Below are 288,358 nucleotides of genomic sequence, written 5' to 3' on the forward strand. Positions count from 1 at the left end.
GTTCCGGAGCCTCCTGCTCCCCCTATTCAACGTGTTAAAGACTCGCCGCCACTCGCGGCGAGTCTTAACCCCTGCAGCGGACGAGCGTCCGCGGCAGGGAGCTGTCAGGGAGCCGGGGGACGTAGCAGCCAAGAGAGATTAAAGTCTCTCTTGGCTGCTGCAGGGGATATGGGGAGGGGAGCAGGGCTCCCCTGGACCCAGGCAGCACAGGCTGCCCCCCCTATAGCCAGCGGGGGACCCAGTATTCACTGTACCCGAACGTGCATCGGGTGCAGTGAATATATGAATATCTAATGAGCGGCTCGAGCGCTCCGGCCCCCTGCTGGCTGCACTGTGTAAAAAAAAAAAAAAAAAAAAAAAATGTAAAAAAATATATTTTTTTAAATTAAATATATATTCATGTGCTATAGGCACATGAATAAAAATAACATGGCCCTTCACAGAAAAAAAACCCTGATTTTTTTACACCAAAATTAAAAAAAACACCCTTTTAGTTTAAAAGTTCACATTCCTGCTCTCCATCAAAAGATGGAGAATTTCTACACGGAGAGAGACGGCGAGAATCACTTAGAAAGACGGAGAATATTTCACATTGAATAGGGTGGCTCGCCTTTGGAGAAAAAAAACCGGTACTTGTGAGTTATCCGGGCGTCCGATTTTGAAATCGGGTCGGATCGGGACATCGCATCGCATCGCATGCGACCATCGGATGCGATGCGATGCGATGACCCGATTTTTCCATAGGAATCAATGTTAAAATGGACTGAGTCCATTTTAACATGGAATTCAATGGGAAAAAGGGTCCTTTTCATACCCCTACTATCCAAGTGGGCATGGAGTTGGATATAAACCTGTGGCGAGCGTAGCGAGCCACCGAGCCCGAAGCGTGGCGAGCGTAGCGAGCCCCGCGAGGGGACACGGAATACCGTCCCCTCGCGGGGCTCGCTTCGCTCGCCACGCTTCGGGCTCGGTGGCTCGCTACGCTCGCCACAGGTTTATATCCAACTCCATGCCCACTTGGATAATAGGGGTATGAAAAGGACCCCTTTTTCCATAGGAATCATTTTAACATTGATTCCTATGGAAAAATCGGGTCATCGCATCCGATGGTCGCATGCGATGCGATGCGATGCAATATCGCATCGCATCGCATCTGATTGTATGCCTTAACTTAAGGCATACAATCAAAAAATCGGACGCCCGGATAACTCACAAGTACCAAAAAACCTCTCTCCACCGCGTGAAAAGCACAAACTCTCCAGAAATCACAGCGAATTTTTCTCATTGAATACTGCCCATAGAGATAGATACAGAGATAGATACATAACGATAGATACATATTGATACATAGCGATAGATAGATAGATACAGAGATAGATACATAGAGATAGATAGATATATAGATAGAGATAAATAGATACATAGATAGATAGATACATAGAGACAGATAGATACATATAGATAGATAGAGATAAATAAATACAAAGATAGATACATTGATAAATACATAGATGACAGATACATAGACAGATACATACATAGACAGATACATTGAGATAGATACATTGAGATAGATACATTGAGATAGATACATAGATAGATACATACAGATAGGTACGGTAGATAAATACATACTGTAGATAGACAGATACATAGACAGATACATAGAGATAGATACATAGATAGACAGATACATGGAGCTAGATACATAGAGATAGATAGATACATAGATAGACAGATACATGGAAATAGATACATAGATAGTATCAGACAGCGCCGGAATGTGCGGAGAAAGCAGCAGCGGGCAGCAGGTTGAGTCTCCATAGTAGCCCCGCCTCCAGCCGCCGGTGATTGGACAGGTAGTGAAGGGCAGCGCTGTAATTGGCCGCGCGTACGGCGAGCGGCGCTGTGATTGGCTCCCACAGGGTCCCCGCTCTCTCCCGGGGCCGCTGCCGGTCACTGCGATGAGAAGCGGCGGAGAGTCCGGTAAGTTCTCCGTGCGGTCCATCCCGTGCCAGTGAGCGCCCCCCGGTCCCCGGGCTGCCCCCCGGACCCCGCTATATGGAGGGAGCTGAGGATGGTCTGCACCAGGAAAACCAAACCGCTGGTGTCCACCTGCGTGATCCTGAGCGGGATGAGTAACATCCTCTGCCTGCTCTACGTGGGCTGGGTCACCAACTACATGGCCGGGCGCTCCGTGCGGGCACCGGGGCCCCCCGACACCGATACCGGCGGCAGCAGCAGGAGGCTGGAGGCTGAGGACAGGGGGGACACCCTGCGGATCATCCAGAGGCTGGAGCGGCTAGAGAGCGTCATCAACCGGCACATCCAAGGTAACCTACTATATCCCCTATATGATCTTATTATTATACTGCGTGTACTGCACCACCCCCCATAACATTCTGTGTGTGTGTGTGTGTGTATATATATGTATGTGTGTGTGTGTGTGTGTATATATATATATATATATATATATATATATACTGTACTGCACCTATATACTACTGTCCCCTATATCTTACTGTAGTATACTGTACTGTGCCTATATACTACTATCCTCCATATATCATACTGTGTATATACCCTGTACTGCGCCTATATACTACTATCCCCCCTATATCATACTATATATATACCCTGTACTGCACCTATATACTACTACCCCATATATCATACTGTATATACCCTGTACTGCACTTATATACTACTATCCCCCCTATATCATACTGTATAAACCCTGTACTTTGCCTGTATACTACTATCCCCATATATCATACTGTGTATACCCTATACTGTGTCTATATACTACTATCCCCCATATATCATACAGTGTATACCCTGTACTGCACCTATTTACTACTATCCCCCCTCTATCAAACTGTATATACCCTGCACTGCACCTATATACTACTACCCCCTCATATAGCATACTGTGTGTGTGTCTATATCCTGTACTGCGCCTATATACTACTATCCCCCCTATATCATACTGTATATACCCTGTACTTTGCCTATATACTACTATCCGCCATATATTCTACTGTGTATACCCTACACTGTGTCTACTGCTCCCACCTCCCCTATATCATGCTGTGTATACCCTATCCTGTGTGTACTGCACTTATATTCAGCACCCATACTGTGTGTACTGCACCTATATACTATACCCACCTACCCCTATATCATTCTGTATATACCCTATACTGTGTATACTGCACCTGGTATATAATACATATGTGTGTGTGTGTATGTATGTGTGTATATATCTCCTCCACTGTATATACTGCACTCTCTTCCCCTTTATTATATTATGTATACTATATACTTCCTCTGTATTACTTATACACTGCACCATTATACTATATTTACTGCACCTATATATGCACTAAACCCTCCTCCCCTATATTAGGCTATATATATATATATATATACTACACCCATATATACACTATCCCCTCCCCCTATATACTGCACCTATACATTATATCCTCTTCCCCTATATTATCATATATATACTGCACCTCTATATACTATACCCTCCTCCTCTATATTATCCTATATATACTGCACCTATATACACAACAACCTCCTCCCCTATATAATTCTATATATACACTGCACCTATGTACACTATACCCTCCTCCCCTATATTATCCTATATATACTGCACATATACACTATTACACTATGCCCTCCTCTCCTATATTATCCTATATATAATGCATCTATACAGTATACCCTCCTCCCCTATATTATCCTATATATACTGCACTTATATACACTATACCCTCCTCCCCTATATTATCCTATATATACTGCACCTATATACAGTATACTATAAACTCCTCCCCTATATTATCCTATATATACTGCACCTATACACTATACTCTCCCCCCTATATTATCATATATATTGCACCTATGTACACTATACCCTCCTCACTATATTATCCTATATACTACACCTATATACTATACCCTCTTCCCCTGTAAAATACACACACACACACACACACACACACACACACACACACACACACACACACACACACTATACCCTTCTCCCCTATATTATTCTATAAATACTGCACCTATACACTATACCCTCCTCCCCTATATTTCCCTATATATACTGCACCTATATACTACACATTCCTCCTCTGTAATATATATATATACACTTGTGCCCGGCACATCCTCCTTAAATAGTCGTCTGTGGGTGCCCGCACCAGGATAATAGTATAGCGTGGACAACGTTTCAATATCTGGTCGATATTTTCATCAGGTACGAGATAGATATATATATATATATATATATATATATATATATATACTGCACCTATATATACTATACCCTCCTCTCCTGTATTATACTATATACTGCACCTATATACTATACCATCCTACCCTGTATTATACTACATATACTGCACCTATATACTATACCATTCTCCCCTGTATTATACTGTGTATACACTGCACCTATGTACACTATACCCTCCTTCCCTTTATTATTCTATATATACTGCACCTGTACACTATACCCTCCTCCCCTATATCATCCTCTATATACTGCACCTATATACACTATACCCTCCACCCCTATATTATTCTATATATACTGCACCTATTTACTATACCATCCTTCCCTATATTTACCTACAGTATATATACTTCACCTATACACTATACCCTCCTTCACTATATTATCCTATATATATACACACACACACACACACACACACACACACACACACACACACTGCATGTATACACTATACCCTTCTCCCCTATATTATCCTATGTATACTGCACATATACACTATACCCTCCTCCCCTATATCATCCTAGATATACTGCACCTATCTACACTATACCCTCCTCCCCTATATTCTATATACACTGCACCTATACACTATACCCTCCTCCCATATATTATCCTATATATACTGTACCTATATACACTATACACTCCTCTCCTTTATATACTACACCTATATACAATACCCTCTTCCCCTGTATTATACTATATACATACTGCACCTATACACTGTACCCTCCTCCCCTATATTATCCTTATATACACTACCTATATTCTATACCAGCCTCCCCTATATTATACTATATATACTGCACCTATATACTATACTCTCCTCCCCTATATTATCCTTTATATACTGAACCTATATACTATACCCTCCTCCCCTGTATAATATATATATATATATATATATATATACTGCTGTTGTATTGTACTACAATTGTATATACACTGCACCCTCCTCCCCTATATTATCCTATATATACTGCACCTATATATTTACTATACCCTCCTCCCATATTTACTATACCCTTGAACCAGTGCAAAATTTATTGGGGTCAACGGCATTTCGGGCCGGGGCCCGTCATAAGGACACACCATGACACACTCCTGATGACGGGCCCCGGCCCGAAATGCCGTTGACCCCAATACTGCACCTATATTCTATACCCTCCTCCCCTATATTATCATATACACTGCACCTATATACTATACCCTCCTCCCCTATATTATCATATACACTGCACCTATATACTATACCTTCCTCCCCTGTATTGTACTATTCTGTCTCTCTTATCTATATATACTGCCTCTTTATTACATTTACACTGCACCCTCCTCCCCTATATTATACTATATATGCACTGCATCTGTATTACATATACATTGCACCCTCCTCCCCTATAGCTTGCTGTATATACTGCACCTTTACCAGTTCCACGCTATGTGCCGCCTCCCCTTTCCCGTACGCACCAATCGGATGTTGCATAGATACACACCCACAACTCTCCCAGCAGTCTCATTGTTGCGTCTGCCACGAAATGCCCCATATCACAGAGAGACCGATGCGGCCAACTAGGAATAGGACGGATATACCTGTGCTGTATGTAATAACTCCCTATACCCATAACGTAGATGGTGAGTACTTACCAATGTGTATAAATCACGCAGCAATCCAGGAATGTACGTTATGTGAATTAGCGCCATAGGGGAATGCCCTCCGCCTCAGTACCTACCATTCTGACTTGTTACTTTCTGTATCTCTGTACAGTTTCATGTCTCCAACCCCTTGGTCCACATTTGTGAAACGGTGGTGCGTCCTGGCGGGTTGGATCTGAATGCCAGGCTTCACACCACCTGTAAGTGACGCCACATGGTTTATATTCGCCCGCTGCATTAGTCTATCGTTTAATTGTCCTGTATGGAGCAGACAGTCTACGTCTACATTCATACATATGGCATTTTCAGTGTGTCTTGTGAGCATTTATATTACAAACTCAGCTCAGCCCATTGACAAAACCAGTATTATCATTCAGAAGCAATTGAATCCCCCCCATGATGTCATTATGACCCCCCCCCTTCCCCCTGCCCCAGCCTTCAGTTACAGTCTACATCCAGCACTACCCCTGTTCACATCAATGTGTTATCAGGCAGAGGAAGACAGAATAATTACAGTAATGCAAGATATGATTAATGCACCCGGACTGGGAGCCATTATAAAACATAGTTGTCATTCGCGGCGTACGGACACCGGATTCTTTGCAGTCATTGATGGTGTATCGGAGGAGGCCACATTGGTCAATAATTACAGCCGTTACCTGCTTACAGTACATGTAGCGGATCGCCCCACCGGTGCCTGCTGACAGCTGGGTCTGTCACTTGCGGTGCCAGATGTATTCCCGGAGATGGCGTTTCGAACCCTGTGCCCCTTTGCTTCCTGAAGTTCTGCCACCTTGACCCAGAGAGAAAGCATTTAATCCGAGTAATTTAGTATCAATCAATGAAAGCTTTCCAAGCCTTGTGTTCCCAGGATGATTCATCAGCAGCGCTCGTACGTCTCCTGTCACTGAGTGGCCCTTTGTGTGACTGCTTCGGGGAAGCTGACAATTACATCAGCACAGTCTAATTATTTTGTTGGGTAAAGTGTTTGTGCTTGGTGCTCATAATTACTGGAAATTAGGCAGCGAGTGAGAGCGCTTGTATACGAATGGATTATAGAAATTGCCATATCGGTCAGGATGCTTTGTTCACCACAGATGAGTTTCACGGTCATCAATGGCCTAATTCAGACCTGTAAGCTAGGCTGCAATGGACAAAAATCACGCTGCACAGCAGGTGGGGCAGATGTAACAGGTGCAGAGAGAGTTAGATTTTCGTGAGCTATGTTTAAACTGAAATTGCAGCGTAAGAATAAAGCAGCCAGTATTTAGCCTGCACAGAAACAAAATAACCTCCCCCAAATGTAACTCACTCTGCACCTGTTACATCTGCCCCACCTGCAGTGCAGCATGCTTATGCCCATCTGCAAAAATTCAGCCTTAGTACCAGGTGTGAATCAGGCCTATTGTGCCTGAGTTGAATCTCTGTTTTGGGCAAATTTAGACCCTGTCTCATAAATTGTCAGTAAAATGAAAGACCCTCAATGTTCAACGTGGATAACAAGGCATTTTGCTCCCCTACATGAAAACCCTAAATGGAAACATCGTCCCTTTCAGCACCCAAAATCCAGAACATTGATCGGTATGCATTACTATTGGAATGTCGGCCGTACAAATGGCCAATCCGATCTACGCGTGTGTCGGGCTGCGTCCTGCCTGGCGCCGCCGGGCCAAACAAGTCGTCTTCCTGCCTTTTCTCCAGCACAGGGGAGAGTACGATCTGAAGGGTTTATCAGAACCTAATGATATTTTCACAGCTGCCATTTATGGTCCTGAGCAGCGGACAAGTTAGAAATTATTTGTCGCTGGGATGTTTGAAGCTGTGATATTTGCTTTCCTGGCACTGAGTAAATGGTAATTAACTTGAGTGTTGTTACCACAGAAACGGACCCTTTCATGTTGCGTGTACTGCGCTGACCTCATAACACAGGCATATTTTTGGTTGTCACGTGTACATGTTTGCTAGCATGCCTGCTAATTAGTCTGCTGTACCCCTAAGGAATATGTGGCACAGTTATGCTGGGATTGGACATTTGGGCGAGGCTGGGTAATGTCCGGCGGAGGAGATAGGGGAGGGCAGGAGAGGTAGCTGTCTAGGGCATTACAGCCTAGGGGGACTGCATGTCAGATGGTCTTAGCAGCCTGCAGATACCTGACTGCGGAGGACTGCGTGTGGGAATACATAGGTCATGCGTGTGATCTGCAGATGACAAGTGTTTTATCTATAGCTGAAATGCATTGATGTGTTTGGTAATGCGTCCGCAACATAGGACATTCCCCATACGTTTCTGCAGATCATATATTTCATTGTGTCCCCAGCATGTGCTATTGAAAAGAATGGGCCACTGAAATGAATTCCTCGCCTAGTCTGGGCTTGTTCCCGCTAATGCAGGAGAACATTCTGTAGAACATTAAAACGTTACCCAAAATAAGCCATGCTCTGCTGGAAACATGCAGAAGAATGACAAACGCAACTCCCCACAGCCAATGGCAAGGCATTTCCCATTATAGCTGCGGTGTCCGGGGTTAATTACTCTAATTACACATCAATAATAGTTGTTCTCTATTGCAACAGAGGAAATGAAACAAATGGACACTGCTTCTGAGCCTCATTCAGTTCAGTTGTGCTGTTTCATATACCTCACAGCCTCAGTGAAATGAATGGCCCATTAGAATGAATGGACCATTCAGCACAGTGGGGTCAATTTACTAAAGCTTCTTAAAATGAAAAGAGGTGAATTTGCCCATAGCAACCAATCCGATACTGCCTTTTTCGCTATTGCATCCTAAAAAAAATGATAGAATCTGAACCCTTTTATTTTATATTTAGAAGCTTTAGTAAATTTGTGTATTACTCCTAGTAGGTATGTGCACCATGAATTCCCCTGATGTGACTCTGCGTGTAGCATGACCAGCTTCCAGTGTGCCTCGGACAGTAATCTGGAATATTACAGGTTTTATTGCATTATGTGCCAGCAGCATATGTACATAGTGATGTGTGTCCATAGCATGGGGATAAACAGATGGTCAGAGGCAATCGATGGGATTGGACTAGAAGCTGCTGGCCTAATCTCCTAGGGACTCGAATGTGGAATTTATTCACGTAATACATACATGAAAAGATCAGAGGTTATTGTAGACGGCTAGGATAATGAATGTCCAGATCTGTTTTATTCGTATTTGCTGCATTTTGTGTACTTCTTGTGCTCATCCGCCTCCCCCCTAGGGGTATAGCCAGCAACGCCATATGGCTGGTGGGTGCTGTGCGTTCTGAGGTGTGCAGCGGCATGAGGCACAGAAGGGAGTTTGTGGGCTGATTATCTGTAACTAGTGACAAACCTGTCAAAATGACGCTTCTGCAATGTACTTTCACTTTGAAAGTTTTTACTTTTGCTTTGAGCTGTGACAGTTTTTAGTCCACAAACTCTCCACCCCACCCCAAGTCCCTATCTGCTCCTACCTCCAATGCCTGTCTTTACAGCTCCCAATCTGCATATCCAGCAAGTTTCAAACAGAACAGTGTCCCTGCAAAAAAAAAAATAGCCTTCACTTTTTGTTATGACCTCTTTTAGCACACAAAGGAGTAGTTTGGTCCATCAAGCGGCCTCCAGTAGTCAGAGGCAGTACTTCACCTCATAAAGGTATAAAGGTGTGTATATGTATGTGTGTGTGTATGTATGTATGTATGTATATATATATATATATATATATATATATATATATATATATATATATATATATATATTGGATGGTTTAACCCTGAAGTCAAACAAATGAAATCCGCACACCAGCTGAATAAACTTTAGAAGAGTGTATTGAGCATCATAGTAGAAAAAAATCACATGGCATCATATTGGCAGACAAAATATGCAAAAAAAGGTCCAGGTATAACTTATCTAGCGTAGCTCCACCAAGGAGACCTGCGACCGGCCATACAGCCCAGATACCCTTATATATATATATATAATATGTGTGTGTGGCAATCGCTATGTTGGTGTTGTGAATGAATAGAAGCCTTTCCTTTTGTTTCATACATTATTATAAATATAAAACCCGCAAAGACTTTCCCAGTACCGCCATCTGTCACGTCCCATAGTCCGAAGCTCATATCAAACCTCTACAGGTGTGCTTCATATTAATATTTCACGCCTAGACAAGGAGCCAGAATATCTCCCCAGGTGATATTCCCATTGCTGGAGGATTGCCATTCTCTATCTGTATTGTAGAGACAAAAATGCTCGTTTCTCCAGGGTGTTATTCAGCGTTTAATTAAAATGTATTATTTTTGGTCTTTTTGATGTCTGTGTGCCAGCTGTTTGGTATTTTATATGGCTGATTCTGGTGTCTGCTTAACGGGCAAATAAAAGGGAATTACATGTGAGAAAATATTAAATGCTCATTATTCCAACTTTGGGGAAACATCTGATACAAATATTGTAGACTATAAGTGGAGCAGTGGGTAGATGGCGCATTGCTATCGCTGGGAGTAGTGTCCTCGTTGAGACGTGAGGCACTTTGTGTCTCATTCCTCAGCGATGGTAGGTTATGGTGAACTAATAGGCTAAATATTGGTTATGTATAGGCCATAATGTAGGAACCTTTGAAACCGACAATGGTTACTGGGCTGTCTCCTTTTTGCATGCTTTTGCAGACAAGAGTTCTAGACCAGGGGTCCTCAGACTCGGTCCTCAGGACCCACACAGTTCATTTTTTCCAGGTCACCCGGCAGGTGCATTCATTACTCATTGAAACATTTTAAAAGATCCACAGGTGGAGCTAATTATTTCATGTGTGATTATGTGAGGAGACCTGCAAAACATGCAAAACGAATTGTACCCCTTACCCGTCAGTGGACAACATTCACTGCACTTTATATACAGGTTTATATATTTTCTAAATCACACTAGCAAAGCGTCCCACTAGAATCTGATTAATTGCATTGGGTTAAAGTACGACGCCCACTCTGGGATTCCGTCCCCTAGCACGACAAGACTTTCATCTAGTCTACAAACCTTCAAGAGTATACTAAAATCGCTCCTCTTCAGGCAGCTTCTTCTATCCTAGAACCTCCATAAGCTGTTACCTTCCCTCTACACAGTTCACACAAAACTCTCATGTGTTCTGTAATACCCCTTTCAGACATACGCGAAAATCCCGGGTTTTTTCACATGAATGCGCCCAAACCCGGGACTAGTGTATGTCTGAAAGGGTATACCCGGGATTTCACTCCCGGATACTGAGCACCTGCAATTGACCAGGGTTTTTCCCGGTATTTAACTCCCGGGTATAATACCCGGCTTATGTCTGAATTGGTTTACCTTGGTTTTTCAGTTTTAAACATGTGATGTTGCTTTTTTTTGCTGCTGGGGCGTGTCCCATTTTAATGATGAAACACTGAAATGCTTGAAAAGCCTGGCTTATGTGTGAAAGGGGTATACCCGGGTATTTCCCGGATTTGAGGTGTAGTGTGAAAGGGGGTCTGTTACTAAAATCCTGGGAGTGACCTGGGTTGAAAATCCCGGGTAAACCTGGCCAAAATCCCGGGTAGTATGTCTAAAAGGGGTATAAGTAAACTTTCACACCCCACTGCCCCCAGGTCAGTATTGCTGTGTGATTGCAGAGGATATCAGTGGGCTGTATTATCCAATCTGGTTGGTCCAATTTGCATTTTCTAGCACTTTAACCTCCTGCATTACTTCCTGATTTCCCTCTAGTTTGCAAGCAAGGCATTTTTTTTGATGCGCTGCGTCATATGCTGGCGATATATAAATATGGTTTGTTTGTAATCACTCAGCCGGGACACAACCTATTTATTGAGGTCATTTATGCTTTTGGGAGCAGAACGTGACTACGTACCTCATTTTCTACAGTCCCAACCAATGCTGTATACAGATTTGATCATTTATGAAATGAAAGCGATGCCAAGCTTTTAAATAGGTTGCTTTTAATAGCCTCCTTTAATAATAATAATAATTAGTTCAGAGCAATCCTCCGGGTTTGATTGTTGTTTTTTTCCTCTCTCTTATCTGCGTATGCCCTGGGCGTAAGCTGTGTGCGCCGGTCCATTCAGTCACTCGCTGGATTGTGTCGCCAGGGAGGGTGACTTTATAGATCTGTCCTCATCCTCTTCAACTTGCACAGTCTATTCATAGGCAATTCAAGGACTTAATTTCTGCCCCTTTGACTCTGCAGCTGTGTACACTGGTGTGATGCATCTGACAGGCTGCACGTTGTGACCATTAGGAGGACGGGGGCCCCTTCGCCGAGACGGAAATCAGAGGTGTTGACATGACTGTGTTACGCTCAGCAGGACAGTATGATCTCTCCGCTCCTTTAGACCTTCTCTGCTGCCGTACTACCCGGCAGGCCGTCATGGGACTTGTGGTTCCGCAATACAGAAGTGCCAGAGGTTTATCAAAGTTATTGACACTCTGCACTGGGCATGGCCAAACTGTAGCCCTCCAGCTGTTGTGAAACTACACATCCCAGCATGCCTTGCCATGGTTTTAGCATTCCCTAATAGCAAAACTGTGGCAAGGCATGATGGGACTTGTAGTTTCGCAACAGCTGGAGGGCCACAGTTTAGACATGTCTGCTCTAGATGGTCCCCATGAATCCGGCAGCTCGGCCAAGCGACGTCACCCTCATAAATATACCTGGGAATAGATGCACACACACGATGGATGCGCTCCGTAACATTTGGATTTTGTAGGCTTTCTGTTACTGTTAACCTGCAATTAAATAGTCAATATTCTTAAATGAGATTTTTCTATTGACGCCCTGCATAAGTCATGAGCAGAAAGTAGCCGCTAGTCCCTGTGCCATAGAGCTGGTTGGGGGTGGTAGGGAAGGAGGGGGGGGGGGGGGGGGAAGCATGCAGACATTTTCACATTCTTTTGCAGCATTAACCTGTCCCGCGAGCCCCAACATGCTCCGACAACGCAGAGGGAGCTCAGGAGAGTGTAAGGTTTGTATGGAAGCATTCACTGTTGTATCCGCCTCGCTTCAGATTGTGTCACCTCTGTGTCCTTAATACATGAGGCATTGTGGGGATGTTTGCACAGTGTGTGGCATACTGTCAGGATTGTAAGGTTCAGGGGGCGATGAGAGCAGCAATTACTAACATATCGGGGTACGTATATAGGCGAGCTTGAAGGGTTGTGGACACTTTGGAAATTCCTGTCATAAATGTGGCCTTAAGTATCATCAAATATTCATCTAAGTTGTTTAAAGGTCTCACCAAGCATGGCCTCCAGTGAGTGATGATGCGTCTCTGTGCACAAACACTTTCAGCAATGCGCCCATAGGAAGCAGCGTCACCGTGCGTCAGAATAGCCAGCCCCATCACTACTCAGGATTGCCCCATGCATTTCTCATACATTTGGGACTCTATGCTCCAACAGCCGGGACACATGCGCAGTATAACAGCATCATTCCACTGGTCCCACCTGTGACGTTCTCAAGGGTCCTAAACCTTTTCTGCATGTCTGTGTTGCGGACTCCTCTGAAGTTGCTCACTGCACGGTGCCATGCCTCACACATGTCAGTCCCACTAGCAGCAACGCATGCCACGTGGACTCTTTGAGCTCCTTTCATTTATCCACTTTTATGGGCAGGAAAGAGAAGACGTTTAGAATATTATCATCTGTTCACTTTGTTGCCTGTGAGGATGATATCACGACTGTGCCTTGGTCAGGGAAACCTGAGATTATATTACCGAGGTACAGTTGTACAAAGCGTCACAGATCTGATTATTGATATGTTGTTGTGTCATTTTGACGGGCTGGTAACTGGTGTGTCACCGTGTGTGTGTGTGTGTATGTATATATAATCCAAAGGAGGTGGCACTCGGGTATAACGTTGCAGAAGATAACTGTAATGGCACCAAGCGCTTTCAGGGTTTCCCCCATTCTTAGGGCAATACAGTACAAGTATAACATTGTGGTGAAACCCTGTTTCACCAGAGAGTGATTTTTTTCCTCTGGTCACAACTGCCCTGTTTAGGGTTAAATAGGAGCCGTCCAGCCTGAGAGGAGAGTGCTTTACAGCCAGGCAACAGAACCTGGATCACTGCAAGGCCTGGCATGGGTCTCTGAGGTGTGGCTGGGGGAGAGACGGATGGGCTCTCAGGCACACGGCTTTGGTCCAGGTTTTCAGACCTGCACAGCCACAGGCAATGGGCTAATTGCACTAGAAGGGTTAAAAACCTTACTATGTTTACTGTTCATTGTGCTAATGCCCGATAGGCGTCAGGTACCAGCCACGAGTATATATAATATATATCTCATCGACACAGGAGCCTAGGGTATGTGTGGGTATGAGGAACATTAAGACAAATGATATATATAATTAAACCCAACTAATTGCTCGTAGTGCAGCTGTGTATTCTGTAATATTGCAGGGTTCTACAATAATTATAACTATATCTTGATCGCTCTATACCCACTGACAGTTTTATTTTAAGATCTTCCTCGCTTTTACCACGTACTTATTTTTATCTATGGCTGTAACAGAGTGTAGCCTCTGAAGGACTAGAAGGGAGATATTCCAGTTTAATCATTTACACTGATACAATGGCCAATTACTTGTTTTACCAACAGAATAATATTTACTTGGTGCTGAAGAATCCTCTCGACAATTAAAGACAAACACAATGCGCAGAAGAGTCTCTCGGCGGTGCGGCCATCTGAGGGCGGCCATTACCGATTCTGTAACAGTCCTCTTATTACTGCACGGCCCTGGTAGCGTAATAACTGTCTGACTAATACATATTCCTGCAGTGGAATTTACTTGTAGGTCTCCCCGCAAATACGGCTCATAAATGATCCACTAGTGTATAAAGACAAACGTCGCAAATAAGGCAAATAAGGCAATCGCAAATAAGTCAGTTGTGGACTGTCTTTTTGATTTGTAAATGGCTGAAAATGGGGCGGGCGCTGAAGTCCCCGTTCTCACCCCCCGAATGAACCTGAATCAGCCCCAGAGCGTATACATTCATTGTAGGTGAATTTTGCCTGTTTAACAGGATGCCAAATTATATGTGTTTTTACTGTTGCCGATCTGGTAGTTTTCCATTGTATGGAAGGAGCGTCCGGCCGCGGTGACGGTGAACATAGATGTAATGTCACATATGTAATAGGGTCCCAGGTACATGATGTCGTGCAGTTTTGGACGTTTTTTTAAGCGGCAATTATTTCCAAGGCAGAACCATGTGACCGCTGCCGGTTGAGTTGTCTGCTGTCCGTTTCTTAGCCGTGTATCTCAGAGATTACAGCCTGATGACATTTTTGAAATCTGCTTCAAAGTTACCCCAAAATCGCCCTTACAGTATTTGATTGGCAATACAATGAGTGTTGATCAGTGTTATGCCTGGTGCATAAGTAGATAATGGGGCACAAGTCCAGTGGATTGCTGTTTGGGGGTCTCGTCTCCAGTGAGACCCATTTCACACCGCACCTCTGGCCTGGGTTATTGGTGACGTGTTGACCTAGGTCAAGGTGCGGAGTGAAAGCACCAAAGCTTATAACCAGGGTTGAACAACCCATCAATTCGGTTTTAGCCTTTTGTGGATTGTCCCGCTAGTGGGATGCAAGTGTATGGGAGGGACACCGACCGTCCATACTGGTAACTCTCTGTGCCTCCAATCTGTGCTCTATACCCTGGTGCCACCCATCCATACTGGTAACACTCTGTGCCTCCAATCTATGCACTATACCCTGGTGCCACCCATCCATACTGGTAACTCTCTGTGCCTCCAATCTGTGCTCTATACCCTGGTGCCACCCATCCATACTGGTAACACTCTGCGCCTCCAATCTGTGCTCTATACCCTGGTGCCACCCATCCGTCCTGGTAACACTGTGTGCCTCCAATCTATGCACTATACCCTGGTGCCACTCATCCATACTGGGAACACTCTGTGCCTCCAATCTATGCACTATACCCTGGTGCCACCCATCCGTCCTGGTAACACTCTGTGCCTCCAATCTATGCACTATACCCTGGTGCCACTCATCCATACTGGTAACACTCTGTGCCTCCAATCTATGCACTATACCCTGGTGCCACCCATCCGTCCTGGTAACACTCTGTGCCTCCAATCTATGCACTATACCCTGGTGCCACCCATCCGTCCTGGTAACACTCTGTGCCTCCAATCTATGCACTATACCCTGGTGCCACCCATCCGTCCTGGTAACACTCTGTGCCTCCAATCTATGCACTATACCCTGGTGCCACCCATCCGTCCTGGTAACACTCTGTGCCTCCAATCTATGCACTATACCCTGGTGCCACCCATCCATACTGGTAACACTCTGTGCCTCCAATCTATGCACTATACCCTGGTGCCACCCATCCGTCCTGGTAACACTCTGTGCCTTCAATCTATGCACTATACCCTGGTGCCACCCATCCATACTGGTAACTCTCTGTGCCTCCAATCTATGCTCTATACCCTGGTGCCACTCATCCATACTGGGAACACTCTGTGCCTCCAATCTGTGCACTATACCCTGGTGCCACCCATCCATACTGGTAACACTCTGTGCCTCCAATCTATGCACTATACCCTGGTGCCACACATCCATACTGGTAACACTCTGTGCCTCCAATCTATGCACTATACCCTGGTGCCACCCATCCATACTGGTAACACTCTGTGCCTCCAATCTATGCACTATACCCTGGTGCCACCCATCCATACTGGTAACACTCTGTGCCTCCAATCTATTCACTATACCCTGGTTCCACCCATCCATACTGGTAACACTCTGTGCCTCCAATCTAAGCTCTATACCCTTGGGCGGCTGGGTGATACTATGCCACCCATCCATACTGGTAACTCTCTGTGCCTCCAATCTGTGCTCTATACCCTGGTGCCACCCATCCATACTGGTAACACTCTGTGCCTCCAATCTATGCACTATACCCTGGTGCAGCCAGGTGATACTATGCCACACATCCGTACTGGTAACACTCTGTGCCTCCAATCCATGCCATATACCCTGGTGCAGCCAGGTGATACTATGCCACACATCCGTACTGGTAACACTCTGTGCCTCCAATCCATGCCATATACCCTGGTGCAGCCAGGTGATACTATGCCACACATCCGTACTGGTAACACTCTGTACCTCCAAACTATGCACTATACCCTGGTGCAGCCAGGTGATACTATGCCACACATCCGTACTGGTAACACTCTGTACCTCCAATCTATGCACTATACCCTGGTGCCACCCATCCATACTGGTAACACTCTGTGCCTCCAATCTGTGCACTATACCCTGGTGTCACTCATCCATACTGGTAACACTCTGTGCCTCCAATCTATGCACTATACCCTGGTGCCACCCATCCATACTGGTAACACTCTGTGCCTCCAATCTGTGCACTATACCCTGGTGCCACCCATCCATCCTGGTAACACTCTGTGCCTCCAATCTATGCACTATACCCTGGTGTCACTCATCCATACTGGGAACACTCTGTGCCTCCAATCTATTCACTATACCCTGGTGCCACCCATCCATATTGGTAACACTCTGTGCCTCCAATCTATTCACTATACCCTGGTGCCACCCATCCATACTGGTAACACTCTGTGCCTCCAATCCATGCACTATATACTGGTAACACTCTGTACCTCCAATCTATGCACTATACCCTGGTGCAGCCGGGTGATACTATGCCACCCATCCAAACTGGGAGCCCTCTGTGTGTGTGTGTGTGTGTGTGTATGTGTGTGTATATATATATATACTAGGTGATTCATCGCGCCCTCCGGGCGCTCTTCACACCGTTGTGAGGGGCTTCGCCCCATCAGAATTAGAAATATATGTGAGTGTGAGATATAGTGTGAGGGGAGGTGACGTTGGGGGATGCGGGTGGGGCACTGTGCGCACCCCCCTTGGTGGTGGGCAGGCGCTAGGCTTTTTTTTTTGCAGGGGGGGTCTGGCGGACTATACTACTGTCCTCCCCCCTCCTTACAGCAACAGCCTGTAGCGTTCCCCGGCTCCGTCACCCACATGAACCCGCCCCCCTTCTGACAGAAAGGTGACGTTGGGGGATGCGGATGGGGCGCTGTGCGCATCCCCCTTGGTGGTGGGCAGGCGCTAGGCTGTTTTTTTTCCAGGGGGGGTCTGGCGGACTATACTACTGTCCTCCCCCCTCCTTACAGCAACAGGCTGTAGCGTGCCCCGGCTCCGTCACCAACATGAACCCGCCCCCCTTCTCACAGAAACCCGACACGCAGATCTGTGTTTGGTGACGGGCGGTAGCCGGCTCAGGGTGCAGTGGTAATATAATAACAGACCCTCGGAAAATGGCTGCCCCCATAATGCTGTATGGGGGCAGCCATTTTCCGACTGTGTGTTATTATTGGAGCCGGGTACCGTCCGTCGCCCGGCACTGATCAGCGGGTCTGGGGGGCGGTGTTTTTTTATCTGCCTTTGCCGGGGAGCGCTGTGGCAGAAGGGAGCCATGTTGACAAAGATAATGTGCCGCAGCGCCCCAGATCAGCGTGTCGGGGGGCGGAGTTAGGCGGGGACCGGAGTTGCTGCATGTGTGAGGCAGCAGGGGGGCGGGCGACAGTGGTGTAGCTAGGTGCCACGGCGCCCGGAGCAAAGGCATGTTTCGCGCCCCTCAAATTTGTAGTAGGTGAGGCTCCTGCACAGTGAAAAGTGGGCAGGGACCAACATTATACCACACACCGTAATGCCCATTGGACATTTTTGTGAACTCTGTAATTCCAATTACACATAAGCCCACACATGATGCCCATGACATACTATATAACACTCCGCAATGCCCATGACATACTATATAACACCGTAATCCCCATGACATACTATATAACACACCGTAATGCCCATTACATACTATATAACACACCGTAATGCCCATTACATACTATATACTATATAACACACCGTAATGCCCATGACATACTATATAACACACCGTAATGCCCATGACATACTAAATAACACTCCGCAATGCCCATGACATACTATATAACACATCGTAATGCCCATTACATACTATATAACACTCAGCAATGCCCATTACATACTATAAAACACTCCGCAATGCCCATTACATACAACACACCATAATGCCGATTACACATTTGACACATAAGTGCCACTTACCTCAATGCCAGGGGCTTCATGCTCAATGCCAAGGGGCTTCATGCTCGTTGCCAAGGGGGCAGTAGGGTGCAGCAGGGTGGGCGGGTGCAGTAGGATGCAGCAGGGTGGGTGGGTGAGTGCAGTAGGATGCAGCAGGGTGGGTGGGTGGCTGCAGTAGGGTGGGTTTGTGGGTGCAGCAGGGTGGGTGGGTGGCTGCAGTAGGATGTAGCAGGGTGGGTGGGTGTCTGCAGTAGGATGCAGCAGGGTGGGTGGGTGGCTGCAGTAGGGTGGGTTTGTGGGTGCAGCAGGGTGGGTGGCTGCAGTAGGATGTAGCAGGGTGGGTGGGTGGCTGCAGTAGGATGCAGCAGGGTGGGTGGGTGGCTGCAGTAGGGTGGGTTTGTGGGTGCAGCAGGGTGGGTGGGTGGCTGCAGTAGGATGTAGCAGGGTGGGTGGGTGGCTGCAGTAGGATGCAGCAGGGTGGGTGGGTGGCTGCAGTAGGGTGGGTTTGTGGGTGCAGCAGAGTGGGTGGGTGGCTGCAGTAGGATGTAGCAGGGTGGGTGGGTGGCTGCAGTAGGATGCAGCAGGGTGGGTTTGTGGGTGCAGCAGGGTGGGTGGGTTATGTGGTTAGGAGGGTGAGTGCAGCAGGGTGGGAGTACACCATAGTTACAGCCAGGCGCCCCCCCCCCTGCCTGTGCTGACAGAGACAGTGTGTGTGTGTGTGCACACCTCCCCTCTCCCCTGTCAGTGTGCGCAATGCCGCCCGCTCTGCGCTGTGTCCGGGAGAGATATGCGGCTACGTAAAATTCATATCTCCCGCTGGACCGCTAGCCAATAGGCGCTCGCGGTCCAGCAGCCATCAGTTGATTGGCTGCTGGACCGCAAGCGCCCATTGGCTAGCGGTCCAGCGGGACCGTGAATTTTAAATAGCAGCAGCGAGCAATGCATGTCTCATGCACCGGACGGAGTGGGGAAGCGGGCGGGGAAGCTAGCTAGCTGGCGGGCGGGCGGGGAAGCTAGCCGGCTTGCGGGCGGGCGGGGGAGCTGGCTGGCTGGCGAGCGAGCTGGCGGTGCCACAGCACAGCTCCGGCGCCATGAAATCATCCTGCGGCCGGAGTGTGTGCTGGCGGGCGATATGTCCTGCGGGGCGGTGGGATAATGATGTGTGCCGCAGGCGTGGTCCAGCCGTCGCCCGACCCAGATCAGCGTGTCGGGGGGCGGGGTTAGCCGGGGACTGCTGTGGCAGAGGGGGGGGGGGCGTGTTAATGTTGAAGGGGGGCGGGTGAAATGCCCGGTGCGACGGCGCGCGTATATGAGGGGGGGGCTGGGCGCGCGGTGTGTAGATGCCTTATGGGCAGGCAGGGGATGAGTGTGTTAGGGGAGGGGTTGTGGGTGGTGAGCAGGCGTGGATGGAGTTAGTGGGCAGGCATGGGGAGTGTTGGTCGAGGAGGGGTGTGTGCTTGTGGAGAGCATGTACGACGGATGCCTTGCTTCTGCAGTGTGGCTGACGGTGGATGGGCCTGTCAATCACCCCTGAAACCCCGCCCACCGTTTGCCACACTGCCTTGACTGACAGATCTGGCCAAATATATAAGAGATATATATAATATATATTTTTGTAATTAAAGATATTTAAAGATGATTAAACAACAACAACAAAAAATAAACTTTATTGAAATGATAATATCTTTTCTTTATGAATATGTAAATGTATTGCCATCTGCCATGTAACCGGTCGCCAGCAATAACCTCACCGCACCTCTGTATCTCTGGAGTATCCAGTGCTGTCCAAATTTACATTTTTCCAGTTGGTCAACTGTCATTAAAATAAATTAGCCACTTAGCAGCTCTTCCAGCACACCCACGGGGTGACTGCACAGGATGGATTTGGGGTATCATCCCAGTAGCCCCAGGTCCCCAGCTTTCCTTTCTGTTCAGTCTTATAACGACTTTTCCATGGTGCAATGAGTTTAATGCTATTTCCTTCTGTTGTCAGCGTTACGATTCCAGAGCTTTCCGGTACACAATAGCTTTGTCTACCCACCTCCCATTTCTGTCCTGTATTTAGTTCATTGAGGTTTGGTCAGTTATTACAGCTCATTAAAGTTTTTTTCACTGCTACATAAACAGGTTGTTATCAGGACACCTCCCCCACCTGCTGTAACCGACAAATGTTCCTGGTGGCCACTAGTGGGTAATAAGCTACGGCCAGGAAAGATGTTCTCATAGAGGTGTGAGTTACATGCAGAGTGTACTCTCTCTTGATAATTGGGGGCATTACTCGTGTCTGTTTTTTTACCTGTAGTGCACAATAGATTGTCGCTACGATGTAGGTGCGATGTTTCACACTTAATGCAGGAATATGCTTTTAATGCCAGGGAGCGTCTGCTCTTATTTCCAGAATGTAAATGAATATTTACTGGTGAGTAATTCCCCAATTGTACACGCGGAACTTTTATTTATAATAATGTATCCGTTCCCTACACGTCAGCATCTTTCTTATTGCACCGCACGGACTAGATCATTTCATACGTTTACGACCAAATGCAGTCTGAGAAGTTATTGCAGTATATACAGTATATAACGGTGTCTTTCCGTGGGCAGAGTATTGACAGGGTTCTGTAAGGCGGCTCTAGATATCAGTAGGGGGAATCCCACAATCTCTCTTGCTAGGGCCATCAGTGTGTCTCAACTTTGGGAATCCATACCCCATAGTATCCCTGCATAGTAGGTGGCTGCACATAACTGTCACAGTTTCCAGACGACTCGGCAAGTCACATGATTCAGGTCAACCAGCAGGTGCACAGGCAGAGTTGACAAACGGTCAGTTTCCAGAGCACAATGGTGAGGAATGGTGATTATAACTCCGGAAAGTAGCAACTGGTTACATCAGCATTTTTATTCTACACATCTATGTACCAAGATCTTGGTACTCTTTACTTAGAAGGGCGCCCACGATTTTGATCGTGGGCATCGTTAGTAAAAAATCTCGGGCATTGAATGCACTAAAAAATCGGGTGCGATCAACCGACGAGATGCCCGAGATTTCCCATAGGGAACAATGTTAAATGTCTCAATTGACCCAATTTTCCTGTTCAATGCCTCAATTGACCCGATTTTTCCATAGGAAACAATGTTAAATGGGCCACAGAGGCCAAATAGGCACCCTGAAGTGTATAATGGCCACCCGAATTGTTAACGCCACCCCACGATCAACGTCAACCCGATGCGTGGCGAGCGGCGGCGGTACGCGTCCTACGACCTTTTCATACCCCCACTATCCATGTCGGCGTGGAGTTGAGAATAGAAAGTGTGGCGAGCGCAGCGAGCCACCGAGCCCGAAGCGTGGCGAGCGCACGCGGACAGCTGTGAAGCCCGTGAGGGGACGCGGATACCTGTGAAGGTATCCGCGTCCCCTCACGGGGCTCGCTGCGCTCGCCACACTTTCTATTCTCAACTCCACGCCGACGTGGATAGTGGGGGTATGAAAAGGTCGTAGGACTCGTACCGCCGCCCCTCGCGGGCTCGCTGCGCTCGCCACGCTTCGCTTTGACGTTGATCGTGGGGTGGCGTTAACAATTCGGGTGGCCATTATTCACTTCAGGGTGCCTATTTGGCCTCTGTGGCCCATTTAACATTGTTTCCTATGGAAAAATTGGGTCAATTGAGGCATTGAACAGGAAAATCGGGTCAATTGAGACATTTAACATTGTTCCCTATGGGAAATCTCGGGCATCTCGTCTGTCGCATCGCACCTGATTTTTTAGTGCATTCAATGCCCGAGATGGCCGAGATGGGCGCCCTTCTAAGTAAAGAGTACCAAAACCTTTAATGGTGCGCCCTGCTCAGGCAATGGTGTCATAGAAATAAGCCACTCATAAAAATCGCCCATGCGCTATTAATATATACATATTCAGCTTGTTTCATTATGGTATGTATAATATTATACGTGGATGTATTTGCTTTTCCCCAGTGTATCAGCTGTAGCTGCGGCTGTAAGTCTGATGTCATTCATTGACAGTTAAACCGTCCGGTAAACAGCCTGACCGCAATTATGCAATTAATCCCGCTAAATTATTTACTTTGTCGCAGCAGTCTCCTCACTCCATAAGTGTCCAGAACACAGAGCACTAGGAGCCCCCTTTTAATGCATCCGGCTAAATACCACGATCGGAACATTTGAAATGCAGCCAAGGCTCCTGAATTGCATTATTCCAGCGTGAAATGTCAAGTTCTAATAAGACACCGCTATCTGGAATTAAAGGGTTTACGATGCAGCTTTGGTTATCCAAACCCTTTGCTCACAAACCACGCAGTGTTTGACCACCGAGGATCTGTTTAGCCGTCGGCAGATGCGGAAAATCGGGCGCAGAAGGACTGAAACATTTCTAACATATTTACTCGTCCACTTTAGTATTGTAGTAGTATATTTTTACCATAAGACAATACAAACAATGATATGAACAAAATGGCGGCATCTTGCCCACAGGTCAGCCCTATCCAGAGTATATGAAAGTGGTCTTTGTGACAGCATCAGTGGCATTCTTATCGTGTGGCTGCAGTTATGGTGCCCAAAGTCTGGCTGTGTGTGTGTGTGGGTGGGTGGGGTCAGGCAATCTGCATCTCAAAGGTCCCTCTAGCAGATTTGGCCCTTGAGATCCGCCCCCATTGTTTTCTGTGGTCTCACGCACAAGCCTTCCTGCACGCCTTTTATTGATGCTCTTTCATGGGGATGATTAATGGATTGACAATCGTATGGTCCACACCAAATGCTTGACCGGCACAATTGGTTGACTGTTTAAAGTCAACCGGGTGAATATTGACAATGGTCGCCATGTTTTTTTGGCCAACTCGCATGCTATGGGACCACCATCCGTATGAACGTCTATCCTTGCAGACTTGCTCCTCCCACCACGCTACGGGCAAGGTGGCGTACTTTCCTTGTCACAGGTTAATCTTTCCAGTCGATCAATGTCTTCATGGATATTAAATCAAGAACATGTTGAGTAAATGTGAATAATCCCCAAATGTGTGATCTCTTGTAACTGTGGACCTTATTGTATGTCAACCTTTTGTACATAGAATCATACATAGAATGTGACGGCAGATAAGAACCACTTGGCCCATCTAGTCTTCCCCTTTTTTAAACATGTAACCTCAAACCATATTTGATCCTTATTTTTATGTAAGGATATCAATATGCCTATCCCAAGCATGGTTAAATTGTACTACTGTATTTGCCTCTACCACCTCTGATGGGAGGCTATTCCACTTATCTACTACTCTTTCTGTGAAGTAATTCTTCCTCACATTTCCCCTGAATCTTCCTCCCTCTAGTGTCAGTGCATGTCCTCGTGTTCTGTTGCTCCTCTTCCTGTGAAGAATGTCTCCCACCTGTACCTTCCTCCCTCTAGTGTCAGTGCATGTCCTCGTGTTCTGTTGCTCCTCTTCCTGTGAAGAATGTCTCCCACCTGTACCTTCCTCCCTCTAGTGTCAGTGCATGTCCTCGTGTTCTGCTGCTCCTCTTCCTGTGAAGAATGTCTCCCACCTGTACTTTGTTAAAACCCTTGATATATTTGAAAGTTTCTATCATGTCCCCCTATGTCTACCTTTCATGCATGTCGACCCATGTGGTGTAAAATTATTGACTGTCCCCTGGTATACTGTCAATCAGTGCTTAAAGTGGTCCAAGGGAGGTGGTGGAACTCACCCCTCTAGACCCACCCTTGTGGGCCACACCCCTAGCACCTCCCACCTGGCAGAAGCCACGCCCATATCCACGCCCCTTTAAGTATATTCATTGTTTACCCATTTGCTATTGGACTTGAAATTATATCCACGCAGTAGGAGGATCAGCTGTTCTTTTATTTTTACAAATAACATAAGTTTTTAACCATATAAGATACAATAGAGAAAATTGTACTTGAAATACCCTGAAACTTTGCTTTACATAACACTCCAATTAGTGCTATTAATAGGTTTCTCATTGGTGAATACAAATTAATCATATTGTATGTGCTAAACAGTATCTTACAAGGTCATATATTGTGTTAGTTTGTATATTTTCAATGCACTCATACCAGATTTAAGACTAACCACAATGAGTCTCTGATTTCCAGGTGACATAGTCCATTTGTGGTGGTAGTAGCCAATCCCTGGTGACATGGTGGTCTTTGGAGATTTCAGCCGCCAGAGGAAGGAGATGAGTGGTCAAGTTGTTTAGTAAGATGTTGAAGAAACTGAAAATAAAGGGGACCGTGTATGTTAGTTAACAGTGGCGTGAGTTTGTCTGAGTTACCCGGAGGCAAGATCTATATTGGTGCCCCCCTTCCTACAAACATATATAAAATATATATTTATATAAATATATAGAGAACACATACATACTGTATTTTAGAACTCTGCCACAAAAGCGATACTGATGGCTTTCAATTAATGGATTTATACTTGCAGGGGAGGATAAGTGCCCCCTTGGGAGCAGGAGCCCGGTGGCAGATGCCTCCATTGCCTCCCAGAGTTCTGCCTCTGTTAGTTAACCTGTATGGCTTTAGAGGAATTTACATGGACAACACAAATACAGATACTTACCCATAATGATTCTTTGAGTCCCAGATGATAGAGTCTTTTGATGGTGCTTGGTCATTTGCAAAGTGAGGAGGTCGTAATACAGTTGGCCTTAATGTGTGAAGGTCTTTTGATGGTGGTTGCCATTCCCTGGTGACCGAGTCCCTAACAAAACTCGGACTTCATTACAGCTTACCATTTGTCTGGGTGTGCATAGGTATTACACACCCAATATAGCTTTTAAAACACTAGCAGTTACCCACAAATAAATAAAATACACATCACCCATTTAAAAACACACTAAGGGCCTAAGGTTCACTCAGAATGAGGTAAATTTGGTGCGTTTCCGATGTTTGCTGCGAGGAGGGAGGGCCAAACAGGGCAGCGCCAACAGGGCTCACCTATGGGAATGCCCTGCGTTTTATGGGCATCCCCATGAAAACGCTAGGCATTCCCATGTGTACGCAGGCCCTGACTTCTATATACAAAGGCAGGTAAAATCATTTAATCGTCAATGATCATTAAATAATTTCCCCTGCTAGTGGATGCATGTGAGGGTATGTGTTCAGGGCAGTTTATAAGGCGCTCAGTAAGCTGTGGTGTTTGCAGCTCACAGAGACAACAGAGAGAGAGAGATCGGGGTAGCCATCGACTATCGATGTTCCCAAGACGTGTGCGCATCCCATGCAGCCAGGTCGCCCGCAGCGGACCGTCCCATTGCTCTGCGCATGCGTGGGGAAGCATCCCTTGAATGATTTGGCACACTTAACAGCACCCTTGCAGTAAGAAAAAAAATATATATATTTTTCTTTCAATTAAAAAATAAAAGAAAAACCAGCTCCCCTGGACTGATACGGCATACATGGCGGTGCCCCTGGACTGATATGGCATACATGGAGCATCCCTGGAATTATATAGCACATCTAGCAGCACCCCTGAAATTATATAGCACACATTGCAGCACCCATGAAATTGTACAACACACATGGCAGCACCCCTTAAATGATATGTAGTGTTTATTCTAGCACCCACCATATTTGAAAACCCATGCAGTTCCTCTTACCTGCCTGGGGTGTCGCTGTCTGCTGTGGTGTTTCTAGCACAGGACAGGTTTGCATATCAGTGCTGATATACAGACCACACTGTGCTAGAAGCACTACAGCAAACAGCAACACCCCAGGCAGGTAAGAGGAACTGCATGGGTTTTCAAATATGGCGGGTGCTAGATTGAACACTAGATATGGCACACTTAACAGCAAACTTGCAGTAAGAAAAAAATAAAATGATTTTAATAAAAAAAAAAAAAAGCCAGCTGCCCTGGACTGATAAGGCACACATGGCGGCACCCCTGGATTGATAAGGCACACATGGCGGCACCCCTGGATTGATAAGGCACACATGGCGGCACCCCTGGATTTATAAGGCACACATGGCGGCACCCCTGGATTGATAAGGCACACATGGCGGCACCCCTGGACAGATATGGCACCCATGGCGGCGCCAGTGGAATTATACAGCACACATGGCAGAACTAGTCAGACACAAAGAGAAATATGTTCAGGGATGCCTAAGAGCCATCATCCATACATTTATACTTACACCACCACCCTCATACATTCAGTACATACAGCATCACTCTCACCGATCTATCCATACAGTGAGAGGATCTGGCGGGCGCCTGTGATAAACGAGTCCGGCTCACTCTGTATCATATATACTAAACACCCCCTCCCAGTGAGACGCAGTACCCCCCCCCCTCCCTGTGAGATACAGCATGACCCACCTTACCCCTCCTCAGCCCTAGTGACATACACTACCCCACCATCCCCCTCAGCAACCTACAGTAACCAACCTGAGCTACCCCCCCCCCCCAGTCTCAGTGATAGACACTACTTCCAGCCCCATCTATGTAATCTCACTCCCAGCCAGCGTCAGTAACATGCCAAAAAATTGGACAAAAAATGACTTTTTTAGACTAGTCCCCCAGCCCAGCCCCTGGCACCAATGACACAACATTTTATACAACATACTGCTGCTCCCCCAGGCCCCACATCATTGAGATAACAGCTGCAGTGCAGTCAGTAGTACACTAACTCACCAACAAAATGGTAATGGTCACAGAGCCTGAGGCTGGAGCAGGAGGTGGAGGAGAAGCAGACTGAGTGCGCAGTAAAATGGAAAATGGCGCCAGAGAAAAGGCCCGCCAACGCCAACCCCCCCCTCCTCCCTCCCTAACTCAATCCCTCCGCGTCCCCCACCCACCTCCCCACAGAAGCACAGACTTACTTGGGGTAATAGTTGTCTGGCTCCTGGCGGGGGCTACTGCAATTAGCGTCCAGCGGAGGCAGCGTGTGGTAAGCTGGAGGCTGCACAGCGTCCGCTCTAGCTTGCTGCCGGTCTGTGTCTTTCTGAGTGACAGCCTGCGCATAAGCGCAGGTCCCTCCTCTGTCCCCTTGGTGGCCAATCCCAACAGCAGGAGGGGGAGGCAGTCAGGTCAGTCCCCGCCCGGCGCTGTGTACCGCTCGGCGCTCATAGTCACAGCTGCCTGTCACTCAATAGAGTCTCTATTGTGACAGGCGGCTGTGACTGTGAGCGCCAAGCGGGGCACATAGACACTTAGTCTCACGGCAGCTGCAGCACCCACATCGGCGTGTCCCCGCATTGAGATCCATATGGATTCTCGGCAGGGCGGCAGCAGCAACAGGCTGGCTGAAGGAGGCGGAACTGAGTTCCGGCTTCAATTGGAACTGCCGGAACTCAGTTCCGGTGCGTTCCGGCCCACTTTAACCCCTGCTGTCAATCTATCAGTCCGGACACTGCACCCCTCTAGGCGCTGTCGTTGCTCCCTCCCCGGCCAGTGTAGTCGATCTATTCGGTGCCTTGGTGTGTGATCGATTACTTTTCCTGGTCACATTTGTCTTCCAGTGCCAGTGTAGCATAGGGGGTTTTAACCTGTATTTCCCAATTATGTCCGCCAGTTCAGCTTTTGGGGGGGTATGAAGATGTTTCGTAGACCCCAATAGCAGAAGACGCCAATTTATTGTAAGCTCCTCCGAGCAGGGCTCTTTTCCCTCCTGCTATCAATGCCCACTTCTCTTTACATGTCACTCACAGCTCTCCTATACTCAAACACTCAGTAACCATCATCTTCGTCTGCATACTCCTCTCCATCATTGGCCTCAAGCCTCTAGTTGTATGTTGATTGAGTCCTCACTACTTATATTTAAGCTGTAATGTGTATTGTACTGTGGCGCTCTTTATTTGTACTCCTATTTTTGTTATTTATTCAATGTTATGCCAAGTTTTGTTTCCCTGTATTGTTCCTTTGTACGGCGCTGCGAAACACTTGTGGCGCCTTTATAAATAAAATTATAATAATAAGTTATAAAAACCTAACATTACAGAGTTATTGGTATAGTCGATGTAATCTGCTATCTCCAGCCACACTCAGTGACCGTTCCCCACAGTGTACTACTTCTCCAACTTCTTCTTCTCTCCTGGGGTCCTGGGAAGCTTCATTACCCCAGTCGGACACCCGAGGTCCAGGATAATTCTTGGCGAGGGTTGGGGCCATTAGTACATTGCAGTTCTGCCTGTGTTTCCCCTGTTACTGCGACTGTAGGGGGCTCATTTATTCAGCCTGGGTAAAATGTTGAAAACAGTGTCCTATAAATCTTCATTCTCTGTTCCTCGCTGTCCCGTCTCACGCTGAGCACAGAGTCGCTGAGCATTCCCAGCAGAGAGACTGGAGAATTGACATCCTGAATGTTCACGGGGGGTTGGAGATATCAGAACAATATCCGTCACACAGGAAGACATCAAATTGCGTTTTTAGCGCCGCCAATCTGCTGCGTCTCCCAGGGACCGAGCGTAGCAGAAACTGATGTACAACACACAGATTTCATCTTCTGCCTGGGCTCAAGGCTTTAGCTGTAGAGAAGTAATGTCGGCGCTGTAGTGATTTACGTTTTATAGCACAATATATTACAGCCATCCCGAAGTTATGTAACATCTGCTGCCAGCACAACCGTTGCCAGCAGAGACTGTGACATCACTCTCAGTGGTGACCCATCCCCCACCATTGCCAGCCAGCAGAGACTGTGACATCACTCTTATGCCCCTTTCAGACCGCACTTTTTACCCGTTATTTTGCTGTTTTAAAACGGTAATTTGTGCAGTCTGTAAGGTGGAGAGTGAATTTACCGGTTCTATTGAACTGGTATTTCTAAACGGTAATAAAGAAGGGTCCGACCCGTTTCAGACCCGTTTTTTTAATCTGCTGTTTTCTATGGGTTAAAATGGGTTCAGTGTTGTGAAAGAACAAAATCAGCACTGAAATACCGTTTAAGGACAAAAACAGCACTGAAACACCGTTTAAAGACATTCGGTGTTAAGGGGTTTTAGCTGGCAGACCCGTTTTTAGAAACGTTTTAAAATACCTGGTCAAAGCCAGTTTTGCGGTCTGAAAGCAGCTTTAGCCGTGCCCCCCCCCCCCGCCAAAAACAAGTGTTGCAGTTATATTATTTTGTAAATTCTAGATCCAGAATGTTTCATCTCTGCTACAATATATGAAGCTTTGAATGTATGAATGGATAATAAGCCCTGCGAGTGCGCTGTGCCCGGGAATCTGGCTCCGCTGTTATATTGGGCGCTGAATAATATATGTCGCTCTCTGTTCTTATCCCCGGGATGCGCAGACTGCTGCGGATATTTCCTAAAAATATAAATAATGCCGTAACAGTGATCATGGTGGCATCTGTGGCAGACATGCCCGGTGCAGGGGGGTACAGCGCGCACGTCAGTCAGTGAGAATGCTGCGGGCGAGGGGGCTGTGCAGTGAACAGAGAGTTGCCCATGGCAACCAATTGGCTTTGAAGTAACATTCATCAAATGCATTCTATGAAATTATTCATAGCAGTTGACTCTATTCATGAAGCATTGGGAAGACCCCTTTGCATTAAACACGGTACCGCTTGGCAGTGATGTAATGCAGGCGCCCGTATGCGTAAAGCATTTATGCTGTCTGATTGAAATATTACGGACTCGTTTGTCACAAGTGATATGTGAATGATAAAATGATTGGTTATAGCCAATCAGCCCCCAACTGTCTTATGTTTGAAAAGTGGCAGAAGCTAAGTGGCTGGAGATACAGGATAGTAATATAACACTGGCACCTGTACATATCGATATGATGCCGTCTGACGGTACTATAATGCAGGTGCCTGTATGCTAAACACACTGTTTGTGGGAATCAAACTCATGACCCCAAAGCACATTTTGATTTGCCAATGGACAAAATCATGCTGCACTGCAGGTGGGGCAGATGTAACCTGTACAGAGAGAGTTAGATTTGGGTGGGGTTTGTACTGCAAACTGATATCTACAGTATATTGCAGTGTAAAAATAAAGCTTTCAGTATTTTACCCTGCACAGAAACAATAAATCCCCCAATTCTAACTCTCTGCACATGTTACATCTGCCCCACCTGCAGTGCACATGGTTTTGTCCATTAGCAAACCAAATGTGCTTTGGTGGTCATGAGTTTGATTCCCACCATGGCCCCTAACTGTATGGAGTTTGTATCTTTCCAGTAAAAAAAAAAATATTGCGCCCTATAGGTTTGATGGATGTTGCTGCTTTCCTCGGCTAAACCTTATCTGCCATTGCCGGTACAACAATATCGCCAATCTTAAATGACGTCTAATCAGCTTTGATGGAGAATGTGAAATGTGTTCTGTCTGCTGCTATCGTACGATTTCCAGCACATGGTCCCGCAGCGCACTACAAATTGTTCCTAAAACTAAGAGATTCCGACTCAGGTGATGACCTATTAACGTTCCTATCACTGCAGGGCCCTCATGAATTCCCCCACATATGTTCCTGGACTTTCATGCCTGCCCGGACATATGGCGTCCGAGAAACCAGGCCTGGCAGTCTGCTCAGTGTCTTACGCTGACAAATCTGAGCAAGGGCTTCATTAGTTTGTGGTGTTTAATTAATGATGATCTTTTCTAGTGAAGGATGTTTGCTCAGTGTAAGATGATTATTGAGGCCGTATAACTGATATGCAGACGGTGCTTATTCTTATTGTGCGCTGCAAGCCGGCAGGCTGTGCATGGACTGAGCCCAATAATGAAGGTAGTGTGGTATTAGTAACTCCTACCTAAGGACCTCAGTGAGTCATGAGACACTATGCCTCATACCTCCGTACCATGTGACTTAATATGCTGCATACTCGTGAATATTAATCAGACCTGAAATCCGTGACTGCCTTTGATATATGTAGGGGCTAGGAGCGCTGTAAAGAAGAAGCTAGATTTTGTTCATTTAAAAATCACTATTAAAGGGTCTGCAGTGCTAATCATAAAAACATTGTAAAATCACACAGTAGCAGAGAAGTAACCATGTATTAAGTACATAGCATCTACTCAGAACGCTACACTATTACCCCTTTCACACCGCACTTGTTAAACCGTATATTGCCGTATTTTTCCCATTTCAAAATGTTTAAGGCTGCAGTGGGAAAGCGCCAGAGTTGATGTACCGGTTAAAGATAACCGGTATTTCAAAACGTTTAGCAGAGTCCTACACGATTCAGAGCCGGGTTTTATGCAGTGAGAATGGCTCTGAAACGGTATTTAGTAAAAATCTGAAACGGTATTTAGTAAAAACAACAGATTACAGACCTGTGATAGGCTGGCCCCTGCATTCTGCCTTGAAACCAGTTCAGGGGATTAAACGGGTTGACTGATGTGAATGGTACTTAAACGGTATTTAAAACGGTAATCTACTGCAATGTGAAGGCTCAGACCCGTTTTAAATACCGTTTAAAAATGCGGTATATGTTTCGCTATCAGGTTCTTCCAAATACAGTATGGTACCGATATTGTGATCATCGGCTCCAAATAACTTGAACTCCCTATGTATATTAAAGCAGAATTCAGACCAAATTCGTCCCTCTAGCCTGCACAAATCCTGCCTACTTTCCACCCAGGCTCTGCTCACTTCAGTGCACGCCCCCGAGGTTCCAAAATAGGAACTCTACTGCTGAAATCAGGACATGTAGGCGGGGGCGGGGGGTGCAGTTTTGGTGATAGTCCCTTTACATATGTTTTCAGCTTAGTGTTACATGGAGGAATAGGAATTCAGGAGGAGCTCAGGTGCGGGTGGATCAGCCAACTCCTGTGCAACCCCCAGGAATGCGTTTTGTGGAAGCTGTTCTTCTAAAGAACTCATCCTGTTTGCAGAGTATGTTTCCCTTTAACTTGCCAACAGTCTCTGCCTGTGCCTGCATCGCGCTCCCCAGGCTGACTGATGTGGAAGTGTGTGAATGGGGTTTGAATGAACCTGCATAGAATAATACATCAGCGTAGGAGCCAATCACAGACTTCAGCCCTTGCAGAATTACTTGCTTAGGGCACAGTATTTAACCTGCTAATTATCTCTTTGATTGACTATCTACTTACTGAATAATTGTAAGGGTTTGACAGATATTTCTTTGTACGAGCCAGCAGCAGGCCGAGTGGGGGTGAGAAAGTCTCATTGAAATGCACACAATAATATGAATGCTAATGCGAGGAGGAAATGTGTACCGCAGATTAGTGAAATGTAATATATTATAAACAAATTAGGTCCCGTTCGATTTTCTACATTTCCTTAATGCACTGCGGAGAAGCGAAAGAACCGTGATGTTTGGATCCTCCGTTACGGTGCCTACCACTCACTGACAACACTTTGTCTTCTCTCCGGTGTCTTTCGCTGACCCGGTGGTGGTTGGTTTGGAGCAGAGCTGTCTTATCCTGTCCGGATCACACTGGAAATGTTTTCCAGAGTTGGAAATGTTCAGTAATCTGTAGACATTTTTATAGTAGTATTATACAATGTTCCAAGTATCAGAAAGGCAACCTCCACTGGTAACTCATCTGGCCTGACTGTCCTCCAGTCAGCTTAGACGCGATATCTCCATAACCTTTTGCCCACTGCCACAGGTTGGCCCCGCCGCCACAGGTGTGGAATTCAATGCCACCATAGCCACCGCCACAGTTGTGGGATTCACTTATCAATTAAAATAGCTCTTACACACCTCTTAATATTCCAATATGGATCAGTTCTCATTCAGACGTGCCACGCAATTGGCATTTTATTGCGGGTTGTTATTGGTGATATTGGCAGATGCTACAAGAAAATGGTAGCCCCTATGAGCCTGTAAATGTGTCAACGTCAGTAATGTGTGTTGCCAATATGGGCTCTGAACATGACTGTGCTATAGGTCAGTATAGACTGAGAGGAGATCCGTATTGCATAAGTAACCTAAAGCCGATGGTGATATATTTCCTTACTGTCCATATTTGGCAATGGGGGGTGGGGGGGTCATGATTCCTGTGGATCAGTTGGGAGATGTGTGAAAGTGCCACATTGGAACAGTTGGGAGATGTGTGTAAGTGCCACAGTGGAACAGTTAGGAGATGTGTGTAAGTGCCACAGTGGAACAGTTGGGAGATGTGTGTAAGTGCCACAGTGGAACAGTTGGGAGATGTGTGTAAGTGCCACAGTGGAACAGTTGGGAGATGTGTGCAAGTGCCACATCAGCTGAGGGGGCCCAGCATCTCAAAAGTACTAGATGCAATGTGCCACATTCTAATTTATGTAAGTTTGTCGTTTTGATTGACATACGTCGCCCCCTATCGCTATAAAGCAGGATCAGGCCTTGCAGTCAGTGCTAGGTGATTGCCAGTGTAACTTTATAGCACACACCACAATCCTGAATATATTCAGTGCCAGTGTAGGGATTGTGCCTGCAGATTACTGTGTTCCATAACTGGTACTGTCTGACCTTTCTTCTTCTTGACCCTGATTACACCAGACCTAGAGTTTCCTAGCTTGTCTGTCATCTCTGTCATTATCCTGCCTGTACTGTACCAAATGCTGGACTCTCTATGAGCCGGTCAGGATTCAATGTGAGATCTGGGGAGGGGGTGGTAAATGTGTTTTTTTCCTGCAGATTTTGTTGCACTAATGACCAGAGGTTTCCCCCAGCAGAAGGTTTGTTCGTGATGCATTGTCAGGTTGTAATCTCACAAGGTGTCGGCGGTAATTAGAGTCGGTGCTAGTGAGCCCCAGTAGTAACAATTGAACACCAGTATCATCTTCACTTGCTGTGTCAGCGTATTAATCCCATCTAACAGGGATAGCGGTGCCCCAGAACTGTCATTCTGCCATTATTTTATCTGACAGATTAATGGGCCATACATTTTCCCGGAGCAGGGCCACACTTCTGATCCTAATGCTGATTGGCTCAATTACAGTGGCAGCGTGTAGTCCGTATTGTGATGACTTATTGTGGTCAGCAGCTTCCCGGGTTATTATGTCGCTCAGTGGATTACAAGGGAAATCATCATTCCCAATTTGGACGATTACATTTATTTTATTGCATGTAGAAACTAGCGGGCGTCCTTTGTGCATGCAGAAAACGTCTGGTGTTTCCTTTTGTGTTTGTGGCCTACCAGTATATTTTTGGATTGTGGGAGGAAACCGGAGTACCCGGAGGAAACCCACGCAAGTACGGGGAGAATATACAAACTCCGCACAGTTAGGGCCATGGTGGGAATAGAACCATACCTCCCAACAGTACCGATTTTATCGGGACAGTCCCGATTGTCAGGGCCTGTCCCGCTGTCCCACCCGCAAGCGGCAGTGTCCCGCGGTGTGGGGGGGCTGTTGGGAGTCCCCCCTGTCAGCTGCTAAGCAGCGAGAATAAACGCTGTGCGCATGCGCAGAGCGTCTATTCCCGCAGCCAGGGGGCTGGGGGCATGGCTAGAGGCTCACAGAGCCTCTGGGTCATGCCCCCATAGCGGCAAAATGGGGGCGTGGCCTGGCGGGGGGAGCCGCGAGTATATGCCACGCCCCAAAAAATTTGGCACGCCTTCGGCGCGCAGCAGCGGTGTCCCGCCTGCTGAGCTTCGGAAGTTGGGAGGTATGATAGAACCCATGACCTCAGTGCCGTGAGGCAGTAATGCTAACCATTACACCGTCCGTAGCATATATAGTGCTAACCGTTACACAATCTGCATTTCTATGAGGTAAAGTACCTCCAGTGACTACTAGAGGCCACTGGACGGACCAAACTACTCCTTTGTGTGCCAAACTAACAGAAAGTGAAAGCATTTTTTGCAGGGACACTGGTCTGTTTCAAACTTTCTGGATATCAAGAGAGGTATTTGGGAAGACCGAGATTGGAGGTAGGAGCAGATAGGGACTGGGGGTGGGGTGGAGCTCAAAGTGAAAGTAAAAACGGTCACAGCTCAAAGTGAAATGGAGCAGTGCGGGCAGGGGGGTGTGGGGCAGCGGCAATGGGTCACATCCATGGGATCGCTCAGTATTTTCATGGGTGTCCCCATGAAAATGCTGGTCATTCCCATTGTAAGTCGAGAGTTACCAGAGAGTGACTTACAGTAGATTTGCGAAGGCTTTAGAAATCATTGGATGGTTGCCGTTGAGTAAAATTGAAGTTTTTAGCAGTTTGGACCAACCTACAATGGCCAGGTGACCTCATCAGGTAGGTCCCTAACATTTCCAAGGTTGGTCCCATGTTCTGGATTGTACCTTAGGAATGTTAGATTTTCTAATGTATTAAAAACAACCTCAAAGTGACGTTAGGTCGGCCATTTTATGTGCTCAGCCAGTGTCACTTCAATGAATTATTAGGAACTCCCTGAGGCTCACTCCCCAAATGGCTGCTCTTGCTCTGTGTGTGTGTGTGTATATGACTCCGAGACATAAACCAGACTGGCTCATATTAGTTGATGTGCCCGCAGGCCGCTGGCGGTGAGGGCTATATTAATCCCTGGCAGCCGGTTTGTGTTAATTGGCGATATGTGTGGACTTTGCAGCAACGGTTCTATATAAAACCAGGGTTGGAGGTCACATGAGGCCGAAAAGTCCATTTTAACTAAGGTTTGGGAGCCCGGCCCAGTCCAGTAATACTCTTCCCAAGCTTCAGCTGTTGTATCACAGCTATAGATTCATTGTGCATAGTATCGCATCCCCACACTGTGTCACACTGCTGTATGGAAAGAGCCACACACACACACTCACTCACTCACTCACTTACACTCTGCTGTATGGAGGGAGCCGCACACACACTCACTCACACTCTGCTGTATGGAGGGAGCTGTACACACACTCACTCACTCTCTGCTGTATGGAAAGAGCCGTACACACACTCCCACTCACTCTCTGCTGTATTGAGAGAGCCGCACACACACACTCACACTACTGATAGATGTAGCTAATATCACAGAATAATATATGCGTGTGTTCTTATTTGCAGTGTGACTGGTATGCGCTATGTCCTCAGGGTTGAGTGAGTGAAGTCTTGAGTGTAAATGTCATTCCTGGAATTCCTGCCCTCCATTTTTATTTATTACCAGTTATTTATATAGCGCACACATATTCCACAGCGCTGTACAGAGAATATTTGAGCATTCACTTCAGCCCCTGCACCAGTGGAGCTTACAATCAGTGGCGTAGCTATGTTTTGGGCGCCCCCCCGCCGTTAGGGGGGGGCCCTCCCCCATCACCGCCCCGCCAAGCACCCCTGCCCCGCCGCCCATGCAAACCCCCCCTCAATCCCCCGCAGACTTACCTATCGCGCTGGTCCCGGCGGCTCCGTTCTTCTGCTGAGGACCACCACAAAATGGCCGCCCCCATACAGCAGACAGTTTCAGAGAACTGTGTGCTATATGGGGGCGGCCATTTTGTGGTGGTCCTCAGCAGAAGAACGGAGCCGCCGGGACCAGCGCGATAGGTAAGTCTGCGGGGGATTGAGGGGGGGTTTAACTATAGCACCGCAGCCCCCGGCGCCCCCACATGCACAGCGCCCCCCCCCCCCCCGCGGTGGCGGGGGCTGCGGTGCTATAGTTACGCTGCTGCTTACAATCTATATTTCCTAATAATACTTAAGATATGATGTACCCATGCATAGGGAATCTATTTACCTTTTATTAAGGGACTCTCATTGAACCCAGTCACTGCTAGATCCCCTGCGCTGGTTTTCACTAACAGGGGTGACACGGGAGACTGGAGATCAACAGCAGATCCCTACTTTTCTTCCTTCTATTTGCTCTCATTATTTTGGTCTCAATCTATATCACCCCCTCATTCGGCTCATTCACTGTCCTAGAGACACACGGCCGGAAAGTAGGAATGATTTGAGACCAAAGAGAACAACTTGTTTCGCTCCTTGACCTCACCCTACATGTGTACCCAGGCTGTGAATCCACCATGCTTCGCACGTATCTGTACAAATATAGGTAATTAATACCAGCTAAGCCAATTGACCAATAAATACTGCTTTCACATTACAGGAATGGTTAATGACACGGTATTCTTAAATGGGACTTTAAAATGGGTCTGAGCCTTGAGACCTTTCACATTGCAGGTGAAAACCGTTTTAAAAATCATTTAATACCATTCAAACATTCAACCCGTTTAACCCCCAAGGGTCACGTTTCAAGCCATTGAAATAGAGCCATTCACACTGCCTAAAAAATGGCTTTAAAACGTGTAGGACTCTGCTTTTTAACCGTGTTGAAATACCGGTTAACTTTAACCGGTAAATCAACTCTGGCACTTTCACATTGCAGCCTTAAACGTTTTAAAATGGGAAAAAAACGTCAATATACCGTTTTAAAAGTGCGATGTAAGTCTCACACATTTTTTTTGTCACAACAAATCAAAAAATTAAAAATCAGCCAGGCTATCACAATGCCTCATGGGATGATATCCCTATATTGAGATCATGTCTGACCGAGGCTGATACACATACTCACTTATTTAATTTAATTTAATTGAACTCTATTTAACTTAACCTAATTGATACATCATCACATTATTTTGTTCTGCTCTGCCACACACACATATACCTCTTCGTTCTTCTTTCTTCCTTTTTCTTAAGGCATTACCACAAGATATAATTGTGTTGGAGGTTCCGTAGAGTCCTAAAAACTTTTAACGTATATCATTAAAAATTAAAATATTTTAACAAGTTGTGCCCCAACAAAGAGAGTTATCTTTTTCTGTTTGTATATAAATCTATATTCCCTACCACATGTACACGCGCACACAGACAGATTAGGGTTAATTTTGTCGGGAGCCCATTAACCTACCAGTATATTTTGGATTGTGGGATGAAACCGGAGTGCCCAGAGGAAACCCAAGCAAGCTCGGGGAGAATATACAAACTCCACACAGTTAGGGCATGGGGAGAATGGAACTCATGACCTCAGCGCTGCGCGGCAGCATGTTAACCATTAAACCATCCGTGCTGCCCCAACCACTCTTCCCAGGGATGGACGCTTGTGGTCTCTGTAGGCCACTTATGTGTTCACCCAGTGGTATGTACCCTGTAGGTAGAAAGGTGTGCTGAGACTTGTTGTTCTCTGACAGCTAGAGAACTGGCAGGATTTTCAGTACAATAATAACATGTGAGCAGGGATTTACATTTGTGCTGGGACTTGTAGTTCTTCAACAGCTGGATGAGCAACCGCTCCAAATTGTCTATGGATCTCTCCCCTGCACCTCCCAACTTGTAGCGTCATTTTTTATTAATAAAGACCAGTACAAGTGCCTGGCGCCGGTATTTCTAGTACCTGATCATATAACTGGTGCATGCCTAAGATCGCATAGAAAGTGTATTGGTTCTGTATCCGGTGTACACTCTCCCCACCTGCACAGCAGCCGTCGCGCTGCCAGCAGCCTGTGTGAGCATGTCCTCTCCCAGTGAGCTGACACTCTCCCCACCTGCCCCGCAGTCGTCGCCCTGCCAGCAGCCTGTGGAAGCATGTCCGCTCCCAGGGAGCATCTGGAAACTGTGACTGTGCACAGCCGGCTGAATGGGCCTTTCAGGAGCTGCATGTTGGTTTAATAGAGTGACAACTGTGTTCATCCCTCTAGCAGCAAATCTCCTGCAGGCCAGGCCTTGGCTTATGTAACCGTCCTCTGTGCTTTGTGTGTGTGCTTCACTCGTCCTTCTGTCCTCCGCAGACTACGGCCTGCTGAGGAAGGCTGGCTGTCAGAGCGTGCTGAGACTTGCAGTTCCACAGCATAATCCCTGTATACATAAAGTATTGCCTCCATTTTCCATATTGTACATGTGTGCTAAACATTCGCCTCTGGTCATAGCGACCTTCCCCGGCGAGCGCTTCCAAAGGAACGCCTTCGCCCGCAGGCGATAAATGGGCTACTGAATTGTATGTTTGGCCGCAGTGAATATGTGCAGGTAGCGAATGCTCTGCAGTATGACCCCGCAGAATGTTACACGTGTATTAAGAAGTGTTGTGTGCCTGTCTCCTGGAAGCATAGAATTAGTGTACAGGGATAACACAGGGCGGCCTGTTAGCCAGGGTTGGGAGAGGCTGCCAGTTATGTGAGGTATGTGCCCAGAATTCTCTGTACTTGTTGCTGGAAACATTGGATGTAGGATTTATGTGTCACCCTCTGTATGCAATACACCTACTGCTCAGTGGGGATAGAAAAATAAGTAGCAACAACTTATCCTCTCCACCAATAGATGTACACAAGAAGGGGTTTCTCTGTATGTATCATTTTACTGTATTAATATTCACTTTGTCCTATGCTTTCCAGCCATGTTGCTTTTCTGTTTTGTTGCCCCGGGATACAAGGCATCTCTGAGAACTATATTGTTTTCCCGAGATGGCTTGTCTTGTCTGCAAATATAAAGGCCCTTATTCTGCTTCACTCGCAAAGGCAAATTCCTTCTCAAATAGACAAATCCATGCTGGACTGCAGGTGGGGTAGATGTTACTTGTGCAGAGAGAATTAGATTTGGGTGGGGGTTTACTTAAAAGTGAGAGCTATATTGCAGTGTAAAAATAAAGCAGCCAGTATTTACCCTGCACAGAAACAAAATAACCCACCCAAATGTAACTCTCTCTGCACATGTTACATCTGCCCCACCTGCAGCGCACATAGTTCTGTCCGTTTGAGAAGGAATTTACCTTTGCGAGTGAACCACAATAAGGGCCAAAGTCACAGAATGACAGGGCTCTAATTATCTCAGTATATACCATGAAACCACATTATTGTTACTGATTTGTTTACTGGTTCATAATCATTAGTATCTGTATGTGATGGTGCTGCCATTACTGATGGTGAAGAACTCGAGGGTTTATATTTGGAAACCCGCCGCTCCCACTACATGGGAACATATTTTCAGACGCTAAATAAAACTTTGCTTCTGGACAGAGATCAGAGCTGCACGGAGCCAGATTGCTGCAGTAATGTCTTATGGTGGCCATACACAGGCAGATTTATCTTCAGATCTGGCTGGTTGGAACAAAAACATGGTTATGGATGAGAGCAAATGACAGTTGACCATTTGCTTGGAAATGCTGGAAAGCTGACAAACTGTCACTCATGCATAACCATGTTTTTGTTCCAACCAGCCAGATCTGAAGATAAATCTTACTAGTGTATGGGCACCTTTAGAGGTGTGCTGGGGGGTAGGGTGTCATGTTTACTGGAACCACACTCCACACCCCCCCCCATATTGTCCTTCTGAATGCTGGTGTATAGGGCACAGACTTATGTCAGATTACAGGTGGCCGTGGGAGGAACTGGTAGAGTGCAGGTACAGGAAAGGATGTCGTAGGGGGGCAAACTTTTGAGCAGAGTGGGCGCTCTTTCACACATTGTAATTGGCTTATACAGTACAGGTTGAGTATCCCATATCCAAAATGCTCGGGACCAGGAGAATTTTGGATAGCGGATTATTCCGTATTTCGGAATATTTTAATATTTAAATGATGTATTTTGAAGTATCTTGCATTTATGCTGTATAAACACATAAAATACACACATATATAGTTTATTACCACATAAAATACACACAAATATATTTTATATGTTCAAAAAGCATTTGTGTACTATCTCAGATATTGAATTTGAAGGCCAAGCAATCATTTTCTTGTACATATATAGTGCCAGTTACATATCATGTCCTCAGTAGTGCTGTTACAGATGTCCCCAGTGAGTTTTTAGCAAAAAAAACAGTTTTTTTTTCACTTTCTGGAATGTATGGTTTTCGAAATAATTCGGATAACGGATATTTGGATACGGGATACTCAACCTGTATCTGAATTGTCGTTCGTGGTTTTGTGTCATTATGATGTTAATACCTAATAGCAATGCCAGCCCAGCGGAGGGTGATGGTATCCCTTGTCTGCCCCATCACCCCTACCCTCACTGCCCAGGGTGAGACCCATGTCCGCGGTCCTCCCAGGGAATAATTGTAAGTAGTGCACGAGTTCTGCCGGCTCCAGGGACACGTTCTGGCCATCAGAATATATAAATAGTCTCATCCATTTCCCAGGAGAGTACATACACGCTGATCCCATCTGCCATGTAAATGCCAGGCGCAGTCCATCACGCCCGCCGCTAATGGCAAGCGATATCCGTCCCTTACACACGCTCTGTTAGATGACGGAACAGCATTTATACTGCTTGTAGGACACTTCAATGTACTTGGACTGAATCTAGAATATTAATTTTCCTGAACGGAAATGTAAAAGAACATTTTGCTTTTGTCCTGCATGCCTTGTGCGTCCAGTGTATCCATGATATAGGCCTGTGGTCTCCTAGGTCAGGACTGTTACGGGTCGCTGTGTAAGGGCCGTTGCTGTTGGACTCAGTGACCGTACCAGTTAATGCATTTATGAATGCCGGCATTCATTTTTAGAGGCGTGTCTTGTTAGAATGGGGGCGTGGCAAGTATTTTTGCAAGGTTCTGTCTGGATTATAGACGGCTGCACGGAAATACAGGCATGGATCACAGGACCAGCAGGGTCACAGTCGCGGCACGTGACGAGTTTGCAGATAGAGGTAACAGCTGCTGGTCTCTGGCAGACGCCTGTATTCATCTCGCTGGAATGAAATATTAATGTGCAATATCACAGAAAGGTTAGTGCCTCGCTAAACTCCAGCATTATACTTCATTAACTACAGTGTCATATTGATTTTTAATCTAAATGACACATGGGGGCATATCGCCTTTGAGGAATGCATACATTCCCCACAGTCACCATTGTTCTGCGCCCAAATCATTGTCATGCCGTAACCTCGTTCTCAATGCAGAAGAGGCACAAGGCACGCGTGGCGTCTCTCTGCCTGCTGCAGTAGCGGGCATAAAAATAGCATTAGATGTGGCCTAGGACAACCCTGAAATATTTGCTGTATCTTAATGGGATGTTTAATACAAGGACAACAACATAACAAAGACAGCTTATATACTAAGCAGATACATGTCAAGTGCGGAATTCTCAGTTATTTCCACTCTACATTCCACGTAAAAAACAAATGAAGGAACTGCTGAAACCTCCTAAATACAGGTATGCAACGGGAGGGAGGGGGTCTGGTGTGGGCACTCCTGAGGTGAGGGACAGCTTGGGGCTATTCGGTAAGTCCCCAGAGTGGCAAAGTAGTACAGACATGTACAGATCATTCACTGACCCAGAGTAGTATATGGTGACCGGGCCCAGGTTCAGGGTACAGTCTCCTCTTGGTCATGCCCTTACTGTGTCACCTCCCCCACCACCACCAATGACTGTGATGCATGTAGCTTGCTCTCCACCCTTACAAGGAGACTGTGGGACAATGTATCAAACCTTTAAGAGAGAGAGAGAGAACGCAAGTGATCCAGAGACAGATCCATACTCAATTCCCGGAATGTCGGAGAGTCTTTGCAATCAGAGCATATGTGAGTAGGCCTGAGGCTTCCACTAATCTGTGACTGAGATAGACTGGGAGTGGTCAGCACTGACTTCAGGGACCCTCCCCCAAAACACCTGGTCACGCCTGTTTTTTCCCAACCACACCCAGAAAATAGCTTTCTGTCAGTTAAACTGCGGCTACATTGCGTATACGATCCATATGCATTTACAGTTGCTACGTCCCGTCGCACTTGCGCAATGTGTACAGTACACATGCGCAGCTGTCCCATATTTGCGAGTCCCCCCCCCCCCCATACCGTCAGAGCCTGACCCGGCTGCTGAGAATCCTGATATTCTATGAATGCGCTGCAGCTACTGATGGAGGTATAGAGAGATGTAACATTATATAATCCAGTCTGTGTTATATGTTACTGTGTTCCCTAATAAATCCCCAGGGACGCCTGCAGGGGATGTCGTGTGTAACTAGGATTATTCTTTGAATATTGATAAGGTGTTGGGAGGTGACTCATGGCAGCCGGTGATTATTGTGCGCATATCTCCTGTATGAGGACCAATAATCCTATGGAAAACATTACACCTTCTATAAATCTAGATTCAAATATTACAGGGTATAATATTCCGGTATTTTACTATAGATTTTACGGTACTTGTTTCCTATCTGGGCGCCCAGGTTTTCTACGTACGGCACCGTACTGAAATCGGATCGCATCGCATCGTACACATACACGATATTGAACGATGCGATGCGATGCGATGCGATGCGATCCGATTTCCCATAGGAAACAATGTTAAATGGCTCAATTTAGCCAAATTATCATAGGAACAATAGTAAATGGGCCAAAAACACCCCTGAACATTGAAATGTCCCCCCAAAAGTAGTTGACGCCACCCCGCCATCAACGTGAACCCGAAGCGTGGCGAGCGCAGCGAGCCCGCGAGGGGCGGCGGTACGCGTCCTCCGACCTTTTCATGCCCTACTATCCACTAGGGCGTGGAGTGAGAATAGAATAGTGTGGCGAGCGCAGCGAGCCACCGAGCCCGAAGCGTGGCGAGCGCAGCGAGCCCCGCGAGGGGACGCGGATACCTTCACAGTTATACGCGTCCCCTCGCGGGCTTCCCAGGTGTCCATGGCGACGCGGACACCTGGGAAGCCCGCAAAGGGACGCGTTTACCTGTGAAGGTATCCGCGTCCCCTCGCGGGGCTCGCTGCGCTCGCCACGCTTCGGGCTCGGTGGCTCGCTGCGCTCGCCACACTATTCTATTCTCACTCCACGCCCTAGTGGATAGTAGGGCATGAAAAGGTCGGAGGACGCGTACCGCCGCCCCTCGCGGGCTCGCTGCGCTCGCCACGCTTCGGGTTCACGTTGATGGCGGGGTGGCGTCAACTACTTTTGGGGGGACATTTCAATGTTCAGGGGTGTTTTTGGCCCATTTACTATTGTTCCTATGATAATTTGGCTAAATTGAGCCATTTAACATTGTTTCCTATGGGAAATCGAATCGGATCGCATCGCATCGCATCGCATCGTTCAATATCGTGTATGTGTACGATGCGATGCGATCAGATTTCACTACGGAGAATAGCATGGTGCTCAATTAACTTAGTGGGCGCCCAGATAGGAAACAAGTACCGATTTTACTATACAGGCTTCAGATATTCCGAGAAGTATGTATTCTGGAAATTTGTGAATGCAGGAGGTTCTTGTCCAGATTTCATTTTAACGGAGACCCTTCTCGGGTGCTTCTTAAAGGAGACCCCCCCCCCCCCCCCGGGTGCCTCTAAAGGAGACCCCTCACTCGGTTGCCTCTAAAGGAGATCCTCCCCTTAGAGCTGATGCAGATCCCAGTCACGGACGCTTCGCTCTCCCATGGATGGATTATGTACAAGAGCTCACATTAAATAAACACTTGTGGCCTACACTTCTGCTTAAAATACCTAGCACTCAGGAACTGCAGATCATAGTTAAGGAGCCCATACACGCTCCGTTTTGCCGCTCCGTTTTATACTTTTAAAGTACACATCGTATCGGATCGCATTCCTTGTGCATGCATTGTGCATGTACTGCGATCTGATCCGATGTGTAGCTAGTACAAAAAGTATGTGCAGCACATACTTTTTGTACCGTACTATGTGATGCGCGGGTGCGCGTATCGCATAGTGTGGAGCCGGACCACAGCGGAGCGTGTATGGGCTCCTTTAGTGACTTGATAAATTCACCATGCAATATATGGCTGTCTCTTCCCCACATGCAATATATGGCTGTCTCTTCCCTACATGCACTATATGGCTGTCTCTTCCCTACATGCACTATATGGCTGTCTCTTCCCTACATGCAATATATGGCTGTCTCTTCTCTACATGCAATAAATGGCTGTCTCTTCCCCACATGCATTATATGGCTGTCTCTTCCCTACATGCAATATATGGCTGTCTCTTCTCTACATGCAATATATGGCTGTCTCTTCCCTACATGCACTATATGGCTGTCTCTTCCCTACATGCAATATATGGCTGTCTCTTCTCTACATGCAATATATGGCTGTCTCTTCCCCGCATGCATTATATGGCTGTCTCTTCCCTACATGCAATATATGGCTGTCTCTTCTCTACATGCAATATATGGCTGTCTCTTCCCTACATGCACTATATGGCTGTCTCTTCCCTACATGCACTATATGGCTGTCTCTTCCCTACATGCACTATATGGCTGTCTCTTCCCTACATGCAATATATGGCTGTCTCTTCTCTACATGCAATATATGGCTGTCTCTTCCCTACATGCAATATATGGCTGTCTCTTCCATTCTGCAATATATGGCTGTCTCTTCCCTGCATGCACTATATGGCTGTCTCTTCCCCGCATGCAATATATGGCTGTCTCTTCCCTACATGCAATATATGGCTGTCTCTTCCATTCTGCAATATATGGCTGTCTCTTCCCTACATGCACTATATGGCTGTCTCTTCCCCACATGCAATATATGGCTGTCTCCTCTCTACATGCAATATATGACTGTCTCTTCCCTACATGCAATATATGGCTGTCTCTTCCCCACATGCAATATATGACTGTCTCTTCCCTACATGCACTATATGGCTGTCTCTTCCATTCTGCAATAAATGTCTGTCTCTTCCCTACATGCAATATATGGCTGTCTCTTCCCTACATGCACTATATGGCTGTCTCCTCTCTACATGCAATATATGGCTGTCTCTTCCCTACATGCACTATATGGCTGTCTCTTCCCTACATGCAATATATGGCTGTCTCTTCTCTACATGCAATATATGGCTGTCTCTTCCCCGCATGCATTATATGGCTGTCTCTTCCCTACATGCAATATATGGCTGTCTCTTCTCTACATGCAATATATGGCTGTCTCTTCCCTACATGCACTATATGGCTGTCTCTTCCCTACATGCACTATATGGCTGTCTCTTCCATTCTGCAATGTATGGCTGTCTCGACTCTCTTCCATTAGGCAATATACTGTATGGCTGTCTCTTTCATTCTGCAATAAATGTCTGTCTCTTCCATTCTGCAATATATGGCTGTCTCTTCAATACGTGTAATATATGGCTGTCTCTTCAGTACATACGTGTAATATATGGCTGTCTCTTCCCTACATGCAATATATGGCTGTCTCTTCTCTACATGCAATATATGGCTGTCTCTTCAGTACATACGTGTAATATATGGCTGTCTCTTCCCTACATGCAATATATGGCTGTCTCTTCTCTACATGCAATATAAGGCTGTCTCTTCAATACGTGTAATATATGGCTGTCTCTTCAGTACATACGTGTAATATATGGCTGTCCCTTCAGTACATACGTGTAATATATGGCTGTCTCTTCAGTACATATGTGTAATAAATTGCCGTCTCCTCCCCTATGCGCAGTGAACAGCCATCTCTTCCCTACCTCGCTTCCTTGGGCGCACACTACAATTGCTTTTGCGCACTTTGCATCCCAGCACGGGTTATCTGGCAGAGAATTAATACCCGCCTCGCTCCAAAATGAGAGCCATAGTTGGGAGAAAGCAGCTTTGTATGGCCCCAGGTTCCCCCCATCTGTGTCCTAGTCTAAGCATGAGCCTTACACGGGATCTGGGAGATCATGGCAGGGCCTCTGTAGATCCAATAATAAATATATATAACAATGATTTTATACTGGTTCTAGGATCCTCGGTGGCTCCTGCTATGTAATACTGCACAGCAGGATGCTTTATGCCTTTTATAATAGTGCGCTGATGACATCACAACTCTTAGGGGGAAATTTACTAACATGGGAGTTCTATTTGACATGGGATGTTGCCATCGGCAACCAATCAGATATGCGTTATTATCTTCTAGAAGAGGGATGGGAAACCTTCGGCCCTCCAGCTGTTGTTGAACTACACATCCCAGCATGCCCTGCTACAGTTTTGTTAATTGGCCATACTAAAACTGTTGCAGGGCATGCTGGGATGTGTGGTTTAACAACAGCTGCTGGGTGAAAGGGTTCGCCATCCCTGTTCTAGAAGATCTTAAATAAGATGTAGGTTCTGATTGGTTGCCCCTAGCAACATCCCATGTGAAAAAGAACTCTCATCTGAGTAAATACCCCCCCCCCCCCCCCCTTCATTACAGTTCAGTTATAATACCACACGCGAGCTAGCCACCACAACCGTGAAACATCTGGAATCCCCACGGCAGGTGATACCTGGACTTGCGCTAGCCCAGCTGTCACTAAATGCTGCTTCTACAGTATACTGTGCACAATAGTGTAGCACTGAGTCTGTCATATGAAAGAGCAGACTCTATTGAGCAGTCAGGCTTGTTCCATGGCCGCTGTGGGAAGGAACCCAATGACTTCACTGGCAGTTATAATGTCACATTCCCTGGCTGGCTCCTAGGACTGGCCTGGGCCCATCTCAGTATAACATTACATAAAGGATAACGTGTAATGAATCCCTCTATTGGTCGCGTTCCCTGGCAGCCCAGCCGCTCCTCCTGTGCCTGGTAGGGACTCTGCTGGGAATGAATCTAGTCCCCGCAGCCCTACAGGTGTCTCCTGGACTGTGGATGGGAAAGGGTTACTCGGCCGGCAGCTGTTTGGCCGGGTGGTGACGGGCTGACGTCCCCTCTGCTGCCAAGTCCACAGGAAATATTAATAGGGTGGGACTGGGGAGAAGTAACCTCTTATTTTTAGGATGTTGTTGCAGGATGGGACTGTGAGAAACTCCTAATAACGTGTCAACACATGGAAGGAAAGGGCCATGCGTGTCTTTCTGCATGTTCCATGTTCTCGTGTGACCTGGCTCCGTGCTCCCAGTACGGAACACAAGGAGCCTGTGCATCGTGCGCCGTCAGTCTGCGGTGCTGGACTCCATGTGATATACGGTCCAGTGACTGGCATAGGCCAGCGTATCTATACAAGCCTATGCCCTGTTCTCTGAGATCATACGGTGACCCTTTGTCGGCAGTGCCAAGCGGTGACCCTCTGTTGGCAGTGCCAAGCGGTGACCGTCTGTCGGCAGTGCCTTCTCATCCGTAAGCCCGTCTCTGTCGTGGAAATATCTTTACTCTCAAATATATTACAACCCGCTTTTGATCTACTTGTTATAAACTAGGGATCTGATTACTGACCCAGGCCCTTATTAATTAAGCCTGCTTGTTTTGTCATGTAGTAAAATGATGTGCAGTTTGTTTAGTGTCATGCAGTAACTATAGCAACAACAGTCACATAATATATAATAACGGCAAAACAACCGCTCCCCGCTGCCATCATGTGACCACAAGGAGCTTCATGACTGACTGGCTCCCATCAGCTTTGCCATGGGGACAAAGAGTTACAGGGGTGGGAAAAGTGCAGTTAGAGAAACAAAGTAAAAACCTGGGGTCACGTTCTGCAGTTATCCTGATTTTTGTGTTCGATTTAGAGGGATATTTTTTGTATTTATTTCAGTCCCTGTATAAAGAATACACCAGGTAACGCTTGTTCTGTCTGATCGGCTGAGCTCGGCTTTCTGCTGCCTTTTTGGGATAAATAACAGAAGTGAAGGGCAGCCAAAGGCCGCCGTGTTCCCTGCTACACCTGACCTGCACTCTTTCCGCCGTGTAGAATTATAGCATTCTCCCTCTGTGCCTTGCTGTAGCACTAATTACCGTGCCCTCCTGTACCTCTGTTCCCTGACTCGTGGGCTTGTCTGGGTTGCTAATTCCTTCATTATGTCAGCTAGGATTCCAGCCGCATTGCTTTGATGAGTTTCCCGGTTCTTCATCATTCTGGCTGTAATCAGGCCCAGCAGCAGGTAGTGCGTCAGAATTAGGTGCGAGCTGTGTGTTCGTGATGAGCTGCAGATGGGGGTATTAGAGGGCGGGTAAGGGGACCTCGGGGTGTGACGTGTGGCTGGTTAATAATCATTACCCTTATTATGGTATACACCGGTATTTCAGTCTACATAGTTATAAATATAATTTCACCCCTGTTGGTTTCAGTGTCCCCCGTACTTGTTAGATTTATATCAGAAAGCGTGTGCTATACATGCTTGGTATTTACAGATGTGTCCACATACACCAATCCTACATGCGATATAAATCACATCATACAGGTCTCCTGTCTCCATGTGACTGTAGTGCCGGCCGTTTCTGCCTTATTTTTTCACCAAATAGCATCCGATTTGCCAAACAGAGAATAGGACGCACAAGCAGCTTCTGCTGATTAAAATATGTGGCATGTCCATATTCAGTTTGTTTCTGCTGCTGTATCTGCAACTGAAATGCTGCATACATGAAAAACAATTTAACATTCCATTTCTTACGCAGATACAGCCGCAGTCACACGCTGAGTAAACACATGTCATATATTATTTTAATCTGCAGAAGAGGCTTGTGCATCCAGTGCAATCTGTTTGGCAAATAAGAGGATATTCAAGGGAAAAAGTTGCAAAAACGGTCACTCAGGGCTCACGCGAACTGTATAACGTTATTTGTATCGCACTAAGGATAGACATATGTGTGGACACATCTGTAGTTACCAACCCATCAAACAACAATATCAGTGTCAATATAAGTTATGTCAGTTTCCGTGGCTGTGCTCAAGTGAACAGAGTAATGCTTGACTTGCTTCGCTGGGCGTCATCTAGTAACCGCCAAGGCCAAGCACTTGAATCCCCCCCCATAGAGGTGAGGAGTATCTTTATCCTTTTATTATGTAGCTAAATCAGCATTAATGGGGATATATCCCTGTAACTGAAAACCTCAGGCCACGTATTACCCAGGTTTTATGTGCCACAATTTATTTTATTCGTTATTTATATAGGGCAAGCAAATTCCATAGTAATTTACAAAGCAATGTGGGAAGCCCAGATATGGCTAATCAGGAACCGGCACACATAAAACGCACACGAAGACACTTACAGCTTCCACTACTTATTTTCTGCAAATATTAAATGTATATAAAAGAGAAAAACCCTCCTGACCTTTCCTCTGACAGAAGATTTGCAGACTCCTCGGCGGCGGTAATAGAGGTGAATAAAGACAAAACAATAAAAATAATGGATTCTCTGTATAGTACAGTCAGCTAGTTCTGTGTTCTTCCTAGCGACCTTTTATATGGTCTACTAAGTGTAAGCTCTGTGGCCGGCTCCAGTCTGCCGTCTCTCTGCCACCATTGGTGTATTTGCAGAACATGTCCACATGGAGAAGAGACCTGCGCTGCGTCATTATATACAGCAGGCCCTGTACAGGCTGCGTGAGAGCGGTGTCAGGGAGGACTCTGGCCTCAGGTGCCGGGGAAGAGACCCGCGCTGCGTCACTATATACAGCAGGTCGAGCGGGCCCTGTACAGGCTGCGTGAGAGCGGTGTCAGGGAGTACTCTGGCCTCAGGTGCTGGGGAAGAGACCCGCGCTGCGTCACTATATACAGCAGGTCGAGCGGGCCCTGTACAGGCTGCGTGAGAGCGGTGTCAGGGAGTACTCCGGCCTCAGGTGCTGGGGAAGAGACCTGCGCTGCGTCATTATATACAGCAGGCCGAGCGGGCCCTGTACAGGCTGTGTGAGAGCGGTGTCAGGGAGTACTCCGGCCTCAGGTGCTGGAGAAGAGACCTGCGCTGCGTCATTATATACAGCAGGCCGAGCGGGCCCTGTACAGGCTGTGTGAGAGCGGTGTCAGGGAGTACTCCGGCCTCAGATGCTGGGGAAGAGACCCGCGCTGCATCATTATATACAGCAGGCCGAGCGGGACCTGTACAGGCTGCGTGAGAGCGGTGTCAGGGAGTACTCCGGCCTCAGGTGCTGGGGAAGAGACCTGCGCTGCATCATTATATACAGCAGGCTGAGCGGGCCCTGTACAGGCTGTGTGAGAGCGGTGTCAGGGAGTACTCCGGCCTCAGGTGCTGGGGAAGAGACCCGCGCTGCATCATTATATACAGCAGGCCGAGCGGGCCCTGTACAGGCTGCGTGAGAGCGGTGTCAGGGAGTACTCTGGCCTCAGGTGCTGGGGAAGAGACCCGCGCTGCGTCACTATATACAGCAGGTCGAGCGGGCCCTGTACAGGCTGCGTGAGCGGTGTCAGGGAGTACTCCGGCCTCAGGTGCTGGGGAAGAGACCCGCGCTGCATCATTATATACAGCAGGCCGAGCGGGCCCTGTACAGGCTGCGTGAGAGTGGTGTCAGGGAGTACTCCGGCCTCAGGTGCTGGGGAAGAGACCCGCGCTGCATCATTATATACAGCAGGCCCTGTACAGGCTGCGTGAGAGCGGTGTCAGGGAGGACTCTGGCCTCAGATGCTGGGGAAGAGACCCGCGCTGCATCATTATATACAGCAGGCCGAGCGGGCCCTGTACAGGCTGCGTGAGAGCAGTGTCAGGGAGTACTCCGGCCTCAGGTGCTGGGGAAAAGACCTGCGCTGTGTCACTATATACAGCAGGCCGAGCAGGCCCTCTACAGGCTGCGTGAGAGCGGTGTCAGGGAGGACTCTGGCCTCAGATGCTGGTGAAGAGACCCGCGCTGCATCATTATATACAGCAGGCCGAGCGGGCCCTGTACAGGCTGCGTGAGAGCAGTGTCAGGGAGTACTCCGGCCTCAGGTGCTGGGGAAGGGACCTGCGCTGTGTCACTATATACAGCAGGCTGAGCGGGCCCTGTACAGGCTGTGTGAGAGCGGTGTCAGGGATTACTCTGGCCTTAGGTGCTGGGGAAGGGACCTGCGCTGTGTCACTATATACAGCAGGCCGAGAGGGCCCTGTACAGACTGCGTGAGAGCGGTGTGTTTGGCTGGATGGGGGAGACTAGCCATATTTGATGAGAGGACAGAGCAGGTCTGTTAGACTTGTCAGCAGACGTCAGCAGGTAACATGCCAAAGCTACTCACATCCCAGCCTGTCTTCTAGTGACTTATAGAGAATTACGCTCCCGATAAGGGTTTGGAACACTCTATTCTGCCCGTCATTTCCCTCCTTTCATGTTTAGAAAGAGCTTTGTCTCGCTCCCAGCCCAGAACATCTTCGTTCACAGTCTCCTGGTATCATATCTTCCAAATACTATTATTATTATTATAATTTTATTTATAAGGCGCCACGAGTGTTTCGCAGCGCCGTACAAAGGAACAATACAGGGAGACAAAACTTGGCATAACATTGAATAAATAACAAAAATACAGTACAAATAAAGAGCACCACAGTTCAATACACATTACAGCTTAAATGTAAGTAGTGAGGACCCAATCAACATACAACTAGAGGCTTGAGGCCAATGATGGAGATGAGTATGCAGACGAAGATGGTCACTGAGTGTTGGAGTAAAGGAGAGCTGTGAGTGAAATGTGAAGAGAAGTGGGCTTTGACAACAGGAGGGAAGAGGGCCCTACTCGGAGGAGCTTACAATCTAGTAGGAAGGGGAGACAGACAGATTACAAGAGGTGCAAGCGAGGGGGTGGTGGTTAGATAGCAGGATGTAAACAGGCAAGGGGTCGGAGAACCAGCTGGTTTATGCAGTGGAAGGGTACGCTTTGATGAATAGGTGAGTTTTCAGTGCCCGTTTGAAGCTTTGAAACGGGAGACTAAAAGGGTTCTCCCTACTAAAAGGGAGAACCCTCATAACTCATCCACATTCATACATTTTGTGGGCTTAGCTAGTATTTATGATCAGGTCTGGATTAACGGAAGGGTGATATGGGAAGTCGTCTCGGTCCAATCAGCTACTGACTGAAAAATGACAGGAGCTGATTGGCCGGAGCAGCAGTTATCATGCTTAAAGAGTGATAACAAGAACATCTCATTGTTAATCTGCCCCATAGTGTGTTTCTAGCTGGACCATTCCTCAGGACAGGTGAGGGTATAATTATATGGGTGCGACCGTCACGTGATGTGTATACTTAAATATAATAATGCAGAAACTGTAAGTCCAGACCTCTCTTGTCTCCATCATGCTGGGTTCCCGCGTTCTGCCTCTGTATAAAAATAGCTCTTGTCAGTAATTAGTGCAGCAACGTCAGGTGAGTGTTCCTGTACACACCAACATGCCAGGTACTACGTAACGTGCCGTCACTGTGTCAGTTTTTAGGCTCCTGGCCGCCCACTCGTGTGGATAGATCAGCGGATCTGAGCTATATACATTGCTGCTCGTTACTGCGTCTAATGAAGGCTCTTTGCTATGGTAGCCTGGTCTTTTTGTGCGGGTTGTTGTAGTTTTATACATATAGGGGGATATTCTGCTTGCTACGGTAGGACTGTAAACGGGCGCATCAGGTTTTTTTTTGTTCTGCGCATGCGTAGCTTTCGCTATTCGCATGCGCGCCGACTTTACACCGCTCACGGACGGGTCTTTCCGTGCGAAAAAACCTGTCCGCAAGAGTACGGTCGTTGTGGGCGGCATAGGGGCGTGTTGAGGGGAGCGACCGAAATAATGAGGAAAACTGGGCGTACATGGGGGTGTGCACCAAAAATGTACGGTGCCACAACCGCTCGATCGGCGAACGCACTGTGCATTTCGGACAGAAAACAGGCGGCCGCCACCTCCAGACCACCCCTAGAGATACCGCATGAGAGCGGACGCCTGGGTCTGCTAATTATTGCTGATTACTAGTCAAACACATACACCTGAATGTAATAAGCAATGCTGCAGTCTATTAAGTCACAACCATTATTTCACTACCTGCAAGCCACACAGCCCTCAAACACATTGGAAGCATATCTTTCTACACTTCTCTACATGTAAAGGTTGGTTTAATTGTAGGTAAGATTAATTCTAAGACCTGCTTACATATGTCAAGGTAGTTAGTTTATAACCATCTACACACATCCAGTAAGTGTTTTTATATACTTTAAACAGCAGAACACTCAATTTACAGAAGTCGACATGTGTCAACTTTTTCACAGTAACACCAACATAACTTTATTTAAAAGTAAAACCAAAGTGGGGACACATAGATAGTGATTAAAATGCTACATTAGAACATAATAAATATACATGTAATGAGGGTTAAAATGTTGTTTTATTAAGGTATTCATTAAGGTAGACAATTGAGGTAATAGAAAACTATAATTGAATATCAATTAGAATAATTAATTGTCTTAATTATAGTTGAAAGGCAAGATTAGCAGGTCCATATATGTGAAGGGTATGCCACCGTGCACAGACGTACGCTCACTCTCACGAGCGGTGACACACGCTGAGTTTTCCATTGAAAAAAAGCGAGACCCGTCCGTGCACGGTGGCGTACGCTCCGATATATGTCGGTGTGAAAACGGATGAGAGACTTCCGTAAACGGTGGCGTACGCTCTGTTGTACGCCAGTTATCGGTGCCTAAGAGGAGATCCGTCCGTGCACGGTGGCGTACGCTCAAGTGTATGCCACTCCCCTTTGTCGGTGTTTGTGACCGTACATATGCGGATGTTTTGTGGTCGGACATTCGCTCACCGTCCGCGTACGGGAAACGAACCGTACGTACGTTTCACCGACCGAACCAGAATAAGGCCCATAATCTTCTAAGGACCCCACGCAATGCATGTTTTGCAGGTCTCCTCACAGAATCACAAGTGAAATAATTAGCTCCACCTGCGGATCCTTTCAAATGTGTCGTGAGTAACGAATGCACCTGTGCACCTGCTGGGTGAACTGTGTGGGGTCATGAGGACAGAGTTTGAGAACCACATAATCTTATCTATGATCACTACAACTAGATAGATTTCCAGCATACCAAAAATGCAAAATCTGTTTTTGTTTGACCGGGATGCAGTCAATTTACTGACGGACGTTTCATCAATGGTCATTAGACTGACACTAGGGGGTTGCGGTACACTTAAATGGTGTCTGTCGACATACTCACCCTAAAAAAAACCATGGAAACACATGTCGGCCATGTCGGGCAATTGAACATGTTGGTATAACGTCTGTCCATATATTGATCGTGTCAGTATTTTGGCTGTCGATGAATTATACTGACCCTGTTTGACCTATAGGTGCACCGATACCCTTGACAGAAGTGCAGCGATCACCGAAACTGTTGCCGCCGGCTGTTCTGGGTTCCATACCAATGTGGCACGGGCTGGTTCTGATGACTCATGCTATATACTCTGATGTAAGATAAAGGACCTTTCTCTGCATTTGGGATGCCCTGGTTTCAAGCTGCAGAGCTCTAGTTTTGATGAAGATTAAACTTATTTGAAACACAGAGATGTCAGCGTGTCCGTTCGTCCTTACTGTATATACCGGTCTCCTTGCTCAGGGACAGTTGGTTGGAAAGCACCTGCAATCCTCTATCTCCATGTATTATAAGACAAGGATCTAGAACCGGTTTCTTGGAGCCAGGACAGCAGGTAGAGGTGTTCTAGTCCAGGTAGAAGATGACACTCGGGAGCTAAACAAGGGTTTATCCAGTGCAGAAGGAATGTTTTGGAGACTGGTGCATCTAGAGAATGGAGCAGGCTTGTCTCCGAGACGCGACTTGTGCATGTAATATATTACCACGATCTGGAGCGTTGCCCAACGCGACAGATTGAGCGGCCTCGCTGAGAGAACTGGCTCTATTCACATGACAGGACATCAATTTGCTTCTGCTCTCCTGGGTCCATCTCTGTAGACTTTAATAAATTACCAGTTACTGTATATCATGTCTAAAACATTCTTCCCGGTGATATGATATGTGGGATAAATGTCCGTGGGGTCACGTAAAGGGCCACTAGCTGTTATCTTGACAATTGTGTCTTTCATATAAACGTAGAGGGCACATCTTTGGGTTCCAGAGAAATGCCTGCCCACCAGGATGCCTGGATCCTTCCCATGTGCGACAGAAGATGGGTGCTGCACCGTGACATTATGAAAATGGGTGGCTGGACCTTTTTGGCACACCTGGGGGGGGTGCCCACCCTCCTGCTGCTGGTCTTTGGTACTGTCACACCTGTCCCAATGTACTAGCCGTTGTCATGGGTTCTGCTCTTTGTCAGGGAATCCCCCCCCTCCCCTTTTGCCTTACCCAAAATGTTTGTCTCCTCCTCCTTAATAACGGTGTCTTCTGAGGTGGCGGTCATTTTGGGAGGGACATTTTCAGAGGGGGCGGGTAAGACCGCGGACAAGTATCTGCAGAACCAATCAATGGCATAGTAATAACCATCGCAGGTTCCCAGCGCCCACAAGCAACCCAGCACCTCTAAGCCACCATGAGTTCTATGAATGCTATTGCCACAACACTGCCAGGCGGGCATTAGCCCCCCCCCCCCCTCTGCAAGGACTCCATAGTTTTTGAACGGCCTTGGAAAACCCTTGTCTGAATGTACATTTACTGTACAATTCAGCAAGAGGAACTCTTGTTACAAAGGGGTTTCATCTGAAAGTCTCAGAACCTTCAGCCATCAAATAAAAAAAGTTGGGAGCATCTCAGGGGGAAAAAAATGGAGCAGGTTAAGTTCCTGCGGAATCCTCTCCAGGGATCTATCTAATCCTGCTCTCCATTTTCCTGGGTAAGCATTTGCCGCCACAGGTGTCACACAGACCTGTACAGGGTTGGACAAACACAGCGCTCACCTGGATGCAGAGGAGTTTATTGCAGAATACAGGGGTGTGATCAGTTAAGGAACATTTTAATGGGTGTGCTGACACTCAGGAAGGTAAGATGAAACACTTTAGTCATCGCAACACGAGAGGGAGAAATGAAACGCGGCGGATTGGAGACATGAATACCATATCGGTTGCTGAAGGAGAATAGGACGTGTATGATATTACATCATTTAGATAAGTTAGAAATTATATTCTTTCCCGATTGAAAAAAATGTGTCAGATATTATATGGGGCATATTATGCATCTTCTACTGCTAGTATATATACAAAGACAATCAATCTTGCATCCTTGGATGATTAATAGGTGAAGGCGGACCTAATGAAGCATCCAGCGATGTGAAACGCGTCAGTTGCATTCTTACCTGTGATGTAATGTAGTTTGTAAGCAGCACATTGCGATGTTGGGATACGGTCACTAGGTCTACAAGCATGACTGAAGGTGGACAGGGTCATTAGGTCGACATGGGTTTTTTATCTCTTTTTTTTGAGCCGACATGTACCAACAGGTGGTGTTTCATGCCCTACCATCCACTAGGGCGTAGTGGGAGAATAAAATAGTGCCCAAAGCATGGCAAGGGCAGCGGTGTTACATTTCAGTGTCCATGTCGACTGTGTCAACATTCGGGGCAAAAAAAGTGAAACCGCCATGTTGACTTTTTGACGGTCGACCTTCCCCGTGTCTTCCTAATGCATGTCGACATAATGACCCTGTCGACCTGGAGTCACAGGGTTTCAAACTGTGCTATTGTTGGTTTGTTCCTTTGTCTGTAGGATTGTCATCATATTCGTTGGCGTGATGTCCAGGTCTATCGCTACATGCAAAGCACCAGTGATACGCGCCACACTCAGGGGCAGATTTATTAAGCTTGGAGAAGAGATAAACTGGAGATAAAGCGGAGAAAAGGTAAAAGGATAGAAAGCACCAGCCAATCATCTGTGTTTGAAAAAGACAGTTGGGAGCTGATTGGCTTGCGCTTTATCTCCTTTTACCTTTTCTCCGCTTTATCTCCAGTTTATCTCTTCTCCAAACTTAATAAATCTGCCCCACAGTACTTTTGCTGTATGTATTTTTACAGATTGAAGCGTCGTTAGGATGCCAGCCCATTGATTGTATTGTAGCGTTTATTTTGTGCTTCTCTATTTTTGTAGTAGCGGTAATTTCTTCATGCCTGCGCTGCAGTGTGACCGACGAGACAATACACATGCTATTAGTGTAATAGTCCTTTGTTTGACTGAATGACAGACCCAAACGCCTGTGGTATAGCTCACAGACCATTTCTAGGTCAACAGTCATTAGGTCGAAAGCTAAAAATCGACATTCACAACATTGGCAAAAGTTTGACAGTTTCTCACAATTTATTGTGTCAATGGCGACAAGTGAACATGTAAAGCCCCAATCAGCGTACTGAGAACCTCTCTCCATCGGCAGTTCATAAACTATGCTTCTGTGTCTCTGCCTGCCCTGTCATGTCCTGCTTGCATTCTGGCCACCTGAGTCTGCTGCTGCACAAGAGGGACAGCTGGCGATATTAGTGGGCTCTGGCTGGGGGACCCCCTGACAAAAGGGGGCTCGGGGTACAGTATGCTTTGTGTCCTTCCCTTAGTCTGGCTATGGATTTGGGTGTTGTCATTTTTACTGGTATATAATCCCATCAGGAAATGTGAGGAGCTTCAGTTGTCTGATGGTGCAGGTGGGGTAATGCCTCACCTTATTCCTGGTAATCTGCCAGGGTAGCACTGAACGGCGTATTTCACCTCCGCAGTGCATAGATGACAATCTCAGGGTTAGGTTTGTGCCCCAGACACATTCCTATGAATACATGCTTTGTGATGGCGCGGCTGCAGACCCAGCGCTCTGTTCTCTTCTACTAGGTAATAATTATTTAATCATTTTCACCCCGCGCCAGACCCAGGTTTTATCCACACAGGGAAGATCTCCATAGCAACCCACAGCAATTCTTATTGTGAAGGTCTCTGTTCCTACCACCGTCTGATAACCGTAATGACTCGCCCATTGCCTGAGTCTTGCGCCTCGATGGGAAATCTCTATTAGGTGCCCTGGAGAACCGGGGATGATAATCTATCTCACAGCGGCGTGACCCTTTTCTGCACCTGCTGGACGGGTGATTTCAGATCACATCTGACTTTATTTGTCGTCGTTCTGAGGCAGATAAAGCGTAAGACTCCGGAATTTTATGCCGACTATTACGGCACGTGCGACGCACTTTGTCTTTGTGGTCACCACGCCTGGAACTCTTTTATTGTGAGACTAGGTGATTCATCGCGCCCTACGGGCGCTCTTCACACCGTCGTAAGGGGCTGCGCCCCCTTAATTTGTGAACATTTGTATATGAGAAAGATGGTTAGAATTGTATGAAAGATGCCTGTATTGCAACTTGAGTTATAGGTGAAATGTGTTAAATAGAGAGCATATGATTTGGAAGGGGGTGTGTATTATTTTGTTTAATTAAAAAGCGGTTACAGAGTAAGATGTACATTGATAGTGTGGATGGTACAGTGACATTTGTGGGTGTGGGGGGGCTGTGTGTGCATGTTGTTTAGGTGTGTGTGCAATAATATAGTAGGGTGTTTTTGAGTCAGCGGCTCCCCACTGGCGGAGGTCACGACACAGGAAAACAGGAGGCTGGGTAGTGATAGGGGTGTGTGGACATAAGGGGGACTAAAGAGGAGGGTGGGAGATACTGTGCAGCTTCTGCCAGTGGGTGAGGGTCCAGTGTGGCAGTACAGGAGTACAGGATGGTGGCCCTGAGTCAGTGTCTCCTCCTACTGGATGGGAGTTAGGGTACATGAGAGCAGGAGGCTGGGCTATGAGGCATGATAGGGGCATGTGGGCAAAACAGCGTCAGCGACTCCCCAGTGGTGGAAGTTACGGTTCAGGAGAGCAGGAAGCTGGGTAGTGATAGGGGTGTGTGAGTATACGGGGGACTAAAGAGGGGCTTAGGGGTGCCGTGAATCAAGGGAGGGAGGGGGCGCAGGTGTCCGTGGATCGCGGGAGAGGGCGGGGGTCCGCAAAGCGTGGGAGGGGGCGTGAATTGCGGGAGGGGGGGGTTGCGAATTGCGGGAGGGGGGTGTGTGCGGGGGGTGACGAGAATCGTGGGAGGGGGCGTGAATCGTGGGGGGGGGGGGTGCGCGGGGGGTCCGTGAATTGCGGGAGGGGGGGGCACGGGGCGCGATAAATCACCTAGTTGATTATATATTCTTGTAGAAGGATGGTAGGATGTTGCTGTCATTCAGAATGCATTTACATAAACAGTAATAGTAGCAGTAAAAAATCTGACTTAAAACACCTACAGTAAAACAGAACAGGTGTTATATATTATACAAAGAATTGGTTGATGATGTGTAGGTTGACGTGCACATAGTTGTCACTGTAAAAAAATTGCTACAAGAAAAAATCAACACAGAAAGGTCAACACATGTAAATGTTGACATAAGTGTGGCACTTCATTGGTGTCCATGTCGACACATGAGAATGAATATGAAAACATTAAAAAAAGAAAAATAAATCTTCAAAAACTCATGTCAACCTTTTTCATTGTCGACCATAGCCGTGTCAGTGTTTTGCATGTGCCATTTAATCCTGGGGTTGCCGTGAATTGCGGGGGTGGGGGGGGAGGGAGGAGGTGAGGTGTGTCCGCGAATCACGGGAGGAGGGGTCGTGGGTGGATGCCGTGAATTGCGGGGGGGGGGGGGGTGTGGGTGCCGCGAATCGTGGGAGGGGGGGACGCGGGGGGTTGCATTGAATCGTGGGAGGGTGGGTCGCAGGGGGTGGGGGGTACCGTGAGGAAGGGGGGGCCTGGGGGGTTGGCACAAATCGTGGGAGGGTGGGGTCCCGGGGTGCCACGAATCGCAGGGGGTGTGTCACGGGAGTCGCCGCAAATTGGGGGGGGGGGGGTGTGCTGTGAATCGTGGGAGGGGGGTCGCCGGGGGGTGCCGCGAATCGCCACATTCTCATTGTGAAGGTCTCTGTTCCTACCACCGTCTGATAACCGTAATGACTCGCCCATTGCCTGAGTCTTGCGCCTCGATGGGAAATCTCTATTAGGTGCCCTGGAGAACCGGGGATGATAATCTATCTCACAGCGGCGTGACCCTTTTCTGCACCTGCTGGACGGGTGATTTCAGATCACATCTGACTTTATTTGTCGTCGTTCTGAGGCAGATAAAGCGTAAGACTCCGGAATTTTATGCCGACTATTACGGCACGTGCGACGCACTTTGTCTTTGTGGTCACCACGCCTGGAACTCTTTTATTGTGAGACTAGGTGATTCATCGCGCCCTACGGGCGCTCTTCACACCGTCGTAAGGGGCTGCGCCCCCTTAATTTGTGAACATTTGTATATGAGAAAGATGGTTAGAATTGTATGAAAGATGCCTGTATTGCAACTTGAGTTATAGGTGAAATGTGTTAAATAGAGAGCATATGATTTGGAAGGGGGTGTGTATTATTTTGTTTAATTAAAAAGCGGTTACAGAGTAAGATGTACATTGATAGTGTGGATGGTACAGTGACATTTGTGGGTGTGGGGGGGGCTGTGTGTGCATGTTGTTTAGGTGTGTGTGCAATAATATAGTAGGGTGTTTTTGAGTCAGCGGCTCCCCACTGGCGGAGGTCACGACACAGGAAAACAGGAGGCTGGGTAGTGATAGGGGTGTGTGGACATAAGGGGGACTAAAGAGGAGGGTGGGAGATACTGTGCAGCTTCTGCCAGTGGGTGAGGGTCCAGTGTGGCAGTACAGGATGGTGGCCCTGAGTCAGTGTCTCCTCCTACTGGATGGGAGTTAGGGTACATGAGAGCAGAAAAAATCAACACAGAAAGGTCAGCACATGTAAATGTTGACATAAGTGTGGCACTTCATTGGTGTCCATGTCGACACATGAGAATGAATATGAAAACATTGAAAAAGTAAAAAATAAATCTTCAAAAACTCATGTCAACCTTTTTCATTGTCGACCATAGCCATGTCAGTGTTTTACATGTGCCATTTAATCATGAGGTTGCCGTGAATATGGGGGGGGGGGGGGGGGGGAACACATTGTTCTGGTTCTGGACTTTCTTCTTAATTGATGGATTACCATCACCTGTGCTTAAACACCTTTCTTATCAATTACCCTGTTTAAAACAGGTGATGACAATCATAAATTAAGATGGAAGTCCACAAACAGAGCATTCTGTCCCTCCTGGAGAGGGTCATGTTGGGAGGTATGGAGGTGTGGGGCGCTCACCTGGTGTGTCTGGTGAGTAGCTGTGTCTTTGCTGTGAGGCAGAGGGTGTCTGGCACTGTCTGTGGGCTCACTCATGGGCTGGTTCTCTGTCGTGTGAGTCAGTCATGTGAGTCAGAGGCTCCACCCAGCATTACAGCTTCAGACACACTTTGAGTGACAGATGTAGCCAAATATATAAGAGATGTCGCCTTTTATTAATGCTGAATATCCCACGTGCTATACTCGCTTCCCGATAAATGATCTGTGTCAGAGGGTGTGATGTGTCCATATTCGTACATCTGCTGGAGAACCACAAGTCTCAGCACAGCCATCGGAAGCCTGTTTACTGGCTGCTCAGATAGAAGTGTCTGGGAGACCGCTTGTTCTGTTTATAAAGGGTTATGCTAGTTCCTGCCAGACAGGCTTTAGCATGCTGGGATTTGTAGTTCCTGTATGATAGTGTATAACCAGGTACGGCAATGATTGACTGAATGTAAGTAGATCTGGTCACTGCAGCCTTGCTTACGGTATATGTTGTACTGGACTGTTGTGAAAAGGTGTCAGTCTGTTTGATCATTCCACATGTCGCCTATGCGTGTCACTAGTTCCCGATGCAGTGATTGACAGCATGTCGACAGAGCTGACAGGTTCCCTCAGAGGGTCTCCGATCTCATATCCCAAACACGGGCAGTCACAGCGGGTGGTTGCACCGGATACTTGAGCATACTGACACGTGTGACAAGAAGCCAGGACACGCTCCCTAGCTCAGGTTTACCACGGCTGCGGAATGCAAAATGAAGTGTGAGACCCAGTATGGGAGGGGGGGGCGATATTATGGGATGCAGCTTTATATGTATTGGAATGACGATATTCACCTCAGCTACTCTATGCATCTACGTGTGTGTGTGTGTGTGTGTGTAGATATCTATCATACATACAATAGTTAGCACCCATCAAAATGATGGAGCAATATAACGGTATCTGTCCTCAATGCTGCAGCCAGGCTTATCTTCCTCTCCCGCCACTCTAATTCTGCCACTCCCCTTCAACAAAATCTGCACTGGCTTCCATTCCCCTACAGAATCCTCTTCAAACACCTCACACTCACATGCAGGGCCATCTCTAATTCCATTGCTCCATATATCTCTAACCTCATCTCCCATTCATACACCCTCCCGCCCTCTACTGTCGGCTGACGACTGTCGTCTCTCCTCCACCCTGATCACTGCTTCCCATGCTAGAGTACAGGACTTTGCCCGTGCTGCACCCCTTCAGTGGAACGCACTCCCTCGCTCCATTAGACTCTCCCTGACCTTGCAAAGCTTCAAACGGGCACTGAAAACTCACCTATTCATCAAAGCGTACCCTTCCACTGCATAAACCAGCTGGTTCTCCGACCCCTTGCCTGTTTACATCCTGCTATCTAACCACCACCCACACGCTTGCACCTCTTGTAATCTGTCTGTCTCCCCTTCCTACTAGATTGTAAGCTCCTCCGAGCAGGGCCCTCTTCCCTCCTGTTGTCAAAGCCCTCTTCTCTTCACATCTCACTCACAGCTCTCCTATACTCAAACACTCAGTGACCATCTTTGTCCGTATACTCGTCTCCATCATTGGCCTCATGCCTCTAGTTGTATGTTGATTGAGTCCTCACTACTTACATTTAAGCTGTAATGTGTATTGAACTGTGGCGCTCTTTATTTGTACTCTATTTTTGTTATTTATTCAATGTTATGCCAAGTTTTGTCTGCCTGTCCTGTTCCTTTGTACGGCGCTGCGAAACACTTGTGGCGCCTTATAAATAAAATAATAATAATAATAATGTCAGCATAGGCAACACTTGATTCGGGCACCATCTAGTGGCTGCCAGCAAACAAAATGCTTGAATCCCCCGTAGAGGTGAGGAGCAGCGTTGGCATGATATCATTTAGGACAGGCATGTCCAAACGAAGGCCCTCCTGCTGTTGTAAAACTACAAGTCCCATCCTGTCTTGCCATAGTTTTGCTATTAGGGAATGCTAAAACTATGGCAAGGCATGCTGGGATGTGTAGTTTCACAACAGCTGGAGGTCCATAGTTTGGACATGCCTGATTTAGGAGATATAACCCCCCCCCCCCCCCTCCCCTGACAGAGGAGAGAGAAGGGGAACAATATCATGAAGCCCCACCCCCTCGCAGCAAATTGCCACTATTCGTGGATCATTGTAGAGGGTATGGAGCCAATATGACACGATTCCCTTAAAATTGTATCATTTTGGACCCGCTCTCTCCCGACCGACCTCAAATCAAGGCATTTTTAGTGAGGGGCGGAGCTTATTCACGCTAACACTATGACTACACCCACTAGCCCAACTGGCCCACCTACTCTCTGGTAGACTGCTGTAACTTGGACTTTTGGGAGGCCCTTGTCAGAAGGTGGCACCTCCTCTTTTGTCTGCTGTATAATCTAGTGCTCGCCCTACAGTGAACTGAAGACCGGGTGCTCAAAAGGGGGTGTGGACAGTGTGGGAGGGGGTGTGGCCCCATGTTCATTACCCTTTTGGGAGCGTCCCTAGCATTTACAGAGATGCTGGGCTGCCCCCAAGCCTTCCCCTACTGTGTATAGAGGCTGTGTACATATACAGATTTTAGGTCAACCAGAAGGAAACACGGCATTGAATCGTTGAGTCCATCTTGCCTACTGTTGCAGCAGTAATTTACGACGACCTCCACCCCTTAAAGTCATGGGCACCTGATCTATTATTTTATAATGTAGAGTGGACAACCCATGTCTGAATTCACAAAAATGGTGTGGAACTGGTTGTTCTGATTGACCAATCTTGCCCTCCAAAGCCTGTCTGATGGGGGACCTATGGACAGCCACGCAGGCCGGCTGGCTGGCCATCGGGGAGCTGGCAGTCTAGTCACGGTGATTCGGGTGCTTTTTAGGTAACCTCAGTTTGTTATTTCTGTTAACCTAACAAAGGGGAGGCTGCAGCGCAGTTCAGAATTCAAATGGGTGGGGCACACCCACTACCACCAACTGCCATTCTTAACTGACTCACTGTGAGTCTGCCCTGTATATAATTTCATATTTGCGGTGTTAAGTGGTATCTGGGTCACTGGATATGCACATTGCTTTCCCAGAACATATAAATAGTGTACATTAATGCACAGTGTGATCTCTGGGGACCGCTCCAAACCTGGGACATAACACGATGGTTACTAATATAAATAAGATGCTAAACACATATGTTGGTGCTTTTATATATACAGTACATGATGGTAAATGGTGAGAAAGAGGCAGATCTGCGCTTTGTTGTGCCAGGCTGGACACATAGATGCCTTTGTAACTTCATAAATCCCGCTCAACGTTTCACAGAGTCCAGACCCACCAAACCATGCCCATGTGTGCTCCCTTTGCCTGTTTTGGGGTACACGGATCGGGACTGTTGTATGGTGTTTGTGGCCCAGGGGTCTGTCATTGTGTACGTGAGTCTCTGATATGGGAGGATCTCTTTATTACGGATATGGAAGGTCTTTTATGATCATCTCCGGAAGCTGGTAGCCCATTGCGCGTAAGGAGAGACGTCCCGGAACTCCTTCCCACTATCTCGTAGCGCAGCGTTCCATGTATTAGTTTGTTTTGCTAGTTCCATTTACCCGAATCATAAATCGCACATGGGGCTTAACGCTGCCATCAGAACAAACACCGCCCCCTCATCACCTTCACAGGCAGCCATCTACAGGGATTTTCTGTCAAGTGTTATATTTGAAATACAGTATTACAGTGAGGAGCTTGTTGGTTGGTACTTTATCTCTCTCTCCAAGGCTTATTAAATAGACCTCCTTGTCTGCTTACTCAGAGCATCGCTGTTTCTGCTGGGTCCCTGGTAATGGACCTAGCCATATATATGATGTTGCGTCCTCTGAGAGCATGGAACCTGCCAACATGGAGGAAGCCAAAAAGTATAATAATAATAACAGGTCGTTAGTAATAATTAAGGTATCTTGGACTTTCATGGACAGTTAGCATTAGACTTGTTATAGGTCCCAGTTTCAATGGGTTCTCTGTATTGTAGCCATAAGGTTTCTTCTGACCAACATAACTGGGGAAACGGTCATCTGTCAGACCACACTTAGGTCGACAGTCATTAGGTCGACCCCGGAAGGTCAACTGGCCCCAAGGTCGACAGGGTTAAAGGTCGACATGGGTCAAGGTCGACATGACTTAAGGTCGACATGGGCCAAGGTTGACATGGGTTTAGGTCGACATGAGTTTTTCACTGTTTTTTTGAGCCGACATGTGCCGACAGGCGGTATTTCATGCCCTACCATCCACTAGGGCGTGGTGGGAGAACAAAATAGTGTGCCCGAAGCATAGTGAGCAGCTGCTGTTCAACTCCAACTGTGTCCATGTCGACTGTGTCGACATTTGGGTAAAAAACCAGTGAAAAACGCATGTCGACCTCGACTGTTGACCTAAACCCATGTCGACCTTGACCCATGTCAACCTTTAACCCTGTCGACCTTGGGGCCAGTCGACCTTCCGGGGTCGACCTAATGACTGTGGACCTAAGTCTGGTCTGACAGATGTACCGATTCCCATAACTGCTATAGTGGGGTATTCAATGCCGCTATTTCACTGAAACACGGCGCAATAATGGCCGGATCCATAGAGAATAAATGCAATTCACAGATCATCTATTACAGGTTGTGTATCCCTTATCCAAATAACCGTTACCCAAATTATTCTGAAAACCATGCATTCCAGAAAGTAGACATCAGTAACAGCACTACTGGGGACAGCATATGTAACAGCACTACTGGGGACATCTGTAACAGCACTACTGAGGACATAATATGTAACAGCACTACTGGGGACAGCATATGTAACAGCACTACTGGGGACATCTGTAACAGCACTACTGAGGACATGATATGTAACAGCACTACTGAGGACATGATATGTAACAGCACTACTGAGGACATGATATGTAACCGTACTACTGAGGACATCTGTAATAGCACTACTGAGGACATGATATGTAACAGTACTACTGGGGACAGCTGTAATAGCACTACTTGGGGACATGATATGTAACAGCACTACTGAGGACATGATATGTAACAGCACTACTGAGGACATGATATGTAACAGTACTACTGGGGACAGCTGTAATAGCACTACTTGGGGACATGATATGTAACTGGCACTACTCGGGACATGATATGTAACTGGCACTACTAGGGGCATCTGTAATTGCACTACTGGGGACATGATATGTAACTGGCACTACTGGGGACATGATATGTAACTCGCACTACTGGGTACATCTGTAATTTCACTACTGGGGACATGATATGTAACTCGCACTACTGGGGACATCTGTAATTTCACTACTGGGGACATGATATGTAACTGGCACTACTGGGGACATTTGTAATAGCACTACTGGGGACATGATATGTAACTGGCACTACTGGGGACATGATATGTAACTGGCACTACTGGGGACATCTGTAATAGCACTACTGGGGACATGATATGTAACTGGCACTACTGGGGACATCTGTAATAGCACTACTGGGGACATGATATGTAACTGGCACTACTGGGGACATGATATGTAACTGGCACTACTGGGGACATGATATGTAACTGGCACTACTGGGGACATGATATGTAACTGGCACTACTGGGGACATGATATGTAACTGGCACTATATATGTACAAGAAAATGTTTGCTTATTATTTAAATTCAGTACCTGATATAGTACGCAAACATTGTTTCATGTTTTGAAACCTTGTTTTAAAATATAAACTATATTTGTGTGTAGTTTGTGTTTGATGTGTTTGTACAACATAAATGCAAAATACCTCAAGATACATTACTGAAATATAAAAATATTCTGAAATACGGAACAATCAGTTTTCCAAAATACTTCCGGTCCCCAGCATTTTGGATAAGGGATACTCAACCTGTATTATTGTCTAAATATTTTTCTTGGATCCACGAATCCACTTCTCTTCTGTCAAAACGGCTGCTAGTTTGAAAAGTTAGTAGTCGTTTTTGCAAATGCAGATTCAGCTTTTCAATGAGCCCCAGCCTGCAGTCACAGATCACAGATTGACTAGTGAATGCCCCCAATGTTCGATTTTGATGCATCGGGTTGAGAAATCGGGTGAAAAGTGTAAAATCATGTGTTTCTGATACAATGAGCAGTCCCGTGGCAAGATTGATCTGATCCCTCAGCCATGACTGAAATCGCATACCACAGTGGCCAACTCCAATCCTCGAGAGCAACCAACAGTTAACGTTTTTCCAGGTCTCCTCACAGAATCACAAGTGAAGTAATTAGCTCCACCTGTGGATCTATTAAAATGGGGCAGTCCGTAATGAGTGCACCTGTGTACCTGTGATGTGAGCAGGAAAACATGAACTGTTGGTAGCTCTCGAGGACTGGAGTTGGCGATCCCTGGCATACAATGTATCGTGTGCAAATGGACCCCATAGGGTGTATCGTATGTGATCCTGCTGCCAGGGAGTTCAAGGGAAATGGCATGCGACTTAAGGCTCTGATGAGCCGCACAAGTGTATGGGGGCCTTAAGAAATGGATCCTGGATTTTGCATGTCTCTGTGGGCATATGGGAACGTGCTATGTTATTTTATCCATATGGGATACACAGAAGTCCATTTTCATTGCATCGTGTGTTTGGCGATGCTCATTTTCCTCGGAGAAGTCAGCACTTGTATGTCCAGTGACTGAGAAATGAAAGCTTCTCTGTGAAGTCTTTCTGTCCCGAGGATTTGGCGGGCTGCAGGGAACAATGGGGCGCGGAGACAAAAGCTTTTGTAAGTGCTGAGCTATTCCTAGTAATGGAGGGGAAGACAGCTAATGAGCCCATAATTATTAATGTACAGACAGGGAGTATTGCACATCGGCAGCAGACACGGCTAATATCTATCCTGGCAGGAAATAGGCTTTTTGGATTCTGTTCCAGGAGCTGAGTGAAAAGGTGATGTCATACCGAGCTATATGTACTAAAGGGTAGTATGTTACTATGGGTAGGGAGCTGGGATCTGGTGATGGAGGCTGTGGGACCAGGGCTGGGTAGGGAGGTGGCATCTAGTGATTGAGGCTGTGCTGCGACCAGGGTTGGGTAGGGAGGTGGCATCTGGTGATGGAGACTGGGCGGTCAAGGCTGGGTAGGGAGGTGGCATCTGGTGATGGAGACTGGGAGGTCAGGGCTGGGTAGGAAGGTGGCATCTGGTGGTAGACACTGGGAGGTCAGGGCTGGGTAGGGAGGTAGCATCTGGTGATGGAGACTGGGAGGTCAGGGCTGGGTTGGGAGGTGGCATCTGGTGGTAGACACTGGGAGGTAAGGGCTGGGTTGGGAGGTGGCATCTGGTGGTAGACACTGGAAGCCAAGGGCTGGGTAGGGAGGTGGCATTTGATGGTAGAAACTGGAAGCTAAGGGCTGGGTAGGGAGCAGTGTTCCCTCTAAGCTGTGCGCGTGCACACAACTCGACGAGCGTGCGCACAGACATTACAACAGAGCGCACATAGCAGCAGTGGTCCCTTTTTGCAGTTGTGGACTCAATTAATGTGTGTTTCACCCATTAACTACATTGTGTGCTGTGTTTTGAATGTTTAATATAATTTTGAAGTAAAGTTAACACAAATGCTGAACGTCATTTTCCAATTATATATAAGTGACGCACAAAAATTTAAATTTCCTTCCAAAGTTGCACAGCCAAAATCTTTTGCCGCACATAGTCTTCGTAAAATTAGAGGGAACATTGGTAGGGAGGTGGCATTTGGTGGTAGACATTGGGAGTTCAAGGCTGTGTAGGGAGGTGGCATCTGTGATGGAGTCTGTGGAGGTAAGGGTTGGGTTGGGAGGTGGCATCTGGCAGTAGACACTGGAAAGTAAGGACTGGTTAGGGAGGTGGTATCTGATGGTGACACTGGAAGCTAAATGGCTGCGTAGGGAGGGTATCTGGTGGTAGACACTGGGAGGTAAAGGCTGGGTTGGGAGGTGGCATCTGGTTATAGATGCTAGGAGGTAATGGCTGGGTAGGGAGGTGGCATCTGGTTATAGACACTGGGAGGTAAGGGCTGGGTAGGGAGGTGGCATCTGGTGATGGAGTCTGTGGAGGTCAGGACTGGGTAGGGAGGTGGCATCTGGTTATTGACACTGGGAGGTAAAGGCTGGGTTGGGAGGTGGCATCTGGTTATTTACACTGGGAGGTAAGGGCTGGGTAGGGAGGTGGCATCTGGTGATGGAGTCTGTGGAGGGCTGGGTAGGGAGGTGACATCTGCTTATAGACACTGGGAGGTAAAGGCTGGGTTGGGAGGTGGCATCTTGTTATAGACACTAGGAGGTAAGGGCTGGGTAGGGAGGTGGCATCTGGTTATAGACACTGGGAGCTAAGGGCTGGGTAGGGAGGTGGCATCTGGTGGTAGACACTGTGGGTAACAGTAAGTTTCCTGTAATTATATGAATGCAGAGGAACCGGGTATGTGGGCATAGGATCTTATAACTGCTCACCTTGTATGACCACTATGAAGCCGTATAGAATTGGCTCGGGGCCCTGCACACGCTATAGCACAGATGCACCTGTGTGACTTGGCGTGATTAGAGCAGGTATTAGGTACAGCACTGTGCTTTGTTGTGTTCTGCAGAACCCTGGGCTCGCACATTGTCTGTCTCTCTCCGCCTTTGGCTGTCCTGGAATGAATCCACCTGCAGAGAGCTGGCAGGGAAAGGACACTAGAATCTAATGTTTAACACACAGATGGTAACTGGAGAGTCCTCCGCTGCGGTCTGTGTGGGGTGTCTGTGAGTCACCCTCGCAGCACATAAATGGTATATCTGTGGCGTAGTGACAGGGACACAATACAACCATCTCCGAGCACCTGGGGGGGGTGGGGGGGATACTATTGTTCTGCGCAGCAAGCACATATTACGGGTGGATAGTTGTGGTGTTTGTGCAGTGTAGTGTTATTGTGGCAGAATTCCTCCTATTGTACGCTGACTGAACCTTTATAAACTCTTATAATATAACGGTGACTTTCCAGGCGGCTTACCAATGCATTACTAATAGCACAGAATCATACTGGCCAGTCCTCCGATCTGTGCCAGAACGTGTTCTGTCCTAATTTCACCTGTCTCCCTACTGGGAACTATAGGGCCGAAGCTTCCAAACGCAACCTCAAGGCTCCCTAACTGTCCAGATTATAGAAGAGTAACCATGTCTGGGCACAGATGGTTTAATCAAATTGACTTATGTACTAATTAAGCCACCTGTGGCCAAGCAGGGATATTCTTCTCGATGCTGGTGTGCCGTGAGGGGGGCATTTGGGAACAACGTCTGCGCCTATGTAAGTGTTATCCATCTCATGATGGTGTACTAGGAGCCAATTCCTCTTGTTAAACTGTGGCAGTCTACTCGGTGCTGTACGCTCGCCCAGTATTGTGCTGCCAACAAATCCTGTTACATATTTAATAAGTTTCACGGAACCCTCATTAGTTGTATGGTCTTTTCTCTTTTTTTGTTTGAGCTAGTGGTGCCCCTGCCGGGTGACCTGGAAAACATGACCTGCTGTGTGGACCAAGGCCCATGTTTGGGAACCACTGCTTTAAGCAGTCGGTTACTTTCCTACTTCTACCAATGGTGAGTGTAGTTACACCATTTAATCACTTGTGGAACTACAATTCTCAGCAATGTCTGAAGAACCGGGTATAGTGGTTCTTGTAGTTCGACAATAGTGGCAGAGCCACCGATTTGCCTACATCCGATTGGATCTATAATGTACTCTCCCCCCCCCCCCCAATTCCCTTATTATTGCCGTGTATCCGTTCTCCGGTTCTGCCGGTGCTGGTGATATCGGGATAACATTTGCTGCCGCTTTATCTTTCTGGTACACTGAGTCAATCTGTCATCGCTCGGATGCTCGAACTACTGAATTAGACAGAGGACAGATGGCTCCAGTTGTGTTCCCCCCGGGCAGCCCAGACGTGCCGCGCTGACAGCTAAACCGCCCCATAAATATCAGACGAACCATCGCTCTGTAAGTGAGGACGTCTCAGATATGTTTATGCCTGGAAGGTGGATTCCCAAACTTCCCGTCTCCATAGGGAGGGGACGTAACACAAGTTTCCCCGATGCAGGTACATCCTTTGCCCCCAGCGACATAACAATCTCTTGTTCGTCACCTGAACACCACAGCTGCCCTGTATCAGAGTGTTCTGCCTCACTGAGAGCAAATACTGAGAACTGCTGCTGTAGTGGCATGACGGTTATACACCTCTCTCATGGGGTCTGCTTCAATATCTTTAGAAAGCTTCAATTAAACAATGCAGCCCTTTTCATTGGTTGCCCTCAGTTACCGCCACCATGAAACATGGCGGTTACATCAAAGCAGGAAGCCTGCACTGTCAATATCCCAAGAAAGGGTTCCGTATTGATTGCTGCGTACTAGGCTGTTGTTAGACGCTACACAGGGTCACATGAATAAGAACAGACGCCGTGAGGTGGGAGCGTAATAATCACTGTACTAGGAAGGGGGCATTCCGGCAGGACCTCCATAGTGCAGCACTGAATACAGGGAGATCCATACCTACAGGAGGTGGTCTCCCCTCCTCCCTCATCAGCCACGTTGTCATTAGAGGAAAACTGGCGGCATTCCGGCCCTCGCCATCGCGGCGGCGGGGAGGGGCGCCTGACACTCAACAACACTTCTGGCTCCTGGAAACAATTGTCATTTTTCAAGAGAATAACTGCAGCCTTGAGTGACACTAAGTATCTTTTCTGCAACTTTCCTAATGGTTGTGAAGGTCGCGGTGGTGACTCTGATCAGAAAGAGTGGGTGTCAGGTGGGGGCCGTGCTGCGGGCTTTCAGGTTGTTCTAGAATGGATTGCAGGATATGCTGCCAGCGGTTCAATCTCTTTTCCATAAATGGTCTAAACATAAGATTGGAGGATTTACTTGTACAGAGGATGCACCTTGGCCGCGGGCCCGGTCACCACTCCTGTCCCAGGCCTGTCCGTCTGCAAGCTCACGTGAGCAGGGCCCTGTAATGAGAGGCAGGTGGCATTGGGACTCTCCTGTATCTTCTCTCGCTTGCAACCTGCAACTGGAAGGTTGATTGAAGCTGTTTGGGGAGGCGGGGACACCAGGGCTGCAGGGATGAGGAGGCGCAGCTTCTCCTCCCCGTAATCTTGTTTAAATAATCTCATCCTGGAAACAAAATCTTGTGATACAAAAGGGACCACACACACAGAAAGACCCCCCCCCCCCTGGATTTTTTTAATCTGTCTTGTTCTTCTTTCACGATTCAAATGGACAATGGGGGAAATTTACTAAGCATCTGATTGGTTGCCGTTCGCAACCTCCCATCTGAAATAGATCTCCCGTGTTAGTCAATTTCCCCCTAATAGTTCCCAAAGCATGGTGAGAGCAGCGGTACATTGGGCCTTATTCTAGTTTACTCTTGGAGGCAAATTCCTTCTTAGCTGGACAAAACCATGTGCACTGCAGGTGGGGCAGATGTAACATGTGCAGAGAGAATTAGATTTGGGTGGGGTTTTTCTTCAAAGTAGGATCTATATTGCAGTGTAAAAATAAATCAGTCAGTATTTTCCCTGCACAGAAACAAAATAACTCACCAAATCGAATTCTATCTGCACCTGTTACATCTGCCCCCCTGCAGTGCACATGGTTTTGTCCAGCTAAGATGGAATATGCCCATAAGAGTAACTAGAATAAGGCACATAGTCCCCAAAAACGTGTGAAAAACTCGTGTTGACCATTTATGACCTTTTTGCTTGTGTCGAACTTTGTCAACGTCGACCCTTTTCATGTGTCGACTGATTGACTGTCCCTCTAATACGCCGACCCCGGTAGTCGGATGTTAGTGCAACACGTCTCCAGTTCTGTAGAGTGTAAATGACCCTCCGGCATCTGAACGTGTGGGAGAAGCTGCACCCCTGTATAGCAGAGCTGCTGCTGAAGGCCAGGGTTACACTGAACAGCATATCGCTGCAGTGCAGCAGTAATCTCCGTACTGCTATATAATAATATAATATAATCGACAGGGTCGGAAGGTCAACACAAGCATTAGGTTGACAATGGGAAGGTTGACAAGCAAAAGGTGGACATGAGGTTTTTAAATTTTGTCTCAAATGTCGACATGGATTTTGTCTAAAGGTGCCCATACACTAGTAAGATTTATCTTCAGATCTGGCTGGTTTTAACAAAAACATGGTTATGGATGAGTGACAGTTTGTCAAATTTCCAGCATTTCCAAGCAAATGGTCAACTGTCATTTGCTCTCATCCATAACCATGTTTTTGTTCCAACCAAACAGATCTGAAGATAAATCTGCGTGTGTATGGCCACCTTTAGTGTGCTGCGTCTCCTCATGCTTTGGGGCACTATAATATTCTCCCATCATGCTGTAGCGGATGGTAGGCTATGAAATACCGCCTGTTGGCACAAGTCGGCTAAAAAAAAACGTGAAAAACTCATTTGACTGTCGACCTTCTCAGTTACCTAACGTATGTCGACCTTCATAGAATGGGTGGTGGGGGTTAGAGAGGGGTATATGGGTTACACAAGTGCGTGTTTCAGGGCGTGTTTCCTGAGAATTTCTTAGAGCAGCGCCAGCTGTAATCACCGCTATAATGCCTCCTATAGATGTCTTTGAACTGAGCAATAGTCGCTGCGTTCCAGATTAGACCGGGACATATTGCACATTACATGCATGTCACTCGGGTAAGGTGTGGAATTGGCCTCGAGCATTTCCAGTCGTACCCCATCCCCACCGCACGTCGACAACCTTAACACCCCCCTGTTCACTTTTCATGGAAAGCAAATTTTGCTGAATGGTCATTTAGACATTCATCACAGCTGGAATTCCTCAGGATGGTAACACATGAGCGGAACCCGTACATTGCGCCGCTGGTGCGCTGTTCTCAGGAAGTGCGGCTGTCCAGCTTTATGTGGCAAAGACCAGGAAGAACACTGCTGTCTCCGAGCTCACAGACTGCGCACAGAAGCTATTGATTTGGCCTCACCTTCTCTTAGTATAAGTCAGTGAGTCAGCAAGAGCTTTCTGTGACCGTATTGTGCGAGGTGAATAAACCTCTGGTGTCACTGCAGTTTCTGTTAGGTGCCTCGCTTTATGGCGATGGCCGCACAGTGGAAGGCTACTTCCCCTGGCTGTTACCAGCTGCTTTTATCTAGATTCCTATCCAGCTGTGCTAGATGTCCTGACCCAGCCTGTATGCCTCATACCTCAGTGAATGCAGCCTGTATACCTTACACCTCAGAGCAGTCACCACTGTGTAGGCCTCAGCGTAGGAGTTTCGGTACAGGCTTTCATGACCATGTAAATTACAATAAGGGAAAAACTGTCATGGCGGACATTTTGCTGGTGTTCTGCAGAAATTTGTTCTGAAAATAGCCGCCACACCATTTTCCTGGAGACCGGTGCACTGCCTACTGCTCAGCTTCACTGCCACTACTGTTGCCTGCTTGACTGCTCATTTGTCCCCGTTCCAAAGTTGGGGGGTCTGCGCAAGTGTGTGTTTGCTCATGGTCAGACCCCAGCAACGAACTGCTTTGTCGAGTTACACACTCGCCTGGGCCATTCAATGCGGGGATAAGGGGCCGGGGACGGCAATGGGGCTCACCCAGCTTTTTATGGGCATCCCCATGAAAACGCTTCGTGTTCCCATGGCAACGCAGGTGGGCAGATGCCTGCCAAGGGCGAACGGCTGGCATCACAGGACAACCCCTCGGAGGCATGGGATTTGGCGCGTATGTGTGGGGGCGTTCGGCGGGACGGTATTTCAGCGCTCGGTAAGCAGCGATTTTTGAATCAAGGCCTAAATGCACCCTTGGTTGTATGTATGTATGTATGAATTATATAGGGCCAATCTTGGCTCTATACAAAATTTTGGCAATGGGAGACTCGGCCTGTATCCTCGGCTTCTAGATGGTTCTTGGATATCACGCAGAGACCACCACCATGGTCCCCTCTTTGTATCTGGTCTCTGAGGCGCATCTCCCTTTGGCTTTGTTAATACCTTCTCCTGTCCTATTATGTGCCTATCCTGAATCCATGGCATAGGATCCTGTCGCTATATGTGAGGAGGGGGGATCACAGAGCAGCCGCAGGGCCGGGTCAGAGCGGGGTTACATTATACACGAAGCCCACACTTGGGATACAGCAGAACAGTAATTGCTTTTAGCAGCCGTTGATGAGCATTTTCCTGGGTGATAAGTGGCATTTGCTGCCTTTGCTGGTTGAGCAGATACATCAGATTGCAGCTCTGTGTTTGCAGAGTATAATTTGGGCCGGATAACGGAGCACTTATGAGCCCCACACAACACGCTCGCTGTTATAAATGAATCCAGAGCAGCCGCACACACCCTACAGAGATCCCGGCTCCTCTGCTGGAACTTCATCTTACACTTCACTATGATTAGCGGTTCTCTTATTGGAACTATTCTTAGGTACAATAAATTCTACCCCAGCGGAGGAGGCAGGTTCCCCGACCACGAGCAGAGTTGTACAATTTATCCAGCGTTCATCCAGCATTCACCCCACGCCTCAGTCACACTGCTTCCCGCTGCCCTCGTGTTTATTGCAAGCGATGAGGAAGGGAGTTTACTTTAGCTCCGGGGAACGTGGGTCATTAGATCGAGAGTGGCTAGGCCAATCCCAAAAGGTGGACATGGAAATAATGTTGGCACTATTTTGAGTAACAGTATTGATATGTACTATCTCACAATGTGTACCCTTTGAAAGACCCTATGACGAATTGCGTGATGTACATTGATATGTGTGCTGTATGCTTTAATAAAAATTGAATATTTAAAAAAATATATATATATAAGGTCGGCACAAGCAAAAATGTTGACGTGTGGAAAGGTCAACATGAGTTTTTTTCAGGTTTTTGGTTTGTTACTTTTTAGCTTGTAGCACATGGACCCTAATTAGTGTACTACGCCCCTGTCCCAAGTGATAAAGTATGAAGAGCAGCCTTTGTTTTAGCAAATCATTCAGACATTGCTCACTGATCCTGCTACATTTCTGTGGAAATCCTTTATGCCTCTAATTTTTAATCCAAGTCCGTGACTTTGACGTGCCGTGTAAGTAGCGGTTTGTGATGCTTCTCCGATGAGCATGGAAGCGGGAGTTATTACAGAGGTTTGTGTGACGTTTTATTGTGTGTCAGCAGTTGTGTCCGGGTCACAGAGGTTTATAGAAGCGGTTTCTTTGCAAGTCTTTTTGCTAGTCCCCTTTTTACTGTGTATATGTGATAGAGCTGTGTACAGATGGAGAGTTATGCATGTGGGAGAGCTGTGCATGAGGTAGAACTGAGTACAGCTGGAGAGCTGTGCATATGAGAGGGCTGAGTACAGATGGAGAGCTGTGCATGAGGTAGAACTGAGTACAGCTGGAGAGCTGTGCATATGAGAGGGCTGAGTACAGATGGAGAGCTGTGCATATGAGAGGGCTGAGTACAGATGGAGAGCTGTGCATGAGGTAGAATTGAGTACAGATGAGAGCTGTGCATATGAGTGGGCTGAGTACAGATGGAGAGCTGTGCATAAGGTAGAACGGAGTACAGACGGAGAACTGTGCATGTGGGAGATCTGAGTACAGATGGAGAGCTGTGCATGTGGGAGATCTGAGTACAGATGGAGAGCTGTGCATGTGGGAGAGCTGAGTACAGATGGAGAGTTGTACATGTGGGAGAGCTGTTTACAGATGGAGAGCTGATCATGTGGGAGAGGAGTACAGACGGAGAGCTGTGTATGAGGTAGAACTGAGTACAGATGGAGAGCTGTGCACGTGGGAGAACTGTGTACATATAAAGAGCTGTGCATGTGGGAGAATTGAGTACAGATGGAGAGCTGAGCATGCAATAGAACGTAGTACAGATGGAGAGCTGTGCATGTGGGAGAGTTGAGTACAGATGGAGAGCTGTGCATGCGGTAGAAAGTAGTACAGATGGAGGGCTGTGCATGTGGGAGAGCTGAGTACATATAGATGCCACTTTCCAGGCCAGGCAGGACTCCCCATGCACAGTATATAAGCGTATTTGTACAATAGGGATCGGGAGTGGCACTGGAAAATGGAAATAGGTTAGTAATGGTAACGTACATAAATTGACTTAACCAACATAATTACCACTAAAACTTGATAGGTAAGTGGTGTCTGGTTGGTGGTGCTCCCAAAAATTGTTCAGCAATACAGCTGAAAAAGGAGAGGGTCACAATGTGACCAAGAAAAGGAAGAACAAAAAGGCTTTTTGGGGCACACTTTGAAAATGAGAATGAAGAAATTTAAAACATAACTTTTATTATCTATAACATGCTAAAAATAGGTACGTATAAATGAATTTGTTGAATCGATAGTAAATATCAAAATTGGTCAACAACAATTGTTATAATGAGACGGTCACAATGTTAACAGCGAAATAAGCAACATGGTAGAAAAAAACTCCACTACCTAATTGAGATGGTGGTCAAAATATGGTGAAGTATGTGCAACTACACAGGTTTAAATAACCATTATCATAATGTAAATTTATTAGAGTGGAGCCTAAGAATAAAGGACGCTTGACACTTGACCCCTGCTGGTGGAATAGGGTGTCGTTCCCGGTAATTATGATAATGGTTATTTAAACCTGTGTAGTTGCACATACTTCACCATATTTTGACCACCATCTCAATTAGGTAGTGGAGTTTTTTTCTACCATGTTGCTTATTTCGCTGTTAACATTGTGACCGTCTTATTATAACAATTGTTGTTGACCAATTTTGATATTTACTATCGATTCAACAAATTCATTCATACGTACCTATTTTTAGCATGTTATAGATAATAAAAGTTATGTTTTAAATTTCTTCATTCTCATTTTCAAAGTGTGCCCCAAAAAGCCTTTTTGTTCTTCCTTTTCTTGGTCACATTGGGGGTTATTCTAGTCCATTCTTTCTGACAAAATCCTTCTTAGATGGACAAAACCATGTGCACTGCAGGTGGGGCAGATGTTACTTGTGCAGAGAGAATTAGATTTGGGTGGGGTTTTACTTCAAAGTGAGATCTATATTGCAGTGTAAAATCATGCAGTCAGTATTTACCCTGCACAGAAACAAAATAACTCACCCAAATCTAATTCTCTCTGCACAAGTTACATCTGCCCCACCCGCAGTGCACATGGTTTTGTCCATCTAAGAAGGATTTTGTCAGAAAGAATGAACTGGAATAACCCCCATTGTGACCCTCTCCTTTTACAGTATATAAGCGGCAGGATTGCCTAAGGACAGGTTTGCTATGGATTACATTGATTAGATTTTAATGTGCATATTTATCAATGACTGATAGAGTGCACGGTTCGTTCCACCTGTTCCTTGCAATGTACACTTCTTTTGTGATGAGTGAAAATTAATAAAAATCTGCCCCATATCGGGTGTGGATCGTTTTATCGACCACACTAAGGTCGACAGTCATTAGGTCGACACCGTTGGGTCGACATAAAAAGAATATAATCGGGCGCGATCTCTTTTAATAAATCCACTACTCAGTGTATATATGTGTACATATACATGCACACACATATACACAAATACATACACACACACAAAAAAAAGGGGGGGAACAAATCTGGTAAGTTTAGATAATGGCCGCTCCCAGAGACAATTCTGGAAATTGTCAATAAAAATAGTAGAATAAATTATCTAAATTAGTAAATATAACAATGATTTAAATTAATAGAAGATGTTTAGAGAGCGCCACACAATTTTTGAAAAATTGATTACAGTTTATTATAAAAAATACATATAAATATAAAAATACACAATTAGAAATAACTCGATTAGAAGGTCGGGAAGGTGGGAAGGTCGACAGGTATCTAGGTCGACATAGGTGAAGGTCGATATGTGTTTAGGTCGACATGGGTTAGGTCAGAAGGTCGACAGAGTCAACATGGACACAGTTGGAGGTCAACCGCAGCCCCTCGCATCGCTCGCTTAGCACCCTATGCTTCGGGCACGGTGCCTCGCTGCGCTCAGCACACTATTTTATTCTCCCACCACGCCCTAGTGCAGTGGTCCTCAAACTATTTTGCTCTGGGACCCCATCAGACAATAAAAATAATTACGGGACCCCAGCAAGTTACTGCAGAAGGTCATCACATCACACGTGTAGTCAGCACACAGCACATACATGGCAGCATTGTGGACACACACAATGATGTGAGGAGTCTGAAGTAACAGATACTCCAACAGACTTTTCAGACTCCTTGAATCACTGGCTGAGATTAGAAAAGTCATCAGCCTGATGGTCAGCAACATGGAGTCGCGACCCCATGCTGAGATGGTGGGGACCCACTTTGGGGTCAGGACCCACAGTTTGAGAACCGCTGCCCTAGTGGATGTAGGGCATGAAATACTGCCTGTTGGCACATCGGCTCAAAAAACAGTAACAAAAACATGTCGACCTTCCAACCTGTCGACATAACACATGTCGACCTAACGCTATGTCGAACGAAATCCCATATCTGCATTTTAGTAGCCACTCAGAGACACAACATTTATAGGCTCCTTCAGCCATTGTGTAGACTAGAGTGTAACCGCACTCGGCATTGTGTGGAGTGTAACCGTACTCTGCATTGTGTGGAGTGTTAGCGCACTCTGCATTGTGTGGAGTGTTACCGCACTCGGCATTGTGTGGAGTGTTACCGCACTCTGCATTGTGTGGAGTGTAAATGAATTGGCAACGGTGTATAATGGAACTAGTTTGCTCTCGGCACTGTTCACTGTATAACTGTTTTGTTTAGCACCGTGTATAGTGTCAAAACGCTGTCAGATATGTCAAATTTGTACACATATGCGAACAGCTTTCTCCCCAATATGCAGGAAATGTACTGTATATTGTACACAGTCATTCCAACAATTTTTAGAATAAATTGGCTCCGTAAAGCCAAAATTCTAAGGCTTATTAGTATGCATGCACTTTCCCAGCCTATACTAATTAAATCTGATTAATGGTATCTGCTACTCTGACGGTGCGTTGTTAGATATTTTTGGAATTGTTATTAAGATTTTTTTTTTTATTGCATGACAACGTTTTTGTTACCTTTTTTTTCAGCTAGTGCTGCACTCGGCACTGTGTATGGTATAGCTGCACTCGGCACTGTGTAGTATAGCTGCACTCGGCACTGTGTGTAGTATAGCTGCACTCTGCACTGTGTGTAGTGTAGCTGCACTCGGCACTGTGTATGGTATAGCTGCACTGTGTGTGGTGTAGCTGCACTCGGCGCTGTGTGTGGTGTAGCCGCACTCGGCGCTGTGTGTGGTGTAGCCGCACTCGGCGCTGTGTGTGGTGTAGCCGCACTCGGCGCTGTGTGTGGTGTAGCCGCACTCGGCGCTGGGTGTGGTGTAGCCCCACTCGGCGCTGTGTGTGGTGTAGCCGCACTCGGCGCTGTGTGTGGTGAAGCCGCACTCGGCGCTGTGTGTGGTGTAGCCGCACTCGGCGCTGTGTGTGGTGTAGCCGCACTCGGCGCTGTGTGTGGTGTAGCCGCACTCGGCGCTGTGTGTGGTGTAGCCGCACTCTGCGATGTGTGTGGTGTAGCCGCACTCTGCGCTGTGTGTGGTATAGCCGCACTCTGTGCTGTGTGTGGTATAGCCGCACTCGGCGCTGTGTGTGGTGTAGCCGCACTCGGCGCTGTGTGTGGTGAAGCCGCACTCGGTGCTGTGTGTGGTGTAGCCGCACTCGGCGCTGTGTGTGGTATAGCCGCACTCGGCGCTGTGTGTGGTATAGCCGCACTCTGCGCTGTGTGTGGTATAGCCGCACTCTGCGCTGTGTGTGGTATAGCCGCACTCGGCGCTGTGTGTGGTATAGCCGCACTCGGCGCTGTGTGTGGTATAGCCGCACTCTGCGCTGTGTGTGGTATAGCCGCACTCTGCGCTGTATATGGTATAGCCGCACTCTGCGCTGTGTGTTGTATAGCTGCACTCTGTATAGTATAGCTGCACTCGGCACTGTGTAGTATAGCTGCACTCGGCACTGTGTGTGGTATAGCTGCACTCTGCACTGTGTGTAGTGTAACGAGCTCATGCTGTGCGTGGACACAGAGGAACATTTACAGCTGGGAGAACCCTGGAGTGCTGTTACCTCCTGAGTGTTTTCCCTTCCCATGAAAGAGCCGTTCTCTGCGCACCGCTCTGTAAACACCACAATATGGCTTCAGGCGAACGCTCCGGAGTCAGACAGGGCATCATTTCAGCAGGTTTGTTATACGTGTATAATATGACGCCTGCACCCTCCTGCCGGCCCGCCGGCCCCATATCCTGAGAACTGAGTTATATACACATTCATTCTCCCTACATTACCACAGCTGCCCCAGTGTAATATCAGAGGCAGCCCATGCTCAGTAGCAGCGTATAGTCCAGGTTCTCCTCAGATAAACATGGCGTTGTTCTGCTGTGCATATAGATGTGTAATCCGGCCACCCATTCTATAGTCTTGTCACTCGACCCAAGAGCTGAGCATCCGGGTTGCTGCATGGTCCCTCAGCTCACGTCGGCGAACAACGTAGATGAGGAACCAGGGGCCGAGCATTATATTTCATTCATAAAACCAGTCTTTCCTGAATGATGCTTAGCAGAGGCGGGTGATAGGAAGTGATGAGCGCTTCCATCTTATTGGTTGGTGCGGGAACAACATGTTTCCCACACTGGGTACAGTCATGACTGGCTGCGCAATAGGATTCCTCTCACCCCATGTGCATTATGTAAAGGCTAACTACTCCTCACCTCTATGAGTAAAGGCTAACTACTCCTCACCTCTACTACTGCCACTAGAGGCCGCTCAACAGTCCAAATTACTCCTTTGTGTGCAAAAAGATGTTCTAACAGAAAGTGAAAATGGTCACAGCTCAAAGTGAAAAAAAAATATATAACTATATCACAAAAGTCCAAATATAGTGCGCAAGTCCTTTGTTACTTTTATCTGGACCCAAACTGTCCCGTCTGTTTCCTTTTCAACTTTCAAGCATACCCTTGCGGGCACCTGGATTCACAGGTAGACGTTTTCTAAGAAAGGAGAGAGGAGCGCTCCAATAGTGCTTATATCATTTATTTAAACAGGAATAAAAACGTATCCAGCAGGTATATTAGGACTGGTATCACGTACCGCAAGTGACGACGGTTAGGCACAACCGCTTACACGTGTTACAGCGTGTGTCTCTACTGCTCCAGGCAGCATATACGATCAGATGTGCTCTCACCACTCTTCACGTAATCACAAGTATGACCGACGCCAGGCCACGCCCCTACGCGTTTCGTCACAAAGACTTCGTCAGAGGGCTGGTCCTGGCGTCGGTCAGCTGTCTCTTTGCAGCCTGGTTTCAATCCTGCGTCACTCATAATGACTCTGGGGGAGATTCTCTAAGAATCTCCGCCCCCCTTCACCGCCCATCGCATTTATAATTATCGCATATGTTCTAACATATGCGATAATTATAGCAAAGGACAGCTCTTGCGTTAAGAGCTGTCCTTTGCGGTGAGAGTAGCCGGGTCCCAGCAGGTCCCGGCGGCTCCCCCCTCCCTCCCACACACGGCGCTGCTGCTGCTGCGCCGGGCTCCTCCTCCCTGCACCCGGAAGAGGATCAGTGCAGGGAGGAGGTCACAGGTCCGGGAAGCACTGCGCTGTGCTGCCCGGACACAGGTGAGGGGGCGATGCGGGGCGGCAGTGGGATGCGGTAGAAGTCCATTGGCTTTTATGGGGCATCGCCAGAACCCAAAATGCGGTAAAAACCCCGATAACGGGGTTTTTACCGCATTTCTTGCTTAGAGAATCTCCCCCACAGTGATTGCCGCGGCTGAATTCAATTTTAATTTAAAAGCTGCACTTTCCTTTTCGCACCGCGCAAACCTACAATACTCTTTAGTATATAAAATTACATTTCACTTATCACAATATGAAATGATTACATATAAACAACATCATATAAAAAAAACAAGGAATAAAATACATTATCATAGGCAATCTATAACCAGAGAATTTGTAGTGATAGTAGTCTTTCAAAAGAGGATAATTAAACCAAATAAGATGACACACTCTCATGGTACATATTAGCCGCGCATATTATCAGAAGTCGGAAAAACCGATACCATTCATATTGGACATGTACCTCGTCAGAGCCGCAGCGCTATTTCACATACATTCAAAAAGGTGGTATTCTAAATTCCAAGGTATAACTAGCCCATAGATTAGTGTCGGCAAAATGTACTTGACAAGTCTATTGCATGTCATTTAAGATGGACACAGGTTTTTCAGAAAAATTAAATAAAAATAAAATTAAATTAAATAATATATATAAGCAGCACAAACCCAACCTAGTCACAAGAAAGGAACAGACCAGCACTCTTTTTGGCATGGAAAAAACGATTTGTATTGAAGATTTACAACATGGTAAAGTAAGAAGACATTAGGCTGAAACTGACCCGACAGCTGTTTCTACTGGATATCTTCCAGTCTTCATCAGGGGTGATCTTTTTTTCTAATTGCTGCCTGGATTCTTCGTTGCGGCGCTGTTGTGAGCGTGTGGCGTGGAGTCTCTCTAGTGCTGTCTGCCACTGCTCCATCCCGTCCTCTCCGTGCTGGCTGCCGCTGGTCCCACCTTCCTCGGATGTGGCAATGGGTCGGCCCCTGGTGGTGGCTTCAGTCTTCCTGCACCATCTTCCGAGTACGGAATGGCCATCGACCATTGATGTTTAGACATCATCGATGGTTTCTGGTCTATGTCATATAGTTTTGCCATCGATGTCAACCTTAAATAAATAGTTTCCTTTGGCTTTTTTCCCCAAAGGCCGGGACACAGAGCATAGCTCCACCTCTGACACCCGTGAAGCCTCGCCCCCCCTATTTTGATTGTCCCGCAGGCCAATCAATTAAAGAAAATGGATGACCATCAATATGTAAAAACATCGATGGTTATCCATTGCATAGTAGTGCACTGTCGATGGTCAGTTGCACTTTTGACATCAATGGCAAAGGCAACGATGGTCATCCCTACTTCCGAGTCTGACCCCCCTGCGCTGAGTGACAGTCTGCTCTTCCCCCTCCTCCCTCTGACGTACGTGCGCAAGGAGGAGGAACCCGGCTTGGTTGATGCCAGATCCCTCCCCCTGTGGTTACGGCCCTACACAAACACAGAGGCAATCACAAGATAGCAGACTAGCTGTGAAACTACACATTCCAGCATGCCTTGCCATAGTTTTAGCAATACCTAATAACAAAACTGTGGCCAGGCCTAATGGGACTAGTTTAACAACAGCTGGAGGGCCATAGTATGGACATGCCTGTTCTAGAAGGTTCTATCTAAAGAAATAAGTAGAAACTGGTTGCTGTGGGCAACATCCCATCTTAGTAAATTTACCCCGTGTGTCTGGAACAAACCATGTTGCCATGTATGTGGAGCAATTGCATTTATAATGTTTCTGTGTAGGGTAAGTACTGGCTGCTTTTGCATGTAGCCCACACGTTAGTGAGATTTATTTTTGCACTGCAATTAGGATATCCGTTTGAACGGAATCGGTACATCTGTCAGAATGAACTTAGGTCTACAGTCATTAGGTCGACCCCACTAGGTCGACTGGCAGGAAGGTCGACCTGACTTAAGGTCGACATGGGCCAAGGTCGACATGACTTAAGGTCGAATTTGCATGAAGGTCGACATGAGGAAGGTCGACTGGTCATAAGGTCGACATGTGTTTTTCACTGTTTTTTTATCCGAATGTCGACACAGTCGACATGGACACAGTTGGCAATGAGAATCGGACCCTCGCAACGCTCGCTTCGCTCGCTATGCTTCGGGCACGGTGCCTCGCTGCGCTCGGCACACTATTTTATTCTCCCACCACGCCCTAGTGGATGGTAGGGCATGAAATACCGCCTGTCGGCTCAAAAAACAGTGAAAAACCCATGTCGACCTTATGACCAGTCGACCTTCCTCATGTCGACCTTTATGCAAATTCGACCTTAAGTCATGTCGACCTTCCTGCCAGTCGACCTAGTGGGGTCGACCTAATGACTGTAGACCTAAGTTCATTCTAATAGATGACCGCATCCCGTTTGAACACCCCCCACCCAAACCCTCATCTCTCTGCATGGTACATCTGCCCCACCTGCAGCACAGCATGGATTTGTATGCTTTCCGGCCCTCCATCCCCTGCTGCCATCTTTTTTCTGTGGTGTTTTGAAGATGATGTGTGACCATCCCCCGGGATTTCCGGCTGCTTCCCGTCACTCAGTCCCGTCTTTCTCCGAGTTTTCACTTTGCATATCAGAATCTTCAGATTGGATTTTCTGCTTGAGCTGCTGTAATTGCTGCGGCACTGAGCGCAGGGTACATGGTGAATGCATTAAACCTGTGAACTTCACATTTGTTGATGTTATTCTCACCAGAGACTCATCACTGACTTTAGCTTTATCTGTTGCCTCTTCCCGTCTGCTTGAAGTCCTCATACGACCGTGCGCCCCTCATTGGCGCGACAGCGTGCGCACGGAGGAGACGCGGTTCCTTCACTGCTCATTTGCATATGAAAGCTGAAGACTCTCTATAAAGTGGTTGGAGGACAGATGCAGCAGTAATTACTGAGCACGTCAGTCTCTGGGAAACGGATACTTTCCTCTCGCTCTTGGTAATGTTCCCCTAACAAAGTTTATGGCTGTGGGTCGTTAGGACGACGGTGTCTAGGTTGACATCAAAAGATCGACACTCGAAAAAAAGGTAGACACAAGCAAAAGCTCGTCACGGAAAAAGTTGTCACGTGGAAAAGTAAAAAAATAAAAACTCACGTCTACTTTTCCTTGGTCAACCTTGCGTCGTGTCACAGGGAATCGGCATGCGTTCCGCGGGGCGGCTTTTACCTGTTTGCTTGCTAGGCAGCAAATCTATGCAGCCTAGCAAGCGGGGCTGAATTACCCCCAGAATTTAAATCAACAGGAGGGGTTATGTAGGAGAGGAGAGAACAACGGGGAAGCAGCAGAAATAATGGCACTCTACTGAACTGTAACTTTACTAGCAGAAATACAAGCAAACAAATCAATATATAATTCTAAGACATTGCCTTTATTATACATTGATCTCTCAATAATTTATCTGCTACATAAAAAAAAAGGCACCGAAAAGTTATATAAAGTTCATTTTTAATCGTTTTTAAAGCAGGTAACATCGTTTTAAGTGAAGCAGAAAGTCATTTACCAGCGAGCGGATGTTTGTGCCAGCGAACGTGACCTTTACAAAGTGGAAACTCCGTCCCTGCCCAGCACATTAATACATCGCTGTCACTTGCCCCAGAGATGAAATTCCAGGGACACAATTCCTGACTCGGAACATCTTCCAATTAAAACATTGTGTTTTCTGACTCATTAGTTCCGAGGCGCGCTGGGGTGCGTGGGGCACATTCTCCGGCTCAGCAGCCTGTAATACGCAGTTACTGATAAACACACGGATCATTTCACTGTACGCAACGCAGCCTCTGCTCAGGAATCCTTCTACCTAATTACCGGCTGTTATTGGCTGATGGGAACAAGGCGGAAGGGGGAATACTCTCCGCTCTCCATTCCCAGCGACATAAAATCCAGGTTTACTGAGAAACGTGGTACGTTATGTGTAACAACACAATTACAATGGCTTTGGCTCATGCGCTCTGAGTGCCATCTTGCTGTGAGCGATCCTCGAAATATCCGCTAAAAACTTCAGCATTGCTCACAGCGACTGTTATGTTAGTATAATTACAAATACAGCCATCCGTTATTGGTTAAATATTGCACCCAAAAAATGAACAGTCGCTGTGAGGGGCAACGTTGGCACGCAAAGGGTTTAATTTAAAGGTTTGCTTGGCAATTTTCACACCTATTTTGTCAAATTCCCTTGGCACTTAAAGGACTATGGTCATTGGGAAGCTGCAGGTTGTTTTGGGTCAGAGTTGGCGGTCTTCACCTCCTATATTTTTAATGGAACCCAAATTTGTGCCTTCCAGTTGCAGATCTGCAGAGACCCATTGTTAGGTGCACCCACTGGCGGACTGGCCATGGCTGCCCCATCACTCTCATGAATAACTTAAGCCAGGCATGTCCAAACTATGGCCCTCGCAGCTATTGTGAGAGTCCCATCATGTCCCATCATGCCTTGTCACAGTTTTGCTAATAGGGAATACTAAAACTATGGCAAGGCATGCTGGAACGTGTAGTTTCGCAACAGCTGGAGGGCCATAGTTTAGACATGCCTAACTTAAGCCATATGTGAGGCTAATCAGAGTGTAACCTTCATGAAAGGGGCGGTACTACACATAAGAAGTTTGGTATTGGAGGAGTGTATTGTTGCTCCGTCCAATGGGGGAGAGCCTGGGCAGGGCTGTCATCAGATGTGGGGCCTGGGACTGACCAAATAGATAGCCCCCCCCCCCCCCCCCCAAAATATATATATATTTCGGTACTTGTGTATTAGGCGGGCGACCAATTAGCATACGTACGCAGGCGTTGGCTAGCTACGCTGTCAGCGTAGTCCAACGGTTGCCTAGTGTAGTTAGCATAGTGACTCCACGGAAGCCCAATGGCTGCCTAGCGTAGTTAGCGTACTCACACCACGGCAGCCCAGCTTTGTCCCTGGCGTCCATGCCAAGTCTAGTGACCGCCTCTCACACAGCGCCGGTAACCGCCAGATCCCCTGCGCTGGCGGACGCCGGCGGAGAGGGGATCATACGGGCTCCGGCGGAGAGGCGCTCCAGCTTCTCAGTAATTATTAGCTCTGTCCCCAGCATCCATGGCTCTGTCTCCAGCGTCCATTGCTCTGTCCCTGGCATCCATGCCAAATCTAGTGAGCGCCTCTCACAGCGCCAGTAACCACCAGATCCCCATGCGATGGCGGATGCCGGCAGAGAGGGGATCATGCGGGTGCCGGCGGAGAGGCACCCGCTCCAGCTTCTCAGTAATTATGAGCACATGCGCCTCATGCATAAAGGGGGTATGCGGGCGAAGTATGTCCTATGCACAATAAAGGAGGCATTTTCAAACCCCCACTATCCACGCCAGCCCGAAGCATGGTGAGCGGACGCATTACGCGTCCTCCCGACCTGTTCATACCCCCATTATCCACGTCTGATGCTGCAGACAGTGCTGGGGATCTGAGCATAGCAGTGCACTTATTGCTTATTATAGAGCGCTATGGCACTAACATCGGCCAGTGCTTTTCTCCTGACCCCATCACGGAATAATCCTAATTACCATGAACTAGAACCAATTAGGGGAAATACCCCTGCAGCAGCAGATATCACCTGGGTCTGTGCTGCATATATGACCCCTAGAAGAAGCAATGCACTCCGGAAGGGTTTTTCCTGTATCCGCCTATACGCTGCGGAGCTCATGCGCTCTGTGGGGTAACCTTCCACTCGCTGGTGTTATTACAGAGATGTCAGCTAATCCCTGCCCCTTACTGGGAGCTCTGTAATCCCCAACTATGACATAAAAGCCATTAACAATCCTGGCCTAGTACGACCATGACCTGCGTGTTGTTCCTATAACCCCCTTGGACTGTTTTTCCATATTTCCATATGTATGATGGGGGGATACAGAGCAGTATATAGCTAGGTGGGGGGGGTGGGGGGTGTACAGAGCAGTATATAGCTAGATGGGGAGGATACAGAGCAGTATATAGCTAGATGGGGGGATACAGAGCAGTATATAGGTAGATGGGGGCGATACGGAGCAGTATATAGCTAGATGGGGGGATACGGAGCAGTATATAGCTAGATGGGGGGGGGGCACAGAGCAGTATATAATGGGGGGGGTACAGATCAGTATATAGCTAGATGGGGGGACACAGAGCAGTATATAGCTAGATGGGGGGGGTACAGAGCAGTATATAGCTAGATGGGGAGGATACAGAGCAGTATATAGCTAGATGGGAGGTACAGAGCAGTATATAGCTAGATGGGGGGATACAAAGCAGTATACAGCTAGATGGGGGGGGTACAGAGCAGTATATAGCTAGATGGGGGGATACAGAGCAGTATATAGCTAGGTGGGGGCGATACGGAGCAGTATATAGCTAGATGGGGGGATACGGAGCAGTATATAGCTAGATGGGGGGATACGGAGCAGTATATAGCTAGATGGGGGGTACAGAGCAGTATATAGCTAGATGGGGGGGTACAGAGCAGTATATAGCTAGATGGGGGGGGTACAGAGCAGTATATTGCTAGATAGGGGGGATACGGAGCAGTATATAGCTGAGGTTGCTGAGTAAAGTTTGCATTGGGAATGAATGGAGCAGTTATGTTGGAACAAGTGTTATATTGTGACTTATAGCTGGATGTAAAATGCGATGAAGAAGGATGACAGCGCCCTCTTGAACCTCAGCGTTTCTGGCTGGTGCCTTAGGCCTCGTTCCGCTGCAGAGGTCACAGAATTGTCCCTACATTATTAGAGGCGGGATGGATGCGGGATCGTCTCGCATGGCTGTCTGCAGGGCAGATCTCTTGTTCAGTCACGTCAAGCGCTGGCAGAACTACTGTGACTTACCCTGGTGATGCGGCATTCCAGGGGTCACCCCTGCCCCCTCTTACCCTCTCTGGTGCCGGCAGCGGTGGCAGGACTCCATACCAGGGATCATGCTTTATAATTACAGCCTTTCACAAAACATTAACATTGGTCTTTGCCTCCACAAAACGTTCCCGAAAGGCAAAGTATGTATAGAAGCAGCACATCTAGTGTACATAGCCATATACTGTGTGTGTGTGTGTGTGTGTGTGTGTGTGTATATATATATATATATATATATATATATATATATAATCTAGCAAAGAAGTATAGGCGGCACTCCACAGGCTTGTAGATTTAAAAATCCTTTATTGACGGTCCTACGCCATTACGGAGTCAGCACTCCGTCATCAGGGACACTACATTGTAACTGTATTGTAACATACAATACAGTGACATTATAATACCTGCGCTAACAGGTCTAACACACCCACAAGCCCGCAGCCGATTGGCTGTGTACTCACCACCTCACACTCCAGATCGCGCCACACACACCTGACGCCAAGCAGCGTGTATAGGAGACCAAACCACAGCCGGAACAAAGAGGTCACTCTCACTGACCTCTGAATCCGTCCCACTTGATCGCAGCTCCCCCCGCTGCCATTGGTTGGAAAGATGCGGGTCATCAATCTTGGACCGGAGGTGTCATGCTCAGGCAGCCGGTTACTATGGAAACAAAGAAAACATTCTTTTAAAATATACAAACACAGTGTAGGAATAAAAAAACAATGATATGATGGACTTTACAAAATAATTAAACATAATGGGGCAGATGTATTAAGCCTGGCGAAGAGATAAAATAGAGATGAAGTTGAGATAAAGTGGAAGGAGATAACGCACCAGCCAATCAGCTGTGTTTGAAACATAACAGCTGGGAGTTGATTGGCTGGTGCGATATCTCCTTTCCTGTTATCTCTACTTTATCTCCAGTTTATCTCTTCTCCAGGCTTAATACATCTGCCCCAGTATAACTTATTTAAATGATATCTCTCTCTTCGGTCGCTAAATAAACAAATGAAAATAAAAACAGTTTAAACCTGTTTTTATTTTAATCTCTATGTTTGCAATGTAGAAGGTTATTCGTTATTGTTACTATATAACCGTCTTTGTATCAGTTGTTATATATGAATCTCTTTAACCAATCCCTAAGCTCGTACCGCACACACCAACAGTCCATGAACTGAAAGCGTGCAAAATACGACCTTATTCAGCCTTATTCATTTGTCATTACCGATTTTTTGCAGGATAAAAAATATCCTGTTATAATGGGAAATTATCAGCGATATTTATACAGTGATGCCATATATTTGCTCTGTGAAAAGGAAAATGACACCAAAAAGTAAATTTTCTTGAGGTTGGACTGAGATATGGCAGCATGCGGTGGCCAACTTGATAACAATGCTGTGGGGTAAAGACGATTGTTCTAAGATTTATGCTGCTTTCAGACCACATAACTGGCTTTGACCCTGTATTTGAAAACGTTTCCAAAAACGGGTCTGCCAGGTAAAGCCCCTTTCACACCGCATCTCTTAAACGGTATATTACCGCCGTTTAAGTTTTTTTTTTTTACACTGGCAGACCCGTTTTTGGAAGCTTTCCAAAAATACAGGGTCAAAGCCAGTGCGGTCTTCAGCACCCCCCCCCCCCCCCCCCCCCAGCGGGTTAACACACAATCCCCCCCCCCCCATGCCGGTTAACACACACAACCTCCCCACCAATGTGTGTTCAGGAAACCCCCCTTATAAGAAAAGTGACTTTCGGAAAATGGCTGCCCCCATACGAAAGACAGTTTTTCTTAAACAGGTTTTCCTATGGGGCAGCCATTTTCCGAAAGACACTTTTTTTTTTTTACAAGTGCAAAGCATCCGTCCATACTGCCGGGATCCTCAACGCGTCGCAGGAGGTACCGGCTGCATGGGGGTGTGGGGCTTCGGGGGGGGGGGGGGGGGTGGTGTTGTTAGCACTGGGGGGGGATCATAGGTGTGCGCACATTGAGTGTTAAGGGTGCACAGGCACCCCCTAATGCTGTTCCCCCACCCACACACTTATTGCTGCTAGTAATACTAGCAATACCTTTTACCAAAGACTTTTGCTTTTTAGACCTGTATTCCATTAAAATAAGCGCCCATCAATCAATTAAGTGTGTTTTGCATTATTAATTGTATTACACCATTGTCATATCACTACATAGCGGTGTTATCCAGATATGATTTTGACTTTATTTGCATGTACTGTTAAAGTAATTAGAAGATTAAAACTGAAATAGGCAGGATATAATGGTGTTTTATATTGTAGTGAGTAGTGCACGCCTGATTGGCAGTGTTAGACATGCCCAATAGGTTGTGCTAGGCACACCGCTTTGACAGTGCACCCCCTAATAAAATGTGCTACGCATGCCTATGGGGGGGATGTTAACCGGCGGGCGGGGGGCTCCAGGGGGTGAAGCGCAGTGAATATTTAATGGGCACTTATTAAATATTGACTGCACTGGGTGCGCTCATTGGCTGGGTCACAAATACCGTTTTAGACCCGATTTAGATACCGGGTCTGAAACGGGTAGTACCCTCCATTTTAACTGTTTTTAAAAAACGGCTTTTTTAAAACAGTAAAGTGGTCGTGCACCTTTCAGACCGCACAGATTACCGTTTTAAAACGGTTAAAAATCGGCAAAATACCGTTTTTTAAGTGCGGTCTGATGTCTATTTCTCACATTCCATGACTGATATCTTTCTGGTAATGTTCCACTTTGTAAGGCAACAGGAATATAACAATTCTAAACCATTTAATCACAAATGAGCTTTCTCGAACTTGGAACAGTGTTCGTCATGTTTAATTAAGTAATGGTCAACAGTCCCAGGTGCCTGACCCTATTCTTTACCAGGGTCAGGGCAGAGACCCAGGAATTAGCCGGATTGCACGTGTGTAAGGGGTATTAGTACATTTCCCCTTTTAGTGCTGCCTCTTACTGTATATTACAGAACATTTATATTACTGGGTCTCCTAATTGCATGTGATGTTACTGCCTCTCCGTCCCCTATGTTATTGGGTCCTGTGTGAGCCCCCCCAGGTGCACCGTGACAGTGACGCAGTTTCCGAGTTAACGTTTCATTAAACAGAGGAGAAAAGTGTGAGATTATTAGAGTGTTGGTGAACGTCACAGAGTGCGGATTCAGGTAGTTCCTTTTTATACGAGCTATGGAATCCCTTGAACTATCTCAGCTCTCTGTAAATGTGCTTTGATCTCCCGTCTCCTTTGTGGATAGAAACACTCTATACTTTCTTCTCAATCTTTTTTCTTTGAAGAAATAAATATAAGAATGAATTTAATGCGAGTGGGGAAGCAAAACGTCAATTGCAGAGATGTCTAGGTCGGCGCGTTGATCAAAGGGCCCTTCTATTAAACTGTCTGTCTAAGCAGCAGCATGCCGCCGTGTCTAAACGCTTCCAATCAGCCCTTTAAATATACAGAGCTGATGATTTACTAAGCAGAAAGCATCATTTATCCCCTAGTAACCCTCAGTACACCTGTCGCTGAGTGGCTGTATCACCCAATACACATAGTAACCCTCAGTACGCCTGTCACACAGACTCGCTGAGTGGCTGTATCACCCAATACACATAGTAACCCTCAGTACGCCTGTCACACAGACTCGCTGAGTGGCTGTATCACCCAGTACACATAGTAACCCTCAGTACACCTGTCACACAGACTCGCTGAGTGGCTGTATCACCCAATACACATAGTAACCATCAGTACACCTGTCACACAGACTCGCTGAGTGGCTGTATCACCCAATGCACATACTAACCCTCAGTACACCTGTCACACAGACTCGCTGAGTGGCTGTATCACCCAGTACACATAGTAACCCTCAGTACACCGGTCACACAGACTAGCTGAGTGGCTGTATCACCCAATGCACATACTAACCCTCAGTACACCTGTCACACAGACTCGCTGAGTGGCTGTATCACCATATGCACATAGTAACCCTCAGTACACCTGTCACACAGACTCGCTGAGTGGCTGTATCACCCAATACACATAGTAACCCTCAGTACACCTGTCACACAGACTCGCTGAGTGGCTGTATCACCCAATACACATAGTAACCCTCAGTACACCTGTCTTACAGACTCGCTGAGTGGCTGTATCACCCAATACACATAGTAACCCTCAGTACACCTGTCACACAGACTAGCTGAGTGGCTGTATCACCCAATGCACATACTAACCCTCAGTACACCTGTCACACAGACTCGCTGAGTGGCTGTATCACCCAGTACACATAGTAACCCTCAGTACACCTGTCACACAGACTCGCTGAGTGGCTGTATCACCCAATGCACATACTAACCCTCAGTACACCTGTCACACAGACTCGCTGAGTGGCTGTATCACCATATGCACATAGTAACCCTCAGTACACCTGTCACACAGACTCGCTGAGTGGCTGTATCACCCAATACACATAGTAACCCTCAGTACACCTGTCACACAGACTCGCTGAGTGACTGTATCACCCAATGCACATAGTAACCATCAGTACACCTGTCACACAGACTCGCTGAGTGGCTGTATCACCCAATACACATAGTAACCCTCAGTACACCGGTCACACAGACTCGCTGAGTGGCTGTATCACCCAGTACACATAGTAACCCTCAGTACACCTGTCACACAGACTCGCTGAGTGGCTGTATAACCCAATACACATAGTAACCATCAGTACACCTGTCACACAGACTCGCTGAGTGGCTGTATCACCCAATACACATAGTAACCATCAGTACTCCTGTCACACAGACTCGCTGAGTGGCTGTATCACCCAATACACATAGTAACCCTCAGTACACCGGTCACACAGACTCGCTGAGTGGCTGTATCACCCAGTACACATAGTAACCCTCAGTACACCTGTCACACAGACTCGCTGAGTGGCTGTATAACCCAATACACATAGTAACCATCAGTACACCTGTCACACAGACTCGCTGAGTGGCTGTATCACCCAGTACACATAGTAACCATCAGTACACCTGTCACATAAACTCGCTGAGTGGCTGTATCACTAAATACACATAGTAACCCTCAGTACACCTGTCACACAGACTTGCTGAGTGGCTGTATCACCCAATACACATAGTTACCCTCAGTACACCTGTCACATAAACTCACTGAGTGGCTGTATCACCCAATACACATAGTAACCATCAGTACACCTGTCACACAGACTCACTGAGTGGCTGTATCACCCAATACACATAGTAACCCTCAGTACACCTGTCACATAAACTCACTGAGTGGCTGTATCACCCAATACACATAGTAACCCTCAGTACACCTGTCACACAGACTCGCTGAGTGGCTGTATCACCCAATACACATAGTAACCCTCAGTAAACCTGTCACATAGACTCACTGAGTGGCTGTACCACCCAATACACATATTAACCCTTAGTCTGCCTGTCACATAGTCGCTGAGTGGCTGTATCACCCAGTACACATACTAACCCTCAGTACACCTGTCACACAGACTCGCTGAGTGGCTGTATCACCCAATACACATAGTAACCCTCAGTACACCTGTCACACAGACTCGCTGAGTGGCTGTACCGCCTGTCACATAGTCGCTGAGTGGCTGTATCACCCAGTACACATATGGAAACCATCAGTACACCTGTCACACAGACTCGCTGAGTGGCTGTATCACCCAGTACACAGAGTAACCCTCAGTACACCTGTCACACAGACTCGCTGAGTGGCTGTATCACCCAGTACACAGAGTAACCCTCAGTACACCTGTCACACAGACTCGCTGAGTGGCTGTATAACCCAATACACATAGTTACCCTCAGTACACCTGTCACATAAACTCACTGAGTGGCTGTATCACCCAATACACATAGTAACCATCAGTACACCTGTCACATAGACTCACTGAGTGGCTGTATCACCCAATACACATAGTAACCCTCAGTACACCTGTCACATAAACTCACTGAGTGGCTGTATCACCCAATACACATAGTAACCCTCAGTACACCTGTCACACAGACTCGCTGAGTGGCTGTATCACTAAATACACATAGTAACCCTCAGTACACCTGTCACACAGACTTGCTGAGTGGCTGTATCACCCAATACACATAGTTACCCTCAGTACACCTGTCACATAAACTCACTGAGTGGCTGTATCACCCAATACACATAGTAACCATCAGTACACCTGTCACATAGACTCACTGAGTGGCTGTATCACCCAATACACATAGTAACCCTCAGTACACCTGTCACATAAACTCACTGAGTGGCTGTATCACCCAATACACATAGTAACCCTCAGTACACCTGTCACACAGACTCGCTGAGTGGCTGTATCACCCAATACACATAGTAACCCTCAGTACACCTGTCACACAGACTCGCTGAGTGTCTGTATCACCCAGTACACATAGTAACCATCAGTACACCTGTCACATAAACTCGCTGAGTGGCTGTATCACTAAATACACATAGTAACCCTCAGTACACCTGTCACACAGACTTGCTGAGTGGCTGTATCACCCAATACACATAGTTACCCTCAGTACACCTGTCACATAAACTCACTGAGTGGCTGTATCACCCAATACACATAGTAACCATCAGTACACCTGTCACATAGACTCACTGAGTGGCTGTATCACCCAATACACATAGTAACCCTCAGTACACCTGTCACATAAACTCACTGAGTGGCTGTATCACCCAATACACATAGTAACCCTCAGTACACCTGTCACACAGACTCGCTGAGTGGCTGTATCACCCAATACACATAGTAACCCTCAGTAAACCTGTCACATAGACTCACTGAGTGGCTGTACCACCCAATACACATATTAACCCTTAGTCTGCCTGTCACATAGTCGCTGAGTGGCTGTATCACCCAGTACACATACTAACCCTCAGTACACCTGTCACACAGACTCGCTGAGTGGCTGTATCACCCAATACACATAGTAACCCTCAGTACACCTGTCACACAGACTCGCTGAGTGGCTGTACCGCCTGTCACATAGTCGCTGAGTGGCTGTATCACCCAGTACACATATGGAAACCATCAGTACACCTGTCACACAGACTCGCTGAGTGGCTGTATCACCCAGTACACAGAGTAACCCTCAGTACACCTGTCACACAGACTAGCTGAGTGGCTGTATCACCCAATACACATAGTAACCCTCAGTACACCTGTCACACAGACTCGCTGAGTGGCTGTATCACCCAATACACATAGTAACCCTCAGTACACCTGTCACACAGACTCGCTGAGTGGCTGTATCACCCAGTACACAGAGTAACCCTCAGTACACCTGTCACACAGACTCGCTGAGTGGCTGTATAACCCAATACACATAGTAACCATCAGTACTCCTGTCACACAGACTCGCTGAGTGGCTGTATCACCCAATACACATAGTAACCCTCAGTACACCTGTCACACAGACTCGCTGAGTGGCTGTACCGCCTGTCACATAGTCGCTGAGTGGCTGTATCACCCAGTACACATATGGAAACCATCAGTACACCTGTCACACAGACTCGCTGAGTGGCTGTATCACCCAGTACACAGAGTAACCCTCAGTACACCTGTCACACAGACTAGCTGAGTGGCTGTATCACCCAATACACATAGTAACCCTCAGTACACCTGTCACACAGACTCGCTGAGTGGCTGTATCACCCAGTACACAGAGTAACCCTCAGTACACCTGTCACACAGACTCGCTGAGTGGCTGTATAACCCAATACACATAGTAACCATCAGTACACCTGTCACACAGACTCGCTGAGTGGCTGTACCACCTGTCACATAGTCGCTGAGTGGCTGTATCACCCAGTACACATACTAACCCTCAGTACACCTGTCACACAGACTCGCTGAGCGGCTGTATCATCCAATACGCATAGCACCCCTCAGTACACCTGTCACACAGACTCGCTGAGTGGCTGTATCACCCAGTACACAGAGTAACCCTCAGTACACCTGTCACACAGACTCGCTGAGTGGCTGTACCACCCAATACACATATTAACCCTCAGTACACCTGTCACACAGACTCGCTGAGCGGCTGTATCCCCCAATGCACATACTAACCCTCAGTACACCTGTCACACAGACTCGCTGAGTGGCTGTATCACCCAATACGCATAGTACCCCTCAGTACACCTGGCTAGGAAATAAAAATCAGCACGGTTCATATTGGTTGCTGCTGACAGATGCAGAACATCAATCGCGATTGACAGGTAATGCGCTCATTGTCCGACCAGTTGATCGCGATCAATTATTTGGCCACCTCTACTATACTATAAAGATAGTTTCCAGATCCCCTAAATATTACTGCTGTGCCCATGTCTCTGGTAGACGGATAACGCAGGAGCCGTCTGCGCCGTTAGGCTATGATGCTGAATAGAGGTGATTGATACAGAACAGAGGAATACAAATCTCCGGCATTTCCTTCAGGGACGTACGGCACAGAACTCTTCATTTTCCATCCCGCTGACCTTTCGCAGTCGCCACTCCTCGCCGGTTATTACTTGTTTCAGTTCTGGTTACAGCCGAGAGATTTAAGCTTTCATGTCCAGTTATCACCGCTATAATTCACCAAACTGCGCTCATGAATAATAATAATATCCATCGGACAGCACGGATCGTTAGTTACGCAGTTTACCAATGCAGTTAAAATTAATTAATCTTTGAGTAATCGCTGCTGTATAACATCGAAATATCAAATATGCCGTTTGCTCACTTACTGAACATTGAGACAGAAATAGCCTGTAAACATATTGCTGTGAGTCAGATGGGCTGGAATTAGTTCTAGCAGGAATGTCGCTGCTGTTGCGGCCTCACAGAAACAATTCTGCACATAGACGCCTCTTCTGAGTTGATGTATATTAATGAGTTTAGCTGCTGTTAATCGGCACATGTTCAATTTAAATTGTAACTTTTGTCAAAAATAATTTTCCAGTATTCAAATCATTGTACAGTTCCGAACACATTTTGAGGCTTGAATTAACATTTTTTGCCTGAAATAGCCTGTTGAAAACTCAGATGGTACTGTAGGTATAACTGGCACCCAGTGTGTGTGCGTGTGCGTGTTTGTTTTAGTGACCGCCCATTTAGACTGCAAGATCCAAATGTCAGCAGTGATTTTCTTAGTTCCCTGTAGTGGTTTTCAGGCATTGTCAAGTGTATCACAATTCATCCTCTATAACACGGGTGTCAAACACAAGGCCCGCGGGCCAAATCCGGCCCGCCAGACCTCGTCATGTGGCCCGCGCAGCCGCCGCCACCCACCCCCCGCCTGGCGCCGAGAACATTACTGCGGGAAGCCATCACAGTGTGAGTGTCACATCACATTCAGTGACACTCACATGACGACTCGAGACTGAGAGACATACCTAACAATGTGAGGAAGCCGGGTGACACAGTCACTCCGCCGCGGCACTCGCTGGGAGGAGGAGGGAGGCAGGACAGTGGACACAGACTTGTTAGTGTCGCTGTGTGACGTGCCCGACTCCTCCCCGGCTCCTCCTGCGGGCAGCGGCTACGGCGCTGCCATGTGTGACACACGCCCGCCTGACAGCAGTGCCAGTGACACCGTGACGTGCATGCTGCTGCGGCTGCCTGTCGGACTTGGACGCCGGCCCGGCGGTGAGCTGCCTCCTGCCTGTGGTGCCGCGCTGTGCAGCAGTGGCATCAGTTCGGCAGTGGGGTGGGCACAGTTGTGTTGTCTCTTGTTGTCCAGACCAGTCTGTCCAGTCCAGAGTCCGTGGCCGGGCAGGCAGAGAGCCAGGCCAGCAGCACAAATCTGCAGTGCGGCTGCCTGTGTCCAGGGTCATTATCATTATCTGTCCCACTGTCACCACCAGTCCAGAACTCTAGCGAGAGTCCTGCGAACCCAGAGGCCCAGGTCACCTGCTTGAATATCTACTTGTCATTATTCTGACTATATTTCTGCTTTCAGAGCTAGTTATTACTTACATTATTACAAAAAACAGTAATAATTGAATGCAGTGACAATAATTTATGATAATAAAGAGTGGACACATAGTCCTACAGATACAACCGGCCCTTTGAGGGTGACCAAACTGCTGATGCGGCCCCCGATGAATTTGAGTTTGACACCCCTGCTCTATAAAGAATATTTGGGGGCTTTTCAGTATTCTGCGATAAATTTATAATTCTTCATACTGAAGGTTGATTGCAAATGTCTTTTCTCCACCTCCTGAGCAGGTGCACAGTTGAAAACAAATTCCTATTTTAGGGTAAAAAATGATTTCAATTATTTTTAAGTGAGGTAGTAGGTATGGGGCAGGTATATTTGGGTGCTTCATTAGTGGGACAATATATTTTTAGGCTTGCAGGTGAGTTGCCTTTTTTTTTTTTTTTTTTTAAAGGGGCTTAAAATGTCCCAGATATTTCTATGTACCCCCAATTTAATTTGATCACTTATTTTGTTGCTTTTTATAATTTTTAACACTTTTCTTTTGAGAAAGAGAACAGCCATTTGACACAATATAAGGGTGTCCGGATTGGTCATAGACTGACTCATGATAGACAGTCATATGGTCGACCACTAATGGTCGACAGGGTCAAAAGGTCGACAGGGTTTAAAGGTCGACACACAATAGGTCAATGAAGTCTAAAGGTCGACAGGGATTAAAGGTCGACGTGCAATATGTCGACATGGTCAAAAAGTCGACATTGTAAAAATGCCGACATGGTCAAAATGTCGCCATGAAAAAGGTTGACATGCATTTTTTAACTAACTTTTTAGCCGACATGTGCCGACAGGTGGTATTTCATGCCCTAACATCCACTAGGGCAGGGATTTCCTATCTTTTTCTAATCACGGCACCCTAGAGTATCAGAATTTTTCCACGGCACCCCTAAACCCCAAAAATATATATCACATTAAGTAGATTGTGTTTATATGTGCTGCTTAGGGTCAGTTATGTGGTAAAGGGCAGGTTTGGTTCTGATTGTACACATTTTATGATTGGCAGCCACCAGCACTGGTTTAGTCCAGACATCATTTATCATAAATAAATTGAATTGGTCCTGTACGACCAACCCGAGGCACCCCTGCAAGTGTCCCGAGGCACCCCAGAGAGCCTAGGCACACAGTTTGGGAACCACTGCACTAGGGTGTGGACATACCTCCCAACAGTCCCGATTTTAGCGGGACAGTCCCGATTATCAGGGCCTGTCCCGCTGTCCCACCCGCGGCCGGCAGTGTCCCGCGGTGTGGGGGGGGCTGTTGGGAGTCCCCCTGTCATCTGCTGAGCAGCAGGGAATAAACGCTGTGCACACGCGCACAGCGTCTATTCCTGCAGCCAGGGGGCTGGGGGCATGGCTAGAGGCTCACAGAGCCTCTGGGTCATGCCCCCATAGCAGCAAAATGGGGGCGTGGCCTCGTGGGAGAGCCGCAAGTATAGACCACGCCCCCAAATTAGGTCACGCCCCCAAAAATTTAGGCGCGCAGCAGCTACGTCCCGCCTGCTGAACTGGCAAAGTTGGGAGGTATGTGTGGAGGTGGAATAAAATAGTGATGCGGAGGCCATGGTGACCTATGTCAACATAAACACCTTAAAAACATTAAAATGCATGTCGACCTTTTGACCATGTCGACCTTTTAACTGTCAACCTTTTTACCATGTCAACCTTTTTGCCATGTCAACCTTTTTACCATGTTGTCCATTAGTGGTTGACCATATGGCTGTCTATGATTTATACCATAACTGATATAAGTCCCCAAATCTTTATATTGTGACCACTAATTGTCCTCTGTGCTGTTTTCCTTCCTCTTTTTCGGGGGTACCCCAAACAATTGAACGATTCCCGTTTTGGTGGATCTGCGATGGACTATGTCATATCGCAGACGCACACATATCGGTTAAAAGCAGTTTATCTCAGCCCTTTTGTGCAATAGCGGCTAACTGTGCCCCATGCCTCACATCTGTGCCTCATGCCTCAACAATGTCCTTATTTCCATAATAGAATTTTGGTGCTTCCACTGTGTAGAACTAGAGGGTGCACCTGTCTGTATATTTTATATTCTGCTGCTGTCATTCTTACATCCGGTTCTATTTGCACCCCAAGAAAAGGCTGCGCTTGGCATTTGCGTTCTGCTAAAGGTTCTCCATACCCGTCAGTGTGTTTTACCATCAAACCTGTTTACGGCCAAACACAAACCCATTATTATTCCAAGCGCTTATGAATGTATGTAATGGGAATATGGCCACTGTAGGAATCTCTAATTAGCCCAAGAGTCGTCTGCTCCATTATAATTGCATTTTTTGTAGATCTGATTCCTGCTTCAGGTAAGTGTATTGATGGCTTCAGCGTTTCCCTTTATATCTCAGAAACCAACGCTCTACCTGCCAGCTATATTCAATTATTTATGCCGTCTAACATCAGAGGCCGGGCTGATATTTCAGATTCATTAGCGAGACATTCTCTAGAACACTTTTCTGTGGAATATTAATTATCTTTGGTGTGTGTGTGTGTGCGCGATATTGCTGTATTGATTGTCCGTACAGCCGGCTGCTCTCCCACCAGGGAGATCTGTCCTCCATATTACTCTCACTCTCGTTATTACGCCGTATGTGCTGATAAGACGCTTTGTGATCATTACCATCGTTACCATTTGTATTGGAACAAATAATATAGAAGTGTCACTTTCTAGAATAAATAATGAAAGATATTCTATAGCAGCGCGTTTATCTCCTGGGAGTTGGATGATTTCAACCTTGTCGCTGAAAGACGCTTCTCCGAGTGACATTAAACGTCAAAGGAAAGGCGATAATTTCAGATAGGTCACAGGATTCTGATCCCAAATAGTATATACTGTAAATATGGTACAGGATTGAGTCTGAACCATTTCCTCTCTGCGATTGTTCCTCAGATTGATGTATGTCGTATGTCTGGGTGGCCCACGTCCCAGTATGACAGCTTCCTGCGCAACCACCCTGTGTACATGTCCAGTACTGCTGCCAGCCACATCTGTCTCTGCACCACGTTCCAGCATGCCCCACGTTAGTGTGCACCACGTTCCAGCATGCCCCACTTTAGTGTGCACCACGTTCCAGCATGCCCCACGTTAGTGTGCCATCTTCCTGTATAATGTGTCATCGCCAGTACTTGGTCTTAGTTGTGCATTCAGGCTCTGGCACAGAGTGGGGCTGCGGGCAATTCTGTATCCGGCAATAAATCTGTGCACATAGCTATGAGGCCCTCATCTAATACCCCTACATGGCAGCTCTGCCAGAGGGAACTGTGTGATACAAGATGTCAGATATGTGCTGGGTATTGATTACTGCCTCACAGCGCTGAGGTCATGGGTTCCATTCCCACCATGGCCCTAACTGTGCAGAGTTTGTATGTTCTCCCCGTGCTTGCGTGGGTTTCCTCCGGGTACTCCGGTTTCCTCCCACAATCCAAAAATACTGGTAGGCTAATTGGCTCCCAACAATATTAACCCTAGAATGTCTGTGTGTGCGGGTACATGTGGTAGGGAATATAGATTGTAAGCTCCACTGGGGCAGGGACTGATGTGAATGTTCAACTATACTCTGTAATAATGCTAATTATATTATTACAGTATATGGGGTGAGGGAAGGAACTTTTTCTGTGACTTAGAGCACAATTATACCTAGTTTTCTCTGTCTGAGGCTTCTGCTCGGCTATCATGCGCTGCACTGCTGACCAACCTTGCCCCGCTCTGTTCACCGCCACAGGACACGCGACCGCTGATCTACTTGTCTGCGGTCCAGGCTCTCCTACTGTCAGGTTTGTTAATGAAAAGGGACCTCCCAAAATGGCCGCCCCCTATCAGCAGACCGTTTTTGAGGAGGCCGCCGCCTCCTCTAGCATCCTCAAAAAGTGTCTGCTGTTAGGGGGCGGCCATTTTGGGAGGTCCATTTTTATTAATAAGTTTGACAGGAAGAGAGCCGGGACCGAAGACAAGAGACAAGTATATCTGCGGTCCCGGCAGCGGAGAGCAGAGGGGTAAGTGCAGTGTTGACACGGGCTTTACTTTAAATGGGGGTGGCCTTTATTTTAGGGGGTGTAGCGCCCGAAATTGGGGGGGGGGAATAAATAGTTACGCCACTGTGTGTGTCACGTCATCGTGATGCGCCCGTTCCTAAGCAACGCGGTGGACGCGGCGCAAACTATCTGTATGGGTTTCCCCGCCCTTACCGCTGATACCGGCAATCGGGTACCTCGCGCCGCACTGAACAAATCGGGAACCCCAATATAAGGTAAAACTATACTATATAAAGATGATCCATTCTAGGTCCAAGTTCCGGGTCATGTGACCAAACAAACATGTATGATCAGCATATTGAAATGTTTTTTCTGTGTTTAAAATGTCTTTCTACCAGTCCTGTCTTCCTCCTGGACTGATAGAAAATAATACTAATACTCAACGGTTATTTTATTTTGTATATTTTTAAATCTCATATGCATACTAAACTGTAGAAAAACGTCAGTGAATCACAACAGGTGTTAATCAACACAGGTGTAGCAATTAAACATCAATTGAGAAACAAATCCACTGCTATTTAAACTGGGCTGGGAATACCAGTCCACACTTGCTCCTGAAGAAGCCGGCCACTGATACAGCCGGGGAAACGCGTTGAGCCTGCTTATTTCTTGTGTCTGGACCCCCCATCCACCCTACAAGTGACCAGTCCTCACTACTGACGACGATAAGAGCCTCATTCCAAAACTGGACCTTCTTCTGGGATACACGCCATATTCCTAATCCAGCAAACAACAGGAGGACATTCGCCAAATAGGGAGCCTTTTCAATCAAGGCAAGGACAATCTGGAGTCACCTTTCCTGGATCAGTCCCATATCCAGGTGACACAAACAAGGATGGTAATATCACATCTTATTATGGAGTCCTAGACTTTTTATTGTGCAATATTGCCCTTAAACAAACTTCTACAGCATTGCAATTCTACAGCACCAAGTGAATCTTTATCATCTTTAAATTCTATTGATGTATGCATACACAGTTGTTTTATATTAAAAAGTATTGTTAGAATATTATGTTAAAATAAAATTTATACTTTTTTAAAACGTTGAGTATATTTTATTGAAGCAGCCAGCGCAGGCACACCCCTTTTCCTTCAGTTACGCCACTGTGTCCAAACTATGGCCCTCCAGCTGTTGTGAAACTACAAATTCTATCATGCCTTGCTACAGTTTTGCTACTACGGAATGCTAAAACTATGGCAAGGCATGCTGGGATGTGTAGTTTCACAACAGCTGGAGGGCCATAGTTTGGACATGCCTGAACTACAGTGTTGGGTACTTGTTTCCTAGCACGGCCACACCGATTTACATCGGGGTGGTCGTGTCGGAAAAATCGGGTCGATCGCATCGCATGCGATTTGGTCGCATGCAATGCGACCGACCGATTTTCGACCCGATTTTTTTTTTGAATGAAATGTAAATCGGGTCCCTGGGACCCGATTTTACATTGGATTCAATGTAAAATATTCCCAACCCCCCCAAATTTTACGGCGTACACCCCACCCGACGATAGACGCCAACCCGAAGCGTGGCGAGCGGCGGCGGTGCGCGTCCTCCGACCTTTTCATTCCCCTACTATCCACGTCGGCGTGGAGTTGAGAATAGAATAGTGTGGCGAGCGCAGCGAGCCACCGAGCCCGAAGCGTGGCGAGCGGACGCTGATACCTTCACAGATCCCTGCGTCCCCTCGCGGGCTTCACAGATATCAGCGTCCCCTCGCGGGGCTCGCTGCGCTCGCCACGCTTCAGGCTCGGTGGCTCGCTGCGCTCGCCACACTATTCTATTCTCAACTCCACGCCGACGTGGATAGTAGGGGAATGAAAAGGTCGGAGGACGCGCACCGCCGCCCCTCGCGGGCTCGCTGCGCTCGCCACGCTTCGGGTTCACGTCTATCGTGGGGTGACGACGGGGACATCTATAATGTGAAATGGGTCATATTGGCCCATTTCACATTTTTCACATTTTCTCACTATTTCAATGTTAAAAAATATTTTAACATTGAAGCCTATGTAAAAATCGGGGGCATCGCGTCGGGACCATTGTTAATGGTCCCGACCGACGCGATGCCCCCGATATTTTACCTTTCCCGACACGATTTCAATGTTAAAATATTTTTTAACATTGAAGCCTATGGGGAAATCGGGGGCATCGCGTCGGTCGCGTCGGGACCATTGTTAATGGTCCCGACCGTCGCGATGCCCCCGATATTTTATCCTAGCCGGCCAAATGGACCTGATTTCAAAGGAAATCGGGTCCATCGTATGGATCGTGTACCTTAACTTAAAGGTACACGATCCATACGATTGTGGCCGTGCTAGGAAACAAGTACCCAGTGTTGTTCATGGCCCCGCAGGGTATCGATGTGCGACGCAGCAAGTTGGCGGATGGGTTACAGCAGAGCGATTAGACTTTCTCTGCAGTCCTGTTGTTATTGGTCTCATCTGAGCGCAGCCAGGATCTGAACGTCCCACATTAATGATAGATTCTATCAGCAATAACCTGACACTAAACCTCTTCCTCAGCGAAGGCAGCCATGGCCAAGGGAAGAGAGCGGGGGCCACAGATTGTGGCTGTACATGTGGCATGACCACTGGTTGCTGTCACATCTCTACCGTGGGTTCTGTGCCCAGGACAGAGCAAGCCACTTCACAGACTCACTGAAGGAGAGCGTCTTATCACTGGTACTTCTTGGGTGCGGATTAGCTCACAGACAGTGGGAGGAAATGTACTAAGATGTGTATTCTGCTTCACATGTGATGTTGCTATGGGCAACCAATCAGAATCTTTTTATTTAGCACCCTCTAGAACAGTGATTTTCAACCTTTTTACCTTGCGGCACACTAAATAGGACTTTAAAATTGCCAAGGCACACCCTAAGATCCCCACAGGCCAAAACACATTGGCCACCACAGGAAAAAAACAAACCTATTGGCCCCCACATTAACCCCTTCCTGACAGAGCTAGTTTTTGCGTTCCTGACAGAGCCATTTTTTTCAAATCTGACATGTCTCACTTAAGTGGGGATAACTTTTTTTTGCTTTTACTTATCCCAGTGATTTTGAGATTGTTTTTTCGTGACACATTGTACTTCAAATTAGTGGTAAATTTGGGTCGATACAGTCTGTGTTTTTTTGTGAAAAATACCAAAATGTCGTGAAAAAATGGAAAATTTAGCGATTTGCAAAATGTTAAATTTTCTGCTTGTGAGACAAATAATCATACCACTCAAAATAGTTAATAACTAACATAGACCATATGTCTACTTTATGTTTCCATCATTATTTCAACTTCCTTTTAATTTTTTTGGACACTAGGAGGCTTACAATATGAATAGCAAATTCTCAAATTTTCAAGAAAATTTCAAACACTGATTTTTTTAGGGACCAGTTCAGTTCTGATATGACTTTGAGGGACTTGTATGTGAGACACCCCCATAAATGATGCCATTTCAAAAACTGCACCCCTCACAGTATTCAAAACAGCATTTTGGAAGTTTGTTAACCCTTTAGGTGTTTCACAGGAATTAAAACAAAGTGTAGGTGAAATTTCAAAATTTCATTTGTTTTGCAATTTTAATACATTTTTCTAAGGAACACAGTACATTTTACTAGAGAAATGTGACTAAAAATTGATTCCCCCAATTCTTTTGTTTTCAAAAATATCCTATATGTGGCCCTAGTGTGCACGTTGACCAAACCACAGGCTTCATAATAGAAGGAGCACCTACTTGATTTTGGAGCCTCCTTTTTATGAGATTATTTTTTAGGCACCATGTAGGTTTCTAGGCACCATAAGATGCTAAAATTTAGGAACCCCCCCACAAGTTACCCCATTTTGCAAACTACACCCCTCAGGGAATTCATCTAGGGGTATAGTGTACATTTCAAACCCCCAGGGGTTTCACCAATTGTGGTACAACTGGGCAGTGAAAATGAAAAATTAAATTTTTTACACAAAAATGCAGTTCTGGCTCAAAATTTTTCATTTTCACAAGGAATGAAGGAGACAAAGCACCCCAAAATCTGTGCCCCAATTTCTCCCGAGTACCGCAATGCCTCACATGTGACCAAAAAATACCAGTTGGGTGCATGGCAGGACTCAGAAGGGAAGGAGTGATTTTTGGATTTTGCAGCTCAGATTCTGGTGGAATTTTGGTGGGTGCTATGTCGCATTAGCAAGACCCCCCAAGCACCAATACAGTGGAACCCCCCCACAAGTGACCCCATTTTGCAAACTACACCCCTCAGGGAATTCATCTAGGGGTATAGTGTACATTTCAAACCCCCAGGGGTTTCACCAATTTTGATACAAGTGGGCAGTGAAAATGAAAAATTACATTTTTTTACACAAAAATGCAGTTCTGGCTCAAAATTTTTCATTTTCAGAAGGTATGAAGGAGAAAAAGCACCCCAAAATCTGTGCCCCAATTTCTCCCAAGTACGGCAATGCCTCACATGTGAACAAAAAATACCAGTTGGGTGCATGGCAGGACTCAGAAGGGAAGGAGTGATTTTTGGATTTTGCAGCTCAGATTCTGGTGGAATTTTGGTGGGTGCTATGTCGCATTAGCAAGACCCCCCAAGCACCAATACAGTGGAACCCCCCCACAAGTGACCCCATTTTGCAAACTACACCCCTCAGGGAATTCATCTAGGGGTATAGTGTACATTTCAAACCCCCAGGGGTTTCACCAATTTTGATACAAGTGGGCAGTGAAAATGAAAAATTACATTTTTTTACACAAAAATTCAGTTCTGGCTCAAAATTTTTCATTTTCAGAAGGTATGAAGGAGAAAAAGCACCCCAAAATCTGTGCCCCAATTTCTCCCGAGTACGGCAATGCCTCACATGTGAACAAAAAATACCAGTTGGGTGCATGGCAGGACTCAGAAGGGAAGGAGTGATTTTTGGATTTTGCAGCACAGATTTTGGTGGAATGAATGGTGGGTGCTATGTTGCACCAATACAGTGGAACCCCCCCACAAGTCACCCCATTTTGCAAAGTACACCCCTCAGGGAATTCATCTAGGGGTATAGTGTACATTTCAAACCCCCAGGGGTTTCACCAATTTTGATACAAGTGGGCAGTGAAAATGAAAAATTACATTTTTTTACACAAAAATGCAGTTCTGGCTCAAAATTTTTCATTTTCAGAAGGAATGAAGGAGACAAAGCACCCCAAAATCTGTGCCCCAATTTCTCCCGAGTACGGCAATGCCTCATGTGTGACCAAAAAGTGGCAGGACTCAGAAGGGAAGGAGTGATATTTGGAGTTTGCAGCACAAATTCTGGTGGAATGATGGTGGGTGCTATGTCGCATTAGCAAGACCCCCAAAGCACCAATACAGTGGAACCCCCCCACAAGTGACCCCATTTTGCAAACTACACCCCTCAGGGAATTCATCTAGGGGTATAGTGTACATTTCAAACCCCCAGGGGTTTCACCAATTTTGATAAAACTGGGCAGTGAACATGAAAAATTACATTTTTTTACACAAAAATGCAGTTCTGGCTCAAAATTTTTCATTTTCACAAGGAATGAAGGAGAAAAAGCACCCCAAAATCTGTGCCCCAATATCTCCCAAGTACGGCAATGCCTCACATGTGACCAAAAAATACCAGTTGGGTGCATGGCAGGACTCAGAAGGGAAGGAGTGATTTTTGGATTTTGCGGCTCAGATTCTGGTGGAATGAATGGTGGGTGCTATGTGGCATTAGCAAGACCCCCGAAGCACGGTGAAATTATGAACCTAATATTCCATGAATGTGTGGTATATTTTAAAACACTCCTTTATACATAGGCCGGGTTTGTCGGGGCAAGTGTCACACTGGAAAATAGTTTGCTTTCTTATTCCCTTTTTATAGCAAACTTTGCACCTTTTTTGTGTCCTGCCCTTTTTTCCAGTGGAGGGGATTTCATCAGGAAAATGCTGCCCTGGTACAATACGGGGGCCAGTACTAGAAGTACTGGGGCCCTCTGCCTGCTGGTTCCCAAATATTAGGCCCTTTATGACTTCCTCTTGAAAGTGCATAAATGTCCCCCTCTGGCCGGTAGAACGGAATAGCACGTAAGCGTTATACAGTGCCATCTGGATGATATACACGGCCACCTTCTTGTACCAGATTTTTGTTTTCCGCAGGGCACTGTACGGCTTCAGTACCTGATCTGAAAGATCCACTCCGCCCATGTACCTATTGTAATCCAGGATACAATTAGGTTTGGAGGTGTGGGTACTGGTACCTCGTACAGGGACGGAGGTGGTACTGTCTCCGTGAATTGTTGTCAGTATAAGGACATCCCTCTTGTCCTTATATTTGACCAACAACATATTTTCGTTGCATATTCCCCTGCTTTCACCCCTTCTCATTACTTGGGCAATGTGCGTTTTTGGGAGGCCTCTTTGGTTCTTGCGCACAGTACCGCAAGCTGCTGTACCTCTTGAACCAAGGGCCTTAAACAGGGGGATGCTAGTGTAAAAGTTATCCACATAGAGGTGATAACCTTTATCCAGGAAGGGGTGCACTAAATCCCAGACAATTTTCCCACTAACACCTACGAGGGAGGGGGGGCATTCTGGCGGTTCAATTCTTGAATCCTTCCCTTCATAAACCCTAAACCTGTGGGTGTACCCTGAGGTGCTTTCACACAGTTTATACATTTTTATGCCATACCTTGCCCTCTTACTGGGAAGGTACTGGCGGAATTTAACCCTTCCTTTAAAATGTATAAGGGACTCGTCGATACAAATAAATTTTTTAGGGATGTACACCTCTTCAAATTTGGCACTGAAATGATCAATGACCGGCCTGACTTTGAATAGCCGGTCAAAGGTGGGATCATCTCTGGGTGGGCACTGTGCATTATCGGTGTAATGTATAAATTTAAGAATTGTCTCAAATCGAGTCCGGGTCATGGCCATACGGTAAAATGGAGTACTGTACAGAACATCTGTACTCCAATATTGCCTAATTTCTGGCTTTTTTACTATGCCCATATGAAACACCAGACCCCAAAACGTCATCATCTCTACTGCATCTACAGGGGTCCACCTAGCAAATGATGACGTGGGGTTTTGAGCAATAAACTGCTGGGCATATAAATTAGTTTGGTCCACCATTAAATTTATAAAATCATCAGAGAAAAATAATTTGAAAAAGTCAATTTCTCTGAGACCTGTGGAATCAAATTGGATTCCTGGCATGGCCAAAAACTCAGGAACCTGGGGCTCAAAATTGTCTGGTGGTGGGGTCCATACGAGATCAATTGTTGGGGGGGGGGGGTCTCAGCTGCTCTACGGGGGCGTCTTTGAGGGGGTCCCTCATTACCAGAGGAGGAAGAGGAGCTTAAGACGAATCCTTCAAATTCCCCGCTTGCATCACTGGCTGTGTCTGAGTCAGAGGCAAGCATGGCATATGCCTCCTCCACTGAATACATTCTCCTGGATGACTGGGAGGACATTTGGGAGGACATTTGGGAGGACATTTGGGATGCCATTTTTATTTTTGTGTTACTGGTAGTGAAATGTTTCAACACGTGTATAGTGTAGGGGGGGGTACAAACTTTATTTCAACCCGGGGGGTATGTAGTGTGTAGTGTGTATGTAGTGCAGAAAAAAAAAATACTTTATACCAATAAAAAAAAAAAAAAATGAAGGGGTTAAAAATAAAAAATTGAAGGGGTTAAAAAAAAAAAAAAAAAAGGTCCTGCGCCAAAAATTGAGCACAGATGTTGGTCAGTAACGTCTGTCACTGAACAGCGCTCAAAGGCAACAGGAATTTGATAAAAAAAAAAAAAAAATAGATCAACCCTGTGCCGAAAAAGATGATCAGTGATGTACGTCACTGATCAGCGCACAGCGGCCACAGGACACCCACAAAATCACAGTGTGTGTAAAAAAAAATTAAAAAAAGACCCCACAGCACACACACAAAAAAAAAAGGTGATCAGTGATGCGACACTGATTACCAGTGAGGTGCAGCAGGTGCACAACCTTTGGTGCAACTGACAGGTATATATAAAAAAAAAAAAAAACCTCTGTACCCCCAAAAAAGTTGCTGATCACCTCAGATATAGTGATCAGCACAAAAGGCGGGGGCAGCAGATACAAAATTTAGCACTCTCTATCACTCTCTGTCACTATCTCTCTCTATCTCTCTATCTATCACTCTATGACACTGCAGCAGCAGCACTGACAGGTATATCTATATATAAAAAAAAACCTGCGCCCCCAAAAAGTTGCTGATCAGTTAATTTATACTGATCAGCACAAAAGGAGGGGGCAGCAGTCAGTTATATAAAAAATATATAGCACAATCTGTCACTATCTCTCTCTATCTCTCTCTCTCTATCTCTCTATAACTATCACACTGCAGCAGCACAAAATATAGCACTCTGTCACTAGGCCTCTCTATCTATCTCTCTCTCTCTATCTCTCTATCTCTCTTTCTCTATCTATAACTATATCACACTGCAGCAGCACAAAATATAGCACTCTCTGACACTATATCTCTCTCTATCTCTCTCTATCTCTCTCTATCTCTCTCTATCTCTCTCTATCTCTCTCTATCTCTCTCTATCTATCTCTCTATCTAGCTATTACACTGCAGCAGCACAATTTCACAGCACAGGAAGGCACAAGTAGCAACAGGATCCAGGAAGCATCCAGCACAGATCAAGCAGTGATCAAGCAGCGATGAAGCAGTGATCAGGTAAGTATGGAGCAAGGTTCTGGTCAGTATATGGCGGCAGGTGGGCACGGTGACCGCACTGCACGCTATTCCAGACCGGAATGGCGTCTGCAGTGCAGTCACCGTTAGTTTAAATCCCCCTCCTTGGCTGTGATTGGTCCGTCGGTCCGACGGACCAATCACGGCCTTTGGGGGCGGGCGGGGTGAGGTGGGGTGACACCAGTGTCACCCTTACACCCCGCGGTGATTGGTGCTGTACTTTACAGCACCAATCACCTCTGATCCCGTGTCACCGGCGAACGTTATTCGCCGGTGACACAGGAAAACGCTGTGAATGGCTGTTCACACTGAACAGCCAATCACAGCGATCGCCGACGGGGGGGCGGCATCGCAGCCCCCCCTGGGCATGCACGGACATGTCTGCTGTCAGGGACAGCAGACATGTTGAAACTGTCACCGCGTCTATAGACGCGGTGACAGTTTAAATCCATGACGTACATTTACGCCATGTGTCGGGAAGTGCTTCCCGACCATGACGTAAATGTACGTCAAATGTCGGGAAGGGGTTAAAAACAATCACACTGATCCCCACCGGTAACAAAAATAAAATACATTGGCCCTTTAGATGAAAAGAAGAGACCATTAAATAACATTTGAACTGGTGGTGGCTGTAAATGGGTTTGGGCATCTCTAGATCTGGGGGCACACTTGAGAACAGCTCAAGGCACACTAGTGTGCCACGGCACACTGGTTGAAAAACACTGCTCTAGAAGATAGTAGACAGGATCTGATTGGTTGCCCATAGCAACATCACATGTGAAGTAAAATACACATATTAATAAATTTCCCCCAGACTGTCTAGATAGACAGTCACTAGGTCAATACCAAAAGGTCCACTAGGTGTCGACATGGACACCAAATAAAACCTGAAAACCTCCAATATGATTTTTTCAGGGTTTTTCTGTGTCCATGCCGACACCTGACCGGGTTTAGGAGGGTTACACCTAGTGCTGCGCCTGGCAACCTTTGCCGTTCCCAATCAAAGTCCCCGTTGGTGGTAAAAGAATGAAAAAGTCCCAAAAATGGAAATTATCATGAAAAATTCATGTCGACCTTGTTCTTACTTCATGATCCCAGTAGGCATAGAGGAATAATATAATAGTGTGCCGAGCACAGCGAGCTATGTGAGGGGACGCGGATCATTAATATGGCGTCCGTGTCTACATAGACAGCAAAAACCTCATGTTGATCTTTTCTTGTGTTGACCATTCCATGTCCATCTCTTGCTTGTGTCGACCTTTTGTCAATGTTGACAAATGTCGACATAGACACTGTCAACATAATAGTCCACGCCCCTATTCCTTCATAAAAAAAGTTTAAAAAAATGCGTGTCAACCATATGTGTCGACCATTTGAACCTTTCAGATTTTTGAACCTGTTGACTTTAAGCACTGTCTACTTTTTTAAATGTCAATTTTTTGTGTCTATTGTCCACCTTCGGGTAGTGTTGGCTCATTGTGCGAATGCCCTCGTATTATAGTCCTGGCAGCTGTGTGTCCATTCAGATGACGGAGAGTAGTTTGAGCCTCAGCAGTTTTCAGTATTCAGACATCACAGGAGCAAGTGAAGCAGAGAATATTGGAGTGCAAGCTCACATGTACGAGAGATTCTGTGCCTGTCTGATGCAGAATGTCCTGGTGTGTACGGATAAGGTGACATCACCGCTCCCCCTGCTCTGTCTTCTAGTATCCAGCGTTTCCTTATGAAGCCCATTTGGGGGAAGCGATGATAAGGTAATAATATTATATGTCGCCATCTCCGATCAGTCACTTCCTGCCCAGGTGAGTTCATTACAATGTGTTGTGAGCACTGAGAGTCTCCAGAGCTTAATTGGAAATGTCAGCCGCTCTCTGCCCAGAATAGAAAACATTTCATTTGTTATCTGTCGCCCGGCATTGTAGTCCGATGTATTCAGTTGACTCCTGTTATCAGAACAGCGACTGCACCTGTCCTTTATGTGCCTCACAGCGGGCATGTGGCAGACGGCCTGTGCCTCGTGGGCTACGTGGGGGCGATTTTTCTTTTTCCTTTTTGTTAATTATGTTGATAACATGTGATATATATTTGAATTGCCATTTATTGCTAGAAAGTTATTGTAGCAGTTTATTTGTAGTTTATTCAAATGGCCAACAGACCACAGGCATAACTTCATACTCTGAGGCCGGAGGCAAGATGGTGGTTGGTGTCTGACCGCGGCCTCCTGTTGCTGTGCATCTGTGAACTTGCAGTGACACACCCTTGGCCTTTGCAGTCTCCACCCCTGCCGATGCCTCTCTAGCTGGCAACACAGTAATGAGCGCCATTATAATCTGATACTGGTGTGGCCATTTTTCCAGCAATTTTTCTTACAGCACGTGCGCGAAACACAAGGAAAATTCCACAGCGCCATTTTCCTTGTGATTTGTGTGGCACTGGTGACATGCCACTCCAGAGTGGTACTGTAAATATTGAAAAAATGAATGCATAATATGAGGTGTTGCCCCCCCCAGACCAGGCACAAATTATGGATACGCCACTGTAGTGTTCATTCTAGCACCCGCCATCTTTGAAAACCCATGCAGTTCCTTTTCCCTGCCTGGGGTGTCGCTGTCTGCTATAGTGCTTCTAACACAGTGTGGTCTGTATATCAGCACTGATATGCAAACCAGACCTGTGCTAGAAACACCACAGCAGACCGCGACACCCCAGGCAGTGAGCAGGAACTGCATGGGTTTGCAAAGATGGTGGGTGCTAGAATGAACACTTCAACTAGAACCACCCAATCTCAACTGGTCACATGTCACTAGGAAATGGCAGCCAATGTATCCAGTCCCACCACTGACCTACGGTAAATTTATTAAGATAGACGTTCTATTGAAGCAGGGATGTTGCCCATAGCAACCAATCAGATTCTATCGACTATCTAGAAGGTGCTAAGTAAAGAAGTAGAGGAATCTGGTTGGTTGCTATGGGAAACATCCCAACTTTTTGACAGGAGTCCTTTTGACACGAGTCCCAGTCACTAATAACCTAATAACATTAATTTGCTCTGGGAAGTATCTAAACATGGTACAAAAACTGCGACCATCCGGGTCCAACCCGCTCGCTGTCATATGTGTCGCTGTACACGCGTGTTGTCTTTCTCTGTGTGTGTGACTTGTTCACCGTCGCACGTGTAATCTGTAGAGTGAATGTATAAGCCGGAGTCTTTCTCTCTGTAAATAGACATGAGGGATAATCCAGCTTCGGACATGACAGGAATATTCCCCTGAGGCCGGCCGTGGGGCTTATTACAGACATTATCCACTAGAAAAGGGCAACAAATGTTTATTCGTGGGTTTCTTTGTAATCCATAGAAACGTTTCTATGTTGTGTCGGCGGAGACTGATGTGTTTTCTGTCAGAAACACCCCTGGGCTGTATACTTTTTATAAGAGCGTGTAATGCGCCAGTGCGTAGTGTTACAGCATCTATTATAATGTACATGGAATGACTTGCCCGTTCCTTTGGTGGGCCCGGGGCACGGTCTGCAGTGAATGCAGGAGCGGTCACTGTACTGTGTGACTAATTCTTGTGGGCGCATACATTGCAGCCAGCGTATATTATATAACATGGTGGCATATGGCATTACAGAGCAGCGTATACGATATAACATGGTGGGATATGATATTACAGAGCAGCGTATATGATATAACATGGTAGCATATGGTATTACAGAGCAGCATATATCACACAACGGCATATGCTATCACAGAACAGTCTATATCACAGAGTGGCATATGGCATTACAGAGCAGCGTATATGAAATAACATGGGGGGATATGATATTACAGAGCAGCGTATATGATATAACATGGTAGCATATGGCAGTGGTTCCCAAACTGTGTGCCTAGGCTCCCTGGGGTGCCTCCGGACATTTGCAGGGGAGCCTCAGGTTGGTCGTCCAGGACCAATTCAAATTATTTATGATCAATTATTTCTGGACAAAATCAGTGCTGGTGGCTGCCAATCATAAAATGTGTACAATCAGAACCAAATCCTACCCTCTACCAAATAACTGAACCTAAGAAGCACATATAAACACAATCTACTTAGTTTGAGATATATTTTTTGGGGCCTAGGGGTGCCGTGGAAAAATTATGATACTCTAGGGTGCCGTGATTAGAAAAAGATTGGGAACCCCTGGCATATGGTATTACAGAGCAGCATATATCACACAACGGCCTATGCTATCACAGAACAGTCTATATCACAGAGTGGCATATGGCATTACAGAGCAGCGTATATGATATAACATGGTGGAATATGATATTAACGAGCAGCGTATATCATATAATGGGCCCCATACATCAGCAATCACAATTTATGGATTTCCAGATACAGGGATTTTTTGGCCAGATAAATGGATTCTACAATCTATCTGACTTTGCCCACACATTACAGATTTATTTTAGTGATCGGCAGATTAAAGATTGCATCTTCATATCTGGAAATTGCCCAATCGATTGTCATTTCAGCTGTTCATAATGTAAATAGATGAAGAAGACGAATTGGGAATGCCCACACATATAAAAAAGATCCGCAGATAATACCAGATTATTAATAAACATGTTTAATAATCGATTGGCGATTTTGATTGGGATTGCCAAAAGGGGGAGCCCACACATCTAAAATTAATTGTGGCAATCATCTCCATATCTGATAATTGTCACAATTAATTGCTGATGTATGGGGCCCTTAACATGGTAGCATATGATATTACAGAGCAGCGTATATCACACAGCGGCATATGGTATCACAGAACAGTCTATATCACAGAGTGGCATATGGTATTACAGAGCAGCATATATCACACAGCGGCATATGGTGTCACAGTGCAGCGCATATTACATAATGACGTATATTATAGCACCCCAGGTTTGTGTAACCAGATGAGTTATTGGTCTGTGTAGTGCTGGGGAAGCTGTAATATTACAGAACACGGTCTTTATTACCCAAACGTCAGGACACGGAAACTCTCCTATTATCTCATTCCAGCGAAGCCCCTGCGAGCCAGTGATTAGATTAATGGGGCGTTAATGTATAATACATCAGGGTGGGGGGCGCTTGTTTATACACGGTGTCTCCGATGGGGAGACGTGCACAATTAGATTTACTTTCCAGGCCTTAGAAGTGGCAGAGGATGCGGATCTCAGCAAATGTGCGCTTTGATATATAATCCCCGTCTTACGCTCTCTGCCTACATTAATATTGATTCTAAGAGAGCAGCGTTTTCAGCGGAAATCTTCTGCCGTAGATGATGAAACGTCGGTGAGGATTGAGAGGATACGAGGCGGTTACTCTGGGGTATCGGCTGCAAATCTTGTATAGCAGAGAACATTCCCATCTACCCCTTCTGTTACCTGCTAGTACAGCGGAGCATTTTACAGCTATCGCTGTGGGAGTGGTTCTATCTTTACATATACCAGCCACAATCTGGCGCTGACTAACTGACTAGGATTTCAGCTTTTTGACTTCACCAAATTTTTGTACTGTCTTGTACATGTTACCATTGTGCATTCTGTGTGGAGTTTGTATATTCTCCCCATGCTTGCACGAGTTTCCTCCAGGTACTGTGGTTAGTGGCAGTGGCATCCCTTATGCCGGGGGTAGATATAATAATGATAGCACGTAAGTAATGCGTCCTCTCCAGTAGTTGGGCAGATAAATCTCCTTGTCTCATTGTTTCAGGAAAAATTCTTTGAGATGAACAATTATTCATTTATTTTGATAAATGTGAAGGACAGCGTGTAATTAATCAAGGCGGTAACGGTTGCCACCCCTCCCCGGGAGATGTGTGTGCGGTAGGCGCCGCACTTAGCACATGCAAATCTGTCTCCTGAAAGGCGGCTCTTCCCTTTTATATGTATTTCAAAGTGTTTGAGCAGGGACGGGAATGTGCCTGTGAGCGGGGTGTTGGTATGCTGGGTGTGCAGCTTTTCTGAGCTCTAGGGGTGCTCTAGTCCTGGGGTATGTAGTTCCTGGGTGTTCTGCTCCTGGGGTATGTAGCTCCTGGGTGTTCTGCTCCTGGGGTATGTAGCTCCTGGGTGTTCTGCTCCTGGGGTATGTAGCTCCTGGGTGTTCTGCTCCTGGGGTATGTAGCTCCTGGGTGTTCTGCTCCTGGTGTATTGAGCTCTTGGTGCCCTGCTTCTGGGGTATGGAGATCAAGGGGTACTCTGCTCCTTGTGACCTGAGCTCTAGCGGTACTCTGTTCCTTGGGTACTGAGCTCTAGCGGTACTCTGTTCCTTGGGTACTGAGCTCTTGGTTGTTTTGCTTCTGGTGTACCGAGCTCTAGGGGTGCACTGTCCCTGGATTACTGAGCTCTTGGTTGTTCTACTCCTGGTGTACCAAGCTCTAGGGGTACTCTGTTCCTGGTGTACCGAGCTCTAGTGGTGCTCTGATCCTGGGGTACTGAGCTCTAGGGGTGCTCTGTTCCTGGGGTACTGAGCTCTAGGGGTACTCAGTTCCTGTGGTACTGAGCTCTAGGGGTGCTCTGATCCTGGTGTACCGATCTCTAGGGGTGCACTGTCCCTGGATTACTGAGCTCTTGGTTGTTCTACTCCTGGTGTACCGAGCTCTAGGGGTGCTCTGATCCTGGGGTACTGAGCTCTAGGGGTGCTCTGTTCCTGGTGTACTGAGCTCTAGGGGTACTCTGCTCCTGGTGTACCGAGCTCTAGTGGTGCTCTGATCCTGGGGTACTGAGCTCTAGGGGTGCTCTGTTCCTGGGGTACTGAGCTCTAGGGGTGCTCTGTTCCTGTGGTACTGAGCTCTAGGGGTGCTCTGATCCTGGTGTACCGATCTCTAGGGGTGCACTGTCCCTGGATTACTGAGCTCTTGGTTGTTCTACTCCTGGTGTACCGAGCTCTAGGGGTACTCTGTTCCTGTGGTACTGAGCTCTAGGGGTGCTCTGATCCTGGGGTACTGAGCTCTAGTGGTGCTCTGCTCCTTGTGTACTGAGCTCTAGGGGTACTCTGTTCCTGGGGTACTGAGCTCTTGGTTGCTCTGCTTCTGGTGTACTGAGCTCTAGGGGTGCTCTGCGCCTGGTGTACTGAGCTCTAGGGGTGCTCTGCTCCTGGTGTACTGAGCTCTAGGGGTGCTCTTCTCCTGGTGTACTGAGCTCTAGGGGTGCTCTGTTCCTTGGGTACTGAGCTTTTGGTTTCTCTGCTCCTGGTGTACTGAGCTCTAGGGGTGCTCTGTTCCTGGTGTACTGAGCTCTAGGGGTGCACTGTTCCTGGTGTACTGAGCTCTAGGGGTGCACTGTTCCTGGTGTACTGAGCTCTAGGGGTACTCTGCTCCTGGTGTACTGAGCTCTAGTGGTGCTCTGCTCCTTGTGTACTGAGCTCTAGTGGTGCTCTGCTCCTTGTGTACTGAGCTGTAGTGGTACTCTTCTCCTGGTGTACTGAGCTCTAGTGGTGCTCTGTTTCTTGGGTACTGAGCTCTTGGTTGCTCTGCTTCTGGTGTACTGAGCTCTAGGGGTGCTCTGTTCCTGTGGTACTGAGCTCTAGGGGTGCTCTGCTCCTGGTGTACTGAGCTCTAGTGGTGCTCTGTTCCTTGGGTACTGAGCTCTTGGTTGCTCTGCTCCTGGTGTACTGAGCTCTAGTGGTACTCTGTTCCTGGGGTACTGAGCTCTTGGTTTCTCTGCTTCTGGTGTACCGAGCTCTAGGGGTACTCTGCTCCTGGTGTACCGAGCTCTAGGGGTACTCTGCTCCTGGTGTACTGAGCTCTTAGTTTCTTTGCTCCTGGTGTACCGAGCTCTAGTGGTACTCTGTTCCTGGGGTACTGAGCTCTTTGTTGCTCTGCTCCTGGTGTACTGAGCTCTAGGGGTGCTCTGCGCCTGGTGTACTGAGCTCTAGGGGTGCTCTGCTCCTGGTGTACTGAGCTCTAGGGGTGCTCTTCTCCTGGTGTACTGAGCTCTAGGGGTGCTCTGTTCCTTGGGTACTGAGCTTTTGGTTTCTCTGCTCCTGGTGTACTGAGCTCTAGGGGTGCTCTGTTCCTGGTGTACTGAGCTCTAGGGGTGCACTGTTCCTGGTGTACTGAGCTCTAAGGGTACTCTGCTCCTGGTGTACTGAGCTCTAGGGGTACTCTGCTCCTGGTGTACTGAGCTCTAGTGGTGCTCTGCTCCTTGTGTACTGAGCTCTAGTGGTGCTCTGCTCCTTGTGTACTGAGCTCTAGTGGTACTCTTCTCCTGGTGTACTGAGCTCTAGTGGTGCTCTGTTCCTTGGGTACTGAGCTCTTGGTTGCTCTGCTTCTGGTGTACTGAGCTCTAGGGGTGCTCTGTTCCTGTGGTACTGAGCTCTAGGGGTGCTCTGCTCCTGGTGTACTGAGCTCTAGGGGTGCTCTGTTCCTTGGGTACTGAGCTCTTGGTTGCTCTGCTTCTGGTGTACTGAGCTCTAGGGGTGCTCTGTTCCTGTGGTACTGAGCTCTAGGGGTGCTCTGCTCCTGGTGTACTGAGCTCTAGTGGTGCTCTGTTCCTTGGGTACTGAGCTCTTGGTTGCTCTGCTCCTGGTGTACTGAGCTCTAGTGGTACTCTGTTCCTGGGGTACTGAGCTCTTGGTTTCTCTGCTTCTGGTGTACCGAGCTCTAGGGGTACTCTGCTCCTGGTGTACCGAGCTCTAGGGGTACTCTGCTCCTGGTGTACTGAGCTCTTAGTTTCTTTGCTCCTGGTGTACCGAGCTCTAGTGGTACTCTGTTCCTGGGGTACTGAGCTCTTTGTTGCTCTGCTCCTGGTGTACTGAGCTCTAGGGGTGCTCTGCGCCTGGTGTACTGAGCTCTAGGGGTGCTCTGCTCCTGGTGTACTGAGCTCTAGGGGTGCTCTTCTCCTGGTGTACTGAGCTCTAGGGGTGCTCTGTTCCTTGGGTACTGAGCTTTTGGTTTCTCTGCTCCTGGTGTACTGAGCTCTAGGGGTGCTCTGTTCCTGGTGTACTGAGCTCTAGGGGTGCACTGTTCCTGGTGTACTGAGCTCTAAGGGTACTCTGCTCCTGGTGTACTGAGCTCTAGGGGTACTCTGCTCCTGGTGTACTGAGCTCTAGTGGTGCTCTGCTCCTTGTGTACTGAGCTCTAGTGGTGCTCTGCTCCTTGTGTACTGAGCTCTAGTGGTACTCTTCTCCTGGTGTACTGAGCTCTAGTGGTGCTCTGTTCCTTGGGTACTGAGCTCTTGGTTGCTCTGCTTCTGGTGTACTGAGCTCTAGGGGTGCTCTGTTCCTGTGGTACTGAGCTCTAGGGGTGCTCTGCTCCTGGTGTACTGAGCTCTAGGGGTGCTCTGTTCCTTGGGTACTGAGCTCTTGGTTGCTCTGCTTCTGGTGTACTGAGCTCTAGGGGTGCTCTGTTCCTGTGGTACTGAGCTCTAGGGGTGCTCTGCTCCTGGTGTACTGAGCTCTAGTGGTGCTCTGTTCCTTGGGTACTGAGCTCTTGGTTGCTCTGCTCCTGGTGTACTGAGCTCTAGTGGTACTCTGTTCCTGGGGTACTGAGCTCTTGGTTTCTCTGCTTCTGGTGTACCGAGCTCTAGGGGTACTCTGCTCCTGGTGTACCGAGCTCTAGGGGTACTCTGCTCCTGGTGTACTGAGCTCTTAGTTTCTTTGCTCCTGGTGTACCGAGCTCTAGTGGTACTCTGCTCCTGGTGTACTGGGCTATAGGGGTTCTCTGTTCCTTGGGTACTGAGCTCTTGGGTGCTCTGCTTCTGGGGTACTGAGCTGTGTATAAACAGCAACCCTGCTTCAATGCAATCCCGCCTTGTGAATCAATGTGCTCGCTGTGTTAATGGCTGTGTATGGGCGCAAATATGTTGGAAATCCGTCGTAACAGGTTTGTTGCTGTGATGAAAAACAGGCACGCTAAAGCTGACATCACACACCCCCGCCTAAGCCGGCTTGGCATGCCGTCATTTTCCCTGACACTCCCAGCGTATTTTATGGGACATCCAGCGTTTTTCTTGATACTTTCCCCAACCCTCAAAAACTTCCCCCACTCCATGTCAATCACCTTGCGACCGGTCAACGAACAGATCTAGCTGCAGGAGTTTGTATCAGGACAGCCTCGCGCATGCGTACTGTGAATCGTATGCATGCGCAGTGTATTGGTCAGGTCTGAATCATGCCCTCTGTATGTCGCAGCCTTGCTGTCAATGTATTATGGGTGTTTATGTACATTGCTTTTTATATACGTTTGGTGCATTGTTGCATCTCTTTGCTAAATCTGACCTTTTGCTTTAATTTCGTCAATAAGAAGAGGCGGTTCTGTGATGTAAGGGAGACTCTTTTGTAGCATGGGGTGACTCTTCTGTGACAATGGGTAAAGCCTTATTGCCAAGGTCCCTTGTCTCTTGTATGACGTCACCCATCAAACTTGCGCAGTTTTTTCACCAAAGTCACTGAAACATTCTAGCGGCTTCTAGATCTCCTACCTCTGAGGTGGAGGCACAGTGGGTGCCCTGAGCTCATGTTGGTCACCACTGGATGAGTGAACCATGGCTGCATCGCCCGGGCGGCTGAATAATAATCCTGACATGGACTGTGTTTTTTTCCTCTCCATTCTCCTGTGAAATTGATGCGTGTTGGCTTCTGACGTAGACACGGCTGAAATACGCGTTGGCGTTCCGTTACGGCTCACCTGCCCCCATTTTATTATTGCCGTATAATTGAAATTGATCCAGTCCGTATTGCGGGTGACCAGACGATTACTTCTCCAGTAACAGACAAGGTGGGAGCGACACCTTTATGGTCTCTGGCTGTGGAATAAGACTAGCATGGCGGATGCTATGTTGGGGGCGCTCAGTAATTTTAATCTGGAATAAGGCTGTTGCTCTTGTGACAGATTACTTTGTCTGTACATGTTATGTAGAGAGATTGTCAGCTCTGTTGGTTACCTTGATTGAAAGATGAAGAGCCGTATGGTCTGTGTCCCTGATTCCCAAACTGTGCATTGGCGCTACGTACGTTCTGTATTAAATGACCCCTAGACTATAACAGATGGTCCCTGCACACGACCAGCGGCTCCTGAAGTACCTGAAATGACATTACATATTTGTTTTAAATTATGGGTTCTACTTAAAATACATTTGAAGACAAATTACTGTTTGTATTAGGGGAAAAGCTTCTGGCAGGCCTGGCCGCTGCTAATGACTAAGTGACTGTCTGGCTGCCAGGGCAAAGCTGTTTATTTACAAGTAAATGACGTTCTCTGGAGCTGATTGTGAAGTTGATTTTCCTCCATATAAATACAAGATGAGGGCTCTCGAGACAGGACTGAAGCCCCTGCAGCTGCGCTGGGAGAAAGCTGGCAGCCGGCGTCGGCCCGTGACCCAAGAGGGCTGCAGGCGGATTATCCAAAGTCAGAAGAACCTACCCACCTCATCTTGCCTGCAGTTAGGTAGATGCCAGCTCCTTTCCTTGTGTGGGATAGTTACCCCCCCACTCCTGTATCACATAACAAGGGGCCCATTTATAAATGAATACTTTTGAAGGGTACCTGCAAATATTAAGTAACTCTGGAATGTATGTACACAACGGGTGTGGTATAGTTCACAGACAATGGGGGTTATTCAGGTTGATTCGCAAGGCTGCGAATTCGCAGCCTTGCGAGTCCACCAAACCCCGCTCGGCGAACGACCGCCCCCGCCGCCCCCTCAAAGTGCGGCTTCGCCCGAACAGCTGCGAATGGATGTTTTGCATAAACATCCATTCGCATGGCTCGGGTAACCGCCCACATCTTTCGATGGTCACCGACCATCGAATGATGTTTAGCGTGCACGCATATATAAGTGACTTTTCAGTAGCGTACATTTGCGTGCACGCTGGGGTGGATATGGGCGGGCAGCTGACCTCTGGTGATGTCAGCTACCCGCCCCCCACACCCGCGTCACTGCCTCATTACCATGACAACGCCCAGCGTTCTCATGGGAACGCCCATGGAACGCTGGGCGTTCCCATATGGTAGTGGGGCAGCCCGGCACGCCCCACCTCCGCCCCCCCCCCCCCCCCCGCCACCATGGGCGCGTGCACCCGGCGAACCGAAAGGTCGCCGTGGGTGCACGCACCATACGCCTGCACATGCGGAGATACCCGCCTGCGCATGCGCAGACGTGCAACATCGGTACTGCATGCAAATGCACGCAGTACCGCTGAGATCTGAATAAGGCCCAATGTCCAGTTCAACATTTTCAATACATTTTTTTTCTGGTGTCAAGCTTGCCACCAGATGGCGTTAGCTGCTGTAGCTTTTGGGCGGAATTCAGCAACTAGGTAAGAGGAGAGGAATCTCTGAGATCCCTCTGCAGCATTATGCACTTGCGCCTGTCCCCGCACATGCATTTTGGTACATTTGGGTGTACCTTAAATTTTGACACTTGGGTGGAATTCAAATGCCACCAATGAATACGCCAAGGCAAATTTACACGACACTCGCCATACTTGATGGTGGTGTTATCTCGCTCAAAAGTATTTGTTAACCTATGGTAGCATGTTTGAGTGAAGACAGTTGCGAATTGGTCTGACAAAGAGGGCAAGTACTGCCATTGTCGGCATATAGCGCCACGCTTACCGCCATTTGTCCCCTACTCACACAATTCACTTTCACCCCCTTGGCATCTTTTGTCACTATATAAAATTGTTTCATTTTGATATTTTTAGCCTCTTAAAAATTAAATAAAAATAAAGAAATCTGTATATATATCCTATATAATAAAAGACCAACACTGCTCCTCACCTCTAGGGGGGAATTCAAGCGTTCTGCTCTCCAGCATGTTGCTCCACTCGAGTGTGCACAGCTGCTGACCAGGGGCCTAACTATACCTTTCTGGGCCCCATAGCAAAATCTAAACCCCCCCTGCTATTGTCACTACAATGCAAAAGAGAGGGAGGGGTATGAGCGGGAGTTAGTGTCAGAGAGGGAGGGAGAAAGAAAGAGGGGCACAAGAGAGTGTTAGGGCTCACACTCCGGCCGTGCCGCACACAGCCCAGCAGCCGTCCCTTCCAGTGGTGGGATCCAACTGCAACTGGTCGGCCAGGCTGTGTCCATTGACAACTACTTTGCACGGCACGGCTTTTGGCCGTGCAGGATTTCACCGTCCGGCAGGAGCCAGAGTGTGTGAAATAGCCCTCAGGGAGAGAAAGAGGAACAGACAGATTGAAAGTGAGGGTGTCAAGGGGATATGGTGTGTACCAGGGAGATAGAGGTAGACAGTCAGTGTCAGGGGGAGATCGAGAACATTTCAGTGAGAGGGTGGGAGCAGGAGAGGCGCTACCTGGCTACATTACATGGTGGGGTGGCAACCCCTGCGCTTTTCACTGCTTATGGCCACCATTCACCCGCTACTGAATTCTTCGTACTGTGGGTTTTTTTTCACCCACTACTGACTGCAGCTCTTTCTCTTGAATTGGGGTGCAGTGCCAGGACAGACACACACTGTCTATGAGTGTGCGAAGTGTGGAGGCCCCTGTACAGCCGCACAGTTCCTGGATGTTACACGCTCTTGTCTTTGAGTGTGCGATGTGTGGAAGTCCCTGGATATTATATGCTCTTGTCTATGAGTGTGCGACGTGTGGAGGCCCCCTTACAGCCGCACAGTACCTGGTTATTACACGCTCTTGTCTATGATTGTGCGACGTGTGGAGGCCCCCTTACAGCCGCACAGTCCCTGGATATTACACGCTCTTGTCTGAGTGTGTGATGTGTGTAGGACCCCGTACAGCCGCACTGTCCCTGGATATTACACGCTCTTGTCTGAGTGTGTGATGTGTGGAGGACCCCGTACAGCCGCACTGTCCCTGGATATTACGTGCTCTTGTCTATGAGTGTGCGATGTGTGGAGGACCCCGTACAGCCGCACTGTCCCTGGATATAACATGCTCTTGTCTATGAGTGTGCGATGTGTGGAGGACCCCGTACAGCCGCACTGTCCCTGGATATTACATGCTTTTGTCTATGAGTGTGCCATGTGTGAAGGACCCTGTACAGTCCCTGGATATTACATGCTCTTGTCTTTGAGTGTGCGAAGTGTGGAGGACCCTGTACAGTCCCTGGATATTACATGCTCTTGTCTTTGAGTGTGCGATGTGTGGAGGACCCCGTACAGTCCCTGGATATTACATGCTCTTGTCTTTGAGTGTGCAATGTGTGGAGGACCCTGTACAGTCCCTGGATATTACATGCTCTTGTCTATGAGTGTGCGATGTGTGGAGGACCCTGTACAGCCGCACTGTCCCTGGATATTACATGCTCTTGTCTTTGAGTGTGCGATGTGTGGAGGACCCCATACAGCCGCACTGTCCCTGGATATTACATGCTCTTGTCTTTGAGTGTGCGATGTGTGGAGGACCCTGTACAGTCCCTGGATATTACATGCTCTTGTCTTTGAGTGTGCGATGTGTGGAGGACCCTGTACAGTCCCTGGATATTACATGCTCTTGTCTATGAGTGTGCGATGTGTGGAGGACCCTGTACAGCCGCACTGTCCCTGGATATTACATGCTCTTGTCTTTGAGTGTGCGATGTGTGGAGGACCCCGTACAGCCGCACTGTCCCTGGATATTACATGCTCTTGTCTTTGAGTGTGCGATGTGTGGAGGACCCCGTACAGTCCCTGGATATTACATGCTCTTGTCTTTGAGTGTGCGATGTGTGGAGGACCCTGTACAGTCCCTGGATATTACATGCTCTTGTCTATGAGTGTGCGATGTGTGGAGGACCCTGTACAGTCCCTGGATATTACATGCTCTTGTCTATGAGTGTGCGATGTGTGGAGGACCCTGTACAGTCACTGGATATTACATGCTCTTGTCTATGAGTGTGCGATGTGTGGAGGACCCTGTACAGTCCTTGGATATTACATGCTCTTGTCTATGAGTGTGCGATGTGTGGAGGACCTTGTACAGTCCTTGGATATTACATGCTCTTGTCTATGAGTGTGCGATGTGTGGAGGACCCTGTACAGTCCCTGGATATTACATGCTCTTGTCTATGAGTGTGCGATGTGTGGAGGACCCTGTACAGTCCCTGGATATTACATGCTCTTGTCTATGAGTGTGCGATGTGTGAAGGACCCTGTACAGTCCCTGGATATTACATGTGAATAATGCAGCTCCATGCTTCTACCTAAGCAGCGACTCTGGGGATTGTCCAAGACGTGACCCAATTGCTTGAGCTTAGACTACAGTGCAGTGAAGCGACTATAATCTTAAATTACTATTTAAAAAGGTGACTTGATATGGCAAATACAATTTCTCAAGTGTAAAATGTTTACAAGTAATTGATCCATTAATTAATTTAAACCCCTCCACTTATGGCTGTATGTGTCCTTGCTAGCGGGCTCATAGACAGATCCCACCAGATACCATTTATATTAATCACAGAATGGGAAGAAGTGATTATTGTAGAGGAGAGATGCGGAGGCGTACTCTGTCTGCACTTGTACTACCACAATGACTGGAGTGTGGGAGGATGGGAGTAGTAGGCCATGAATAGCTGAATAGCTTCCTATGGGCAGTGCGCTATTCGCCATAATTATTCATATTTTTGTGATTATATATAAACAGGCAAACCACTGTGTGCGCAGAACACGGTGTACCCGCTGTGTGCGCAGAGCCAGGTGTGCCCGCTGTGTGCGCAGAGCCAGGTGTGCCCGCTGTGTGCGCAGAGCCAGGTGTGCCCGCTGTGTGCGCAGAGCCAGGTGTGCCCGCTGTGTGCGCAGAGCCAGGTGTGCCCGCTGTGTGCGCAGAGCCAGGTGTGCCCGCTGTGTGCGCAGAGCCAGGTGTGCCCGCTGTGTGCGCAGAGCCAGGTGTGCCCGCTGTGTGCGCAGAGCCAGGTGTGTGCGCAGAGCCAGGTGTGTGCGCAGAGCCAGGTGTGTGCGCAGAGCCAGGTGTGTGCGCAGAGCCAGGTGTGTGCGCAGAGCCAGGTGTGCCCGCTGTGTGCGCAGAGCCAGGTGTGCCCGCTGTGTGCGCAGAGCCAGGTGTGCCCGCTGTGTGCGCAGAGCCAGGTGTGCCCGCTGTGTGCGCAGAGCCAGGTGTGCCCGCTGTGTGCGCAGAGCCAGGTGTGCCCGCTGTGTGCGCAGAGCCAGGTGTGCCCGCTGTGTGCGCAGAGCCAGGTGTGCCGGCTGTGTGCGCAGAGCCAGGTGTGCCGGCTGTGTGCGCAGAGCCAGGTGTGCCGGCTGTCTGCGCAGAGCCAGGTGTGCCGGCTGTGTGCGCAGAACAAGGTGTGCCTGCTGTGTGCGCAGAGCCAGGTGTACCCGCTGTGTGCGCAGAGCCAGGTGTACCGGCTGTGTGCGCAGAGCCAGGTGTACCGGCTGTGTGCGCAGAGCCAGGTGTGCCCGCTGTGTGCGCAGAGCCAGGTGTGCCCGCTGTGTGCGCAGAGCCAGGTGTGCCCGCTGTGTGCGCAGAGCCAGGTGTGCCCGCTGTGTGCGCAGAGCCAGGTGTGCCCGCTGTGTGCGCAGAGCCAGGTGTGTGCGCAGAGCCAGGTGTGCCCGCTGTGTGCGCAGAGCCAGGTGTGCCGGCTGTGTGCGCAGAGCCAGGTGTGCCGGCTGTGTGCGCAGAGCCAGGTGTGCCGGCTGTGAGCGCAGAACAAGGTGTGGCCGATGTGTGAGCAGAACAAGGTGTGCCTGCTGTGTGCGCAGAGCCAGGTGTACCCGCTGTGTGCGCAGAGCCAGGTGTACCCGCTGTGTGCGCAGAGCCAGGTGTACCGGCTGTGTGCTCAGAACAAGGTGTACCTGCTGTGTGCACAGAACGATTGGACGCCCCTGTGTGTGCAGAACCAGGGAGGCACTCTGTAAAATGATGAGTGCCATATTTTAGTCCGTGGACCCCAGCTCACACCAAGTCCTTATTACTTGTATAACAATACAAGTTATTTGGACAGTCCTGTTACAGGATAAAGGAACCAGCTCTGTTCATACTATGCGACCAGATATTATCTCTTCCTGGTAATAGTAATAATAATATATAACATATAGATGCACTGGGGCCCATTCAGGTCAGGCAGCGAGACGGATTACTGCCCGCTCACTGTGAAGGGAATGAGACTGTTAATGTCCGGAATTGGAGAATGTCACTAAGCGCAGTGAACAGCATGCAAAGTGCTGTGTGAAAGTCCTGAAAACAATGAGAACGGAGGCAATAAAATAAAAACTAATATCATTATCTGGGAGATATCGTAGAATTGGCTCTCGGAGTAGAACAAGTTATGGTTTTCACTGTAAATCCAAAAGTCAATTAAGTTAGCTGGCTGCAACAAATGCACTGTGCCGATCGTCTGTGAGTGTGTCTCATTCTCTATACCAGGGGTAGGGAACCTTTTTTGTGCCAAGGGCCGTTTGTATGTGGGAAAAAATCCTTCGGGGGCCATGTGTAAAAAAATTCTCTCACAAATTGTACTGCTGCAGCCGCCCCACGCTGCTGCTGAATAGGACTGACAGTCTCCGGCTACTGTTGTTTAAGAGGAATCTCGTGAGAACTACTGACCTCTCGCGAGAATTCCCCTGTATTTGTCTCCCGGCAAAGCCGGCAGGCGGGTGGGCGGGCCACTCAGACAGGCTACGGGGGCCGCATGCGTCCCCAGGGCCTATGGGGCCCATTTATCAACTAATATTTGCGGCTAAATCCCCGAAAACACCCGTTTTCGGGGGTTAGCCGCAAATATTAAGTTTCACCTAAATGTATCAAAGGGGGACCGCAGCAGGAATCTCCGATCCCTGCTGCGATCCTCCCTGCAGCGCCGCCGGCCGCATCCCCCATAGGTTTCTATGGGGGATGCGAAGCTGCCCGATGTATAAACATCGGGCAGCCGGCTTCGCACCCCTGGGCTATCGCCATTCTGATATGGCGATAGCCCATTGTAGCCTATGGCTACACATCGCACGAGGGGTAAGAGGGGTCAGCGGGGGTCAGCGCATTACCGCGCATGCGCAGACCCCCCGGCTTCCGGCTTAGCACTTCGCAGGGACAATACATCCCAGTGATCTGATCCCATTTTACAATGCGATCCTGGGCAGTAATATTCCACCCATTGATAAATGTGCCCCTAAGGTTTCCCACCCCTGCTCTATACAGTAGACCTGAAGATTAAAGTCAGTGGAGGCCTCCAGTCCTCTTGTATTGCAGCTCGTCCTTCATTGCAGCGGAACATTATTGTAGAGTTTCTTTAGTGTACACACCTGGGTTACACTGGGAAAGAGCGGTAGTATATGTGCCTGGGTTACACCGGGAGAGAGATAGTATATGTGCCTGGGTTACACTGGGAGAGAGCGGTAGTATATGTGCCTGGGTTACACCGGGAGAGAGATAGTATATGTGCCTGGGTTACACTGGGAGAGAGCGGTAGTATATGTGCCTGGGTTACATCGGGAGAGAGCAGTAATATATGTACCTGGGTTACACAGGGAGAGAGCAGTAGTATATGTGCCTGGGTTACAGCAGGAGAGAGCAGTAGTATATGTGCCTGGGTTACACCAGGAGAGAGCAGTAGTATATGTACCTGGGTTACACCGGGAGAGAGATAGTATATGTGCCTGGGTTACACTGGGAGAGAGCGGTAGTATATGTGCCTGGGTTACACCGGGAGAGAGCAGTAATATATGTACCTGGGTTACACAGGGAGAGAGCAGTAGTATATGTGCCTGGGTTACAGCAGGAGAGAGCAGTAGTATATGTGCCTGGGTTACACCAGGAGAGAGCAATAGTATATGTACCTGGGTTACACCAGGAGAGAGCGGTAGTATATGTGCCTGGGTTACACCAGGAGAGAGCTGTAGTATATGTGCCTGGGTTACAGCGGGAGAGAGCAGTAGTATATGTGCCTAGGTTACACTGGGAGAGAGCGGTAGTTTATGTGCCTGGGTTACAGCAGGAGAGAGCGGTAGTATATGTGCCTGGGTTACAGCAGGAGAGACCAGTAGTATATGTGCCTGGGTTACACTGGGAGAGAGCGGTAGTTTATGTGCCTGGGTTACAGCAGGAGAGAGCAGTAGTATATGTGCCTGGGTTACAGCATAAGAGAGCAGTAGTATATGTGCCTGGGTTTCAGCAGGAGAGAGCAGTAGTATATGTGCCTGGGTTTCAGCAGGAGAGAACAGTAGTCAGTAGTATATGTGCCTGGGTTTCAGCAGGAGAGAGCAGTAGTATATGTGTCTGGGTTACAGCAGGAGAGAGCAGTAGTACAGGTTGAGTATCCCGTATCCGAGTATCCGTTATCCGAATTATTCCGAAAACCATACATTCCAGAAAGTGAATTTTTTTTTTTTTTTTTTGCTAAAAACTCACTGGGGACATTTGTAACATCACTACTGGTGACATGATATGTAACTGGCACTATATATGTGCAAGAAAATGATTGCTTGGCATTCAATATCTGAGCTAGTACACAAAATTTGTTTCATGTTTTGAAACCTTGTTTTTTTGAACAAATAAAATATATTTGTGTGTATTTTATGTGGTAATAAAATATATTTGTGTGTATTTTTTGTGTTTATACAGCATACATGCAAGATACTTCAAAATACATAATTAAAATATTAAAATATTCCGAAATACGGAATAATCCGTTATCCAAAATTCTCCTGGTCCCGAGCATTTTGGATACGGGATTCTCAACCTGTATATTTACCTGGGTTACATCGGGAGAGAGCAGTAGTATATGTGCCAGGGTTACAGCAGGAGAGAGCAGTAGTATATGTGCCTGGGTTACAGCAGGAGAGAGCAGTAGTATATGTGCTTGGGTTACAGCAGGAGAGAGCAGTAGTATATGTGCCTGGGTTACAGCAGGAGAGAGCAGCAGTATATGTGCCTGGGTTACAGCAGGAGAGAGCAGTAGTATATGTGCCTGGGTTACAGCAGGAGAGAGCAGTAGTATATGTGCCTGGGTTACAGCAGGAGAGAGCAGTAGTATATGTGCCTGGGTTACAGCAGGAGAGAGCAGTAGTATATGTGCCTGGGTTACAGCAGGAGAGAGCAGTAGTATATGTGCCTGGGTTACAGCAGGAGAGAGCAGTAGTATATGTGTGTCGGTTACACCAGTAGTATATGTGCCTGGGTTACACAGGGAGAGAGCAGTAGTATATGTGCCTGGGTTACAGCAGGAGAGAGCAGTAGTATATGTGTGTCGGTTACACCAGTACTATATGTGCCTGGGTTACACAGGGAGAGAGCAGTAGTATATGTGCCCGAGTTACTAGTATATGATAACTGGGCTGTGATGCCAGTATTCTGCTATTTATTCCTATGGAATGTACCAGATTTCCTCTAAAGTAATTATATGTGATAGCCCTAAATGCTATTGATTAATTGCTCTGAATTTATAGATCTCTGTTTAAATAGAAAAGCAATGACCGTATATTCCAATAACCCCGGACATTCTACTTGGCCTGACTTTTTTCTATATAATATAGATTTCCAGTTCTCTGCCAGATGCCAGTGTTTGTTTTTCGGAAAGGTGACAAATGACCCGGCCACTGAAGTTATTATAATTTTAATGTCTTGTGTGATCAATCTGTAATGCGCGGTGACAGGCAGAGCGCGTGCAATTTACCCTGTTCCCCGTCTTCTCCTGCTAATGACGCCACTAGTTATAGGTGTGCTGCATCCCCTGACCCCATTTATTAGGGGGCATGAAGGTCAGTTCCTGGATCACGTTCGCACCTCCTCCCCCCCTTTCCTAGACTTTTGGAACCTTTGTTATTGGCATCAATTAATGGGTCGCTTTATAGTTACCAGTCCGGCAAAATGATGGAGCAACCCTTGAAATGGGGGGTGCATCCTCTATTGATGACGCAGGCGGTGTAGTGACAAACAGCTGAAATCTTTGTTTAATATCTTTTTAAAGTTGTCATTTCCCAAATGATCTATTAATTATCCTAAGTTCAGAACCCCAGATTTCTGGGTTGGGATCATTTGGTCTACAGCATGATGGTCGACAGTCATTAGGTCGACATGGGAAAAGGTCGACATGGTTCTAGGTCGAAAGGTCATTAGTTTGACAGGTCATTAGTTTGACAATGTCTAGGTCGACAGTGAAAAGGTCGACATGGGTTTTTTCAATGTTTTTGTCCTGAATGTCAACACAGTCGACATGGACACAGTTTAAAGTGCACCGCATCGATCGCTATGCGTCAGGCACATTATTTTATTCTCCCACCACGCCCTAGTGGATGGTAGGGCATGAAATACTAGCACATGTCAGCTCAAAAAACAGTGAAAGACCCCATGTCGACCTTTTGACTGTCGACCTAGACAATGTCGAACTAATGACCTGTCGAACTAATGACCAGTCGACCTGGAACCATGTAGACCCTTTCCTATGTCGACCTAGACCCATGTCGACCTTTTACCATGTTGACCTAATAGTGTCAACCTAATGACTGTTCCATAATGCTGCATCCCAGATTCCTAACCATGTCCTCACACCAATGGGGAACAATTGTGCAGACTTTTTTTCAGGATCTTCTTAAAGGTCCAAAACCACCACCACCACCAGCTCCTCCTCCTCCTCTGATAGGTTACTGTCCTGTAGCCACCATACCCATAGAGAACCAGATCTGTGCGTCTCCAACGGCCGCATTGAGCATATCCGATTTTGGTCCATAAGCAGCCGCGTTTGGGAGGATGGAATCCGTCAAAGTTCTCTGTAATTGATACGTAAAAGTTCTATTAGAGGCCTGGCTTCGTGGGGCCAGAGATAAGTCTCTGGTAATTACTTTGCAGAGCTCCCTTACATTAACGTTTGACAGTTAATTACTTAATGTGCTTATTCTAATTAGAAACGGTAATGATGTTCCATTAGCACACAGAGAATATGTTTACTTTTGTTTGGTGATAAAGCGGCAACGCTCCCACTACGAGTAACATTGTATCAGCCATCAGATGGGAACTTATGTAATAAACTCCTTGATAGTCACATAACCGTTCCCGTGGGGGGTTGTATGCGTGGGGGAGGGGAAGTTTTGTTCATCGCTAATTAAATGTGTCAGTCAGAGTGGAGATTATGCAGAGGACAAGCGCAGGCACATGACATTGCTGCCTCCAATGTGACAGGTGTATCCTCTGTTGCATGGAATAAAAGTCATCTGTGGCTCATCCGGGCAAATGCGGCCCTTTTGACTGTTGTGTTCATATAAACTCTACTTTGGTTTCTCTGGGCTATTTGGGGCATTGGGAAAGACAGTAACGTACAATGCGGTGAGATGTGGAGATGGGTTGGTGGTTCTAGGACTGTTCCCCAGGGTCTACAGGACGGAATGTCTATGTCACATGATCAACTCTTTTCCATGGTCCTAGTGCTGGACATAGACCCTATTGGGGCCCATGACCATACTGTTTAGTGCCCGCTCTCCCCCTATTTAAAAAATATCTAGGGTGATTTTGGGCCAAAGCGATCCCTGGGCCCTTAGAAGGAATCGAATTGCTTAGCGGCCTGGTACTTACTATCTCTTCATTAGTATAACTGAGAATCCTTTTATATGTGTGAATGCTGCTAGTAGAGCTCCTATATCGGCTTGGCTACCATTATTTAAACCAGGCATGTCCAACCTTGGCCCTCCAGCTGATGTGAAACTGCAAGTCCCATCATGCCTTGCCACAGTTCTTCTATTAGGGAATGCGAAAACTACTGCAAGGCATGCTGGGATGTGTAGTTTCACAACAGCTGGAGGGCCAAGTTTGGACATGCCTGATTTTAAACCATGTTTTATTTATTTTAAATTGTGCTGTGACTAGCGGAAGGGCGCTGTGACTAGAGGAAGGGCGCTGTGACTAGAGGAAGGGCGCTGTGACTAGAGGGAAGCCTTTTATAAGGAAATCTGATTGGTGGTATTGCATATTTGTATTGCTTGAGGTCTTCATTTGAGTGGGCTGAACCAATGCAGACATATATGGAAGTCGGGAATATGAACCAGACCAGACCACTACTAAACATGCCTACTAGCATCAGCTACGACAGCACAAACTCTATCCCTAACAATAGGACAGGAGAAACCACAACGATCATTCCCAATCTAGACGGGTAAAACATTCCACCACATTAAAGCGGCAACACAAAGATGGTCTCATCTCCGTCATGTTTATTTCTATATAGAGAAAAAGGGTGGGTTGTGCAGCGCTTGGATTTCATGAAACATGTACAAATGACGATATTTAATAAAAAACAAATATAATATGACAATAATAAAAACTCATATAAATATAATTAATTGATAATTCATGAATTATGAGATAAAAAAGATAAAAAAAATATTCAGTAGGACCTGTCAATGAGTGGTGAATCTGCTCCGGACGATAGCTGTCCAAGTCCAATTTATATCCAAGTATGGAACCGAATATGAAAACCAAGATACTTGCTGGAGGTGTAACTACCCCTCTGGGATTGTATGAATCTTGGGGATCCTCTCTGGATGCAAATTTTTCTTGGTGCAATATGATGTAATAAATCAGACCGATTTTGAGAACCAAGGTTTCTTGCTGGAGGTGTCCCGATCCCTTTGGGATTAGATGAATCGTGGGGATCCTCTCTGATTGCAAAGGACTTGGTGCAATAAGTGAAGGTTCCTTATAGCCGCTGGAGGTTTCCCAGTCCGTTTGGACTAGTATGTGCAAGGGGGTCCTCTCAATAAAGTGCGCTGTGCTTGGAGATTGGAAGGATAGGTAGGCAGTCCTGAGTTGTAGAGCAGATATTCAATGCATGTGGTGACAGGTCCTCTGATATCACCAACGCGTTTCGCTGTTGTAAGAAAAAGCTGTTTCTTACAACAGCGAAACGCGTTGGTGATATCAGAGGACCTGTCACCACATGCATTGAATATCTGCTCTACAACTCAGGACTGCCTACCTATCCTTTCAATCTCCAAGCACAGCGCACTTTATTGAGAGGACCCCCTGCACATACTAGTCCAAACGGACTGGGAAACCTCCAGCGGCTATAAGGAACCTTCACTTATTGCACCAAGTCCTTTGCAATCAGAGAGGATCCCCATGATTCATCTAATCCCAAAGGGATCGGGACACCTCCAGCAAGAAACCTTGGTTCTCAAAATCGGTCTGATTTATTACATCATATTGCACCAAGAAAAATTTGCATCCAGAGAGGATCCCCAAGATTCATACAATCCCGAGGGGTAGGGACACCTCCAGCAAGTATCTTGGTTTTCATATTCGGTTCCATACTTGGATATAAATTGGACTTGGACAGCTATCGTCCGGAGCAGATTCACCACTCATTGACAGGTCCTACTGAATATTTTTTTATCTTTTTTATCTCATAATTCATGAATTATCAATTAATTATATTTATATGAGTTTTTATTATTGTCATATTATATTTGTTTTTTATTAAATATCGTCATTTGTACATGTTTCACTCTTCATTGAAATCCAAGCGCTGCACAACCCACCCTTTTTCTCTACATTTACTTGTGGGATCCGACTAATCCCCAGTGCAGCAGCTTTTTGAGGTCAAACAGCCCTGGCAAGCGCTCTCTACAGTTTTTACTGTTTTCTTATTTCTATATAGAACCTTCAGTCCTACTGAAATGTCTGAATCAGCCCCTTTGTGTGTATTAATATGTTATATACATATATTCGGATGTCACTGGAGCAATAAGCAGTAAACAGTTGGTTTTGTTGAAAGATATAAAATAGATCTTATCAGAGACAAATTACTTTGTTGATGATGTTAGATAGCATGTATACATCAAGGTCACTTAATACTGTACACAGCAATAGTATTCATATAATAATCCGCTCCCCCTATGTCCCCAGCACCTGCGGCATTGTCAGATCTGCCTGTTTTAGCTGAAGCACGTCTACTGATATATAGTGAGATGGTTTTACCTCACTGCTGGTACACAGAGTGATGTCTGCCCCATTTGAAGGTTAGAGGGTCACCTAGTACAGCGAGAAGTGTGTCAGGCCAGACATCACTGGCTTACGCACTTCACTTTAATATACGATAACAATTCTGTGGAAGATCAGAAAGGAGCCGCTCCAGCAAATGAAATCCCTTTCTCTGGCGGCTGAAGCGATGAAGTTGTTGCGGTGAATGTTTGCTGTGTTTTATTTTTGAGTGCATAGAAAATTCTTCAGTCAAATAAAGGGAAGTTTGTGTAACATTCATTTACTGCACCCTGCACCCAGAACGACCAGATCAGTTATTTTTTACATTATTTTTATAAAATTGATTGGATTTGGCTTTGGAATTCATTGCGATCTTTGCTCGTAAGACCCCATAACATTTAATAAAGAACCCAAGAGTTTAGCGTATTGTACCGTGGGGATTCGGTCACTACACCAACGCCGGCATCCAAATGAGGGGTTATGTTTAGGCGCTAGGGGGGGGACTTAGGCTGTAGTTGTGTGTGTGTGTGTGGGGGGGGGGGGTTAGGGTTAGGCTGTGAGATGGGGAGGTTAGATTTAGACACTAGTGTGGGATTTAGGACTTAGGGTTAGACTGCAATGGGGGTTAGTGGTAGGCTGTGGGGGGGTTAGGGTTAGGCTATGAGGTGGGGGTGTTAGATTTAGACTCTATTGCAGGCACTTAGGGCTAGACTGCAGGGGGAGTTAGGTGTAGGCTTGGGGTGGGGGGTGGGTTAGGCTGTGAGGTGAGGGTTAGATTTAGACACTAGTCGGGGGGAGGTAGGGGTAGGCTGTGGGGGTGGTTAGGGTGCAATGTAGTGTGTTAGATTTAGGCTCTAGTGGGGAGGGTTAGGGTCAGGCTATGGGAGGGGTTAAGGTTAGGCTGCGAGGCAGGGGGCTAGGCTTTAAGGGAGGGTTAAGTTGTAGTAGTGGGATTAGGGTTAGGTTGTGATGTGGAGGGGTTAGGGTTATTCTGTGGAAGGGGAGGGTTAGGCTCTGCAGGGGAAGGAGTAGAGGGTTAAGCCCCTGTTGGAAGTCTCCACATTAGGATGCCGAAGTCAGTGTTGTGACCTCCTGCATCCTGATTGCTGGGATATCCTACAATATGTATCCCATACACAGGGGGATTCCCAGATCTGGCAGATACTTTATTATATATTGCATCAACCAAAGCACCACCTCAAACTGCCCACCCTGCTACAATGAGCCCCTCCGAATGGGCCACCCACATCTCAATGTCATGAAAACGGGACAGTCACACTAAAATAGGGACAACTATTGTGAGGTCTTTTATTGTTTGTCGACATCAAACTGTTGGCACTTTGCGATTCCGCCAGATAATGGCCACCTGCGCTGCAAGTAGGTGACTGCGCAATTATCATCTGGAAACAACAGCGGCAGCCCCTGGAGTTAGGGTTAAATGAAGGCATTGAAGCGTCTTCTAGTCCATATAGGCAGTTGTCTCCAGATGTCTCCTTCCGAGGGCTGGCACATGGCGGAATCATCTATAAAATCCAGGTTCCAGCATGATCCGGCTGGGATGTCTCTTAATGAAAATCTGATGGAGCGTAATATTGACATCAATCACTTCCTTGTACAATTTGTGTTCCTGCGCTCGGCAGAACGGCGTAGTTAGCCTGGGACTCCGCATCACAGCGCTCGCACATGAAAGTGGAAATGAAAGACGTTGGGGAAATTAGTGCCATCCAGACTTTATATATTTCAATGAGTTTGCATTAAATAAAGTTTAGCCCAGACAATGTCACCGAGTACCACTCCTCCATCAGAATTCCGGCAGGCCCAGGAGAGGGTCCCACGCCGAAAATTAATTTGCTGTGCAGTATGTTGCCTATCGCATTTTAATTAATATAGGTCCTGGAATAGCGTAATGAACCCCGTTGCTGTAATCGGCAGCTCTGCTCACGCCTGCAGGCAGAGGGGAGATAGATTTAGGCAGATTAGGCATTGTTTGATCTGTGTTTGAATTCAGCATCAGCTCTCAGAACAGATTCATGGTCACCTTGGGCGGAATGGTGTGTGGCTTCAGATCATTTAAATACCATCGAGCATTCTGCCTGCTGCATACAAAGATTGGCAGGCGAGAACGCTGGATATGCCGGGGCTGTTCCAAGGACTGGGCAAGGCGGTATCCTCTGCCTGATTTTTGGTTTAAATGATAATGGCCCTTATATTGTGCACTGGCCAATCTGTAGGTGTAGCAGTCTTTATTGCACCCAGCAGCCGGCTCTGATGACTGTGATCTGAGGTCATACAATATAGAGGCACACAGCAGTGTATTTATAATGGGTGGGACCCCATGGGGACCCACACCACGCACACTGCACCCATTTCTTACCCTCTGGAGTCCCGCAACGAAGACAGCTGCCAGAATTGCTGGGGAAATGTCCGTCGCACCAGGGACAGAGGAGGGGCCTGGCCGGAGGAGGCTGCACACAGGCCGCCTCCTCTCTTGAGATGCCCTGAGCTAACAGAGGGTTAAAAATGATCCCAGAAGCATTGCCTTTGGTCATTTTGCCTTTTAGGATGTTACAAGATTAAGAGGATCAGGGCCGGTGCTAGGGTGTCCGGCGCCCTCCTGCAAACCATACATTTTGCGCCCTTTCACATTGCCATTGCAACAAGCTGCAGCCCGATTGTGGGAGTGTATGCAACATGCGATCCTATGGAGGATCTCGGGTGCATGTACCTGTATGCATACACCATCTTGGTGCTGTGTCCGCAAAATGTTGCAGGCACTAAAGGTGCCCATACACGCTGCGAGTATCACATACGTTATCGGCTAGATCGCATCGAATGGCATGCATGCAATGTGTGTGCGATGCGATCTGAAAGCAGTGCAAAAATTATGTGCAGCACTCGTGACTGAGGGGAAAAGGAGGGGAGAGAAGGAGGAGATGGAAGAAGAGCAGTGGAGATAGAGGGGGCGGAGTGTTGAGGACTGGCAGTGGCACTGGCACAGAACACTGAGAAGAGGGAAGGAATAGAAGGCGGTGCTGCTGCCTGTTGGTCATTTGATTGACAGGTGCAAGGAGCAATGGGTAGGGGGCGGATCCGGACATGACGTCATCCAGGCATTCACAGAAAGTGTCCGTGAGGAAGAGGGGGCAGGTCGCAGGAGGAGGACAGTGTGTGCGCGGTGCAGGGAGCTGCTCAGCCTCTCCATACTGCCGCCCGCTGTCAGACAGGCGCTGCGGGCGGCGTGCAGGAGACAGTGACAGTGAGGGCTGAGGCAGCTTTAGCAGACCAGGGAGGGAGACAGCGCCTTTTCAGCATGGCGCCTCCCTGCTTTGCAGGAGCTGCTGAGTGGGTAGCGCCGGCCCTGAAGAGGATGAACAATAAAGTGGTTAGCATTACTGTCTCACAGCACTGAGGACTTGGGTTCAAATCCCACCATGGCCCTAAAGGCCTCCATACACTAGCCGATCATCGGATCTGCGTCGGGTGGTCGGACCTGCTGCACGTCCGACCACCCGACTTGGGACCTAGTGTGGCGGCGAGGCGGTAGAGGGAGCAGGGGGGGCTGGGGACGCTGCGGGGGACACAGGCGGCATAGAGCCAGGCAGGGGGAGCCGGCGGGAGCTGTCAGTATTGAATAAAAAAAAAAAAGCCCATACAATGCATGGGCGGCCTGTGATTGGCTGAGCGCTCTCTCAGCCAGTCAGCAATTGGCTGAGAGAGCGCTCAGCCAATCACAGGCTGCCCATTCATTGTATAGGCTTTTTTTTTTCTAGCACTGACAGCTCCCGCCGGCTCCCCCTGCCCGGCTCTATGCCGCCTGTGTCTCCCGCAGCGTCCCCAGCCCCCCCTACTCCCTCTACCGCCTCGCCGCACAGACGCTGTCCCCCACAGCGTCCCCAGCAGCGGGGGACACAGACGTGTCCCCCGCAGCGTCCCCAGCCCCCCTACTCCCACCAGCTCCCACCTCTGTAGCCCCCCCCCCCTGCTCCCCGGGTTTTTTACATGTGATAAATCGAGACGATTTATCACATGTAAAAAATGGCACATCAAGTGCCAATCTAATCAAGCTCCCCCGGGGAGCAGCCGGGGAAGCTCAGGGGGAAGTCGGGGGCGACTTGTCCTAAGGACAAGTCGCCCTAGTGTATGGGGGCCTTTACTGTGAGGAGTTTGTATGTTCTCCCTGTGCTTGCGTGGGTTTACTCTGGGTTCTCCGGTTTCCTTCCACAATCCAAAAATATACTGGTAGGTTAATTGGCTCCCAACAAAATTAACCATAGAAGGTCTGTGTGTGCATGTACATGTGGTAGGGTATATTTATTTATTTATTTACAGTTTCTTATATAGCGCAGCAGATTCCGTTGTGCTTTATATATAGATTGTAAGTTCCACTGGGGCAGGGTCTGATGTGAATGTTCAACTATACTCTGTACAGCGCTGCGGAATATGTGTGCGCTATATAAATAACTGGTAATAATATTCTCTGTACAGCGCTGCGGACTATGTGTGCGCTATATAATAACTGGTAATAATCTCTGTACAGCGCTGCGGAATATGTGTGCACTATATAAATAACTGGTAATATTATTCTCTGTACAGCGCTGCGGACTATGTGTGCGCTATATAATAACTGGTAATAATATTCTCTGTACAGCGCTGTGGAATATGTGTGTGCTATATAATAACTGGTAATAATAATCTCTGTACAGCGCTGCGTAATATGTGTGCGCTATATAATAACTGGTAATAATAATCTCTGTACAGCGCTGCGGAATATGTGTGCGCTATATAAATAACTGGTAATAATATTCTCTGTACAGCGCTGCAGAATATGTGTGCGCTATATAATAACTGGTAATAATACGCTCTGTACAGCGCTGCGGAATATGTGTGCGCTATATAATAACTGGTAATAATAGTCTCTGTACAGCGCTGCGGAATATGTGTGCGCTATATAAATAACTGGTAATAATAGTCTCTGTACAGCGCTGCGGAATATGTGTGCGCTATATAAATAACTGGTAATAATATTCTGTGTACAGCGCTGCGGAATATGTGTGCGCTATATAATAACTGGTAATAATATTCTCTGTACAGCGCTGCGGAATGTGTGCGCTATATAAATAACTGGTAATAATATTCTCTGTACAGCGCTGCGGAATATGTGTGCGCTATATAAATAACTGGTTATAATATTCTGTGTACAGAGCTGCGGAATATGTGTGCGTTATATAATAACTGGTAATAATATTCTCTGTACAGCGCTGCGGAATATGTGTGCGCTATATAAATAACTGGTAATAATAGTCTCTGTACAGCGCTGCGGAATATGTGTGCGCTATATAATAACTGGTAATAATATTCTGTGTACAGCGCTGCGGAATATGTGTGCGCTATATAATAACTGGTAATAATATTCTCTGTACAGCGCTGCGGAATATGTGTGCGCTATATAAATAACTGGTAATAATAGTCTCTGTACAGCGCTGCGGAATATGTGTGCGCTATATAAATAACTGGTAATAATAGTCTGTACAGCGCTGCGGAATATGTGTGCGCTATATAAATAACTGGTAATAATAGTCTCTGTACAGCGCTGCGGAATATGTGTGCGCTATATAATAACTGGTAATAATATTCTGTGTACAGCGCTGCGGAATATGTGTGCGCTATATAATAACTGGTAATAATACGCTCTGTACAGCGCTGCGGAATATGTGTGCGCTATATAATAACTGGTAATAATAGTCTCTGTACAGCGCTGCGGAATATGTGTGCGCTATATAAATAACTGGTAATAATAGTCTCTGTACAGCGCTGCGGAATATGTGTGCGCTATATAAATAACTGGTAATAATATTCTGTGTACAGCGCTGCGGAATATGTGTGCGCTATATAATAGCTGGTAATAATATTCTCTGTACAGCGCTGCGGAATGTGTGCGCTATATAAATAACTGGTAATAATATTCTCTGTACAGCGCTGCGGAATATGTGTGCGCTATATAAATAACTGTTTATAATATTCTGTGTACAGAGCTGCGGAATATGTGTGCGCTATATAATAACTGGTAATAATATTCTCTGTACAGCGCTGCGGAATATGTGTGCGCTATATAAATAACTGGTAATAATAGTCTCTGTACAGCGCTGCGGAATATGTGTGCGCTATATAATAACTGGTAATAATATTCTGTGTACAGCGCTGCGGAATATGTGTGCGCTATATAATAACTGGTAATAATATTCTCTGTACAGCGCTGCGGAATATGTGTGCGCTATATAAATAACTGGTAATAATAGTCTCTGTACAGCGCTGCGGAATATGTGTGCGCTATATAAATAACTGGTAATAATAGTCTCTGTACAGCGCTGCGGAATATGTGTGCGCTATATAAATAACTGGTAATAATAGTCTCTGTACAGCGCTGCGGAATATGTGTGCGCTATATAATAACTGGTAATAATATTCTGTGTACAGCGCTGCGGAATATGTTTGCGCTATATAATAACTGGTAATAATATTCTCTGTACAGCGCTGCGGAATATGTGTGCGCTATATAAATTACTTGTAATAATATTCTCTGTACAGCGCTGCAGAATATGTGTGCGCTATATAATAACTGGTAATAATTGGGGGTCCATGACACCAAAAACTTGAAAAACTCATGTTGACCATTTGCTTGTCTTGACATTGTGCATGTCAACCTTTTGTCAATGTCTACCTTCTGGTGTTGACGTATGGACTGTCTATCTACACACTATAGATCTAGTAATCCGGAACCTTTGTGGCGAGGGTCCTGAAAGGCAGAATTAGGCTCCTGATTCTTTGTTGAGCAGTTGTTAGTGAAAAGCTCAGAATTAGCATTTCAGATGGCATTTATAATGCAAAACGTCCATGAGCTAAGGCACTGGTTCCCAAACTGTGTGACATGGCACCCTGGGGTGCCTCAGGACCCTTGCAGGGGTGCCTCGGGTTGGTGGTCCAGGACCAATGGAAATTATTTATGGTCAGTGTTCTAGGTAAAACCACTGCTGATGGCTACCAATCAAAAACTATGTGGACAAATAGTAGTGGATCTTGTCCCACATCACTAACCTAACAATGACATAAACACAACATGCTTCATTTAATATTTTTTCCTAATTGTATTAATAAGAAACCTTTAGCCTAGGTGCCACCTTAAATTAAAAAAAAAACTGATACTCTAGGATGCCGTGATTCAAAACATTTTGGAACCACTGAGTTAAGGGTTAACGCTTTTGTATTGCGGTTCTGCAGTCCTTATCTATGTCTGCTGCCAACCAAATTTCATTGAATTTAATGTCCAGAAATCAATGCATTTTCCCATTTTTTCCATCGGTTTCCTTCCAGAAAATTACATATGCTGATCTAACCTTGTTTAGGCTTAATCACATTAGGGAATTCCTACTAGTTCAGCTGCAAAATGCAAATATGCAATTTCTTGAAAAGGGTAATCGCTTTTAGATGCTCGCTGCGTAATTACTACATGCGAGTGTTAAAGGTGTATGTACCGCGGCTGTTATGGCGGACCCTGAGCCGCGCCGTAGCAGATGAGCACTATAGTATACACAATTACATATGTAACACCCCTGTGATCATTAACTCCCTGTAGAGGCCCATGGTAGAGATGTTCCCATATATCCCGGATTGCCCTGTTCATGGGGGGTTATGTAGTGTAGTGAGCCGTCGCCAAGCACATTGACAGTAAAGCTGTGTACACACGGGGGCGATAGGGGCTAAAATCGCTGCAAATATGGTCGCTGGCTACCATATTGCCAGCGATTGGAGTGCGCACCAGCGATAAATCGCCGGGTGCGCGCTCCCGTTTTTAGCCCCCTTATGATCGCTGGTCGCAGGAGCTTGCTCCTGCGACCAGCTAATTACCTCTGCGGCACCGCCGGCTGAGGTTCCCTTTCATCAGCGACCATCTCTGGTTGCTGATGAAAAGGAGAAACTGAGCGATATATCTCCCCCCGTGTGTACGGGGCTTAAGCGTCTCAGTGGGTAAGTGCACTGAAAGGCTTGTTTACATACTAGGGGGTACATTTACTGGGTGCCATATGACCTCCCAACAGTAGGGATTCCGATGGTCAGTATAACGACATCACTGTTAAATGCCAACAGTCGGGATCCCAACTAACAGGGACTAGTCCACCTCGTGGGGGTCTACAACCCCCATAGAGGGAGACAGAGCCTGCAAAATCGAAATTCTGACTGTTGGGGCGCTATTACCAAACTCAATTTACTAAGATTAGAGTCCTGCTGAAGATAGGATGTCGCCCCCTAGCAATCAATCAGATTCTACTTATTTATTTAGCACCTTCTAGAAGATAATATAACTCTCATTTCAGTAAATTTACCTGGAAAGGTCCGATTCATCTTTGCTAGCAAAGCAAATAAGCACACTAATGGATTAGATTAGTGTGGGTTATATTGTTCCTGTGCAGGGTAAATACTGGCTGTTTTATTCTTACACTGCACTTTATATTTCAGTTTGAACACCCCCCTCCCCCACATCTAACTCTCTGCACATGTTACATCTTCCCCACCTGCAGTGCAGCATGATTAAACCCATTTGTGTGTTTTTTTTTTTTTTTGCTTTGCAAACAAAGCTGAACCGGGCTGAAACTTGCTGGAACCGCGCACGTGCAGATCTCCGTAAGATGATTGAGGATCTAGGTGCAGAAGGCCTGTGCTTTAGTGATTTGCAGAACTTTTGTGTGTCGCTCTCACATGCCGGGCTAAGTACAGATTATAGAGCAGGCGTTTTATCCAAAGCCGCCCCAGTTCCTGGGGATTCAGCACAAAGCGCGCGGCAAACTAATGCATAATTTAAGCATTAAAATTCCTACAGTTCGTCCAAAACAATCGCTGTGCCGCCTTTATCCAATATTCATTATAGTGCAGACGCTAGCACCTTTAGGATGCACGCTTTGTCAGTTCAGCTAAGGTAAACGTGATCAAATATTAATCGCACGGATCCATTGCTGCCCTCGTAATTGATGGTCACCACAGATTAGAGGCCGTGGCAAATTGACTATATAGGGCTTGAGCGCTTGAGCGCTCTGACAATCAGAGCTCATTGGCTGCCTCCTATAACCCCCCCCCCCCCCCCCCCATGCCCTTTCTGCAGTACTTCCCAATGCCAATGATGCATGGTGGCCTCTTCCAGCAGACCTCTGTCTACGAGCAATGGAGGCAGGTAAATACCTGATGCCAGTGTGTAGATAGGCTACATGCCAATGATTATTGTTTATGCCCACAACGTGGGGCACCCACTGAATTGCATTTACACCGGCGATTTCTTGTTGTAGTTCTGTTTATTGACTGAGCTGCAGAATTAAATCCCTGCGTCTTTGTTTTGCAGAGGCCCCGCAGAAGCCAGAAGACGCCGCTGTCGAACCCTTCACAGACTCCTCCCTCTTTGCACACTGGGGTCAGGACCTCAGCCCCGAAAACAGACGGATTGCCTTAAAACAGTTCCAGTACTATGGCTACAATGCTTATCTGAGTGACCGCTTGCCTCTGGACAGGTCTCTCCCAGACCTGCGGCCTACAGGGTAAGTCCAATGCCCAACTCTGATTGGTCAGTGTGTCCCTCTGTTTCCGCCTACCCCTCACCTCCGCTCCTTGTGTCTTCTGCCTACCCCTGACCTCCGCTCCTTGTGTCTGCCGTCTACCCCTGAACTCCGCTCCTTGTGTCTGCAGCCTACCCCTGACCTCCGCTCCTTGTGTCTGCCGTCTACCCCTGACCTCCACTCCTTGTGTCTGCCGCCTATCCCTGACCTCCGCTCCTTGTGTCTGCCCCCTACCCCTGAACTCCGCTCCTTGTGTCTGCCCCCTACCCCAGACCTCCGCTCCTTGGGTCTGCCGCCTACCCCTGACCTCCGCTCCTTGTGTCTTCCGCCTACCCCTGACCTCCGCTCCTTGTGTCTTCTGCCTACCCCTGACCTCCGCTCTTTGTGTACTGCCTACCCCTGATCTCTGCTCCTTGTGTCTGCCGCCTACCCCTGATCTCCGCTCCTTGTGTCTGCCGCCTACCCCCGACCTCCGTTCCTTGTGTCTGCCGCCTACCCCCGACCTCTGCTCCTTGTGTCTGCCACCTACCCCTGACCTCCGCTCCTTGTGTCTGCCTCCTACCCCTGACCTCCGCTCCTTGTGTCTGCCACCTACCCCTGACCTCTGCTCCTTGTGTCTGCTGCCTACCCCTGACCTCCGCTCCTTGTCTGCCACGACCCCTGACCTCCTCTCTTTGTGTCTGCCATCGACCCCTGACCTCTGCTCCTTGCATATGCCGCCTACCACTGACCCCTCCACTCCTTGTGTCTGCCGCCTACCCCATACCTCCTCTCCTTGTGTCTGCCACCTACCCCTGACCTCTGCTCCTTGTGTCTGCCGCCTACCCCTGACCTCCACTCCTCGTGTCTGCTGTCTACCCCTGACCTTTGCTCCTTGTGTCTTCCGGTAGTGTCACTCTGGGGTATGTACCCAACAGCTCCAGCGATGTCCCCAAGGCCACCCTGTCCTGCATTTGCCGTAGTGTCACAGTGTAACAGAGTGCTTGTACTGTAGAGTTCTGTTGACAGAAGCATACACTAATATAAAGTGCATCACATATAATTAATGTAACTGATAGAATGAAATGCTACAGTTTATGTAATTAGATAGACTGACCTAGGCATGGGTTTCTGCTGAGATGCTGGTTCTCCTCCCTGGCATATTACGACCTGCCCTACACATATATTTGGTATTTATATATACAATAAAATCTGTATTCAGCAGGTTGGTTATTGCTTGGCTGTTACTGATCCAGTGCAGCGTAGAGAGCCGGGGGGCAGGGTGTGAGGGTTCTAGGGTCAGCTACGTACAGAGTATTATTACTGCTTGTTGGCTGTTATTGATCCAGTACAGCGTATAGAACCGGGGAGCAGGGTGTGAGGGTTCTAGGGTCAGTTACGTACAGAGTATTATTACTACTTGTTGGTTGTTATTGATCCAGTGCAGCGTAGAGAGCCGGAGAGCAGGGTGTGAGGGTTCTAGGGTCAGCTATGTGCATAATATTATTACTACTTGTTAGCTCTTATTGATCCAGTGCAGCGTATAGAGCAGGATGTGAGGGTTCTAGGGTCAGCTACGTACATAGTATTATTACTACTTGTTGGTTGTTATTGATCCAGTGCAGCGTAGAGAGCCGGAAGCTGGGGAGCAGGGTGTGAGGGTTCTAGAGTCAGCTATGTACATAGTATTATTACTACTTGTTGGCTGTTATTGATCCAGTACAGCATATAGAGCAGGGTGTGAGGGTTCTAGGGTCAGCTACGTACAGAGTATTATTACTGCTTGTTGGCTGTTATTGATCCAGTGCAGTGTAGAGATCCGGGGAGCAAGGTGTGAGGGTTCTAGGGTCAGCTACGTACAGAGTATTATTACTGCTTGTTGGCTGTTATTGATCCAGTGCAGTGTATAGAACCGGGGAGCAGGGTGTGAGGGTTCTAGGGTCAGCTACGTACAGAGTATTATTACTGCTTGTTGGCTGTTATTGATCCAGTGCAGTGTAGAGATCCGGGGAGCAGGGTGTGAGGGTTCTAGGGTCAGCTACGTACATAGTATTATTACTGCTTTTCGGCTTTTATTGATGCACTGTTGAAAACTCCTCTATAAGGCTTGCACACCTAATGTACAGGCCAGTATTACTCATACATGCAAGCTATAGACTCTAGGTGAGAACACCCCCCCCCCCCCCCCAATTCCCACATCTCTCCCTCTTGTAATCTAGATGTCCCATGGCATGAGCCTGTTTTGCCTAAAACCCACTATGTAGTATATTTTTTATTCTGCTTTTTATTGAAGAGCAAAGACATATCATATACAATACTAGCAACATTATGAAAGAAAAACAATCACTGTGTAGTTTTCATTCTAGCCTCTTTCAAAACCCGTGCAGTTCATTTTCCCTGCCTGAGGATCTAGCACCAGTCTATTCTGTATATCAGTGCTGAAATACATACCACACTGTGCTAAAATCACCACAGCAGAGAGCGACACCCAGGGAAGAGGATCTGCACATGTTTTAAAAGATGCAGGGTGGTAGAACGAACATGAGCTATTGCTGATGCATATTTCTCAGATCATATCTTATACAAGTGCACAGCACTGTGGTGATTCTGACCCAGTATAGCAAGAATTTCTGTTACTATACAGAACAGGAAGCGCCCCCCCCCCCCCCGGGTGACATTTGTCTGCAGCGGTTTTCATGAATGGTCACTGACAGTTACAATGGACGTATCTATATACTGTTCTCCACCTGTGACACATCATTTATCATTAGAAAATACAATTATATGCAGTGTATCAGCTTCCAGTTTAAGGGGGTTAGGAATAATTATTATCAAATCCAATTAAAAACCAATTAGCTGATTGCCTAACTACAGACTGTAATCTGCTGCTTCTTGAGATTTAAAGGACTCTTCTGTGTCAGACACTGAGCTCCTGGTATATTGCTGCACAGGGATATGGCGTCCTGGTATATAGCTGCACAGGGATATGGGTATGGCGTCCTGGTATATAGCTGCACAGGGATATGGCGTCCTGGTATATTGCTGCGCAGGGATACTGGTATGGCGTCCTGGTATATTGCTGCACAGGGATATGGCGTCCTGGTATATTGCTGCGCAGGGATACGGGTATGGCGTCCTGGTATATTGCTGCACAGGGATACGGGTATGGCATCCTGGTATATTGCTGCACAGGGATACGGGTATGGCATCCTGGTATATTGCTGCACAGGGATACGGGTATGGTGTCCTGGTATATTGCTGCACAGGGATATGGGTATGGCGTCCTGGTATATTGCTGCACAGGGATACGGGTATGGCGTCTTGGTATATTGCTGCACAGGGATATGGGTATGGCGTCCTGGTATATAGCTGCACAGGGATATGGGTATGGCGTCCTGGTATATTGCTGCACAGGGATACGGGTATGGCGTCCTGGTATATTGCTGCACAGGGATACGGGTATGGCATCCTGGTATATTGGTGCGCAGGGATACGGTTATGGCGTCCTGGTATATTGCTGCGCAGGGATACGGGTATGGCTTCCTGGTATATTGCTGCACAGGGATATGGGTATGGCGTCCTGGTATATAGCTGCACAGGGATACGGGTATGGCGTCCTGGTATATTGCTGCACAGGGATACGGGTATGGCGTCCTGGTATATAGCTGCACAGGGATATGGGTATGGCGTCCTGGTATATTGGTGCGCAGGGATACGGTTATGGCGTCCTGGTATATTGGTGCGCAGGGATACGGTTATGGCGTCCTGGTATATTGCTGCACAGGGATATGGGTATGGCGTCCTGGAATATTGCTGCACAGGGATACGGGTATGGCATCCTGGTATATTGCTGCACAGGGATATGGGTATGGCGTCCTGGTATATTGCTGCACAGGGATACGGTTATGGCATCCTGGTATATTGCTGCACAGGGATATGGGTATGGCTTCCTGGTATATTGCTGCACAGGGATATGGGTATGGGATCCTGATATATTGCTGCACAGGGATACGGTTATGGCATCCTGGTATATTGCTGCACAGGGATATGGGTATGGCTTCCTGGTATATTGCTGCACAGGGATATGGGTATGGCGTCCTGGTATATTGCTGCACAGGGATATGGGTATGGCGTCCTGGTATATTGCTGCACAGGGATACGGGTATGGCGTCCTGGTATATTGCTGCACAGGGATATGGGTATGGCTTCCTGGTATATTAGTGCGCAGGGATACGGGTATGGCGTCCTGGTATATTGCTGCACAGGGATACGGTTATGGCATCCTGGTATATTGCTGCACAGGGATATGGGTATGGCGTCCTGGTATATTAGTGCGCAGGGATACGGTTATGGCGTCCTGGTATATTGCTGCGCCGGGATATGGGTATGGCGTCCTGGTATATTGCTGCGCAGGGATATGGGTATGGCGTCCTGGTATATTGCTGCACAGGGATACGGGTATGGCGTCCTGGTATATTGCTGCACAGGGATATGGGTATGGCTTCCTGGTATATTAGTGCGCAGGGATACGGGTATGGCGTCCTGGTATATTGCTGCACAGGGATACGGTTATGGCATCCTGGTATATTGCTGCACAGGGATATGGGTATGGCGTCCTGGTATATTAGTGCGCAGGGATACGGTTATGGCGTCCTGGTATATTGCTGCGCCGGGATACGGTTATGGTGTTATTGAGACCTGATCACATCGCGGCTCTGCTAATTTGCAGAGCACTGCAATCAGGTACATGCTGCCCCGCTGCCCCATGCAAGCCTGCCAATTGCTTAGCGTGTCTTGCGAAAAATTAGATGGATCGGTAATTAGCTGCAAATCCATTGGCAAGCCGCTCACCATGTAATGATTCCCAGTGTGCGCTGTCTGTGCGTAGCCCAGGACTTACCTAGCGGCTGCGATAGAATCAGGCTGATTGGGGGCGGAGCTGGCATCACATGACTTCCCTCATACACCTGACTACACCTGTATATTTGGTTTTGTAACGGAAATTGCGCTAGATTGAGCAGCTCTTATAGCGAGAATAGTGAATGGAATAATTAAAGAGCGCTGAGGTTACATGTAGAAGTGGGTATTGAGCGAATAAAAAGTGAAAAAAAGTGAAATGGAAATTGATACTATGAGTGGTACCTGTAAAGAAATGGGTTAGTATAATGTTTACACCCTTTTGGGGACAATGTATGAAGGATGGAAGTTTCCAGCTGTTGACTGTCCCTATCTTACCCTGTCCTCTATGTCTTCTCTGTGCCGTGATGGTATAGACACGTGCAGGTGTGATGGTACGGCCACTGCTCCGTGCGTGAGTCGGCGCTGACCGGTGGGTGCCGTAGCGGTGGAGTTCTTATTGCAGTGCAGGTATTGCTAGTGCTGGCTGTGTCACTTGATGGAGTTGGAGGCTCCTTGCGCTTCAGATGTTAGTAGCGCTGTCCCGCTGTGTGCCGTGCGGACCGGAAGTGACCGGGAATCGGTGCCGGCTGTCAGAGTGGACGAATAGAGTTTGGGGAAACAGGTATCAGGGTTCAGCTGGGTCTTCTCTTGGTTGTCCAACGCGTTTCGTGCGACCTGCGCACTTTTTCAAGGTTTTTTAAACATGCTGGTTTGAGCGACTTTCAGCTCAAAGTCACCTAGTGTGTATGGGCCTTTAGGCTCTCTATTTTTAATCCACAGCCCTTTTGTCTCTATGTGCAGCAAAAAGGACCGCGGAGATCGTTAACAATATTGACCATACACATAAATGATTTCATTGAAGCTGCAAACACAGAGGAGGGGCGACATACTCCATAACTGGGTGTCCTATCATGTAACTGTGTGCGGAAAAGGGAAAAGACTGTAGAAGCCAGCTTGTCTGGCTGAAAACAGCATAAACTCACCTGGCTATTAGCAGGAATCCTTAGCTCACACACTTGATCTGGGCTTGAGGGTTCGGCTTGTCTTGATTGACGGGTTGGCTGATTTGAATGACGGTTCAGGATAGGCTGGTTGAGGTCAGAGGTGGAGATTGATGGGGTGATGTTCTTGGTTCCAGAAGATTCTGCCTCTTGCTTCAGGAAACGTTGCCCTCCCGCCCGCCCCATTTATTAGTCAGAATTAGTTGTTGAGAAGTCGTTTGCATTATTCGTTTTGTTGTTGTCGGCTTATTTTGTGTTGGCGGAAAGAACGGTAATTAAATTAGAGCTGTATTTACACTTAGATGCTGGTTGATGTCGGGATCTGGGCATCACCGACCCAGGTGGGCCCACATCTGGACCTTAACGATCATCTACTTCGGATAGCGTAAATTCTGGCGGACATTTGTAGTTTAGGGCAGGTGGCCCAATTTTTTGATGACTCGGGCAGAGTGGTGAGCTCTGCCTTAGTGCTATTTGCGAGGTCAGGGGCAGAAGCAGAAGGTCAACCCCCTGGCCTTAAGGGCAATTGGCCCCTTTTGAAAAGTCCGCTTCATAATTGAGCCGTTGTCTTGGACGCTGGCAGGTGGCCGGTCCTTGGCAATTAAGGGCAATTGGCCCTTAGATCCGGAGTTTGTTATTTTTATTACTTTGTTATTTTCCAGCAATGTTATTTATTTTGCATGCCGTTCTTTGCCCGCCACCTTAGTTAGAGCAGGGACATAAATTTTAGTTAGATTCAAATAGGCCGCCCCTGCTCAAAATAAATAAGCCGTCCCCTTTAAGCCCATTCAGTTGTACGCGTCTTTATTTCTTAGATAAGTGGGGTGAGTGTGGATGAATGCTTATGTCTGTGTGGAGTTTAAGACTGTAGAAGCCAGCTTGTCTGGCTGAAAACAGCATAAACTCACCTGGCTATTAGCAGGAATCCTTAGCTCACACACTTGATCTGGGCTTGAGGGTTCGGCTTGTCTTGATTGACGGGTTGGCTGATTTGAATGACGGTTCAGGATAGGCTGGTTGAGGTCAGAGGTGGAGATTGATGGGGTGATGTTCTTGGTTCCAGAAGATTCTGCCTCTTGCTTCAGGAAACGTTGCCCTCCCGCCCGCCCCATTTATTAGTCAGAATTAGTTGTTGAGAAGTCGTTTGCATTATTCGTTTTGTTGTTGTCGGCTTATTTTGTGTTGGCGGAAAGAACGGTAATTAAATTAGAGCTGTATTTACACTTAGATGCTGGTTGATGTCGGGATCTGGGCATCACCGACCCAGGTGGGCCCACATCTGGACCTTAACGATCATCTACTTCGGATAGCGTAAATTCTGGCGGACATTTGTAGTTTAGGGCAGGTGGCCCAATTTTTTGATGACTCGGGCAGAGTGGTGAGCTCTGCCTTAGTGCTATTTGCGAGGTCAGGGGCAGAAGCAGAAGGTCAACCCCCTGGCCTTAAGGGCAATTGGCCCCTTTTGAAAAGTCCGCTTCATAATTGAGCCGTTGTCTTGGACGCTGGCAGGTGGCCGGTCCTTGGCAATTAAGGGCAATTGGCCCTTAGATCCGGAGTTTGTTATTTTTATTACTTTGTTATTTTCCAGCAATGTTATTTATTTTGCATGCCGTTCTTTGCCCGCCACCTTAGTTAGAGCAGGGACATAAATTTTAGTTAGATTCAAATAGGCCGCCCCTGCTCAAAATAAATAAGCCGTCCCCTTTAAGCCCATTCAGTTGTACGCGTCTTTATTTCTTAGATAAGTGGGGTGAGTGTGGATGAATGCTTATGTCTGTGTGGAGTTTATTGTCTGAGAGAGACTTGGCAGAGGTGCATTCCCTCTGTACGACATTCTCCTCTGTCTATAATGTGATCTCTCCACTTCACAGATCGGACGTGTGTACTCTGAATGAAGAGCAGGAAACATTTGTGCGGCCAATGAACACTTAGTAACCATGGCAACAGACACATCAGTTCTCTGAGGTCTCGAACTACTAGTAGGCCGCCTCAAGGTTGTTTGCCCTTGGCCCATACCATGAAATGTGCCATACATGACGCCGTAGACATTTGTGAAGGTGGGGATTTCTTTGCTTTAGGGTGACAAGTTATATTATAGTTATTTCTCATAAACACATAACACTGGCTCCTAATAGGAAGAGCAGTGTTGCATTAAAGTTTCCTTTATGTACCAAACATGATAGGTAGATGACGAGGCACAGTGTGAGGCATCATCTTAACCTCAGGAGGCACTGTAGTCACCTAGTGATAATGTGGTATATACAGAGGTGACGAGGCACAGTGTGAGGTATCATCCTGACCTCAGGGGGCACTGTAGTCACCTAGGGATAATGTGATATATACAGAGGTGACGAGGTATCGTCCTGACCTCAGGAGGCACTGTAGTCACCTAGTGATAATGTGATATATAGAGGTGACGAGGTATCGTCCTGACCTCAGGAGGCACTGTAGTCACCTAGTGATAATGTGGTATATACAGAGATGACGAGGCACAGTGTGAGGCAGCGTCCTGACCTCAGGGGGCACTGTAGTCACCTAGTGATAATGTGGTATATACAGAGATGACGAGGTATCGTCCTGACCTCAGGAGGCATTGTAGTCACCTAGTGATAATGTGGTATATACGGAGGTGACGAGGTATCGTCCTGACCTCAGGAGGCACTGTAGTCACCTAGTGATAATGTGATATATAGAGGTAACGAGGTATCGTCCTGACCTCAGGAGGCACTGTAGTCACCTAGCGATAATGTGTTATATAAAGATGTGACGAGGTATCGTCCTGACCTCAGGAGGCACTGTAGTCACCTAGTGATAATGTGGTATATACAGAGGTGACGAGGCACAGTGTGAGGCAGCGTCCTAACCTCAGGGGGCACTGTAGTCACCTAGTGATAATGTGATATATACAGAGATGACGAGGTATCGTTCTGACCTCAGGAGGCACTGTAGTCACCTAGTGATAATGTGGTATATACAGAGATGACGAGGCACAGTGTGAGGCAGCGTCCTGACCTCAGGAGGCACTGTAGTCACCTAGTGATAATGTGGTATATACAGAGATGACGAGGTATCGTCCAGACCTCAGGAGGCACTGTAGTCACCTAGTGATAATGTGGTATATACAGAGATGACGAGGTATCGTCCTGACCTCAGGAGGCACTGTAGTCACCTAGTAATAATGTGGTATATACAGAGGTAACAAGGTATCGTCCTGACCTCAGGAGGCACTGTAGTCACCTAGTGATAATGTGGTATATACAGAGATGACGAGGTATCGTCCTGACCTCAGGGGGCACTGTAGTCACCTAGTGATAATGTGGTATATACAGAGATGACGAGGTATCGTCCTGACCTCAGGAGGCACTGTAGTCACTGAGTGATGATGTGGTATATACAGAGATGACGAGGTATCGTCTTGACCTCAGGAGGCACTGTAGTCACCTAGTGATAATGTGGTATATACAGAGATGACGAGGTATCGTCCTGACCTCAGGAGGCACTGTAGTCACCTAGTGATAATGTGCTTTATACTGAGGTAACGAGGTATTGTCCAGACCTCAAGAGGCACTGTTGTCACCTAGTTATAATGTGGTATATACCGAGGTGATGAGGTATCGTCCTGACCTCAGGAGGCACTGTAGTCACCTAGTGATAATGTGCTTTATACTGAGGTAACGAGGTATTGTCCAGACCTCAAGAGGCACTGTTGTCACCTAGTTATAATGTGGTATATACAGAGGTGATGAGGTATCGTTCTGACCTCAGGAGGCACTGTAGTCACCTAGTGATAATGTGGTATATACAGAGGTGACGAGGTATCGTCCTGACCTCAGGAGGCACTGTAGTCACCTAGTGATACTGTGGTATATACGGAGGTGATGAGGTATCGTCCTGACCTCAGGAGGCACTGTGGTCACCTAGTGATAATGTGGTATATACGGAGGTGACGAGGTATCGTCCTGACCTCAGGAGGCACTGTAGTCACCTAGTGATACTGTGGTATATACGGAGGTGACGAGGTATCGTCCTGACCTCAGGGGGCACTGTAGTCACCTAGTGATAATGTGGTATATACGGAGGTGACGAGGTATCGTCCTGACCTCAGGAGGCACTGTAGTCACCTAGTGATAATGTGGTATATACCGAGGTGATGAGGTATCGTCCTGACCTCAGGAGGCACTGTAGTCACCTAGTGATAATGTGGTATATACAGAGGTGACGAGGTATCGTCCTGACCTCAGGAGGCACTGTAGTCACCTAGGGCCTTATTTTGGTTCATTCTTTCTGACAAAATCCTTCTTAGATGGGCAAAACCATGTGCACTGCAGGTGGGGCAGGTGTTACTTGTGCAGAGAGAATTAGATTTGGGTGGGGTTTTACTTCAAAGTGAGATCTATATTGCAGTGTAAAAATAAAGCAGTCAGTATTTTCCCTGCACAGAAACAAAATTACTCACCCAAATCTAATTCTCTCTGCACATGTTACATCTGCCCCCCCTGCAGTGCACATGGTTTTGTCCATCTAAGAAGGATTTTGTCAGAAAGAATGAACCAAAATAAGGCCCCTAGTGATACTGTGGTATATACAGAGGTGATGAGGTATCGTCCTGACCTCAGGAGGCAATGTGGTCACCTAGTGATAATGTGGTATATACGGAGGTGACGAGGTATCGTCCTGACCTCAGGAGGCACTGTAGTCACCTAGTGATACTGTGGTATATACAGAGGTGACGAGGTATCGTCCTGACCTCAGGGGGCACTGTAGTCACCTAGTGATAATGTGGTATATACGGAGGTGACGAGGTATCGTCCTGACCTCAGGAGGCACTGTAGTCACCTAGTGATAATGTGGTATATACCGAAGTGATGAGGTATCGTCCTGACATCAGGAGACACTGTAGTCACCTAGTGATAATGTGCTTTATACAGAGGTAACGAGGTTATGTCCTGACATCAGGAGGCACTGTAGTCACCTAGTGATACTGTGGTATATACAGAGGTGATGAGGTATCGTCCTGACCTCAGGAGGCACTGTGGTCACCTAGTGATAATGTGGTAGATACTGAGGTGACGAGGCACAGTATGAGGCACCATCCTGACCTCAGGAGGCACTGTCCCACTACATAAATTGTGTTTATTCCTGCAGATTTATTATCGTTTCCCTCCACTGTGTAAATACAATTACAGAGCTGATTTCCGTTGCACCTTTATAAATATGGATGTGGGATACAGTTCCTGTTGTTCTCCCTGCGCAGTCACTGGTCAGTACCGATACACTGTAATATATCACTGCGTTTTGTCTGATAAATGAGATGGATTGTTAATATGAGTATTAGCAAGCCATCCTAAGCCGCCGACGCACAACGCCGACTGCAATCCAACCGGAGCTATTGTGTAAGAAACACAACAATTTGGAAGAGCCTCAGATTGAGTGAGATCAGATGAGAAATTCATAAATATTAATCAGTCTGAGACGAGAACACACTGAAGAAGTAATCACAGATTTGTCTCACATACAGATGGGATCCGATATGATATCCCGGCGGTCGGAATCCCGACACTGGAATCCCGACCGCCGAAATCCCGACAAGGGGGGGACATGGATCGCCCCCCCTTGCGGGCTCGCTGCGCTCGCCACGCAGCGGGCCCGGTGCCTCGCTACGCTCGGCACGCTATTATATTCTCCCTCTATGGGTGTCGTGGACACCCACGGAGGGAGAAAGTTTCGGGATTTCGGCGGTCGGGATTCCAGTGTCGGGATTCCGACCGCCGGGATCCCGACCGCCGGGAAATTAACCGCATCCCATACAGATGTAGGCTTTGATCTGTACTGAAAGAGAACAGGAACTACAGATAATCAGATAATAATTATTACTGTGACAATACCCTAAGTTCCCAGTGGCTGTGTATGCCCGTTCTATGTGCTCGCTGCTTATTAACTATGACGTGTGCATCCTCTGGCCAATGGTCTTCCGTCGTCATTCTGCCTTGTACATGGCTATTACTATAATCTGCATACTGCACCTAGAGGGGGGTGGCCAAACCAGTCCTCAAGATCTACCAACAGTTCACGTTTCCCAGACCACCTAGCTGGTGCACAGGTGTAGGCATTATTAACTGTCATTTTTCCCAGACCACCTACAGTAGCTGGTACACCGGTGTCGGCATTGTTAACTGTTACATTCCCCAGACCACCTAGCTGGTGCACAGGTGCAGTCATTACTAACTGTAACATTCCCCAGACCACCTAGCTGGTGCACACGTGTAGTCATTACTAACTGTTACATTCCCCAGACCACCTAGCTGGTGCACAGGTGCAGTCATTACTAACTGTAACATTCCCCAGACCACCTAGCTGGTGCACACGTGTAGTCATTACTAACTGTTACATTCCCCAGACCACCTAGCTGGTGCACAAGTGCAGTCATTACTAACTATTACATTCCCCAGACCACCTAGCTAGTGCACAGGTGCAGTCATTACTAACTGTTACATTCCCCAGACCACCTAGCTGGTGCACAGGTGTAGTCATTACTAACTGTTACATTCCCCAGACCACCTAGCTGGTGCACAAGTGCAGTCATTACTAACTATTACATTCCCCAGACCACCTAGCTAGTGCACAGGTGCAGTCATTACTAACTGTCACATTCCCCAGACTCCCTAGCTGGTGCACAGGTGCAGTCATTACTAACTGTCACGTTCCCCAGACACCCTAGCTGGTGCACAGGTGCAGTCATTACTAACTGTCACATTCCCCAGACACCCTAGCTGGTGCACAGGTGCAGTCATTACTAACTGTAACGTTTCCTAGCACCTAGTTGGTGCACAGCACTCTGGATTTCAGCCTGGTGTATTGATATGTTAAGGTTACATAAAACCAGAAATTGAACCTATATTGAACCAGAAACGCTGATTGTTTTCTCCATTCTCTCCTGCTACAGATGTAAGAACCTTTCCAACCCAGAACATCTGCCCCAGGTCAGCATCGTCTTCATATTTGTCAATGAGGCCCTCTCCGTGATTCTCCGATCGATCCATTCTGCAATTGACAGGACACCGGAGGATCTTCTCAAGGAGATCATCTTGGTGGATGACAACAGTAATAACGGTAGGTTGGCGCTGTGGGTGTCTGATTAACGTCTCCCCTCTGACTGTCTGATATCAGTGGAGGTTACAATGTATTGCTGTCAATAATTATCCAAATCTCATCACATGGTCCCCAGGGAGTACCATTTCCTGCACATGTTCTTACACCCAGCGGAGGGTTAGTATGCTGACAACAGAACTTTGTGTTATACATCCCTCGTGGCGCACAGCACCTACACACCGCTCATGTATACTCTCACAGGGACAATGCTCCCTTGTCTGAGGTTGTAATGAAGGAAACCCACCACCGGCAGGTGCAGAACATGAAATAGAAACAAATTGTGTTTGGTTGTAGTTGGCTCAGTGGGCGGTATTGTCTGGTGTACAGGAACAGATAATGCCATATATCTGGGATAGGTACCATTAGCGAGGAGTAGTGTGATTATTGCTCTGTGTATACACAGATAGTAGTTACTGTATATGGTGGGATTTATATTATTACTATGGAGAAACTGATACCGCGGGCATGGATATACCCTCAGATTGCCTTGGGCTGGGGGTTAGCGGTCATCGTGGCCGTGTGCTTAAAATGTGCTAATACACAATTACAAACTCAGCTGTCTGTTCCGCACCACTCTGTATGTATGCCACTACCCATCTCATTACTGTGTGTATCAGCGCTCCTCACAGTGACTAGAGGAGGAGGGACTTAGGTATAATATCTGTATGTATGACATTACCCATCCCATTACTGTGTGTATTAGCGCTCCTCACAGTGACTAGAGGAGGAGGGGCTTAGGTATAATATCTGTATGTATGACATTACCCATCCCATTACTGTGTGTATTAGCGCTCCTCACAGTGACTAGGTGATTATATGAGTATGTATGACACTACCAATCCCATTACTGTGTGTATCAGCGTTCCTCATAGTGACTAGGTGATTATATGTGTATGTATGACACTACCAATTCCATTACTGTGTGTATCAGTGCTCCTCACAGTAACTAGGTGCTTATATGTGTATGTGTAACACTACCAATCCCATTACTGTATGTATTAGCGTTCCTCACAGTGACTAGAGGAGGAGGGGCTTAGGTATAATATCTATATGTATGACATTACCCATCCCATTACAGTGTGTATCAGCGCTCCTCATAGTGACTAGGTGCTTATATGTGTATGTATGACACTACCAATCTCATTACTGTGTGTATCAGCATTCCTCATAGTGATTAAAGGAGGTGAGGCTTAGGTATAATATCTACATGTATGACACTACCCATTACTATGTTTATCAGTGCTCCTCACAGTGACTATGGAAGAAGGGGCTTGATAATTATATATGTAAGTGTGACACCACCAATCCCATTACTCTATGTATCAGTGCTCCTCACAGTGAATGGAGGAGGAGGGGCTTGGTGATTATATGCGGTGGGGCTTACGTATTATATCTGTATGTTTGCACTAACCATCCCATTACTGTGTGTATCAGCACTCCTCACAGTGACTAGAGGAGGAGGGGCATAGGTATAATATCTGTATGTATGACTTTACCAATCCCATTACTTTATCTATCAGCGCCTCACAGTGACTTGAAGAGGAGGGGCTTGGTGATTAAATCTGTATGTATGACACTACACATCGAAATTGGTGTATCTATCAGCGCTCCTCACAGTAACTAGAGGAGGAAGGGCTTAGGTTATATCTGTCTGTACGCCATTACCCTTTCTAGCACCTATTTATTGTGTGCCAGCTTCTAACACTTGCCCCTAAATGTTGCTAATGGTCCTACACCCGGATATCCTTCTGTTACATCGTTTTTCTGCAAATCTTTTAGCCTGAAAGCAAATGAGATAACTTTTGTCCGATAATTGAGTTTTTAGCGACCATCGTGGTGTTCCCGGGTGCCTCATCTGCTATGAGAGATGCCATTATACAGGGGCGCTGTGTATTTCGCTCTGTTACAGCATAATTATGTGTGTGCAAATTACAGCAACAACGGCTGCAAGAATAGAATCTTTAGTAATAATGTTTAGGGGAGATGTGGATGGTTATTGCCGCTGTATGTAATTGGAGATTAACGTTGTTAGCTCAGTGACATATGGAAATTGATGATACAAGTGCTAGAGCCTCCAGTAATTTCGCCGACTGCTCATCCTCTCTGGCTGCAGAGCGCGACCCTGATGCTCTTCAAAGCTGAATAAGTGTTCTTCCCTCCATTATAAGCTGGGCCTATTAATGCTATTACCCCTGCACTGTAAGAGGCTCTGATTACACTGCTGAAGTGTGACTGGAATTAGCATTTATGGATCTTTGCGTAAGAGGACCCGCTTTGTGGTACCACATGCCCATTAGATGGGCACACTTAGTCTATGACACTAGCTGGTCTCCTCCGCACCAGTGTCGTCCTCCCTCTTCGGGGTTAATTTACTAAAAAGGGAATTCTATTGAAGATGGTGCCAACTCCCATAGCAACCAGTCAGATTGCCCATAGCAACCAGTCAGATTGTATCTATTCTATAGGAATCCGATGCTCAGGGAGGCTGGTACAGGTTTTGGTCCCGGGTCGGCTCGAGATGTCTTTCACAGGGAACTGTATACAGAGTTCTGTTGAAGATGGGATGTTGGCTCGTAGCAATTAGTCACATTCTGTCTATAATCTTCTAGAAGATGCTAAATAAATAAGAAGTGAAATCTGGTTGCTATGGGCAACATCCCATCTTCAATAGAACTCCCATCTTAGTCAAATTACCCTTTGCTGTCAGTGGAAATGGTTTTCTATTATACTCAGTGTTGGCGCGCCTGAGGGCAGGTAGCAGTGACAGGGTCAATAGAAAAGTCATAAGTGCACGGATCAGCGACAGTCGCTTTGTTGCCATAGAGACCATATGCTGAGAGGACCGATGACGATGAAAGGTCAGTTAAGAGCGGAAGAGTTGTTGTCGCATGATGCTGAGAAGTTACATACATATACCGGTTGCATCAGCCATTAGTCTGAGGTAAAGGCGTACTGCTGCTATATGACCGAACAGATAAGAGCCTGATTCAGGTTTGCACACGCATCCTGTCACAGCTGTGATTCCATACACAGAGGTGCTGTCACAGCGGCGGGCATTTGTACAGATGCGCCCACTGGTGATGCCTTTAATTGAAAGCAATGGCACCAGTGGATGCACGTCGGGAACCCCATCGGTCATGTGACCAACTCTGTTGCTCAGAATGCCCGGCAGAAGTCATTGTAACTGCATACACAGACCAATCACAGGCTGAGACACTCCCTATTACCTCCCACAAACCCACACGGACTATCAACCACTCTGCGTCATGAGAGTTTATATATTCCAAAAACATTCTGTAGTTTTTTAGTTTTTGAACCCAGGTCCAACATAATTTTTCTCACGTGCTCCAACCAACCTATGATGCTCCTGCAGACTTAAGGTGGCCATACATCTACAGATCGATTGTCAGATTGGGCTGGTTGGAACTAAAACCTGGTAATGGATGAGTGACCGTTTTTGGCAGTTTTCCAGCAATTTAAAGCAAATGGTTAACTGTCATTTGCTCTCATCCATTACCAGGTTTTTGTTCCAACCAGTCCAATCTGACAATCGATCTGTAGATGTATGGCCACCTTTGAACTTGGTTATTTCATTGTTTGTTTGATTGGTTCTACCATGATCTTCCTCGAGGCCCGCTGGCAGCCATTTGTGTTTCCTGTCCCTCAGCATGTATATAAAATAATTGCTAAAATGTTTAGCCAATGCTGTTTCTGCAACTTAAATAGGTTGAATGACAGTAGAAAATACAATTTACTTCCACCTTCCTACCTCCATTCAGCTTATGACCCCTCATTATTATTACATTTTATTTATAAAGCGCCACAAGTGTTTTGCAGCACCGTACAAAGGGCACGCCATAGAACAATACAGGGAGACAGAACTGAACATTACAGTGAATAGTGCAGCCCACTGAATTAGCCCTCAATATATGGGTTGTATGGGACATCCGGAACTTTAGGTACAGCCTTATCTGCCTATTTCAGGTGACGAGTGCTTGGTATGAAATGATGAACAGGGAGTTTTTTACTGTTTATATATTTGGGTGAGACAACGCGTATAATGGTGCAAATTGTGTCATCACTGCCTGCTGTGTCGGCAGGTGACTTTAGGAGGTATGTAGCACTATAGGAATGGTTTGCTGTCCCCAGGATGCTGTAAAACTGACTCAATCCACCAAAGCAGATGATTAGAACGCTGAGGCCCCTATGTTCTGAATGGCGTTACACCATCATTCATTCTGTGTTCAGCTGTCAGGATTCTGTGCCTCTCTTCCATTATTGTACATTTTTAATGTATTCTATTAAAGATTCCGCACTTTATTCCTTTTAGCCTAGAAAATATTCTACTAGCATCAGGCATTAAGTGTCTGTGTCTCCGTCATACCATCAGACTGCCCTAGTTCCTGTGGAACAGTCTCAATTTGCAGACCTGAAAGGGGCTGGGCTTCACTGTTGTGGGTTGGGCCTTATTAAGTGGGTGTGTCTTTGGAACATCAGGGTTGTGATTGGGCCAATGCGGGTGCCGGTATGAATTTGTCTCAGTTTTGCCTGTAATAATACTTAGAAATATACCAGCTCCCCAAGACCTTGCAATAAATCTTAGCAAATCTGTATTCCCCATTTCTTAAATGAGTCTAAAGCTGCCCATACACGGTCCGTTTAATGGATCCATTCGGGACTTAATTAGTACACATTGCCTTGTGCATGCATATACAGACCAAACTTGTGCTAGAAGCACCACAGCAAAGTGCAGCACCCAGGGAAGAGGAACTGCTACGGTTTTGAAAGGGGATACGGTCATTGGGTCTACAGCAAGATGGTCGACAAGCGTTGAGTCAACATGGGTCTTGGTCGACGTGTCTTTAGGTCGACACAAGCATTAGGTCAACAGTCAAAAGTTCGACATGGAGTTTTTCACAGTTTTTTGCCCTAGTGGATGGTAGGGCATGAAATACCGCCCGTCGGCACATGTCGGCTCAAAAAACTGAAAAACCCCATGTCCACCTTTTGACTCTATTGACCCATGTCGACCTAACGGTGTTGACCCAGCGCTTGTCGACCATCTTGCTGTAGACCAAATGATACCAACCCTTTTGAAAGATGCAGGGTGCTACAATGAGCACTATAGTATATGATCTCAGAGAAAAATCCAATCTGTTGGCGCCTAAGTCATCTGTTAATAGCACTAACACTTTTTCTGTGCCTTTTAGTCCTGTCTATATATCATCAAGGACTGTTGTTCAGTTGCCATGTTTTGACATATAAGTACCCCCTGTATACAATTATTTGAATCAGAATCAATACTAGGAATTTGGTTTGGACTGCTGGGCAACAGCCAGTTAGGTACAGTTAAGCAGTGACCGTACAGATATACATAACACATACAGAGCCTAGACAGCCATCAGAGACGCCACTGGTTGTTGCAGCAGTCAGGTGGGTAACAATATAGGCAGAGACAGTACAGTTATTACACAGGGAACACATCCATGCTGAGCTGCACAGCGCCTAGGCAGCCAATCAGAGGCGCCACTGGTCGCCGCAACAGCCAGGCAGGCAACAATGATGCAGGGACATTACAGTTATCACACAAGGAACACATAACTTACCTGCCGAGCTGCACAGCCCCTAGGCAGCCAATCAGCGGTTCCACTGGTCGCCGCAACAGCCAGGTAGGTAACAATACAGCAGGGACAGTACAGATATACGTTGAAGTGCAGTGCACAAGACAGGGGAGACACGGGGGTAGATGTGGCTGAGTGCACAGTTCCTAGGCAGCCATTTGCGGACAGCAGCAGAAGGGCTCAACAGGCCATCTTCCCTGGAGGCAAAGGGAGAGCCAGTGTAGGAGTCGGGGGGGGGGGGGGGGGGGGGCGTGAGGCCGGGTCGAGGTGGCATGGCCATGCCTCCTCCCTTTGGAGCTTACAGCTGGAGCTGGTACAGTCCCTGCGTCCTTTGCCTGCCTGCCTCTGGCCATCCTGCGCTGGGGGCTCTCAGCGCTCGCTGACGGGAGTCCGCGGTGCTGTCCGTCTCCGGCCTGGTTGCCCTAATTCAGAGTACAACAGGTTTGTTATATGCAGAACATCAACTAGAAACTTCTCTCCGCATGGGCGGAACTTGAGGCTGCTGGTAAACATCTGGGGATTCCAGAGCACTCTGCCAGCCCCCCTTAGCTCCAGACCGGTGGTGGCTTAGCCCATGGGCAGCAAAAACCCAATTAGTGTATTGCATATGCTTGCATGCCCTCAGTACTCTTCGCCGTTCCCAATTGGGCATGTGGATGGTAAAGTATGAAAAATCTCAAAAAAAGAAAGAAAACCACCCCCCAAAAAGCTTATGCCGACCATTCCACGCATCAAGATTTGGCTTGTGTCGACCTCTTGTTAACATCACCATGGTGCATGTCAACCTTTTGTTAATGTTAACTTTGTGTACAGCACTTTGATGTGGACATTTTGGTGTCGACCCTTTGACGGTTGACCTTGACATCATCTATCGGCCTTCAACATGCACCGTGCAGAGCACTTACCAATAGTGCTGCAGACAGATGCGGTTACCTACCACATGCACCGTGCAGAGCACTCACCAATAGTGCTGCAGACAGATGCGGTTACCTGCCACATGCGCCATGCGGAGCACTCACCAATAGTGCTGCAGACAGATGCGGTTACCTGCCACATGCGCAGTGCGGAACACTCACCGATAGTGCTGCAGACAGATGCGGTTACCTGCCACATGCTCCATGCGGAACACTCACCGATAGTGCTGCAGACAGATGCGGTTACCTGCCACATGCTCCGTGCGGAACACTCACCGATAGTGCTGCAGACAGATGCGGTTACCTGCCACATGCGCAGTGCGGAACACTCACCGATAGTGCTGCAGACAGATGCAGTTACCTGCCACATGCACCGTGCGGAACACTCACCGATAGTGCTGCAGACAGATGCGGTTACCTGCCACATGCGCCGTGCGAACACTCACCGATAGTGCTGCAGACAGATGCGGTTACCTGCCACATGCGCCGTGCAGAACACTCACCGATAGTGCTGCAGACAGATGCGGTTACCTTCCACATGTGCCATGCGGAGCACTCACCGATAGTGCTGCAGACTGATGCGGTTACCTGCCACATGCGCCGTGCGGAACACTCTGCTGCAGACAGACGCAGGTACAAATGCTCAGACAGAGGATTAGAAGCATTAGCTCTGATGTTTGTACATAACAGCACACGGGCCATCGACTTCTCATCATAAGGAAGAATCGCTGCACTCGCAGGTCCCCTCTAGATCTGCCTTGCGGCAATCTTACACAATGCCTGAACATGGCCGTTCCCCGTTCGCGTGATGCGCCACATGAAGTGACAGGCTAATCTGCCAGAAAATTGAATTTTCAGCTTGTGAATAAAATGTGTTTGTTTCTGCAGAAAACCAACACAGATCTGTCTGCGTGTGTCTGATGAATGTGCGTAAGACCTGCATGCGGAGTGCGATGGGAAGCGTGTGTGTATGCATTATTACACGGCGTGTGGGCTACATTTACTGAGAGTCAAGCGCAATAGTGTCTCTAGCGTGGATCTTCTATTTGTTCCCAGAAAACTAATATCATCAGGTAATATCCGGCAGGGATGGGTTCATAGTACCCAGAGAACCAAGAGGCGGCTCCTTCTTTACACTTTTGGGGGAAGCGTTGTCTCCTATGCAGGATTCCTGCCTTACACTATTGGAGGAAGCGTTGTCCCCTATGCTGGACTCCTGCCTTACACTATTGGAGGAAGCGTTGTCCCCTATGCTGGACTCCTGCCTTACACTATTGGAGGAATCATTGTCCCCTATGCTGGACTCCTGCCTTACACTATTGGAGGAAGCGTTGTCTCCTGTGCGGGATTCCTGCCTTACACTATTGAGGGAAGCGTTGTCTCCTGTGCGGGATTCCTGCCTTACACTATTGAGGGAAGCGTTGTCTCCTGTGCGGGATCCCTGCCTTACACTATTGGAGGAAGCGTTATCCCCTATGCCGGATTCCTGCCTTACACTATTGGAGGAAGCATTGTCCCCTATGCCGGACTCCTGCCTTACACTATTGGAGGAAGCGTTGTCCCCTATGCGGGATTCCTGCCTTACACTATTGGAGGAAGCGTTATCCCCTATGCCGGACTCCTGCCTTACACTATTGGAGGAAGCGTTGTCCCCTATGCCGGACTCCTGCCTTACACTATTGGGAGAAGCGTTGTCTCCTGTGCGGGATTCCTGCCTTACACTATTGGAGGAAGCGTTGTCCCCTATGCTGGACTCCTGCCTTACACTATTGGAGGAATCATTGTCCCCTATGCTGGACTCCTGCCTTACACTATTGGAGGAAGCGTTGTCTCCTGTGCGGGATTCCTGCCTTACACTATTGAGGGAAGCGTTGTCTCCTGTGCGGGATTCCTGCCTTACACTATTGAGGGAAGCGTTGTCTCCTGTGCGGGATTCCTGCCTTACACTATTGGAGGAAGCGTTATCCCCTATGCCGGATTCCTGCCTTACACTATTGGAGGAAGCATTGTCCCCTATGCCGGACTCCTGCCTTACACTATTGGAGGAAGCGTTGTCCCCTATGCGGGATTCCTGCCTTACACTATTGGAGGAAGCATTGTCCCCTATGCTGGACTCCTGCCTTACACTATTGGGGGAAGCGCTGTCCCCTGTGCTGGACTCCTGCCTTACACTATATGAGGAAGTGTTGTCCCCTATGCAGGATTCCTGCCTTACACTATTGGGGGAAGTGTTGTCTCCTGTGCGGGATTCCTGCCTTACACTATTGGGGGAAGCGTTGTCTCCTGTGTGGGATTCCTGCCTTACACTATTGGGGGGAAGCGTTGTCCCCTATGTGGGATTCCTGCCTTACACTATTGGGGAAGCGCTGTCCCCTATGCTGGACTCCTGCCTTACACTATTGGAGGAAGCATTGTCCCCTATGCCGGACTCCTGCTTTACACTATTGGAGGAAGTGTTGTCCCCTATGTGGGATTCCTGCCTTACACTATTGGAGGAAGCATTGTCCCCTATGCTGGACTCCTGCCTTACACTATTGGAGGAAGCGTTGTCCCCTATGCCGGATTCCTGCCTTACACTATTGGAGGAAGCGTTGTCCCCTATGCCGGATTCCTGCCTTACACTATTGGAGGAAGCGTTGTCCCCTATGCCGGATTCCTGCCTTACACTATTGGAGGAAGCGTTGTCCCCTATGCCGGACTCCTGCCTTACACTATTGGAGGAAGCATTGTCCCCTATGCTGGACTCCTGCCTTATACTATTGGAGGAAGCATTGTCCCTTATGCCGGACTCCTGCCTTACACTATTGGAGGAAGCATTGTCCCCTATGCCGGACTCCTGCCTTACACTATTGGAGGAAGCGTTGTCCCCTATGCCGGATTCCTGCCTTACACTATTGGAGGAAGCCTTGTCCCCTATGCCGGATTCCTGCCTTACACTATTGGAGGAAGCGTTGTCCCCTATGCTGGACTCCTGCCTTACACTATTGGAGGAAGCATTGTCCCCTATGCTGGACTCCTGCCTTACACTATTGGAGGAAGCGTTGTCCCCTATGCTGAATTCCTGCCTTACACTATTGGGGAAGCATTGTCCCCTATGCTGGACTCCTGCCTTACACTATTGGAGGAAGCGTTGTCCCCTATGCTGAATTCCTGCCTTACACTATTGGGGAAGCGCTGTCCCCTATGCTGGACTCCTGCCTTACACTATTGGAGGAAGCGTTGTCCCCTATGCCGGATTCCTGCCTTACACTATTGGAGGAAGCATTGTCCCCTATGCTGGACTCCTGCCTTACACTATTGGAGGAAGCGTTGTCCCCTATGCCGGATTCCTGCCTTACACTATTGGAGGAAGCGTTGTCCCCTATGCTGGACTCCTGCCTTACACTATTGGAGGAAGCGTTGTCCCCTATGCCGGATTCCTGCCTTACACTAATGGAACATGTTTGTCTTCCTATCTGCTGAGTTCCTTGGTTACAGTCTCCACCACGTCTCAGCCAGTATCATCAGTATAATAGAAATACTAGCAATTAAAAATAATTACTGGTTTTGTTCTGCCGGTAGGCAGGTGAAAGATGTTATGTTCCTCAGTGCATATGTAATTATCTCAGTAGTCCTTGGAAGTTTCTTATCTCAATATCTTGCACGTCGTACTTTGTTAATGTTAGTATCGCACAGCCTGGCATATATGGCCACCCTACGTGCCTTGTATCCCCCATCACCAATATTGCTAGTTGTTGTCGATAGTTACAGCGTTGACATTTAATTGAACCAATTTTAATTCAACACCATAACTGGCGATGAGGGCGTCGTTGAGCATCTTGATGGGTAATTATGTCTACACGCATGGTAGGCTCCGCATCTCCTCTCCTGTCACAGCAGGAGTCTCGTCGCTGTCATGGAAATAGTTCAATACTTGGTCAAACATTTTGTAGAGGGATGATCCCTGGAGGATACAATGAATGGATGTGGAACAAGGGAGATCTTCTACTGATCCTGCGGGGAGATGAGTAACCATAAATTCTTGATGTCCTGGTTTCGTGGTTTTATTTGCCTCTAGGTTTATGTCTGTATCTGGAGTAACAGGCATGATGTTAAAAGATATTGGCTGTATTGTTCTAGCAGTTGGGGAACCTTTATATTGCTATTTTATTGTTGCCTTAGCTCTGTCTGAAGACGACATGAAAGTGCTCATCTCATACAGCGGGGGCAGTCACTAGAACTGTGGATCTAGGTTCATCCTATGAAAACACAGGGAGTCTGTGACATCACTGCGGCAACTGTTGTTCAAGCAGGTTTATAGGCCTTAATGTGCACTGGGTGGACACTTCCGGGAAGATAGCACTAAGGTCATATAAAGCGAAAGAAAGTAAAAATTTTTAGGCATAGGCAGAGACCCCTTCGTACCGCACAGTTACACAATGCACACACCCATATGCTGGTAGGAAGTGTGGTGTATGGACAAGGTACGATTATACTCTGTCATCTGCCTTCTCGGCATGGATGCCTATCAGTAAGGTGTTCTTACAAATAAGATTGTTGGATGAAATGAATGGTTCTGCTGATGCCATCCGTGGGGTAATCATCTGAGATAGACACAAACATGATATTTCCACTTTGACACACTGTGTTTTTGTTAAACCTACTAGTCCTATATGGGCATGTTGGTCAGTTACAACATGGCACCTGTGGTTTAAAATATAGTACAGTGAATGGTTGACTGTGGAGTAGAATTGTCTAGTTTGGGCAACGGACACCCATATCCGGTGTCACCTCTTTCACCCCTCCCATCATTCTGTGACATTTTCTTTACATGGTTTGCTTATGTTTCATCTTATGTTAGCCTGACCTTCTGGTGCTTTGAGCTTACCTTAGACCAGGGGTCCTCAAACTATTTTGCTCTGGACCCCATCGGACAATAAAAATAATTACAGGACCCCAGCAAGTTACTGCGGGTCATTATGTCACATGTGTAGTCAGCAGACAGCACATGCATTTCAGCATTGTGAAAGCACAAAATTAGGTACCTTCTGTATTATCTGGGCGCCCATCGCATCGCATACCACTAATTAAGGGATGTGATGGGACCCGATTTCTGGGCGCACAAATGGCATGCGATAATAAATTGTACAGGCACCCTGATGGGTGATTACTATGTTAAATGCACCCCCATTGTTAATGCCACCCCCACTATCAACGCTCACCCGAAGCGTGGCGAGCGCAGCGGTACGCGTCCTCCGACCTTTTCATACCCCCACTATCCACGTCGGCGTGGAGTTGATTTTAGATAGTGTGGCGAGGGGATGCGGATTACATGGGAAGTAATCCGCGTCCCCTCGCGGGGCTTGCTGCGCTCGCCACGCTTCGGGCTCGCTGCGCTCGCCACACTATCTAAAATCAACTCCACGCCGACGTGGATAGTTGGGGTATGACAAGGTTGGAGGACGCGTACCGCCGCCGCTCGCCACGCTTCGGGTGGGCGTTGATAGTGGTGGTGGCGTTAACAATGGGGGTGCATTTAACATAGTAATCACCCATCAGAGTTTTCCTGAATTGAAAAAGCCACCTGAGCGTGGCGAAACTAGTTTTCTTGAGGAGTCACTTACTGAACACTGCAGCCTAGGACCCGACGGGTACATTACTGCCGCTGTGCTTTTTGACCGACACTAAACTACGGCCTCCAAGTCACGTTCACTTATAAAGGACCTGATCCTCACAAGAGGGTATCTTCCACTACTGTGACACTGACCACTGCAGCCGTCCGCAGACATCAGAAGCGGTGCGGCAGACGCCGACAATAGAAGCGGCACGATAGACGCCGGTAATTTACCAACTGAGGCGCAAGCCTGTTTCCGGATCTCTAATCACCCTGCCCTACAAGGACCTGATCCCCGCAAGTGGGTACCTTCATCCACTGTGATACACATCACCCCAGCCGACCGCAAACAACAGAGTCGGCGCGGCAGACGCCGGCAACAGAGGTGGTACTGCAGACGCCGGTGGATTACAACTGAGGCGCAAGCCTATTTCTAGTGGGAAGGTAAAACCAGGGGATGCTGTAGTGACAACTATTCAGCCCTGTCTAACACAAAATTTGAAGTGTCACTCTTGCGTGAATAAGTGCTATTTACAACACAGGTGCCACTAACAACTATCAGGCATCCAAATAGTGAGCGGCAAGAGGTGACTAACCCGTCTCGTTCTGCACATTATTATACAGCTCTTCCTATTATAACTCTGGAGAGGTCTGAACCCGTGATGGGACTATAAATATTGGCCCTACACCATCCAATCAGGACTTGGTAAATATTTGCTGCAGTTCAGTTTTTATATCCATTTTTCATTTTTATTATTTTTTAAATTTTTAGAATATCTCTACACGGAATATACATTTTTATTCTGTTTGCATGCATGCATACTATTCGTCATATGTAATTTGTGTATTGTATCTATGTGTATATCGATTAAATCTTTTTAGTGTACAGAAGGCGCCCACTGGCTCTCTTTTCTTTGTAAGCACCCATCAGAGTGCCTGTAACATAAAAAAATCAGGTCCAATTTGGTCGCATCGCATGTGATCGCATGCGATGCGACCAAAACTATGTTGTATGATGGAAATCTTGGGCGCCCAGATAATACACAAGTACCCAAAATTATGTAAGGAGCCATAAAATAACAGTGGTTCAAGGAGTCTGAAAAATCTTTTGAATTGTCTGACTGAAATTAGAAAAGTCATCAGCCTGCCGGTCAGCAACATGGAGTCGTGACCCCATACTGAGAAGGTTGGGACCCACTTTGGGGTCAGGACCCACAGTTTGAGAACCGCTGCCTTAGACTATTGTTTCTGTTCCTCTGATCTTAGCCAGTACTACTCCTTCTGTTTCTCTGGAGTTAGCTTTGACTACTCCTTCTGTTCTTCTGAGGTTAGCTTGGACTTCTCTTCCTCTGAGTTTATACTGGATTGCTTCTGCTTCTACTGATTTTAATCTGGACTACTCATAAAGTTCCTCTGATATTAACCTCCTTTTGTAAAGCGCAACGGAATATGCTGCGCCATATAAGAAACTGTTAAATAAATACATAAAATAAATAAACCTAGACTATGCATTCAACTCCTCTTGTTTTAACCTGGACCATCTTCTATTTTTCTGAGTTTATCCTGGACTACTCCTATTCCCCTGAGATTAGCCTGGATTACTCCTTCTGTTCCCCTGAGATTAGCCTGGATTACTCCTTCTGTTCCCCTGAGATTAGCCTGGGTTACTCCTTCTGTTCCCCTGAGATTAGCCTGGGTTAATCCTTCTGTTCCCCTGAGATTAGCCTGGGTTACTCCTTATGTTCCTCGGAGTTTAACCTGGACTCCTTCTATTCCTCTGAGATTAGCCTGGACTCATTCTATTTCTCTGAGTTTAGCCTGGACTCATTCTATTTCTCTGAGTTTAGCCTGGACTCATTCTATTTCTCTGAGTTTAGGCTGGGCTAGTTCTGCTCCTCTAAGTTTAGCCTGGGTTACTCCGTCTGCTCATCTAAGTGTAGACTGGACTATTCCTTCTATTCCTCTGAGTTTAGCCTGGACTCCTTCTATTCTTCTGAGTTCTGGGCTACATCTGCTCCTCTGAGTTTAGCCTGGACTACTTATATTCTTCTTAGTTCTGGGCTACTTCTGCTCCTCTGAGTTTAGCCTGGGTTACTCTGTCTGCTCCCCTAAATTTAGACTGGACTATTCCTTCTATTCCTTTCAGTTTTGCCTAGACTACTTCTATTCCTCTTAGTTTAGCCTGGACTATTCCTTCTATTCGTCTGAGTTTAGCCTGGACTACTTCTGGGTTGGGATCATGTGGTCTACAGCATTATGGTCGACAGTCATTAGGTCGACATGGGAAAAGGTCGACATGGTTCTATGTCAAAAGGTTGTTAGTTCGACAGGTCATTAGTTTGACATTGTCTAGGTCGACAGTCAAAAGGTCGATATGGTGTTTGTCACTGTTTTTCTTTTACCTGAATGTCAACACAGTCGACATGGACACAGTTTAAAGTGCACTGCATCGCTCGCTGTGCTCGCGATGTGTCGGGCACGGTGCCTCGCTACGCTCGGCACACTATTTCATTCTCCCACAGTGCCCTAGTGGATGGTAGGGCATGAAATACAGCCTGTCGGCACATGTTGGCTCAAAAAACAGTGAAAAAGTCCATGTCGACCTTTTGACTGTCGATCTAGACAATGTGGAACGAATATCCTTTCAGACTAGAACCATGTTGACCTTTTCCCATGTCGACCTAATGGTGTCGACCTAATGACTGACGACCATAATGCTGTAGACCAATTGACCGCATCCTCTAATTCTATTCCTCATAGTTTTGCCTAGACTATTCCTTCTATTCCTCTGAGTTTAGCCTGAACTATTTCTATTCCTCTGAGTTTAGGCTGGGCTACTTCTGCTCCTCTAAGTTCAGCCTGGACTACTCCATCTGCTCCTCTAAGTTCAGCCTGGACTACTCCTTCTGCTCCTCTAAGTTCAGCCTGGACTACTCCATCTGCTCCTCTAAGTTCAGCCTGGACTACTCCATCTGCTCCTCTAAGTTCAGCCTGGACTACTCAATCTGCTCCTCTAAGTTCAGCCTGGACTACTACTCCTGCTCCTCTAAGTTCAGCCTGGACTACTCCTTCTGCTCCTCTAAATTCAGCCTGGTCTACTCCATCTGCTCCTCTAAGTTCAGCCTGGACTACTCCATCTGCTCCTCTAAGTTCAGCCTGGACTACTACTCCTGCTCCTCTAAGTTCAGCCTGGACTACTCCTTCTGCTCCTCTAAGTTTAGCCATGACTACTACATCTGCTCCTCTAAGTTCAGCCTGGACTACTTATTTTCCTCTGAGTTTAGCCTGGACTCCTTCTACTCCTTTGAGTGTATCCTGGTCTACTCTTTCTATTCCTCTGAGTTTAGCCTGGTCCACTCCTTCTATTCCTCTGCGTTTACCCTGGACTACTCCTTCTATCCCTCTGCGTTTACCCTGGACTACTCCTTCTATCCCTCTGAGTTTAGCCTGGGCTGCTTCTATTCCTCTGAGTTTAGCCTGGACTACTCCTTCTATCCCTCTGAGTTTAGCCTGGGCTGCTTCTATTCCTCTGAGTTTAGCCTGGGCTGCTTCTATTCCTCTGAGTTTAGCCTTGACTACTACTTCTAAAGTAAAAGGTGCGATGTTACTGTGCCTTAATTATAAATAACAGACACAATTATAACTGATTTGTGTTGCATCCCTAGTGCCCTATTTACAGTATCAGGTCCACCAGTCTGTGTATGATGGTGCAGGAAGAATGCTGTATGTGATAGTATCTTATGAATAGAAAGGCTGAGAAAGGGCAGCCCCACAGTCACAGCGTCTCTCTCACCGTGCATCCGCTTTCTGCTTGTTATTCCTTAGAAAGGATTCCAGGTATTCAGGATTGTCCGTCCGCCATTCGCACCACCTAATATAATAGTCTGAGATATGAGTGGACCCTTTTCAGAATCCACAAAATAATTCTGAGGTTGAAGAGAAAATTTAGAAATTGCAGCAGCTGGTGATAAAACCTTGGGTACTTGTGTACGCGTCCTACGACCTTTTCATACCCCCACTATCCACGTCGGCGTGGAGTTGAGAATAGAAAGTGTGGCGAGCCCGAAGCGTGGCGAGCCCTGCGAGGGGACGCGGATACCTGTGAAGCCCGCGAGGGGACACGGATACCTGTGAAGGTATCCGCGTGTGCTCGCCACACTTTCTATTCTCAACTCCACGCCGACGTGGATAGTGGGGGTATGAAAAGGTCGTAGGACGCGTACCGCCGCCCCTCGCGGGCTCGCTGCGCTCGCCACGCTTCGAGTTGGCGTTGATAGTGGGGGTGGTACAGTGTGAAAAATGACATTTGGGGTGCATTTTACATGATTTCAACTCATGTCCATAATTTCAGTGAAAAATGACATCGCATCGCATCAGATCGCATGCGATGCGATCGCATGTGATTTTCAACAAAAAAAGCATAAAAACACGGTAAAATCGCATCGCATGCCATCGCATGCCATATCATATGGCATGCGATGGGAGCCGTGATTGTACCAAACCTTGTTAGAGCGGAGCAAATGGTGCGAAGAGTTCGTGTGACTGTGCAAGAAGGGGCGGGGTAATACAATCTTCCAGTGTGCCACTTCTGCGTCGTTCTGTACGTAATTCATAAAGAGTAGTGCAGAATTATTTAATATATATCTGAAACAAGTGTAATATTTGTATTACTTTAAGATCAAAGTTAAAACACAGCCACCCAGAGGATGGTACTCGTACCAAATAATTCCTCTGCTGTGGGCTAAAATACCACAAGGCGTTTTGTATATCTACCACTCCACGGCAAACACCACATGCAGCCTCTCCGGCGCCGCATGTCCTCCACGGGCAACACCGCACGTCGGGTAGCTTAAACCGCCAACATCTGAAGGGCAGAAATAGGTACACATTCGGAAAAGGGGCATGGTCACGTGGAAAGGGGCGTGATCACACCCTCTTTCCGAATATGTACTGGTAATTTCTTTCCATTTTTATGCTTGCCTGTAGTGCACTATATAAAACACAGCTGTTGGCAAAGGCAGCCTTGAGGGCCTACAAAAGTGCTGAAAACTTTTAGTAGCATACCTGCTGAAGAGACACAATCTGTCCTCCCAGTGGCGTAACTATAAATTTTGCTCCCCCCTGCCAAAAATAATTGGAGCGCCCCCCCCCCCCCCCCTCATCTGAGTGCCAAAAGAGGGAAATTTAACAAATGAAATAAAAAATGAAATATAGATATCTATACATTTGAAAAAATGACACCTGGGTTTTGCATAGTTAATGGGATATACACACACACACTGTGACACACTTTGTGTGACACTCACCCCCTCTTAAACACCCGTTATGCTCCATGCTAGTGTGCTACAGGCTCCAGAGAGTCCACCCTGTAAGAAAAGTCTCAGAAGTCACGCTGGAAGTAAGGGATAGTCTGCAAACTACTTGCCGCTATACAAGGGTAATCAAGAGTGTATGAATACACTTGTAAAGTGGAAAATAGTTTACAGACTATCCCTTAATCCAGTGTGTGACTGTGTGAGCTCTAGCAGACCTGAGAGCAGGGGCGGATTGGGGACTAAAAGTGGCCCTGGAAAATTTCTGGAAGTGGCCTCACTTACCAATGAATTGATGCCTTAGGACTTGCAGAGGTAGTAGTCTTCTGCAGCAGAAGTTCTGCTGCTGTTAGCGGGGCAGGACTCAGGGGTGCAGGAGCCACGACTGACGAATGCAACTCCAACTGCTGCGCCTGGGTGTTTAACTTATTCAGCCGTTTTTTAGCTGCGCAACAGTCAGTCATGGGGTTTGACGGCTTCCTCCCGCCCTGCCCCAGCACAGGTTTCGCTTCTAGTAATGTGCGTGGTGACGTCATGATGTCCCGGCGTACATTTCACAGACTCAGAGTGACTGTCACTCCACTGCAGAGGAGATGAGAAGCTAGCTGCGCTGCCGTCCGCTGCCCCGCCTCCTCCCACTCCCCTGCGAACAGTGCACAGAGCCTGCCCTGCTACTGGATGCGGCCCGCCTCCTTCCACCCGATGTTCTCTCTCCAAGCGGTGCTGCTGTCCAATGCCCCACCTCCTCGAGTCCTCTCCAGTACTATGATGTTGTTGTATAAAATAAAAAAGATATGTATAAAATAAAAATATGAGTCCCGGGCCCGGCCGATCAGAGGTCGCCGATGCTGCACCCAGTGCCCTGCTACTAAATGTGGCCTCGCCTCCTCCCGCCCATCCTGGAGAACAGTGGGTGGGAGGAGGCGGGGCCAGGGGCTGGCTGGCAACTGTAAGCCTAGTGGGTAAGTCCAGAGCACTGGCCCATAAGAAACAGTCCATCCTTATATTGACTGCAGACAGACTGGCACAGCCACTGTCGCTACACAGTACACATACAGCCAGGTAAGCTTAACAATATGTAAAAAACGGTATGCAGTTTCTTTTAGTACCATCTGACAGGGAGAGGCAGAGGGTGACAGAAAGTGTGATAAAGAAAGGCAATGGTGACAGGGGGCCAGATGTACTAAGCTTTAAAAGTGATAAAATGGAGAGTGATAAACCACCAGCCAATTGGCTCCTAACTATCATGTTGCAGACTGGATTTGAAAAATGACAATTAGGAGGTAATTGGCTGGTCCTTTATCACTCTCCGCTTTATCACTTTTTGAGGATTAGAAAATATCGCCCAGGGAGAGGATGATGGGGAGAAGCAGGGGGTTATTCCAGGGACAGGCGGCATGTGACAGTGGGTGAAAGGGTGACCCCAGTGAGAGCTTGACAGGCAGTGGGAGAGAGTGAAAGAGTGACTGGGAGAGGCAGTGGGTGATGCCAACAAGAGGCTGACAGGCAGTTAGTGAAAAAAAAAAAAAACTATTACAATTGACTGCTGGGCCCAGAACTACAATGCATGGAGGGCAGCTGCTCCTTGGAATTTTAATGTTGGAGATGGCCAAGAGAAAACCAGATCCTCAGAGGCTAGGAAAGGGGATTGTCATAATGTCACCACAATTCAGATGGTCCTAATTCAGAGTTCATAGTTGCATGTGAGTAGATAGGTACTGCCCAGGCAGGTAAAAATAAACCAAACTATATGACAAACAGTTAAGCAACCTGTTCCATGTGTTTCACCTCTTTTTAATGTCTCAGGTCACCCCTATTCCTACTTCTTCAACCTTTTATAGCCCTTATTTTTCCATTCATCTCTCCTACATTGCACCTCTCCCCACTCCCTCCTTCTCTCTGACTATCCTACACCTCTCCTTCCCTCCCACACTCACCCTATGTACCTCTCAATTCCTCCTTCTCTCAACACTGAATCTTTCACTAACTAGACAGTACCTGACTACCTTCTGCACCTGAAGATCCACTGGTACAATCAGCCAGCAGGTGGCAGAGTGTGCAGTACCTGTCCCTTGTCTTCATAACTTAGTAACTTACTCTGGGGCTCCTCCAGGTGGGGTGGGGGCTGTACGGGTGGCGGTTGTCCCTCATCTCTGGTGCTCCTTGTCATGTCTCACCGGAGGTGCTCTCTTTGCTATGGTGCAGTGAGGGCAGTGAAAGTTCGCCAGCAGGAGGCATCGCCATCCTCCACTCTCATCGTGGGCCTGCTCCGCACCTCCGTCGCGCGGCATTTTGCCGCGAATTGCGTGTACTACTAACACAAAGACCCATGGGAGAAGTGGCTGCTCATGCGCAGCAGCCCGGCTCCAGCAGCCATGATTGTAGTTCCTGCTGCCCTCACTGACACTCTGGGCAGCTCCTGCTGCTGCTGGGTCCCGGCTGAGCTATCCGATTGGACCGGAGAGCTCTGATCACGGTAGCCGGCTTATCCTGCACAGCAGCAGAGAACTAAAGGCAAGTCAGGGAGAGCGCCCCGCAGACCCCCGGCTCCTCCAAGCCACTGCGGGGGTTGCTGTATGCTAGTTACGCCACTGTGTCCTCCCAGTAACCTAAAAAAAAAAATGCAAATAGTGCTGCTGACGTAAACACCAGCTCCCGCCCCAGACTGTCCCTGGACACATTTCCCACTATTTCCCCACTCTCACGGTCTATGTGAAGCTCCAACATCCCGATTCCTTACTAATAACTAATAGAGAAACAAGGCACTGATATCTTTGATTGACACCTCGATAAAGAGCGCTTTTGAGAGCTGCTAGAAATACACTTAAATTAAGACCATTTTTTTTATAAAAAACTCTTTTGACTGTAAGTCTTCAGTGGAAAGAGATGACTTGTTAGTATTGTCGGTAGCGATATGCACCCGCTTTTTTATGATAGATGTACTAGCCGGCAAATGCTGGATCATGATTGGCTGTAAGTGAGATAAGAGCAACAGTGAGCGTCACACAAGCCAGCCCACTGACTAAGTCTGACTGAGGAAACGCGTTTGGGGCGTGGCTGTGTGACGCATGATAAGGTCACCCTGAAAAACAATACGTGCGCTGTCTGCTTATACATACAAAACAGCACCCAAAAAACAATAAAAACTTGCCAACATTTTGTGTCGACTATTTTTTTACATGCTGACCTTAACCACTGTCTAACTTGTAATTGTCGACCTTTGTTGATGTCAACTGTATGGGGGCGTTTGACTGTCTACCTAGACAACGGACAGGGTAAATTTACTAAAGCTTATCAAAATGGAAAGACTTGATGTTGCCCGTAGCAACAATACAAATTCTCTGTCTATTATTTCTCTATTGCTTCCTTAAAAAAATGATCGTAGCTGATCAGTTGCTACGGAAAACATCAGCTCTTTTTAGAAACTTTAGTAAATATCCCTAGATGTGCTATAAGGCCCCCTTCTGAGCTGGACATGCCCCTTGGCCTATCACTGTCCCATAGTGCCCATAGCGCCATTGCGCACACTCAGCGATGGTGTATTTACACCGAGTATTCCAGAAGCAGCCAAAGGAGCTTAATATATGTAAATTCAATGCGTCACAGAGGAGACTCTTTGCGTTTCGAAGAACAAAACAATACAAAGTAATGTGTTTGGGAAGTGATGTCTATCAGGTAATATGATATTATCACAGTAAGTTCTGTGCTGGAGGAGAAGGCTCATTCTCTCTGACTGTACAAGTTGATTTGCTGATCTGTGGAACGTGCTGATGAGATGCGTCAGCTCATCAGGGTTTGTGCACAGGGTAGATGCAGACATAGCGGTACTGACACAGGTGCAAGGGTATTTTCAGTACATTGTGTCTGGTCACAGCGATATTGTCTCTACTGCCGTTCCGAGCCAGCGCTCCCGTATTACCTTAATGAGATCACGCTGTAACATCGCTGGAGGAATTAGAAACAGAGTGCTGATTGCTTTATACACAGAGCACCTTCACAAATATCTGTGGAAATATCTCTCTAGCTTTGTAGAACTGGAGACTGCTGAATGCTTCCGAGCAGGGGGTGAGGAGACTTGGTGGTGTTTGCTATCTATTTACATAGAGACGTAGAATGTGACGGCAGATAAAAACCAATTGGCCCATCTAGCCTGTCCCTTTTTTTTCTCCTATCGACAATCTAAACCCGTTTTGATCCTTTTTTATTTGTAAGGGTGTCCTTATGTATATCCCATGCATGTTTAAATTGCTCTACTGTCTCAGCCTCTTCCACCTCTGATCGGAGACTATTACACTTGTCCACCACCTTTTCTGTAAAGTCATTTTTCCTTAAATTTCCCATGAGCCCAAAGTCAGCCCTCATGTTCGAATACTTTTCTTTGGTTGTAGAATATTTCCCTTCTGAGCCTTGTTAATACCCCGTATTCTGTAGTCATGCCATAAACGGCCAGTCATGGCACGCCATGTTGTATTAGGATCTTCTGATGTCAAAGTCTTTTTTGCTTTTTTTTTGGGATTCAGGGCAGGCATTCATCTAGAGATTGGTTAGTAATGCAGAGGTCAGGGCAGGCATTCATCTAGAGATTGGTTAGTAATGCAGAGGTCAGGGCAGGCATTCATCTAGAGATTGGTTAGTAATGCAGAGGTCAGGGCAGGCATTCATCTAGAGATTGGTTAGTAATGCAGAGGTCAGGGCAGGCATTCATCTAGAGATTGGTTAGTAATGCAGAGGTCAGGGCAGGTGTCCATTCAGAGAAGGGTTTGCCAAGCAGAGGTCAAGGCAGGTGTCCTTCCAGATATAGGTTAGTTAAGAAGAGATTAGGTCAGGGGTCCAACTAGAGATAGGTTAGACAAGCAAAGGTCAAGGAAGGCATCCATCCAGAGATTTTTTTAGAAAATTAAACAGAAAACTGGTAGCTAAACAACCCTACAGCAGCATTCCTGGAAAGTGCAGACTACCAATGGAACCGCACCGTAGGTCAGAGGATTCACTGTAGTGCGTTTCTGTGATCACATATACACAACCAGAGATTATTGTAACCGAATGGCCAAAGGTTATTGTAACCAAATCCGACCCCCCTTTCCTTGCCTACTGGGGTGTTGGACAATCTCAAGTCTACATTTGTGTGTGTGTGTGTGTGTGTCAGAGATAACATGACAAATCTTACACTTTCTACACATTCCAGCATTGTGCGCGCGTGTGTGTGTGAGTGTGTAGTATTATCTACATTTCCTGTGTATAGTATTTGTCATAGGTAAGAACACAACATATATTCCCCCACACGCGGCCAGGTAATCAGTTGGACACAATTGTAGCAGAGCGCAGTTGATATCAGTATTGGGCGCCGTCATTGTGTAAAGTGTGTCAGCACACTATCTGCTATACATTATCTGTGTCGGCTTTTGTGCACAATAGCTGATAACATGAAGCAGTGTTACAGAGCTCTCCGTTACGGGCACCCCACCCGCGCGTGTCCTTCAGTATATTGCTGCCACCGCTGAGAGCTTTGTTACTGACATAATGATCGCGCCAACGCTGTCACCAAGTAGCACAAGGAACGAGGGGAAATTGTGTTATATCCAAAGAAAAGTGACAACTTCTTAACATAGAGGAGGTTTATCAGCTGTAGGATCTGAGCAGGTAGACACGTGGTGTACCCCTCTACACATCCCAGCGGCCAGCGCTCTCCCCCACCCAACGGTGCACATATACAGTGTATATTATATATAGGGTGTGCGTCTGTCTATAGGAGATGTTGTTCATTACTATGGTGTAATAGACTGAATGGTAAACCATACATACATCCGAAATGTGTGTTCCTGAGCATGTTCATACGTGTGTGTGTGTTTATTCATGTATGTGTGTTTATTCATGTATGTATGTGTGTGTTTATTCATGTATGTGTCTGTGTTTATTCATGTATGTGTGTGGACTTATTTGTGTGTGTATCTTTATTCATGTATGTGTGTGTATTTATGTATGTATGTGTCTGTGTTTATTCATGTACTGTATGTATGTGTTTGTTTCTAAGTGTGTGTACGTGCGTGTGTTTTTTCATGTATGTATGTGTATGCATTCATGTGTGCTTGTGTTTATGAATATATGTATTTGTATGCATACTGTATGTATGTGTGTATAACATGATTATACATGTATGTTTGTTAGCATGTTTATGCTTGAGTTCATGGATGTGCGTATCAGTGATTGTGAGAAATGTGTGAGCGTGTTTATGTATGTGTACGCAGGTATAAGCGCGCGTGTGTGCGTGTGTGTATATATATCTAGGCAATAATCAGGCGGAAGCCACAAGTATCTATAGGGGAGCTGGATTGTATTTCTCCTGCAGAGAGGTTGGGGGTCTGTCCATGCACGAGTGCTGGTTGCTGAAGTGGGAGCCTGCCCGCTGTAACCTAATGGTGGTGTTAAATAGTAGTTTCTGCATCCTAATAATGTGATCTAGCTCTCAGATCATTACAAGGTCCAGTACATCTGCATTAGTCTTCTTAGAATTCGCATTACGCCCATTATTCCCTTGAATAATCATGTTTGACATTTTACATCAACAGCCCATTAAATATTGTATAAACCATTGGATATCTGTCATAATGGGTTTCATCAAAAGAATAAAATGACTTTTTGTTACGTATAAGTGGAGCTGACAGGAGTAAGGGCCCGGAGATCTTCCAGACTTGTATTGTGTGTGCTGTGTCCAGCCTGTATATTGCTCTGCCAGGGTGTAGCGGTGTACACACGGCGCAATGTTCTATATCAATCTATATATAGTCAAAAACGCCTCGAGGATTAGCCAAAATCGCACGGTGTTAAACATGTAGGCGATACCGATGGGCGACCCCGATAATTCAGTATCGCCTAGCAAAATAGAGTGCAGGCAAGACAAACTCTGCAGTGCATATAGTCAGTCTTTAGTGCCTATAGGGCAGGGCTGGGCAATAGCGGCCCTCCAGATGTTGATGAACTACACATACCAGCATGCCTTGCATCAGTTTCAGCATGGCCACATAGCAAAACTAATGCAAAGCATCCTGGGATGTGTAGCCTTACTCGGCGGTATGATGAATACAGGCGTATCCGGCCCAGAGCTGACGTCGAACACCCTCCCCTAAAATGCTCAGACATGCCTAGTGAATTCTGGGCTCAAACACGAAATACAGCGACAGCTTAGTGAATAAGCCCCTCAGAGCCGTCAGGTGCACAAGATGAAGAATGTGTTAGTACATCTTCCATAACCCTTTCTGAGGTAATATCACTTATTTTAAGACTCGCTGCAAGCCCACAGCTATGACTCAGTAACATTTCTTCTGTACAGCGGCATATGCTGAGTGGGAGGTAATTATAGATGTCAGTGCGCTGGATAATAAGCCTACACAATAACCATCTTTGTTTTGGGCTGTTTATTGCAGAGGAGCTGAAGGAGAAGCTGGCACAGTACGTGGACGAGGTGAATAAACGCAGACCCCAGTTCATAAAGGTGGTCCGGCACAGCAAACAGGAGGGGCTCATACGGTCTAGAGTCAGCGGGTGGAGAGCGGCCAGCGCGCCAGTGGTGGCCTTATTCGATGCTCATGTTGAGTTTAATGTGGGGTGGTGAGTATCAGACTGAGGCGTGTTGTGTGTGGTGGTTTGTGTGGAACCATTACTAGACAAGATGCTGATTACGACAGTGGCATATCCACTGGCGGATCCTGGGGGGTATCTTTGCAGTACAGTCCAAAATGCAAATAGGGGAGCCACAGCAACTACCATTAGATCCTGACTTACTGGCAGTTGGTGTGGCTGCCTATTTGAATCTTGGACTGTGCTGCCCCCACCCTGGATCTGCCACTGGTCACATCACATCTTTTTTTTTTTTTTATAAATAACATGTAAAAGTGATTGTTGGTAGACTTGCGGTCAGGCTGTATGTGGCGGGCTAGCACTCTATTATATACCTGTATATGTATTTGTACCTTTTGTGTCCACTGCGTGTCTATAGTAACCTGGGCTGTAATCACCATGGAATAATGGGTGTGGTATAACACACCGACAGTTATTAGCTCGACGTCGGAATCCCGACTGACGATCAGTCATCCGGCACTACGAATAATAATCATTGTAGTAAATGTTGTTCTATCTGTAAGATTAAAATAATTTTGTAACCAAGGAAAGCCCCATATTTGTCCTGACGGTATATACCGCCGGCAGGGGAGCATTCCTGCTCTGAATTATTCCTCTACAAGCGTATTTTGTAGTATTAATTGGTTGGAGTTAAAAATTAAATATTCCCACTAATCGCTGTCCTGTTTAATCTTTTATAAACCCATTTACAGCGTGAAAGCTTCTGCATGAAAGCTTTGAAGTCGCCATCAAACCCTATATCATATAACGGAGTGACACAGAAAATCTAACACTCCGGCGTTCAGTAATATGCGCTAATGTGATGCCGCGGAAATCACAGCGTGGGATTAGAGCAGGAGCCCGCGTCTCTGGGGTCACTAAGGGGGAAACTTACTAAAGCTTCTAAAAGTGAAAAGAAGTTATGTTGCCCATAGCAACGGATCTGATTCTAGATGGAATTTCTCTGTTGCATCCTAGAAAATGATAGAATCTGATAATATGCCCACTTTTCATTGGGTAAATTTACACTTCAGTAACATGATATACACAGCATCGGTTCCGTCTCCTCCGATTATTCCGGTTTGTGATTTTGGAACCCAAAAGGCCCTTACCTGTATAATAGCTCTGAAACATGGCTGAGTGTTCGTTTTTGGGGAAAGTCTTGCGGTCTGTAGGTGACTGTGGTGTGATATATTCACCCAGATGTTGTGTGAGATTGAATAGTTGTAGATGGTATAGCTCACAGACATTGTCTAGGTCAACAGTGAGTAGCTTGAGTGGAAATAGGTCGACATTTGAAATGGTCTACGTGAACCTTCCTGGGAGGTTGTCCATGTCTAACTTCAGTACGTTCCCAATCGGAGTTCACGTGGATGGTAAATTCTGAAAAAGTCCCAAAAATAATGTCTACATTTTTCATGTGTCGGCCAAATTACGCCCAGCACCAGATCTGCCAAAACCCTGCACCAAACCTCGCCCAGATCCGTGGGAAATATAAGGTGGTCGTGGAAGATTGACAATTGACAGATATGATTGGCTCTCCCTTACTGGCACGGCTTTGGCATGGGGGCACAAATAGTTAAGGGCCTGTGGTCTGCCGTCAGTGTCTATGGCTGGAGCAATGCTCCCATCGTGGCCATGCATGAATAGGGCGTGGTATTATAGGTGGGGACACTATGTAAAACAAATGCTGATTGATTGTTTCCATGTTCCTTGTGCTGAATCAGAAAAAAAAACGTAGAGGGAGGGATTTGGTTGGACCTTACTGTATACCATCCTCTTCCTTGTGACGCAATGTCTTTGGGCTGATGATTCCTTTCTCCCTAGGGCTGAGCCGGTGCTGAGCCGAATCCAGCAGAATCGGAAAGTCATCATATCGCCATCCTTTGACAACATCAAGTACGATACCTTTGAAATTGAAGAATACCCTTTGTCCGCTCAGGGATTTGATTGGGAATTATGGTGCCGTTATCTGAACCCCCCAAAGTCCTGGTGGAAGATGGAGAATGCTACTGCGCCCATCAGGTACAGGAGACATCCTTCATATGTATAATCATAATTAAGCGGAGGATAATACGTCTACCCCTTGTTTCCACACAGAAGTTAGAAGTGATGTATATAAAATGCATATTTAAAGAAAATGGCGCCAAAATGCATGATTTTAGCACAGGTGTATACGGACACATCAACCCTGTATACACTAGGCTTAATGTTTGTCAGTAGACTATTAACCTGGGAATATATTTTGGGATTATATGATTGTGGGGAAAAAATGGAGCACCCTGAGGAAACCCAAAATTGGGAGATCTTACTCCACGCAGCTAGGCCATGACAGAGAATATCCTTCATGCAAATAGGCCATGACAGGAAATGACCTCTTCGCAAATAGGCCATGACAATGAATGACCTCCGCGCAGATATGCCATGACAGGAAATGACCTATACGCAGATAGGTCATGACAGGAAATGACGGTACTTATACTCCACGCCGACATGGATAGTGGGGGTATGAGCATACTAACTATAGTGGGCGCCTAACTAATATATAAGTACCGAAATGACCTACTGGATACGCAGATAGGCCATGACAGGAAATTACCTATATGCAGATAGGCCATGATAGGGAATGTCTTCCACGCAGATAGACGATGACATGGAATGACCTCCTCACAGATAGGCCATGACCGGAAATGACCTCCGCGCAGATATGCCATGACAGGAAATAACCTATATGACCGGAAATGACCTACTGTATACGCAGATAGGCCATGACAGGAAATGACCTATACGCAGATAGCACATGACAGGAAATGACCTATACCTGTAGAGAGTGTATACATGGTGGTGTCACAGTGTTGGGAGTACTCCAAGCAACACACGCCCATCTATCTCTGAAACAAAGTATGAGGAAACTAGGTGCTACAGCGTGATGTGAGGTGCAGTTGTGTTGGAGCTGCACCCCGCAATGTGTTTTACTGAATTTCTTTAGTCATCCACTTATTATTTATTTATTATTTATTAACAGTTTCTTATATAGCGCACACATATTCCGCAGCGCTTTACAGAGTATAGTTGAACATTCACATCAGTCCCTGCCCCAGTTGAGCTTACAATCTATATTCCCTACCACATGTACACGCACACACAGACATTCTAGGGTTCATTTTGTTGGAAGCCAATTAACCTATTTGTATATTTTTGGATTGTGGGAGGAAACCGGAGTAAACCCACGCAAGCACGGGGAGAATATACAAACTCCGCACAGTTAGGGCCATGGTGGGGATCGAACCCATGACCTCAGTGCTGTGAGGCAATAATGCTAACCATTACACCATCCGTACTGCCCGTATATATAACACATATATACTGCCGTATATATAACACATGGTGGGGATAGAACCCATGACCTCAGCGCTGTGAGGCAGTAATGCTAACCATTACACCATCCGTGTTGCCCCATATATATAACACATGGTGGGAATAGAACCCATGACCTCAGCGCTGTGAGGCAGTAATGTAACCATTACACCATCCGTACTGCCCCGTATATATAACACATGGTGGGGATAGAACCCATGACCTCAGCGCGGTGAGGCAGTAATGTAACCATTACACCATCCGTACTGCCCCGTATATATAACACATGGTGGGGATAGAACCCATGACCTCAGCGCTGTGAGGCAGTAATGCTAACCATTACACCATCCGTACTGCCCACACTTAACGTTTTACTGTTTTGTTTGCTTTAGAAGCCCCGCACTGATTGGCTGTTTCATCGTAGACCGACTGTACTTTGAAGAGATCGGCCTGCTGGACGAAGGAATGGAGGTTTATGGTGGCGAGAACGTGGAGCTGGGAGTCCGGGTAAATATATAAAACAAAGAACGTGTATGGTCCCATTTCATTATGGTATTGGCATGGAATGTACTGGAAATCTTGATGGGTATCATTTGACATATACTAACCCCTACAATATATAACATGGTGTATCTTATTATCCTCTTCATTGATAATAGTAGCAATACCATAGACAGGAACTGACATGTAAAAATTAGATAAAGCCGTATCTATGGCACCAGTTATTGGGGCTCATTTATCAATGAGTGATACAACTGAGCCAATCAGCACTTGTCATCTATTTGAAAAATGCCAGTTGTGAACTGATTGGCTGGAGCACCATTTATCATGGTTATGGTATATTAGATGTCTAGGTCTACAGTCATATGGTCGACCACTTATGGTCAACAGTCACAATGTCGACAGGGTTTAAAGGTCGAAAGACAATAGTTCGACAAGGTCATTAGGTCGACAGCCAAAAGGTTGACATGGTCAAAACGTCGACCTGAAAAAGGTTGACATGAGTTTTTTGTGTTTTTGACATGTCGACATGGACACTGTCTAAGTGTAACAGGTCCCCCTGCATGGCTCGCTGCGCTCGGCACACTATTATATTCTCCCTCCATGCCATAGTGGATGGTAGGACATGAAATACCCTACCGACCTATTGTCTGTCGACCTTTAAAACCTGTCGACCTTTAGGCCCCGTCGGCCTTTTGACTGTCGACCGTTGGACTCTGTCGACCTTTTCATTGTCGACCTTTTGACTGTCGACCAATAGTGGTCGCCCTAATGACTGTCAACCTAGAGTCAATCTATGATCAGTTACAAATTTTATCATGGATCTGGCATGGGGCATGGCAGTGCTGAGATACAGGCCAGACTGTGCTAGGTTAATACAGGTGCAGTGCTAGAATGTGCACTACACAGTACTTATTGCTGCTCTAACCTGTATAGAGAATATGCCGGAAGGGGAAATTCAGCGATACTCATTGCCACCAGTGGCTCTCTCTTGCGTACCGTCCACATGTGCGGCTGTTCGATAATCACTTGGGCTGAGAATTTGCAGCCCAGCATTCCAGTCTGAATTAGGCCCTGAGTTCTGCCTGATCTTGTTCTTGTCAATGGACACAGTTATGGCAGTTCTTCCAGACATATCCTCTAATAAATGCCCCTTGCAGACATCAGATATCATACAGTATTTTGCTGGATACGTGGACGCCGCACTCTTATCTCGTCCTAGATTGCTGCCATGTTTATGAGCGCAGCGGCTGATGTATGGTAAAGTGCTGATAACTGTACAGATCAGATAGAATCCCGGAGAGCAAATATCTGTACAATGCAGAACCCTTGTGCCGGCTCTGTGCTTTCATCCCCGTTATCTTGTTAATTACCAGATATGCGCATCGTTAGTGCGTCGAGGGCTCTGCTGTTCTGTAGATCAGGGCTATTTGTAGTCAGCATAGTGGGACTTGTGGTAAGAAATACATTTTATAGTAATATACTGTAACATTCAAAACGTGGGATTTCTCCTGAGCATTTTAGGGAGCAGCTAGACCCCACAAGTGCTATTTTAGAGGTACCATGTAGGGAAAGTCCGCTGTTTAGTGTTACCCATTGTGGGTAGGTTTCCTCATCACTTCAGCCACCTGAATATCTAGATCTTTATAAAGGTTGGTGTCCCGAGAGAATCTCATACAGATTAAAATGAAGATTCTGCAGTCGTTCCAGTAACTGACGTCACTGCTCCTGGTGTATAAATCCCAGCTGCCAGTCACACACTGTCTGCTCTAATAGATAAGCCCCTCCCTCTAACCATGGCTTCCTGCTGTAGAGGAGTGACATCACTGGTCCTGGTGTATAAATCCCAGCTGCCAGTCACACACTGCCTGCTCCGATAGACAAGCCCCTCCCTCTAACCATGGCTTCCTGCTGTAGAGGAGTGACATCACTGCTCCTGGTGTATAAATCCCAGCTGCCAGTCACACACTGTCTGCTCCAATAGATAAGCCCCTCCCTCTAACCATGGCTTCCTGCTGTAGAGGAGTGACATCACTGGTCCTGGTGTATAAATCCCAGCTGCCAGTCACACACTGCCTGCTCCGATAGACAAGCCCCTCCCTTTAACCATGGCTTCCTGCTGTAGAGGAGTGACATCACTGCTCCTGGTGTATAAATCCCAGCTGCCAGTCACACACTGTCTGCTCCAATAGATAAGCCCCTCCCTCTAACCATGGCTTCCTGCTGTAGAGGAGTGACATCACTGGTCCTGGTGTATAAATCCCAGCTGCCAGTCACACACTGCCTGCTCCGATAGACAAGCCCCTCCCTCTAACAATGGCTTCCTGCTGTAAAGGAATGACATAACTGCTCCTGGTGTGTAAATCCCAGCTGGCAGTCACACATTGCCTGCTCCAATAGACAAGCTCCTCCCTCTAACCATGGCTTCCTGCTGTAGAGGAGTGACATTACTGGTCCTGGTGTATAAATCCCAGCTGCCAGTCACACACTGCCTGCTCCAAAAGAAAAGCTCCTCCCTCTAACCATGGCTTCCTGCTGTAGAGGAGTGACATCACTGGTCCTGGTGTATAAATTCCAGCTGGCAGTCACACATTGCCTGCTCCAATAGACAAGCTGCTTCATCTAACCATGGCTTCCTGCCCTAGAGGAGTGACATCACTGGTCCCGGGGGGGATAAATCCCAGCTACCTGTCAGACATTCCAATAGACAAGCTCCTCCCTCTAACCATGGCTTCCTGCTGTAGAGGAGTGACATTACTGGTCCTGGTGTATAAATCCCAGCTGCCAGTCACACACTGCCTGCTCCAAAAGAAAAGCTCCTCCCTCTAACCATGGCTTCCTGCTGTAGAGGAGTGACATCACTGGTCCTGGTGTATAAATTCCAGCTGGCAGTCACACATTGCCTGCTCCAATAGACAAGCTGCTCCATCTAACCATGGCTTCCTGCCCTAGAGGAGTGACATCACTGGTCCCGGGGGGGATAAATCCCAGCTGCCTGTCAGACATTCCAATAGACAAGCTCCTCCCTCTAACCATGGCTTCCTGCTGTAGAGGAGTGACATCACTGGTCCTGGTGTATAAATCCCAGCTGGCAGTCACACATTGCCTGCTCCAATAGACAAGCTGCTCCATCTAACCATGGCTTCCTGCCCTAGAGGAGTGACATCACTGGTCCCGGGGGGGATAAATCCCAGCTGCCTGTCAGACATTCCAATAGACAAGCTCCTCCCTCTAACCATGGCTTCCTGCTGTAGAGGAGTGACATCACTGGTCCTGGTGTATAAATCCCAGCTGGCAGTCACACATTGCCTGCTCCAATAGACAAGCTGCTCCATCTAACCATGGCTTCCTGCCCTAGAGGAGTGACATCACTGGTCCCGGGGGGGATAAATCCCAGCTGCCTGTCAGACATTACAATAGACAAGCTCCTCCCTCTAACCATGGCTTCTGCTGTAGAGGATGACATCACTGGTCCCGGTGTATAAATCCCAGCTGCCAGTCAGACATTGCCTGCTCCGATAGACAAGCTCCTCCATCTAACCATGGCTTCCTGCCCTCGAGGATGACATCAATGGTCCCGGTGTATAAATCCCAGCTGTCTGTCAGACATTCCAATAGACAAGCTCCTCCCTCTAACCATGGCTTCCTGCTGTAGAGGAGTGACATCACTGGTCCTGGTGTATAAATCCCAGCTGGCAGTCACACATTGCCTGCTCCAATAGACAAGCTGCTCCATCTAACCATGGCTTCCTGCCCTAGAGGAGTGACATCACTGGTCCCGGGGGGGATAAATCCCAGCTGCCTGTCAGACATTACAATAGACAAGCTCCTCCCTCTAACCATGGCATCCTGCTGTAGAGTAGTGTCAGCACAGGAGACCTATTGGGCCTCATTTAGACTTCGAGATAACCCAGCAAAAGGTTGCAGACCATACTGAGACACAAGGGCAGCGATTGCAATCTGTTTAAATCCCAGAGAAGGAATGATCCATTGTCATTTGATTTAGCCACCATTGTCCTGGTGGGTATCTGTACGCTTGGGCTGGGGGGCCACATTACTGAGTACTGAGACCCAAGTAAGCTCTGTCAGGGGGATATGTATTTAATAGACAGTGTTAGTCTATGATAAGTGTACATTATATCATTATGTGTGTTACTGTTACAGAATAAGCGCTTTAGGCAAAGAGCCAATTAGTGGCATCGTTATATGGAACATTGCGCAGTTATTGCATTACCCCCCATACTGCCACTGAAATACAGAGAACGTGGTCACAGCACATGCCAGCGAATGCCAGGGCTCGGCATATGGCACCATTAGTCTATAAGAAAATCCATCCATGTGTAAGTGCACTATTATTTATTACCAGGTATTTATATAGCGCACACATATTCCGCAGCGCTGTACAGAGAATATTATTACCAGTTATTATATAGTGCACACGTATTCCGCAGCGCTGTACAGAGATTATTACCAGTTATTATATAGTGCACACATATTCCGCAGCGCTGTACAGAGAATATTATTACCAGTTATTATATAGTGCACACATATTCCGCAGCGCTGTACAGAGATTATTACCAGGTATTTAAATAGTGCACACGTATTGCGCAGCGCTGTACAGAGAATATTATTACCAGTTATTATATAGTGCACACATATTCCACAGCGCTGTACAGAGATTATTACCAGTTATTATATAGTGCACACATATTCCTCAGAGCTGTACAGAGACTATTACCAGTCATTATATAGCGCACACATATTCTGCAGCGCTGTACAGAGAATATTATTACCAGTTATTTATATAGCGCACACATATTCCGCAGCGCTGTACAGACAATATTACCAGTTATTTATATAGTGCACACATATTCCTCAGAGCTGTACAGAGACTATTACCAGTCATTATATAGCGCACACATATTCTGCAGCGCTGTACAGAGAATATTATTACCAGTTATTTATATAGCGCACACATATTCCGCAGCGCTGTACAGACAATATTACCAGTTATTTATATAGCGCACACATATTCCGCAGCGCTGTACAGAGAATATTATTACCAGTTATTTATATAGCGCACACATATTCCGCAGCGCTGTACAGAGAATATTATTACCAGTTATATTATATAGCGCACACATATTCCGCAGTGCTGTACAGAGACTATTATTACCAGTTATTATATAGTGCACACGTATTCCGCAGCGATGTACAGAGAATATTATTACCAGTTATTATATAGTGCACACATATTCCGCAGCGCTGTACAGAGATTATTACCAGGTATTTATATAGTGCACACGTATTCCGCAGCGCTGTACAGAGAATATTATTACCAGTTATTATATAGTGCACACATATTCCACAGCGCTGTACAGAGATTATTACCAGTTATTATATAGTGCACACATATTCCACAGCGCTGTACAGAGAATATTATTACCAGTTATTTATATAGCGCACACATATTCCGCAGCGCTGTACAGAGAATATTATTACCAGTTATATTATATAGCGCACACATATTCCGCAGTGCTGTACAGAGACTATTATTACCAGTTATTATATAGTGCACACGTATTCCGCAGCGATGTACAGAGAATATTATTACCAGTTATTATATAGTGCACACATATTCCGCAGCGCTGTACAGAGAATATTATTACCAGTTATTATATAGTGCACACGTATTCCGCAGCGCTGTACAGAGAATATTATTACCAGTTATTTATATAGTGCACACATATTCCGCAGCGCTGTACAGAGAATATTATTACCAGTTATTATATAGTGCACACATATTCCGCAGCGCTGTACAGAGAATATTATTACCAGTTATTATATAGTGCACACGTATTCCGCAGCGCTGTACAGAGATTATTACCAGGTATTTATATAGCACACACATATTCCGCAGCGCTGTACAGAGATTATTACCAGGTATTTATATAGTGCACACATATTCCGCAGCGCTGTACAGACATTATTACCAGGTATTTATATAGCGCACGCGTATTCCGCAGCGCTGTACAGAGATTATTACCAGGTATTTATATAGTGCACACATATTCCGCAGCGCTGTACAGACATTATTACCAGTTATTATATAGTGCACACATATTCCCCAGCGCTGTACAGAGATTATTACCAGGTATTTATATAGTGCACACATATTCCGCAGCGCTGTACAGAGATTATTACCAGTTATTATATAGCGCACACATATTCCGCAGCGCTGTACAGAGAATATTATTACCAGTTATTATATAGCGCACACATATTCCGCAGCGCTGTACAGACATTATTACCAGTTATTATATAGCGCACACATATTCCACAGCGCTGTACAGAGACTATTATTACCAGTTATTTATATAGCGCACACATATTCCACAGCGCTGTACAGAGACTATTATTACCAGTTATTATATAGCGCACACATATTCCGCAGCGCTGTACAGAGACTATTATTACCAGTTATATTATATAGCGCACACATATTCCGCAGTGCTGTACAGAGAATATTATTACAAGTTATTATATAGCGCACACATATTCCGCAGCGATGTACAGAGAATATTATTACCAGTTATTATATAGCGCACACATATTCCGCAGCGCTGTACAGAGAATATTATTACCAGTTATTATATAGCGCACACATATTCTGCAGCGCTGTACAGAGATTATTGCCAGTTATTATATAGTGCACACATATTCTGCAGCGCTGTACAGAGATTATTACCAGTTATTATATAGCGCACACATATTCTGCAGCGCTGTACAGAGATTATTGCCAGTTATTATATAGCGCACACATATTCTGCAGCGCTGTACAGAGATTATTACCAGTTATTATATAGTGCACACATATTCCGCAGCGCTTTATACTACATCCGTATCATGCACTAGGTAGTCTTGTCACCTACCCAGGGCCCAGATGTGGTATAATACATCAACACAACTTGGATAAACAGTAGGTAGGTCAACCAAAAACGGTAGACCTCCAAAAAGTTGACTTTGTCTAAAGTCGTCAGGGTTAAAAAGGCTGCCATGGAAACGGTTGACCCCAAAAAGGTCATCACAAGCCTCTTCATGTTTTCTTGGTGAAAATGTGTCTACGCCGCAGTCTGTCAATGCAAACCTAGATCTTGGCCATGCTTCAGGCAAGGTTATTATAGTCGTCTACGAGGGCGGTAAATGAAGAAAAAAAAATGTGTGTCAACCATGAACTGCACAGTCGACATTTTTTTTAAATGTTGACCATATGGGGTAGAATAAAATCCCTAGGGCCCATAGAGCAATGAGGGGTCAGTTACAGATTGGCGTAAGGAAGGGGGCACAACCGGTATCCGGCCTGCGGCCCCGTTGGGCATTTTTTAAGGCTATGCGCAGCCCTTCTGAGTGTCAGCATTGATCTAGAACTTTGCTAGTGCGGAATACAAAGTCTGATTTCCTGTATGATTGCACGTTCCGCATTGTCCTCTCAGGAGTTATCACAGAGGATGGAAATCCAGCGGTTAGAGGCGCCGTGCCGGATTCTTCCTCCTTCTAACGACTCTATAAGCAGCTGTCATCTTTTATCCGCACATATGTTGTGGTTTGGGGATTCGCTCTTGGTTGCCTGACACATGACAAGACGTCCTTATCTTTCTGCAGCGCTACCCACTGCGACGGGATTACTTACGGTAACACCTGTTCAGTCCTTGCCCGTGCCACTGATTTATTGCTAGTTAACAACACTTCACACATCGGATGGCACAGTGTTATTAAATATGCTTCGCGCGTAACTAGCGTTCCTCTCTGGGACTGCAAACTTGTCTCGCTTTCCGCCATCTGTTAAGTTACTGTGTAAATAATTCTGCTGTCTGGAAACGTGACACAAAGTGGTGAAGGGAGTGGGTTCTTCTAAGCTGATCATCATGCTATATGGTATAATATATAAGAAAGTGTCTCCGTATCCTTACAGCAACATGTCAGCGGGTGGGGTATTGTGTCGTATAGCTAGCGCCATGTAAGACATTACGGCCAGCTGCAGACCTTGCAATGCTATGCCAGGGCCTGACACTTTATACAATTTGTCATGTTTAGGGATGAGTTTGGGGTGGTGCGAGGCCTCCTGGGTCAGTGTGGCGTGACTGCTTTGGGGCACCATATTGTAGCATTTAATCTAGCATCTTTTAACCTTTCGAGTGCCAACATCTCTGTGAGAGATTCACCAAAATATCCGCCAAAAATGCCAGCATCGCTCACATTTGTTCTACCTTATATTTCCTATATGAGGTAACATTACAGGTCATTTCGATGAATACAAATGTTTGCTTGGCAATTTTCACACTGATTTTGACAAATTCACTCGGCACTCAAAGGGTTAAGCACCTAAATCATTTTACACACGTGACTTCCGCTTCTGAAATTTGGTGTTTCAGTGGCTTTCAGCTCAAAATCACCCAGTGTGTATGGGCGTTTCCCCCTGCCATGCTGACAGCACCGGGCAGGAAGAAAACGGCTCAGTGTGTATGCACTGAGCGGCTTTCACCCCAGCGATGACTGTGGTCATCGCTGTCCATACACGCTGGGCATAATCGCCCAGTGTGTATGGACCTTTAGTATTGTGACACCCAGGGACGTGCGGTGAGGTAAATGGCTCATGAGTCCCTGGCAAGTACCAGAGCCAGATTTCACCTACAACACTTAAAGCTCCCGTACATCACTGTACATCGAAGGGAGAAGTCACAGCCGACCACCCTTGATCTGCCCGGGATCGGTCTTTTTGCATGGGATCCCATTCCTTACTGCCTGGAGTGTGTCAGAGGTTGGACGTGCAGCAGGCCCGATCCGATGCGCATGGGACCCTGCATTGAATCTAATGGCAAACAAATGCGATTTGGCCTCTTTTCACCTGATTTCTCAGCCTGATCCGTCGGAATCAGATGAAAAAAGTGTCCAGTTCGCAATATTGTATGGCCAGCTTTAGACCTCTCACTGGTGTGCTGCCTTGCTGCGGTTTTCTTGTACTGGCCTGCGGGATGAGGTCACCTGGAGATGAGGTCACCTGGTCGCGGTTGGTGGATCCTTAGTTATGACCAGAATTACGCTAAGTGCCTCATGTTTCCTCTGTTATATTGCAGAATGGATTATTATCCTTATTGGCTGTGTTTAGCACTAAGATCGGGCGCTTCCTCTTAACTCCTGTGTGTAACTTCTTACTTCTATATGATGTCGTCCAACTCTGCTTTGTAATAGATTACTATTATGCATCTTGTTGTTTTTATTGGTATTTATTCAATTATACTTCTGTTGAACTATATTGTAAGTACATAGCAGAAGTACCCGACTTGTGTCCCTCCATTGACTGCAGAACTACGTCCCAGCATGCTCTAATAGCAAAACCTTGGCAAGGCATGCTGGGATGTTAAGCATCACATGGTGAGTACCCCTGTTGTATTGGGTAGGGCCAGCTTCAGCGCTGTGCTGGGGCTGATGGCTTCCTGAGGTAAATGTGATCGGGCAACTGTGGCCTGAAACAAAAGAGGCTGTAATAAATATTTACTATGATGTAAGATCTATTTCACATGGGATGTTGCTATCGGCAACCAATCAGATACTATCTATTATTTTCTAGATGGTGAAAAATAAATAAAAAGTAGTTCTGATTGGTTGCCTATAGCAACATGGGCAACCAATCAGATACTATGATTGGGCAACCAATCAGATACTATCTATTATTTTCTAGATGGTGAAAAATAAATAAGAAGTAGTTCTGATTGGTTGCCTATAGCAACATCCCATGTGAAATAGGGGACAAATTACTAAGATGGGCCGGCAGAACTAATGCCTACTTATTTATTTTTCACCATCTAGAAAATAATAGATTGTATCTGATTGGTTGCCCATAGCAACATCCCATGTGAAATAGAACTACCATCATAATACATTTTCCCTGGGATGTTGCCCATAGCAACCAAACCGTTTTTACTTCTTATTTATGTAGCACCTTCTAAAAGATACAGAATCTGATCAGTTGCTATGGGCAACATCCCATCTTTAAAAGAACTCCCATTTTATAAAGCTTACCCCATAGGCCTCAATGTCACATGTTGTATTAGGATTTGACCCCGCTATAGATCCCTGGCATACCCACCTAGCTTATGTCTGCCCTCCCCCCGCCCATTATTCTGCGGTGGGCAGTGGTACAGTTCGCGTGGAAGTGCCAGGAAACAGAACGCTTGGCAGGTATTGTTAGAAACATAATTACAGCAGGAATGAATAACGTTGGCACATATGAAGTACTCTCACCAATATCATTGTAAATCTGCCGTAAACACGGCCAATTTAGATGTCTAACACACCAGGCTGCCCACATTTATTATTTTATATCATCGGGAAACTGCTAATTCTCTCTCGGGCAATAAAACTGCAAATCTAGGATTCAGCACAATGACGGCGGCGTCCTGGGTGACACAGACCCGTGTAGTCCGTCTTCAGAGATCGCTCTGATACTTACGTTTATCACTAGGATTTTTTTTTTGTCTTTTTAGTGAACGTTAACAGATATTAATCCGAGCAATTATGCGTGAGCTGCAGCCGCGCCGTACAGACGGGGAAATGCTAATTGTCAGAGAGCGCGCAGTGCGGAGCCCAAACATTTACAATACACAGAATGAAGCCAGACTCATTTATTTTTGTGACATGGGTTTATGGTCTGTTCAGAGTTGTGTTTTCAGCGGCAGAAAATGATTTTGCACTTAGTAAAACTGCTGAACACGACCAGATTTGGAGCAATTAAAAATATGTTAATTTCTGCTCTTTTTTTTTTTTTTTTTGCCCTTCGTTTCAGGGAAAATAATGTTTTACAGTAGGATGATGCAAGGTTTTCAGGGTTGCTGGGAGGGCAGGGTAGATGGAGACGGCTACGGAGCTGATTTATTGATCAAGCTTGGAGTAAATTAAGGTTTTCTGACATCAGTGAAATCATTCGGGACGGGTCAGTGCGGGGATAACAAAGTTACTCCATAAGTAGCAGAGATAACCATGACAACATTGATAAACCTAAATGAATGCCACGATAAATATAGATATACATAAGGGTGAGTCAAAAAGTATCCGCACTCTGACTGTAGAATTTATTTTATTCAACCTTCAGAAAAGACAAATACATTATTTTTCAAAGTAATCTCTCGATTTTTCAATACGCTTTGTCCATCTGTCAACTAGCTTTTATATTCCCTCGTTAAAAAATGGTTTAGGCTGAGCTGCGACCATGAATGCAAGTCTGTTGTGGATTATTACAGAGGCAGAGCAATGGGTGATTTTCAAATGTTTTGCAGCATAATTCACTGTCACTCACGCTCAATGCTCTTTTCAGTTGTGGACATGGACAGACGTCCGGCTCCTACTTCATGGCTGACACTTGAGCTACTTTCTTTGAACTTCTCTATCCATTCATGAACACTACTTTGTGCATATTATGGATAAAGGGTTTTGTTGCAAAGGCTTTAATAAATATCGTCCCGCAGACCACAAAAAAAAAAAAAAAAAGAATCACTGCGCTATGCTCTTCTTTCCTGCAAGTGGGGCAGCCATTTTTTCTTGCACTGCAGTCAAAAATGAACTGATGTGACACACAAGCACTTGCTGGGTACAATGGGGGTTATTCTAGTTCACTCTTTCTGACAAATTCCTTCTTAGATGGACAAAACCATGTGCACTGCAGGTGGGGCAGACGTTACTTATGCAGAGATAATTAGATTTGGGTGGGGTTTTACTTCAAAGTGAGATCTATATTGCAGTGTAAAAATAAAGCAGTCAGTATTTACCCTGCACAGAAACAAAATAACTCACCCAAATCTAATTCTCTCTGCACATTTTACATCTGCCCCCCTGCAGTGCACATGGTTTCGTCCATCTAAGAAGGATTTTGTCAGAGTGAACTAGAATAAGGCCCAATGTGTAGTGTATTTAATAGACCTAAAGCACATGCATGATCCACTCGCAAGACCATGAGACAGCTCAGAAAGATGTCATGGGTATTTGAGGGGTGCATAGTGATGTTTAGGAGGAGTATAGAGTAGACCAGAGGTCCGTGATGGGATGTCTGAGTGTATGTGGGTGAATGATGTGTGTGTGTGTCTGAGGTCATGGGGTACTATATTGAAGTATATGATGGCATTATGTGAGTATTGTAAGGTCATTTTAAAGCCTCAAAGAAATGAAGGTTTTTTTGGGGGCTGGAGGGATGCAATTGTGGCCCTTGGCGCTTGGCCGTTCTCGCTTCAACTCCCAGGAATGGTCTGGAGACTCTTAATTTCAGAATTACACCTTTAATACACAGCACTTCCGGGCCTACTGCATTGCGTCCTGGGTGACTAAATGGCCCGTTCCATTTAAATGGTTCGATTCTATAAATAAATTGTACTCCTTTGATTGTCAGCTCCTGTGACTTGACAATTCGCTGCTCATACTGCCAAGCTGTCGGCGTTCTGTCTCCGGCATTTGGATGAGGCTTATATTGATATTTATCCTCAGAACACATTAGAAGCACTCTCTGTATCTGCGCTGTGCCCACACGCCATATTATCTGGGAACATGGCACCCATCCCACGCCACAGATGGCGCGCCGGATTGTGCTGGATGCCGTTCCATGTCAGACTGCGTGCAAACTGTTGCTAGCTCTGTGCTTTGCCAGTGCGGAACACAGTGAGAACAATGTACCTCAGATCAGAAACAATGCACCGTTGTCAGGATGATTTCTGACAATGTAACCATATGTAACCGTAAATTAGCGACATACGCAGCGGCAACGAAGGCCAGATAAATATTTATATTAATATTTGTAAGTAATACTTCAGAAAGCCCACGTTTTCGTTTGGTTAACAAAAGTATATAAATAGGCTGTTACCTATTACCTGCCCCCCGATCGCTGCCATACAGGGTACCAGGGTACCGTATTTATAACTGGTGTGGCACATGGTAATCACAGCATTGGTTCCTTGCTTTGTACTGTAATGTGGATCTCAGGGACAGTGGCATGGGTGACTGGATGACATAGAATCTTCATCTCTGGCAGTGATCAATATTGTCATTAGAGTCCCTGATAACGGGTTTCCGACTGCTACCCCGGGGTGACTGGCGGCAAAGAAAGGCATTTAAATAACAAATTGTGCATCTGTAGGCAGACACGTCCATGCAGCTAGGATCCGGGAAATACAAAGATGAATTCTCCCATCGGAAGCGTCATCCTGTAGAGACTCTTACATATCCATCTGTTCCTGCTAACACGGCATTGTACATTGTCTATGCCTGTGTCTGTGTACCCTGTATCTAATCTATTGCACGTCCCTAATTATATAATATATAAATAATATTATGTAATGTCAAACATTATGGCGGATGCCAGGATGTATTGTATGATTGTTGTCTCTGGGGCATTCTCTGTAATGTCTGATGATCACTAATATGCTCACTGCTTTGCGTATCCTTTACTGGGACATTCTTTGTATTTTATGGCGTTAACTAGGAGGCAATCTGTGTTACATGGTGGACACTGGGATGCATTCTGTATTGTAGAGCCATCACCAGGATTCTCTGTGCATTGCATGGATATGACAAGGAGGCATTCTATTTTATCTAGATGTTACTATTTAGTGGTCACAAAGATGCTCTCTGAATTGCATATCCATTGCTAGGACATACTCTGTAATGTATGGTGGTTACAAAGATGCTCTCTGCATTGCATATCCATTACTAGGACATACTCTGTAATGTATGGTGGTTACAAAGATGCTCTCTGCATTGCATATCCATTACTAGGACATACTCTGTAATGTATGGTGGTTACAAAGATGCTCTCTGCATTGCATATCCATTGCTAGGACATACTCTGTAATGTATGGTGGTTACAAAGATGATCTCTGCATTGTATACCTGTTACTGGCTCATTGTTCTGTAATGTATGGTGGTCACAAAGTAGCTCTCTGCATTGCATATCCATTACTAGGACATACTCTGTAATGTATGGTGGTTACAAAGATGCTCTCTATTTTGCATATCTGTCATTATTATATTTTGTATTGTATCTATCACTGGCACATGGAAATTATTATCCAAAATAGTATAAAACCTGTGCTGTGTTAAACTACAATACAGTGCCGTGTACATAGACATAATTTACTCCTCACCAATTTGATGCATACAATTTCTATTCAGTATCTGTTTTGTCATCATTAAGGTCCGTAAAATAACATTTTCTCTCCCAACTGTCCCGTGTCCATTATCTTAGTGTCTATATCAGGGGCCTGTCCCCAGTCCATCAGCTTAGTGACGATCTCAGGGACCTGTCCCATGTCCAGCAGCTTAGTGCCCATCTCAATGGGCTTGTCCCATGTCCATTAGCTGATGGACTGGGACAGGACCCTGAGATAGACACTAAGCTAAGTGCCCATCTCAGGGGCCTGTCCTGTGTCCATCAGCTTAGTGCCCATCTCAGGGGCCTGTCCTGTGTCCATCAGCTTAGTGCCCATCTCAGGGGCTTGTCTCATGTCCATCAGCTTAGTGCCCATCTCAGGGACCTGTCCCGTGTCCATCAGCTTAGTGCCCATCTCAGGGGCCTGTCCCCAGTCCATCAGCTTAATGCCCATCTCAGGGGCATCACCCGAGTCCATCAGCTTAGTGACCATCTCATGGGCTTGTCCTATTCAGCCAGGAACTTGAAGAACAGTTGGGGAGTATTTTAAAAAATGTCTTTCTCCTGAAAATAGTCACAGATCGATTAATGCTGTATGCACCATGTAAGGGAAGAACAGACGGAGGTGTTACCCTCGCGCCCCATTATGGTGGCCACATCATTTTTGGTGGTAGTGGTGGGCACTTATATTTTAACACTGTGTACATGTGCCGCTTATCCTGTATCATACCTATTTATCCATGCCATATCTGTATTTGCACATGCCAACATTTCCCTAATGAGGATGTTCTGTGTGCTTCGTAGGTATGGCAGTGTGGGGGCAGCGTGGAGGTTCTGCCCTGCTCCAGGGTCGCTCACATAGAGAGAGCCCACAAGCCGTACACAGAAGACCTCACATCCCATGTCCGGAGGAACGCTCTGAGGATGGCAGAGGTCTGGATGGACGAGTTTAAGAGTCACGTCTACATGGCCTGGAACATACCACAAGAGGTGCAGTTTGCCATGTCATTATTCTGTGTCTGTGGGTCGGTCACGCATATTGTGCCCCTCATGTTGGGCTACTTGTAATTTTCTCATTGGAGGCTTCATTCAGGGCAGACTGAGAGTAACATGCAGCAGCATTCTAAGGGATGGACTGTTTGTGCCAGTGCCTCGTGGCTCACCATGCCGAGCAGAACGCCAGGAGGTGGAACTGCTTGGCCAGGACTCAGACAGCCGGCCCACCAGCCATAAGCATAGCTAGTTATATCACTGTTCAGTTAGGATGGCAACATCTCGCACCCAGGAGCCAGCACCTGCCAACTCATCCCACTCTACCAGCGCTGGGGGAAGTCTCACACCCAGGATCCCTCCATTCCTGTCTCTTATACACTAGACAGTGATATTAGCACAGTGAGTTCCTCTCCCTGTACCTAGGTGTAGGTGCAGCATAGAGAACATGATATAATGAGGCCATTAGCATATCTCACGTCTCGCACCCCGGCTGTCCAATCATCTCTCTCGCAATAAAGACAAATGACTGTTATTGGTAATGGCTGGGTGAGATCCAACTGAGGTAGTCTCATCCCTGGATCGGGAGTTTTTTTCCCCTCTGTCTCCTGTTGGAAGGAGGCTGGAATATTACACTATCTGTGCACAGACATCGTAGCTGGTAGCGGGCAGCAGGGATATACCATAATGGTGGCCATACATCAGAAAGACCTGCTTACAGTCATGATTCTCTGCAACTCGCCGGCACTCCTTGGTTGGTTTTGGACACACAATGTACTCACAATCCCTCATACAATCCAGCACATCAGATCGGAGGACCAAGCCTCCATCCTTTGGGGCAGGGCATTGCACAATTGTGTTCACACGATGGTATAAAACATAGACTGACTCATGATAGACAGGTAAAAGGTCGACATGCGTGCCCCTCCATACCCTAGGGGATGGTAGGGCATGACATACCGCTTGTCGGCACATGTCGGCTGAAAATTTTGAGAAAAATTGCATGTCGACCTTTTGACCATGTCGACCTATTGTGTGTCGCACACAATCTGCATACAATCCCTCGAGATTGTATGATTGGGTGCAATGTCTGTCAGTTGTATGGGACATAACATACTTTGGGTCAGATGTATTAAGCCATAACAAGAGATAAATGCAAGGATGATAAGGAGAGATAACATCCAGCCAATCAGCGCTCTACTGACTTTTTTCACAGCCTGTAACATGGCAGTTGGGATGTGATTGGCTGGATGTTTATCTCTCTTTATCACCCTGGCATTTATCTCTTGTTAAGGCTTAATACATCTGCCCCAATGGGCCTGAGCTGGGAAAAGTGATCTGAGGGGGAAACCTTCTTTGTGTTTTATGTCTGTAATTCTCCATAAATGAATGTTGCTGTAACTGATCCTTATAAATGGCTGAGGGTTATTATGGATTATATAGCACCTTAATGCACAGCTGTGTGAGGTCCCAAGGACCGAGTTTGAGAACCTGTGATCTAGCACCTTCTAGAACAGGCATGTCCAACCTTAGCCCTCCAGCTGTTGTGAAACTACAAGTCCCATCATGCCTTGCCACAGTTTTGCTATTAGGGAATGCAAAGGCATGCTGGCATGTGCAGTTTCACAACAGCTGGAGGGCCAAGGTTGGACATGCCTGTAGACTAATACAATTGGGTACCATTCCATCTTGGAAGAACTGAACTAAAGAATCCTATGTCTGATGAATAACATTTACATTTTTTTTCAATTGTATCTATCTACCGTTGAATTGTGTAAAAGGTGGTGGACACTATCGAGCACACTCTATATCTATTATATATATAGAGAGAGCGAGAGAGAAAAATGACAATGCGCAAAGATAAATATTCAAATAATATAGGGACCAAAACGATACCAGTCCGACAGGGTGTAATTCGGTGTCTTAATTCCTTCCACCTGTAGTGAGAGTTCCTTTGAATGGGTAATCACTTTTGCTTGTTTTTTAAGCCAGCTGCTCCACTTTGTATAGTTCCCGAATCCACCGGGTAAATTGTATCTAAAAGAAGTGGTAATAAACTATTGGAGCGCCCACTTCTTCCTTCTTTTAGATATATATATATATATTCTAAAAAAAAAAATGTAACGCAATATCCCGTCTCTCCCTGTGCTTTATTCCGTCTCTCACTGCGCTGTATCGCTTTATCCTGCCTCTCCCTGTGATGTAACGCCTTATCCCGCCTCTCCCTGTGATGTAACGCCTTATCCCGCCTCTCCCTGCGATGTAACGCCTTATCCCGCCTCTCCCCGCGATGTAACGTCTTTTCCCGCCTCTCCCGCAATGTAACGCCTTATCCCGCCTCTCCCCACGATGTAACACGGTATCCCCCTCTCCCCGCGCTGTAACGCGGTATCCCCCTCTCCCCGCGCTGTAATGCTTCATCCCGCCTCTCCCCGCGCTGTAACGCTTCATCCCGCCTCTCCCCGCGCTGTAACGCGTCATCCCGCCGCTCCCCGCACTGTAACACCTTATCCCACCTCTCCCTGCGCTGTAACGCGGTATCCCCCTCTCCCTGCGCTGTAACGCGGTATCCCCCTCTCCCTGCGCTGTAACGCGGTATCCCCCTCTCCCTGCGCTGTAACGCGGTATCCCCCTCTCCCTGCGCTGTAACGCGGTATCCCCCTCTCCCTGCGCTGTAACGCGGTATCCCCCTCTCCCTGCGCTGTAACGCGGTATCCCCCTCTCCCTGCGCTGTAACGCGGTATCCCCCTCTCCCTGCGCTGTATCGCATTATCCCGCCTCTCCCTGCGCTGTAACGTGGTATTACCCTCTCCCTGCACTGTAACGTGGTATTACCCTCTCCCTGCGCTGTATCGCATTATCCCTTTCTCCCTGCGCTGTAACGTGGTATCCCCCTCTCCCTGCACTGTAACGCGATATCCCCCTCTCCCTGCACTGTAACGCGGCATCCCCCTCTCCCTGCGCTGTATCGCATTATCCCGCCTCTCCTTGCGCTGTATCGCATTATCCCGCCTCTCCCTGCGCTGTAACGTGGTATTACCCTCTCCCTGCGCTGTAACGTGGTATTACCCTCTCCCTGCACTGTAACGTGGTATTACCCTCTCCCTGCACTGTAACGTGGTATTACCCTCTCCCTGCGCTGTATCGCATTATCCCTTTCTCCCTGCGCTGTAACGCGGTATCCCCCTCTCCCTGCACTGTAACGCGGTATCCCCCTCTCCCTGCACTGTAACGCGGCATCCCCCTCTCCCTGCGCTGTAACGCGGCATCCCCCTCTCCCTGCGCTGTATCGCATTATCCCGCCTCTCCCTGCGCTGTAACGCGGTATCACCCTCTCCCTGCGCTGTAACGCGGTATCACCCTCTCCCTGCGCTGTAACGCGGTATCCCCCTCTCCCTGCGCTGTAACGCGGTATCCCCCTCTCCCTGCGCTGTAACGCGGTATCCCCCTCTCCCTGCGCTGTAACGCGGTATCCCCCTCTCCCTGCGCTGTAACGCGGTATCCCCCTCTCCCTGCGCTGTAACGCGGTATCCCCCTCTCCCTGCGCTGTAACGCGGTATCCCCCTCTCCCTGCGCTGTAACGCGGTATCCCCCTCTCCCTGCGCTGTAACGCGGTATCCCCCTCTCCCTGCGCTGTAACGCGGTATCCCCCTCTCCCTGCGCTGTAACGCGGTATCCCCCTCTCCCTGCGCTGTAACGCGGTATCCCCCTCTCCCTGCGCTGTAACGCGGTATCCCCCTCTCCCTGCGCTGTAACGCGGTATCCCCCTCTCCCTGCGCTGTAACGCGGTATCCCCCTCTCCCTGCGCTGTAACGCGGTATCCCCCTCTCCCTGCGCTGTAACGCGGTATCCCCCTCTCCCTGCGCTGTAACGCGGTATCCCCCTCTCCCTGCGCTGTAACGCGGTATCACCCTCTCTCTGCGCTGTAACGCGGTATTACCCTCTCTCTGCGCTGTAACGTGGTATTACCCTCTCCCTGCGCTGTATCGCATTATCCCGCCTCTCCCTGCGCTGTAACGTGGTATTACCCTCTCCCTGCGCTGTAACGTGGTATTACCCTCTCCCTGCGCTGTATCGCATTATCCCGCCTCTCCCTGCGCTGTAACGTGGTATTACCCTCTCCCTGCGCTGTAACGTGGTATTACCCTCTCCCTGCGCTGTATCGCATTATTCCGCCTCTCCCTGCGCTGTAACGTGGTATTACCCTCTCCCTGCGCTGTAACGTGGTATTACCCTCTCCCTGCGCTGTAACGTGGTATTACCCTCTCCCTGCGCTGTAACGTGGTATCACCCTCTCCCTGCGCTGTAACGCGGTATCACCCTCTCCCTGCGCTGTAACGCGGTATCACCCTCTCCCTGCGCTGTAACGCGGTATCACCCTCTCCCTGCGCTGTAACGCGGTATCCCCCTCTCCCTGTGCTGTAACGTGGGATCACCCTCTCCCTGCGCTGTAACGCATTAACTAGTCTCTGTGTTGAAAGCTTCTGTGCAAATGTGATTATCCTCCTGACTCCTCTCCCTCCTGCAGGACCCCGGCATTGACATAGGTGACATATCGGAGAGGAAAGCCTTGCGGAAGAGGCTGCAGTGTAAGACCTTCCGGTGGTATCTTGTCACAGTGTATCCGGAAATGAGAACCTACACTGACAATGTCGCCTACGGTGTGGTGAGTCCATCTCCTGGCTTCTATTTATGTCACAAACGAGCCTTAATATCAGCTGCTTGGTCAATATGAAGCCGTTCTGTGCACTGTATTGTACTTCCTGCCCTACGGGGATGCATCTGTGCGGCGTTCTCGTCAGCCGCTCATTAAATCTCGGAGGTGCTTTGTGCCGTAATAATCCCTCTCGCCCTGGGATATGACACAAATCAGCTTTTGTTATAAAATTGTATCCAGGGCAGAGTGTGCAGCAGTAAGATGCCGTATCCCATGGCAACGCATGAAACAAGTCTGCCAGATTTTATAACTGGCTGAAAAGTACAGAAAGAGTGAAAGTTGGAGTATTATTAACAGGTTCGGTGCATACTACGTGTGCTTCTAGGATTGCAGAGAGGTGGAGAGATACAGTGTATAGATGTGCAGACATCACATGCCAAAGCCGCTAGAGGTCTGTGCGCACCTGCACTGCCATTAACGTCCGGTCCTCTGGTCGCGTTTCCCATGGGTGGCTGGCGAGTTACTGAGTCCAGTCTCTAGTACATACCGTTGTATCCGGCCATTAATACAAATCTACCCTGATCTGTATACAGTTCCATGTAATCTGTGTGCTGAGAGTCCCCTCTCGCTGATTACATCAGACCCAGACCCTTATTTACAAGCAGAAGCTTTATGCTTAATCCTTCCCGTAGCAGCGGCAGATTAAATCCCTGCCACAGTCAGCTGCTGTGCATGTACTATTGTAGCCGGGACAGGGTCATTGTATAACCTATCACATAAATGGCGGGTGAGACATAATCCACGATACCAGCGCCGGAGGAAATCTCCCCAGTCAGATGCCCAGAGCTCGGTGTACAGTTACCAGCGCCAGAGGGAATCTCCTCATCAGATACCCAGAGCTCAGGGTACAGTCACTGGTTATGAGGATTTTCCCTTTTGGCTTTTGCATGGCCTAATATAGAACAGGGGTTTTATTTCCAGAGCTGTGAGATGTTAGGGGCTGATATATACTGCGGCCAGGGTCAGGAAAGGGTTACACTTACTATGTCAACCCTGTTGGGTTGACCACTGAAGGTAGACAGGGCTTAGGTTTGACCCCTGAAATAGGCCGACATGGCTACGGTCAGCAGGGTTGGAAGTTCGACAGTGAAAAGGTCGACATGAGTTTTTCACGTCTCTTTTTGAGCCGACATGTGCTGACAGGCGGTATTTCATGACACTACGACATGACGGGAGAATATAATAGTGTGCCGATCGCAACGTGGCACCGTGCCCGAAGCATGGCGAGCGCAGCACACTTTGGCCAGTATTCAATGATAATTATCGCTATGTGCAGCGAATCCTGTTTAGGAATTGCTGCACATTCGCAGGGTTCCGGAGGGCTGGAGCATTCGCTGGCAGTCCTCCCTCTCCCCCTTTTTAACGCCTCAGGGACTTGCTGCCCCTGACGGCAATTTTTAAAACCACCCCTTGAAATACACCAGCAAATTGAAGCGAGCATAAAACGGAGAACTGGCCGCCATTCACTGATCGCTTTCGGTGAACATTGAATCGGGTAAATCAGAGTGAAAACAGCCCGATTCGCCTAAAAAACTGAGAATCGGGAGCATTGAATACTGGCCTTTGACTGTGTCCATGTCGCCTGTCAACATTCGGGACAAATAACATGAAAAACTCATATCGACATTTTGACAGTCGACATTCCCATTGTCAACCTAATGCTTGTATCTTCAGGTGTCGACCTTCATAGGGCAACCCAGTGCCCTGTACCCCCAGACAAGTCATAGTTGCCTAACCCCCCCCCCCCCCCCCGCGCTCTCTCCTTTATCAGATGATGGCGACTCAATGAGTACAATACATCAGATGTTATTACTGACTATGGCCGTTACTCAGATCTGATCGCAGTACAAATTTGTTTGAAATATGGGCAAAACCATGTGCACTGCAGGTGGGGCAGATGTAACATGTGCAGAGAGAGTTTCATTTGGGTGGTGCGTTCAAACTGAAATCTAAATTGCAGTGTAAAAATAAAGCAGCCAGTAATTACCCTGCACAGAAACAAAATAATTCACACAAATCTAACTCTCTCTGCACATGTTACATCTGCCCCACCTGCAGTGCATATGGTTTTGCCCGTTTTCCAAATGAATTTGTACTGCGATCAGAGCTGAATAAAGGCCACTGGGGCAGATGTATGAAGCCTTAACAAGAGATAAATGCAAGGGTGATAACAAGAGATAAACATCCAGCCAATCAGCTCCTTACTGACTTTTTTCAACCACAGCCTGTAACATGGCAGTTAGCAGGTGATTGGCTGGACGTTTATCTCTCCTTATCACCCTTGGCTTTATCTCTTGTGAAGGCTTAATACATCTGTCCCATTGTCGGGAGACGTCAGCGGTTACAACATGTGCTTCGGTATGGTGGAATCCGGGCGCAATAGGTTGACATTGTATGGACGGCATCGAAATGGTCTATATAGACAAAATGTTGACACAACCAAAATGTCAGCATGGCAATAGTCGACACACGAAGAAGTCTTTGTTTTGTTGGGTTTTTTTTTGAACTTTCTGACACGTTAGCATTCACGTGGACGTTACACTAATTTGGGGTTCATGTCAAGGAATCTACAAATTGACTCCAAATAAACCATGAAAAAATCATGTCAACATTTACATGTGACGATCATTGACACGTCGACATTTTGCGTTGCATCGCGTCGTCTCTGTGACAGACACGTAACATAAACAACAAAACACACAAAGCATAAATACAGGATAAAAGGGCATAAACATGCTGAAGTGACACAATGTTCCTGAGCCCATAACAGACAACTCATACAGCAATTGCCACAGAAAAGTCTGGTCCCCTACATTTGACACTACACAACCCTGTGTGGGCTATGTCCACACACAGGGCTAACACACATTACACGTTTGTATTGAATAATTTTTATTACCATTCCACAGATTTTGTCGACACACATGACAGTTGTGTCTACGCATACATAAGGTATTCACCATCCCACTGTACACACACACCAGATTTGTCAGTGCTTGTTAGTACACATTATTGGCTCACACCACACACGTCATTTTCCACATAAACTACAGTATAGTCTGTTCTCTGATTATTGGGGAACATGCCAGGTGTTCACATACTTCTGGATTAGAAGTGTCACTTAGTATGCCACTTATCCTGTATTTATGCTTTGTGTGTTTATGTTACGTCTCTGTCACCTAGGTAACAGAGACGCCGTGTGTCTATATATAATGTATATCAGAATCAACTTTATTGGCCAGGTATACTTGTGTATACTAGAAATTTGGTTTGGATTGCTGTGCAACAGCCAGTTATGAATATCTGTACTGTCACTGCTTAACTGTACCGAACACATACAGGTATAGGCTAGATGTACCCTGGGGGTTATAGATGCAGGGAACATAAATTTGCTGGGCAGCACAGCGCCTAGGCAGCCATCAGCGGCACCACTGGTCGTTGCAACAGCCAGGTGGGTAACAATATAGGTAGAGACGGTACAGTTATCACACAGGGAACACATACCAGCCGAGCTGCACAGCGCCTAGGCAGCCGTCACTGGTGCCACTGGTCGCCGCAACAGCCAGGTATGTAAACAAGAAGCAGAGACAGTACAGATATACATTGCTGTGCAGTGCACTAGACAGGGGAAACACGGGGGTAAATGTGGCTGAGTGCACAGTTCCTAGGCAGCCATTTGCGGCACCACCTTGCTCATGCCGCTTACAGCAGAAGGGCTCAACAGGCCATCCTCCCTGGAGGGAGAGCCAGCATGGGGGGTGGTGGTGGTGGGGGAAGGGAGTGTTGGGGGGGCCTGCAGGCCGGAAATCCCTTTGTCCTGTGCCTGTTTTTTCCTCCCCTGGGGGTCCCCTCCGGGCCAATGGTGCTGCCGTGCTGCCTCAGGGGCTCTCAGCACTAGGATCCTTCCTCCTCCAGGGCCAGTCCTGCTACCGGGCTGCCTCAGGGCTCAGTGCTGAATCCTTCCTCCTCCGAGGGTCCCCCCGTGCCAATGGTGCTGCCGGTGGGCCAACGCTACGCTGCCCGCCTCCGGCTGTGCTGCTCCAGGGGCTCTCAGCGCTCGCTGCTGTGCTGCTCCCGGGGCTCTCATTGCTTGCTTCACCAGCATTGCCGCCTCCGCTCTCCTCCAGCCTTACCTCCTCCGCTCTGCTCTCCTTCACCATAGCCACGCTACTCCGGCCTCCACCGGAAGCTCACTCGCCATATATATATATAATGCAACTGGCGAAAGCAGCACTTGTGGCTGCCAATCATTAACCATGTGGACAAACCGAAGCAAATCTCTCGTCCCTCACCACATACAGTAATTAATCAAGATGACACATGAACATCATTTAGTTAATTAACAGTTTTTTTCTTAATTAGAAACGTTTGGCCTAGAGGGTGACGCGTGTAACATTCTGATGCGATCGGGTGACTTGGTTCAAAAACATTTGGGAACCTCTGATCTAGGGGTACATTTACTAATGCTTAAACAAAAAGTGATGTTACCCATGGCAACCAATTCTGTCTGTCATTTCTTTATTGCATCCTAGAAAGCAATGGGCAGAACCTGATCACCTTGTTTTCTGTACTAGGAGCTTTAGTAAATGGTCCAGTAATCTAATAGCATGTAACATTGGCTCCTGGTGCAGTGTAAGTGTGTGTGCGGTGCAGTGTAACATCAGCACCATAGTAACATCTCCTCTGCACTGGCTGACGACGGCTGTACTGTATGCCCCCGCTCCAGTGCGTTCACATTGGTATCACCGTCCGTCACAGCACACAATTGCTTTAGTCCAATCCTCATTTCATTTCTTTTTATTGAGCCGGCTGGTTGCCCAATGGGGTGACGTAAATACCCCGTTATTTAGGAACCCATTAGGCCCCAGATGTGGTGGATTTATGTGTAGAAGCTCAGTGCACGAGACTATACGGGAATTAGCTGACGGACCCCCGTCTGTCCCCGCGTGCAGCTCATGTCTCATTTCCCTTGCCTAGAGCAGGTAAGCGGGAAGCCATGTTGAAGGTCGCGGGGTCATCTGTATCACAGCGCTAACCACTAACAATCACGTTTCCCATTACCACTGCAATGAGTCTGGTATTCATAGGGGATAATAAATATCTATTCTTTCCAATTTCTCAGTCTTGTTTGTCTCTGATTAATGTTCCTGTTCTCTCGGTGTGTTTATCAGCACTGCCGCACTTCGCAGACCCCCCCCCCCCCCCCCCGGATTCAGATTACTGTGACAGACCCCAATGTGTGACCATTTTGCGCAAGTGCACAATGCGGGCGTTTTGCATTATTCCTTAGGCAGATAAAGTTACTGACATGAACAGATGACTGGAGGATATTTATGGGAGCTGGTGTCCAGGGAAATGGTACTGTAACCATAGAAACCAGACCAACATTTTCATTGTCTAAACTGTACAATTGCTGTATAGAGGTATAATGTGATTGCTTACATCAACCTTTCCCGTCCCCCGAAATCAGACGGAATATATGGGGCTTCTCTGATGACACCTACAGTACAGCTTCTGCTATACGAGAAATAGAGCCATTTGTACGAGGCGACCACCCATTCACCCCAGTCGTCTGTGCAGCCACCTGTTCCTGTCTCAGGACCATGTCCGCATACATACATACATACATACATCCTATCCATCCATCATCCTTCTGTAAGGTGTACCAGAACCTGCTCCAGGACACAGCGCATTTCGCCACAGCTGGTTTCAGTCAGGCTGACAGGTGGCGAGGATGCCCCTGGTACACATATAATATATAAATGTATATGATATTTGGGTCTCACTGTTCCTCTGTAGAAAATCCGAAACGTAACAGTTGGCTTATTTCATTTTTGTAGCTGCAGAACTCCCTGAAGACGGACCTGTGTCTGGACCAGGGGCCGGATACGGACAACATTCCCATCATGTACATCTGCCATGGAATGACTCCGCAGGTTAGTTGGTGTGTGCCACTTTGGGGCACAGTAATGGTTACACAATATATAGATGACAACTAGCGTGTGGCACAACAATCGCTTCCTCTGTGTTCATGGAATAGATGGGATGATATAGGTGACTATTACCTGTGGCCATGGGCAGCGGAGACAATGAGCGGGGTGTAGTGCCCCATATACAAGTATGTCTGCTACTATGTGCACCTCTGTGGCCATGGGCAGCGGAGACACTGAGCGGGGTGTAGTGCCCCATATACAGCATGTCTGCTACTATGTGCACCTCTGTGGCCATGGGCAGCGGAGACACTGAGCGGGGTGTAGTGCCCCATATACAGTATGTCTGCTACTATGTGCACCTCTGTGGCCATGGGCAGCGTAGACACAGAGCGCAGGGTCGGGGGTGTAGCGCCCCATATACAGCATCTCTGCTACTATGTGCAGCTCTGTGGCCATGGGCAGCGTAGACACAGAGCGCAGGGTCGGGGGTGTAGCGCCCCATATACAGCATCTCTGCTACTATGTGCAGCTCTGAGGACCTTGGGCAGCATAGACACAGAGCGCAGGGTCGGGGGTGTAGCGCCCCATATACAGCATCTCTGCTACTATGTGCAGCTCTGTGGCCATGGGCAGCGTAGACACAGAGTGCAGGGTCGGGGGTGTAGCGCCCTGTATACAGCATGCCTGCTACTATGTACACCTCTATGGCCATGGGCAGCGGAGACACAGAGTGCGGGGGGGGGGGGGGGGGTGTAGTGTTCCCCATACACAGCATCTCTGCTACTATGTGCACCTCTATGGCCAAGAGACACAGAGTGCGGGGGGGGGGGGGGGTGTAGTGTTCACCCTATAAACAGCATGTCTGCTACTATGTGCACCTCTGTGGCAATGGGCAGCAGATACACAGAGCGCGGGGGGGTGGGTTGTAGTGTTCCCCATACACAGCATCTCTGCTACTATGTGCACCTCTGTGGCCATGGGCAGCGGAGACACAGAGCGCAGGGTTGGGGGGTGTAGTGCCCCATATACAGCATCTCTTCTACTATGTGCACCTCTGTGGCCATGGGCAGCGGAGACACAGAGCGCAGGGTGGGGGTGTAGTGCCCCATAATATACAGCATCTCTGCTACTATGTGCACCTCTGTGGCCATGGGCAGCGGAGACACAGAGCGCAGGGTTGGGGGGTGTAGTGCCCCATATACAGCATCTCTTCTACTATGTGCACCTCTGTGGCCATGGGCAGCGGAGACACAGAGCGCAGGGTGGGGGTGTAGTGCCCCATAATATACAGCATCTCTGCTACTATGTGCACCTCTGTGGCCATGGGCAGCGGAGACACAGAGCGCAGGGTTGGGGGGTGTAGTGCCCCATATACAGCATCTCTTCTACTATGTGCACCTCTGTGGCCATGGGCAGCGGAGACACAGAGCGCAGGGTGGGGGTGTAGTGCCCCATAATATACAGCATCTCTGCTACTATGTGCACCTCTGTGGCCATGGGCAGCGGAGACACAGAGCGCAGGGTTGGGGGGTGTAGTGCCCCATATACAGCATCTCTTCTACTATGTGCACCTCTGTGGCCATGGGCAGCGGAGACACAGAGCGCAGGGTGGGGGTGTAGTGCCCCATAATATACAGCATCTCTGCTACTATGTGCACCTCTGTGGCCATGGGCAGCGGAGACACAGAGCGCACGGGGGGGTGGGTGTAGTGTTCCCCATACACAGCATCTCTTCTACTATGTGCACCTCTGTGGCAATGGGCAGCGGATACACAGAGCGCACGGGGGGGGGGGGGTGTAGTGCCCCATATACAGCATCTCTTCTACTATGTGCACCTCTGTGGCCATGGGCAGCGGATACACAGAGCGCAGGGTGGGGGTGTAGTGTTCCCCATACACAGCATCTCTGCTACTATGTGCACCTCTGTGGCCATGGGCAGCGGAGACACAGAGCGCAGGGTTGGGGGGTGTAGTGCCCTATAAACAGCATGTCTGCTACTATGTGCACCTCTGTGGCCATGGGCAGCGGAGACACAGAGCGCAGGGTGGGGGTGTAGTGCCCCATAATATACAGCATCTCTGCTACTATGTGCACCTCTGTGGCCATGGGCAGCGGAGACACAGAGCGCAGGGTCGGGGGGTGTAGTGCCCCATATACAGCATCTCTGCTACTATGTGCACCTCTGTGGCAATGGCCAGCGGAGACACAGAGCGCAGGGTGGGGGTGTAGTGCCCCATATACAGCATCTCTGCTACTATGTGCACCTCTGTGGCCATGGCCAGCGGAGACACAGAGCGCAGGGTCGGGGGTGTAGTGCGCCATATACAGCATCTCTGCTACTATGTGCACCTCTGTGGCCATGGCCAGCGGAGACACAGAGCGCAGGGTCGGGGGTGTAGTGCGCCATATACAGCATCTCTGCTACTATGCGACGGCGGTGTGATTGGAACGAGAAGGGAATTACACAGGATATTGGGGGGAAGGTGCCCCCGCTGGGGCAGGAACATGCAGCTTATTGTAGTCTAGGAACATTCATAATTAAAGTAACTGAATAATTGCATCTTAATGAGAATAGCTGAAGTCTTTGTGCCTATGGATTAGTCACATGGTGTTTATAAATTAATTTAGGAACAAAGAGATGTTTGACGCCTTTCAGTCGCTGCCATCGGGGGCTCATTACAGTTTTCTCCTTTCCTATGGAACTGTTGTATTAGCAACATTTGTACACTGGAAGTTGTATATAGAATGTGTCATATACAGTATGTGTGTGGGCGACCGGGTAATTACCACACTGAAAGCGCGGTTCAGATGCTGGCTGTTCCTATTTGTGCATGCAGAGCTTAATTTATATATCATTAAATATACTTATAGTATGGTTTGATCAGCTACATACTAGTTCAGCGCACAAGAAGGATCCCTGCGACAGAACACTGTACATATAACTAGTGACAGAATACAGATGTGTCCACATGTGTCGATTCTCCTTGTGCGTGAAACAGCCCTTCTAGTTGCTCCCCCACCCCTCTCGGGCATTTCAAATGCAGCGCAGCTCCTGAGCCAATCAGAGCTTGCATATATCGGCAGCCTCAGTGTTTGGTTGCTGGGCCGCAAGCTCTGATTGGCTCACGAGTCGGCATGCAATATTTGAAATGCCCGAGAGTCATCGGAGGGTGAGGGAAGCCTTCAGCGCTGCACTCCACTCTCACACTCGCAGCGGCGGCACCGGAGGGGTGGGGGAAGCCTGCGGTGCTGCTTTCCGCTCTCACACACGCAGCACCAAAGGAGGAGGTTGGCCTGGGACTACAGCGGCATACATTTGTCCGTGCCCCTATTGCCATGTAGCCACTCCCCTAGTTTTGTGACCACACCCCCTCATGACATGTGGCCGTGGCCATGGCCATTTTTTGGCACAGACCTCAAAGTTGCTTTATCTTTATATTGTGCATGCGTACCCACCCCTGCTGTAGCTCCTCCCACCTTTGCCCCTACACCATCGACCTATGCTCCCTGGGAGAGGGGGGCCCTGACAGCCTTTTTCAGTCCCGGGCCTCAGCGTAGGGACGGCCATCAATGCCTTTGATGGCAAAAGTGCAACTGGCCATCGATAGTGTATGGATGACCATCAATGTTTTTACATATCGATGGTCAACCATTTGCTTTGAAAATACAGGGGTGGGGCTTCACAGGTGTTGGGGTGTAGCTATGTTCCGTGTCCCCGCCCCTTGATGAAAAACAAACACTATTCATTTAAGTTTGACATCGATGATGAGAAACCATTTGGTTCTCCTCCATCGATGTCAAAATTATTTGTCATCGGCCATAAATCATCTATGATTTCTAATAGTCGATGGCCATCCGTACCTCAACAGTTTCTGATGGCAGCCCTGCACACTGATACGCTGCAAGCGGGGGGGCTACAGGAGACTGCAGGTTCCCAGGACGCAGTGTCACTTAAACTGGGTCAGGCAGCAAGTTGGGACCTCTCAGAAAGGACATTTATCCTGCGCTGGAGGAAGGTGCTGGCGTCTGCACATTATATACTGCTCCAACTACAGAACTGCAGACTCTACTCTGCCCCCCGGGGTGAGTCTCGCAGAGACTGCTCTGTAGGATGGTTTGTGGCAGAAAGCTCTGATCTGCGTTATTACATCGTGATTCAGCCCAGTCCTAATCGGAATACCATGTTATTGCTGGCTGCAAATCACCCAAAGAGTGCAAGTATTATACTTCCTCTCATTGTCATGACTGGGGGGTCATACGCCCCCTAAGGCGGAAACATTATGAGCCAGATGTATTAAGCTTCAAAAAGTGATAAAGTGGAGAGTGATAAACAGCCAGCCAATCAGCTCCTCCCTGTCATTTATCAAACCCAGCCTGTAACATGGCAGGTAGGAGCTCATTGGCTGGCTCTTTATCTCTCTCCACTTTATCACTTTTTGAAGCTTAATACATCTGGCCCACATTCTGCCACCCGATCGGTTAGAATGATGCAGGTGCCGAGAGTCATTGCTCAGCAGGCGGTTATACCGTACCAGGCAGTCCTGTCAGGTGTCGATCGAGGAAAAAAAAGTCAAAATCTCCTAGAAGGTTAGCCAAAATCTCACCCCTTAGTCTGGGAACACACCTGAATGAATGAGAGAACTAAGGACCTTATTCAGCTCTGCGAGTCCACCAGACATCCACCTGCGAATGCCGATAGGCATGCCCCCCGCCCCCCCTCGCACGCCACGTTCGCAGGGGTTGTAAATAGATGTTTTACATAAACATCCATTAGCAGGCTGTGTGGGAACACCCACATCATGTGATGGTCGCAACCCACACAAGGCCCACACACTGTTACTCTGAGGTAACCTTAGATGTACATGGGCATTCAGAAGTAAGTGGGCAGGCAGCTGACATCTGGTGTCCCACGTCACCAGGCAATTTCCGTATTAACACCCAGAGTTTTCATGGGAATGCCCATGAAACAATGGGTGTTTCCATAGGCGCGACTATGCGCCCACGCCACCCGGCCGCAATCTGTTTGCCGTGGCCGCACGCAACTGTCATATGTACATGTGCAGAAATGTGGCTGCGCATATGCTAAACATCAGTCCCCTTGCAAACGGACCAGAATATCCCCCTAAATCCCCAGTAACGTCCCCCGCTGCAGTAAAAGTAACACAGACAACCTGGCCGCTAAGCTGTACGACACCACCGGTTTATTCTGTGTGCCCATTAGAGTGCGGGTACCGTCAGATCTACATGGTGGGGGTGGGAGGTGGTCATTGAATGGTGCGGCTGACACAGCGCTTTGTCTCTGCAGAACGTTTACTACACCAACACGCAGCTGCTTCACGTGGGGGTCCTCAGCCCGACCATCGATGATGACGACAACAGGTGCCTTGTGGATGTGAACAGCAGGCCGAGGCTTATTGAATGCAACTATGCCAAAGCAAAGCGGATGAAGCTGTACTGGCATTTCCTGCAGGTATCTCATCATGCATCCAGCTGTGGGGGGGACTACCCATACCCATACCCTAATTTCCAAGGGTATGGGTCAAGGGATATACATTGTTTAGGTCGGCAATCAAAAGGTCAATCTGTACAAGGTCGACATTGACAAATGGAAGACACATGAAAAGGTCAATATGTCAATGTAGACCCCAATCTAACGTACCCTCGCTTTGGGCCACATGCTGCGTTTGGCAGACTTTATCGGTCCTAATCCGAGTCCACATTGACGTTAAAGTATGAAAAAGTCCAAAACATAAAGAAAAAAATTCACGCCGACCATTGCCACATTTTCCTTGTGTAGACCTATTGTCAATGACTACCTACTGCATGTCGACATATTGACCTGCACATTGTGGACCTATTCTATGGATCCGAATTTCCTTGAACAGTCCCCGATTATCAGGTTCAGGTATCAGGTTTTTCTCCTAGGAAATGAAGGTACTTGTGTATTTTCATGGCGCCCGATATATCAGATGCAATATCGGCCGATATATCGGGTGCAATATCGGCCGATATATCGATGCAATCCGAACCGATTTTTGACCTGTTCATAACCCCACTACGCATGGCGTTGATTTTATATAGTGTGGCGAGCCACCGAGCCCGAAGCGTGGCGAGCCCCCCAAGGGGACGCGGATTACTGCGCGAGCCACACTATATAAAATCATTATGAACAGGTCAAAAATCGGTTTGGATCGCATCGATATATCGGCCGATATCGCATCCGATATATCGGGCACCGTGAAAATACCGAAATGAATCTACCCAAAGAGAGCACTCTCCCTTTACCTGCTGCAGACTAGCATTGTGCAGACATCAGCGCGTAACTTCCAGTAGATGTCTACAGAAGCCACAGAGGAGGTCATCCTTGCCATGTATAGGAGAAGCCTCCTTCACTGGCAGCGCTCACCGCACACTGCAGTCCTCTCCGTACAGCAAGTAATGCCCATACACAGGTGCTCTCTCCACCACTGGCACCATATAATATGCACAGACTAGATGGGCCAAGTGGTTCTTATCTGCCGTCACATTCTATGTTATGTTACACATGTGCCACAGCTGTCCCATCCACGCCACAAAGGTGTCCACAGGCAGGACAGGGACCTGGGCTCAGGACTACTGTCAGCCATTGTGTGGGATTATAGTCTGTAATGATCTTATCTTCAGATTCTTCAAACTCCAGTATTAGCAGGTAACTAGCCCTCTGCCGCATGACACACATCCTTCTGGATTATCAGCAATGTGGCTAAGCTAATGGACATGACATATTGCCAGATCTGGAGGCTGCAATGTCCTCTGTGTTGTGATTGTTACAGAGACGGCGCTGACAGCAGGCGGGAGGTCAGAACATCACAATATTTCAGTGCATGAAACGGCTGCGAGGCCAAACAGGCCAAGAAATTGTATTTTTATGCTCCCGGCGTTCAGGGAAAAAGATCTGTTTTCAGCCTTAAACCCCCAAACCACTTAGCGCCTGTTATCTGCTGTCATTTTCTGCTTCAGAAAAAATCAGTATGTACTTGGAGCTGAGCTTCCCAAGCAGAAAATAGCGGAGTACGATGCAAGACGTAATGTGTAACAAAAATGTCTCCTTATCTGATGCGCATGAAGTTAACGCAGGCCGAGAATTAAATGCGCGTAGTGTATGGCAGGATCAAGTGGACACAGATTGGGGACGGACGGACGGACACATCAGGGACACTATAAGATCCTGTTGGGATTTACAGTCTCCGTAATACGGTAAAGAATACATAGATATATTAATGTATTTTATATAGAACATCGGGACCTATACTGGGTACACACTACGCGATATCATTCCATAACAAACTCTTAAACTCCAGGCAGAATTCTATAGCATTAAAACACTGAACAATATTGTGGGAGCAAGCTTAGTACATAGGGTCAGGCTGCAGGCCCCATTCAGTGTGATGTGCGCCTGCATTAGCTATTGATACATGCAGCCCTGCGGTAGTGTCCGCGTGATTCCAGGGTACATTGTCCCCATTGTGAACACGCTGTTCTTCAGGCAGGAGAATCTTAGAGGCAGCAATACTGATTAATAGCACCACGCTCACCGCTCGCCACAGAACACAGCCACCACTAAATAAGTCACTCGCCTCAGCCAAGGCCATTTGTCATCTCTCCCGGGCGTCATATGTTTGGGGGGGCGATATCTGTGGGAGGATTGTTCTGTTATACCTCTACTTGGGACGCCCCACTCCGTATTACAGGTGTTCGGGTGACACAGATATGAATGACGGATTTTACTGACGGCATGAAGAATATTTAGGCAGCACTTTCTGTCTTCCCTAGGATTACATGCTAGTAATTAGTAGCAGCCTACTGTATAACACAGTGAAGGATTAGTCTAAGAGGGGTTAGATGGCTGCTGGACTGTGGAATGGGCAGTGGAAGACCTCTTCTCTGCTGGAACGCTGCTCGCTGATAAGCAGCACCACATTACTTTACACTGGCATCGCCCACAGACTATATTCTCTCCTAACTGTAAATGTAGGTTTATTTAATCAGAGCTAAACTCATTTATAAAAGGCCGTTCCTGCATATAGTGGGAGGTGCAGGGTCCCCAGCAGCACAGAGTATATCAGGAGATGAGTGATGTGTCAGTGAGGACAGGGCTGCATGTGACAGGAGCAGTGACATGATGCGAGGAGGGGAATGGAGGCAGCAGGAAGCCACAGACTGAGTTATATAGTGGGAGGTGCAGGGTCCTCAGCAGCACAGAGTATATCAGGAGATGAGTGATGTGTCAGTGAGGACAGGGCTGCATGTGACCGGGGCAGTGACATGATGTGAGGCGGGGAATGGAGTTAGCAGGAAACCACAGACAGAGTTATATAGCGAGAGGAGCAGGGTCCCCAGCAGCACAGAGTATATCAGGAGATGAGTGACGTGTCAGTGAGGACAGGGCTGCATGTGACAGGAGCAGTGACATGATGTGAGGAGAGGAATGGGGGCAGCGGGAAGCCACAGACTGAGAGTTATATAGTGGGAGGAGCAGGGTCCCCAGCAGTAGAGAGTATATCAGGAGATGAGGGATGTGTCAGTGAGGACAGGGCTGCATGTGACAGGGGCAGTGACATGATGGGAGGAGAGGAATGGAGGCAGCAGGAAACCACAGACTGAGTGTTATATAGTGGGAGGAGCAGGGTCCCCCAGCAGCACAGAGTATATCAGGACATGAGTGATGTGTCAGTGAGGACAGGGCTGTATGTGACATGGGACAGTGACATGATGTGAGGAGGGGAATGGAGGCAGCAGGAAGGCACATACTGAGAGTTATATATAGTGGGAAGAGCAGGGTCCCCAGCAGCACAGAGTATATCAGGAGATAAGTGATATGTCAGTGAGGACAGGGCTGCATGTGACAGGAGCAGTGACATGATGCGAGGAGGGGAATGGGGGCAGCAGGAAACCACAGACAGAGTTATATAGCGAGAGGAGCAGGGTCCCCAGCAGCACAGAGTATATCAGGAGATGAGTGACGTGTCAGTGAGGACAGGGCTGCATGTGACAGGAGCAGTGACATGATGTGAGGAGAGGAATGGGGGCAGCGGGAAGCCACAGACTGAGAGTTATATAGTGGGAGGAGCAGGGTCCCCAGCAGTAGAGAGTATATCAGGAGATGAGGGATGTGTCAGTGAGGACAGGGCTGCATGTGACAGGGGCAGTGACATGATGGGAGGAGAGGAATGGAGGCAGCAGGAAACCACAGACAGTGTTATATAGTGGGAGGAGCAGGGTCCCCCAGCAGCACAGAGTATATCAGGACATGAGTGATGTGTCAGTGAGGACAGGGCTGTATGTGACATGGGACAGTGACATGATGTGAGGAGGGGAATGGAGGCAGCAGGAAGGCACATACTGAGAGTTATATATAGTGGGAAGAGCAGGGTCCCCAGCAGCACAGAGTATATCAGGAGATAAGTGATATGTCAGTGAGGACAGGGCTGCATGTGACAGGAGCAGTGACATGATGCGAGGAGGGGAATGGGGGCAGCAGGAAACCACAGACTGAGTGTTATATAGTGGGAGGAGCAGAGTTCTCCCCAACATAGTAATTTGTGTATCCTGACCACACTTTCTGACTCTGTGTGTGTGTGGGGGGGGGGGGGGGGTTGCCCAGCCAGTGCATAGATGGTGTGGTTGGAGTGAAGGTGGGCTGTTCGGGGGCATGCTGGCACATTCATGTCTCCACCCTCATTATACATCACCAAGAAAACTGGCATTGCAGAGCAGGGGGACAGGGCTGCAATGGCGCTACTCAGCACACTAGTGCTTTGCTGTGGGTGGCCAAGAGGAAGGAGGGATGCGGGGTCTGAAGATGCCTTGCCCACTTTTCTGGGCAACAGGGGCACCACCTGATTTACAGGAGCCTCCCGGCTGTTCCGGTGGTGTAGACACATCCATTCAGGCGCTTGTTACCCTTTTACACAACAGTACACAGTAAATATGCGATTCCCAAATATGCCAAATAAAAAAGAATCGAGGCTCCGTTATGTTGGTTTATGTCTCCCGGACGCATGTCGCTGTTGGCGACAGCAATAACGGAACACACCCAACAGAACAGGTGGCGTCTGTGCATTGTTCTACATAAAAGACCCCAAACATACACACACGCGGCAAAAACCCAGATCCAGATGTATTTGCTGGGAATGAAAGCGCTGCGTGAAAGCACCTTTGATTTTGGGAAAGCTGAGCGAGTGTCCGCGGCACAGCATCCGCTCCCTGTAATGTTTTATGCAGAACCGTTATCCTTGCAGGTAAACTTTATAGCTGTGCTGGAATCCTGGCTAATGCGCAGCCCACTCTTCAGCGCCCATTAATTATTCCATCCACTCTCAGAAGGTTCCTGAGCGCACAGACATTTCCCTGACTCCAGCATTATTTCTCCAGTCTCCACAAAGAGGCGATAGTACAGGCTCATTATTTATTAGCAGGATCCTCAGACGCACTGCCACGATGGAGGAGTAAATCACACACATAATACTATTACATGGAGAGCCGCAGTGGTTACATCAGTAGCTTTCCCCTCCATGTGAATATCATTATTACATAGTACCTAATACTAATATCGGTGTACTGACAGTTGGAATCCCGACACCCTATACAGGTTCAGAGCTGGATTGAGGTAGACCTTAATACTGTATATAAGTGCTGGCCAATCTGATAGAGAGGGCTTTGCATTAGATTAGGGATCGCTGTCACATATTGATAAATAAGGCTTACTTCAATTATAATTACTTATTATTATAAGTAGATCAGTAGAAGCTGGCGGAACTCAGAGGGCTGGGACTGCCGTCAATAAGTTACAAAATGATTTGAGATGAGGGGGTGGGGCATCGTGCCATTCCCCACAGATCCGCAAATTCCTGACATTGAACATCCATCCCATCCTGAACAGTTCTCTAGGAATGGTTCGGATGTGGGAGATCTGCTGGTAATCAGGAGTCTGGACATTCCAGGAGAGTAGCTGAGCAGGAGTACAGTCCTGCAGAATAATACATCCTCTGTTCAACCTGTGGGTACTCATACCCCAGGCTTACATTTCCCCATACCCCCTACTCATAGCCCAGGATTACATTTCCTCATAGCGCGGGATTACATTTCCCCATACCCCCTCCTCATAGGCTGGGATTAAATTTCCCCATACCCCCTCCTCATAGCCCGGGATTACATTTCCCCATACCCCCTCCTCATAGCCCAGGATTACATTTCCCCATACCCCCTACTCATAGCCCAGGATTACATTTCCCCAAAACCCCTACTCATAGCCCAGGATTACATTTCCCCATAACCCCTACTCATAGCCCAGGATTACATTTCCCCATACCCCCTGCTCATAGCCCAGGATTACATTTCCTCATACCCCCTGCTCATAGCCCAGGATTACATTTCCTCATACCCCCTGCTCATAGCCCAGGATTACATTTCCCCATACCCCCTGCTCATAGCCCAGGATTACATTTCCCCATACCCCCTACTCATAGCCCATGCTTACATTTCCCCATTCCCCCTCCTCATGGCCCGGGATTACATTTCCCCATAACCCCTCCTCATAGCCCGGGATTACATTTCCCCATACCCCCTACTCATAGCCCATGCTTACATTTCCCCATAACCCCTTCTCATAGCCCATGCTTACATTTCCCCATACCCCCTACTCATAGCCCGGGATTACATTTCCCCATACCCCCTCCTCATAGCCCGGGATTACATTTCCCCATACCCCCTACTCATAGCCCGGGATTACATTTCCCCATACCCCCTACTCATAGCCCAGGCTTACATTTCCCCATACCCCCTACTCATAGCCCAGGATTACATTTCCCCATACCCCCTACTCATAGCCCAGGATTACATTTCCTCATACCCCCTGCTCATAGCGCGGGATTACATTTCCCCATACCCCCTCCTCATAGGCTGGGATTAAATTTCCCCATACCCCCTCCTCATAGCCCGGGATTACATTTCCCCATACCCCCTCCTCATAGCCCAGGATTACATTTCCCCATACCCCCTACTCATAGCCCAGGATTACATTTCCCCATACCCCCTGCTCATAGCCCATGCTTACATTTCCCCATACCCCCTCCTCATAGCCCATGCTTACATTTCCCCATACCCCCTCCTCATGGCCCGGGATTACATTTCCCCATAACCCCTCCTCATAGCCCGGGATTACATTTCCCCATACCCCCTACTCATAGCCCATGCTTACATTTCCCCATACCCCCTACTCATAGCCCGGGATTACATTTCCCCATACCCCCTCCTCATAGCCCGGGATTACATTTCCCCATACCCCCTACTCATAGCCCGGGATTACATTTCCCCATACCCCCTACTCATAGCCCATGCTTACATTTCCCCATACCCCCTCCTCATGGCCCGGGATTACATTTCCCCATAACCCCTCCTCATAGCCCGGGATTACATTTCCCCATACCCCCTCCTCATAGCCCAGGATTACATTTCCCCATACCCCCTGCTCATAGCCCATGCTTACATTTCCCCATACCCCCTCCTCATAGCCCATGCTTACATTTCCCCATACCCCCTCCTCATGGCCCGGGATTACATTTCCCCATAACCCCTCCTCATAGCCCGGGATTACATTTCCCCATACCCCCTACTCATAGCCCATGCTTACATTTCCCCATACCCCCTACTCATAGCCCGGGATTACATTTCCCCATACCCCCTCCTCATAGCCCGGGATTACATTTCCCCATACCCCCTACTCATAGCCCGGGATTACATTTCCCCATACCCCCTACTCATAGCCCATGCTTACATTTCCCCATACCCCCTCCTCATGGCCCGGGATTACATTTCCCCATAACCCCTCCTCATAGCCCGGGATTACATTTCCCCATACCCCCTACTCATAGCCCATGCTTACATTTCCCCATACCCCCTACTCATAGCCCGGGATTACATTTCCCCATACCCCCTCCTCATAGCCCGGGATTACATTTCGCCATACCCCCTACTCATAGCCCAGGTTTACATTTCCCCATACCCCCTACTCATAGCCCAGGATTACATTTCCCCATACCCCCTACTCATAGCCCAGGATTACATTTCCCCATACCCCCTACTCATAGCCCATGCTTACATTTCCCCATACCCCCTCCTCATGGCCCGGGATTACATTTCCCCATAACCCCTCCTCATAGCCCGGGATTACATTTCCTCATACCCCCTGCTCATAGCCCAGGATTACATTTCCCCATACCCCCTGCTCATAGCCCAGGATTACATTTCCCCATACCCCCTACTCATAGCCCATGCTTACATTTCCCCATACCCCCTACTCATGGCCCATGCTTACATTTCCCCATACCCCCTCCTCATGGCCCGGGATTACATTTCACCATAACCCCTCCTCATAGCCCGGGATTACATTTCCCCATACCCCCTTCTCATAGCCCATGCTTACATTTCCCCATACCCCCTACTCATAGCCCGGGATTACATTTCCCCATACCCCCTCCTCATAGCCCGGGATTACATTTCCCCATACCCCCTACTCATAGCCCGGGATTACATTTCCCCATACCCCCTACTCATAGCCCAGGCTTACATTTCCCCATACCCCCTACTCATAGCCCAGGCTTACATTTCCCCATACCCCCTACTCATAGCCCAGGATTACATTTCCCCATACCCCCTACTCATAGCCCAGGATTACATTTCCCCATACCCCCTGCTCATAGCGCGGGATTACATTTCCCCATACCCCCTCCTCATAGGCAGGGATTAAATTTCCCCATACCCCCTACTCATAGCCCAGGATTACATTTCCCTATACCCCCTCCTCATAGCCCAGGATTACATTTCCCCATACCCCCTGCTCATAGCCCATGCTTACATTTCCCCATACCCCCTACTCATAGCCCGGGATTACATTTCCCCATACCCCCTACTTATAGCCCGGGATTACATTTCCCCATACCCCCTACTCATAGCCCAGGCTTACATTTCCCCATACCCCCTACTCATAGCCCATGCTTAAATTTCCCCATACCCCCTACTCATAGCCCGGGATTACATTTCCCCATACCCCCTCCTCATAGCCCGGGATTACATTTCCCCATACCCCCTACTCATAGCCCGGGATTACATTTCCCCATACCCCCTACTCATAGCCCATGCTTACATTTCCCCATACCCCCTCCTCATGGCCCGGGATTACATTTCCCCATAACCCCTCCTCATAGCCCGGGATTACATTTCCCCATACCCCCTACTCATAGCCCATGCTTACATTTCCCCATACCCCCTACTCATAGCCCGGGATTACATTTCCCCATACCCCCTCCTCATAGCCCGGGATTACATTTCGCCATACCCCCTACTCATAGCCCAGGTTTACATTTCCCCATACCCCCTACTCATAGCCCAGGATTACATTTCCCCATACCCCCTACTCATAGCCCAGGATTACATTTCCCCATACCCCCTACTCATAGCCCATGCTTACATTTCCCCATACCCCCTCCTCATGGCCCGGGATTACATTTCCCCATAACCCCTCCTCATAGCCCGGGATTACATTTCCCCATACCCCCTACTCATAGCCCATGCTTACATTTCCCCATACCCCCTACTCATAGCCCGGGATTACATTTCCCCATACCCCCTCCTCATAGCCCGGGATTACATTTCCCCATACCCCCTACTCATGGCCCATGCTTACATTTCCCCATACCCCCTCCTCATGGCCCGGGATTACATTTCCCCATAACCCCTCCTCATAGCCCGGGATTACATTTCCCCATACCCCCTACTCATAGCCCATGCTTACATTTCCCCATACCCCCTACTCATAGCCCGGGATTACATTTCCCCATACCCCCTCCTCATAGCCCGAGATTACATTTCCCCATACCCCCTACTCATAGCCCGGGATTACATTTCCCCATACCCCCTACTCATAGCCCAGGCTTACATTTCCCCATACCCCCTACTCATAGCCCAGGATTACATTTCCCCATACCCCCTACTCATAGCCCAGGATTACATTTCCCCATACCCCCTACTCATAGCCCAGGATTACATTTCCCCATACCCCCTGCTCATAGCGCGGGATTACATTTCCCCATACCCCCTCCTCATAGGCAGGGATTAAATTTCCCCATACCCCCTACTCATAGCCCAGGATTACATTTCCCTATACCCCCTCCTCATAGCCCGGGATTACATTTCCCCATACCCCCTACTCATAGCCCGGGATTACATTTCCCCATACCCCCTACTTATAGCCCGGGATTACATTTCCCCATACCCCCTACTCATAGCCCAGGCTTACATTTCCCCATACCCCCTACTCATAGCCCAGGATTACATTTCCCCATACCCCCTGCTCATAGCGCGGGATTACATTTCCCCATACCCCCTCCTCATAGGCTGGGATTAAATTTCCCCATACCCCCTACTCATAGCCCAGGATTACATTTCCCCATACCCCCTTCTCATGGCCTGGGATTACCATTGCATTACATAGGTTAAGAAGTCATTTCAGATGGGATATTGCTATAAGAAAACAATCAGAATCTGTTTATCTATTTAGCAGCTTCTAGAAGATAATAGATAGGGTCTGATTGGTTGCTATGGGCAACATCCCATCTGAAATAGAACTCCCATCTTAGTAAATGCACCCCTTTGTATACACTAGCAATAGTTACCTGAAAGAGTTTGGGGTTTATAATAGATACAATCACTGTCACTTTCCCTTTGTTGTGTCACAACGAGCAGAGCCCCAGTCACGTTGTGCCCCCTGCGTGGGATTATTACTGCACAGAGCAATGCAGAGCTTTACAATGGTTGACAGTCACATAAATCCATGTTGTTCCCCTCCATCAGGTCTCTCTGACGTTCTCTCGCTCTCTTTCTACCACAGGGCGGATCAATACAAAACAAGAAATCCAAGCGCTGTTTGGAGCTTCAGGAAAACAGTGACAATGACTTTGGTTACCAGCTGGTGCTGCAGAAGTGCAGCGGACAGAGATGGAGTATAACAAACTTTCATAAAACCATCTCCACATAATGGTGGAAGAGAAGCTGTGATACCTCCCCTGTCCACTGGGGGAGCCAATCACTTCCTCTCCTTAGCAGAGTCCGGCTTCGCGATTTACTGTACTACTTGATTCTTTTGCTACTGTGTAGCAGCTGCCAGAACGTCGCCTGCTGTACGTTTTCTATGGGCGCCGACGTGGACTGGGTCTCCGGACTGACCGTTTTTATTTAGGAATATTTTTGCGGTTTTTAGAGGTGGTAAAAGGTGGGACAGCGATGGAATATATTGAAATATTTTGCAACTATAAGTGTAAATAAGTATCAAAATGAAGATATTTATATCGGACAATAAATTTTATGGATATAAAACCTGGTGGTTTCATCATTTAGGATAAAACATCGTTCTTTCAGCGGACAAGAACATGGGATTTGTGGGTCATAGATCTCCTTGTGTGGGAAATGCGGATACTGCCAGTGGGAAGGGTGCCCACTGTAGGCGTACATCAGATGGCAGAGTTTAAGGGGGCGGGAGAGGTGCAGATGACAGAGTAAGGGGGGGGGGGGTGTGCTTAATATAGGCAGAGGGTAAAGGGTGGATGGTCCCCCCATGGTTGACCAAATTGTGTTCTGTGGCCGTCCGATGTGTTGGGATTGCTGGGGGTCTGGGTGGGTGCGAGAGGGCCACCCGATTGTCGGGGCAAGTAGGGGATTACTGTAGGATTTAAATGTTTCACAACCATAAGGCACATAAATGTATGACTACCTGGAAGCATTTGCACAAAACTAAATAGACTTTCCCTTCTATATGATGGATCTCTCATTACTTCTTAATGGGCCCTACACACAGAGCGATATTCAGCCACTTTCTGATTTGACATCATTTTACTACATCACTCAGAAAATGGTTAAACATCGCTCACACAGCGATGCTGCTGGTCAGTGCTGTGCTGGGACCAGGAAGCAGGGGGAGCGATCTGCCAGGAGCCGCCGCAGCAATGTCCTGGGACCGGGGAAGCGATGAAGGTGCCTCTGCCTGGAAGCCACATGATGTGACATGAAAGTGAAAGAACTTGCGAGAGTGAGAGTCCATATGGGTAGAAGTGGTGACCCAAGCCACACCAGGTGACTGTAGGTCAGGTGCGCCTGATGAGAGCTTTTTTAACCAGCTGCTGCTCTGTGACAGGATAGTTAGTCCTGTACTGGTAGACAAAGAAAAAAGTAGGGTGGGTTTGAGCAGCGCTAAAAGATATATAATAAAATGAGTGAGATTGGTAGATCTAGTACAAAAGATAATTTTATTCTAAAATGGAAATAGCATGTAGCCAGAATTCATAAACTTATAAAAACAGAAATAAAATGTTCGTGTCTCTCCAACCAACCAAGGTAGTCGGGTAGTCTGGGGGTTCCCGCAAGTCCACAGAGAGCTGAGATGGTGTCCCAAGATGGAGTTGAAGGGAGGGAGGACCAGATATGGTTTTAAGGAGCGGCCCAAGTTGGCTCGAATAACCGACTCCCTCCGCTAGATGGAATGTAGCGGGCTGGTAACCTCTACCTCTACCTTTAACAGATGTTGGTACCAAGTGGGGTCAGAATCTGGTATGGAAGGTGGTTCGGTGGTCTCAGAATCTCCAACCAGCTGAGGGCTTGTGGTGACCTGTGCGGTCTCGCAAGTTTGGACGGAGCTGTGGTGGTGCCCCCAATATGGCCGCGGGGGGAGAGGACAAGATGGAATGTCCAGGAGTGGCCCCAGGTGGCTCAGATAACCGACTCCCTCCGCTTCTGATGGAATACAGCGGGTTGTTGTCCTCAACCTCTCCTTTTTGTGGCAGGATGTTAGTATCCAAATCGGACGGGGATCTGGATAAAAGTAAGCAGGTAGGTGGTCCCAGGATCTCCAGTGGATTGGTAAGTGGTATTGGGGAAGGTTGGTGAGAAAGTCCTAACTGGTTTCGCTGCTCCAGGCAGCTTTGTCAAGTGAGAGTCCACCCGGCGTTCCAGTGACTTGCAATCAGAATGCAGATAGCCCAGGGCTGCGATGCCGGGCTTCCCGATGTTTGTACATTGGGCAGCTTCGAATCACCCATAGAAACCTATGGGGGATGCGGCCGGCGGCGCTGCAGGGGGGATCGCAACAAGGATCGGAGATTCCTGCTGCGGCCCCCCTTTAATAGATGTGGGGGATACTTAAGATTTGCGGTTAAACCCTGAAAACAGGTGTTTTCGGGGATTTAGCCGCAAATATTACATGATAAATGTGGCCCTAGGTCACTCTGTATAAATGATTGATGATCGGTAGCAATCAGTAGTGCGTGGGGGTAAAATCATTATTAGACCCTAGGTGGGGGGGGGGTTGCGTTGCTGCTTGTCCACTTTGTTTGTAGTCACCCTTTTAACGATGACTGGTAATCCATTCTGACGTCACTTTCTGTGACAGATTTGAAATCTCCCATTATGAATCGGACGCAAATCTCTCTGTATGTGGCTCATTATGGGCCTTATTCTAGTTCACTCTGACAAAAACCTTCTTAGATGGACACGACCATGTGCACTGCAGGTGGGGCAGATGTAACTTGTGCAGAGAGAATTAGATTTGGTTGGGGTTTTACTTCAAAGTGAGATCTATATTGCAGTGTAAAAATAAAGCAGCCAGTATTTACCCTGCACAGAAACAAAATAACTCACCCTAATCTAATTCTCTCTGCACATTTTACATCTGCCCCACCTGCAGTGCACATGGTTTTGTCCATCTAAGAAGGTTTTTGTCAGAAAGAGTGAACTAGAATAAGGCCCTATCTGAGAGAGTGAAATCTCCCATGCTGAATCTCCCGTTATGAATCACTGGCACAAATCTCTGCGTATGTAGGACCCTTATGTCGCGCACACACACACAAACGGAGCGGCTTTACTGACGCCCAGATTGCACAGACAAGTTACTGAAAAGTCTTCTTACTTTGGGGTTACGGAACAAGTGAAAGGAACCCCGTGATTCTGCACCATTGCATCCTCAGTGACCCTGGTGTATCATGTGGATATATTATGTATACAGACATACACACATCTAATACGATATAAACATTTGGGGGTATGGACGGTTGGGACGTCGATGACAACTGCAGCAAAGCTTTTAAATGATACTCTAAGGAGGTCATCCAGCAATTTGTGACAAGACCGAGCTTTCCCATCACATCTCCGAAGGCAGGAAACTAAAATAGGATTTCTCTGGGGACAAATGTGAGAAAATCTAGCACAAAAGGCTCAGGGTTCTTGTAGAAGCTTTATCATAAATGTTACACAAGTCACATTCAGGATAATATCCAGACTCCTGTAGCCGGGCAACTGCCTATTCCTGCAAGTGCAATTTTACTCTGTACCGTGACTAGAATACTTTATGTAATACAGAGACACTGCTAAGTATAACCCGCTATGCTGTATGCCATAGTACAGAGACACGCACAGTATAACCCGCTACGCTGTGTGCCATAGTACAGAGACACGCACAGTATAACCTGCTACGCTGTATGCCATAGTACAGAGACACGCACAGTATAACCCGCTACGCTGTATGCCATAGTACAGACACACGCACAGTATAACCCGCTACGCTGTGTGCCATAGTACAGAGACACGCACAGTATAACCCGCTACGCTGTGTGCCATAGTACAGAGACACGCACAGTATAACCTGCTACGCTGTATGCCATAGTACAGAGACACGCACAGTATAACCCGCTACGCTGTATGCCATAATACAGAGATACTGCTAAGTATAACCCGCTACGCTGTGTGCCATAGTACAGAGATACATGCACAGTATAACCCGCTACGCTGTATGCCATAGTACAGAGACACGCACAGTATAACCCGCTACGCTGTATGCCATAGTACAGAGATACACGCACAGTATAACCCGCTACGCTGTATGCCATAGTACAGAGATACACGCACAGTATAACCCGCTACGCTGTGTGCCATAGTACAGAGACACGCACAGTATAACCTGCTACGCTGTATGCCATAGTACAGAGACACGCACAGTATAACCCGCTACGCTGTGTGCCATAGTACAGAGACAATGCTAAGTATAACCCGCTACGCTGTATGCCATAGTACAGAGATACACGCACAGTATAACCCGCTACGCTGTGTGCCATAGTACAGAGACACGCACAGTATAACCCGCTACGTTGTATGCCATAGTACAGAGACACCGCACAGTATAACCTGCTACGCTGTATGCCATAGTACAGAGACACGCACAGTATAACCTGCTACGCTGTGTGCCATAGTACAGAGACAATGCTAAGTATAACCCGCTACGCTGTATGCCATAGTACAGAGATACACGCACAGTTCATCCCGCTACGCTGTGTGCCATAGTACAGAGACATGCACAGTATAACCCGCTACGCTGTGTGCCATAGTACAGAGACATGCACAGTATAACCCGCTACGCTGTATGCCATAGTACAGAGACACTGCTAAGTATAACCCGCTACGCTGTATGCCATAGTACAGAGACACGCACAGTATAACCCGCTACGCTGTATGCCATAGTACAGAGACACTGCTAAGTATAACCCGCTACGCTGTATGCCATAGTACAGAGACACTGCTAAGTATAACCCGCTACGGTGTATGCCATAGTACAGAGACACTCACAGTATAACCCGCTACGCTGTATGCCATAGTACAGAGACACGCACAGTATAACCCGCTACGCTGTATGCCATAATACAGAGAGACGCACAGTATAACCCGCTACGCTGTATGCCATAGTACAGAGACACGCACAGTGTAACCCGCTACGCTGTATGCCATAATACAGAGAGACACGCACAGTATAAACCGCTACGCTGTATGCCATAATACAGAGATACACGCACAGTATAACCCGCTATGCTGTATGCCATAGTACAGAGACACGCACAGTATAACCCGCTACGCTGTATGCCATAATACAGAGAGACGCACAGTATAACCCGCTACGCTGTATGCCATAGTACAGAGACACGCACAGTATAACCCGCTACGCTGTATGCCATAATACAGAGAGACACGCACAGTATAAACCGCTACGCTGTATGCCATAATACAGAGATACACGCACAGTATAACCCGCTATGCTGTATGCCATAGTACAGAGACACCGCACAGTATAACCCGCTACGCTGTATTCCATAATACAGAGATACACGCACAGTATAACCCGCTACGCTGTATGCCATAGTACAGAGACACGCACAGTGTAACCCGCTACGCTGTATGCCATAGTACAGAGACACGCACAGTATAACCTGCTACGCTGTGTGCCGTAGTACAGAGACACGCACAGTATACTGCTAGAAATTATTGTGCCACCTGGGTGGAACAATATTACAGGCGCTTTGAGATTGAGTGGTTTGGCAAGCTGCTACCACCGTGGGGAGGTCAGCCCCCAAAAAGAGAAAGGCAAACACAAAGTAGGAGTGGTAGAGCGCTCAAAAATGTAGAGAAGTGACCAATTGGGTATCACAATTAATTTATTTATAAAAATTAATGTTTCACTTTAAAACCAAAAGACAATTATTAACATTAAAACTGAGGCTTAAGTAGGCCCAAATACAATATACATTGATTAGTGTGCAGCCTGATATATTGCATACAAGGGATATCAATAAACAAAGACCGTTTTTCTCACTTGTTCCAAATGTTACCTCCCGGATGGAAATATATATGAGTTCCCAGTTGTTATTGGGGGAGACTGGCGTGGCGGGTGTCCATAGACCTGACCGGAGGGAAAAAGAACCTTGATCCTGATTTTTGTAAAGGATGTTGGTCTCAGTCCTTGTTAGTAGTTTCCGGTGATTCTCAGGTGGTGGTGTCCCTTGTAATGTCCAGTTTGGTAGCCCAATTTGGAGGGGGCTTGGGGGAAAAAGGAGGGAGGTTGGTCCGAGTGAGATGGTGTCTGTCTGGAGTCCCAAGATATTCAGAGCTGCACTGGTTAGTCTGACGCGTTTCGTTGCCCACAGGCAACTTTATCAAAGGTGTGGAACAAGTGAGAAAAACTGTCTTTGCTTATTGATATCCCTTGTATGCAATATATCAGGCTGCACACTAATCAATGTATATTGTATTTGGGCATACTTAAGCCTCATTTTTAATGTTAATAATTGTCTTTTGGTTTTAAAGTGAAACATTAATTTTTATAAATAAATTAATTGTGACACGCACAGTATAACCCGCTACGCTGTATGCCATAGTACAGAGACACGCACAGTATAACCCGCTCTGCTGTATGCCATAATACAGAGACACGCACAGTATAACCCGCTATACTGTATGCCATAGTACAGAGACACGCACAGTATAACCCGCTACGCTGTATGCCATAGTACAGAGACACGCACAGTATAACCCGCTACGCTGTATGCCATAATACAGAGATACACGCACAGTATAACCCGCTACGCTGTATGCCATAGTACAGAGACACGCACAGTATAACCCGCTACGCTGTATTCCATAATACAGAGAGACACGCACAGTATAACCCGCTACGCTGTATGCCATAGTACAGAGACACGCACAGTATAACCCGCTACGCTGTATGCCATAATACAGAGATACACGCACAGTATAACCCGCTACGCTGTATGCCATAGTACAGAGACACGCACAGTATAACCCGCTACGCTGTATGCCATAGTACAGAGACACGCACAGTATAACCCGCTACGCTGTATGCCATAATACAGAGATACACGCACAGTATAACCCGCTATGCTGTATGCCATAGTACAGAGACACGCACAGTATAACCCGCTACGCTGTATGCCATAGTACAGAGACACGCACAGTATAACCCGCTACGCTGTATGCCATAATACAGAGATACACGCACAGTATAACCCGCTACGCTGTATGCCATAGTACAGAGACACGCACAGTATAACCCGCTACGCTGTATGCCATAGTACAGAGACACTGCTAAGTATAACCCGCTACACTGTATGCCATAGTACAGAGACACTGCTAAGTATAACCGCGCTGCTGTATGCCATAGTACAGAGACACGCACAGTATAACCCGCTATGCTGTATGCCATAGTACAGAGACACCGCACAGTATAACCCGCTACGCTGTATGCCATAATACAGAGATACACGCACAGTATAACCCGCTACGCTGTATGCCATAGTACAGAGACACGCACAGTATAACCCGCTACGCTGTATGCCATAGTACAGAGACATGCACAGTATAACCCGCTACGCTGTATGCCATAGTACAGAGACACTGCTAAGTATAACCCGCTACACTGTATGCCATAGTACAGAGACACTGCTAAGTATAACCGCGCTGCTGTATGCCATAGTACAGAGACACGCACAGTATAACCCGCTACGCTGTATGCCATAGTACAGAGACACGCACAGTATAACCCGCTACGCTGTATGCCATAGTACAGAGATACACGCACAGTATAACCTGCTACGCTGTATGCCATAATACAGAGACATGCACAGTATAACCCGCTACGCTGTATGCCATAGTACAGAGACACTGCACAGTATAACCCGCTACGCTGTATGCCATAGTACAGAGACACTGCACAGTATAACCCGCTACGCTGTATGCCATAGTACAGAGACACTGCACAGTATAACCCGCTACGCTGTATGCCATAATACAGAGATACACGCACAGTATAACCCGCTACGCTGTATGCCATAGTACAGAGACACGCACAGTATAACCCGCTACGCTGTATGCCATAGTACAGAGACACTGCTAAGTATAACCCGCTACACTGTATGCCATAGTACAGAGACACTGCTAAGTATAACCGCGCTGCTGTATGCCATAGTACAGAGACACGCACAGTATAACCCGCTATGCTGTATGCCATAGTACAGAGACACCGCACAGTATAACCCGCTACGCTGTATGCCATAATACAGAGATACACGCACAGTATAACCCGCTACGCTGTATGCCATAGTACAGAGACACGCACAGTATAACCCGCTACGCTGTATGCCATAGTACAGAGACATGCACAGTATAACCCGCTACGCTGTATGCCATAGTACAGAGACACTGCTAAGTATAACCCGCTACACTGTATGCCATAGTACAGAGACACTGCTAAGTATAACCGCGCTGCTGTATGCCATAGTACAGAGACACGCACAGTATAACCCGCTACGCTGTATGCCATAGTACAGAGACACGCACAGTATAACCCGCTACGCTGTATGCCATAGTACAGAGATACACGCACAGTATAACCTGCTACGCTGTATGCCATAATACAGAGACATGCACAGTATAACCCGCTACGCTGTATGCCATAGTACAGAGACACTGCACAGTATAACCCGCTACGCTGTATGCCATAGTACAGAGACACTGCACAGTATAACCCGCTACGCTGTATGCCATAGTACAGAGACACTGCACAGTATAACCCGCTACGCTGTATGCCATAATACAGAGATACACGCACAGTATAACCCGCTACGCTGTATGCCATAGTACAGAGACACTGCACAGTATAACCCGCTACACTGTATGCCATAATACAGAGACACGCACAGTATAACCCGCTACGCTGTATGCCATAGTACAGAGACACTGCTAAGTATAACCCGCTACGCTGTATGCCATAGTACAGAGACACTGCTAAGTATAACCGCGCTGCTGTATGCCATAGTACAGAGACACGCACAGTATAACCCGCTACGCTGTATGCCATAGTACAGAGACACGAACAGTATAACCCGCTACGCTGTATGCCATAATACAGAGATACACGCACAGTATAACCCGCTACGCTGTATGCCATAGTACAGAGATACACGCACAGTATAACCCGCTACGCTGTATGCCATAGTACAGAGACACGCACAGTATAACCCGCTACGCTGTATGCCATAGTACAGAGACACGAACAGTATAACCCGCTACGCTGTATGCCATAGTACAGAGACACGCACAGTATAACCCGCTACGCTGTATGCCATAGTACAGAGACACCGCACAGTATAACCCGCTACGCTGTATGCCATAGTACAGAGACACGCACAGTATAACCCGCTACGCTGTATGCCATAGTACAGAGACACTGCTAAGTATAACCCGCTACGCTGTATGCCATAGTACAGAGACACTGCTAAGTATAACCCGCTACGCTGTATGCCATAGTACAGAGACACGCACAGTATAACCCGCTACGCTGTATGCCATAGTACAGAGACACTGCTAAGTATAACCCGCTACGCTGTATGCCATAGTACAGAGACACGCACAGTATAACCCGCTACGCTGTGTGCCATAGTACAGAGACACTGCTAAGTATAACCCGCTACACTGTATGCCATAGTACAGAGACACTGCTAAGTATAACCGCGCTGCTGTATGCCATAGTACAGAGACACGCACAGTATAACCCGCTACGCTGTATGCCATAGTACAGAGACATGCACAGTATAACCCGCTACGCTGTATGCCATAGTACAGAGACACGCACAAATTTTGGATGTGTCCTCATTTTGACTGTCGACCAATAGTGGTCATCCTTTTGACTGTTGACCTAGGACACCGTCCACCTAACAACTCCTATCCATTAGGAGATGGCTCAGTTTATAGTGCCTATACCAAGTCTGCAAGTGCAAGAACCAATGATAGGGGGCGTAAGGGCAAATAGGATTCTAAGAATCTCAGGTTTTACTCCATGTTAATTTGCAGTTCATTAGAATAATTCCAATTTCTTAGATGTATATGGACCTACATGATTTTCAAGGGGGGAGGGGGGGGGTTCAGAGAGAGAGAGAGAGAGATCTTGACGGTCAGTATACAAACATCGGAATCCTGCCCGCTGGTACTCAGACAGAGGGGCAACCGCAAAAAATCCCCTTTGGGGACCACTGGTTCCATTCTGTCTCTATGGTGGTCTTGGATCCCACAAGGGAGAATAGCCGCTGTTGGTTGGGATCCTGATTGTCGGGCAGTCGGGATTTCGATGTCAGAATTTCCACATCGGTATACTGACCGTCGGGATCCCAACGAATACAATTTTTAAACACGATTAAATCTCATTGCCAAGATCGTTGACAGGGATTCCAGCTCATTGCCAGTGGAATTACATGGCATTGCCAGGGGTGTACATGCTCGTTGCCCAGCGACAGGTAAATGTTTTTATTGTGGGGAGAAGCAGCGCCGCAGAGTCTCTGACAGCATTAGAGATCCTGCACCCCTCCAAAAATGGCTGCGGCCACAAAGGAGACAGCTGCTAGAGGTCCTCCTGCACCTCTAGCGTCTGTCAGTGTGACAGACACTAGAGGTGCAGGAGTACCTCTAGCGTGTCTTCTCTGTGGCAGCTGCCATTTTGGGGAGAAGCAGGTTACTCTGCTAAGGCTTAATTTTGTGCCACAGCTATGGGTTTAAAACATGTTTTTACTTGTAGGGGGAGCATAAGGCCAAGAAAAAGGACATTTTGGAGTAGCATCCCCTTACACATGGGATAAGCAGTGTCCAAGGGCCTTTCCTGCCCAGGGCAGCCGAGAGGGGGGGGGGAGCGGGTACTAATTACCCGGGCCCAGGCTAGCTGGAGGGACCCCGGCAGGGGCCCTGGTCCAACCCCTCCATGCCCCCTCCGTCCCCCCCGGGTAGCAACAGCAGCACACACTTCTACAGCATGTGCTGTGCTGACAGCAGGCTCAGCATGAGTGGCTCACTGACAGCGTGATGCTGTAGATGTCTGCTGCTGCTGAGATTACAGTTTTTAGAGTTTTCTTTCACCCTCCTATAAACATTTTGGGGGTGTGGCCTAAGTGCAGGAGGTGTCCACACCCCACACTCAGGCCACGCCCCCAAATTTTACCGGGCCCAGCATTCCTCTCGGCTGCCCTGTTCCTGCCCATGCAGCCACACCCACAGATTACTTATTCCTTCCACAAGGCAAACACTTGGCTGATTCTGCCAACTGCATAGAGGCAGCATGAATGGCGAGCAGTGGATGAGCGATGGAACTGACGGACGGAGCTTTCTCACTCCGCAAACCTCCAGTGGGTTCTCCAGTTTGAGGCGGAATGTGGCGGTGGCAATAAGCCGAATGGATAATTATTCTTTATGATTTGAGATAAAATGTTTGAAGATGGTTTTATGCGCCTCCTGGGCGCCTTTGTCGGCTTTATAGATCAGAAGGAAGCGGTCGGAGGAGGAAATCTATTACAGCTGGAGCCCTATTGTTAGATACAAATGACTTTGCAGACTGGATATTCATAAAAAATGTACACAGACTGGGGAGATCTGTCATTTATAGTACATTAATGGAGAAGTCACCCAGCGTCCTGTATCTTTATATCTGTCATTTCTGCAGGAGAGTTGGTACGGTATGCAGATGGAGCGCCATTTGTTCCTGCACCACTGCCCGCATGCAGATCCTAATAAATTAGTAGCCAACTCCAGTCCTCGAGAGCTACCAACAGTACACATTTTCATGATCACCTAGGGTGTAACGTACCCTACATGTTCATCTCCTGTCTAGACAAATGCAAACTCCTCCCCATTGGCCCTCCTGACATTTGCCCCTGAGATTAATGACCATTTCCTACCTTCTCATTGGCCCTCCCCACATCCATCACTGCAACTAATGAACATCTCCCGCCTTATCCTCACATCTGCATCTGCGGCTAATGACTTTCTCCAATCTTCTCATTGGTCCTCCCCACATTCGCCTCTTGGTTAATGACGCTCTTCTGCCCTCTCATTGGTCCTTCCCACATTCATCTCTTGGCTAATGACCCTCTTCTGCCCTATCGTTGGTCCTCCCCACATTCGCCTCTTGGCTAATGACCCTGTTCTGCCCTCTCATTGGTCCTTCCCACATCCGCCTCTGCGACCAATGACTGTCTCCTGCCTTCTCCTTGGTCCTCCCACATCCGCCTCTACAGCTAATGACCCTATCCTTCCTTCTCATTGGTCCTCCCACATCTGCCTCTGTGACTAATGACCGTCTCGCCTGCTCCTTGGTCCTCCCACATCCGCCTCTACAACTAATGACCCTATCCTTCCTTGTCATTGGTCCTCCCACATCCGCCTCTGCGATTAATAACTGTCTCCCACCTGCTCCTTGGTTCTCCCACATCCGCCTCTATGACTAATGACCCTATCCCTTCCTTCTCACTCATTGGTCCTCCCCACATTTGCCTCTTGGCTAATTACCCTCTTCTGCCTTCTCATTGGTCCTTCCCACATCCGCCTCTGCAGCTAATGAACGTCTCCTGCACCTCACCACAAAACCCTGCTTTGGTTCCCAATTTCCTCCAATTTTATGGAAGCTGCTCAGTTCTAGATATGAATAAAGCTTCCCTGTGTTATATCTCTGTCTGGCCTGGTCATGAGATAGCCCTACCTGACTAATCTGCCTTGAGGAAGATGAAGACCAGACTTATAACAGCATGGAATAATAACACACCAACATTTCATCTTACAATGAGACCGCTACCGTATTACAGCATTAATGAATCGATATCTTGACATCTCATTGCAGAATTCCAGCGGGCTTCGTATAACACTACCGGCCTCCAAGGCGTCCGCTATCCATGGTCTGAGGATTCCTGATATTTGCATTTGGAGAGGCATTTAGGGTACAGAACAGATCAGTAGGGACTCACTGTACCGTGATTGCCTTAGAACTGCTAGAGAAGGTATATGGATCGATTCCTACTTTATTTTTTTAGCAGACCCCCAGGAGACCCTGAGGCCAGATTGAAAACTCCAAGGCCGCAGATTGAAGTGGCGCTCGCTGGTTTTAATACTTTGATTTACTGTAATTGTTATCAGCTGGGTGCATCCAAATCTCATCTCCACAAGTCGCTGCTTCAATTGTTTCCAGAAAAGTGGAGTCACAACAGCCTCCAAACACTGTTACTGTGCAGCAGCAGCCGGGGACCTGGTTATACAGAGTCACTATACAGAGGCCCAGAGGCTCTGACCCAGCAGTAACGTTCCTGCACGGTACAGCGTGGCTTACGGATGATAGGCTACAATGTACAGGCCGACAGTCAATAGGTCGACTCCAAGAGCTTGACATGTCAATGATCGACGCCTGAAAAATAGACATGGCAATGGTGGACACACAATGTCGACACCTGAAAAAAAAGGTAAACATGGCAATGGTGGACACACAATGTCGACACCTGGAAAAAAAGGTAGACATGATAATGATGGACACACAATGTTGACACATGGAAAAAAAAGGTAGACATGGCAATAGTCGACACCTTGAAAAAAGGTAGACATAGCAATTGCGGACATACAAAGATGACACCTGAAAAAAAGGTAGACATGGCAATGGTTGACACCTGAAAAAAGGTCGACATGGCAATGGTGGACATGGCAATAGTGAACACCTCAAAAAAGGTCGACATTGCAATGGTGGACACCTTTTAAAAAAAGGTTGACATGGCAATAGTGGACACCTGAAAAAAGGTCAACATGGCATTGGTGGACACGTGAAAGGTCTAAACAGTGTTTCTTCAAAAAAAAATTCCATAATTTTGAGATTTTTTTAACACATGGACTGGGAAAAGTTTGGGGAACGCAGCAGTAGTGGCGCGATACTGTACTTCCCATGATGACCTTGTGTCAGTATTGACCTTCGACCTAGACTTTTTTTTATCCCTTGATCCACACAGTATTCAGCATGGCACAGAATAAGCCTCCTACTTCCAGTCTATTTATATTCCCGCACATTACATGATTGGGGAGCTGACGCCAAGTTTCTCTGTTATATTAAATGTTCTTTTAAGAATACCTATTCCCAAAGGCCTTCCTTGCATTCTGTATGGTACAAAAGCAATTATCATCCTGAATAACTGAATAGGAGCATCACTTCCGTAATAATGGTATTTGTCTGCTTAGGATGCCAGGAAGACAGTTTGCCCTGGAGCCGCCCAATACGGCTTATTTCAGGCATGACTTAGCCCCAAAATTGAGGCTTTCAACTACGAATGAGAAACGGAATATTTGCTGCATTCTGCCCGTAGTCTACAACGGATTAACACGTAGTTTATACAAACATAGAGTGGCCAAACTTTTGTGACCACAGGGTGACGTTCTGCAAAGTAACTAATCCGCAGATAACGGTGACATACTGTAGGAAGCCTGACTGTATAAGAATGGATGACTAATGACGTGTATTAGTCATGAAACAATGGGTAATCTCACAGACTTTGGACATGGAATGATTGTCAGCACTGGCAGCAGTGATGCGATCCGTTAGCAGAACTGCTACACTGGGGAATTGTTACAGCAAACCTCTCAACATTTAGAATCAGGGAATTAGAACTTCTGCGTGTTCATGTCTGCGAGTATCTATTCACTGCTGCTCTGATAAGCAAAGTAGCAAGTTACACCAAACTGCCGCTCAGTAAAGTATTGCTAAAAACTACTATAATCACATCATCATTTGGGCCTTTTTGTTCCTAGACTATTTACGAACCTAAATAACATTTCCACTACCTTGGAGATCACAATATTCTTTACCAATATTGGCCAAAGGCTGGCCAATGAAGCATCAGCAAAATACATGGCACGTATCTTGGTAAAAATGTGTTGCTATTTCAAGATTAGCAATTCAAAGTCAATCTCCAAAATACAGGCAAAAGATGTCATCGTCTTTAGGCCCTTTTTGAAGGACATGCACAGTTTAACAAGCCAAGCACTTCAGCGACAGGGTATGGCACTTTTGTGGCTGAAGTGCTTGGTTTTTTTGGGCAACCGCATAATTTTTTGGAATTTATAACGGTGATCACTAATGAGGAGGTTGGTGCAGTGGGTGTTAATCACATATAAAAAGGCTAAAGATGCTTTTGACTTCTATGGGGGGGGGGGGGGATATTCAAGTGATTTGAGCCCTGGCAGCCACTTCCATCTGTTATTCTGTCCAACAAATGGTGCGCTGTCCATCCGTCTAAATCCCCCACATTTCTGTCCATCTATGCTGCACAAAGCCTCCCATTACATCTGTTGTTTTCCCCCCTCCATATGGTGCTCTGTCCAACTGTCTATACTCACCACCTTTCGGTCTATGCTGCACCCCCTCTTCCATTGGGCTTTCCCTCCATATGGTGCTCTGTCCATCCAAGTCTTTACTGCCCCCTGTCCAACTGTCATTCTGTCTCCCTACTTGGTTCTCTGTCCATTTATCAACTCCCATGTTTCTCCCTATCGCTCGCTAACATGTTCTCTGCGTGACTCACTCTCTCGCTCTGACATGCTCTCCCCTCCATCATCTATCTCCCCCCCCCTCTCTTACACACGTGGCCTCTTTCTCCGACAGTCTATATCTGTCTGTCTCTCTACCTGGCACGCTTCTCTCAGACATGCTCACCCTCTTTCTCTCCTTGACACACCCTCTCTCTCTTTCCTTTTTTCCATGAATCCCTCTTTCTTCCTAATCACCATTTCTCCCTCTCTTCTTGACCACTCGATTTTCTCCCTCTCTTTCTTCCTGGCCACCCAATTCTCACCCTCTCTTTCTTTCTGACCACCCAATTCTCACCCTCTCTTTCTTCCTGACCACCCAATTCTCACCCTCTTTCTTCCTGACCATCCAATTCTCACCCTCTCTTTCTTCCTGACCACCCAATTCTCACCCTCTCTTTCTTCCTGACCACCCATCTCACCCTCTCTTTCTTCCTGACCACCCAATTCTCTCCCTCTCTTTCTTCCTGACCACCCGATTCTCTCCCTCTCTTTCTTCCTGACCACCCTTCTCCCCGCTCTTTTTCTTCCTGACCACCCGATTCTCTCCCTCTCTTTCTTCCCGACCACCCGTCTCACTCTCTCTTTCTTACTGACCACCCGTCTCACCCTCTCTTTCTTCCTGACCACCCTTCTCCCCGCTCTCTTTCTTCCTGACCACCCGTCTCTTTCTCACTCTATTTTTTCTGTTTTCACTCAACCCAGTCTTTGTATGTGAAAGGCAATCTGCCAAGCTGTGTTCATTTACAATATAATCCTTTCACTTAAGAGCCATTGTTCATGCGTCAATATGGGCAGCTAAACCTCCCACATGTACAGTATGAAGGGTCCTGAAGGAGTTTCATGAAGACCAAGAGGCTCATTGACTATAGGATCGCATATGCAATGCAATCTGGGCAGGATCTATCACCCAGGATCACATTGCAATATGCGATCCTTTCCCAGTTCCTGTTGCCTGCTTTCGCCGGGTGCCAGGGTTCAGCACATGCGCGGTTAGCAGTGCGGTCTGCAGCCCAATTCAGAATGGTGGTAGCCCTGAGACCTAATGCGATAATACCCGATACATCGAGCAGCATTGCATCCTCTATAGAATCCTATGTGGGATGAGGGATCGGAGTTTCTTGCTGCGGTTCTTCCAAGATACAGGTGTTTTAGGATAATAAGCCACAAATATTCAATAGCAAATGGGCGCGGAAATCTGAGAATAGGGTAATCTGAGCATCTGTGACTGTTATGGGTAATAGGGTTGACAATAGAAAGGTCGACATACATTGGGGTGGACCACTGCAGGTCAACATGCATCGAGAATGACATGGGGTTAGGTCAACACATGCATTAGGTCGACAGTTAAAAGGTTGACATGGGGTTTTCACTTTTTATCACGAATGTCAACATAGTCACCATGGGCACTAAAAAAGGTGTGCTGCGCTCGCCATGCTTCGGCCACGGTTTTGTTCTCCCACCTCGCCCTAGTTGACAGTAGGGCATTATTGGCAGGTACTTTATCTCCGTCCAAAGCTTAGTACATAGACGCCTATACCGCCAACTCACAGACGCTCACACAAGATGCATCTAAATCTCACAGCAAATTGTGGCCCATGGGGAGTTGTGGCTTTTGCATTGCAGCAACTCGGAGGGGAGATGTCGTATAAAAACACACAGTGCTGTTCTAGCAACTGGAACTTTATGGAAATGACCGGCTTTTGTTGGTCTACAGAACACAATAGTCACCAACGCAACACTTTGTATGTTTTCCCATTGCTCTAAAGAACTTGTCTACATCTTCTTACGAGAATCTGAATCAATACTCATTATCTGGGCTGAGAAGACGGAGCATCCCATTAACAGGAAAATAGAACATTGATCGGACGGCTCTGGTTCCTACAGTAGTGTCCCATGCATCTATCGCCGAGTCAGTAAGGAATTTGTCCACGTCAAATACCATTAATGTGCCGCTGTCCAAACATGTCGCCTGGGACACTCCGGCAAAGTGTGCACAGGTAGTGAGGATTACAGAGTGGGCTGGGGCGGAGAGCCGGCTTAGATTTGATTAAGCCATTGACATCTGCCAGGATATTTACATCTCATTTACCCTTTCTATCGATTCAGCTAAGCCGGGAGATCAGCCACACTGTGGCGTAAGCTCTCAGCCGCTGTAGTATCTAATAGGCTTTCTGTTGTTCTAGGCCCGGCAGCATACCGGTACAATATTATATCAGTAGATCAGCCACACTGTGGCGTAAGCTCTCAGCCACTGTAGTATCTAATAGGCTTTCTGTTGTACTAGGCCCGGCAGCATACCGGTACAATATTATATCAGTAGATCAGCCGCACTGTGGCGTAAGCTCTCAGCCGCTGTAGTATCTAATAGGCTTTCTGTTGTTCTAGGCCCGGCAGCATACCGGTACAATATTATATCAGTAGATCAGCCACACTGTGGCGTAAGCTCTCAGCCGCTGTAGTATCTAATAGGCTTTCTGTTGTACTAGGCCCGGCAGCATACTGGTACAATATTATATCAGTAGATCAGCCACACTGTGGCGTAAGCTCTAAGCCGCTGTAGTATCTGATAGGCTTTCTGTTGTACTAGGCCCGGCAGCATACCGGTACAATATTATATCAGTAGATCAGCCGCACTGTGGCGTAAGCTCTCAGCCGCTGTAGTAACTAATAGGCTTTCTGTTGTACAAGGCCCGGCAGCATACCGGTACAATATTATATCAGTAGATCAGCCGCACTGTGGCGTAAGCTCTCAGCCGCTGTAGTATCTAATAGGCTTTCTGTTGTACTAGGCCCGGCAGCATACCGGTACAATATTATATCAGTAGATCAGCCGCACTGTGGCGTAAGCTCTCAGCCACTGTAGTATCTAATAGGCTTTCTGTTGTACTAGGCCCGGCAGCATACCGGTACAATATTATATCAGTAGATCAGCCGCACTGTGGCGTAAGCTCTCAGCCGCTGTAGTAACTAATAGGCTTTCTGTTGTACAAGGCCCGGCAGCATACCGGTACAATATTATATCAGTAGATCAGCCGCACTGTGGCGTAAGCTCTCAGCCGCTGTAGTATCTAATAGGCTTTCTGTTGTACTAGGCCCGGCAGCATACCGGTACAATATTATATCAGTAGGAGATCAGCCGCACTGTGGCGTAAGCTCTCAGCCACTGTAGTATCTAATAGGCTTTCTGTTGTACTAGGCCCGGCAGCATACCGGTACAATATTATATCAGTAGGAGATCAGCCGCACTGTGGCGTAAGCGCTCAGCCACTGTAGTATCTAATAGGCTTTCTGTTGTACTAGGCCCGGCAGCATACCGGTACAATATTATATCAGTAGGAGATCAGCCGCACTGTGGCGTAAGCGCTCAGCCGCTGTAGTATCTAATAGGCTTTCTGTTGTACTAGGCCCGGCAGCATACCGGTACAATATTATATCAGTAGGAGATCAGCCGCACTGTGGCGTAAGCTCTCAGCCACTGTAGTATCTAATAGGCTTTCTGTTGTACTAGGCCTGGCAGCATACCGGTACAATATTATATCAGTAGGAGATCAGCGCATGGTGGCCTAAGCGCTCAGCCGCTGTAGTATCTAATAGGCTTTCTGTTGTACTAGGCCAGGCAGCATACCGGTACAATATTATACCAGTAGGAGATCAGCCACACTGTGGCATAAGCTCGTAGCTGCTTTAGTATCTACAGTAATAGGCTTTCTGTTGTACTGGGCCTGGGACAATATTGTACCAGTAGGAGATTACACCGGCATCTGGCTGATAGAGCCACCATGTCTAGGTCCACATACAAAAAAATCCGACAGGAGTTTATTCCCTTTTTTTAATTTTTTTTACCCATTCACACTTTAAAACCCACGTAGACTCTGATTTACTCAGTGTCGACATTTTGCATGTCAATATTTCAGTGTCGACCTGTTGTCTACCTAGACACTCTAGACCAGTGGTCTCCAACCTTTTTTGGGGCGTGAGCTACTTGAAACAAAATAACCGTCCTGAAGAGCTACTAAAATAAAAGAATCTGCCTAATAACTGAAAAATGCCCTTTACACATTATGCCATACACATTATGTCCCTGATACATTATGCCACGCACTGCAATGTGCAATATGCTGAATACATACCTTCCAACATCAGAGGTAGAGGGACATCTGAAATTAGGGAGCATGACCTACTAACGTGGTACTCCTGCGAGGCCACGTCCCCCATTTTTCCGCTATGGGGCATGGCCAGTGCTCTGAGAGCTGTTGGCCGTGCCCCCAGTCTCTCTGAATAGATGCTGCTCCTCCGCAGAGTTGGATCTCGGGATATACACATAGTTAAGTCTTTACACGTGCCGGGACTTCTGCTGGGGGTCTCACCTTATAGCCAGCAGCCACAGCCCTGCAAGCACAGGCATCCTCCAGGCACACAGCAGATGCTTCTCCAAGATTCCTGCCTCTCCCCGATGCTCCTAGCAGGTACTCTTCTCGGCTGACAGCGCTTGCAGCTGCCTCTCCTGCCTGCATGTAACAACTCCACTTCCTTCCTGCCCGCTGCCACCCATGCCAGCCTTTCCCCCCACACATCCCCAACTCCATGCCAGCCTTTCTCCCACACATTCAACTCCATGCCAGCCTGTCCCCCACACATCCAACTCCATGCCAGACTTTCATCTACACATCCCCACCTGCATGACATCCTTCTTTCTCCCACACAACCCCTTCTAATCTTATTTGCCCACTACCCTACTGCTGGCACCTTCCCTCGCTGCACTGAAGTCCACACTTTTCAGGAGACAGATGCTAGAGGTCATATTTCACCTCTATCATCTGACAGGGAGCGAGTGCAGCGCTGTAGGTTACCCGGTACTTCCGAGTAACGCTGCGCTCCCTGTCAGACACTAGAGGTGAAAAATGACCTCTAGCGTCTGTCTCAGCCTCAGCGGAAGGCAGCAGCGGCAGACAAGGGGCGGGTGCACAATGGAGGGACGGACGGGCACAGAGTGGTTGAGCCACCTGTATCGCTGCCACAAGCTACCAGTAGCTCGCGAGTGACGGGTTGGCGACTGCTGCTCTAGATCAGGCCTGGCTCCCCAGCTGTTGTGAAGCTACAAGTCTCAGCATGCTTTGCCACCATTTTGCTGTAAGGGATTCTAAATCTGTGACAATGCATGCTGGGATATGTAGTTTCACAACCGCCATTGAGCCATAGGTTGCCTATGCCTGTTCTAGACCTTTCTATCCACACCCATTACAGAAATGAGATCATTGGCTGTTGTCAAAATGCGATATAATTTATACATTAACTTGTATATTCTGGTATAATTATCTGTTCCCTCAATTGGGCTTTTTTATTTCTTAACATGAGAAAGGGAAATCGCCTCATTAATGTACTGAACTATATGGCAGGGGCGTTGTACCAGAGGAGGGCAGGGCACTGTGTGCAGACTCCAGGTGGGCATGTGATGTTCAGTGGCGTAACTACTACTGTAAGGCAGCCCCAGCAGCCACTTGGGGGAGCAAGCAGCAGCAGGGTCTGTGTGGGCGCCGGCACCCGCACCCGCTCGACGCACTGACATGCTGCTGCCTGCCGCTGCCCACTGACTGAGCACTGGAGACGAGTCAGCCGCAGCGCGGGTGGGGCCATGGCAGAGATGTCAAATTCCCCCACTGATTCAATTGACTGTACACAGAGCCGGCTATTGGCTACCGTGTACAGGAGGGGCGGGCGGATGGGCGTGCTAGGGCGGCCTGGGATGCGGAGTCAAGGGAAGTAGCAGTGTATGCTGGTTTCTCTTCCTCTCTCCTGCTTCAGCTTCTCTGTTATGCATGTGACGTCATCACGTCACACGCTGGGGAAACATGCAGGAGAGGAGCCTGGAGGGGGGGTTGGAGGGGCGCCACAAACTTTTTGGCAGGGGGGAGCAAAATTTATAGTTACGCCACTGGTGATGTTGCCAGTCTTAGGTGTGGTGTAACCGGTACCTTGCACTCTTTACTCTCGCCTGTAACGATCTGTTGGTGGTCTTCCAATTTCACTCGCCTGAACTCTGCGGGCAAAGGGACAAGGACAAGGAACCCCAAAGAGCATCACCCCACACACACAATAACAGTTTCACCACACGTGAGGATGGTGAACAGATATTTTATTAGGCTGGTCTCACGCTGACTATGGCGGCTCCGCCAACACCGGTCAGCTCCTGCTCAGTGCTCTCCTCACCAGCTCCAGCACGCTTCGCTCTCCCTTCTCTCCTCTCCAGTGCTCGGTCTGCCACACACGGTAAGGGCTCAGTTCTCTCTCCTTCCTCCTAACTTCACACCCTCCTACTTCTCTTCACTTGGGGCACTGGTAACACATACCAGTCCCAACAGTCCCAATTACCGCAGGAATGTCCCGGTTTTCTGGGACATTTCCACGTCCCTCCTGCGACTGGCAGTGTCCCGCGGTGATGGGGGGCTGTTGGGAGTCCCCCTGTCGGCTGCTGAGCAGCAGTGAATAAAAGGCAATGCGCACAGCGTCTATTCCCGCAGCCAGGGGGCTGGGGGCATGGCTAGAGGCAATCAGAGCCTCTGGGTCATGCCCCCATAGTGTCAAAACAGGGGCGTGGCCTCACGGGGAGCCACGAGTATAATCCACACCCCTGCAATTTTCGACGCCCCTTAGGCTCGCATCCCTCTGTCCCTCCTCCATCTCCCTAGAAGTTGGGAGGTATGGGTAACATAAATCTGCCCATCAACAGGCAGTGTAGCCCCACTGCTTTGGCGCCCTGCTGAGCCACCAATAAAAAAACGGTCCCTGGCTGCAGGAAAACCAGGTAGGCTCTGGGTCCCTCAGATAATCTGATTAAAAGTCTAGCTGCGGGGCGGTTGCCTAGCAACCCCTCGAGCACACTACAGTCCACCATTGCACTTATGGGCAAACAGATGGGCAAAAAGGGGAAAAGGGAATAAGAGGAGTATCCCCAGTTCTGGGGTACCACAGGCACTCTCCTCTTCATGGAGCAGTGTACTCTGGCAGTGTTTCAGAGCTTACTGAGCATGTGCTCTGGAAAAATTGTGCCCTCTGTTCTGGAGACAAAATCCCTACTGCACATTCATGGCAGTTGTTTTTGCCAGTGACACGGGACTCTGGAAAGTAATTGCTAAAACATGGGTGCAGTGTGTGCGCTCTGGACCACCCTGATCCAGGGGCACATATGTACCGCACACATTATAGAGCATGGTTGCCAACTTTCTTGCTTGAGGGCAGCCAGCTCAGCATGACAGGGGGGCGGGACCAAAATCGGGAGCAAATAGGGGCGGTGCTGGGGCGGAGCCACAAACGGGCTGACCTGTTTTGGGGGCGTGGGTAGAGTGATCGCGTCATTTAGCCCCGCTTCCCGCCGTGCAATGCCGGTATTTTATGTATTGCACTGCGGGCGGCAGGGCTAAAATGACGCGATCGTGTCATTTGAAACACGGAACCCCCCCCCGCCCCGCCGAGGGGCGGTCTGCTGATGGTTGCAGGGCAATGCGGGAGGGTTGCCCTCCTTTCCGGGGGGCCGGGAGGGGGACCCGATTTCCGGGACCCTCCCGGTCATTCCGGGAGGGTAGGCAACCCTGTTATAGAGATGCCAATGTATTTGGTTGAAGTATGTTCTAATATAGACACATTGCAAGGCCTGAGAGTGAGAGTAGGGATGTCAGAGATTTTAATTGGAAGACTTTTGCTATTAGGGAATGCTAAAACAATGGGAATGCATGCTGGGATGTGTAGTTTCACAACAGCTGGGGGCCATAGTTTGCATATACCTGTACTAAGCCTTGTAGAGAGTTAAAGTGGAAGGAGCAAAACAAGTACGAAACAACTAACTCCTGTCTGTCTTGTTTTAAACTCTGCCTGCAATGTGACAGTTAGGAGCTGATTGGCAGTAGCGCAGGCTGATGGTGGTGTAATGGTATAGGGAAGGTTTTCTTGGCACATATGAGGTAAAATAATATGAATGGAGTAGGGATGTGCGGACTCGGATTCCAGAGATCCGAGCCCCCACGGACGTCATCAATCAGAGCACAGGTCCAAGCAGCGCTCGGAGATTCCCGCCTGACTCGGGTCCGGCCGCGCGGGCAAACATCATCGCCTGGTGCCGGATTTCGCAAGGCTTTAAATAGCGGCTCCCGTGCCGGCCATCTTCACTCCAGTCTAGGAGCGGGTGTGCTGGTGCTGCTGCTGGGGCTTAAACTTAACCTTGAAACTGCAATATTTTTTTCGCTGGGGCTGTCTGCTGTCTGTCTCCCTCAGTACTGCTCTCCTCTCTGCTTAGGGTGGGATCACCCTAGCAAGGAGGACATTCCGCTCTAACTGTGTACTTGTAGTACTACTGTCTCCTCTGTGCTGGGGCCTTCCTCTCCTATATATAGAGACTGGGTGTTGCGGCACTCCGCTGTAGTTGCAGATGCAATAATGCAATGATACGGTGCCCCCCGTAGTTTGCCCGGAAGGTCTCCGGGGTAAATAGATTCTTGGTGACGGCGGCACTCGATTCAAAAAAACAGACCAGACAACTGGATAGTGACCAACGTTTCAAGGCTGGTGCAGCCTCTTTATCAAGGTGCAGTAAGACAAGGATACAGTGAAATACCACATACCTTTATACCGTTTCCGTGCAGCTCAGCGTCCATTGCCACGCCGCCTCCCGGCGCTCAGTCGTGACGTCATCGCCCCGTTGTGAAGGGGCGGGCGTTGAAGCGAGCTGTCCGGAGCTGGAAGGTGAAACATATATTTGTGTTACAGTTAAGAATGTACAAAAATAAACTTAGTACATAAAAGAATGTGACAATGATTATTGCAACATAATTACAATCCACTTAGTGATAATAATGATACGTAAAACAGTGCCACAAAACAAACGTGCAAAAAATCAACATAACAGTGATGCGTAAAGATTTAAATTAGTACAAATTAGTATACAAGGTGCAAATATTAAATAAATCGCATAGTATTGGTGTGGCCAGGTTGGTGATGAACGGCATCATGTATTAAAACATGAACGGGACCAATTGTCCTTCTTTAATGGATGCGGTCGACACATTGTGTCGACTAGCACTTGGTCTTACCATAAAATGATTTTTTTAAATATTAAGAGATAAGAATGATGCCGTAGATACCAATTCATGGACCACCCTTCAAGGTATAGTGCATGTAAAGAGATCTATACTGTTAAAGAACTCTGTAATATTAAACACGTTAGACATGTAACATAAACATCATTTCTAGCAGCAGCTGGACCACAGTTATAGAAAGTATGCTAAGCCTGCATGCTCATTGAGCCCTCTGGGGGCTAGGGTACTCAACCTGTGTATCCAACGACTCTCGGATTGGCACAGCTTGAGTCCCCTATCGCCACCTCTTTTGGACAATGGTATTTGCTCAATGATACGATACCTAAGTGAAGTTAATGGGTGTCTGGCCTCAGCAAAGTGGCGCGCTACCGGCTGTTCATTTGCCCCTGTAGCTATTGCGCTCTTGATTGCTGAGCGATGGCCAGCTGCCCTCTCTTTGAACATTCTGACAGTTTTGCCGACGTAGTGTCGGCCGCACGGACAAAAGATCAAATACACCACATGATCAGAAGTACATGAAACACGTTGCTTTATTTTAATGGGCCGTCCTGAATATGGATGGTTGAAACTCTCCCCTGCTACCATAAATTTACAGGTGGTACACCCACTGCATTTGTAACAACCATTTCTGGGGCTCCCCAGAAATGTGCCTGAGATGTTAACTGGTGACATGATATCATTTTTCACCAGAAAGTCTTTGAGATTTTTTCCACATGTGTATGCACACATGAGTTTTTTTTGGTGGAATGTATGTAGAGCAGGATCTGTGTTTACTATCGGCCAATGTGATTTAGCTAATTTATTGATGGACATGCTTAAGGGGTTGTAGGCATTCACCCAAATCACGCTGTTGTCACCTTTAGCCGCTGGAGACGGTTGTAGCGCCTGATGTCTGGTCATGTTCATGACTTTGTTTTTAGATTTGAACAGATCCTCCTTGGGGTACCCCCTGGCAGAGAATTTGTCCACCATCTGAGACAATGACCTGTCTAATTCGGCGGGGTCACTCACTATACGTCGGACCCTTAGCATTTGCGATAGCGGCAGTCCCCGTTTTAGGGGCGTAGGGTGGTGACTGGTGGCCAATAACAGATTATTTTGATCTGTCTCCTTCTTATACAATGATGTTTGTATTTTGTGGTTAGAGATATTAATTTGAACGTCCAAAAAAATTAATACTGTGATGATTAATGGTGAACATGAATTTCACCGGAGAACTTGTGGCATTGTGGGCATTGATTATATATATATATATATATATATATATATATATATTCCACTGGTGCTGCCTGCTAGTGCCTGCACTGAATAGAGGCTGCCAGTACCTACTCAGTCAACTGGTGCCACTGCCAGTGCTGCTGCCTAAGTACCTACCTAGTAGTACTACCTATAGTACCTACTAAGCTGCTATATTATTTAATTAAAAATAATACCGTATCTACCGTCTGGTGCCCACTGCCATATCTACCTGTCTTGTGCCCACTGCCTAGTACTGCAGTATCTACAGTCTGGTGCCTAGTACTGCTGTATCTACCTGTCTGGTGCCCACTGCCATATCTACCTGTCTTGTGCCCACTGCCTAGTACTGCTGTATCTACCGTCTGGTGCCCACTGCCATATCTACCTGTCTTGTGCCCACTGCCTAGTACTGCTGTATCTACCGTCTGGTGCCTAGTACTGCCGTATCTACCGTCTGGTGCCCACTGCCATATCTACCTGTCTTGTGCCCACTGCCTAGTACTGCTGTATCTACCATCTGGTGCCTAGTACTGCCGTATCTACCGTCTGGTGCCCACTGCCATATCTACCTGTCTTGTGCCCACTGCCTAGTACTGCTGTATCTACCGTCTGGTGCCTCCTGGCAGACCCATCATCTCTGCCAGGGGGTCCCTGTTCCAGCCCATTTCTGTGTACCTGGACAGCGTGTTAAATCCTTGTGTACAAGCCATTCCATCTTATATACAAGATACCAATGATTTGCTGAAAAAATTATCCAACATTGGCCCTGTGGATGATAGTATTATTTTGTGCAGTGCTGATGTCACCAGCCTGTATACCTGTATTCCACACGAGTTAGGTATGCAGGCGGTGGCAAAAATGATTGTAGATAATCCTTTATATGTCGGTCCACCCACTAAACTGTTCCTCGCATTACTTAATTTAGTGTTGACTAAAAATTACTTCTATTTTAATGCACAGTTCTTCCTGCAGGTATCGGGGTGTGCGATGGGGTCCTCAGTGGCTCCATCGTACGCTAATACCTTTATGTGGTTTGTAGAGACCCTATTGTTCGATTCTATAATTCAAGATCCAGATTTAAAAATCTATGTACGATTTATTGACGACCTACTAATTGTTTGGTCAGGGCCTGAATCTGCTTTGACAGATATTTTTGATAAACACAACGCCTCTAATCATGTGGTCAAATTCACCACCAATCTAAGTCACTCCACAATTCATTTTTTAGATGTCAGCCTTAACGTTGTGGATAGGTCCCTGGTGACGAGAATTTACATCAAAGAGACTGACCGTAATTCCATCTTAACACATGACAGTTGTCACCCATTACCTTTAAGACGCGGTCTTCCCTTTTCTCAGATGCTCCGAGTGAGGAGAATCACCAGTGACCCGGTAGACACATTAAAAGCTCTAGATGACATGATTTTACGTTTTGTACAACGAGGTTATAACCTCAAAGATCTTAAACTGGCCAAAAACCGAATAATGAATATGTCCAGAGAAACATGTCTAGCAGGGAAATCAGCAACTAAAAAAAGTGGAAAAATCATTCCATGGATTAATAGGTTTAATACCTCGAGTACTTCCATCAACAAACATGTCAAAAAAATGTGGCCAGTGGTTAACACAGATAAAAATCTACCAGGTTTGCTAGGTACCCGCTTGATGCCGGCTTATTCCAGAGGACGCAACCTTAGGGATTCACTAGTGAAACTTGATGTGACAGATTTGCTAAAACCTGTTATGCCTGCTAATTTTCTAACTAAGCCAAATGGATGCTATCGCTGTTTAAGCTGTACCACTTGTAACTCCCTGTTGACAGGTGACCACATAGTACACCCTTATAGTGGTAAAAAACTACCCATTAGACATGTTATAACCTGTACGACTAAATTCGTTATATATGTAATTTTTTGTCCCTGTGGATTCCTTTATGTGGGAAAAACTGAGACCACACTAAGGGAAAGAATGGCAAACCACAGGAAGGCAATAAGGTCTGCCATCCAAACTGGCACTAGTGACCAGCCGGTGGCGCGACATTGTGCCACGGCTGGCCACTCAGTAGCCAGTTTACGTACCAAGTTAATTGACCATGTGCCCCCACTAAGTAGAGGGGGTAACAGGGGTAAAATACTTTTACAACTTGAATGTAGATGGATCGCTAAATTGGAGACATTGTCTCCAAAGGGGCTCAATGAAAAATTGAGTCTACATTGCTTTTTGTAAATTGTATCGGGCTAAGATAAACTTTACACACCATATACAGTATTATAGAACTGTCACGGGTTGGATTAATGTTCTAAGTTCCTAACCTAGGGATATCATTAAATTAAATTGATATTCTGTGCTATTGATTTATCGATAAAAACATCGATGGTGGATTTCTATGTATCGGTCCCCTATCCTGCAGGTGTATACCTTCTTTTTTTTTTTAAAAATTCTTAAAAACTTTTTTTATAAAAATGTATGTGTTTTATGAATTTGTTATATTTTGTTCTAAATTACTTTTCACTCTGTATGCAACAATAATGTTTTTGCACTAATTGATTGTACCAAGTACATCGTCATGCACTTTCATGCAGCAACCCTTGGAAGCGCCTGCTTGCCTGTGTTACTCAGGTGAGCTGACGTGATAGGGTTAATGCTCAGGTGCTGTGTTAATTGGTGAAGGTGTGTCTTATGTCCTTTATAAACCACTTGTGTATTCAGTATGGTTGTTCCCTGACGACGAGAGGATATCTCGAAACATGTTGGAATAAAGCTGTTGTTTTATCACCTAAAGACAAGTCTCGTGAGTGCCGCTTCTTCCTTCATCTACTACATTGAACTTCACGTTCTAAGAAGGCACCTGAGCACAAACGTTGGTGATTGATCCAAGGAGTGCCGGTACTACTGAACTGTATATATATATATATATATTCCACTGGTGCTGCCTGCTAGTGCCTGCACTGAATAGAGGCTGCCAGTACCTACTCAGTCAACTGGTGCCACTGCCAGTGCTGCTGCCTAAGTACCTACCTAGTAGTACTACCTATAGTACCTACTAAGCTGCTATATTATTTAATTAAAAATAATACCGTATCTACCGTCTGGTGCCCACTGCCATATCTACCTGTCTTGTGCCCACTGCCTAGTACTGCAGTATCTACAGTCTGGTGCCTAGTACTGCTGTATCTACCTGTCTGGTGCCCACTGCCATATCTACCTGTCTTGTGCCCACTGCCTAGTACTGCTGTATCTACCGTCTGGTGCCCACTGCCATATCTACCTGTCTTGTGCCCACTGCCTAGTACTGCTGTATCTACCGTCTGGTGCCTAGTACTGCCGTATCTACCGTCTGGTGCCCACTGCCATATCTACCTGTCTTGTGCCCACTGCCTAGTACTGCTGTATCTACCATCTGGTGCCTAGTACTGCCGTATCTACCGTCTGGTGCCCACTGCCATATCTACCTGTCTTGTGCCCACTGCCTAGTACTGCTGTATCTACCGTCTGGTGCCTAGTACTGCCGTATCTACCGTCTGGTGCCTAGTACTGCCGTATCAACCGTCTGGTGCCTAGTACTGCTGTATCTACCGTCTGGTGCCTAGTACTGCTGTATCTACCGTCTGGTGCCTAGTACTGCCGTATCTACTGTCTGGTGCCCACTGCCGTATCTACCGGTCTTGTTTCTAGTACTGCCGTGTCTACCTGTCTGGTGCCTAGTGCTGCTATATCTGCCGCTGCAGTGCCACTCTTACATGAGCCAAGTGTTTGTGCCGCACACTTGTGTGGCTTAGCATAGTTATCCAGCTACCTCGGTGCAACCTTTTGCCCTAAAAACAATATTGTGAGGTGTGAGGTGTTCAGAATAGACTGGAAATGAGTGGAAATGAATGTTATTGAGGTTAATATAGCGTAGGAGCAAAAAAAAAAATAAAAAAAAAAATTCTGCGATTTTAGCAGTTTTTATGCTTTTTTAACAAAAAAAATCAGAACTCAAAACCCAAAAAATCCAAACACAAAACACTTAGGAGGTGTTTTGCCAAAACCCATTAGAACCCAAAACCCGAAAAGTGGCCGGTGCACACCCCTAGAATGGAGCATTATATAAATGCTGCAGCCTCCCTAAGGGGCACATTTATCAAGATCACACTTACACTGCGAAAGGAGCCTGTCCCTGCGATACCCGGTGCCGGAAGCCGGGGGGGGGTCTGCGTATGCACAGACCCCCCCGCGACCCGACTGACTGCACTGCCGCTCATGCGTTGTGTAGCCGTAGGCTACAATGGGCTATCGCCATATTAGAATGGCGATAGCCCAGGGGTGCGATGCTGGGCTGCCCAATGTTGATACATCGGGCAGTTTCGCATCCCCCATAGAAACCTATGCGGGATGCGGCCGGTGGCACTGCAGGGGGGGATCGCAGCAGGGATCGGAGATTCTTTCTGCGGTCTCCTTTTAATACATTTCAGCGCTACTTAATATTTGCGGTTTACGTTTTCGGGGATTTAGCTGCAAATATTGCTTGATAAAGGGCTCTGATCAGCTAATGGCCGCTTCCAGCAGGGTAAGGAGCGGGTCACACAGGATGTCTCATCTCTCATTGATTCCACAGACATGAGGATAAAGATAACCTGAGATTACAGGGACAAATGATGTGATTTAAAGGTTTCAGCACCTAATAAATGTGTTCATAATACTAAAAGGTCTGTTTTATAGCAAGAAAATAATAGAAATCCGCCGGCAGACGTGATTCGCTTTGTGTTGAGAAATGGCCGATAAACACGTAATGTAGCCACACAGGAGACGGCTGACACAGGAAGGACAAACTATAGACACTGAACACACACATACGCTACATAGTCAGTGCAATGGAAAATCCATCTTCAGCGGTTTCCACTGACCAATATCCCATAACCGCCATGTTCTAAAATACAGTAGCAAAGGACTCCTCAGACTGCCCTGGTTCATGCATCCATGCGGCCATCTTGTGTCCCTCCTACTTCTGCTCTGCCTTAATACTGCACTCCTCTTGCTGCAGGAGGCATTATACTCAGGAGACAGTCTTAGCAGAGGTCACTTACACGGCACCTTTAGATCTATTAATTAATACTTTAATATCGGACCTCTGTTCGATCAGACCAATTATACCCTTTCACAACAGTGAAGACAGGGTCCTTAAAATGGCTGCCACAAGGTCATGGGGCAGTGTCTCGGGTGGGGGGGGGGGGGGGGTAGCTGTCTCCAGCACCATTTTGAGTCCATGTCACATGGAATTCAGAATTTTGTGGGGACAAAGTGGGAGGACATACCCAACACAGTATACAGTATGTGCTAGAGTTTAATTCATACACAGGGGCCATTGCCCAATGATGTCACAGTTCCGTAGAAGTCGCTGCTTTTTGACCGCTTCTAGTTTCATTATGACACAACATAAAGATGACTGCAGGGCTTCTGCTATTTGAGGTTTCCAATGGTCCCTACACTAAGATGGTGGCCAAGGGCTATGATGTCACTGTTCATCACCAATATCAACTCCACACCATCCTGTCTGTGCAGCGGTGGCAAGGCAGTCGTATTCCAAGATGGGTGTCTGGGCTTCTCTTGACTAGAATAGCAGGGTAACGCAGAGTTATGCTGGCCACACATCAGACCAACTTTCCTCCAACCATCCAACTTGTTGCTTGGATGGAATAAAAATATGGCATTGGATGGGAGCAAATGTAATATTTACTTCAGAAATTTGCTACCAGAATCTGGAAAAGGACAAAAACTGTCGTTCAGACACCGTACTGTAATTTAACCTGTTTTAATTAAACAATTTGATTGAATGTTTTTGTCCATTTTCCTGGGTTTGTGAGCACATTTCTGATTGTCCTCTGCTTCCATCCAGTACCAGATTTTTATTCCATCCAAGCATCTAGTTGGATGGTTGGAGGAAAGTTGGTCTGATGTGTGGCCAGCATTAGATTTGGATGGGGTGTGTTAAAACTGAAATCTAAATTGCAGTGTACAAATAAAGCAGCCAGTTTTTACCCTGCACAGAAACAAAATAACTCACCCAAATCTAACTCTCTCTGCACATGTTACATCTGCCCGACCTGCAGTGCAGCATGGTTTTGTCCATATGACTTATCCGCGTAAGGGAAAAAAATAAAATCTGATGGTGAGTGACTATTGAATGATATTTTCCACCTGTGGACGTATGCAAATTGCGGGGAATCGCACAGCGTGGGGGGTGTGGGCGTTTGCCTGTTTGCTAGGATGCAAATACAAGCAGCATAGCGCACAGGTCTGAATAAGGCCCTTTGTGACTATGCAGAAGAGCCGCCAACTCCTGTAAAAACTTTTATCTTCCAAATCTCATTAGAAGTTAGTGGCACTTCTTCCATAAAGCAGAAATTATCTGCAGCAGGTTTACACTTAACTCCCCTGCAACTTAATTGAGGAATCAAACTGGAAATTTAATTGACACATTAACGGGATCCATCGCACAGTCGTCGTCAAATAGATAATCAGAATTTTGTTTTCCAAAAAAGAAAAAAACAAAACCAGACTTTAGCGACATAGAGGCTTTTTATGCTCCTTGAAAACATTTTTTTTATTCCTTTTGCTCATTTAGATTACGTATCGCTGGCGGCAGTGCGGGGGAAAAAACCAGAGAACAGAAAATGACGAGCGCTTGAACTGGGGGTGAGCCAAAGCCGGGCTCCCACGGCGTTACAATCAGCAGTAATTGTAAAGCAGATGTGTTTGCATTCCTTGATGTATTGTACTTATGCATTTCTAAATGATTCTGTAAATGGCTCGGCGTTTCCGACGGAGCAGTCGGCGATCTTACAAATCGGCAGATTTCTAGGGGACCATCTTATAGTGGCTAAATAAATTACAAGATGATCGATGCTTTAAAAAAAAAAAAATCTTCCTTTGTTCTAGACCGCACTCTGGAGATTTTCTATGGTGCCGCACTAAACTGGATGAAAACCTGGTACATTAAACTAAGTGAAACCCCACAGTGCAGGGACAATGGATTTTCATTGGAAAACTGAAAGATAAAAAAGAACTTAGAAAAATAGTCTCGCCCTCATATGCCTCCACAACAACAACCGTCAAATCGGCAACAGGTGTCCAAGCAGAGCTGGAGAAGAAGTTGCTTACAGATGTAGCAGACTTTGTTGAAGTGTACCGAGACTAAGGAACACAAGCCAGGTCCCTGCTGTACCTTGACGGCCCCTAGATTTGTTTCAGTGAAAATAGTTTAAGACAGGCATGTCCAAACTGGGGCCCTCCAGCTGTTGTGAAACTACACATCCCAGCATGCCTTTCCATAGTTTTAGCATTCCCTAATAGCAAAACTGTAGCAAGGCATGATGGGACTTGTAGTTTCACAACAGCTGGAGGGCCACAGTCTGGACATGCCTGGTTTAAGAGACCCAAGTTCATTGCAAGCAATATTCTGTGATGAAAAACCAGTACTATCTTGCGGATCACAGATGGAGCAGAGTTTACTGCGATGTGCACAGTTTCCTACGTTTTTAGAACTTGGTAAGGAACAGTGAGCCTGATTCAGCTTTGTTAGCACAGTAAAAAAGCACGGAAATGGGCAAAACCATGCTGCACTGCAGGTGGGGCAGATTTCATGTGTAGAGAGAGTTATGCGGTGTACACACGGTACAATCCAGCATGAGATTTTGACTATATAGTGCAGTGATTTTCAACCTTTTTACCTTGGGGCACACTAAAAAGGACTTTAAAATTGCCAAGGCACACCATGGGATCCCCACGGGGCAAAACACATTGACCACCACAGGAGAAAAACAAACCTATTGGCCCCCACAGGTAACACAAATAAAATACATTGGCCCTTTAAATGAAAAGAAGAGACCAGTAAATAACAGTTGAACTGGTGCTGGCTGTAAATGGGTTTGGGCATCTCTAGATCTGGGGGCACACTTGAGAACAGCTCAAGGCACACTAGTGTGCCACGGCACAGTGGTTGAAAAACACTGATATAGTGGATCGTATCTGGATCGTAAGCAGATCGCACAGGTTTTTTAACTTGAGATCCCGATGCGCGCTCCCGTGACAGCACAAAACGAAACCCAGATAGACAGGGCAGCAATGACTATATAGTGCACATCTAATGCAGATAGCATGAATTGTATGTAAATAGTACAGAGTTAGCAAAGATTGTATAGCAGTCGAATAGCAAGGGAATCTCGCCGTGTGTACACACCATAGATTTGACTGGGGTGTGTTCACATCATAGTTACCTACCCTCCTGCATTCTGCAGGAGACTCCCTGAAATAGCAGCAATCTCCCTATCTCCCTCATTAGTCTAGCAATCTCCCTCATGTCACCTAGCCCACATTACACTGTTATATTTTTTGGGGGAAAAAGGAATGAGAGACAGATACAGTTACATTGCATCATCTGCACCATTTCCCAGCACTTTACCAAGTATAGTAGCTCTTACCAACTGCTTTGGGGATCATCTACATTGCTATACAAGTCATTTTATAAGATTCCCCTCAGATGTAGCAGTACACACCCATGCTTCTAGGTGCAACATGCACAATCTCTTCATACATGGAACTAGACACGCCCTTTGGGAGCATGACACCCCCCCTCAATGGGGCGCTTTGCAAAATTATACTACCAACTATAATCTCCCTGAAACTAGTTTTCAAAAGTAAGCAAGTATGGTTCACACTGAAATCTAAATGGCAGTGTAAAAAGAATGAAATGGGTTACTTGCAAAAGTAGTCAGTATTTACTAGAGATGAGCAGGTCCGGATCTCCGGGATCCGACAGATCCGAATATCGCCATCCGAGTCTGGATCCGAGCCGGCTCGGGAGTTCCCGCCTAAATTCCGGACCGAAAACTAGGCAAAACGTCATCATCGCGCTGTCGGATTCTCGCGGGATCTGGATTCTATATAAGACGCACGCGCGCCCCGCCATCTTTACTCCAGCATAGGAGAGGGAAGAGGGTGGTTGTGCTGTGTGCTGTGCTATAATAATAATATATTATTTTGCTACTGCTCACTCGATTAGGGTCTGCAGGGGCTGCTGTACACAAGTCCTGTGTACAGGGGCTGTGTCCAGTGTGACAGGGGCTTGTGTCCAGTGTGACAGGGGCTTGTGTCCAGTGTGACAGGGGCTTGTGTCCAGTGTGACAGGGGCTTGTGTCCAGTGTGACAGGGGCTTGTGTCCAGTGTGACAGGGGCTTGTGTCCAGTGTGACAGGGGCTTGTGTCCAGTGTGACAGGGGCTTGTGTCCAGTGTACAGGGGCTGTGTCCAGGGGCAGTGTCCAGTGTGACGGCTGTGTCCAGTGTACAGGAGCTGTGTCCCGGGGCGGTGTCCAGAGGCTGTGTCCATTGTCCAGGGGCTGTGTCCAGGGTAACGGGCTGTGTCCATTGTCCAGGGGCTGTGTCCAGGGTGACGGGCTGTGTCCAGTGTCCAGGGCAAGGTCCAGGGGCAGTGACCAGTGTGACGGCTGTGTCCAGGGGGGGTGTCCAGAGCCTGTGTCCAGGGGCTGTGTCCAGGGTGACGGGCTGTGTCCATTATCCAGGGGCTGTGTCCAGGGGCAGTGTCAAGGGGCAGTGTCCAGTGTGACGGCTGTGTCCAGTGTACAGGAGCTGCGTCCAGGGGCGGTGTCCAGAGGCTGTGTCCAGTGTACAGGAGCTGTGTCCAAAGGCTGTGTCCATTGTCCAGGGGCTGTGTCCAGTGTACAGGAGCTGTGTCCAGAGGCTGTGTCCATTGTCCAGGGGCTGTGTCCAGGGTGACAGGCTGTGTCCAGTGTAAAGTAAGAAAAATAAATAATAAATAACATAAAAACACATTTTTGGAGGATGATGGAGGAGGAAATAGTGGGAGATCAGCAACCTGATAGATGTGCTGAAGCTGCTACCACCAGTCATGACAAGGCCGATACCTCTTTGTATTTTTTGCTCTTTGGAGCATTTCTCTTTTTTTGGGATAGTTTATTAAACTGCCACCCTGTCTGCCCCTGCAGTGCCGCTTTGCTTCCAAGATGTGCCAGGTTGGAAGTGTAAGGTCCACATGTATGTACTACAGTAAATGAAAACAATTTTGTAAGCTGTGAAGTGATCAAAATTGACTAGAAATGAGTGGAAACTAATGTTATTGAGGTTAATAATACTTTAGGGGCAAAAACAGGCCCAAATTCTGTTATTTTAGCCATTTTTACATAAAAATCCAGATCCAAAACCAAAACCCACAAGGGTGGTTTTGCCAAAACCAATCCAGATCCAAAACACGAAGGGAGATCCAGATCCAAAACCCAAAAAAGTGGCCGCCGCACATCTCTAGTATTTACCCTGCACAGACACAATAAAAAATTATTTGCAAGCCTGCATGGCAACATGGTTTGTTCTGGACACAAAATTGTTTGTATTTTTCGCTGTACTGAATCTGATCCATCCTATGTGCGCCAGTGGTTTATGGATTAGTATTGAACTTTCATCGCAGATAATCCTAAGAATATTGTTGCAGAATTGCTCAATGATTTGTGCTACGGAGAAAAGTATTAGCTCAGTCATTTGGGATCTGTCTCCACAGGATCAATTATCTAGGATAAAACCAGACATTTTAGGGAATATTCAATTAGCTGCATTGTAATTGCCGGCAGCAATCCCAGTGGTGTGGGGAAACGCCATTCAATTATATATAGCCTTTTCTACCATGCCGAAAAATACATGATTCCATGTAAACTGAGGAATCAATGTTTTTTTTTAGCGGACTGAGGGGTAGATTTATTAAGCTCGGTGATGTGATAAACTGCCTGATTTTTATCACCGGCCAATCAGCTCCTACCTGTCATTTTTCACACCAAGCCTGTAACTTCACAGTTAGGATCTGATTGGCTGGTGATAAAAAACCAGACACTTTATCACTTCACCAAGCTTAATAAATTTGCCCCTGAGTTGCGAGGTTCCGTCTGACTGTGAGGACTGATAATACAGATTACTACACAAACCAGAAGGTTGTACACTACTTCAATTCATAAAAATCTCACGCGACTTCTAATAGTAAGTTAAGAGTGTATGTCTGGCACTCTGGAGCCCTCAGTAGTAGCCAGAGCCGGCCCTAGCCTAAATTATGCCCTAGGCAAGATTTGGACTGTTGCCCCCTAGCACCGCCACTAGTTCCGCCTCTGACCCTGCTCCCCTTTCCCAGCATCATCAACCCTCATCATTGCAGTCATCATTTTGGTGCTCCTACCCGCAATATTTTAAATAGAAACAGCGCACCCATTCGGTGCGGAGCCCAAACAGGGGTGTGTTCTTGCTGGGAAGGGGCATGGCCACACAATAGTACCCCCAATTCAAATTATGCCACACAGTAGTGCAACTTTATTCACATTATATCATGCGATGGTGTCCCTTATTCACGTTACATCACACAGTAGTACCACTTTACCTTATGTACATTACTCCTCATATTATTCACATTATACCCTTCGAAAAAAATCCTGAGAAAATATTGTATTTTAAGCACCTCCATGGCCACACTGAAACCCAGCACAAAGCAGTGTGTGCTGGATAGAGGAGAAGAGCTGCAGCTGCTGCTGTCACTTTAGGGGACGGGGCCCGGGGCCCCCACTGGGCCCTTTCATCAGACTTTGGCCTAGGTAATTTGTACCCCCTACCCCATTCTCTAGGCACCCCTGATAATACCACACAGTAATGCCCCTTACACATGACACACATTATTAATGTCCTTATAACCATAATGCCCCTTACACATTATGCCAACCTTTATTAATGCCCTTCATACACATAATGACACAAATAATGGAACTTACACATGTCACACATTATTAATGCACTTATACACGACACACATTATGCCCTTACACATGTCACACATTATTAATGCATTTATACATGACACACATAATGCCCCTTACACATATGCCGAACACTATTGCACAACCCACCCACCCGCAGACAGGACTCGCACAGCCGCTAACAGCCTCACTCACACACACAAAATAGGCATGCTGCATATCATTTTAATCAGCAGAAGCTGCTGATGCCCCATGGCATTCCAAATGCCCTAGGCAATTGCCTAGTTGGCCTATGCCTAAGGCCGGCTCTGGTAGTAGCCTCGGTGCCCTCCAATGGGATAGCATATGGGCTGATGTACAGGTACACGGGCGTCACTCATACATGCCGAATTTGGCATACTCCTTTCAGTGAGAAGCCCGGAGAGGAGTGAAAGGGGGCGGGTAGAGGCTTCGTTTTGGGGGCGGGGCACGGGTGATGTCATCAAGCCCCGCCCCCATGACGGGCTGAAGCCTCAATTTGCGGGACCGTGGGTGGGGGAGGGGCTAAAAATGATGCGAAATGCCGCGAATTGCGTCATTTAGCCCCGCCCCCTCCCCGCGGACCCGCGAAAGTAATAGTTTTTAGACCGCGGGGAGAGGGGGAGCCGGGGCTGTAGGGAAATGCGGGAGACTTGCCCCCCTTCCCGGGGGACTGGGAGGGGGACCCGATTTGCGGGACCCTCCCGGCCATTCCGGGAGGGTAGGCAAGTATGGCATCACTCGATCAACATTTCGATAATTTAATACCTTTATCGAGACCAACAGAACAAGAATGGGGACTTACACCAGAGTGGCACCCGTGCGTGCAGCCCGGCGGTCATCAGACTGGGTCCTTGATCACATGGTGCGTCCCATAACCAGTTGCTATAGCAACGGTTGCACAGCACTCCCCAACCAAACAGTGATACAAAATGTGACATAAAAGAAATAAAGTGGGAATAACATATCAATGCAAGCCTGAAGCTGTGTAATCAGCAAGATGCATGACAAATGGAAATAGCACAAATGAAGTAATAAGGTAGGGCAAGGCAAACTGGTAGCATGAAAGAAAACGTGAAAAATCAGCAATGCCAAGGTCCCGTGATCTGGTGGGGCTAGTTGCCGAGAGATCTCCCTATCAAAGTTAATAAGGAGCTAGAGCAGTGGTTCCCAACCCTGGTTCTCAAGTACCCCCAACAGTTCACATTTTCCAGGTCTCCTCAAAGAATCAGTGAAATAATTAGCTCCACCTGTGGATCATTTAAAATGTGTCTGAATAATGAGTGCACCTGCTGGGTGACCTGGAAAACTTGCACTGTTGGGGGTACTTGAGGACCAGGGTTGGGAACCACCGAGCTAGAGGTATAATGTAATCAGGTTGTCACAGAAAATAATTGAAGGACAAATATTTATTTAGTCCAGCTGGGTGGATGGAGTCAAGCCAATAGATCCATTTCGTCTCCATCTGGAGGACTTTATTCTCACGATCATCACCCTCACATGTCAGCAATGGGACCTGGTCAATAATTTTGTATTTTAATGTAGGCAGGTAGTGCCTAAAGTCACGAAATGTCGGGGGGCGACAGGCTGATCGGACGGATGTCCTTTAATGGCCAGTTTGATCGGCGAACGATGTATAGCCATTCTCTTCTTGAAGGGCCTGGTCATTTTGCCGACATAGAGAAGGCCGCATGGGCACCGTATAATATAAACAACAAACCTGCTCATTTTGTAACGCTGTCCAGTATGTGGATGGCTAAGTGAGTCTCCAGGTACAAGGAAGCCACAGGCAATGCAGCCCGTGCAGCGGCAGTTACCTGGTTTTCGAGATAGAAGTGTGAGACCGGTGTTGTGGTACAGTCAGTGACATCTGCACTCATCACTAGATCACAGATGCTGTGGCCCCTTTTGAAGCAGGGTATACGTCTGCTGTTCTTTAATACTGATAAGTCGGATCTTGACTCACCAACAGCCAGAGGTGCTTGGCATCAGACATTGTTCTTTTGCTTGCCGATGAGAAAGTGCTTATGAAGGGTGTTATACCAGGCTTGGCTTTATCCTCCCGGTTGTGCTTCAGGGTATCCTTCCTGGGTGTTGATGGGGCCCTCTCTTTGGCTTGTGCTAGTAGTTGTGGGTCGTAGCCCCTCATGAGGAACTTCTGCACCATCGCATCCATATGTTTAATCGTATCAGCCTTATCGCTGCAGATCCTCCTTAAGCAGCCCATACACTCTGCGATCCCGGCGGGTCCGATGTGTGCTTTGAGGTGCGCACTCCCGTGGCACCTCATCGCACAGTACAAAAAGTATGTGCTTGCACATAGTTTTCATCACATTGCATCGCATGCACAGGCAATGCAATTCGATGTGATGCGTGCTAGTTAAGCCCGTATCGGGACATGGATGGGCGACATTACTCTCAATAACTGGGAAAAAGGCAGTCCCTTCTTGAGTGCAGGGGGGTGATGACTGCTGGCATCCAGTAAAGTATTGTGATCTGTCTTTTTGGTAAAAAATGAGACGGCAAACCCATTCCCTTCCCTGGCAATTTGGATAGTCAATCTCCGTTTTGCTGATGGAATGTCAGGGTCGGCAGCATTTATTTGTATTAGTTGTGGTGTCAATATTGGTACGGCTCGCAGACCAGATTAACAAAACATCATTGATGTAATGCACATACACTGCAATGATGGTGCAATGGAGGCATTGGATAGCAGTAATTTGTTCTCCATCTGGAACATGTAGACATTTTCATAGGGGGGGCACACAAGAACCCATTGCACAGCTGGAGGTAGTAGCTCCCATTGAAGAAAAAATAATTTCTCGTTAATGACAGTTGCAGTAAACGTGTGTAGAAATTTATGTCTGGGCCAGAATACAACGGGTTTCCATCGATCAGTTTTTTTGGAAACAGTCCCTTGTCAGGAAAAAGGTTGACATGCATTTTTTTTACAAAATTTTCAGCCGACATGCAGTATATCATGCCCTACCATCCACTAGGGCTTGGAGGGAGAATAAAATAGTGTGCTGAGCGTAGTGAGGCACTGAGCCCGAGCAAGGGGACGCGGTACACTTATACACCTTAAAAACTCATGTTGACCAATTTCCATGTCGATATGACCCTTGTGGGTGTCGACCTTTGGACCTTGTCGACCTTTTGACCATTAGTGGTCGACCATATGATTGTAGACCTAGACACTGTAGATGTTTTATTCCATAACCAGGCCGACCACATTCAGAGTACATAGGTGACAGGTTGATGGTAGATTTGTGATCTCTCACAATCTCCTGATGTGACCTCCTGTAGAAAGTCTTTTGTGCCTTTACCCCAGGCTGCAAGAAGGTGTCCAGGTACCGGGAGATCCCATAATATAGTGCGCCCCTGGCCGAGATCATCGGATGACCGGGGGGGGGGGGGGGGGGGGCTTGTTGTCATCTTTGTGTAGCTTTGGGAGAGTGTAGAATAGTTGGGTGATGGGGAACTTGGTTGTTAACGCATCAGCACACTTCTTGCTAATGGTATGTTCCTCCACTGCTGCTGGTTTAGGCAAACTGTCAAGTTCGGCATTTGCACTGTGCTGTAAGGTCAGACGGCATCTTGTAGTTGGCTGTAAACATAGCTTTTATAGGATGAAATGTCCGCACCACCCTTGTCCGCACGGCGAACCACAATGGGCGGTATTCAATGAGCCTGATTCGCCAGGTTTTTATGGCGATTTTTATGCTGAAATACATTTGAAGGTTTTTTTCGCCATGATTCACCGAGTAGCAATCGCTATCTTTTTATGGTGACGTGGAATGTGAACTTTTAAAATAAAGTGTTTTGTTTTTTACATTTGGTGTAAAAAAAATCAGGAATTTTATTCTGAGGAGGGGCATGCTATTTTTATTCATGTGCTGTAAGCAGGGGGCGCCGGAGCCGAGCATTAGATATTCATATATTCACTTCACCCGATCATTACATATTCATGATCGGGTGAAGTGAATATGCCCGGTCCCCTGCTGGCACCCCCGGGGGCCAGCCTGTGCTGCCTGGCACCCGGGGAGCCCAACTTCCCCCACAAACGTTCTGGGGCAGGCAGGGAGACTTCCATCTCTCTGCCTGCCACCGTCCTCAGGCTCCCTGCGGCATTAGCCGCAGGAGCTCATATTCGCCGGTCAGGGGCAGCGAGCCCCTGACTCGTTGAATACCGGAGCCGGCGAGGCTCCGGAACGTGGCGAATGTGCAGCGAATCCTAAACAGGATTCGCTGCACCTCGCCGGTATTCACATTGAATACGGCCCATTGTCTTTATAGCATTTGAGATCAGCAAGGGCTGACTGTTCCGTTCTGGTCAAGCTGCTCCGTACCATCTTATTTATATGGACTGGTCCCAGGATGGATTGGTCCATCATGCGGTGGAAGGATTGCTAATACACACGGATGGATGTTGGTAGTAAGGATGGCTGTCCTTCATGGTTACTGAAGAACACAAAGGAGGTCATTTTGCTCTTAGTGGCCTCTGATTCTCTGGCAGATTCTTCAATCACAAAGGAGCAGGAGGTCAAATGAGGCTTTATTGAGAATAGCAGCCCATTTGCATCAGAAGTCTAAATTGTGTCTCCCGATGGTAGCAGTATTTTAAATTCAAAATCCCCTCGGGATCTTTTTATCCTGAAAATAGTCCGATAGGGAGACACCATGAAGTAGAAAGGCTACCTCTTGTTTTTTCAAGCGCAATAAATGTGCAAAACAATCTGTCCACAGGCTCATCACCCCAGTGACTGTTTAAAGAAGATTTACTCAGCATCGGATTCAGAGAACGAGTGTGTTTCTCCGACAGATAGTGGGATTCTTCCAAAGCCACCAGTGTCTTGTGGCTCCATGCATACCTCCTATCATTAGAGAGGCAGAAATTTTGGGGGCATGGCCAATACTATACTTATACTTCCAACTGCCTGCTGTTGCTGTCATCCCCCCCCCCCGATGCTACGGCAAGCCGATTACGGGACGCACCATATGATCAAGGACCCGGTCTGATGACGGGATGCCGCCGCCGGGCTGCGCACGTGGGTACCTGAACACCATCCCAATATATATAACAAAGCAGATGATGGACGTATGGCGCTGATTTCTTTGAACCACACCAGCATAAAATAAACCCAAAACAGAATTCAACTGTGGCTTGCACACTAAATCCACTTTGCGGATTGCAGCCTCCTCCAAACACTCCCCGGACTTACGAGAGAAAGCTAATCTGTCAAAAAGATGGACAAGAGGGGCGCCCCATAGTGCATAAATGACAATCTTTAATAACAATATAAAAGCACGGTCCAGAAAAGAAGCAACAATGTACTCGTTAGAGATGTGCAGGGTCTGAGTTACTCTGATTTCAAAGCAGGATCTTATTGGCTATCTCAAATCACATGACAGTTGACAGTCTTCGTACACCTAAAGTGTTTCATAATCAGACTTCGTCACGGCCTTCTGACGAAGTTTCATTACGGAACGCGTTAGAGCGGGGCCTGTGACGCCCGCTCCAACTGCTGCAGGGTTACTCCTCCAGTGTTGTTCCCGATACGCTGACACCCTTGACAGTGGCTCTAGCGGGGGTTCGTGGTCTCCAACGGCGCCCCGGCATTGGTGGTAGGAGCTTTGCCTTGGCATTCAATTTTGAAAACCTTGTAGTACCCAGCCCACAGCGCTGCATTGTTCGGTACGAGTACATTGTTGCTTCTTTTCTGGACCGTGCTTTTATATTGTTATAAAAAATGGTCATTTATGCTCTTTGGAGCACCCCTCCTGTCCTTCTTTTTTACACACACACACACACACACACACACACACACACACACACACACACATATATAAAAGTATACACACACACAGTTATAACTGGCTCTACATTATGGACACATTAGTAGTATCCCATAATAACATATATGTAACAGTGTTCCAGATGAGCAGAGATTCTTCCACCCAACCACCCACCCAGCCACCCCCACCCCCTCCCGTAACCACAAGGCGACGCGTTTCTTTACATTTGGGTCACTCATGTAGTTCGTGCCTGTAGAGGTTTCTCTCGCTCCCTGGTGGTCACAAGATTTTCATGAAATAATCTGCTCATTAAAAAATGTAAATGAGTTGTAATGTTTTAAACAATTCAAACTCTCTGAACTGAGGGTTCGGCTAACTTTGTATTAGCAGAGAGACATGGGGAGGTAATCCACGCGTTTCTCCAAGTCACTGTATATAAATGGCAAGCTTTCTGTAATGAACCTTTAATAAATGATGGTTTACACAATAAAAAGAAGCTTCATCCAATATCATCATCCGGGTTTGCCAGAGGAAGGTCTATATCCCGTATAAAGCTAATATATGTTGACATGGCCAGTTAGTGCTATATATTCAACTATGGGAAGCTACATACAATATATATATATTTTAAGATAAAAAGGGCATTTGATTGTGAAGAGGGTGTAGGTTATTTTGTTGGTATGAACAGTGCTTACAGATGATGGGTGTCTGTGGTGTTGGTGTGGCTGGTTGCAGGTGGATGTGGGGGTGCTGTGTGTGGTGAAAAGGGGGGGGCTTGGTGTTGTTGGGAGGGGCATTTTTTTGTGAGTGGTGGAGTTGGAGGTGTGTGTGGGTGTGTGAGGTGCAGGGGTGAGGGTGCTGTAGTTGGGTGGGGGGGGGGGGGTTTGACGCCAGTGTTGGAGGGGCGGTTGTGGGGTGGGTTAAGGAAGGGGTTTGGGCATTTTGTGGATGTGTGAAAGGCCGGTGTAGCATTGGTGGGGGAGGGGTGGTGTAGGAGGGGCAGTTGTTGTGTTTGCGCAAGTGGATGGCGTGGTGCTGTGGGTCGTGGTGGAGGATCAGGTGCGGTGGTTTGGTGTGTGTTGTAGAATGGTGTGTGGCAGAGGTGTGCAAGTGTGGCGGGGTGCTAGTGGGTGGGCTAGTGTGAGGTGCGAGATAGTGTGGGTGGTGGAGTTACACATGTGGTGGTGGTCCGTGTGGGTGGTGTGTGTGGGTGTGGTGCGTGGATGCACCGGTTGCGAAACATGCATTTGTGGGGGTGCTGTGGGAAGTGTGTGTGGTTTGTTTGGGAGATACTGTAGATGGGTGCGGGGGAAATGCGGGAGGGAGATGGGCGGGTGCAGTGTTTGTGCTGCTTGTTGCGAGGGTACTGCAGGATGGAGAGGGGCAGGTGCAGTGTTTTTGCAGGTGGATCTGGGGGTGCTGCGGTTGTTGGGGGGGGTGATGTTGTTGTAGGTAGGGGTGTGTGAAGGTTGAGTGCAAGGGTGCTATGGGTGTGAAAAGTATTAGGGGGTGGTGTGTGTTGTGAAGTGGCGAATGGGGGGATATTGTGTGTGGTGGAGTGTATGTGGGTTGGTTAGGTGTGGTGGTGCACCATTTTAGTGCGGTGCATGTGCGGTGGTGCTGTGGGTGTAGTAGCAAGGGTAGTGTGTTTGGGTGTGGCATGGGTGCGTCGGCAGTGTAGATGCGGGATGGGTGGGTATGGTGTTGCCATGGGTGGGTGCATGGATACTTTGAGTTAAGGAATTCGGGGTGGAGTTGTGGCGTGTGTTTGTGTATTCCTGCCAGGAGGGGCAGGTGCAGTGTTTTGGCAGGTAGATGGGGGGAGTGTAGTGTAGGTGTGGGAGGGGCGGTTGTCGTGGTTGTGCAAGTGGATGCGGGGTTCCTGTGGGTGCTGGATGGGCGGGTGCGGTGGTGTTGCGTGCGTATTGTAGTGGTGTGGGTGATGGAGGGTGCTTATTGGTGTGGAGGCGATGGTGGTGTGGGACGGATGGGCACTTTGGTAATGTGGTAGGGTTATGGGTGGGTAGAGTGTTGTGGGGGTCTAGGGGGGTTAGGAGGTTTGGGTGAGTGCATTAGTAGTGCGGTTGGGGAAGTGGGGTACGTGTAGTGGCTGCAGGTGGGTGACAGTGTACAGTGGTAGGGGTGGGTGTTCTACAAGATATTCAGGCTTGCGGGGAGGGGGATGTATATACACTGTAATTAGACGGCGGGGATGGGGATGTGTATACACTGTAGTTAGGCTGCGGGGGTGTACTGTATATCCTGTTTTACGTTAGTATGACAGGAAAAGCTCTGTTCCTCGCCCCACTGGCTGTCGGCTCAAAAAAAAAATATTGAAAAATCTATGTCGACCTTTTGACGATCGACCGAATGCTTATATCATGAGGCTTGCGTATGAATTTGCAGATAATCGCTGATCCAGATCATTTTCGCAAGCCACGCTAAGCAATCCGCGGCCTGGTACAGGGCAGGAGTATTATTTATTTACAGTGTCTTATATAGCGCAGCCGATTCCGTTACAGCGTCTTATATAGCGCAGCAGATTCCGTTACAGTGTCTTATATAGCGCAGCAGATTCCGTTACAGTGTCATATATAGCGCAGCAGATTCCGTTACAGAGTCTTATATAGCGCAGCAGATTCAGTTACAGTGTCTTATATAGCCTGGCAGATTCCGTTACAGTGTCTTATATAGCGCAGCAGATTCCGTTACAGTGTCTTATATAGTGCGGCAGGTTCTGTTACAGTGTCTTATATAGCGCAGCCTGGTACAGGGCAGGAGTATTATTTATTTACAGTGTCTTATATAGCGCAGCCGATTCCGTTACAGCGTCTTATATAGCACAGCAGATTCCGTTACAGTGTCTTATATAGCGCAGCAGATTCCGTTACAGTGTCTTATATAGCGCAGCAGATTCCGTTACAGTGTCTTATATAGCGCAGCAGATTCCATTACAGTGTCTTATATAGCGCAGCAGATTCCGTTGCGCTTTACAATAGTAAACCTGATCACAGGGCTCTGCAATATAAACAGCAGCGATAAAGTCTGAATTAGGCCCATTGGACGTTTTGGCCAGGACTCCGGCAAGTAAAATGTACATGCTGTGGATTAGGACAGGGTAGAATGCAGGCATGGCGATGCCTGCTAGTGGCACATTATGTCAGCCGCCCAGCCCAAATTCGGCAGATAACGGTGAGAATAAAAGTCTGTCTAAACTAACTTTTATTACAGAAGTGGAGAAAGATTATTCGATGGTCGGCGACCATCAAATGATTTCTCTCCCACTCTGCCGCATTACGAGCGAGGGGATTTGGGGGGTGGGCAGCCTAGCAAACATGTCTGAATTAAACCCAAAGATTGTGGGAGTAATAAAAACTGGACAGGACCCCAGAACAAACAGGTTCCCATCTCTTATATATTTGGCTACATCTGTCACTCAATGTGTGAGTGTGTCTATAACGCTGGGTGGAGCCTCTGACTCCGCCCACACACACTCACATAGTGACAGAGAACCAGCCCACAGTGCCAGACACCCTCTGCCTCCCCATGCTGCCAGGCAAAGACACTGCTACTCCACAGCCACCAGGTGAGCGGCAGGTCTTCCCCGCAACACCCCCACGCGATTCACGCCACACCCCCCCTCCTGCAATTTGCCTCCCCCCGCACCACTCCCGCCCCCCCCCGCGATTCGCGGGCACCCCCGCAACTCCCACGATAAGCGGCACCTCGCGCCCCCTCCCGCTATTCGCGGACCCCCCCCTCCCACAACTTTTATCAATGTCTTGCCCACATACCACTATTATACAGCCTCCTGCTCTCATGCACCCTCACTCCCTCCCAGTGGGAGGAGACGCTCACCCACTGCCGGGAGCTGCATACTGTCCCCCACCCTCCTCCAGTTCTAGGGATGCCCAACGACCATCAATGATTTCAAACCATCGATGGTTTATGGCCGATGTTGAATACTTTTGCCATCGATGTGGGAGGACCAGATGGTTTCCCTACATCGATGGCAAAGGAGAACCGATCAAGTTTCAACATTTTTTTATGGTGCTGGGACACGGAGCATAGCTCCGCCCCCCCACACCCGACAGTCCCGAGTTCTGATTCTCCCACGGCCTATTCAGTCAGATATAATGGAAGACCATCGATAGCTACAACAATCGATGTTTATCCAAGTAATATTTTACTATTATCGATGGCAGGGTGCAAAATCGCCATCAATGCCAACCATCGATGGCGTCTGCACCAATGCCCATCCCTACTCTGCAACAGGCAAAAACCTTTACTACCCCTCATGCCCACACACCTCTATCCTGCCCTTCCTCCTGTTCTCCTGCCCCGTAACTTCCGCCAGTGGGGACCCGCTCACCCTGTGTTGCCACATTCCCCTATCATGCTTTACCACCCAGCCTCCTCCTGTCATGCACACTAACTCCCACCCAGTAGGAGGAGACACTGACTCAGGGGCACCGTCCTGTACTCCTGTGCTGCCACGCTGGACCCTCACCCACTGGCAGAAGCTGCACAGTGTCCCCCACCCTCCTCTTTAGTCCCCCGTATGCCCACACACCTCTATCACTACCCAGCTTCCTGCTCTCCTGAACCGTAACTTCTACCACTGGGGAATCGCTGACGCTGTGTTGCCCACATGCCCCTATCATGCCTCATAGCCCAGCCTCCGGCTCTCATGCACCCTAACTCCCACCCAGTAGGAGGAGACACTGACTCAGGGCCACCGTCCTGTTCTCCTGTGCTGCCACGCTGGACCCTCACCCACTGGCAGAAGCTGCACAGTGTCCCACACCCTCCTCTTTAGTCCCCCTTATGCCCACACACCCCTATCACTACCCAGCCTCCTGTTTTCCTGTGTCGTGACCTCCGCCAGTGGGGAGCCGCTGACTCAGAAACACCCTACTATACTATTGCACACACACACACCCACAAATGGCACTGTACCATCCACACTATCAATGTACATTTTACTCTGTAACCGCTTTTTAATTAAACAAAACAATACACACCCCCTTCCACATCATATGCTCTCTATTTAACACATTTCCCTATAACTCAAGTTGCAATACAGGCCATCTTTCATACAATTCTAACCATATGTCTCACAATACAAACATTCATAAATTAAGGGGGCACAGACCCTTACGCCGGTGTAAAGAGCGCCAGTAGGGCGTGATGAATCACCTAGTTATCAATATATGTCATTCTGGAGCAATCGTCTGGTGGGGCTGCTCTTGATGTGTGCAGAGAGCCGGGCATGTGATGCAGAGAGGCAGTGGGTGGTGATCGCGGCGAGGGGACCAGAGAGCGGGGTAGCATAGGGGAAGCCGAGCAGCGGGCACAGATTGCTCTGCCTCCTGAACTCTGAACCCAGTACCATTTGGTAGGTGGGATTCTCTAGTTTTTAATTCCATTAAAATCGAAGAAATCTATTTCCGGGAACTGGAGATATCTGCAGTCAAGCAAGCTGTCCTCCCACCAGAAAATTATGAATATTAAGCCCACTCCACTATACACCCCTCTTCTGCATATTAAACATCCCCTACCACCCTGGGAGTTATGTATCAGGGGGATGCAGTTAATTTGCCGGCGCTCGGGATCCCGGCGGTCGGAATCCCGACACTGGAATCCCGACCGCCGAAATCCCGAAACTTTCTCCCTCCGTGGGTGTCCACGACACCCATAGAGGGAGAATAAAATAGCGTGCCGAGCGTAGCGAGGCACCGGGCCCGCTGCGTGGGGAGCGCAGCGAGCCCGCAAGGGGGGGCGATCCATGTCCCCCCCTTGTCGGGATTTCGGCGGTCGGGATTCCAGTGTCGGGATTCCGACCGCCGGGATCCCGACCGCCGGCAAACCGTATCGGATCCGTATCAGGGCCCCTTCATTCAGCCCAATGCCCCTTTCTCCCACCTCATCTCCCACCATCTGTGCAGTAAAGGGGTAATTAGTGGAAATTACTGATCCAGGCCCTACATGCTGAGCGGTTGATATAATACCCCTACCACCCGCGGGACATCAAAACATATACTGGGTCACCTAAGTGTCCATCTCCGTACTTTGCTCCGCCCCTCTGGAAACCCCCTTCTGAAAATCCTGCGTTTGCCCCTGGAAGCTTAGTCAGAATCTGTAACAAGCTAGGTTATGAGGACACCATGTAAAGCTTCTGTTCTGTACAATTAACATATAAATCCCAAGAACAGAAATACATCTTTGTTCAGAAGAAGTTTATGGTGCGTTAAGGAGAGATAAGGGGACCAGACAGGAGACATTTCTATTATTGTTGGAGCTATAAGTCACAGGGTTTCCAGAGCAGTATTCATACATTACCCAGAGACACAGATAAGATCCCCAAATCACTTACCAGTCCCTGCTACGCCATAGATCTGACGACAAGAGAACACTTATTACTGGGAAGAAACTTTCTACCAGTAACTTTCATTTCTGTCCTGACAGATATAGAAGATTCCGGAGACTGTGTAGGGTAACAGGAGCTGGCGCAGGGCGAGATCCATACTTGCCTACTTTTGAAAAACAGTTTCAGGGAGATTTTAGTTGGTAGTAGAATTTTACACAGCGCACCATTGAGGGGCGTGTCATGCTCCACCCAAAGGGCGTGTCGAGTTCCATATATGGAGAGATTGTGAAAATAGATTGTGAACGTGGCACCTAGAAGCGTGGGTGTGTACTTCTACATCTGAGAGGAATCTTGTAAAATGACTTATATCCAAATGTAGATGAGCCCCAAAGCAGTTAGTAAGAGTACTTGGTAAAGTGCTGGGAAATGGAGCTGATGATTCAATGTAATGTGGGCTAGGTGACATGAGGGAGATTGCTAGACTAATGAAGGAGAGAGGGAGATTGCTGCTATGTCAGGGAGTCTCCTGCAGAATGCAGGAGGGGAGGTAACTATGATGTAACAGTGTAATGTGGGCTAGGTGACTTGATGGAGATTGCTAGACTAATGAGGGAGAGAGGGAGATTGCTGCTATGTCAGGGAGTCTCCTGCAGAATGCAGGAGGGGAGGTAACTGATGTAACAGTATAATGTGGGCTAGGTGACATGAGGGAGATTGCTAGACTAATGAGGGAGAGAGGGAGATTGCTGCTATGTCAGGGAGTATCCTGCAGAATGCAGGAGGGGAGGTAACTATGATGTAACAGTGTAATGTGGGCTAGGTGACATGAGGGAGATTGTTAGACTAATGAGGGAGAGAGGGAGATTGCTGCTATGTCAGGGAGTCTCCTGCAGAATGCAGGAGGGGAGGTAACTATGATGTAACAGTGTAATGTGGGCTAGGGGACATGAGGGAGATTGCTAGACTAATGAGGGAGAGAGGGAGATTGCTGCTTTGTCAGGGAGTCTCCTGCAGAATGCAGCAGTAGTGAGGTCAGACCTACTGTAACTGGTACAGAGCTGTTGACTTGAAATACATCTAGAACACACATAGAGAGGAAAGAAAACATAGAGGGGGGGGGGGCATAACACATGTTAGGTTGGAAAAGGGATGCAGAATTGAAAATTATTTTATATTTGGACCATTACACAATATATTGCATAGCTCATACACTGGATCCTAATGTACAGGTTCTAAATACGCCAGATGTTGCTATAACCGGGACAGCAGACCAGTGGAAACTGGGGACCGGTTGCCATCTCCTTCATTTACTCACCGCTTTATACTCAGGTGGAGACCACTGGTCACCTGGACCTTTTTTTTTGTTTCTCCTGTCCAGGAGATGAGCACGTGACTGGTGGTGCGCTGGCCGTGTCTTACATACGTGTCTTAGGTACAACAAGTTTCTTGGAGCTGAAATGGGAGGCCCCGTCACACAGCATGGTGGGAGACTACGGCACCATCACACAGCATGGCGGGAGACTATGGCACCATCACACGGCATGGCGGGAGACTACCTACGGCGCCATCACATGGCATGGCGGTAGACTACCTATGGCACCATCACACAGCATGACAGGAGACTACCTACGGCGCCATCACACAGCATGACAGGAGACTACCTACGGCGCCATCACACAGCATGACAGGAGACTACCTACGGTGCCATCATACAACATGGTACCGTAGGTAGTCTCCTGCCATCACACAGCATGGCAGGAGACGATCTACGGCACCATCACACAGCATGACAGGAGACGATCTACGGCACCATCACACAGCATGACAGGAGACGATCTACGGCACCATCACACAGCATGACAGGAGACTACCTTACGGCGCCATCACACAGCATGGCAGGAGACTACCTACGGCGCTATCACACAGCATGGCAGGAGACTACCTACGGCGCCATCACACAGCATGGTGGGAGACTACGGCACCATCACACAGCACGGCGGGAGACTACGGCACCATCACGCAGCACGGCGGGAGACTACGGCACCATCACACAGCACGGCAGGAGACTACGGCACCATCACACAGCATGACAGGAGACTACCTACGGCGCTATCACACAGCATGGCAGGAGACTACCTACGGCGCCATCACACAGCATGGTGGGAGACTACGGCACCATCACACAGCACGGCGGGAGACTACGGCACCATCACGCAGCACGGCGGAAGACTACGGCACCATCACACAGCACGGCGGGAGACTACGGCACCATCACACAGCATGGCGGGAGACTACCTATGGCACCATCACACAGCATGGCGGGAGACTACCTATGGCACCATCACACAGCATGGCGGGAGACTACCTATGGCACCATCACACAGCATGGCGGGAGACTACCTATGGCACCATCACACAGCATGGCGGGAGACTACCTATGGCACCATCACACAGCATAGCGGGAGACCACGGCGCCATCAAGTCACTGGCTTACTTTTCATACTCTTGGAAAATGTGACTGTATCGGGTTGTCATTGTCCGTTACAGTAATGTAACTTGCTGCACATGTTCTGCAACCTCTGCTGTCTTGGTTCTCATTAATGAACGCCTTTCACCAAGAATTCTAGTTCAGACTGATTGGTATATAATATTGCCCTTGGATACAGGACAGACCTGCTCTGCAGATACAGTCATATTGATTATAGTGAGAATAGCGCTGTATGCAATGGCGATAAATATAAATCAGCCAAGCACGTGCTTTAGCCAGAGGCACGTGGGTATTTACTAACCAATAAAACAGAAGTGGCAGATGGCTGGAACAGAACAATGTAACGTTTCCCTGTATAAAAACAGCAGCACTGCCTCTGTCATCAGCCCCGGGCATTAGACCGTCTGCGAAGACACCGATCGTTGCTGCGGGTTACAACAACCAGGGCTCCGCTATGGAGCTTTAATCTTAAATTAAACAGTGAGTGTTACAGAGTTATATTACAGCTATATAGCTGTATACAGCCAATACATAGGGAGCATCTGCTGCTGCTCAGGGACTGATCCTCCACAATATGAATTATTACAGATGGAGAATTAGGTCAGATATGTATACACGGATAGTAATATGTGCTTCTAGGTCCTCTGTCTCAGGGTGACACCTAAACCTACTCCCAGCGAGTACAGTTACTGTAACATATGGGTATTCATATTAGTGTTAGTATGGAGTTAGGACTTTCAGCGTCTGTATACACAGCAATACTAATAAAGTTTGTACAAAGTTCAGACGTCTTCATCGTAAGATCCCTAAAAGTGGCAGGAGTGACGTTACCCAAATCAATCTGCATTAATCCTCTGCTATTATAAACATCAACATCATCATCAAGGTGGTCGCAGCCTGACTGACAGGTGGAGGGCGTGCCGGGGTGAACCCCCCGGCGTTTCATGGGCGTGCTTTTGCCTGCTAGGGGCGGGCACATGATGCTGGCGCCCACCCCGGAATTGCTTAAAGCCTTAAATCCTTGCAGCCACTGTGTGGCTCCTGGATGGAAAGTAACCATCCAGTGATTTAACTTCTGTGTGGCTGCTGTTCCCGTACACATCCGTTCGCAGCCCTGCGCAGGGGCACGAACGGTGGCATTGACCTGCTCAGTGGGCTGCGAGTGTTCAGAGCTCAACGAGCAAGTCTGAATCAGGCCCATTGTGTTTTCTGGCGTGACCAGGTATTTTTGGAGAGGACCTCTGATGTCGGCGCTGACCGCTACCAGCCTGTCTCGGTCACAGATTAAAGAGAGCGAGTGTTGACTAGACGCGAGAGACAATAAACTACTAGGATGGGCTCCATTACCATTGTAATCCCATATGCAGTGGGGAACAGCAGGGAAAGTGGGAAGGTAGCAAGGGGGGAGGGCAGAGAAGAAATAGGTAAAGTGACCCCTCCCCAGGGCGTATCACCATACTTAAGGAAGGCCAGGTATAGGGGGAGGGTCATTAGGAGCAGAATACCTGAGAAGTGTTTGTCCGAGGAGCAGAATACCTGAGAAGCAAGAGGGCACACCGTAAGGATTGTGGAGACTCACCAGCAGCTTTAAAGTTAAAAAGAAGCAATGGACTGTCCTAAGAGATCCAGAGATCTAAGGGACCGGAGCAGCAGCAGAAGAAAGCAAGGAGGGCTCCAGCAGCAGGAGATCTGAGATCGGCACCAGGAGGGCAGCATCCGGCTGTGGAACGGGCCGGCCGAGAGGAAGAAAGAGGCAGAAGACAGGACTCCAGCAGCGGGCAGCAGCGCCGAAGAGAAGCAGCAGCAGCCGGGACATACACACAGAGTCGGGTAGGAGCATCCCCAGGGCCGCTCTCGCAGCCAGAGCGCAGCCCGTCCCCTCCTTACCCGACTCCCAGCAGCAGCGGGCACCAGCAAGAACATCCAGAAAGCAGCAGAAATATTATAAGTATCTATATTTATTGGCATTTGTATCCCTTCTTATTCTTTTACTTAATTCCATATTCGGCACCCTGCTACCATCTGATGTCACAAACTCCCAATGTCTCTGTAATCTTATGAATTGAATCTTTAATGCAGATAGAATTTTACCACATGTTTTATATTATGCTGGGTAACTTTCCCCTAAGGAATAACAGCACCTAATAGAGTTTTACACCTATTACCTAACAGTACAGTTGGGATTCAGTGCTCAGTTGAAAGTTTTTTCAATGCAGGCTTCTAGCAGTTTAAGGCCAAAAAATGAGTACTTAGGGATTTATTATTATACTCGCTGCAGCCTTTAGCAAAACAGCAAAGAATTAGGCCCAATGTTCAGGCAAGTTGAAAAAAAAAAAAAATGTCCAATCCCCCCCTCCCCCTAATTAAATTACTGAGGGCTTGTTTACATGGCATAGAATGTAGAGATTATGATAGAGGTATCCTTTCAATACAATCCATTCATCTACTCCTCTCACTAAGCAGAGCATACAATGGAGTCAGCAGGCTGCCTAGCAATGATAAACAAATGTATAATTTGTGCAATAACACATTAATATGGTTATTATTATTATAGTTTTATAAGGCGCCACAAGTGTTTTGCAGCGCCGTACAAACATGAAATGTATGATTACAGATGAGCGCCGAGTTGTGTCATTTCATATGTACTAGGGGAATGACATAGTTTTCAGAACATAATATAATATTGCTTAAGAGTGTTATTAGGATACGGCAAAGCATATGCTTAGATAGGCAGAATCCAAATATGGGAACGCATTGTTTTGTTTTTAATGTTAAAAAATTATGTTGTTTAATGTTAAATATAATGCAAAATAAGGCAGGAAAATTAATTATGCAGTGCAATTTTCAGCGTGCAAGGCATCATAGGGGTATAATAGACAGTATTATAAATATGTTGCTGAATGGGGGAATGATATAGGGTAACAGGTTAAGCTGCAGTCAGTAATATAATATGGTGTCACATACAAATGAGTAAGTTCATTGTTACATGCATGGATGTACAATAAGAATAATGGTACAGGATATCAATAAGTGAATTCATTACTTTTGTGCATGATAAGCATTTTACTTCATATTAGACTGTTATATCTTTGGCAGATCCAAACTTACTGTTGCTTCCTGAAAAGCGCGGGGTTAATCTGCTGCTTTATAAAAAATCCTTTGCTGTTAGAATTCTGTTAAGTCAATTCATGCAATTGTATAAGAAATAATGTATATAATTAGGGCACAGGGGTGGAACCATAGTTCTCACAGCAACTAAGTTTGTAAGTTAATTTTTTTAGTTTTTTGTTTAAAGGGGTACATGCTTGGCCTTAGCAGGGAAGACCTATGCGCAGGCACCTGCCAGCAATGTGGTGGCTACATCTTATAACCTTTATGCTAATACAAGGGATAACAGCCCCTTCTTTTGAAGCTTAGTACAAGTTATCTTTCATGGTCATTTAGAACAAAGGTAATGCACTATTTACTGAACAAGCTCAGTCCAATGCCAACGGGGCTTAATGGGACATTACAAATTTCCATGGGGGTAGCTATTCAGTCACTTGTATACGGATAGAGGCAAGGTCGGAAATGGAAAAAGGAGAATGCAGGGAAGGTGGCATTATAGGATTATTGCTCAGGTTTGGGAGGCTGCATGGTGCAACGTATTTACACACAGTACAAACTAACATGTTTTATGTCACCTCGCAGTGCAACACTTCCTCTTCCACCTGCAGATGCCTAAGGATCGGAGGGGGCGGGCAGGCTGATGACCTGGACGGACGCTGATGGTTCTTGTGGTTTTGGGGCATACCTCGAGGGAGAATGGGGCGCATCGCAGTGGCCGCAGAGCTGGGACGAAGCAGGACTGACCAGGAACATGCTGCTGCTAGAGCTGTTCCCGATCTTAGTAGCGGTGGAGTTGTGGGGCAGAAGTACTGCGGGCCAGCCAAA

At 47.4% G+C, this 288,358-nt stretch overlaps 1 protein-coding gene across 1 annotated transcript; it reads left to right on the top strand.

Moving 5' to 3' along the window:
* The first annotated feature begins 1,927 nt into the window (after positions 1–1,927).
* Positions 1,928–232,738, top strand: GALNT18 (polypeptide N-acetylgalactosaminyltransferase 18). Its single transcript, XM_083164114.1, has 11 exons — positions 1,928–2,333; positions 148,355–148,547; positions 161,388–161,554; positions 186,455–186,638; positions 188,475–188,672; positions 190,397–190,511; positions 205,498–205,683; positions 210,212–210,349; positions 216,241–216,336; positions 221,640–221,804; positions 232,260–232,738. Exons 1-11 carry the CDS (start codon positions 2,078–2,080, stop codon positions 232,404–232,406), a joined length of 1,845 nt encoding a protein of 614 aa, XP_083020240.1. The 5' UTR covers positions 1,928–2,077; the 3' UTR covers positions 232,407–232,738.
* Positions 232,739–288,358: the final 55,620 nt, after the last annotated feature.

Source organism: Crinia signifera, chromosome 11, assembly GCF_055691185.1.
Source record: "Crinia signifera chromosome 11, ASM5569118v1, whole genome shotgun sequence".
Taxonomy (NCBI): Eukaryota; Metazoa; Chordata; class Amphibia; order Anura; family Myobatrachidae; genus Crinia; species Crinia signifera.

What these genes read in the sequence shown, in the direction of transcription:
- GALNT18 (XM_083164114.1), top strand. Translation starts at nt 2,078, where the DNA reads ATGGTCTGCACCAGGAAAACCAAACCGCTGGTGTCCACCTGCGTGATC. An exon ending in CATCAACCGGCACATCCAAG is followed by an intron (nt 2,334 to 148,354) that starts GTAACCTACTAT and finishes TTTGTTTTGCAG; the next exon opens with AGGCCCCGCAGAAGCCAGAA. An exon ending in GTTGAGTTTAATGTGGGGTG is followed by an intron (nt 186,639 to 188,474) that starts GTGAGTATCAGA and finishes CTTTCTCCCTAG; the next exon opens with GGCTGAGCCGGTGCTGAGCC.